Source organism: Buteo buteo, chromosome 6 (genome assembly GCF_964188355.1).
Source record: "Buteo buteo chromosome 6, bButBut1.hap1.1, whole genome shotgun sequence".
Classification (NCBI taxonomy): Eukaryota; Metazoa; Chordata; class Aves; order Accipitriformes; family Accipitridae; genus Buteo; species Buteo buteo.
Window position 1 is genome coordinate 25,778,370 of NC_134176.1, and position 273,587 is coordinate 26,051,956.

The following is a 273,587-nucleotide window of genomic DNA, read 5'->3' on the forward strand; positions in this document are numbered from 1 at the left end:
CATGGACCAGGTTGGCCCTACACTATTAGGTGTTTTCTAGGAGAGCGAAAGTTACACTTCACTGACTGGTGTATATGGACAGTACTTCTTATAGAAACTCTTTGTTTTGCTTGCCAGTTGGAAGTGCAGCGCTGAAAATTGTTGCATTAAATCAGCTCCCTAACACAGCACTAGCTTTGCTCTTGCTAGGCTCAGAAGGATTTTGATAGGTATTAGACTCCAGGCAGAAGCCTGTTTTGGTACAAAATCTTCCAGTAAGCAGAATGATATCACTCCATGGGCAGGCCATCACCCTTTTCCTATGCATCTGCTGGAGCTGCCAGCATTAGACTCTTACTCTCCTTATTTATAGAGCAATATAAGCGTTCTGAGCACTTTACAGATACATAAAAGAGAAGATTCCCACTCTGCAAGGAGCTAACAGTAACTCAGATGTACAGGAGTCATGGGACAATAACTCAAGTTCTGAGGAGGGCAGACATGGTAGAAGAGGAGCTCAGGGCAGAAGCCTTTGCAACAGGAGGCTGTGAGAAAAGGGAAACTTGGCAATAATTTGGCGCAGGAAGCAGGTGTGGGTGATGTGGCCAAGGAGATGATGGGAGAAGCTAAAAGAAGGTGGCAAGGTAGAAGGCTTAGGAGCTGACTAGGATGAGAAGGGGGAAATGTAGGCAGTGAAACTGCTATCAATGAATGGATGAAAAGCAACCTAACTAGCAGTACTCCATCCCTTTCCTGCTCCCAGCGCTGAGAAAATTGAGAACATCTGCACCCTCCTCACTCTCCTTATACTACTGCTCTGGCTGCCAAGAGAGGGAAAGATGTTAATGACTATCATTAGCAGTACTTACAGTTCATCTGCCAGGAAGGGACAAGGGCTGCATCTGCCAGAGAAGTTCACTTGTAGTTGGTACTACTTACTCCAGCCAGGGCCTTGCCTTCAAGACTTAGATAGACATCACCAGCACCTGAAAAACCATTCTCGTGCAGTCACAGGTAGCCCAGTGCTAGGATTCATGCTGTCACCTCGCCAGGCACTGGCTAGGGGCATTGCAGGGCTGCCACCATCAGCCTTGCAGAGCTGGCACAAGAACTGTGGTGTTTTTTCCTCAGCGACTGTCAGAGCCTGTGTGTAGTGTGTCTCTCTCCTCCTTCATGATGTACTAAGCAAATCCTTGCATTGTTTCTCTCTGCAACTCTAGTTTCCTGTGTCAGCTTGTGGGTCCCTAGGCTGGATGCAGACCCGTTTTAGGTATATCTAAGCTTAACAGCAGCGGAGTTGCTTGGTTTTTTTTTAACCTCTCTTTTATGGATCCATGTTCACCTGTGAAGGGGGTTACAGAGTGCAAGTCAGCAATATCTCCTGTCCAAGTCAGTGCATGTCATCTGTGCTGACCTTACTCCACAAGTGTGCTGGTGATTGTGGAAGAGGGCTGCAAGGTTTTGTGTCCATGGTAATGGGCAACGACTGCTAGACAGAAAGATACCCTTGTCCTCCCCCCCTCGCCTCCCTCTCTGACTTTTTGCCCTGCTTGGGGCTAAGCACTTCTGCTGCCTTTTATTAATCTTCTGGGACAGCACTATCAGTGGCCCATCAGCGTTCAACATGCCCTCAGTCACTAGCGTTAACTCGATTAGGGCAGTGAGGAGTGACTTACAGGGGAAGCTCTTCTCCACAGGCAGTGTTTGCATACAGTGATTGATGCTGATATGTCCTCTAAACACATCCACACTTTGCATTTTAAACAAAGCAATTGCTGTAGAACCGCTCCCTGTCACTCAGTGGGATTCCCAGTGCCAGCGTAGGACATACCTTCCCTTTCTTAAAATGGCCTCTCTCCCAAAGAGGACTCTCAAGTGGGATGAAGAGCGAGTCACTGACTCCACCTTATGTTTGGAGGGGAAGAGACAAACGCCTGCTGTGTGTCTTGGCTTGTGACTTTGCTTGTGGACAGTTCTGGGCAGTGTCACACAGTCAATGGGCTTTCAACCCAGAAGGTCAACCTTGAATGGGACACATAGGCTGAAGCCTCCCATGTTTCCTTCAAATAGTCTTTCCTGGTCAGATTTCAGGCTCAGGGTAGGCCCCCTCCACATTCACCAGCATATCTCTGTCTTGGGAATACATGAGCTGGCTGGCATCCATGCAGCACTGAAAATATGTGTGTATTATCCACATGTATTATGCATATGTACAATATATATTATATGTATTTATTATACGTATGTATTGTATGTATATATTATGTGTATGTATACATACACATATATGTATATAAAAAAATCCACCTTGCAAATTGTCCAAAGAAGCAAAAGACGCCATGTTTTCTTCCAGGTTCTACTGGGGATTTTATTGGTAGGATGTGTCCAAGTGAAGTTCTGATTTGGAGGTGGTGTCCTGAGCCACGTCTTTCTCTGAAGAGGAGAGTGCGCAAGGGAGGAAATGGGTGAGTTTAAGTTCTGTTTGAAGGAAGGGCAAAAGGAACAAAATTATATCTGTGGTGATACTGCTGGTATTGCACCTTGCTTTGGAAAGGCAGCAGTTGTTTTATCTTCTTTATTTTATCCTAAGTGTTTCCTTTTTTTCAAAACAAAAGGAAATTTGCCCAGAAAGTAACCCTCTTTGAATAGCAACAGGGACTTAGCTGTAATTTAGGCTGCAGGGTTTCTTGGAGCAGGCACTGAGTCCTCCCCTTTGTCCATGGAGTGCAGGGATCACTGAGGAGGCCAGATAAATAAAAATCATTTTCATAACACTGTCCAGAGGTCCCAGAAAGAACATCTAGAAGCTGCCAGTGCTCTTTGCCTTCCGGGTGCTCATGGCTTGCTGCACTGTGTGGGCTTAGACACTTTCAACAAAATTCAGAGGCCTGTGCTCCAGTGAGACCCAGAAAAGTTTTGCTTAGGCTTAGTAGGAAATACCTGTTTTCACCCATACCTGTCATTACTTTCTCATCTTTGTGCTTATCTCAAAGGACTTGCAATGTACTCCTGGTTGCCCATTTCGTGTCTGAAAACTTCGTGGTTTTGTAAAGCTAGGCACTTCATTATTGGGCTCACGCTGTCTGGCTCTGCAGACGTGGGAGCTCCACGGAGAAGGTGGCCCTTTCATCTCCTGCCACACCATATTAATTTTGCAAATGTGACAAGCTCAGCTTTGCAAAAATAACATATTGCCCATGTCTTGTTCTATTTAATATTGTATTCAAATCGTCCAAGTGCTCAGCGATGTGGGCTGGGGGAAATGGCTCTGCAGACTTCTTTGTCACTTGACTGGCAGCTGGCTTCTAGAAGTTAATTATAGCTGTTCAGTGCCATGGTCCACCAAACCTCTTGGGGATCAGTGAGGCATCAGGTGCACAGTGACTCAAGAGGCAAGAACAAAGATGCTCCAGTTCCCAGGCCATAAGGGCCATAAGCTTTATAAATCCTAATATCCACTTGGACTTGGGACTAAAGTGAAAAGGCAGTGTTGCAGTGACCTTGCAGAGGGTGTTCTAATTTTCCAGAAATCCAAACAAGGAAATTTAGACCTTAGGAGTTTGAAAGTGAATTGCATTGCCATCGTGTGGATGCATGGAATCTAATGTCTACTCAGAAAAGTTCTGGGATCCTAGTTTCTTAGAAAGGAAAACAAAGTCATGATAGTTATGAAAGTTGTTAAGTCAAAATGCTTAACAAAATGTGGACAGAAATTATAATAACAATTTAACTATGGTAGTGTCCAAGTAAACACTGAAGTTAGTTTGATCAAAGTGATACTGATAATTAGTATGAATTATAGTCTAATGTGTTCATTAATGTCACTACTTAGTGACATTTGGTGCTTAAAGAATTAGGTGTTAGAAACATTAAGTACTTAGAAAATGAATATGCAAAATAGATAGATAAAGTAGTACAGGATCAGCATGATTCTTTGGTGCCTTCTTCAGGGTGGTGTTTCCAGACACCAGACTGTATGAAGAGGTATTAGGTAAAATCCTATCGTCTGCTCTGCTTGAACAATAAAAACTGTTAAAGCTGATAACTTGTTAACTTTCTACTTAAGTAAAAGTGATATTCTGTAGTAATTACAGTACCAGAAGCAAACCTGTCACAGTAATGAGTGTTAATTAGGTTCTATCTAATCTTAAACTAATGTAAGTCAATAATTACTAGGCAACAAAGGGTAGGTTTGCAAATACTCATAGTGCAATAATCTAAACAGGAGAAGTGAAACTGTGATAGTGTCTGTCTGTGGACCTTTAGGGCATGTCAGCTGCAGGCTGGGTGCCTCTGCACCTTCAGCATAGGTTTTTGCAGGACACATACCACAGCTTCTGGGTTTTCTGATTGGGATCCCTCTGCCTTTAGCCTCTGATGTTTCCCCACAGGTGGGAACCTAGACATATTGCCTGCCTGTCCCAGAAGAAACCCATGCTGGTTTCTGTCTTCTGCTTCAAGCTCCCCTGCTCCCGGTTCCTTGAGTGTACTCTGTATTTATCACCTGTTCTGCTCCTGGCTTGTCACATCCTGGCTGTGTCCTCAATAGCCTGGCCATACCTTGGCCAGCATCTTTCATAGGTTGCTGCTTCTTCCCCACTATTTGTTCAGAAAAAGGAGTTGTGCTGCAATATAAAAGAAAATCCTGAATCAGTGAGGAGGGGGGTGGATGGGAATGGTTATTTCCAGGGAAAGAATCCCCAGGTGCAGAACCAAGACACCTGCTGGATCATTCTTTTTGGTGTATCTTGCCACAGAAACTGAAGAGATCATCTGGCCTTTTGTTACATCCTAAGGCTCCATCTGGATTAGGCATCATATAAGGGTTCACGTAGAAAACTCTTTGCTAAAATGTTCTTACAGGCTGCTGCATGGTCTTCATATGGAAAAGCCCAGTTTGCAGTACTTTAAGTAATTAGCTTCCTAGAATATATAGTTCTTATCTGTTAAGACTGGGACAAGTGAGGGACTGATGCTGGATTGTTAGGACATCAGGTATGATTTCTGCTATTGCTGCTTTCCTCTGTAGTACCAACAATGGCAATACAGTTATTACATTAATAAGTAAAAGTATTTTGCTTATGCAGTTTTTCCCAGGACAGAATTAGGTGCAATGGGGGAGGAATAAAAGCCATTTTTCTGTAGGACATAGCCAAACGTGCAAAAAGTAATGGGGATAGATCTAAGCAGGATACTTCAGAAGAATCAGCTGGACTTGTAAGGTACTGAGGAACAGTGGCAAGATGGCAAGTACACTGGAGCAAAACTAAATGAATTCTTTGTGCCGGTCCTCTCCTGTGATTCTAATTTTACTTGATAATTCAACCAATTTTGTGATTCAGAGTAAAGCTCAGTGGTCTGTGACTTCCCAGATCAGCCCATATGCCTTTTTTAGAACACCTTACAGCATTTGCTACCCCTCATTACTCCAGTAGAACAGCTGATTTTAATAAGAGAATTCATGTTTTTAGCAGCTCAGCCACTTCCATCCCAAATGCCTACAGATCTCTTGGATGTACATGGTACACCATGCTGGTGATTTGTTATTCTTTAGCAGTTTGTTCCAGCAGCTGTTCTCCTGACACTTCAGTCACAGAAGGTGTCTCATCTTCATTACTTGGAGAGGGTAATTCTAGGGGAGAGGTCTCTCCAGCAGGTCTCTCTCTGATGCAGACTGACATAGAGAAGCACTATCTTTTGATGTCTGGGTAAGTACTTGCCTTTAAGGCCTGCTTCTCTAGGAGACACTTCCTTGTGTGCTGCAGCGACACTTGTAGCCATTCCTTCTCCATAAAGAAGAGTACTAGGACCACATGAACGAGGGAGCAGGAGTGACCCTGTGGCTCATACAAGGGTATACAGGTTGAGTTGCATTTCAAAGGTAACCATAGTTTTTGCTGCTGTACCTTCTGTGGGAAGCAGTCCAGAACTTCCTTACTCTGAATCTAATGCCCCTCATTCTCTCTGCTTTGGATTCTTTGCTCCTGGCTATCAAAACCTGGATTTGGGGCAATAGGTTGAATTCTGTTTCTCAGCCAAAAAGATGATGATTCCCAGAGAACAGAGCATGCGGTGAGGGTATGGGGAAATCTCTTGCTGATGGGAAAAATATCTTTCAGCCTTTCCATTGGCTTTGAAGAGTGCTGGGCTCTGCCTGCCTTGTTCAGATGGACTTTTCTCATCCTGCTCAGTATTACTGTCCCATCTGGAAGTACAGAATATGCAGTAAAAACACATAATAGCTGCCTGTCACCCCTCCTGTATGTGGGAATCTGATTAAGCTTCATTGATGTGTTCAGGAAGTCTTCAGCTTCATAGATGCTGAAGCTCTGAATTGATACATTCTCCCTTTTGCTATGTATTTTTTCTTCCCTTCTCTTTCCTGCATGTACTTGCAAACCACAATAAATCATCCAAGATTCTCTAGGAAGAGAAGGAACAGAGCAGTCATACTGAGGGCTATGGCAAGTAACAAGGTGACAGTAGTGTTTTCTGTTGTTAATGGTTGCTTCTGTCCTTCTTTGCCATGAGCATGTTGGCCTCCCATTTGTGTACTGCGCTCCCACTGCTGCAAGGGTTGACAGTGAAGGTAGTGCAAAAATCTTCATGTCTATGTCATGGTTTCCTGCCAGCCTGATGAATGGGAAACAGGCAGTAAAGCTAGTTATGCCAACTAGTTAAGGAGCAAACTATCATGTTTTCTTATCTTTGTCCTGCTTCTCTCACTCTTTTCTCCTTGAAAGCTCAAAATACATCTAAGCACAAAGGCAGGAACCTTCCTAGTCATGAGAAATGATCCAGCAGAAATAAGTGGTACCTATGGTGTGGACTGGCAGGGAAATAATATTATGCCCATGTCTCCCCCTCCCATTAAGAAGTGGAGGTTGGGGACTGTGAAGGGAGAGGATTAACAGAAGAGAGGTTATTTTTTTAACCTGCTTAGCAGCAGTAAGCAGTGAAGCATAAAGCTAACTGCAACAGGTGTTTGACTCCTCAGCCAAGTCTGAAGCACAGAGATGCTGAGATGCTGCTTAATGTTCTTTTTGTGTCATCATTATATCATATTTTTTCTCTCCTTTTTTGTTTCAGATGTAGTCCATGTTCCCGACTTGCTGGGTAGCTAGTTACCTGATGAGTGCTCATGGAAGAGATGATTATCTCACTTCTCAGTCATGGCTGGGAAGTCACCAGGACACTTTTGTGAAGGACATCTAGCCAGCCCTGCTCACCTTGTGAAGCACTGGCCCAGTGCAGGTTAGCCCCTCTCCCTTGGCATATTACAGCTGAATTGCAACTACTCGTAGACATAGCCCAGACAGTTTCTGTTGCAGTTTCTGTTCTTTGACTCTTTTGATCTTTGAAAAGAGTAATGCTCATCTGCCAGATGAACAATTCGTGTTGTGGAGGGTGCAGGGCCAGAATCAGTGAAAAGGGCATTTGCTATGATGACCTGTGCGAGAATAAATGTAACTAGCAGAGTATGGAACCTGGAACCAAGGAGGTGTCAGCATTTGTACTTAGCATGGTATTTCACTGACAACTTGGGGTAATTTATTTATTCCTTGTATTGGGTTAAATAACACACACAGCAGTCAGGCAGCTATAGGTAGCCTAGTGCTATCTTTGTTTGTGAGAATGTCCAGAGGACTGACAGGAGCAACTTAGCAACATGGGACTCATGGCAACCACAAACTCTGGAATGAGTCATTGATGCCCCCTTTTGTGGACATGTTCTATGTGAAAAGCAAAAACCAACAGTTCTCAAGTCCTGGTCCAGCTGATTCAGCCAATGCAGTGATTAAGTCTCCCAGAATTTGAGAGGTCCCAGGCATCATTTATCTGAGGTTTCAGCCACGTTTAGGATACACTTATTTGCAAGCAACATGCCCTGGGGAAGAAGAGGTAAGCCGGGGGCCTGCTTTATGTGCACTGAGCAGCTGTGGAACAAAAAGGAAACTCCTGCCTGAAATGCTTGCAGTAGGCAATGGGTGGCAGAAGGAAGTGCCGAGCTAGTATGGCTCAGTGTGCTGGGCAGCAGGGTTATCCAGCTTCAGTGTCTCTTACAGACCCCAGAATACACTCAGGGTATGAAGCTTTTACTACTCTCACACAGTTTTACTCTGCCTGCAGCCCAGGCTGGCAGGCTCAGGGGAGCTCTGCAAAATGGGGTCACATTTGCTTTTCTATCAATTAAAATTTTACAGAAGATTTTCATAGTTATGATAATAACCTTATCATTTTTGTAAACCCAAAACATTTTGCCTGTCTACTGAGGTTTTATTTATCCCTTGCTCATTTACAGCTGATGGTACACAGCTCCCGTGGTAGTCCAGGCATTTTCTTTTTCTTTTGAAAAGGCAAGGTGGTCTCTTGATTCAAGAAAGTTGAGAAACAGAGGTCAATATGTGTCCAGGCTTTGTTCTCTCTTTTTGACTGCTTTTTTCTCTCAGGATTACATTTCTAGGCACATTTAGAAGGTGTTTATGATTTATTTGTAAAATGTTTTTATTTTCTGTGATCACTGAGCGTGAATGTGGTGGCGTTTCTATAATTGCTGTAACTCAATTTGGGTTAATAACTATTTTGCCAAGTGAATACAGCATCACAGGAATGCAGCTTTTCTAGTTCAGCACTGCCAACACCACGTGTCTCTATGTGCTACCCTGCTGCATGGCCTTGCTGGCTTATGCAGGCAGGATTTTGAGGTTCTCTTGAGTTGTGCAGTGGAGCCTGAGGTGAGTGAGGTATTTCACTGGTTTGGCATAGTTTGTCTAATTAACTAGAGCTGCCACAGAACCTGCTGTGATCTAGTCTGACCATGGACTGTGTCGCCAGCCTGTAATTCATTCCTGTCTGCAAATATAAGCTTAAGCGTGAAGGCAAAAGATAACCTGGCCCAAATGGCAGTAAGAGTGTCATTTTGCAAATGCCCTCCCGTAACATTCCCTTTGGTTTGCTGAGTGTCACTTTGGTGGCGTTGCATTCCTTGCAGGGCTGGAAAGCCAGAACATCTTAGCAGAGCCTCACCAATGGGAAACAATAAAAATTGTTAACTGGGGTGACACCTTCTAAGTGGAAGGTATCCAGAAGAGTGAGCTGGCTGCTAGCCATGGGGACCTTCTTTTTAAGGGAGCTGGAACAGTCTATCCCAAAGAGATTTGGAGCAGCTCAGTGTGGTTGGCTGCCACAGGGGACTCAATATTCACTCGTGGCCTCGCCACCCGCATGGGCAGTGTGCCAGAAACAGGACGGGAGGAGGGGGACAGGAGAAAGAGAGACTATCACAGTAGTGACAAAACAAAAATCTATCAAAGATTAGCCAGGGAAACAGGCGGGATCATAGCAGGTGACTCATCATGAGAAATCACAGAGTTGCGGTGGAAAGAAGAAATGCACAGAAGCAGCAGTAGTGATTTAGGATTTTCTGCAGCTAGAAAAAGTGAGGCTGAGCTAGAAGTGCTCAAGGCTGTGGAAGAGCACCCTGAAAAGCTGATGCCTGTGCTAATGCTGTTTCCATAAGCATTACTCCTTTAGGACGCTGCTGAATTTTTATGATGTGATGACAAAAACAGTGGGGGAAATGACAAAGCAATGGGGGAAATAAGTGATTACCCCAGGCGTGGTTACGAGGGTTCATTAGTTTGACAAATATCTGATGAAATTGTACTTCCTAAGAATGACCCAAAGGATCATTGATCTGTAGTAGCATTAACCAGTGACAAAAAAATATAAACAAGAATTTGGTTAATGTGTTTGAGTTTAATAATGTAAATGGTAATAGAAAATTACTTGCAGCATTGACTGCTTTGCTTTCAATGTTGTGATGGAAAAGAACTTACAATGCTGGAAATGTAATTATTGAAGGTGATTATAATTTTGGCTTCAGTTAAATCGTTTTCCTTCCAAATATAGCACTCTTCACTCCAGTGAGATTATTCATAACTTACTTATGTATTGCACTTGACTTAATTGGCATATGGTGTAAATTAACCCCTCTCAAAAACATGATTTATGTGCCTTGTTCTAACTGATCTATTAAATGCAACCTTGTTTTGTGTTGATTCTTGCCTCTTTAGGCAAAGTGATTTCAGTTTGCTCTGTCCTGGCTTCTCCTTATCTGATCACTGCCCTGCCTTTTATTATTCAACAATTGCAGTTACGTCAGGGATGTGTGATAAAGCTTATTGAAAATGTAATGCCAGTTTCTTGAAATCAGAGAACAAACTGTATAATAATTTCATTGATCAAAATAATGCACTGGATGCTGAGACTTTTTAAAGAATGGTCAATGTGCTGATTTTAAGCATTTAGAAAAGCAAGGGTTTGGTATTTCTCAACTAAGTAAGCTGGGATTTCTAAATAGAAATCAGCTTCTTATTGTGCAATAGGAAGGAATACCTTTAAAAAAAATCTTATTCAATACATCAAGGAATGCATTAAAATCTTCTGTTTTTAAAACACTCATTTGTGTTATAATAAAAGGATTATATCAGAGAAAGGCCAAGGTGCCTTTTTAGTTTCCGCTGTTTGTTTCAGATGGATGAAAAAGAGAAAAAAGATCTGTCGGGGAAAAGGCTGCATTCATGTAAAGGAGTAGGGATTCCCATCTGTTATTGTTGGGAAAATATGGTTTAAATAGGCTAATCTTGTTTCTAAGCTATTTTGAAGGTAGATGTGAACTCCAGTAGTGCTGTGAAAGAAAGCATAGCTAAGAGATGCAATGAGTGTGTATATTGGTGTGTGGATAGCTACAAAAGCAAGGTCTATATCTGCCTGTGTATCATCTCAGATAGGGACTGGGTTTTTGTACTTGTCTTTAAAGCATCAAGATCAAGTGGTGGAAGGTAGCCATTTGCCTTTTTCTTATTATAACATTTTTGTAACTTAATTGGTGCAATGTGTACCCTGTGAAGGGGTAAGGCTGGCAGCTCTACTTCCTCCCTGAAAAGAAATGATCATGAGTGAAATCAAGACATAGAAGATTGCGAATGCTAGGGAAAAGTGAGCACGGGCCTGTTTGTTTTGTCTTCTAATACAAGCCGTAGGAGCATGAAATAGGATGAACTGATGGCATGCTCAGAACAGGCAAAGATACTGCTTTGAGCAGTGATCCATGGAACTCATTGCTGCGGGGTGCTGCAGAGGCTGAATGCTTGTTGTAGTTGAAAACAGGACTGGAAAAATTAATATAAAAATAATCATTGGGAAGGGGTGTGAAATACAAAGACCTCATTCATCTCTAGCTCAGGTAGTCTTTGATACTTAAGTCGCTGGGAGACTTAATCATACCTCCTTGCCCCGGTTTTACATTCTTCTCTGGCCACCTGCTACTGGCCACTTTAGCAGAGAGGGGGCACTGGCCTAAATGGGTCTGTGATCTGAACCAATATAGCTGTTTCTGCACGTGCTGTGCATGCTGCCAAGAGATGGCTGCAGTTGCTCGGTGAAGCACTGAAGTCTTTAGCAAATCTGTGATGTGTCAGTGGTAGCTGTTGTCTGTCTTAGTTTTTCTTACAAAAGATACTTTGAGCCTTTGGCCATCTCTGTTCCTGTGACTTCACTCCTACTTATAATTATTTGGATGCTGCTACTCCCAGAGCTGAAGACTTTTCTAGCCTCACCCAAGCCCTGTGGAAGCAAGCACACAAAGACCAGGAGCATGATGAGCCTCTCAAAGCTGATTAGTACTAATGTAAAGCGACTCACTGGCTGCAGTTCTTTTGGAGCAAGGCTGTTGTTTTTGGCTGGCTGGCAGCAGTGCTTTGGATCAGGGAAGCTGTGCTTTGCTGAACCATCCTTGTGCTTTCTAAACCCAGCTCGCATTAGTCGCTTATCAGCCTCTGTCTCCTCCAGCCACCACAGCACACTGCCAGGCTAGTCCTCTTGCTCCCCAGGCGCAGGTGTCCAGGTTTTGCCAATTTTTTCAAATTGGTTGCAATGGGAGAGAATGTCTTTGTAAAGAAAGCCAGGCACACAGCACAACCTCTTTAGCTTTCTGTTACTGGAAAGTTGAACACTGAAGTTTTCTGTACATCAGCTAATGTTTGCTTTGATTCCCTGTGTGATACCTTAGCCTGAAAGAGAAAAATCTTGTTGGTTTTCATTTTATTTTGTGTGCAGGTAGCCACAAATAACTACTGCAATCATGTTTTAACATTTGGAGTTTAAGAACATATCCCAGCAGTTAAACATGCCTTTAACTTTGGGGGAGAGAAATGTATTTAAAAAGAACTGAACATTGATTAGTAGAGAAACCTCCCTCCCTCCCCAGCTAATCTGAGAAAACATAGAATACTTTTCCAGTATTTTCCGTGAAGCTTTTCTGTAAGAGGAAATTTCAGGTTGTCCTCAGTTTCTCTCAATGCTCAGTGTGCTTACTATAAAGCCAACCCCTCCTCCCCCACTTTTCTTTAATTCCAGTGTGAGTGAACAATAATAAGGAAAGTAAGGAAAGCCTCGAAAAACTTAGACGAAGCAGAAGGGTGCCCAGGAAACGTAAGGAAGGCAGCTGCCACTTTAGAGGTTAGGGACTGAGGAAAGCTTATGTCCCTTCAATGGTATTTGAAGAGACCAGTGAGGCCTGGGCTCTCCATAGTCCCCTGGCCACCCTTGCCGATCTCTTGACACCGGCAGCTCCAGTACCACATAAACTTTTCAGAACCCCAGAACTGCTGCCTTTCGCAAAGCCACAGACTGACCATCCCTGTGCTATATTTAACCCAAAGTCCTACTGTGGTGGCCAATTCCAAACCTTCTGTGAACGGATACAACATTCAGAGGGCCCAAGCACTCGATGCAGGTGGGCTATGGGTGGGGTGGGGAGTGTGAGCAGGTGGGGGCTGTGAGGTGCCTATGAGAACTTGGAAAGGGATTGTGTTGGTTCAAAGATTGAGCCTGTCACAGTCAGAGTGGTGCTCTGATGGTGTGGGGCTGGGGGTAACTGCTCTAAGTGTAGAAAAACCTTGTTGTTCTCCACCTCGCTCTCTAGCTCTGTGCTCATCTTGTTTTTTCATTCAAGCTCATTTCTAGCCCATGGCCTTTCCTGCTGGCCACTACTAATAATTCAGCCACCTCCTCCTCCTCCTGCGGGCAGGCTGAGAGGCCTCTTGGTTGCCTGGTTTAGACGCATCATCCTGGTGAGTGCCATTGCCTGAAAGAAGGACCTTAGCAGCATTGGCTGAGGTGTGTGGAGATGGTGCTGCTTGCACAGGGTGTGATGTTGTCTGCACTCAGTAGAGTCAGAGGTAGAATAAAAAACTGGGGTTCTTGTTTCTCACATCTCTGCCCCAATTACCACAGCACGTTTCCTTCTGTTTTCTCAAGCAGACATAAGCTTGCCCTCCTGCACCACTTGACCACTAGATCAATGCAAATGCCATGACTTCAGCACTTGCACCCACTTTATAAGCACTGGACAGCTGCTGTAATGCTTGCAACACTCATGATGTCACTGTTGGGTTTAAGCCAGTGGTCTATTTTATGATTAGAGATTTTGTTTTTCACTGGAACAACTTCAAGGCTTTTTCATTGCTAGCTTATGTTTACTCCTTGCACCAGTGAAGTGCAGAATGTGGGGAGAAAATGGGTGAGTGAAAGAAACAGACCAGTCCATAGCAGAGAGTGACAACAGTGCCTGCCTAACAAGTCCTCAGCAAAGCTACTCTCACAAAAACTCAGAAGCTTGCTGAGAATTTTTTTTCTGGATATGGGAAAACACCAAATGAGCGTTTCCAAGGGAGAAGGCTGGGGCTCTCCTTCCCTTCCACAGCATGCACAAATCATGCCTTCCCCCACCCCAGCCTCTTCTGTGGGGCTATGTGTATCCCAAGGGACAGAATGGAGCAGCTCCTAAACACAATAAACATTACTCTGTCTGGGTTAGTTTTTACATTTCTCTGTTTTATTTCTTGTTTTGCTTGAAATGACCTGTACCACAAGAATACAATTTATTTAACAGGTTTTTTTCTTTTTTTTTTTTTTTTAGGAGCAGATAATAGTTAAGTAGATACTGTTTATTTCACTGACTGTCTATAACTCCCTGCATCATTCTCACAGCCTCTGTCTCTCTGGCTTCTCCACACAACCCAGCCACAAGAACAACAGAGTGGCCTTTGGCCATATGATTGATTATAGCTTGTGGATACAAAGTGGAAGCTCTTTTCTCAGCTCCGATTGGTAATAAAAGCTCAACAAGTTACATTCTAGGGTCTTTCTCAGTGACTTTCTCCTCTAATAGCTGCTTACATCTTTCTGGTGCAGCATGTTTTATTTTATATATTTGTAATAGTTTAAAAAAAAAAAAGATGATTTAGCTTACAAAGAAAAAAATAATGCCCCCTTAGCATGAGCAGTACTGCAAGGTTCTGATTGTTATGGGGGAGTTTCTTCTGGCTTCACAGTTTTGCTGCGAGGTGTAATGCCCAAGGTTCCCCAGAAACCTAATTCTGTGTGGTATTTTACCTTTTCTTTTAATTGATCCCCATGAAATTTGTTTTGCATTACAGGCCAGACACTGCTGTTCCCAGAGAAGAATGTGCCCAAAACAGAAGAGCTGGTCACTTGGGAAGAACTGCCTTTTGTAGCAGCTGATGGGTACGTCGTTTCTGTTATCCGCACATGCAAATCAGGGGCTGGAGCTGCTTTTACCATAGTTGCTGGGCATGGGCTTCATGCTTATTCACTGTCACTGATACACTTACCTCTACTGCTTTGCTTTGCTTTAAGTCATAGAGCCCATTTGTGTCCCAAGGCTCAAGATCCATCATCTTTTGCCCCATGTAGAAGGACGGCTGTATGGTGCTCTATAAGTCCTATATTACAAATGAACGGCATAAAGCGCACTGACCCAGAACCCATTTCCTAGTTCATGTCTCAACTTCCACATTCCCAGACCTTTTTGTAAGAGACTGTGAGCATTCAAAGACCTAAGCAGTTGCTGAAGCCCCATTTCCTACTTCAAAGTGCACTGAGAGGACTACACTAAAATGTTACCCTTCTCTGCAAGCCCAGCTCACTGTGTAGCTGGACATGCTCCTCAGTTGTGGCAGCGTGATAGCACTAGTGATGCACAGCAATCAGAGTAACTGGGAAGAGATGTGTGTGATTCCTGTACTGGTCTGAAGTGCCCAACAGAACTGACCTGGTTCCCAGTATATGGTATAAGCCTTTTAAGGGTTAAATCTAGACAGGTGTTTCTGTCCCAGTTCCTGGGGAAGAGTTTGCATTCCTTGCTTAAAGAGATTAATATATGCTAATTACTGTCTGCTTCAGTTCCCATCCTATTTCAGAAGCAATGCAAACACTTCCAGGCATATTATCTTCAAGCAATGGGGGATATCCAGATGGGCTCCAAGGTTATGCAGCTGTAATGGAGAAAGAAGATCCTGGAAAAAAATGCATTTGGTATCTTTATATTGTTCTGCCAAGGCAGGATTTGCCTCTGTACCATAGCCCTACTCTAAATAGCCAGCAGTCTCTGTGGGCTAGAAGCTAACTCGGCAGCTCTCCATAATCATGTTTTGTAGATAGTTCTCCCTCCCTGTTCTGGAAAGCAGGCCCAAGTCCAAATACAACAAAGCTGGAAGAGCCTTTTTTTTTTTTTTTTCTTTTGGTAAGTGACCTTTCCAGCCAGGGCCCAACAGAATAAGAATTGCTTCTTAGGATCTTTTCAGCCCATTTTGGGACAGCTACCTTTACACAGCAGAGTGCAGCACATGGCAAGCTGGCTCTGTAGTGGTGGTGTGCATTTCACTTTGGTCCCTCCCAGTCACAGATGGGTACAGGGATCATGAGTGCAACCAAAAGCCTCTCATTTTCTCCCCAGCTGCCTCTGGGAGGGAGCTGCGGAGAGAAGCATGAGAATCTGTTCAAAGCACAAGGCCACTGTGTAATTGCTACCACTGTGAACATAGAAGCAGTCCCAGCTCCCACATGCCTTCTGCCCCTTAGGTCTCTGTTGGTTTACTAATGTGCCTGAAGCAAGACTGAATTCCTTTATCAAGTGAGTACAAAATGAGTGAGAGTAGCTACGACTGCGTGTGTAGAGAAAACTCAAAGGAGATGGAACTGAACTAACTCAAGTACCAGGAGCAGGCTGGCTGTGAAAGCTGAGAGGTCAGGATCAGTTAGTGCCCCCAGTCTCTGAGCTAGCCTGGGTGTTGTTCTGCAGCACTGACAGCTCTGCTGTGACACATTCTGCTCCAGTAGAAAACAAGCACCCAGTGTCTCCCTGATCACATGCCTCAATCCTGGTTTGGAAGGCTTCCTCCTGGGGGAAAGTTACTCCTCTGCCACACCATCTTTCTCCTGGGCTAGCCAGGAAGGGATGGAAGCTTGAGGGGAACAGAGGCAGTACAGCTAGTGGTGTCTCAAATGTATATCAGAGGCTTTTTCTCACCTCTACTGCCGTGCCGCTGACCACAAAACAGACAATACATTCAGGTTTCATCAGCTCAGGCTGGCTCAAAACTAAGTGACCTAGAAAATAACATCTCAGAGAATGCCAACAGCCAGTTTTGTCAGTCACCCACATTCCCATCTGGCTACTGGGAATGCAGCAGTTGTGGCTTAGGCAGCAGATCTAAACCAGGGCTTGGAGACAGCAGGAACCTGGTTACAGGAAAGGAGTAAATAAACATTCCCCCACTTCTTCTCCTGCCACCTCAAGGTCAAATATTTGCTTTCCCATCAGTGAAAGAACCTCTTACTAGGCCAGGTATAATCTATGCTAGCTCTTTTGCTGCTTTTGAGGGTAATGGGATGAGGCAGGGGAAGACAGTAGTTGGGATATTGTGGGTTTCACGTCACCCTCTAATTTATTTCCCTAGGCTGCCACAAAAAAGCAATCTCTCAGGCTCAAGAGCTGCCTCCTCCAAAAAGCAGTGCCCTTGATTCCTAACTAGCATTTGGCAATAAGCCTAAGTCTCTGTGGAGGCAAAGAGCTATCACTTTAACGAAGTCTAGGAAAGCCCTGGTTTGGGGTGTATTTATACTTGGGCAGTAATCATGCAGACAAAGCCTTGTGTTCTCTGCCACAAGGAACAAGTGGGGAATGGCACTCAGCTGAGCTGAAGAGGCAGGTTTGATGATACACTACGGGGTGAAAAGTGTGGAAGAATTGTAGTTAGCACCACATAGGAGAGGATGCAGAGATTATCAAGTCAACCCAGCACTGAAGCATAACATGAGGCTCTCCTCTTTTTCTTGCCATCTGGGAAAGGAGACTTGCATTCTCTCAGGGACATACATCCTACCTCTTCAGGGGCCTGCGGGGATTGTACATAGGAGGGACTAGCCGGGCGTAATGACACACTGTACAAGGTCGCAGAATATCTTACACAGTTAGGAGCATCTTTCCCGGTAAGAAGTGGGGCCTGTATGTACAAGTGTTAGCTGTCGCTAGAGGAGCCTGGGAGGCAGCCGTTTTCATCAGGAGAGGTCCAGCAGCACTATTCTCCAAAGGAGCATCTGGTCTATGGTTAGAGCCAGGAAGGTGACAAAAAGAAGGACCCTGGCTGCTTCCCTTTCTATCTGACCCCTCACAACACCAGCAGATAAAGTTTGTATTGACACTATTCTTCCTCTCTTCCTGCTTTTGTCCCCACTCCCCCTCCAGCACTGGCGGAGGGAGCTGGGGAGCAGGCGGCCTGGATAGTGCTGAGAGCATCACTGCTCAGAGAGGCTGAGCCCCAGTGACCGCCTCAACAAGTGCAAGAGCATATTCTGGTATTTCCCACAGAGAAAACAAACAAAAAAAGAGAAACAGGTGACTGATTAAAAGAGTTTCCCCCCTCCTGTACACGAGATTCTGCAGTCACGCCGACAGATAGACATTAAATAATTCTTCCATAATAAATGATTGAAGATAAAAGCCGGCGGTGGCTGCTGCTGCTGTTTGGATTGCTCCGTTGTCTGCATCTTTGTTTCTAGTTTGTTCCCCGGCCACTGTCGGCTGGCGCTGGGGCTGTCAGACCTTTGCCTCTAGCATTTCTAGGAAGAGTTTATGCATGGGAACCTTGCCTTGCAGTTTGATGCTGTAGAAGTGCTGCACAGCTTTGGCGGCCGTCTGCCGCAGGAGGGGCAAGGTCAGAAGCAGCTTGCCTGCTCGCCGGGGCTCCTCATTGCGCTGACTCAGCTCGTAGTCCTGCAGGGCTTCGTGGAGAAGGTCCTGGAGTTTCTGCACTGCATCCATGTCCTCTATGTGCATGGAGTCTGGAGGGAGGGAGAAATGACAGCAAACAGACAAGTCAGACATGAGGAAGGAAATCCTTTATGGTCCTGAAGCTAAAGATGCTTTCTTTCCTTTTCTTTTCTGTTTTTTGGGGGGGTTGGTGTTTTGGGGTTGGTTTTTTTTTTGGGGGGGGGAGGCAGGTGCTGGTGTGATTGTTCTTGTTTTGTTGTTTCTTAAGGGCAAAAAACCCCTTGCTGGCAGGTGTTGGTGCTGCTGCTGTGAAGTTCTGCATCAGCCCAACGAGTTGGCCCTAACAGTGTGGGACAGTAAGGTTGCCAGGGGTAGGTGACACACTGTGCCCTGTGTGCTGCCCATTTTGCCGGCCACCCCAAGGCTGTGCAGGGGTCAGCCGGGGCCTTTGTGACTTGCACATTCACTTGCCCTCCATGCTCCTTACGGGGAGAGTCACCCTGCAAGGGGCAGCAGCTGCTGTGCTGCCACTTGGGAGCAATCTCATTAAGAATAATTAACACTGCTATAGCGCTTCATCTGTCTAAACTGCCTAATTGCCGTGCAGCTGCTCAGGGTGTCAGCAAGACACAAAAGCCCCAGTAGGTCACAACCAGTGTGCCCAGGGGTGTTGCCAGCCCCACCTTTGTGCATATGCCCCTGTTTTCAGAGACTGGCAGCAGCTGCTCCGGGAGCTTCCTGCTTCAGTAAAGGAAACCCACACCTCCTGCAAGGCCTCTTCCCTTAGCCTGCCAGTTAGATTTCTACAATCTACCGGAGGGGCTGGCAGGGTTTGCAAGGCTAGCACAGCTCCTTGGTGTGTCTCTGAGGCAAAGGTAGCTGGTAGTGACCAAGTCAGGGGTTGAGCTGGGGAACCCGAGTTGAACACGGGCTGCTAAACTTGTGGGTGAGTCATGGTGACAGGGCAGCACCAAAGAGCAGAGAGGTTAGATTAGAGAAGCTAATGAGGCACAGCATCACTGAAGGTTTTTCTCCCTTTCATCTTGCTGATGCTTGCTTCTTTCTTACAATCCTGACAGAGCTGGAGACACTGTTGCCTTGTCTTCATTGAATGTTCAGAGACTTCTAATCGATACTGAACCCATTGATAAAGATTCCTGCCACAGGGCAACAAATGCAGAAGCAGCAGCAAAGGGACACTACAGCAAGACACGTGCAGTTGCACTGTCTGCCACTGCAGCCAGGCTTTGCAGTATGGCAGTGCTCTGGCTCAGCCCACACACATACAACACAAATGTGAGGACAGGGGCTCCTCAGTGTGACAGCAGTGAAGGGGAGGAAAGCTGGCTGAATGGCCAAAGTCTCTCTAGAAATATGTGTCATCTCTATGGAGAGCGCAACACAAGTTAGAGACTGTGAATTTCATAAGACACATGTACAGTAAACGCTCTTTATGATGCATGATTTATGAAGTATTACAACAGTTGGGAAAATATTATGTCTAGCAAGAAAGCTGTTTAAGAAGCTGTTTAGAAGGAATGCCCTAATTAGAGGATATTAAAGGGTTGTATTTCCAAGAAGCCTACTGAGGAAGGATTGTTCTTCCTGCATGTGCTATCTGTATCCAAGAGACCAGGCGAAGAAGCTCAGAGAAGGGCTGGCAGGTCATCACAATGACCTGAGCTAGCCACAGAGGTTGATTCTGAAAAGTAGGGAGGGAGAAGCATGTTGCCAAGTCAGTCTGTCAACTTCTCCCAGCCAGGTAGCACCTCTGGAAAATTTCCATGCACCATTCAGGAGAAGTGAGTAGGATCTGTTTCCTGCCAAGTTGCAGAGGTCATTTTGGATACTGGAAGTATCAAGAGCTGGAGCTTGGAGAGAAATGTCCTCCAGTCTTTCTGTTTAATGTCCTTCTGGCTAGGGGCACAAGGGGGAGAAGTAATCACAGGCCATCAGAGTTTGCAGATCCCAGCAGGTGCTAGAAGCGCTAGGCATCAAGCCATGCTTCAGGCCAAAGTGGGTGGTCTCATTTTGGGTACTGATGCTGCTGTACAGTGGACAGAATCCCAAAACTGTGCCCTTCTGCCACCTGACTTCTGTAAGGTGATGAGACTTAACAGCACTAAATAACTAGATCAAAGCCTGCCCCCCCCCCCCATTCTTTGCTGAAAGAAGCTCAAAATTGGCAGCTGACTGCAAAAAATAAAATAACATTGCAGGATTAATTTCCTTGCAATCCATCAGTGAGCTGGTGTCGATGGCATTGATAAACTGTTAATTACGAAATCAATAGCTATGAATTTTTACAGCTGTCAGAGCACTGAGGTGGAGGGAGGCTGCCTGACCACGTCCCTGAGGGTCAGCTGGCCTAGAAGTCAGGCTTCATGTTAGGAGCCCTTCTCCAGCACTGCTGGCATGGGGTACAGGGCAGGTGTGAGAATGGACAAGGCTCACTGTCTCCTCACCTAACTCTTTTTTTTGCAGCTTCTGGCAGGAGCAGGAGGAGCAGGGACCTCACAGGACCCATTAGTACAGAATTTGCTACACATCCCCTTGCTACATCCAGACCTTGTTCACTCCATCTCAGCACTAAAATGCATTGGGGGAAAAAAGAGGAAATAAGATTTGGTCAGTCCAGGATGTCCTTAAGTGAACATGTGCTGTATGCTAACCTGGAGGGCTCTTCAATACACAGGTTGATCAATTTGTATTCCTGAGGAAAGAGGACCTAGGAATGCCTAAGAAGGGACTGCTGAGTCTGAAGGATGACAAATTAAGCCTACAGCACCCCTACTCTGTCAAAAAATGGGTGATCATATTGTTGGGACTTGCCTGCTGCTCTGGGCATTAAGAATTAATTTCTCAGCTCTCTAAAATGCACTTACTAAAGACAGCATTCACTTGAATTATCTTTGCCAGTCCCAGCAGGTGTGTCCTTGGTGTGTTACACTGAGGACTCAGAGATCAGCCACTGCTCTGGCAAGGTCAGCCTATTGTTAGCTTCTCCTCTAGTAAAGAGTGAGTGAGCTCCCACTTCTGTTTTCATTTGTTTTAATTCCTAGAAACAAAGGGTCAATATACACAGGGTTGCACAGAAGACAGGAAAGTCCCTAGAAGCTGGGTTGTATGAGCAATTACACCCAGCAAGGATAAAGCAAATTCAGGAATTTATCTATATGGGAGGCAAGGCAGAAAGCAGGCCTAGGCAGCACAGGTGCTAATCTAAGTGCTCAGCTTTAAATGCTGTCTCTGACCCATGGGAGCTAAGGCCTGGCCCAAAGGTAGTCTGCATTCCTACCATTTTAGGAATCAGCTGTTTGCATGCAAGCACATACACGCAGGCTCTGCATGTTTACTCCATGTCACAAATACACTAAGAAAAATAACTTTTATTAAAAGAATGTGAAGGTTGAATGTGAAAGTTACAGTAGAAAAATACACTTGCCCTATTCTAGCTTTCTTCTGTGTGTATTGTGAGAGGCTTTAGTTACATGAAAAATGAGATCTCATGCTTTACTTTCATGTGTTTCAATATGAATAACAAAGCAGGATTTTTGTGGATTATGCTCTTACATAGCTGCACTAGGAGAAACCAGTGCAGTCAGAATGGCTTTTCCCATCCAGCTGAGAACATGCTTTGGCCTGCGCCTCCTGACCCTTACCTTGTTTTCTTTACTCCACAGTGCTGGAAACAGAACCGCAAAGCAGCTGATGAGTGTTGGTTGTTCTGCTCTGTCTTTGCTCAGTGTTCCTCCACTCCTGATAGAGACTGTCCCATAAGGCTTACCCTGGGCTTAGTCCTGAAAGCATAGTGAGCAACATCAGCAGAAAGTGCTTCTGTTGCACGTGAAGAACTTGACAGCACCAAGGCTCAAGTCCTGCAGTGTCTCTGCTCATAGCATGGGCCAGATGAACGTCCTGGTGTGGCACTCACCCTGTCACAACCACTACCTTAGCACTTCAGCCTCTCTGAGGAGCCCTTCTCCCTGATTAATCCTGTGACCTTCCTGGTAGACAGGAGGCAGGTTCTTTAACAAGAGTTGATTACATCACCAAAAGCCACTGTCCCACAATCGAGAGAGGCCAGTCTTGGCCATCTGCCCATCCTGGTTCAGTGGCAAAGTGAAGGCAGCAATTAGAGCTAAAAAAGCAATATATGAGAAATTGGAAAAGGGAACTAGATAGCAATTTATATGAATCAGAAGTTATGAAGTGTAGAAAATCGATAAGGGAAGTGAAGGACATCGGAGGAAAATCCATGGCTGGAAGGGCTAAGGACAATAAAGAAGTTTTACAAATATTTAAGAAATAGAAGAAAAATGACCATTTGTAGTGGGGCTCTTTTCACCTGGAGATGATTAAATTATTACTAGCAGTGCACAGGAGACAGAAATCCTCAGTGAGTATTTCTGTCCTGTTTAGAAAAAAGCAGCATTAGGTACCTGTGTTATATGAAGATGATGAAGACTTCTCAGTCTGTTGTTTATGCAAGAAGATGTTAGACATCTGTTAGGGATAAACTTCACAGAAATCAACAGAGCTAGATAACTTGGCTTTAAGAGTTCTAAAATTGCTGGCTGAGGCCCATCTAGGGCAGATTAATGATCAACAAGTCTTGGTATTTTTGAGAAATTCAAGATGACTGGAAAAGTTCTAATGATGCACATATTTTCCTAGGTCTTGTCTGATAATTTCCATGCTAGCCTGATGTGAACCAGGGCAAAATAAAGGAAAAAAACTGTGACGTTCAATTAAGACTTATAAGATGGTATTTAAAAGACGTGTAGATGTGGTACTTAGGGACATGGTTTAGTGGTGGACTTGGCATTGTTAGGTTAATGGCTGGACTCGATGATCTCAAAGGTTTTTTGCAACCTAAATGATTCTATGATTCTATTGCCAGTCAACACAATACTTTGGAATAGAGGTCTTGTCAAACAAACCTCATTTCATTCTCTGATGAGATTACAAGTTTGGTTGATAAAGTTAACTGCATAGATATAATAGACTTAGGCTTTTATAAGGCACTTGGCTTAGCACCACAGGACATTCTCATTAAAAAATTAGCACTATGCAATATCAATAAAGCACACTTTCAATTGATTAGTAACTGGCTAGATGACAGATCTCAAAGTAGCTATCAGTGGTGAATCATCCCTGAAGGAGTTTTCTTGTGGAAATCCACAGGGATCGGTAAAAAACCAGACGCTACTCAACATTTTTATCAATGAGCTGTAAGTAATTTCTTTCTTTTTTTCTTTTAAATTGCTGTTGCTAAGAAGTATGGACGGCAATGAGGAACAGAATGGTGTAAAATGGTGAGGATAGGGCAGTCTCACAGCATTCTGGACCACTTGGTTATTCTTGAAGTAATATATCTATGGCCAAGGAATGCAACTATGGAACAGGAACTTTATCGTGTCAAGCTGTCAGGTGTAAAAAGACCTGGCGTCATAGGACACAGCTCAACAAAGACTGGTATCTGGAGGCTGAACTCAGGCAAACTGACGTTAAAGATATGGTACCTTTTTGGTGCCTTTTTTTTTTAAACTGAGAGAATGATTAATTATTAGAGTTGGCTACCACAAAAGATGTAGATTCCCCCTCTTTTAATCCCCTCAGCTTCACATGAGGTGTCTTTCTGGAAGGTGGCTTTAGCCAAACACAGATACTGGACTTATTGCTAGGCTGCAAGGGTGAATTCTGTGACCTGCACGACGACGCAGCTCAGCAAGGAGATCTGATGTGAGACAATGAGACTCAAGGGATGTAGAGGGAGCCCTCGTCACACAGTAGCTTTAGCAGTTTCCCTTTCGGAAGGGACTCCTGAGCAAATATGTGTCTGGCTTTTGTGCAACATCAGGACAACACACAGCACCTATTGTGTCTCCCACAGCCGGCTGCACAGACTGAGATGGAAGGCACTGAGCTGAGGGCCCTGGCCTTTCTCATCCTCTTCAGAAGAAGAAACAGAACATGCAACATCAGGCTTCTGCCAGCACGTCTTACCCTTTACCATCCAGATCCACACTGTGTCCCATTTAAAGGGGTACTCAGTGTCTGTGGTCACTGAACATCTCCAGGACGGGACCAGGCAGCCCCAACTCCACAGCTTTTTGTGGGATTTGAAATTGGGACCAGGGTTTCTCTGTTTGCTGTAACTGACCAACACTACTGAGGTGGATGCAGGCATGGTGCACCTCCCCTTTTCTGAACTCACGGCACTGGAGTCGGCTTGTTAGTGGAGAAGGGCTCCACAGCCTTTCTTTTACTGCCAGAAACCAGCAGCCAGCCCATCCCTGCCTGGTTCCACTCCCTAATACAGGGCCAGAGCACAGCTGGGGCTCTAGCAGCAGCAAGCCTCATTTCTCCCTGCTCTCCAGCTTAGGTCCTGCTCTGTGGACAGAGAAGAGCTTTGAGGATGTTGCATGACACAGGCACAGCACAGTCTCGGGCAGTAGGCTCTAGTTTCCTCCCGTACCAGATAACAGCGTGGGCCTTGACTCCCGGATTGCGAGGCTGGCTGGGCCAGGGCTGTACCTGAGTTGGCAAGGGCCAGAGCTTTGAGCGTGACAAACTCCTCCTTTTCCACCTTGAGCTTCTTGTAGCGGCGCACCAGTTGTAGGATGGCCAGGTAGAGCTCCAGCAGCCCTGTCAGACGAGAGTGCTCTTCATCCATGATGTAGTCCTCAGCATAGACAAGCTTGTCCTCATATGGCAGGGAGCGGTACACAATGCCCAGGATGAGGATTTCCATCCAGGCGCTCTGCAAGAGGCTCATCTGGTCCCCAAGAGAGAGGTTGGAGAACCCTGACAGGGCAAAAGACAAGCAGGGTCAAATGGGTGTGCAGCAAAGCTTCTAGGAGCCTGGGGTCCTTAGTTTCCCTGCGATTCACCCCAAGCACTCTCCCCCATTGGCCTGCTGCTTTCAAAAAAAAAAAAAAAAAAAGCCTACTGAAGTGACCCTGCCTTTGTGGCAATCAGCACACATGGACCTTACCCTTCTCTTTGCTCCCATGCCCACCCACAGCCTCAAACAGGAGCTCTGACTGCATTTAGGGCAACCCAAGGTGATGATAACCTCTTTTCAATGATCTCTGCTTCTTCTATAGCAACAACTGTTTTGTACCACATTGTCCTGCTCAGTGTTCCTCTGTAGCTTTGTGCTGCGGCCTACTTAGTCTGCCCCAGCTGACCAAAGAGCAGAGAAGAGCTCCAGATGGCAGAAAAGAGGGCTTCTGATGGGGTAGGAGGGAACGACACAGGCCTGAATTACAAGCATACCACAGTCTCTCATTTTGGCCAATATGAGAAAAGATCCCGCCACAACAGAGCACCAAAATGTATTCAAAAGCTGAATACGTTTGTGAACAGAATCCTCTTCTATTCCTCATCACTCCCTGAGCTCCACACCATCAGCTTTCTGCACCTCACAGCCAACAAACCTACCCAGTGTCAAAAATACCTTTATGGTGCCATACAAGTACCTAAATCACAGCCAAACCCAGTAGCAATGGAACCAGCACCCAGCAGTGAGCCAAGTCATTCTCCTCAAATACAGAAAGAGCAATCATCATCTGGAGATAGACCCTGACAGCCCCAGAATCCACTTGAGAAAGTGGATAGGCCAAACCACAGAGGGACTGTCTGCCTTGAGGGGAAAAAAATAAAGTGCATGGGAAGGAAAGCTGTGTCTGTTACGTCCTCTGTACCAGGTACCCTTGAAGGCCAGCCCATGAAAGATCCTGGGAGATGGGCACTGTGCAACAGCCATTACAGACAGGGATGCCACACACAGTTTGTTGGTCCCACATAGGCAGCTCCTGCCCAGCACTGACAGGCAGGGACTCTGCTTTTTGGTAGCTCCTTGCACCTAAAGGGTCCCAGGGCTGTGAGAGAATGGGACACCCAGGCACCCCTCAGCTGGGGGAGCGATGCTCCACCAGCCTCCCCTGCCAGTTTTCTCCCCAGATGCTTATTAAGCCTCAGGGCTTACCAAGAGGCCTGTGAGCTCATTAGCCTCTGTGCAGAAGCCTCCCAGCCCTGCTGGCTGTGTGCTAGGCTCAGCGGGACTCCTTTATCCCACAGCCCTCCCTGCTCGCAGTTCTTGGCCCCGCATCAGGGCCTAGGTAGCCAGCCACCATGATGATCATTTGATTTCTCTTGTTATCAAGTTGGCAATTAACAAAAGAGCTGATGATTGCTATATTGACTGACTGTGGGTTCTCTTTTTCTATCTGCACTATCTCAGCTGGGGAAGGGAAGGCAGAAGGGTGGGTTAGTGGTATTTATTTATCACTACGCCATGTTTTGTGTTTGTGTTGCCAGGGGAAGCAAAGGGTGATAATGGCCTGGCAGCCCTTGGACATCCAATTTCCCTTATCAGGCCACTGAATAGAAAAGAGGCCCCAGGCCACATTAATTAACAGATACCAATCAGCTGTCACGTGTTGTGTGTGCAAGGTCTGAGGGGAGCAGTGGGTGGGAGGGAAGAATCAATAAACCATTGGGGAGGAGTGCCAGAGGGAACAGCTAAAGAGGAGTCCAGGCTACTGGAGAGAAGAGCTACAAATCCAGCTCTGTGACTGTGAGACTGATTCCCGTACAGCACAGCCTGTGCTCCACGTAGCCCTGCACCTGGTGAATCCCACCCCTTGTTCAGGCTGTGACTACTTCAGGGGTGACTCGTCCTTTGCCTCACCCTTCTGCCCCTTACCTCCTGCAGTCAAGTACTGTGCTGCTCCTGAATGCAGCCCTCCTGACTGAGTCCAAGTGCAGGCTGATGCAGCTCAAAGGCTTGGGATCCCGTCTCCCCAGGTCTGTTTGCTGCACAGGGAACTGATGAGATTAGCCCTGAGACAGGGATAATGGTGATGTTCACAGCTACTGTCATGGTCTCTAGCACCCAGAATCTCTCCTTTGGTCACCCTTCTCCTAGCTCTGACCATGGAGAACAGCCCTGCATTTAGGCTGCTGCCTTAAGTCCAGTTTCTGGGTCAGTCACATGGCCTTTCTGCATCTTCATTCCCCATCTGGATTACAAAAGGGGTTATGCCATCGCCTCACTGCAGTCTGCCAATGAAATTTGTTAAAGATTGAGAAACAGTCATAGAGTAGAGCAAGAGGATCCAGGACAGACAGGGCTCACGCTTTTCTGCTAGAGAATAAAATAGAAAAATTGACTTAACCCTAGCAGTAGACTAGCATCCAGCATCTCTGTTAATCACTCTTTCCCAGAGGCAGTCATGCCAGGTGGGAACTGCACAGCAGAGACCATGCTTTACCCTGTGCCAAGGAGAACAGAAGAGCCAGCTGCAATTGCCTTACCCACCTAGGAAAGCCCCTTGCCAGAAGCACTCCCAGGTAGCCAACAACTCCAGCTCCAGCAGGCGAGTATAAGGGAGGGAGCGCTGCAGTGCCAAGCCTGGACTTGAAATGTCTGACAGAATCAGGACCCTTTTCCTGCAGTGTTTACACATGTAGAATGCAAGGGCTAGAGGACTGTGCCTCTATCGTTGCAGTCTGCACAGACAAGGGAAGATCATGTAACCCGGGGTCTCCCATGCTATAAAACTTGAGATCAGGAACAGTAAATGCTAATTTCACCTGGCCAAAATCATAGGCTTGCTTTTATAGGAGAACCTCTAGTTGTGAAATTCAACTGCCTTGCCATCTTACAGCTCCCAGAAATTGCTAGAATCCAGCCCTTTTGCATTCCTGAGCTGTCTGATTGCACAGCATCCAGAAAGTGCCCTTAGTGATCTGTTTCTTGCTGCTTTTCTCAGGTCTGATCCTAAAAAGTGCTGAACGCTCCACTGCCATCCCTAGGCTCCCCAAAGAGGGGCCTCTGTCTCTAGCACAGAGCTGCATGCATGTTTCCCTCATTCCCAGGTGCAGGTTGAGAAAAGCTGCTTTATTTGCAATAGCTGATGTGACATTCAGGTTTTTTATTTTTTGTGATTTTTTTTTTTTTTATTTCAGTGGTTTGGCAGTGGGAGCTCCCAGAATTAAAAAAAAAAAAAAAGTCACATAATTTGTGGCAAGTGGAGTTCATAATCTGTTAATTTATTATCATTTCTGTCATCCTGGAGGGCCATTAGCAGAGGTAATAAAGGGAGATGTAATTATAGGATCTGAGGCCACTCCAGACACAGCTGCTGTCACTCCACTTGCCATATTTCATTCTGTGCTAGTACTATCGTCTTCCTAGTGAGAACAGCACAACAGCTACCCTGGGAGAACCTTCATCGTCACCCCTCGAGAGAAGTCTTGTCTCCCTGCATCAAGGCACGCAGAAAAGGTAGATGTTCAAAGACAATTAGCACAGGGGGGAGGGTGAGTAGCGGGGAGGGGGGCCCATACAAAAGGGGACAACTCCACATTGGCTAAGCCTGGCTTTTGAGCTAGTGGCTAATAAGGCTATTGAGCTAATAACATTTGCTAAACACCATTAAATCATGCTTTCTTGTTATCATAGGAGAGTGTCTTTAAGCTTAACTGGTTTTATTTGCTAACACAGTGGGGCAGAAGTTTGTGCTGACACCTGGGATCCTGAAGGGTTGGTATGACTTCAACGTCACACTGTTCTTTACTAATTCCAGTGCGAATACAAGGCAGGAATATGTGACTTTTGTTCCTTTCTCCACCCCTCTCTGTCCAAGAATTCATGCACACAGGAAGCAATGTCCTGTTTTGCTCAAAATCCTTGGAAGGCAGAAATACTGGGCATGGATAATGTAGACACCTGGCAGCTCCTGGCCCTGCCCTGCCCTGCCCCCTTGCTGCCTAACTCAGTATGTTTCGTACTTGTTTCAGAACTGTGGGGTATTTGTTCCATTTTTATGAACTGTCTTTTATTATGTGTAACAACCCCTGAGCTCTCTCCTGTGCACACAGTCCTGTTATAATACTGCTGCTGGTCTGAACTGTGCCAGGCTGATGGCTGTTATCGTGTTGCAGGGCCTTTGATAGGAAAGGAAAATACACAGAGAAAATTGAGATGATGGCAGGTATGTCCTGCCTTTCATAAAGGAGAGAAAGAACCCCTTTCACAGCGCAGGAGTAGTCTCTACTATACTCCTGTTCTGGGATAATATCACCATGGCAGACTGAAAAACTCTGTAGGAACTCAGAGCTGAGCATTCCACGCTCATCCCACAGCCGCAAGCTAGGAAACTACAGCAGGGCACCCTGTGCGAACAGAAATAACCAAGGTTAGAAGAACATACAATGGCACCTCACTGGGCAGCCGTAGCAGCTAATTGCATTGCATTAAAACCATTCCTGTTAACACCCCAAGTACTGGGTTAGTAGAGCAATCCAGGCTGAGTTCCCTAATCGCCACTGTAACCCCACTTGTGATGAATCAGCCCCAGATGGATTCCAGCACTAGTGATGGGTCTAATCCCTGCAGATACTGCAGTTCTTGTGTAAGAAGGGCACCACTGAGATTAACCTCTACTCAGAAACACTGTCCTGAAAAAGTTTCTCCAGACTTCATAGTCCCACCACGTAACAGTTCATATACCATATAGCCAAGAAAACCACTAACCCTTGAGTCACAGGGGAAATACTCCCTCTGAAAAAAGCGAAGCAGCCACCAAAAAGCAAAAAGAGGAGCTACAAAGAGAAACAAAATACATGGGAGAACTAAACTGTCTGATCACTTATGCTAGGATGCCTCACCAAACAAGGAAGAGCTTAAAGCCAAGAAGCAAAGCAAAAGAACACAGACCCATGCAGTGGGAGACACAGAAAACGTGCAGTATGGGTTAAATACTGTGGCTGAGTCTCAGATATTCTCCTGACACAAGGAAGGGGGACAGAAGGCAAGAGATAGCTGTACTGAGCTGTTCATACTGAGCATCTGAAGCTGTCTTTGGAAAGCAGCCACATAAACCCCAAGGACATCCCCTAATTTCCCTGGCCAACCTTCTCCACACCCAAATCCAATCTATCTTTTTTTGGCGGGGGGGAACTAGAGACCAGGCACTTTCCGAGACCAGGCACTTTCCCTTGCCAGGCCAAATCTTTGTCCCCACAACCCCCTTGAGGGCCATGGCTGCTCCTTCAGCCTGGGTCCATCCTACCTGCAGGTGTGAGACAGTTGCTACATCACTCAGTCATACAGGCACTCATTGGATATAGTCAGTGAGCTTTCTGAGGCCGGTCACATTGCCCATAAGTTGTTATTTGTCAGCATGGAAGCCTGGAGATTCACTGACAATAGTATGTCCATCCCAAAGGGACTTGTTCTGTGATGAATCCAGTATGACAAAAGCTTTCCTGAGTCTGGGCAAGAATGCCCACTACAGAGAGGGTGGCTACCTGCCTTGCCATTAGCAGTAAAGTCCAGTCACTGCCATAACACTTATTCATCTACAAACACAACAGACCTAGGTCATGTTGATGCAGTGCAAAATCACTGAAGTCCACCGTACCATTCCAAGGGCTGTTTCCCAAGCGTTTTTGCAGTACCACTCGATGCCAGGTAAAACCAAGAACTTTTATCGTATCATCTCAAGGCCTTCTGCGTAATCTCAGGACACACACACACCCCCCATCATCAATTTTTGCACCTATACCATAGGCTATATTGGAGTTTGTTACCAATGAGAGCCCACCACAAGCAGTTTTCTGTGACAGTAATTTCCACCCATCACTATATGTAAAAATCCTGGTTGAAGACAAAACTGATAAGCACAGTGATAAATAATAGCTCCCTTTGCTGTTCATGCTTACACCCTTGTAATTCCCCCTGTTTACCTGGGATGTGCTTTGCCCAGCCAATGATCACCACCAGTTCCCTGTCTGCCAGGTCACAGAGGGTTGTCAGGGCTTTGATGTCACTCTCTGGCATGGTTGGATCAGGCATGGCATAAATCTTCTCTGGCTCAGCGACCAGCAAGTGGGAGACGATCTTAGTCACTGCACATTTCAAAGGAGAAGTTGTTGTATCTCACATGACATAAGGTGTCGTAACAGCCATTTCTAGAAGGACCTTGCTGGGACGAGACATGACTATAGAGTCCATAGGACCTCAGAAATGGTTTTGGTCACAACAGAAGACTATTGCAGCTATACAAGCTGTAGTGATCTGCCTATGCCAAACCAGCTCTGTACAGGGATGACAAAAGCAGGAAGTTACTGTAAGGTTGTCAGCCATTGTCTCAGATAGGTCCAGCAAGGGGAGGAAGAGGCACGAATAATCAGCTGGTGGGATGTAGAAAAGTTTAGAGAAATGGGTAGTATGGAAGAGAGAAATCAGCATGGGACTAGTTTTGTTAACATAGCATGGTTACAGGAAAAGATCAGAATATCACTAAATGGATTTACATAATCTCCTACAAAAGGTCTGGTATTTAACCCTAGGTACAATGAACACAGCACCTGGGCTGTACCTTAGGCATACCTAACCTACCCCTGCACTAGGTTCATAAGAAAAATAATCCTAGTGCTGATTTGGGTGACTGATATGGGAATCAGAAGTGACAACCGTTCCATTTTATGTTTTGGGAGACCAATAAAAAGAAACTTAGTGGTTGCTCAGAGGACCATAATTCAAGACCAATACATACGTGGCTTTTTAGCTGGGGGAGGGATCTGTAAGCTCAGGTAAGTGCTACTCTCAGAATCCAGTCTCCTCTTGTATTTCTGACGGCCTCCACGGACTCGATCCAGACGAACACCTGCAAGTAAAACAATAGAAATCCTCATGATTCCTAAGTGCCACAGGGAACCTGGGCAAGCAGATGCTAAAATTTGCCAAGTAAGACGTTCCCCACACTCCAGGGAGCTTCCCTCTCCCAAATACTTGAGATCTCAGCTGAACCCAGCAATCCCAATAATACCAGCTAGACTGCCTCCAGCTCTAACCATGCTGCTGTGAGCTTTACTTTATTCAAAACATTAATGAAGACAGAAATTAACCCATTCAAACTCTTCAATCACCATCAATCTGATGGGCAAATGAAAAGCTTCAGACCTCAATGCCCTCTGGATGATCTTGCTTTTAAAAAGAAAGACTTTAAATGCCAATCAAACCTGCAGTTATAAAAATAAGCTTTTAGATTGTACTTAAAAATGAGAAGTTAAATGTTCTGTGATCTCTCACTGTTTATATTTGAAAAAAGTGACATATAGCAAATTGATTATGAACTATCAATTCAACAAAGATGTTTCACCCTTGATCAAGTAAGGCAACTGTAATAAAAGTAGAACCCAAATAAATAGAAACAACCTCTACTACAATAAAGCAATGATAAAGCTGAAGTAGGGAGACACTGAAGAATTTGTTGCAGCTCTTTCAAAATACAGTGAATCAAACTGCAAATAGCACATTGAAAACAGCTCCCAGTGACTGGGAAGCACCAGTTACTGTCACTGTGCAAAAAACCATAGCAGCATCAATAGACCAGGACCAGCAGCTGAACTGCTGTATTAGTACAAAATACAGTGTTAAAAACAAATCATGAAAAAAGGCATAGATATTTATCCAATTCTCAGTTACTTCTGGCCAGCCATATGGTCTCTGGTAATCAGTTCTTATGAAATTGGGGTAACTCAGTCTTGCTGGGAGAAGCAGCTATTGCAAAAAAAAAAAAAATCTTTCAAGGTAAAAGTAGGAGCATTTAAACAGAATAAAAAATTGAATTTACACTATACAAGTACTTCCTTAGGAAAACACATAAGTTTATCTAGTCTGATCACAGGAACCAATTATGTGATACACTTACTAATCATATTGGGCCATTAATATTTTGCAATCAATCCACTACATAAACACAAACAACTAAAAGCAAACACTCCAAATCAACTTTGAAGTGATGCTTTTTGAACAACTTGTACACCTGAAAAAACCTGCAGTCTGCTGACAAATATTCTGCCCTAGAAAGAGGCACATGTCTGTCACTTGTGCGTTTCAATGCCACCACACCAGCCCCACTTGCACCACATGAAACCATTACTTGCCACAACATCTAGATCCTGATACTCTTTATGGCTGCAGCACCCAAACCAGCTTGACTGACAGACAGTACCAACAGCCTCCCAACAGCAAGAATAACCAACACCAACCAGGCCAACAGCACTCAGTTATACAGTCTAACAGCAAAATCTCTCTGGCAGTAGCAACACCCACATGGAGGTCTAGGTTGCATTACCTGTAAGCCATGGTGTGTGGGGACAGAGGCTCATAGGCATGATGTTATTAATGTTATATAGCTGCTTCCTTTTAAGAGTCCTGCTGCTCCCATTGAGCAGGAGAAGCAGGAATGAGCAGGCCTGGAGCTCTCCAGAGCAAAGGAAATGCTGCTGCAAGTGGCTGCTATGGGAGGATGGCAGACACTGAAGATGGAGAGAAAGACACGAAGCTGAATACGTGAACTCAGATCACACTGAGTAATTTCCTTCCCCTGCCCCATTTTCTATTTCTGACTCTGTGTGGAGAATTCACTGACATCCCTAAGCACAAGTACTACCTTTCTCCTCCATTACATGGTACTGTTTCTGAAAATGTTGCCCATTGCTTCTTTTACCTCCATTCACAGCAGCAGATAGCCTGTGGGCAAGACTCCTTCCTGGGAGCGCCAACACGTTCCACAGAGTGATTTCAGAAAGGGCAGCCAGGGAATCCCAAACGAGATTATCTAGGGAGATCCACGAGGAACAGCACTAATAAAGTCCTGCATGAAGTAGGAAACTTTCCTTTCCATCTATGATTTCTTTCCCTTCAATAAATGTGCCCTGGTTTCCTAAGAAAGAAGACATCTGTTCCAGACTCTGCTGAATGCATGACACCTACCTATAAGCCAGGAGAAGAGGGAGAGACACAAATTTCAGGAACTGCCAGTAAACCAAGTAACCAGGTGTGAAAATTAAAAGGGTCGGGAATACACTGTTCAAAGATTATGGAGGAATCCAGAACAGGCTGCAGGACTTCAGGCCTGAATCACAGCTCCCTAAGACCCTCACAGAAGAAGGGTCATAGTGGGGCCCATTCCCTCACGCCAGTGAGCAGAATGTCATTGGTGCAGGGAGACGCCATTCTCAGCCCAGGAGAAACCAACACACAGCCCTCAGGATGCTTTTGCCATGCAGTTTGATAAGCAGCAGAGAGGGGGCACTAGGAGGGATAGGGAGGAAATGGGGGAAGGAGCTCGTTTCCTTCTCCCAAGGAGAAGCATGCCATACTCCAGTGCTTGGCAGACGGATGGCTGCACGGGTTGCAGCTGTGCTAGGGACCCTCAATCAGATTATAAGGACACAAAGGACTTAAGTGCATTAAAAAAAGATAAGAGAGACGCAGAGAGATTTACCCTCCATCCCTCCTTCCCTCACTGAGCAGATAGAGGTCTGTTTGCCCAAGGACTTTGGCTCGTTAATTTTGAACAAGTGTTTGTCCTCCTCTTGTTCCCCATCCTGTGCGACACTCCTTGAGGCAAATGTTTTCAATCAGCATTTGCAGAGCCACTATTCTATCCTGTTGTCATCGCTCCAGCCGCAGAGCTGGTGGATAGGCTGACCCCTACATAGCACATCCCAGCACCAGCTGCTGAGTGCAGTGACCTGCAGGTGCTACAGCAAACACAAGCATTTCAACCCCGAGTCCCTGACTGTGACACTCCAGACACAAGCATCATGGCAAAATCCCTTCCCCAAAGATCTGACAGCCTAATGGGTCATATCTAGATGGAAGGAAAGGGCATGACCAAATATCAGGACCTGGTACTGAGTCGTGGTATTCAGGTGGCTTGTTAATGCCTGCTGTTATACTTTCATTGCCTCAGTGGTTGATTTTAAGATAGGCAGGCTGGTTACAATGCAGCTCTGAAAGGGACACTAAAGGACATTAAAATGGAGTGGGGAGGTGCAGTGGGTAAGCTCAGAGAAGCAGCATGAAGGAAAGTACTGAGCAGAGAAGAAATGGAGGGAGATGTAAAATGAGATATGAGTGGAAGTGAGACAGTGCAAGAAGGGAGATGAGAGGGCTGGAGCAAGGGTGAGTGGTACATACACTGTAATCCTAAGGGCGGACTTCACACCAAACATGCAGCCACCTGAGCTTTAACTACAAGGTGCAGCAGCCACTTACAAGATGCAGCTGGTCTGTACTGAAGACCCTTACATAGGATTTGGTGCCACTCTGACAATAAGACAGCAGCAAGAAAAAGCAGTTGCCTTCCGGCTCCTGCACAAACCTATTTCTCACATGGATCACAACTGGCCAGTTCCCAGGAGAGAAGGCACTCGTCCTACAAAACTGTCACCACCATAGCATTCCTGGACCCCTTTTCTTGACAGTATCAGCAAGGAGGGGCTGCTAGAGCAGTACAGAAGGGAGGGTTTACATATACTATGTGAGATGCAACAGTATAGGGCAAAGTTTGGGAGGTACCACCCCTTGATAACTTACCTTTCTGGCACCTGCTTCTTCACAAATGAAGGCTATCTGTGCTGGAAACATCCCCTCTCCTCCCACTCCCCTGTGTTGCAAGGAAGCACTGCTGTTCATTGAATCTTGCTATCTTTTGAGGGATCCTGAGTAAGAGTCCTGGCACCCGTCTGACCTAGGTGTGGAGCTCACCCCGGTGTCCACCATAGGGATTGTGTCCCAGCTCACCGGCAGCATGCTCTCAGCTCCCCAGCCTGCCTGACCCCCCTCTGACCTAGCAGGGAGGAGGGCAGGGCCAGGAGTTGGGCAGGACTTTTCGGCTCAGCATCCTGCCTGGGGTAGGGATGTCAGTTTTCTAAGCATCCTGTGGGTGCCACTCGTGTTCCAAGCGCTCTTGCAGAGAGGTCTGTGCCAGCACCAGGCCTCTGCAGTGGGAGAGCTGATCTGCTGATCTGTTCAAGCTCCCTGCATTTCTCTGACATGTCCCTCGGAGAGACGTCTGCCCGACAACTTTGGGATCAGATGTCCCCTTGCTGACTTGATAACATCAGGCTTTGGGCTTTTTTTCTTAATGGAAGTAAAATAATTCCAGCTTTTTTTAAAGCTGGACCCAGGCCGAGCCTGTCGGAAGTAAAAATAGCCAAGTACGCAGAGGCGACAGCACACAGTCAGGTTTAGTTTCTGTTTTATTTTCTGGGGACTAAAAATACTCCTAAAAGCTCTGTGAAGCTAAGCCCTGGCCAGTGGGAAATGCAGTCTAGGCCCAGTATCAGCTGTCGTGTCAAATTACTAGCCTCACCTCACTTTCCATCGAGTCCAATCACATGCCCATGAATTGATAGGAACAGAAAGATCTATCTTGCCAAAAGAGCTAACGGAGGAGCCAAGCTACAGGGTTTGCACGGTACAATATGCGTCTAGACCAAGGAGGACACAACCAAAGGGAACACAGGGCAAGTGCTGGCCAGGGAGCAATGCTCACGGGGCTGCTTTTGCTGAGCTTCCCCGATACACCAGCCGGGTCCTGTGCTCACTGCCCACCTAATCCTTGAGCTGCGATTTCTGCATCAATGCAACCTGCTTGCTCTCCCAGGGGTGGTCTCCCAGCTGGGGTGGTGCTCTGTAGCTAACAGAGATGCCCCTGTCCCCAGGAGCTGCAGTCTAAAGTACATGGATTGGCACTGCCCAAGGAAGCTGGAAGGCATAGGCTAAGAGTAGAGAAGAAAGGAAGGGAGAAGGGTTGTGCCCAGGGTGTCTCCTACAGAATTTCCCTCTCCCTTTTTGCTCTGAACTTCAGGAGAGACAACAGGATGTGGCGATGGGATGAGTGAGCCAGGAGGAGGCCTATCAAGGAAACAGAGAGCAGCGATGACCATAAAAGTTAGGCTTGCCAAGATGGGGAAAGAAATAGACTATAGGGAAAGGCATCTCTATCTAATGAGAGTGGAGAGGCTGCAACCTGACTAGGTTCTCTTTTGTTACTCTGAGATTCCAGCATGGGAAGGGGAAAAGACTCCTTTATACCATTAGGTTTTATACTGCTGCAAAAAGAGGCCAGCCCCTGGAAAATCTCTTGGTAGATGACTGGTGCAATTACCCAACTAATTTGAAACACAGGAAAGCAACTTGAGGGTCACAGGTCAGCATGGTCAGAAAAACCCAGTGACTAGCATGGTGCAGGTCAGCGAGCCTGGGAATGACACTTGCAATGGGAGGGTGGGATACCAACCTGGGGCGCGAGGCAGTGGAGTTGAAAAATCCATCTCCTGTGTTACAAGGGCCTACAGAGATATTAGATCATTTCAAGTAGGATGTTGCAGCCTGCTCCACCTTTGATATTTTCAGGGATATGTTAGCTGTGTAGGAAAGTTCCTTTGCTGACTGTCTGGCTAAAGAGTCCCTGGACACAGGTTAGCCCTGTGATGCCTGATGATACCTGGTACCAGAGGCTGTCACTTGCCTTGGAGCAGTGACACAAGGCGTCCTCGCTCCTCAGACACAGAAACACAAGCAGCATGTCCCAGGTGATTGTCCGAAGCATACAGGATCTGGTGTAACCCACACAGCTTGCAAACCAACCCTTCTCTGCTAGTGCCAGCTGCATGACTGCCAGCTCTGCAGAGGCGTCTCTGCAGCATTAGCCATTGCTGTCTCTCAAATGTACAGCTTCCTTCCCATGCTGAGCCCCTCTCACCTTGACCCCCAATCACCCTGAAAAGTCAGGAATTAACAAGGGTTTCAAGGGCAGATGGGAATAAAGAATACCTCAGTACCTTGTTCAGCTCTCTGTAATAGCCCCCACACCCACACACTCACCCTGTGTTTGTGGTCCATGCACGTGTTCTCCTTTGCCTCCCTTCCCAACCCTCTAAACAGCCTGAAGCAGGACAGCAGCTCTATTGGCTACCCAATATTGGTTACCCGTGGCAGCAATGCCTGCATAACAGCAGGCTGAGGGGCACTGTGTGAAAGGAACAGTTGCAGGCACATGCCTGCCAGGAGAAGACCATGGATGCCTTTCACAAGAGGACCTAAAAGATGACAAAGCCCCAGCCTCGCTGACCTTTCAAGTGGTAGTGCTCAGAGCTAAATCCCCAAAGGGGTGTTTGCTGCCTAGAGGAACCTGCAGCCCTGGGTGTGGTTTAACTCACCCTACTTTAGGCTTTGATAGCTCCCTTCTGCATGTCTGGGCTCCCTTGACCAGCAACAGAGAGAAGCAGGCACCTCCACATTTATCTCACTGGCCAGACACTTACCTGAGGAGGAGTGATGACAGATATTTCTCCCTATTGACTACCAAGGGAACCCCTGCAGGGTCAAACCAATGCTTTCTCTAGCCCAATTTTCTGTCTTAGTCTAGTTAGGTAGAGTCTATGAGCCTTTTGGAACAGGTAGAGCAGCACAAGCATGGATCAAGAACCAAATTTTTAGATACGTGACACAATGGAGAGGCCCCCACCACTGCAGGGAGAGAAGCCCACTTGTGACGGAGATCCACAGAGGTGAGGGAGTTAGACCCACCAACACAGGGTGCTGCTGCCTTGGCCAGCCTCTTAGAGCACCTCTGCTTGGGCCTTGCAGCCTTGAAGTCTCTCCTGAAGTCCTCACCTCAGCAGTGGCTTTTCCAACACTAAGAACTAGTGTCCACTTATTATTTAATTCTTAAATTAGAACAGCTGTGCCAGGCAATTCTGAGTAAAGACCCTCTCAGGATACCCTGCAGCCCCAGGGCTGGCACAGTCTTCAAAGGTGAGTCAGGGGAAGGGACTGAGAATCTTGGCAGAGCTGAGTCACTGGTGAACACGGGTTACCAGAGGCTGTGAAAATATTGATACACATGCCTTAAGTTACTGTAAAGCAGTGGGACATACATTCAGTCCCACCCCACTCTTGCTCACTTCAGAGGATCTTACCTACCATTTTGTCAGAACTGCCTAAGAGCTTGTAGCACAATGGTTGGGGTCTAAACATCACTGGATGGTTGCAGCTTTCATCACCTTCCTCTTTTCTATACATGTTATAAGAGCACTAAGCACAATTTCTGGTGACAGAATGCACCAAGTGTTTGTCATAAACCTGTGTAGAGTTGATGCCTCTCTGAACCCACACAGATGTACATTGATTGAGCCTGGACTTCACGTTTGATAGAATGGAGATTTCGTTAGGTATGGCAAGAACCTAGGCAGATTAATAATTCAGAATGAATGGGAGGAACCAAACTAAACAGATTCATAATCCACTGGATATGGCAGAAGGTGTGAAGAGGGTCCTGGATGCACCAGTCTTACAGTCAGAAAACAGATACAAAGTGCCATCAGCCCAACGTGCACTTTGCGGACAGCCCATCCACTGCAAGCCTCCTCTTTGGAGAATCACCACCACACTGCCAAAGGCAGCACATGCTCTGTATCACACCATCACCCAGCCCAGCTCCAGCCGCATTGCAAATGCTCATTTCATGCCTTGGAAAGTAGTTGGGTGTGGATGATATAGACATCAAAATGCCACTCACTGCACCTGGAGATCCTGTTTCAAAGGACAGGGGGTTGCCTGTCTGTTTTTAAACACAGGGGTATTTTAGAGAAAGAAAAATCATTTTTCATTCTCTTTTTTCATTTGGATGCCTCCAATAGCGGTATTTCTGGCACCGGCTGGAGGCAGAATACTCTATAAATACAAAGCCATTAAAAAGCATGCAGCAGCAACCTGATCGGGGCTGCCTTTTAATTTCCTGACATGAGCTGGCCACTAACCCAATTACCCAGAATCCCCGGAGGAGCCCTCATCCTTCCCAGGAAGCACAAAGCAAGAACCCGAGCATATTGCAGGGATGTCAGCTGAGCTTTCACTGAAATCAAATATCTTCTTGAGAACACATGGTCTGGAAGCAGAGATGGGAGCAGGAGGGAGAGGTTGCTGGAAACACTTTGCTCCATTGAAAGATTCTTTCACTTGGAAACAGAAATGAAACACCCCCCATTTGGTTATGTTGCTGAAAAGGAGCTCTGCTGTTGATTCAGTTATTTGAATTTTAGTGAAGGATGAAGGCAAAGTTACTAAGCGGAAGTAGTTTGAGATTGCCAGTGCTTGGAATCCCTTGTTTAGATACTAGATGACTGTACTCAATTTATAACATCACAGAGCCAGGCCTGCCCAGGGAAGCCCATTGGGAAACATTTACGACATCAGCCACTGGCTGCAGCTGGTAAGGGAAACAGCAGAGTTAGGAGTAAACACTAGGAAAGTTCTACTGGCTACAGGGCTTCCTAATCAGCCAGGGTCTTGAACAGGAGGAACATGGATTTAAGAGACAGCCACTTCTGAAATCTGGAGATTACAGGCTCACCATCTCTGAAGCGGGGACCACATCCACCACTCACAGAGATGCAGGCACTTAGGCAGCACAAGGGTTATCAGGTTGTTGCAAATTCCTGGGAGGCAGGGTATTCCCAAAGACACTGGGGACAGGAGGGAAAGGGGAACAATTAAGAGGAAGATGAGCTGAAGAAACTTTGTGGCTCTCCTCTGTTCACTTCTCATTCATATTTCACCACCTAGCCCTGCAGTGTCAGTATCCACACCTTCCGGCAATTACTACATCAGAAATTAGACAGATAGGAGTCCAAGAGCTTAGGGGATTTGTAACAAAGAATTTGGGTGTCCTGTTGAATTTTAACATGTTCTCTAGCATTTCTTATGGAAATGCATTAGGAGCAAAGCCTAGGAAAGGAATGGTTGTACCTGGGATTACTACACCACAGCAAATACACTTATGGGAAAAGATGGAGTCATGTAGATAAAATAAATCATATGCCTTTCTTGGATAATTGCCTAACCTCTCTCTTGCTGTTAAAGAGCCTCCCTTTTCTGCATCCAGATCAAGACTACCTTCCTCTGCCTTCCTTCCTTGCATTTGTAGACTTCACCTTCACCACACAAGAAATAGCTGCTGGGTGACTTCCGAGAGCCAGGAGGCTAGGCCAGAGGACAACTTGCCTTCAGAGACATTCAGAGTGGGGCAAAGCACCTCGTACAGGGCAGGTTTCCTATCGTGGGAATTCCCACTCCTGCTTTTATCAGAATAAATGTATGTAGATCTGGGGGACTCCAGAAATACCTTCTACTTTCTGAAATAAGGTATACCTGGTCTACCACAGGACACATCCCCAGGGCCCTTTCAGTCTTTGCCCTCTTTCTTGGCAGCCAACCAGCGACGTCTGCAAGAAACTGGGCAGAAGCCACGCACACATCTCAGAAAGTTGCACTTAGGCCTCAGTCATGAGCAGGACTCTAAGGAGACAAGTCTCAGCACTGGCAAGGAGCAGGAGACAACCAATCTTCAGCAACATAATACACATTATTCCTATTAAGAAGGAAAACAAGACTCAAAGACTGGTGGAATAATGGGTGACTTCTCAATGCCTAGATGGGATTTTTTTAGGCAGTTATTTTCTTTGCTATTTGGTTTGTCACTCTCTGATGTGACACATGAGTGCATTTCATTAAAGCATTAGTGATCCAGCTTTACTTCCTTTTCAGAACTGTCTGTGCTCCATCTGGGTCTCTGCAGATGTGCCAGCACAGAACAGGGAACAACACAGCTTTAGAAACAATACAAGTGGGAATCCATTGAAGAAAAAATTCTGCAGGGCTTCCACAACAGTAAAGGACCAAATGCCCAGACAAAAGCCAGTCTGCTCCGTTTGATGTGGTATAGTTTGGTATGTCCAGTATTGACTCTCCTCCGCTTGCCTGTCTGTCATTTCCACCCAAAGACGAGCTCTGTAATAAGAGGCCTTGATGTTCCATTGTACCTCACCTGTTATCTCCATCCCTCTTCCCATGATCTCAGAACATCTCCCTTTCATGAACTGACTGTCCTGGGTTTACGTGACAAGGTTTTTGTAGTGGAGAGCTGCAGGGATGGCTTCTGTGAGAAGACACCATACACTGCCCCCATGTCAAACAGAGCCAGCTCCAGATGGCTCCAAAATGGACCCACCGCTGGCCAAAGCTAAGCCCATCAGTGATGCTGGTGATGCCTCTCTGATAACATATTCAAGAAAGGGTAAAAAACACTGTGCAGCAGCTGTGAAAGAGGAGTGAGAAAATGCAAGAGAAACAGCCCTGCAGATACTGAGGTCACAGAAGAAGGAAGGGGAGGAGGTGCTCCAGGCACCGGAGCAGAGATTCCCCTGCAGCCTGTGGTGAAGACCATGGTGAAGCAAGTTGTCCCCCTGCAGCCCATGGAAGACCACAGTAGTGCAGATATCCACCCTGCAGCCCATGGAGGACCCCACACAGGAGCAGGTGGACATGCCCTGAAGTAATCTGCAGCTTGTGGAAAGTCCATGCCAGAGCAAGCTCCTGGTAGGAGCTGTGGCCTGGGGAGAGGAGTCCATGCAGCAGCAGGTTTTCTGGCAGGAACTGTGGCCTGTGGGGGACCCACACTGGAGCAGTTTGTTCCTGAAGGACTGTACCGTTTTGTCCTGGTTTCAGCTGGGATGGAGTTAATTTTCTTTCTAGTAGCTGGTATAGTGTTAAGTTTTGGATTTAGTATGAGAATAATGTTGATAACACACTGATGTTTTTTGTTGTTGCTAAGTAGTGTTTATACTGAGTCAAGTATTTTTCAGCTTCTCATGCACAGCCAGCAAGAAGGCTGGAGGGGCACAAATTGGAAGGGGACACAGCCAGGGCAGCTGACCCAAACTGGCCAAAGGGGTATTCCATACCATGGGACGTCATGCCTACTATATAAACTGTGGGGAGTTGGCTGGGGTGGGGGGCAGATCGCTGCTCAGGAACTAACTGGGCGTCGGTTGGCGAGTGGTGAGCAATTCCATTGTGCATCACTTGTTTTGTATATTCCAATTCTTTTATTATTATTATTGTCATTTTTTAATTATTATTATTGTTATTATTATTTTATTCCTTTTTGTCCTATTAAACTGTCTTTATTTCAGCCCACAAGTTTTACTTTTTTCCTGATTCTCTCCACCATGCCACTGCAGGGTGCATGAGTGAGTGAGCAGCTGCGTGATGCTTAGTTGCTGGCTGGGGTTAAACCTAAACCATGACACCTGTAGAAAGGAACCATGCTGGAGCTATTCTTGAAGAACTACAGGCTATGGGAAGGACTCACATTGGAGAAGTTCATGAAGGACTGTATCCCATGGGAGGGACCTCATGCTGGAGCAGGAGAACAGAATGAGGAGGAAAGAGCAGCAGAGACAAAGTGTTATGAACCAACCACAAACTCCCAGTCCTTATCTGCCTACACTGCTCAGGGGGGAGGAGGTGAATGTCATGACTGAGTTGAGTCTGGGAAGAAGCAGAAGTGGGAGGAAGGTGGTTTTACTTTTGTTTTTATTTCTCAATATCCTACTCTCTTATTAACTTGCAATAAGTTAAACTCATTTTCCCCAAGTCAAGTTCTGCCCTTGACAGTAATTGCTGAGTGATCTCCCTGTTGTTATCTTGACCCGCAAGCTTTTTCATCATATTTTCTCTCCCTGTCCTCCTGAGGAGGGGGAGTGAGAGAGCAACTTGGTGGGCACTTGATGGCCAGCCAAGGTCAACTCACCACACTGACGCACAGAGAAGGATGGACATCACTGTCCTCATCACAGTGCCATTCTGCAAGGTGACACACAGGATTGTGAATTCAGAGAGGCAGCAGAGGTGTGGAGGGCAACGCTGTGAGGTCATGTTTAACCACCCAATGCCCAAAATCAAACCTCTGAGCCCACTTACACAAGCCATGTGTCATCTGAAATTACATCTACCTCTTGAAGACAAACAAATTGCTGTAGAACAGAAAGGCCATGGGTGGCTAGAGCGTGAATGGCAAGGGTATATTCTCCCCAAAACTGACAAGGTATATTGAGGTTTTAAAAGAGACCTGCCAAACGGCTGAAATTTCTCCATCCATCATGCTAGAGAGTCAGAGAGATCTAGATCTACTTTGTAGAGCCCAGAATTGAAGAGCTACACTTTGGTCATTGTGGGCACAAGACAGACAGTGCTGGGAGCAGAGAGGCAACGGGGTGGCGAAAGACAGGGATGCCCAGCTCTGAGCAATGCTTCTCCTCTGCAAGTTTCAGGGCACGTTTTCCTTCACTGGTCATCCCCACTGGCTAGGCATGTATGTAGATATCATGTTCTCCATTTGGGGTCAGCAGTATCACACGTTGCCCAGGTTTCCCTGATTTTTGCAGAGCAGGGGGTATGCACTTCTGGAAGAAGCTGTGAAGATGCTCCATCTCCTGCTGCCTACAGGCTGGTGCTTCAGCAAGGCCAAGAGCAGCAGAGCGCAAGTTTTCTGGGGATGGTGCCTCTCCACAGGGGCGCTGGGACTGGAGTCTGCTGGAATCCTGGACTCCAGATTCAGCAGCTTCCTATCTGAGCCTGCTAGTAAGGGGCTAATTAATGCTCTCTGGGGGCACACTCCAGATGGAAGGGGAAAGTGAGAGACAGGCAGCCAGACAGGCCAACACTTCAGACATCTGAGCCAGTTGGGCTCCGTGGGCAGAGCTTTCTGCCTGCCACTTTCCCCAGCAAGTCTCGCCTGCCCTGCAGCGTCACGCCAGGAGAACCTGAGACAGCAAAGCTCTGGTGTCCGTGCAGTTCCCTCGTTGCAATGCATTGATCAGAACTCTCTTAAAGAAAGTGGCCTGGATATTTGAGACACCTATTGATTGCTCCACTGGCTCTCTTCCTGCCCTGATCCTCATTCACTCAGCATTGCCTGAATAACCTGCACTTCTGTGTTAGGGCAGTCTCCCCAGACCTTAAAGGGCTACATGCACAGCTGTTCGCCTAGCTGCAGCCCATGTAGGGAGGAGAGAAGATGCCTGGTGACCCTCATATGCACTCCCCAAGGGGAAGGCTTAAGTCTCTCCTGCAGCATCAAGCTGAGCATTTCAAGAGTAAGGCAGAAGCTTGAAGTCATGGTTAGCTGTTTTTGCCATCTTTGAATACCGGTGTCCTCTGCCTGAAGAAGAGGCTCAAGCCACATGTCCAGAAGGCAGGAGGTGGTATGTACATCATGTATGTCAACAATAACCAGGAAAATGAAAAGAAAAAAAAGAAATCATGAACCCCTTAATTAGTCACTAATGGAATATCATACTGTTCTTCAGAGGAAGGACAGTTTCTTCACTCAGAAATATTCCTACTAAGTTACCAGCGCAGTGCCAAGGACATCAAGGAGAAACCTGTCAAGAGAAGAACTGTCTTCTCGATCTTGCCTTTAATCACAAGACAATTCTTCTTCAAACTCCTGGTGATCAAGCAGGAGAAAGAACCTGGCTTTGCAACCTTCTGCCATGGATGAACCCCAGCAAGAAGAGAGAGGTATACTGAGGTAAAGTAGGAGGGGGAACTACTGAAAGGAAAAAAATCGTAGCTCAAGTATCAAGACACATCTTATCCTAATGAGTCCTTGGAGACTGAAGAGTAGGCCCTCTGGGGAAACCAAGACATCAAGGATTTTTAAAAACAGTTAAACTACTAGAAACGTACAGCTGGGAACACTCCTGCCCTGGCAGAGAAAAGGGATGGATGAGCTAATAGGATGACAGATCAGAGATGGAAAAGACCAATGAACCTTTTCTAATCCAAAATCCCTTGTCGATTCTGCATTTTTGAGCAAGTCAAACAATTATGGATTTGTTCTTTCCAGAAACTCCTGGCTCTGTGGAGACCAAAGACTGTAAAACCATTTTTGTCCCTTTTTGGATTTAGCTTTTAAAGATGTGTATTGATTGAATTCTGTATACTAATAGTTTGTGCTTTCACCAGGCTTCACATAAAGTTAACTAATCAGTCCTCACAATCCTTTTGCAAAGCAAAGCAGTATGACCCTTATTTCTCAGCTCTGGAAATTGAGCAAAATAAAGAGAAAAAAAGATGCCTGCCCAACATCACTTGACCACTCTGTGTTAGAACACAGGAGTCCTATCTGCAGATTGCTAGTGTAGTCTCCTCTGCTTTTCTTGATATTGTCATGTGTTCTTGCATCCCATTACTATCAATAAATCTTTACACTGTATATTCCACAGCTCTAAATATTATGGGCAGGATCACAGATACACTAATATCAATAGCAAACCACCCTTCCCCAGTGGCTTTAATGATGCCAAATCAATCCCTATATGAATAACTAAATACACTTCAGCGCAAAAGCAGCCTTAGAGTCAAATTTCAGTTTGCCATGAGTAGTATCCCACAGGGCTCAGGAGTTCAGGCACAGCATCGTGTGAGTGAACTTACATTGCTTGCCAGCCTAACTCTGGTCTGGAAGGAGTTAACTGTTTTCACACAACTTGGAGTCTAAGCCACAAAACTCTTCACAGGACCCTGCTCTAGACTGCATCAAAATCCCAGAACTGGAAGCAGAGAATGTCCTGGCCACACAGTCAGACACACCAGCGCCAGCTCCTGTGACTCTGCTTCCCTGGCTGCCAGCTCCGAGAAGCTCAACTGCTTGGACGCAGGGCAGCACAGATTCAGGCAGCCAGCAAACCCGGACCCATGCTGCTGCTCTGCAGAGTGACTGGAGCCACATCAGGCTTTTAAGGTTGTTTTATGGGATTCATATGAGCAGGCTAGAGTGCATTACCAATCTGTGCTCCCACTAAAGCCAGTGTCACTTGTGTGGATTGGCACGCGGGTAAAAGGATGTATCCCCTCCCCAAACTACCACATGCAGATAAGCAAGTTTCCAGTGGTCCCTCTCTAACTCCAAAAGTAGGTGCCTCCCTCCCAGCAGTGGATTAAGATTCTCTGACTCTACCATCTCTACACCTGGGTCAGGGAGGGCCAGACTACACAAGTCTGCATCTCCTCCCCTTGGTAACTGGTGTGCTCTAGCAGGAAGATATTTAACCACAGAAACTACACATCCATCAAGGAACAGAACAGGGTTTAACATCTAATCTACATTCTTAACAACACTGTCTGCCATCAACTTGTTTCTCAAGAAATGAGAGAGCCCTAGTGCAAAGCAATACACGCTCAAGTGACATTGCACAATTCATCACCAGTTGCTCTGACAGTATGACCTGGAAGCAAGCTGCCTCCCAGCATCTTGGCTCCAGCATACAGGACTTGTGCAGACCACAGCCAGCTGCTGTTCCTTGTGGTTAAATTGAGGGGACCACGCTCTGTCAGGTACAGCAATGCAGAGGGTTACACGCAACGCTTCTCCTTCCTTCCCCCTCTTCCCCTCACTGCCTCTCCCAGAGGGACCCAAGGGAAACAAAGCTTTAAAGTCAATCCATAAGAATGTGTTTAATTGCCACTGAATTCCCTGTGGTTCACCTTGAATGGACAAGGATTGGAGATGGGGGTGGGGGAAGGAAAAGCAGCACAGGAGAGAAGCTGAACACTGCTCAGAGAGCGCTGAACAGATCAATAGGCTGAGCACAATGCAGGTTGAGCATGCAGGCCAGGGGACCCACAGCTCCCAGACAAACCTGTGCTACCCACCATTTTCAGAAAGTCTCCTGAGTGCTAATATGGCCAACTTCCTTTGCACACTGTGCCATAGCTCTGCATTAACTCCATCCTTCCCTTATGAAGCCTAGCCAACCCAGTCATGACCACACAAGAGCCTGTCCTCCCCAACACTGCAAAATGACCTGGGGGGCAAGAACAGCAACACCCTCTAGCCTGGGGTTCCTTTGGGAAAGGAAACAGTCTGGTACAGCTAGTTTCCAGTTATTTGTCAGATTTGCAAGTGCTAGAAGTAATATTCTAGCATGAGGGTATGAGGGTGCTGACTAGAACCGCTCGCCTCTCTGGACTGCCCTATTTGTCACTGGATTTGCCCATCCTGACTGTTTTACAAAACCTGTAAAAAGATACCTTTGGAAAGTCAGAGAGGGCAAGTGTGTAGTTAGCCTAGGAGATCCTGCAAGGCCTGGAGTCCCAGGTGCTGTTGGGACAGAGAACAATTCTCAGTCTGACTCTGTCTTACCTTCTTTTAGCATCCCCACTTTGAGGCATTTCATGAAGCGACAGGCCTGACAGGACTTGCGCCTCCGTTTCGTGATCTCACATTCATTGGTGGCCGGGCAGCTGTATTCAATATTCCCTGCAATCAAACACAGAGATGGTCACCCAGGAACCACGTTCCCCCCACTGACCCAGGGACAGGCTGTAGTGCCCAGATATTCCCACCACCACCAGTCTGCATATGCTGTATATTTGCTCACTCCTTTGCACACACACAGACTCTGAGACCACAGCCAGCTCATGATGGCTCTTAAGAGAGCCCAGCGCTACTTATTAGAACACATTTCAGAAAAAAGCAATGCTGCTCTACGTATTAGGAGAAACCTGTCCATTAAAGGACATGACTGCAATGCTGGGCTTTCGGGCACAATGTGTCCTCCAGGCACATCATCATCCCTTGTGCTGCATCCCTTATAACCCGGCCCGTTCCCTGAAGCTCAGGGCTGAGAGTGGGAGCAGTTCAGATGTTAGCAGCATTCTCTTTGCTGCCAGTCTTGCTCCATGTCTGTGAGATGGATGTCACCTGCCCTTTCTTGCCTTGCTTAGGGGACCAGGGAGCTCAGAGATGGCATTGACTCCTTTGCTTCCTCCTGCCAGCTGGCATACTACAGGTAGCGCCGAAGCAGTAGGTCTGGATTGAGAAAGATGGATAAGATGTCCTGTAAAACGAACACAGTCTCTCTATGCAAATCCTTCCAGTTTTACTTCATTAGTCATTGTGTACCTGCCTCTCATCCCTCTGCACAGAGCATCAGCATTTCTTTCCTCATTCCTTTTCATTTATGATCACCTCACAACACTGCCTCTGAGACAAAGCAGGGCAAGAAGCATCCCAAATTTATTTCTGGTCACACTGTATTTTATCATAAGCCAAGAATGTAACTGAAACATGGATATGAGGGTCTGATATGAGGAGGTAAGTGGAATGCTGGATGACAGTGTAATGCAACAATTAGTTAGTCCTAGAAGACAACAAACAGAAATGGCTGTCTCCATCCTGCCATATATTTTGGAGATGATGTTTCTGAGGAGGGTTATTCAATGTTTGCCATGGAGCAGGACTGGAAGTCTAAGCTTGACAGTGATGCATGGACAATGACAATACATTTGAGGCAGTCTAGCTACTGGGTAAATCAGGCAGCTCCAAAAAGGATTTCTAGGCTCTACAGTCGGTTCAGAAGAATGGAAAAGTTGGTTTGGTGGTTTAGAGCAGGAAATTGAGATTCAAGAGTTCAGTCAGAGCTGTAGGGAGAAGCATAGGCAAGAGCCGAGAGAACACACAGTATGGCCTTTCCATACCATCAGATTAGAAGCGGAGTTTACAGTTTAGTAGCACTGGGACAGAACTTGATTTTTGTTCCTGCTTCTGTAATGGATTTCTATGTTCTTGTGCAAGACCCTTCCTTCCCCTAAAGACAAACAATCTGATACATACCAGTCTCTGGGGGTGGTAATTAGACCTTGGGGCTAACCAAGCAGTTGGAAAGCCCATTGGGAATCTGAGTGGAAAGATGGAGCACAGATTCAAAAGGAAGAAAGCACCATTTGATATATCTCACCATGCTTGGTCCATGCTGGGTGAAACCCCAGGAGCACACAACCTCCAAAGCCTAAAGGTGATCTGCCTGCTAATTATAAACCTTCTACCTCTTACCTCTTGTTTTGTAACAAGACTTGCAACTTGCCCCTAAGCTCTAGCCCAGCCACTCCATTCCTCACCATTGCTCATCTGCCCCCAAAATGCAGTTTGTCTGCAGGAGCAGAGTGTGCTGCACAAGTTGCTTCCATCCAGACTGTATTTCGTCATTGTGCAGCACCTGAATTTCAATAGCCAGCAATGTAGCAACATTCTCGGAGAGCTGGAAATTGAGATTCAGTCTTGATCTCAAGGTAATAAAAAAACTTCTGCTCTAGACACAGAGCTCCAGCACATTACAGACCCATGAGTACAGAGGCCCTGACCTCATGATCAGATACTTGCTGTGCCCCACACAGGAAGGAACAGAGCAGGAACAAACCTGGAATAAAACTCAAACACGGTCTCACTTTGGAAGGTTTTGCCTTAGTTTCAGTGCCCACCTTTCTCACCAAAGCCAGGACCAGAATTCTGGAGAGATGTAAGATTTCATGTTTTGTGGTCCCAAGGCCAAAAATTTGCCCCCTAACACAGAGACACTACACCAAGGGCACTGAGCCCTTAATAGCAGCAGGAGGCAGTGACAGCCCTCATCTGACAGCTCAAGGTGCCTCTACATTGTGTCAAGCAGATCCCCCAGCTTCTCCATGCCTCCAGCCCATGGACCCCTTGACAAGCAAAGTACTGGAAATGGTTTACAAAACCTACATCACAACTAAATCTGATAGTGTCAGAGTAGATGTAGGTACTGGTTACCATATACACACTGTATGTACAGCTTGAAAAAGCAGTTCTCAAAGGCACTTCTGTACTGGGATCAAGCCTGTTAAAGGAGCAGAGCCAGAGGAAGGTGGGCACTGGGACTCCCCTTCCTGGGCAGCAAAGCAGTGGCCACCAAGTAGTGCAGCAGTCATGTTGTTTGCTGGTAAGCACAGGTGAAAAAATACACCCAGCCCTGGTGGGACATCCTGTTCAGCATGCTTATTGCCTTCACATTGAACACAGGCTCATGTGCCCTTTCCAAACACTGTGCCCAGTCTAAAGGAAGAAAGGACAAGCAGCTGTGTCTTACAGCCCTCCCTACAGGCACAAATGCTAGAGGGGAGGCTCACTGTACCCTCTTCGCACAAGACAACACTGCCAAAGTAAATGGAGTTTTATATCAGGCCCCAAAACATGCTCTGCACTTCAGGGATTGAGAGCTACAGCTGGGGGCAATACCAGCCATTATTGCAAGAAACAGGGACATCACCAGGGAAGGCACAATCAGCATTACCCAGGCAGAAGTCATCCAAGAAAAACTATCATCTCCAAAACTTTAACAAAGTTCTCTGACTTTTTTTTTTTTGTGTGTGTGTGTCTCAATTTCTTTTATGGGTCCTGGGGCTGGCTGCCAGCACAGTGAGCTGCTCACAACTCCCTGTAATTTCTGTAAGTGCCCTGTGATAAAGTGATGAGATTAACTCATCGGAATTCCAGCAGCCTCCCAGCGGCTGGCGGTCACACCACCAGCCTGGCTGCTGGCGCAGGAGGTTCAGAGAGAGTTTCCCCTTCACTACAGCAGCTGGGGGTGCTGCAAGGCCCTGCAGAAGAGCGTCAGCACACAAAGGTGCACATGGACAAGTCTGCATGCAAGTATAAAATTTGAGTCAAGTTTCAGTGTGTCATGAACTGTAGATTGTGCGACCCGAAAGGGCAGAAAATGGGATAATCTAATAGGCAAGGCCTTGCTTTGAACTGTTGCTTATTAAAAGAGATTTCCTTGACAATATTTACATTTGATCTGAAAAAACTGCTAGGACCTCACCAATACCACGGGACAAGATTTACCTAAAAAATGGCTTCAAAAAAATCAACTGGTGGGTGACCAGATCAGAGTTTGGATTTGTTCTAAGCCTTCATATGTCGCCTTGGAGGGCAAATCACTTCCTCTCTGTGTCCTAGTTTGCTCATCTGCAAAATGAAACGAGTGCCAAACCTACCTTCTGGGGAGATCGTAAGTCTTGATTCATTAAGGTTTAACTGTACTTTAAAGCCTTTAGATGAGAGATGCTAAGAAACAGCCAAGGACTATTAAAGTGATAGATCATGGTTTCTATGCTGGAGAACTGCAAAATTACCCTATTTTCTGTAAAATTAGACCTTTGACTGTTAAACAGTTTGGAACAGACTTTCCAGTGCACACACAATAGGAGCACCTGAAAATTGCACGAGAGCTTGGTCACTGAAGAGACCCCATAGTCACCTTACCTTGCTGGAAGGGGAGGGACTGGGAAGAGGAGAATGCCTCCCTGAGCTTGGGGAGCACAGTAAAGTCCCACCCAGCTCCTGCTTCAGTATGGACAGGGCTCCTCAGGGGAGTTAAGCTCAGAATTAGTATGGCACTGAGAGCATAAGCTGCTCCCTGCGTACTGATCCTGCCTTTCTATAAAGACTTTCTATGAGGAAACTCAGGAAAGATTAGATAGAAGTAGCCAAGAAAGTCTTAAAGCTAAAACATTTTCAGCTTCTGTTTTCTGAAGAAAACCCCTCATCTTCCCTCTTTTTCTGTTTTTTTCTTCACTGCTTTTCACCATTCTTTCCCTCTCCTCTCCCTTCCTTCCATACTCTGTCCTGCTCTGCACTGCTGCACACAGACCTCTTAACTCTTTCTTTGGGTGACTCAAGAGGGCCAGATGACTGCAGCTTCTCCTGAATTTCAGGGAAAAACCCAGATTCAGACATATCTGCTATTAAGCTCCAAATTCCATTAATTCAAGTCATGTCTTTCACTCTAGTGATTTGACACATCATGCTGCAGTTGTGACCAATGGTGTGGTGCCACTCTCTGCCAGCCTCCAGGAGCCAGAGGGCTGAGAATAGGAATTCCCAGGGAAATCCATCTCATAGGCAGCTCAGCTCATGCATTTGTTTCCTTCTATCCCAATTTTTGTAACAATTGTTACACCGCCCTCACAGTTGTTTTTTTCTTTTGGTTGGTTGGGGGTTTTTTTGTTTGTTTGTTTGTTTTACAAGAACTGCTTGCAAAATACTGTAGCCTTAGGAAGGTCCCATCAGGCAGTCAGTATAATGCCTCCATGGCACAGCTATTCTGCATGACTGGGACAGTCTGCAGAAGAAAGCAACCCAACATTTCAATAAGTCACTAGCTCTGACGACACTTTCATTTCAGGACCCACAAGCTTTTGTCCTGAATCCTTTTTATCTCCGATTCCAAAGGTAAAGAGATCATTTGGGTGTCTCAGTGAAAAGGGACCTGAAAACTGTAAAAAGGTCCTTGGTGAGTACAGTGCCAGACCAGCAGTTCCTCTGCCCTCAGCAGGCACTAGTCTGACCTCCTGCACCAGGATGGGGAATACTGATAATATGTATGGAGTGAATTCTCTATTACCTTCCACCTAAATAAGCCCTTCTAACTGAGGCATCATAGCCTGAGTCCTGGTGTGAGGAGAGGTACTTTGTAAAAATCAGTGGAAAATCTCTCCAATGATCTGTGTGAGGTAAAAGGGGTTATTTTTTAAGCCACAGTTTTCAAAGAAAGGGATTCAAATATTGAACCTGTAAATCTGTATTTAGGCACTTGAATAAGTGACCTGATTTTCAGCATGGCTGTCCTATGCTTCCAGGGACATGTCCCTCATCTAGGTGCCTGAGTATATACAAGCATCGATAGAGGCTCCTATTTTTTGAAAGAAAAAAAACCCAACCAAACCCAAACAAACAGCACAAAAAACCCACAAAAAAAAAACCCCAACAAAAGCAAAACCAAAAAACTCCCCACCCTAGTACATGTGTTTATCACTTGCAGGACATTTGGAAAAGCAGGTGAGATAAGCCCTAACACTTAGATTAACAAAATTTTACTTCATGCAGCTTATACACAAATAAAAACAGAAATGTGAGGACCAAGGCTTCAGGACTCTTGATGCTACGAGAGGAAAAGGGGGTAGCTATAGGTGTAACACCAGCACTTTTTCCTCCTCAGGGTGGCACACCTGGCTCCTTGCTTCACGAAAGAGGAACTGGACATTTTGCACAACCTCACTCAAATCAGCCTTCTGCTTGCACGAGGAGCAGGAGATGGGCCCCGGAGCTCCCTACTGGCAGCAAGTTTGTTTGTAGGGTTTCTGACACAGAAATACTTCACTGAAGTTCTACAGAAAAGATCCTGCACAGAGTTCTCTGTATAGGTGCACTGAGGCAAAAAGAAAACACAAGACTAATAGAGTTGAGTGCACTGGAGATGGTTTTCTGAATCCAAGTGCTAGAGCTGTGAATAGTAAGCAGCACTCCGGCACTAGATCTGGGGAATACTGCACTTACCCTGGTTAAGCTTCAAAAGTTTTTGGAAAACTCAGAACATCTCCTGGTTTTTGGCTGTGAAATCCCACCTGAAAAGTAGCAGGCACGTTTCTGAGAAAGACAACAGGATAGGACAGTGCCTGGCTGCCGTGGCTGCTACTGTAGGGACACAAAACCTCCCTTCTGCATCTCACAGGCCCTTTGCTGATCCTGTGGATGGTAATGCTCTTCTGCTCAGGAAAATGAGCAAACTCTCTCAACTGCTCCTCCCTTCCCACTCTAACCACCATAACGACAACCAGGAAGCCCTAGAAGACTACAGATATTGTTACAAGTCTGTTATAAATCCCTACAAGTCTTCTAAGCTGCATTATCCACATTTTAAGCCCCTTCTTGGTGTAAGGGCATCCCAGCACAGCAGTTGTGTTGCTACATGCACTGAGTTTGAAGCTTGCAAGACTCAAGCAGGGAATCCACAGATGCAGACACTTTGCCTGATACACAACCTGCGTATTCAGAAGATGATGGTAAATGTATCTCTCCTCTCTGACTCTCCAATAACCAGTTCTCCCCAATATCACTACTTGCAAGTGTGTATTACCTTATGGGTATGAGTTCCAAGCACACAATGAGATGATTCACAAAGATCAGAGAGAGAAATCTTAATTCAGATTTATTTTGCTGAGCTTTAAGCTTTTATTTTATATTAATGGGTTATTTTAGAAATAGCCTTAATTTTCACCATTTGAAGATGAAAAATAGATGAAGGGTAGTCACAGTCATGAATATGTTGAATAATAAAGGACTCATATGGTTACATAGTACTGTTACTGGTTAATATTCAGAATAGGCAAAACTGTTACCAATTGTAACGACTGATGAACAAAAGATAATGACAATATATTTGATTGATATGTAACACTCTATCTACTGAGCAAACTATTAAAAGAAGGAAAAGAGTAGAGTTAGATTAAGAATTTGTATCCCATAAGAAATCCAGCATTTGCCTTTGCCCTAAATTTGTATGAAAGGATTAGTTAGGATTTCCATGCAATAGAAATTCAAAAAATTTTAATTCAGAAACATCTAAAATGCATTGTCTTTCATGTAACGGACCTGTTCCATTAAGTTCAACTAATACAAATTTCTGGGTTTCAAACCAGACCTCTCTTAAGCACCAACAGCAGCACACTTCAACATGCTCAAAACTCAGATTCTCTCCTGTCTTCGCTAGGTTGCACCTTCCACAATATTCACAAAGTCAGGTGATGCCCATGGCACATGTTTTTATGGAGGACACTTGCGTCATGGAGGTAAATACAGATGGACACTAGAATATAATGGGGACCCAAAGCACAGTTCCCACAAAGCAATACAGTTGTAGAGAAACAGGATTAAAGTTTTGTCAGACAAGCCTAGCTGATGGAAAATGCATCAAGTCAGTTCAGAATTTCTGACTCTGCCTCAAAGCATGGGAAGTCCAGCCCTGCGGTTCAAAATAACATGTTCAGAGAGAAAGGCCTGCAGCCCAGTGGCACGTGCTGTCATCTCGTCTCAGGTTTTCGCCTTTCCATCTCAAGCATTGCCAGTGCTGCAAAGTGGAAATGACACACAGGTTTCCAGGCCTTGACCCTTCTCTTGGGCCATGTAACACAACATGAAAGAGGTCATAGGTGTGACGCACCCATAACCTGTGGGATAGGTTAGGATGTGTTGTGTGATCCTGGCTTAGTTCAGCAAGACCAAACACTCCAATTCGGCTTGAAGTGAATCGACAGTTTGGATTTTCCTGACCTTTTTTTATCTTATCATCAACATTTTCTTTGGGGAAATCTGACTTTGTAAAAATTCTGCTTTTCTTTGGAAAAATCCTACTGATGGAAAACTCCCACATAGCAGTAGTAGTGACTTCAGAGATAACCAGCCATGTCCATGCTGGCTTTCAGCCTATCTTCTCTGCATCACTTGAAAAGCAACAGCCCTTGTGCTGTCCAGGACAGCCTGGCCTCGCCTGTCTAAGGGGCAAAGTGAGTTGCAGAGCTGTCAGGCTCAAAAAAGGTCTGCAGCTTGGATGTTCATTCTTCCCACTGCTGTAGCAGCAGGCTATTCCAGGATCCTCTTGCCTCAAGACATGCAGGTTTTACATGAGTTAATGCAGCTAAAAAAAAACAATAGGCAAACTGGGGTCATTTGTAGAAAGGGAGGGGAGTCGTTGGGAGGGTTGGGGGGGGGGGGACACGGACTTAGCGTGAAGCTCTGCTTCATGATCAGGGGTATTTACATAGTAGTCTAATCATCCAGGACAGATTTAGACCCATTTTATAGCAGCATGCACACCTGTTACTTAATAAAGTTACCAAATGTAGGGCCAACAGATTAAGTACTCTCATAATAGTCATTAGTTTTTCATCTTTCAATGCTCAAGCACACAGAAGTGAAGTGGCTGGTCCAAGACCACAAAAGCCTGATGATGAATTTACCTACTGCATCTCCTGAGCACCTGGGAAATCCTGGGGTCGTAGCTCCATCTCTGTACTCAAACCATTGAGTCAATGCCATTCCCAGATACCAGAATCATGGCAAGTCTTTTGATACTAGCAGGGAATGCAACTGTATAACATACACATTTGCATGCTTTCTGCATACCCTACATCAATATTAGGCAGCCTGGATGAAGATTTTCCCACTTCTTCAGTTAGATGCTTAACGCATCTACTAAACTTAATAGAGTTGCAGGACGAACACCTTTTGGAAATGCTTTTGCCACTTGCCATCTCTTCTGTGTGGTCCTTAAACCCTTTTCCCCTGCATACCCAGGGCTGTGCTTGAATATTGCATGCACTGCAGCAGAGCCCTGGGAACAGTGCATTTTCTTGACTCAGCCAAACAGTGCAGCCCTATTTGCTGCCCACTCCCCTGGGCTCAGACTTCAGCTCCATAGCTGAAATTGCTCACCCTCGGGCACAGCATGCTCGACTCTCCCACTCAGAAGAAAAGCATTTTGGTACCTCAGTCGCTAGCCCAAGCTCATGACAGGGTGAGAGAAATCTCCACTTACTCCTTTTCCCCATCTGTTACACATTAACAGGCAATCAGTTAGGGAACCACAGGGAGAATATGGCTGTGCTGGGGAGAGGGGGTTGGAGAGAAGCACTCTCCCTTCTTGGGATTAAGTCAGCTGACATATCACCCAGGCTGATACAGACTTCAGGTACTGTCGCCCTACATCATTTTCTTTTGATTTTCTCTGAAAAGTCTTCAAAAATTCCTAGGTCTTTTTCTCTCTCTCCAGGTTAGGCCTCTCCTGCTCTGCCACAGAGGTGCCCCAGTATTGCTCCTATGAGGGGTTAGTTTTTCAGGCTCTTCCTATATAAGAAGCCCCTAGGGCTTTGCTTCAGAGTACTACCCTGTCCCTCCTTTAGCACCTGAATGTGCCAAAAAGAAACACTGGGAATGGGTCCAAGTGCTGGAGGAGGGACAGAGCCAGTGCTGACAGTCAGAAGTGCAAGTAAAAGTTCACATTCAATCACAGGAGATTCAGCAATGACAAATCACAGAAACACTGCCAGGGAAGAGGCCAATGCCCTAGAGATGGCCATGCTTTCCACACAGCATAATAAAAGAGGAAGAGTCAGTGGGGCAATAAAAAGTGGTTATTTCCACAGCTAGATAATAGTAAGGAGATACATGTGGAATCTAAGAAATTAAGCTAGAAATAGTGAATTCTGCAGAGACCTCGGCTGAACTGCACCCTGTACTGCTCTGTCCACTCCAGAGTTGGACATTCCCAGTGACAGAGTGTAATCAGGCCCATTCAATGAACAAAAATAAAATAAGTGCTCTCCCCACATGTGCATTTCTTTCATTTCACAGGAGATAAGGAAGTGTTGGTGTAGTGGATTGACCCCAGCCAACAGCCAAGTACACACAGAGCTGCTTGCTCACTGGACATCTGTCTCTAGTCAACCCGCCATGATCGGGTAAACTCAATACACTTTCTACTGGAAGGTGAATGATCCTGTCCTTTTTCCAGTCAGAGAGTGTGAGAAATAAAGGGAGCATCTGTACGTCCAGGCATGTTTGCTCACACGGGGCCTGCTTATGTAAGTACACCCAAGCATCCATGGATATTGGAGCTTGCCTGGATGCACTCCCACTTTTGGCTATACAATTGTACCTGCGTGTGTGCACACCTGCGGCATACCTTGGGCAGTCAGGACACAGCCATACACCTTATATGTGAACTGTACATGCAGGAGCAATGCACTGCAATTCATCTACACATACGTACAATGAGGTTTTCAAAATCACCTGAGGAACTTCTCATCCTTAGTAAGACTGAGAAAAACTGGGTATCTCTATCTCCTTCAGTGCCTAAAGTTTTTATCTTCAAAGAAGTTGCATCTGAATGAAAGGGGTTGGTGGAACTGGAAAAGGATGAACACAGGATTGACTGTCATCCAAGTGCCCTGTTCAGCCTTGTGGTGAGCTCTGTATGGAGTCCACTGCCACAAATTAAGACTGGCAGGACAGAGTGAGAACCTCTCTATGCCTGTAATGCTGGAGTTTTCACCTCAAGGTGCAGACATCTCTAAAGAGATGCCATCTCTAGGCAGGGGCATCCACTCTTCAAATGAGCCTTAAAAACACCTTTAGAGTGCAAAGCATTTCCTTTCCAGGCCTCACTCCACTAGCAGCCACATTATCAGGGTACCAGTGCCACCTGCAACGGGAGGAAGATCCACTAGGCCAGACAGCCAGATCTGGTAGCCAGCCAGGCTAGGAACGTGGCAAATGTTCCTACCACCACAAAGCCTAACTTCATGTCCAGGTTGATTTGGAAGGACCAGAGCTGAGCAGGAGGAGAGAGGAAGCATACAAAAGGATGGAGGGTTAGGTGCATTACCTTCATCCTCCCTTTCCCCCTTTTATATGACATGGAAACACTGCAGTTTCAGCAATGTCTGGGGCCACCTCCCATTTTTGCTATGGAGTGAATGTCTCAGTGTCCCTCCCTTCCCACCATACCTTGAATAGTCCTCTTGAAGAAGGCTTTGCACGCCTCACAGGAAGCCACGCCGTAGTGGTACCCAGAAGCAATGTCCCCGCACACCAGGCACAGCCGCTTGGGGATTGCATTGAGCATGTACTCGCACTTGGTGGGCGAGTCCTCCATGATGGCGCTGGCGCAGTCGTCGTAACGCTTACGGCAGGACCCACCGCCAATCCCTGTGCCATTGAACATGGGTGGTGAGTCTAGGCCATTGGGGTGGCCACCCATGGTGATGCCGTAGCCACCGCTAGCGTCGGAGGAGCCACTCGGGCTGTGGTGGCTGATGGCGTCGATGCCAGAAGATGGGCTGGAGGGCTCTGTCTTGATGAAGGACCCACAGCTGGAGGAGAGGTGCCGCTCCTCCGTGGCCATTCTGCCGAGCAGCCTGCGGGGAGAGAGCAAAGGCACTCAGTGGCCTCCTGGCCAAACCCAGCTCCAGGTTGGTCAAAAGAGAGCTCTGCTTTTCCCACCTCAGTTTGACTCCAGCTGGCTCAGGCAGTTCGCCCCCACCCAGATCCTTCTCCTTCAGGGGTATCAGTAGAACTCACTAAGAATAGCCCACCTACTCCCCACAAAATCACATTAGAATAAAGACAAGGCTATTCATGTAGATCATGATTCAGGCGGTTCACAGGCTGCAGTGCTGGGAAGGGGCATCAGTGCTGACAAGGCACAATCTACCCCAAACACAATCTACCCCTGGGACAGCAGAAAGAAATGCGCCTGTCTGTGGCAGGCCAGGTGAAAAAGATGTTTGGTTAGTTCAAGATGTGCTGCCCTGGCTCTAAGCAAAAAGTTCACTAGCAGACCCTGCAGAAAGGACCTGCTCAGATTGGGTTTTCATTTGTTATACAGAAGTCTTGATTAATTTTCATATTGGATTCCTTACCCCCTGCTTCACTATCATTAATAAATGGGGAGCTTAGAAATTGAAGGAAAATCATCTGATCAGGTATTTCCTCCAGCTTAATCTTAATCTTTCTTCTATTTACTAGTATAGGGCTTTTGCATGGAGACACTGCTCTCAAATTCCCACTTCTTAGAGAGAGGGTTATGCTCTTAAGTATATGGAAAGGACTGCATCTTTACCAAAATCACAAGCTCTTCTTATTTATTTTAGTCACAGATAGTCTTACTCCTTACATAAATGTTCAGTCTTTTTTTAGAACACTGCTAATTTTTATGATATCTTACAGCCATGAGTTCCAGGGATTACTTGTGCGGTGTACGAACAAACAAAAAAATCCCACTTTTATTTGCCTATACTGTATTTGCAGCCTTTCAGGCTCCCTGGATGTCTCCTGACTCTCCTTCTCAGGAAATGTACTTTTGCCATGTTCTCCTCATTCAGCTCTTCATTATCTATATAATTGTTCTTCACGCCGAAGTTTTTGCAGACCTCTTATCTGCTTCATCATCCATCTCTGAACTTCCTCTAGCCTGGCTATTTCTGTTCAATCCAGAACAGAGTTCAATGATCCAGCTCCTCAGCAGCATGAAACTGGCACCGCTCCATCACTTCTCCAGCTGAAGGTCTGGACAGTAGTCAAGACAAAGGCATGCCATCAATTACCTACTGACGTTACCATATTTTCAGTGTTATTTTCAGCCTATCTATTATATAACTCCTTACGTTGTTTGCTTTTTTCCTCTTTAAATTAAAATCTAAATTGTTACCATTTCTTCAACAGAGAATATCAGCAAGTTACTTGTTGCAATCCTCAGATCTTTTCCTGAGTTGCTACTGTTACTTTAGGATCCATTAAGATCTATACAAAATCAAATTAATGCCTTCTGGTGTGCAATGTTTTGCAACAGTCAACACTGCATTTCATCTACCACTGTGCTGTCCATGCACCCAGCTTTATTCGGATCCTCTGGAGTTCTTCAGTCTTTCTTGATAATTTGATGTCATCTGCAGAGTCTCATTGTTCACCCACTTCCCAGATCATTAACACATGGATCAAACACCACAACACTGATCTTTGTGGGTGATTCATGTTAACCTTTACCATGCTGAAAATTGACTTCTCTTTCTTTTCTGGGTAGGGTATTTCTACCCTTCTTTTTGTCTCAGACACTTCTTAATTGATAATAGTATTAACCTGAGAGGTTAAATTTTCCCTTCAGCAAGATAATTTGTCAAAGGCCTTTAAGAAAACCTAAATACGTGCATTTTCCTGATGACATGTCCAAAGAATTCTGACTGACTGGGGATGCTTGACTTTTCTTCTTGGAAGCTCTGCTGGTTTAAAGTTACCGTACTATGGTCATGTGGGTAATTTCTATTTCTGTTTCAGTTTCAGCCTATTTACCTGGTATTTGTGGCAACTCCTTCTGCCAAGAGGTCAAACCCAGCAGGGGACAGGACAAAACATTCTGTGATACAGCAAGGCTGGAGTGCACACTTATATATATATATATATATAATATCTGTGTGTCTGTTGATACGAATGTAGATGTTTGTATGCAGCAACTTCACAGTCCTGCATCCTTATGATCTCATTTGGCCCAAGTATCTCCTAATTTTTCCTTCTCTGTTTCATCCTCAATGTTTGACCTCATCTCCTATCTCTGGAATCGATCGGCCAAGTTTGTTATTTGGCAAGACTGTTGACCTTGAGAGTATGGGCAGGCATCTCACGTTCCTCGGCTGCTTTGCCTGGTGTTACTTGAGAGGAATCCAGAGCTTGGTCCCTCTCAGAGACAGCATGATGAGTTGACGAATGCCCATGCTTTGCCCAGAGGGTCACACTGGATCAGAGGCCATGGAGCAGTTACAGGAATAAATGCTGCAGGTGCATTCATCTTTAATCCCGCAGGGCACCTAGACAGATTGCAGATCTCCTGGTGGAATGCCAGCTGACTGTGTGGAGGAAGATGAAGCTTTGCTAGCTGAGTCCAGATCTTAGCATCTCACAGCAAAGCTGAAAGCTGCTGTGCTGGCCAGATGCTGGAACCTTTCCCTACCTGAGAATTGCATTTGTAGTAAAAATTTGAAGATCACTGGGCACAATAACATGAGATTAGGGTCAAAATGGAAGGCAAAACCACCATAAAACACTGTTTGCACTGAAAAACTCCACAGTAAAAGGAGTTGGAATTGTAATGTTAAGGGCAGACAGAGGACAACGCTATGAAAAAGGCATGACAAGGAGGTGAGCTATACCGTCAGATTCAGTCAGCAGAGTTCAAATCCCAGCTTCTGTCTCTTAAAAAGCCCCAAATTCACAGAGGACCTCAACAGGACCCACTGAGGTATTTCCCTCCACTGAAAAAAAAAAAAAGAGGGGAGCTCAATCTCCTAAGACCAACTCACTTCTCAACTCACAACCTCAATTAAGGACCCTTCCTCCCCAAGGCAAGCAAACAGTGATTGTCTGATAGTGAATCGAGGATAGTAACAAACCCCCTACATCCTTACAGCTGAGGATGCTCCTGTTCCCTTCCAGGATATAGTAATACATAGCAAGTTCTGGTTAGATGTGAACGCATGCTTTAGAGGTAAAAGTCCTTAACACCAAGACAGATCAAAGATCATAGCTAAGGTACTCCAGCCATTCCAGAGCTTGTGTTCTTCTTTTCTGGCCTCTGGTACAACTTGCGTAGCTGACTATTGCTGGGCAGCACACACTGAGTTAAGCCTCACCAGCTGCGACTTTCTGCAAGTCTCATGGAGATCCTATGGTGATTTTTAAACAGACTAAGGGTGTCCCCTGGCAATGAAATACAACATCTTGAACTTCAAGAACAGCTAAATGTTTTTTGCAGAGTTCAAAGTGATGAACAGCCATTTTGCCCAGCTCTAGTTACCTTAATAGGAATGTAAAAGGAGAGAGACTTGATCCAACTCTCCTCCGTGCTGGCACAGGAAACTCCGTTACTATTTCTGTGTCCATGTAACAGGCTTAGAGGTTCTAAACATTTCGTTCTTTTCACCTTTCCTCATCATAGGTCATTCCCTCTAATCCCTTTAGCATCTTTGTGGCCCTTCTCTGGATTTGTTCCAACTTGCCTGGGTCTCTCTTGTAGCAAGGTGCCCCGAATCACACAGTGCAATGCCACAGCACTACAGGGGACAGTCACTCTGGAAAGCACACAGCCGGGCAGACATATGGACCAACTGAGCAGTAGCTTTGCCAGACATCAGGCTGCACATCAGCTCACATCATTTGATAGTCACTGTCTCCCTGGGACCTCTCTGAACATAAGCTGCTTTTGCCACCGTGCTCTGCACAACATGAAATTAGGAGATGCTCCTTGTTCCAAAGTAGATCCAGTATCATCTTTAAACCACACACTGCTAATTGCCACTTGTTTTACCAAAGCCTGTTAATAATGCTCATTTTTTCAGCCTAGCTCTTCTTTTTTCTACTGTCATTTTTTTTCTAGTATCTTTCAGTTCTGTCAACTGTAAATTTGAGAACTATGCCTTTTACATTTTCCTCCAGGTCACTAATGAATATTTAAAACCAAAACACTGCCCTTTTGGACACCACCTTTGCAGAAGGATAAAGAATGTCTCTAACCCTTCTGTTTACACTCTGTCAGCTAATCCACGATTCATTTCACAGGATTTGTATCAAAACCAATTTGATCTAATTTCGCTAATAAGATCTTGCACAGCTTTGTGTCAAAAGCCCATGCATGGTCCAGAGACAGTCTATCCACTGCATTCCTTTTGCCCACTAATTATCTAATTGTATCAAGAAAGGTTATTGTCTGCTGTACTCCTGTTTCATAAACCCACTGCTGTTTATGACTAACAATGTTGTTAGCCTTTACGTGCCTATAACTGCCCTCAGACAAGCATGCTCCTATCTCGGTGATTCTGGATGTAAATATGCAGGTTTAGACTAAGTCAACATTGTGCTTTAGGTTTTTATCCATTAGTGTTATCTCCCTCGGGCAGTGATATTGGGTTAATGTTACAAGTTTCTCCAATTCTTCTCCAGCCTTTCATCTTTTGCTATTTCTCTATAGTGGCTGGACTGCTTATGAGTTTAATGCTCTCTTGAGAACAACAGCAATAATAAGAGAGGGAAGGACTGCTAGATGGACAGGACCAGAAAGGCACAAAAGATTAGTGTTATAAAATGAAGGCAGTAAATATTGTCCCCCAATTTTTTTTTTTTTCTTTTAAACTTCAAGGATTACAAGTTTGGAATTGATGCAGATAAGGCTATTTTATTGCACATCCTTTGAGATTATTTTTGCCAGAATTAGTCATTTGTAGCTATGTTCACCTCTTTTATTCTACATCTGGATATGAAAATTACAGGAATTCAGTACGCTATCTACAAGCCTTCACCTGCTTCAAAGAGAAAACAAGGTCCACCACTCACACCTGCTTAGCAAGACAGCCAGAACAATATCCAGCTTTGTAACAGAAGGTAACCTTTCCCTATCAGAAGAATTCTCTATTGGCTAAAGGTATCCACAATTCAGTAATTAATACCATCTGAGCACCTAAGTGCTGATGCAAACCCAAGTATTTGACCCTGTACCTTCTCCATGCAGCACTCCCTATTCCAAACTGGATCAAGGAAAGTTTAGAAGCAACACTGCTGAGCTTCTCTACTGGCTGGTCCTCATTACGTGATCTTCAATAGGAAAGACAAGGATAGCTCAGTGCTATACGCCAGTTTCCTGGAGGAAGGTAAGGAATGGGCATCAGAAGTTCTGCCATGTAGGCCAGTCCCTTCACCAGTATTTATTGATAAAATCACAAACTCACCAAACCAACATGTTGGAGATTTCCAACAGTAAGACTGAAATTGTCATTAAAATTAATGCTAAAATACAGCTGTAGAACTAGTATCAGCTGAGGGAAGGGGGAGAGAGAGAGAACACTCAGGCCCTCCTCAGGCAAAATCTTCTCTATTCCGGGCACAAGGAGAAATGTAAAAGGTCAGAAATGGGTTTTTTTGGGTGGTTCTCACAGCTGGGTATGGATTCCAGACAGAATGAAATCTTGATATTTTTTTTTAAGTCCTTTAAGATCTACCATAAAATTGAAAATGCCTGCAGGCGAGATGCCTGTACAGCTTTTAACTTCTAGGTGCCCTATGGCTGTGCTTGTGGAACTGCACTTCAGTCCTGAAGCCCATGAACAGGGAGTCCTCACAGTAGATTCAAGTTTTACTGGCAAAATTCAGGAAGATTGCCTGTATAAACCTGCTCGCTTCAGGCCCCAGCTTGTGACAAAAGCACACTTTGGATTGCACAGACATTTTTAAACCAACCATGAAAGACCAAAGAAGTTTAATCTGCAGAAACACCAATGATTTACACAGAGATAAACCATCCAACCTCTTCTCCAGTACAGGCCTATTTTTGCTATCAGTATTTGTTAGCCCAGATGACATAAAACTGCCCTGCATGTGTAAATGAGATATGCATATGATGCCATGATGCAGTTTGGGCAACATAGACTTTGTGTCCTTTGTGGGCCATATGAGAGAGCTTTGCAACCCACAGCTGGCCGACAAACAATATAGATCAGGTTCTCAGACACTGGCTGCAACACCAGTAACAAGCCAAATTTTGTCAGGTCGGGTTTTTTAGATACAAGAGACAAATAAATACTGTTTTCCAAGTGGCAGCTAGACATGACAGCTGCAATAACAGCCAGCGTAATTTTAGGTCACCTATGCAGAGTTAATGTCATGGAGCTGAGATGCCCACACCTGTTGGGCGACCTGCTCTTACCATGGACAGCTCACACACATGCTCCCACCCTGCCTCTCCGCTTTGAGGACACCCACCATGGTGCTAGGGAGTCAAGGGGTCAGCACACCCACTGGTTTCTCCTGCTCTTCTACTCAATATAGACTTCAAATGAGAGAGACATCATCTAGAGACTCCTCATCTTCACTGACAGCTCTTCTCCACACAACAGTCCAAGAATAATGGGATCTGCCAATGTGCTACTTCACTCCTGTACAGTGAATAACTGTGGACAACTCAGCCACACCAGCCACAGTAAAGGAAGCTTTTCTGGTCTTATTCTATCATACAGGAACATATCCTGTTCCCTGGACAAACTTCATTTCTCTCTGGGGGTAGGCAAGAGCTTGGGTAGTACATGCCTGATGGGCATAATCATAAACATAAATCGCCAAGTTACAGTGGCATAGGCTTTAGAGGTTTTTTGTTTAAATCACAGTATTTTGCATTGCTATAAAGGACAAGAGAGTCAGAACCTCAGATCAATCTAAATATTTTTCTCTGGATTGCAGATACAATTTCTAAGAGTTCTGTCATGTTTGCTAGTGGCAGCTCCCTTTGGCTTGCGTGGGTTATGCCTCTATTCTATAGAGTATGGCAAACCCCAGACAGCCTGTTTGCAAGGCATTTGTCCATAATACACCCACACAAGTACTACATACTTGTCTTTGGAACAAACATAAACCATAGCTTAGCAATAGGCTGATGAGCTTGCTCTCTAATTTGGAGTAGACAGCATTGTGTGAGTTCTACTCCACAGCATGAATACCAACCTGTAGTTCACAAACCTGGACTGCCAGGTTGTAACAAGGTCCAACTGTCAGCATTTTATTCTAAAAGAGCTACACCATCTAATTCCAATTACAACCATTTTCTGTTGGTTTTGGCTTTGCTGGGCATCTGGGCCTGGCTTGTTTTGTAAAAATGCATCACACTTGGCCGGCCTTTCACCCTTGCTCTGAAGAGAGATACAGATTTTTCTTATTTGCTTTATAATTTGATGGTGGGTTAGTGGAAGAACTTTTGAGTCAGGAGGCTGAAGAAGCTAAAATGAAAATATGTAAGGAAGCCAGCAAAGTCCCACAGCTCCCCAAGTCCAAGAGCCTATCTAGAGACCTGTCTCCAGGGGTCAGTTCCCCTGGTATTCCTGAAGAGAACTGGGTTGTATGAGATCTACTGAAGTGCGTCACTGGATGAGACCAGTTCTGCCATGTAGACTGGAAGAACATATTCCTTGCACAGCAGGGGAGATGGAGGCCCAAGCTGGGCTCTTCTGCAAGCTAAGGAGATGGAGACAGCAAGTGCTCATATTCTGGCTCTTACACAAATAGCATTTGTTTGTCTAATGCCCAGGAGACATTCTATCCCTTTGACCCATTGCATAAGTAGAGCCCAATTACATATCGGTAGATCTTCTCTAGCCCAAGTTAGCTCATGCTGATGAAAGCTGCCGCAGCAAACTGTCTGGAGGCTGCTTAATAAATAAAAATGGCTTCTCATGGGCAGAAGACATTATGGATTTCCTACTAGCCTTTATTCCTCTCCTCATTCTTGCAATTTCTCTTCACCCCGAGGATGACACTCATGTTAGTAAATGGTAAGAAGTATTACACAGATGAAGTGACAATTAATCTAGAGGTGTGACATACATTATCAGTTCATTCTCTTATTAATACATCACCTTTCGAAGGTACCTTGCCCTCTGGTGTACTAATGGCGCTCCCTCCAGACTGACTTGCTTAGCACTTGAACTAATGCTTCTTGCTTATACTTACTGCTGATACCACAGCAAAACAAGGACCAGGATTGACTTGCTGTTCACTATTTATCCAAATTCTACTACTACCCTTCCCCCCCCGCCATGTTATCATTCTGTGTTTCACATTTCCACTTCTTCCTCCACTATTTCTACATCTGGAAGACTGCTCACACCAGTTCAACAATTTTGCCTGCATAGAGCAAAGCTGCAATTCAATCCCTGTTGAAATGCTCAGCTAGACCTTCATTTCTTCTTGAATGTCTTTCTTTATACTCTGCCTATCTAGGGCACTTATAATCTGTATCTCTCTTCGTACCGTCAGTGTCCTTCAGACACTTGTGAATGAGACTCATACAACATGTTCAGTAAAGCACACTTCAAACACTTGTACGTCAGAATTTTGCTTCCACCTTTGCAGCTGGGCAAGGAAAGGAAAACCTCCAGCACCGCCATTCACATCACATTTATTTTTGCATCCCAGCCTGATCCCTTGTCTCATCTCACATAGACCTTTTCTTTCATTCAGTACCCTCTTAGCATTTCTGAGAGAAAATTGCCACCAGTGCAAATTCTTCAGCCTGCACTTCCTTGCATTTCAAGATATCCATTGAAGGCACATCTCCCTTCAACCTTGCCTACAATTCATGATGAACAATGGCAGGGAAAAAAGAGAGACCCAGAGGTATTGCTTAATTCCTTCAAGTGTTTGAAGGAGTTAGGATGGGAGATACTTACAAATCAAGGACATAATCCTAGAAACAAATGTGAAAAGAGACTTAAGAATTAACATTTCTTTATGAATACTAGTTTACTGAAAGGGGACTTGGTTTATTCAGACAAAACCTGAACTTGTGTGTTCTCCAACATGGATGCATTTAGGAATTCTCTGAGTTTGACCTGTTAATTTTTTTTTTTGAGGGTTTCTGTTTCTTACACTTCAAAAATTGCAGTTGTAGTGGGACTCTGCCTCCTTCTCCCACCCTTGCCAGGACAATCCAGACAGAATAGATGGGCTTTGCCTAGATTCCACCTATAGCTCTTGGAGAAATCTATAATTAAGTGCCTCATCATTAGAAACATTACTCAAAACCAGACAGATCCTGAAAAACTGAATGAAATTAGTTCCACATAAATTACAGCATGGAAAATAACAATAGGCAATTATTGCTTTTCAGTTTGAAATCTTTTTTATCCCTGACTCTCTGGAAAGCATTTCTAAGATGATACAGTGGCAAAGCAAGATAATGATGTGAGAGCAAACACTGAATCTGGCATAGGGGAGACGTCCCCAAACCACTGGAAAAGTGTGGAAGTGGGAGTGAGTGGGGCTGTCAGTGAGGACGGAAGCACAAGAAGAGAACTGCATGGGGTCAAGGACAGACAAGAAACCTGTGCCACGCAGTGAAGCTGGTACACAGCACTTGAACAAGCACAGAAAGGGAGTACCTGAGAGAGGTAACTGTAGACCAGGCTCCTCTCGAGCTAATGAACACCACAGGTTTGAGGAGAATAAGCAATACATGGAAACAGCCAGTTTCCTTCTACACACCTTAGACTGCTGTAACATACAGGATTATCTTTAGCTACCTATTTAAAATAACCTCAAGGTTCAGTTTTGCTGAGTCTTTAAAACCCCACCTTTGGTAGGTATTTAGCAGATCTCTTACCACACACTGCATATATTAAGTAGCCAGTTGTAGCTGACCCAAATTCCAGCTTCAAACCCTAATGACTCGTTCTAAATCCACTTCATTCATCCATCTTCCAGATTGTTTGTCCCCATTTCCTTTGACTGACAAAGTAGATTCCAGTCCACTCAAGCCCAGCCCTACCTGAGGCCCCGCAGTGTCCTGTTTTCTTAGTTGTCTGAACCAAGAGATGAGGAGGAGACCATGGCCACAAACCACTCTTTAGACAGAAAACTATGTAACAGAACAAGCGCATAATTTTCCTCAACATTCTGCATAGCTGGCACATTCATTTATCCAGATTAAAAAAAAAAAAAACAAAAAACAAAAAAACAACTCACCCCAAACAAATTCTAAAGCAAAATACTTTAAAATTACCTCCATTTTCCTCCCAAATTGGAATCATTGTTTGAAAATTTAACTAAATGTATTTAGAAAAAAAAATCACAAAAACATTCCTTTCCGTCATGGTGAATAGATCATCTCCTCATCACAGGAAGTCTTCATTTTTCCCTCTTACTATTTTGGGACATGAAAGAAAAAATCATTAGCTTGCAAGGTCTTCAACCTCAGTTTCACTTCCTGTTCCCTGTCTTTAGCATCCCTACTAATGGACAAGCAGAAGGCAACAGACAGACACAGCAAAGCAGACAGACAGGCAGTCAGGCACCCACAAAGAAGCTATACAGCTGCTTCTACACTTTCATATAGTACCTTTCTGAGATAGGCTTAAATGTTGCATAGCTTTATTCTGCAGGGTATCTGTGTAAAGCAGGTATGCATACATATAATAAAATTTATTGTGCAAATACACACAAACCCCTTCGTCACATGCAGCCTCCCACATCTCCCCTTTCCTCATTATGTGGATGCACCTAGATACCATCCCAGCAGCTTCGCTATAGAAGCCAAACTATGACTTCATATTTCCAGATCATCACCGTGAGTCTTCAGACCTTTATAGCAAACATAATGCACTAAAGCAAAAACAATCAAAAACCCACCACCTAACTGAGCTACATCATCCACAGTCTGCACCTTGAGTCACAGCCCTGTGTCTACCAGAGCATGAGAGGGAGAAGACCTCACATGATTTTGCATATGTCTGCACTCTGTTTGATCTCATATTTAAGAACTGTTTGTTCTCTGTCCAGAGGTCTGGAACCCTTTGCAGATGCTACTAGGAGGGGGACTGCCCTCTTCAAAGAAGGGACCCAAAAAGAAGCAAGTTTCAGCAACCGACGGCCCCACATGACCCAACCCAAAGCGGCTCACCCAGCCGGCATGTCCTCCCTGCTGCGCTTGTTCCCTTTGCCCTTGGAATGCTATCACTTATTATCACGCTGACTTCTCCAGATGGGGCATTTTGGCTATTGATCTGATAAATAAACAGCCTGCTCGCTCGATCAAAATGTTATTTTGCATTTCAATTACTGTTCGCTAATGCAACCTTCATCCCGCCAAGAGTGCTGCTGGCAATGACACTCGACCTGGCACAGGCGTTTGCAAGCAAATTCGGCAGCGCCTGCTGCAAGCACCTAACGGGATTACCAACCTCCATTAGATGCATAGAAAGAGAAGGAGATGGACAGACAGTACTGGGCTGAAGGGGAACAGACATGTGCCGAACAGAAGGTGTGAGCAACCTGGACAAGGGGTAGGGATAGGCAGAAGCACAAATCCATTTACAACACAGCTTTGCCAAATATTTTTATGGTGGGAGGTCTTGGAAGCTAAAGACATTCCCTCCAGTGGACAACCCTGACAGCTCACAGCAGATAGACTGAGCTTACCATGTGTGAGCCATGCAAGAGTTCAGAGAAATCAGAAATGGAAATCAATGTCTGGTGACAAGCCAGCAGTGAACACTGCAAACCCATCAGGGCATGCAGGGTCATTTCTAAAGCAAGTTCTGGAGCCTAGCTCCACTGGGGTTCAGTAGGCCTTAGAGCTGGATGCAGGATGCTGCGTGTAAACCTGCAGGAAGGAAACCCTCTTAGTCCTTGCTGGATTCTTCAGTATGGTGGGAAATGTGACTGCCTTTGGAGAATCTGGTGGTGATACAGCAAGAAAGGGGCATCCAGAGGTGTTGGTAAGAGATGGATCTTTGGCCAGTGTTGGTCTCTATTAATTCAGCACCCCGTTTACATCAGGGAATCCTTTGCCAAATCCTGAAACTGGTTTCATTCCAACCCTGTCTACAGTGGGAAACAGCACAAACAGCAAGTCAGCGAGTGGCCACCAGCAGTGAGGTCAGGCATGACCATATGGCTATGAGACAGCTTCTAGTCCCAAGCTCTTCTGGTCATGATACACTTCACCAGGTGGCTGGTTTTGCACCAGACTCCTACTGCATGATGCAAAATGCACCTTGGCCCCTTTTCTTTTTCCTACCTAAATTCCTAAATGAAATATAACATTTATCACAAAATGACAGAACCATTTACCAATGCATGCAAATGGCGGTCAGTGTTTTCACCATACCCTGCACAGGGTGTCTGTGTTGGACTTAGCTCCCAGGTAACAAGGTAATATGAATGGTCAAGAAAATGCATTTCTCTATTTCCAGAGATCCTTTGACAAAGATCTTTCACCAGACCTGGACAAATTTCTCCCATGTCATTACCAGAGAGCATCCAGACTGCAACTGCCAGTCATCCATGAGTTAAAAATAAACAAACCCGTGTAACACCCTGACATTATATAAATGAAATGCTAAGTATAACACGCTGAATGAGATCAATGTGATGCATAAAGACAGGATCTATAACTCCACACACTCACACTTCAACTGGTCTATGTGTCCAGCCTCCCAGTTCCCTCTGCCCTTGGCAAACTAAGCCTGTGTCCCACACTCATCTCTGGCCAGGTCTATGCCGTAGACCTTGCTCTCCCAGATTTGTCTCTGTTCCCATCCTTTCTCTGAGCCCACTCTTAGGAATAGAGTTTCTGGGAACCATTCTACACCTAGATCACAGCCACTAGGCACCCACATCCCAAACACAGCCTAAGGACCCATATACATGTTATGATTCCTAGTCACTGGCTCTGTACTTATGACACTGGGCAGTGAAGTACAGTGTACTGACCCCTTAAAATGCAGCCAGAATGTCTCAAAGTCTAATTCCAGCCTCAACATTAATCTTCTCCTAGATTTCAGCAAGTCATTGCAGGTCTCCAGAACACTGCTTCCCCAACTGAAAAGGAGGGATATGGTCCTGAATGACCCACCTCTCAGGAACATTGTGAGAGTTAATCAGTAACTGCGACTGAAAGAACGGAGCGTGCAGATGAGTGTGCTAAACAGAACGATGGACAGATAAGCCCTGTGCTCATATGATGGCCTCCACTCCAGATTATCAGCAGAATTTGAAGCTCTTTCTTCAGCACTGCAGCTCAGAGATTTGCCTGGGTAAGTACTGTGAGTAGTTAGTGTTTTCCTGCATGCAAGCTAGCCAGAGGAATAAAACATTGGCTTCACACATCTGTCTGTATTATACTGACCGATTCTGACCTCCTCCTACAGCGGACTGTACTTTAAGCCCGGTCCCCTGTGACCCAATCTGCACAATAACCTTATCTCTAATACTGCCTAATCCTATCTCCATCTCCCTAGGTGCTATTTCTCACACCAGCTGCCTCCTGACCACACCTCCATACAACCCATTTTTCCATTCTCCTTCGCAGTTACACTTCACGACAAGTTTTTCGTCAACAATTCATTTTGTTAAAAAATACTATTCTGTTTCATTACAGAACTAAGTCAATTTTGGTCATGTTTTGTACAGTAAGATTTCCAAAACAACTCTAAAGAAAATGAGATGTTTAATTTTGCTTTGTTCCTAGCACTTTGTTTAGCCTGTTATGTGCTGCCTCGTGTTCTTTGACTGACCAACTGCGCATCGTTTCAAGAACATAATGAAACAAAATATTGGAAGTTTCCTCAAAATAAACTTTATTGGAATCTCCACTCTGCGTAAAATTTCAGGATGCAGACAGATTTGGGATGAAATAACATTTTGAAACAACAAATATTCTGTGAAACAAGATTCTAATTTTCATGCAGCTCCACTCCCTGTATCTTCCACACAGTCCTCTGCTTGTGCTTCATTCAGAAGGTCTCTTTTCTCTATTCATATGCATTCAGAAACACATGTATTCTAATGCACACAGAAATGTTTTGACACTTCATGTTATCCACTTTAGCCAGGCAGCATAGAGAGACAGATACTGGCAAACAAACTATATCTAAATCATCTGAAAAGGTGGAACTCTGCATAAAAGTTCTGGAAATTAAAAAGTACCATGGAAGCTGTGCCATCAACTCATATAAAATGGTCATCCCGTATTACTCTGGGATTAACCATGTGTCAAGGAGCATCCCACAGCCAAAAATCAACGCCTCTGTTTTGAAAGCTGAGTGCTTCTGGAGAAACCCAGCTCTGCTTTTCCATCTGGTGCCATTTAAGCTTTACCCCATTCCTTCTGCATCACAACGAAATCAGTGCTGGCATGTGATCAGAAGCTCCGAAACCCTGGCTCCCTATCAACTTAAAAAAATTGACCTGGACATTTTATCCACTTTGATGAGAGCTTGAATGAAACTTCATTCTGATTCACTCATGGCAAGGAGTGCTACTTCCTAGCACCTCTGTGAGCCACAAAACAATGCTTCATTTTACAACCTGCTGAGGAAAAATTGTTGGAATTGAGTATAAATACCTTACCTGCCACCTGAACCCTACCCAGCATTTTGTAGCTACAGTGGAATCAAATCATGAGTAGTTGGGCCAGTATCCTATCTCTTCATTTAAGCCTTGATCCAACTACTATTGAGATTAAATTGTGATTTCTATTGATCTGAACAGGAACTGGACCTCAGGATCTGAAGAGTCATCTGAATGTTGAACACTGCAACTATCCCATGCCCTTCACTGGATTTCTGGAGACTTGTCTTCCACTGTTAAACTACTCCTTCTTCAAACACACTTTTATTTCAAATGTTCCTGGGAAGGACAGCAAGATGAACAAATCTTTCACAACAGAGGGCTCTCTCAGAAATCCCCACTTACGCTAACAAACACTCTTCTCCTGCCAGTCACACTGCACAGATTGATAGCCCTACCCAACCATTGCAAATCATGGGGTACAGTGAATCCATTCACACATCTCCAGCTCCACGTGGCATTCACTGGCCTGAGCATCCCTTGGAAGCCACTTTGCTGCCAGCTGTGACAGGCTTGCCCACCCTGTGCACTTCACTCCAGAGAGGAAATTCAGCAACAACAGGCTCCCTAAAAAGATCTCTCTAATAGGGATTCATTCATTTCCCTGGATTCATCCTAAGCAAATAAACAGCCCAAGCTCTAGGTGCCTCTGACAACTGCCCTGTTGCAAAGAGAAGGTAAATTCTGTCCATGTTCAAGCAATTTTCTCATTTCCCACCTTCCCACCCACCCTGGAAGTAGCATGAATTTAAGGTTTAACTTAAGGAGCCCAAGCTGCAAATCAAAATAGCTACAAGTAGCAAAACCATTTCCCATGCTGCACCCACAACCTGCCCAGAGGGAATTCCAGTCCACAGGGTTAACTGCAGCTACTTTGTAGGAAAATCACTGCTCATCCCAGCTACACCTGAACTGACTGTTCTGATTTCCTGAGGTACTGACTGCAAATTCACAGCAAATCTGGTACAAAATAGGCTGGATCAGCAAGGGAGCCACAGACACTGGATTGCAGGGCTGGGAGAGGTTGCTCCTGACTGTGCACAAAGCTGGTGCAAACATGAACATCAATGTTCGTTTTCCTATTTTTTTGTGTATAATTTAGCTGAGGTATTTAAGTTCCTGACAAATCTGCAAACACTAAAGTTCCTCTGTCCCTGCAGAACTGCTGGATAGAGTTTCAGGCCACAACTTGTTGAGAGAGTGCCTTTTGATATGCTCCTTCCAAATATTAAAAGGAAACTGTCACATTTGGTACAGCAAAAACCTCACAAAACTACAACATGAGATCCCTCCAAAGTGACTCATGGCCTGAAGCCCTGCTGGAGGGATACACAACCAGTCAGATATCAGACAAGGTTGTAAATATGAAGCACATTTCCTGCAAACTTAGAGTCTTTGATCAGTTCGGAAGACTGAAAGACTGAAGTTGTTTCGTCCAGCTTTAACCCTGAACAGTGGAAAACACACCTGTTAAGCAAAAGCACTGGCTTGCAAACCACAGACATTATTCAGGGCTTGTGGACTTCCACCAATCCAGATAAATGAATTTTGGTCCCATCTAGTTAAAAAACAGCATGAAGGCACATTTAAAAAAGCCACTCTGCATTACAACCACCTGCTTCACATTGTGCCTGGAGAAGCAGGAGCTGAAGTTGCAGTAGAGAAGGTAGGGGAGTTATGGATTCTGGTGTATCCCGTCAGAGCAGTGTTTATTCTAATCAATCAACTGAAAAAATAGCAGCTGAGAGTAATTATTAATAATCAAGTAAAATTGGATTATTTCTCTGCACTGCAGCGTTGTCTGCATGGGGAGGCTGGTATAGAAATAAAGTTCATCAGAGCAAGCTACTGAAATAAAATTGCTGACCTCAGCAGTTCATCAGAGAAGGTGGAAAAGGGAATCTCAACTAAGCATGTGGTCTACTATCTGCAGAGCATGAAGGCTAACAAAAATAATTATTGGAAGGTGACGGAGCTTATGCATTTGAATCAAGTCATATAACCAGTTGTATATTCAAATGACAGTAGTAAGACCTACTGCCAAAGCCTTCCACTTCTGAGGTATTTGTTTTTGTGATTCCTCATTCCTGAAAGCATAGTCAGCTCCCTCTTCCAAAATGCAACTATTGAGAGCAAGGGGCTCAAATCTTCTCTGAATATATTGTGTCCTCTGTGCAGCTGTGGTCTTGGCTGATTTTATACTCAAGAAATGGAATGGAAACATATATCATAAAGGACCACTATACTGAACATTTTGCAATATCCTCAAGTCTGGAAATTTGATGTTACTGTGCCTAAAACAACCATCATGTGACATTGCACAGAGACAGTCATATTCTCAAACACAAATACTGAATTGCAACTAAATCCCACGCACTTCTACTGCAAAAACAATGGCTCAGTCAACTTCATTCATAAACATGTAGGTGCAAGTATATTACTCATTTGTGTCCATGAGTGCCTTGTCTATGCCATCACATGTGCATCTTGTAAGTACTTTGCAAACACAATTTAGGAGCTTCCATGTGAAAACATTAAGTCAGACACGATATTAATGGCCAGACTGGGTATAAACAAGTAAAACTCCCTTGCAATAAATGGAATTGTACCAATTTATGAAATTTAGGCAGCAAGTCCTAGAACGCTATACTCCTGGCAAGAGGAAATACTACCCAGCAGCAAGGGGAATACAATACTGCTACTGAAGGAGGCAGAACTTGGAATTTTTGGACATCTGTGTGTGCAAGACCTCAGCCATAAAACTGAATTAACACAGCAAACATTTTGTGTTTAACAGCTTACTAATTACATTTTCAAATTAAATATTTACTTCTGTCTCGAGTATTTCTATAGCACCCAACAGAATCTAAGATGAGTTATCCCCCATTTACTTCAACAGTTTCTTAAATTAAAATAATCCTTTATTTAAAAGGGGTCAGAGAAAATCTGGAGAGTTTCTTTCCTCCCCCATAACTGTTGGATCATACAGAATGCTACACAAGCCACAATACATATCATACAGGAATAAGGGATCTGAAGAGTGAAGGTTAGCTATAAAGCAGGTAGTAGATGTACATACCTACTCTGCTAAGTCTAATGATCCCCAGGGTAGGCTTTTACATATCACCTGCAGCAAAACACTGCTTTCACTGTCCCACTGCAAACACCAGCTGTGCCGGTCTATTTCTTTCTAACAATTTTTTTCTATTTCAGGAAGGAGGAAAGAATGAGAGACATGTGGTTTAATACTTTACTTTGAGTTGGATCAGTCCTGAAAAGTTTTGATAGTGTGGATCATCTACCAGTGCAAAAGTATACTATTACTTCTGCAATGTTAGTGCCTGCTTTAGGCACCAGCCCACGGAGCAGGATGAAGGAATGGGAAGAGGAGAAACAGTTCTGGATAAATAGCACCTCAGGTTCTCTCAGTTTGCGTGGGAAGAAAGGGTTAAGCCTGCTTTAAGGTTCACTTTGTTCTCCATGGTTTGTGCAAGGCCAGCAATCAATCAATCTTCTCTCTTTCCTCCTTTTTTTTTTCCTGGGAACCACTGCAGGAATATCATGCCCAGGATCTTGTTTAAATCCATGACTCTTCTCTGTCAAGTCAATTCTACCCATCCTCCCCTAAGACCCCCCCCCCCAAGATGTCCCCTCCCCCTCTCCCCGAAAAGGGGCCTTCTGAGCTCGTTTTGCTAATGTATTCTCAAACCAAATTAGGGGCTCTGACTCTCGGTGAAGTTCGTGAGTTAGTTGCCGCGATGCACTGAATTAAAGATACCATCTCGGACTCAAATCAGATTAGAGCCCACACACACACATGCAAAAGCCCACTTTCTAATCAATTTTATAAAGGGCCTTCAGCAGAGATACACTAATGGTATTGAGCTAAGATCTTTAAACTAAGTCTGCAAGAAGTCTGCGAAGATAAAACACACACTATATTAAAGAGAAAGCTCTTCACTGTACCCTTCCCACCAAGAACCCCGTGCACATTGGAAGAGCACCTCAAAATACAAAACAGGTCTCCTGAACCTGAGATGCTCCCTCCCATCCTCCTCTCTTGTCTTCCTCCTTCAGACCTCTAAGTCCTTTCTTTCATTTGCTTCCTGTCAAGCTGCAGCAGAAGGTCCCTGCACAGCTGGCAGAGGAGACAGGGGAGCTACCAAGCCCTGCTATGTGTTAGGAAGTAGACATAATGAGCACATGTGAACCCTTTTAGGCCTGTCCCATGAATCTATAAGAAGTGGGCAAGGTGGACAATCAGCTGACCAGGTTCAAGGGGAGTTCCTACTTCAACACAGGTGCCCTGCAGTCACAGACAAGATGCTAGGCATTGCCTTGGTGCTTGGCACACATAGCTGGGGTGCCACAACAGCTGCATTCTGACAGAGATGTGACTGAGCGTACGGTAAAGGGCTCCCTTTAGAAAGCAGCAGCTGTGCATACCCAGCATCTTCACATCCTTCTGTCCTCATCTGTCTCTGTTTAGCCGTGGAAGTTCTCATCTACAGCAGCACATTTCCCTCTCCGAAACCAATGTTCTGGTTTGAAATGTGGCACCCAGGAAAAGGAAAAGAGGAGCAAGAAGACATAAGAAAAAAATGTTACCTAAGATTGTCCACAGAAGGTGACTATGAAGGGGAGGCAGAAAAGAGTTTATAAAAGAAGCTGCAACTGACGATTTAATACCCCAGCTGTTGCTCAGTCACCAACAACCAGAGAATAAAGCAATCTGTGAAGACTCTGGTTTTGCAAGGTTTTCTGTGTCAGATTGGGGAGTAATCTTCTGCTCTGTTCTAATATTTTCCGTAAAAGCACCTCAAAACATTTCACACACATTAGAAAGCCAAATGTCAGAACCCAACATCCGTCTTTATAACTATTTGCTTTCTAAGATGCTGTTTCTAACAAAAGGACAAGAGGACACTTGCTAAGGTAACAGAAAATCTGTGTCTTAACAAAAATCACTTCAAAAATTGAAATTCCTGTTTAGCTACGAGGAAATACGCTGCTTAGATCCTCAAAAGTTCTCAGATGATCAGAATGTTCTTCATTTCTGAAACTCTGGTTGGCAAATTGAATTGTGACATTCTGCATAAGCGGCAGACTCTCCTGCAAATCCTGACAAAATACGTCAATCACAAAATAAATTTCTCTGACCAACAACTAGCTAACACACACACAAGCCTAACAACACACCAGAAGAGACCACTTGAACTTTCACAGGGCCAACCTTCCGCAGAGGGAGCCCTCCCCTTGGTTTTCGGACAGGTGACGGTTCCTAGAGCTTAGAAGGACACAAGTGGCCTCCTGCAGCAGAGAAAACCCAACTATACCTTTTTAAGGGGCTGCAGCAACAATTTTCCAGGAACTTGAGCTCTGCTCACTGTTAGCACAGAACGGAGAGGATCACAGCTGCCTTTTCAGTGCAGAGCCGCAGCGCACAGAGGCTGACTCCCAGCCTGCTACATTCTTTCTTCATCCGTGTAGCTCAGAGTAAAACCCATAGTTTGTATGAGCTGCTCCTCTCTATTTACTGCATGTGTGCATGCAGAATGTAATCCAAAAGCTGCATGAAACCAGCAAGTGCCCTTCTGACCACAACCACCACCCCCATCAGTCACTCCCTCACCAGCTTTCTCTAAACAAAGTAAGGGGACCTCAGCAAGAGAACTGTGGCAGATATGGGGTCTGACTCCCCTACACAGAAGCCTTGCTGAGCAAAATTTCTCAGAGCTCAGATGGGCTCCACTTTCCCTAAGACAGCTTCAGGCCTCACACCACTGTAGAGTTTTACAACAATCATGTGCTGAGGATGACGCCAGTTTTCAATGCAATTAACCTTTCCAGGCTAATGAAATGGCTCTATTGGCTGCAGTGGCAGCAAGGAGCCCCTTGACTCTGGCAGGCTCCTGAGGATGGGTTATCGAGGTTGCAGAGCATTACTGCTCCACTTCTATTTGCAGGCTGCAGCTAATCAATGCCAGACCTGAAAGGAGTAGGCAATGCCAGCCTCAGCATCGTACTCCAACATCATATTGATCCCTGGGAGAGGGGACTTGGGTCTGTGCCCATTGATCTGCTGTGTCACAGGCGGCGTTCTTCCAGGAACGTACTCTGAGCAGCAGAAGCACACAGCTGGGGGAAAGGGGAAAACTCCTCAGATGGGAAAGCATAAGGGCTACGCTAGAGGTGATAACAAAGGCAGCAAACTGCCCTGTGGCTTAGGAAGAACCAGACCTGGGATGGAGCCTCAGGCTTTTGTGCTGGTTTGTTCTCCTTAGCTGGAATAAGACAGGCACAACAGCCCTCCCAGGGGTGGGTGACAACTGCTGTACCCTGAGGGCTGACACTTTTGAGTCACTTTCCTCCCTTCTAGCTGTTGAGCTTTGGGAAGTGGTGGTGGGGAAGGGGCGGGGTGCAAGTCTGATATTACATGATAAAGCCCCAAACATGCACTGCGTGTGGAGGGAGGGAGAAAGTGACAGGTACCTTTGTCTCCTACATCAAGCCATCCTGCCAATACAGCCCACGGGGACGTCAGTCTTGGAGTTCTGGAGAAGTACAAACCTGACCCACATTTGCCTATGACTTTAACAGTCTCTGTGGAGATTTGCCTTGCAGTGCTAAGTCCATCCCACTTCCTTAATTTCAAACCTGCCGCAGAGGTGTCACCAACCTCAAACACCCAAAATTCTAGAACCTAAATTACACCCTTGAAAAATTATTAAAATTGCTTTAAAATCAGGAAATCCTGCAAATAAATAATATTGTTTGTTTTCTGTGTTTATGTGTCTGTTTCAGTTTTCTGGTTTACTTGCATGCTCTCAAGCCATGATATACTTCCTTCCACAATGCTGAGGGCAAGAAATTTGCATTAAGAAACAAAACCATAACTGGTGCATCACTTCACTTCAAAAAAGAGGCCTCTTATCAAATATTGCAAGACTACAGACTCCTCCATTCTCCATCTTTGTTGCTCTTCTTCTTTCAAGCTTGCTTTCACTTGCATTGTTTAGCATCATTATTTTCACACACCTTCCTCATTCTCTTTTACAAATTGTTGCTGTATTTCTCAAATACCCCGTGTATCTTCCAAACACGGATCTGGCTCAAACTTCAAAACACACATAACCCCAGAAGTGTTTTCAATGTTCCAGTGTGATAAAGATATAGCCAGGACACATTCAGGACTCAGCTCCACATCCTACATAAAACTCCAGCTCCTTTCCGTGTACTCACTCACTGAAAAATAAAGAAAGAGAAGAAGAGCTACCAACCAGCTGGCCTTAGGAGCTTTGAGATATGTTGTCCATGTGCACCTTCCACTGGGAGACTTTCTTGCTTTGTGTATAGACCTCATGGAGCAGCATACACTTCCCACAGAACCTCAATAGTCAAAGGCAGAGGTGCAGGAGACAGAACATGCATACGGAAAACACATTGTGAGAAAATTTAATTCCTGTTAACATCTTTAACAATGCTGGGCTATGCACATTCTGCGTGACATCCGGTAATATTTACTTCACCTGGAGTTCAGTCTGGAGCTTACTGTTATACAAGATGACAATCTTTGAATGGGAATCACTGATGTTTTTTGAACTTTTGGCTATGGGAAAGAGTACTTGAAACCTGGACCTCTGCACGTGAAAGAACAAAAAGTCTTCTCATATCTGGCATGTTCAGTGATGTCTCAACTCTCGAAGAGCAATTTCCCTCCCTATCATTAGAGAAACAGACTGTCAAATTTTAGCTCTAGTGGGTGTTGCAGGCCAGCTAGAACCAAATCCAACACAGGGAAAAGGATCTCCTACAACCGCAGCCAAAACACTTCATACACTTAGTGTTGCACTTCAGGGTCAGTGATGTGTGGTCCCATTTTCCTGGGAAATTGAGGGAAGGCTGCTGAATGGCGCCCTGTCACAATACAGGTAGGTGCTGCCAGTGGTGGTAGTTTTCAGACAAGTGAAGATACAATACTGGTGTTGAAACCACAGCCATTAGGTGGTGAAAGAGGGAACAAGGAAGTAAAATTTACATTACGGATACCACTAAGTTTTGCTTGGGTCTGAACGGAGCCATATGGTTGCAAATAGATGGTAAACAGATTATCTGAAGACTCCCAGTACAGAGATTTCCAGTGTCAGCCATCGACAGGCCTTCCCCTCTGGTACTGGTGCCAAGGAAAGTTTCCCTACTGGAACCTTCATTTTGAAGAGCCTTTGGCCACTCGGGTCCTAAATTTGAGAAGTTAAGGATGATACTGCAGAACTGCCCAGGAGATAAACCTGAATACTAGCTTTGCCCTACTTACTGACCTGGGAAGTAATTAACCCATCAATATTGCCCGTCTTCAAGTTACAAAGCTCCCCAGAATAGCAGAGGCACATAGCATTCACATTGGTAGAATTCAAAAGGTTTAACTCAGCAAGCTGGGGCAAAGCAACACTGCAGATTAGGGGGAGGCCTGGCTAAGGTGAGAGGAGAAACGAACCTTCAGCGGCTCAAAAAGGCATGTGATGCAGTCCTGGGAAGGCCAAGATTTCAATAATGAGACAGAGCCAACCCAGAAGAAGATGGGAACAATGGGAGATGGGGGGGTGGGGGTGTAGAAGAGAAATTAACTCCCTGAAGACTCCAAAAGGTGGCAGAAAAGAAAAACAGATAAGTAAGTTCCAATAACTATAAATTAAAGGCAATCTGGATCAGACTGCAGCAGATACGCCTCAAAAGGAGACAGCCAACAGGTAAGCAAGAGAAGGAAGAAAAACACTTTGTCCTTTATGACTTTGGCACAGAGTATGAATAGAGGCAGGACACAGACAATGTGATATAGATGCTGCCAGGGTAAAACGAAGGTCTCTGAAATTAGTGCTTACGCACAGAGTGCAATACACAGAGACCTCCTCTCAAAGGAGGATATTTTCCAGAACTACAAAATGTGCTTATCTCCCATATCTGAGTGTGCAAATCGGGACTGCCATGTGCAGTGTAAGTTTATATATACACATATAGGAACATGCTTGGAAAAGAGGCAAAGAAGTCTTTGCCATTCAGCCAAAAAGTTCATGTCAAGGTAGCACTGATGCATTTTCACAGCACCTAAACCTTCATCTTGACTACAGAAATTCAAGCTAAAGGGCTCAGCACATGGCACCCATCTTCAGCAATTTCCTTCCCACCAAACCAAAGATGGAGAACAAATTTGTGGGATGGTGACTGGGACAGGGCACACTGTATTATTAAAGACATTGTTCTCCTTACAAAAGCATTTCGCAGACCCAAAGTGTTAGGCAGTATACTATGTATTAAAGATTTGTCTTTGTCTGTAAGAACTTGTATTCCAGAGACAGACTAAAAGAAAGAAAATGTTTTGATACACAATTTACAGGCGGGGAGAGAATCTGACTTGAAATGTTTGCTCAGTTCACCTAAGGAAGTTATAGGAGAGCTGGGAACTGAGCTTCCATCCTGATCCCAGCTTTAGATCATCCAGCCTCCTTAAGAAACAGAAGGTGAGAGAGCAGCCTAATCACAGGAGTTACTTTGCGTGCTTCCAAGAGCTATGGATGTACTTCATTTATTGGTAGGGACATAATACCACCAAAGAAAAATCTCTTTTTAACAAAAACCAACAATAACAAAAAACACTTTTAACATCTGTAAAATCTTTTTTATTTGCTCCAAAACTTATACTGTAAGTATATTTGAAGAGTTTTCAGGATTTTTCTTCCTTCATGATGTAAGTTTGCTTTGATTTCGTTTCATTTATTTTAAGAGAAAGATCATTTTCTCTCAGAAATGACAACTATGCAAGGACAACTCCGTTTCATTTCAGCACAGCTAGGAAAAAAAAAAAAATAATCAATTTTCTCAAGTTAAAATTTTACCACTGCCTTGAAGAAAAAAAAAAAAAAAAGTCCTAGACATAATCCCCACTCACTGGGAACACAAACCAGATAGCAGAAGGAAGTCCTGGACAGAAGAAACATCCGCCTGAGTGTCTGCAGGAGAAGGAAGGAAACAGGGAAAGGTTCCCTCTGCCAGGCCAGAAAGCATTAACTCTGCACTCTGTGAGCACTGCAGCTAGGGTTTGGGGAGTCTGTGCTGCCATCTTCAGGGATGCTCTCATCTTTCTGTGACCCAAAATCACAAATGAAGGAAAACAAAAAGGGGAGAATTTCTACAAAAAGTAAGAAAGAGATAAAGGAGATATCAGCTCCACTCTTTTCCCTCCAAGATTGCTGGTCGCCTTGTCTTGAGTAGCTCATGGAGAATCATGGAAATTAAAACTGGGAAAGCCAAATAAATCCTGCCTAGTCCATATGCATCCTCAGGCTGCAGTAAAGCTAACTAATTGTTGGTGTTTAGCCCTGTCTGATTTCTCTCTCCTCTTCTAATCCAGAGCAGGATCGGGTGATTATTCACTGAGCCTCGATGGCAGATGCTCAGTCGATGCTAACTAACCATCTCCTTTACAAAGCAATTTCAAAGAGACAGAGTGAGAGACCCTGACCCCTTCCCACAGGGCTGAATTAAAATGAAACAGTTAATTGTGTGCCCACAGGGTTCTCAAAGCCCTGTTTTGCAAGAACAAATCACAGGTATTCCAAAAACTCGTGTATACCTCACTCTTCCTCAGACAAAACAGCGAGACTTGAGATGCTGTGGGGATATGTGCTGCGTAATAACGAAGATAAATTGAAGAGGACAAACCAGATTCTCCTTGTTTCTAACCTAGTGGACATGTGCATATCTTGAATAATTTTAAAGTGCCTTTTGATGTGTGCAACTCTCCCTTTTTTCCTACTACAACCCATTCCACATTGCTGTGAATTCTTTGTCTCTTCTCCGAGTTCCTACCTTGTTACACGTACCTTACATTTTTCAAATTGCTTTACGGGCTCCTGGCCACAGGGCCCTCATGGATCAAATATTGCACAACAAAATACAACCCATTAATACTGTGTTTTCAAATTGAAAATCATGTCTGTTCCCCAGCTGCTATGCTGAGACAGGACTTCCTTTGCTGGTCATAACACTGAATGGGAACCGTATTCTTCAGATCTCTATTGCCCTCTGGCCTCACTGTCCCCACACCCTCAGAAAACGTGACTGCTTTATCTTCTCAATTTATCTAAGTGACAAAATAAGAAATAATGTTTTTATTCAAATTAAGCACCAAGTATTTGCTCCTACATAGGTCAGTATAATTGCTGAAGGTTACAGATATAAAACAGTACTATTGTGTTTTATTAGTATTAACAACCGATTTTTGTATAAAGCTTTTGGCTTTGTATTTTATTTCACCTAGGATACAGTTACTACCTCCCAAAATGGAAGAGTTCCTTTTATAAACCACTCAGGTCACTGTAAAAATATATATTAAAAAATGATGATTTATGGTGAATAAGAAGCAACATGCAGCATCTTTCACCCACAAGGATGTCAAACTGCTACTCAAAATTGTATGCACATTAAGGGATTGTTTCACTCATCTCATCTCTGAAGCCTAACACAGCAGCTCTTCTGCAGCATACAGCCAGAGTTCGAGAAGCAAAAAAAGAATTGCCTGTACTATTGAAACTATAATGGAAAATAAGGAACAATGTAAATGTCTGACCTGAAATTTAATTAGAACATTGGTATCCACCAAATAACCTGGCACGATGGGTGCCAGGGGCACAGAGACAACCTTTGTGCCAGACTGAGGTGCCAGCTCTCAGAGCAAAGGATTTTTCATCAGCAACACCAGCTCTTGCCCTGCCTTCCACATTTGCTTGCTTGCCTCCTGTTCAGCTCTGCTAACCTGCAAGAACAGTCAGGACCACAATTTACCATAAGTGTGAATGAAAGAGGAAGGAGAAAGTGAATGGTTTGCTCCTCACTGTAGAGACTCTTACTGAAAAAGTTGATTGAACAGAGTAGAAAGCTGTTGCTTTGCTGATGGATTATTTTAAAGCCATTCCACAAAATTTAATAGACAGTCTCTTCTCACATTGTCCTGGCCCTTTCTGTGATCCATCACATGCACTCAGCTTGGTTCATCTGTTTTGCCCGTCTTTCAAACATGCACCTGCCTTCCCCCCATACCATCCCTCACTTCAACCAACTGGCTGACTGTCTCGCAGCCAGTGCCTGTGACACACCGCTCTGCAAGACGTAGATCTACTGAAAACACTGGCAGAAAGCAACTCACTAATGATGGGCGAGATGTGCAATGAAGGACTCATGCTCTGTTTTTTCAAAATCTTTACAAAACATAAATGCACTCACGGTCTATAGAATTGGACAGTTTTTCTTTTCCCCAGTGCTGGCCTGCTGCTAGTCTGGGGGAAAGAACAGAGCTAGCAAATCCTTCCTCTTCTCGGCTTTCTGATCACTGCCTTGGTGCCTTCTCTGCTGATCCCTTTCCTTTCCCTATTCACACCATACCTTCCTAGGGCAGTACCATGTTTCACCGCACCTCTGACAGTGGGTAGCACACCGCAGCCTGGGTCCTAGGAAGAGGCATTCCCCATATCATCCTGGGGTGAACCTGCAAATCCGCTGCTCTGTGCCTCCAAACCTCTGCGACTGCTCCCAAAAGGAGATGCAGAGGCGCTGGGGAGGCGTGTGTCACACCGGGTGTGTGGATGCTGCTGCAGAAGAGGATATGAAAGGCAAGCTCTGGAGGTAATAGCAGTGGCTACTGCAGGCCACCGCAGAGGAGCATGAACAGAGCCAGCAGGAGACAGCTTATCCGTGCTGTGCTTTGGTCTATGCAGTAATCTCAGCCTCTCACTTTCATGAGTGCTAAATTCACACAAAAATGTTTTTTTTAAAACCCACCACAGGCGATTAAGCTGTGATCTAGATTAATTAGCTGCCATATTTCATTTTTAAAATCAGAACTGGCCTGTGCTGACACCGGGGAAACTTATAATATTTTTACTCGTACCTAACCGCCTCTGATTTTTCACACTGCCTAGAACTGAACGGCTGCTCCCAGCCTGACTTGCCCATGCCAGGCAGCTGCCTGCACCCACTGCTGGAAGCAATTCTGCTGCACCTCTGGGGATGGATGGTGGGCTGAGGGTGGGGGACCAGGGATCTCCTAATGAAAGTGCTGACCCTGGTGTAACCCGTGTGCCCCAAGTAGCATTGCTTCAGTGCTGAAAACAAAAGATTGATGAATTGTATAATGTACTTTTACTGCTGCTAATTTTTCTGAGTGCTGCTCTTTGGTGTCTCCTGGAGGCTAACAGGCCCCTATGGCCACAAAGTAATATTTACTCCATCCTGGCAGCTGGGCTGCTGGAGGCAAAAGATGTGTCCTTGCTCTCCGAGTGATAAGCAAATGTCAGAATGCACATCAGGGAAAGGACATGTCTGACAGAGGTTCAGCATCACTGCATGGAAACATGGTTCACCTTCTACCTCCTACTCCTGTGAAGATCTTTCGTTTTGCACCTTTAAATCCCTGCAGAAAGCAGGGTATAGGCAACAACCTTGTTCAAGCAACATCACGGACTGGCTTTTCCAAAACTAATTTCTGAGGTGCCAGACTCTCTTGTCCAGCACTATGTTGCTCCCTGTCCATTAAAATTGTAGCTCCTCAGAGCAAATGCTGTTCAACTCACCTCCACAAAATACCTTTCAGTCTTGATGACATGTTAAATAAGTGTTGGCTCAATAACACCAATCCCAAATCTACATCTCCTGCTGGAATCAGGAATTCCCTCAGGGATTTAATATGTTCATTCAGCAAGTTCACACTCCTGTGAGGTTGTTTTATGTACTGCCTTTACAGGAGGAGTCCTAAGAGCACCCTTCTCAAGCCAAGGACATGCTCTGAGACTCAGTTCAGCAAGAAGTACCTACTGCAACCAACATGGAGCTTCATGGGAGATACCCTTGCTTACTTTAGTACAGATGGACACACACACAGGAGGTGCGTATAGGGTGCATGCATAAGGCACATAGGTGAGGTAGCAAATCCATTTACGCCAAGAAGACAGACACCATGTAACTCTCCCTATGTTCATTGGCATATAAAGTATTTATATGAAATATCAGTGCAAACTATCCCTCAAAAACAGGTAAAACACAGAACCTTCTTTTCCTTCTCCATCTCTATGTACACCTGCCAGAACAAGCGCTGCACCAGAACAGGAACTACAAAGCAATGCCATTAGCCCATGAACTTCTCAAGCAGAATAGGTGTTGCCAGGTGCTGTTCTCTTCCTCCCACCCAGCAGAAAGGACTTCAGATAAGAATAAAAGTTGGGAGAAAGTGAAACCATCTTCTGAACCACACTGCCAAGAACCAACAAGGAGGCAACAGGTAAGCACCCTGTAATCCTGCAACACAGCACAAAGACTTCAAACTGTATTAATACAGTTAATACCAGCAGCAGCCAGTAGATCAGGCCAGAAAAATTTTTAAAATTTGTTGGTGCTCCCTAGTTCCCCCCTTTTCCAGCTCACTAACTGGGAGCTTTTTCTCCCGGGGATTTTCTGTAATATCTCTATCACAATGACAAAGGTCAGATGGAGTTTTTCCTTCTTCCATGCCAAGCCAGTGTTGCTCTAACTTGCCCCATCTGATGCACAGGACTCCACTCCCATCCCACCTCACAGCAATGCGTCATTCCTGCCTTCTCCACTCTCTTGGAGCAGAAGTGCAGCACAGGCCTCCTACCAGCTGCTAATGGGCATCTTCCTTCTCCAGTTGCAGGGATGCTAAACACACTGTAATAAATCTCCTCAACCTAAGGGAACAGTTCTCTTTCTTCAGGCCCCATGACATTACACACAGAAGCTCTTTCCAATGTCAAAAGCTCCATTTCAAGGCTCCTCCGCCCTCTGAAATATCCTGCTGCCCTACAACTCATCACCTCTCTCCAGTGGAATTTGCTCCCAGCACCACCTGGCTTTCAGGTTCCCCACAACGGGTGCAGGAGGCAGGCTCTGCTTTTGGCCAGTGACAGGGGCCTTGATAGGGCTGTCAGGTGGAAGGGACCTGGGTGTTGGTGTGGGCAGGCTTTACATATGCGCCTCTTCCTCACCTCACAAGGATGTTGCTGACGACTTTCACCTTGTAGCAGAGAGACAAAACAAAACAGTCTCCAAATTTGAAGGAAAGCCCATTTCCAGTCCAGTGGCTGTACAGCACATACTGAATTAAAAAGCTGGGAGAGAAACAAGGCAGAAGTTTTGCAAGGTTTGACCCTAATTTTTAAGCAAATTTTCATTCAATTTTAGCAACAGAAACCTGTGCATGTGCTAGCAAAATCTTTCTTCCTCCTCTGCAATCTCTCCTCCTAAAGTGGTATTAAAATTTGAGCTTTCTGCAGGAAGAAATGGCTGTGTGTTTTCAGTGTATGTTCAGTAAGTTGGATGAGAAAAGTGGTGAGAAATAGAGGTTTCCTACCATGCTTCAGGCAGAAAACTTAGTCACATGACAAGATGCAGCCAGAGTGACTGGACCACTGTCCTTGGCTTTTCAGTCACCATTGCTCTGTCACAGTGTGATCTCAAGCTCCATGACACAGGTTCTACCCTTGCTTGTCTTTCCTCTAGCTCACCATCTCCAGTCAAACACATCTCCAACAGTGTCCAGTGGAATTATACTGTATACAATCCAAAATGCTCAAGATCATTCTGAACCATCAACTCTCCTTTGGATCTCTTGCCTAGAGCAGTAGAGTATTGCCTAGCATTGCTTTTTGCATTTCCCTGCAGCACCGGAGTTCTCAGGATACTACAGAATCAGGTGGTGCTAAACTTTGATTTCCTACCCACAGGGGAATATCAGGGAAGTTTTGCTTAAAGCACAATTTGTTACATTTGCCTTCCACTTTTTCTTGATTTTATCTATTGCTATAAAGATGCAATTGCTGCTCAGCTTGATGGCATTATATAGATAACTTAAAAGGCGTTTGAAACTGGAGTCGGGTCTCTTCTTCCCAGCTATCTTGTTCTAGTCTTCTTTCTCCTTTGCAAAGGCCTTCTTCTTCCACAGGTTTCATCCTCATAAATTTGGCAAAGGACATTCCCATCTGGAGCTCTCTGGAATTCTGGAATGCTTCTCTGGAGTCTTGCTTTACTCACCTCTGCTGTGTTTTTATCCCAATAATATTCTTTGCAACTTCAGCTAGTTCACACTTCACCTCCTCTCACACCTCATTTGGCATTTTGTCCTCTGCGCATTTTAGCAATGCATCAAACTGTTCCCCAATTACCACTATGTAGCCTTCTCCAACATACTCCAAATTATTCCCAAAGGGCAGAAAGAATCATTTCATGCATTAGAAGCATAAAACCTGAACTCTGAAAGAAGCAGCCGGTGATCTGAGGCACTAACAGCACCTGGCAGAGTTTTACGGAAGGAAAATCACTAGTTTCTGCCCTTCCCATACAAAGCTTTAGTCCTTTTTTTTTTTCCCCCCACTTCAATATGATTTCTTATATTGGTTCCAGGTATATCTTCCTCTACTGTGATGTTGAGCTGAATGGCCTAATATTAATCTTGTGCCAGTTTTACATTGGTGTATCCCATCTGATTTTCACAGTTACTTGTCATTTACACAAGTAAAAATGACAGCAGATTCAGATCCAAAGTACCTTAGAAGACAGTTTTAAAAAGTAAGTTCCCAAACACTCTCAAAGCTTGTAGATGGCTTTTTCATCTTGTGGCTTCTGCTTGTCTAGTTTCCCATATAAATTCTTAACACCAGCCTCTTCCTTCAACAACAGTGACAGCATTTCATGGTTGTTAGTTGCTCTCAGAAGATGAAGTAACCTGATATAAATTACCTATTGCTGTGAGTGAAACAAAACCTGTTAGCACAGTAGTTGCTCCTAGAAGGCAGAAAGTACTGACTACATTATTACAGGCAGAAGGTTTTCTATCACAGTAGAAGTCATTTTAATATGGCATCCTCCTCAAAGATTTTTCTCTATAGCTATTAAAGGTTTTTTCCCTGGTTCAGTAGTCCACATCATGAACAGTGTCAAATCCTTATCTAACTCTCACATTGGTCATGTCCCAAAGTGCATATATATGCATATATATATACACACACACACAGTGAGGCCACTCAGATGTCATTCTCCCAGAAGAAACCAGAAACAATGATGATTGAGAACAGGGGTCAAAATAATGGCAACCCCCAAATGAATGGACTGTTCCCTGTTAAATCTGCATTGAATTGTTACTCACTGCTATTCACTTACCCTGTTAAGAACACTGATAAACCAGCTACTGACTAAGAAAAAGATAAAGAGGATATTTGAAACAAATACCTCTACATATTTGTCATATTGTGATGTGGACAAGCTATACTCTAGACTAGATGAGAAATTTCTTTATCTCTTGATGAGACACAATAGATGCTCTTGATGAACCAATTGTGAATTTAAGACAATATACCTGTCATTCTTAACTCAGGCTGCAAGAGCCCAGTGATTCAGATCCTAATGACACAGTTATACTCCCAGCTGTCAATCACCTACAAAAGTGACATCAAGATATACTGCCAGGGAACCAGGTAGGGGATACTTCTCTTCCACATAGGTTTAACCTAAATGTACCTAAAATTTCTATGTGTCACTTTATTAGGAAGAGACTGACAAATTAGAGAGAGTTTTAAGACACCATAAAATTATTGGGTAAACCCAATTTTTTCCACAGAAGAAAAAAACCTCAACGGGCACAACATGAGAGCATGAATTGAAACATAGCAGGGTCTGCCTGAACATAAGGAAACACTTCTTCACTGTGAGGGTGACTGAGCACTTGCACAGGTTGCCCAGAGAGGTTGTGGAGTCTCCCATCTTGGAGATATTCAAAAGCTGTCTGGACACGGTCCTGAGCAACCAGCTGTAGGTGGCCCTGCTTGAGCAGAGGGTTTGGACCAGATGACCCCAGAGGTCCCTTCTAACTTAACCGTTCTGTGATTCTGTGAGAAAGCAAGAGATTGCTTCATTTAGAAAACAGTGTGCAAACACACAGAAGATGCACTCATAAAGATAGTAACATACTTCTCAAAGACTGCATGAAACTCCTATGGGAAACACTAAGGTTTCTCTTTCCTCATCAAGCTTCTTTACCATGAGTTCTTCAAAGACGGTGGAATCACTCTCCAGTGGATGTGGTGACAGTGTCCAAACATATACTAGTAAGATGCAGAAGGAAGTGTGCAGAGTAGGACCCACCAAGGATGACAGCGAATCTCCCTGGAGGCTCCACAAGGTCCATAAACATGGAAACTCTCTCTTAATGCAGTAATGAGCGCACTGCCAAGATGCCCAAGAGAAAAACGCATGGACTTTTTAGAGGACAAAGTAATTTGAACGTTTCCAAAGAGCTGGCATGTGAATAGAAAGGTGCAATGGCTGCTCTCCAGGCAGGCCCTGCAGCCCTTTTCCCAGCAGCGAGGTGCCCGGCGCACTGTCGGCAGAGCCCTGCAGATGGCTGCAGAGCTCTTCCAGCTCCTACCTGCGCTGGAGCAACGGGCAGGTGGAGGCAAAGCCACTGGCCAGACCCCCACTGAAGGAAGCCCAACTATTCTCCTTTCAAAAGAACACTTCTCTCTATGCTGCCTTTATTTCTACCCAAACCTAACAGCCTGCAGGCTGAATATCACTGTCTTTAACCTCCCAAAGATCCTGCGTTTGCAAGTTTTCCCACGACAGCTGAAAGACAGAGATGCTGCGGCTCTTAAGTGTGACAGCAAACTCCTCTTACAGGAAGAGAATTTGTTGCTCAAGATGCTTTTCTCACCAAGGCTCTGCAGTCCTAAGAAGCTCTTATGAAGCAGATATTTGAAAAGATTCATCCATTCCTCCTCTTGCCCATGGCACCCATATCCTCCTCCTCCCTTCCCCAAACCCCCATCTAACTGTGCTGAATGGCTGTCTGGTGCAGAAGGGCAGCCTTCTGCCTATACCCCATGTCAGGCTCAAGCACTATCCCTCAAACAAGCCACCTTTGTCCACTGGCTTCCCTTAAACTCTAGTTTTAGCTCTGAACCCTATTCAAAAAAATTGAGATCTCCATCGCTCTGGATGCCCTCATTCCCCCGAAGCCATGTCTCCTACTTCCTTCTCCCACTCTCCAGTGTCACACAGCAGATCTGCATAGCGACAGGGTCAGGTTTTGTATCACAAAATTTTGTGGGCAAATCCTTCCTCTATCTTGAGGGGTCATGAGTTTTTCTGTGCCCACCTTCTACCAGTTACACGCTCTGAGTGCAGGACAGCCTGATGTCTGTACAGGCCTCACATCGCGCTATGGACAGCTCCCCACCGCAGGCACGCCAACACTCAGTGGAATTCGGTGTCCAAGTCACATTGCCTTCCTTGAAAATCCCAGCTGCAGTAAGGTAGCATGAACCATTTCTTTATGGTATGTATTTACCTGGTCCCTTTTCAATCTATGTGTCTGAATCAAATAAATTATCTCCTAAAAGGGAGTCGAGAACTTATAATAGACACCAGCTGCCCAGCCTCTTTTAATCCATCCAATATTAGACTCGTTAGTCATCAGGATAACAATCCTATTTGCAAATCAGCTACCTTTTATCAGATAACCAACGGGACCTAGTACAATATCTATTAGTCCAACAACATCACCACCAAGATATATAACTGCTTCTGTACAAAAACCTTTCTTCTAATCCTTCTTAAACTCAACAAGACTGATTGGTTTTTATTATTCATGAATTAATTTTTAACTCTTCGTCCAACAGGGGAATTGAATCTATAACATTTTGCAGAGACTGAAGCAAAGTAACAGTATGTTGAAAAAGCAGACCAAAATCAGGTATTTTTTCTTCTTTCAACCAACAATTAAAGGCCGGGGCGGGGGGGGGGGGGGGCGGACTGCATCTGTTTTTCCCCAAACACCTGAGGGGAAAATTCTAAGGAAAATTAGTGTTTTAAAACATGTATAAATACCACATCACTGTACTATGAGAGCTTCTGTTTTTTGTTTCATAATTATGTTATTTAAAAAAGGCTGTGGAATTAGATTTGTTCATATTTTTAAAAATAAGTCCATGTTAGAACAGGAACTCAAGAGGGTAAATTTTGACAGAGACCGTCCGTATTATTAGAGAAGTAATGATTATGGGCAGTGATTAGGGCTTATAGTTCCTTCTGCAATGACAGTCCCCTAGCTGTAATTGCTAGAAGAAAAGGAACTGCTCTGTTCTAAAGTAAAAAAAAACACTTCTAAAAGCATACAGAGAACGGTCAGAAACACTGTAGGTGTTGAAATAAAAAAGCAATGTATCTCATCGTCAAATAAGCTTCCAAGCAACAGATTCCATAAGGGGAAGCACACCATATTTTGTACCTTCCAAAACCAAAATTGCATTAAAAAGAAAAAAAGGAAGAAATAAAAGTTTCCAAAATAACCAAAAATTAAACAAAAAGAAAAAAGAAGTTCCAAACCACTGACTTTTCTGGCTATGGCACATGAGCCCAGCTTTATCTGGACAACATTATAGCTGGATCTATGTTCTGCCCACTGTTTTTCAAATTCCTGTCTGATGCTTTATTTAAAGAAAATCTCTGTTCCTCTTTAAAAATCACAATTTCCAATATGCATTGATTTATAAACAGAAGATCTAACTGCAGTTGTTCAGTAGCACCTAACCCTATAAACCCCATAATTATATATGTTCCAAGAGAAACACCAAATTTTTTTTTTAAGCACAAATGTTACATATGGTATATTTGTACAGCATTCTACATTTATAGAACACCTTCTATGCAAGGCTATGAACAGATTTACAAACTTTAATTAATAAAGACTCGGAACAACCTTGTGATGAAGACAAACATACCTATCCTTATTTTTTTTATACATTTATACATGAATATACACAGAGAAATACACAACCATATGCAGAAAGGCTTACATATGCATAAAAAGAGATGTTGTATGGATAACTGTTTAAGTGAAACAGTACATTATGCAATATTGCATGAACATGTGGTTATATATAAAATTATATTTCATGTGTGTTCTGTTACTTTATAGCATGTGCACACGTATGTAAAATTCTGTGTGTACACACACACCCTCATATACATCCACCCATGCACTTGCAGATGTCTGTACGCAAGAAAACTGTTTCTCTTTGACTCATTCTAGTCCTCTACAGCGTGCTTGGTGCCACTACGCAACTTATATCAATTATTCCAAAGGAGATGCGTCTGGCATCATCTATGTAAAGTAATACATATGGACACATCGATACACTTAAACATCATTTTCAAAAGGTCATACTTGCTACAATCTATTAAGGCAAAAAGAACCCACAAGAAGTAAAGTCAACATCCTTCACAAAGCCTAAGCACCGAAATGCAAGTTCCCTTGTTGGGATTTCCTTGCCTTTGCATGTGAGTCTCCATTGTATCAGACAGCTGCGACCCCTTCCCTGCCCCAGTCCCCAGGTAGGCTGCATTGCAGGCTGTACATCATCGCTTGGAAGTCGCTGCTTAATACAGTTAGGGGTACAGAGAGCCCTGATCCAGCCAGATACCTCTGCACTACTGATGAATGTGATAACAAAAATTGCCTACTAAAGAGTATCAGGCAATAGGCACCAAGGTTGTTAAGTTTCACAGGAGAATGTTCTTAGTATCTCTCTGTGCCATTACCCCCTTAGTCTACAAAAATGACCAAAACCCCCTCATCAACAGAAATACAAAAACTACAAAGAAACTGAATTAAACTCTTAAGAGATAAAAGTAGAAGCAACATCACCTATGTCTGAAAAGGAGCTGAAGGACTGAATTTGTGTGTTCTAAAGAATTAAATTGTTCTTCCTCTACAGCGCTTTCTGAACTGTTAAAACTAGATAGCAATCACATGCCATACACAGTCCAGAAACACAGAAAAATAGAATAACCGCAACCCCTCAAAACTGCTGGATAAATCAAAGATTGCTTTAAAAAATAAAAAGCAAAGTATGAAGAAAATGTACACACTGAAAATGCGTATTGGCTAATTCTGGTTATGTGCACCAAAAAATACTCTAAACCAAATCCCTGAAATAAGTAACACCCTATGTTCTCCACTGCTATGTTGCCACATCTGTGAAACACTCATCTAGATAAAGTATAATTTCATAGATCAGGAAACAAATAATAGATTTGAGAATGAGAAACTTGTCAGATTTACTGAATAAAACCAAAAACAACACAGAAGACTTTAGGAAAATAAAATCTGTTGAAGAACAATTCTTTAGTGTCCTTATTTTCAGCTGTTTAATTTTTTAATATACAAAATGGTGTAAATCTCAGTGAGAAATTTGGTTTGTAATTGTACATGTCAGCACATTTTAAAATAATGTACTTGCAGCAACTGATGGAAAAATCACATTTCTGTCTTATTTTCACCCAAATGCTTACACATTCTTAAAATGATCATCTCCATATGCAAAATCATAACAGAAGAATTGAACATTTTTTTAAAGCTGTTCTTTTGACCTTTCTCTTGAGTAAAAGGACAGCGAGACAATACACTCACCAGCATTGTTCACAGTGACGGCTCCATCACCAGAGATTGAGGGCCATTATTACTAAAGGGAACTTTAAAGTGCCAGGAGAAAAAGGGGGGAAAATTAGAAAATAACACTTCTAAATATGCCATATGTACAAAAAGCCTTTCAGAACAGTAGACACAGAGCAACAAGAAATCTTCATCTAGAAACAGCTGCAGTAAAACACAGACAATCAATTCAAAACAGAAGGTGCTATGAGAAATTGTCTCCTGTTATGCAAGATACTCTAAGCTGGAGGTCCCAATTCCATCACCCACATTATGGGCTATTCTAATTTAAGAAAAATACATGACCATTAAAATACATGGTAAATCCAACATAATTTCCAGGAAGGGAAAAGGAAAATCTGGACTGAAGGAAGGGGTTCTCATCAAAGGCTCTTACCCTACCAAGAAGAAACTAGAATACGCTTCCTTTTCCTTCCAAGCCTTCAATAGGATGCAGCATTTGTGAGATGTCCTTACAGTAATGACAAAAATTGTATGAAAACAGCCACCCCTCTCTACATTTAAGCTATTTCCTTTCACATACTCAAAAATGCAATAATAAATAAAACTCTGTCCAAAACAAGAACAGTCCTATCACAAATTTTATTGCAATTTAAGTCCTACCTTGAAAACAAAAAACAAATAAGAAATGATATTCACATGAAAAAGCAAAGTAGCCCTCTTTGCTTCCTATGCACACACAAGTTTGTGACTTTATGAACAGATTCCGTGCTGTTCACTAAATCCTTGTGGATCAGGAATATTCTTTGTAGGACAACAAAGTCATCCTAAGGGTGACTAGACTGAGATTTGCCAGGATCCCACCAAATGAACAGGATTTCTTACATATTTATCCCTCCCCCATTCAGAAAGGGAGTGCAAGAAAATTCCAGCTCAGCAGGGACACAGAGCCATCGCAGGTTGTGTGATAACAGCTTGCCACCTGCTTTTCGCAAGTTGTCTTTGCGAAGTGCAAGGGGCACTGAATAGTAACATTGCCTGTGGTGATAGGAATGCACTGAACAGCTCAGTATGCAAAAGCACTTACTGGTACACAGTGCTCTTCACAAAGGGCATTGCAGAATGCTTTCCAGACTGTGTCAGAAGTGCTAGGAGAGGAAATATTAGTGCGTGTGTTGCAGGAGGAACATAAGCACTTGCCATCACAATAAAGGAATGTATAAGCAAATACAGGTACAATGCTGCTCATAGCAAAAAGAAAAAAAAAAGGGGGGAGTGTGTGGAGGGGTGAAGGAAAAAAAAAAAAAGAAAACTTAGCAGCAGTCAGACTAGAAGGAACATCTCTTTGCAAGAACAGCAAGGGTTAACAGTGGCATACAAGCTCTGGTCCAGTCAAGATAGGGTCAAATGATGTGCAGTGAAAGTTTCAAGTCCTCAATCCCCCAGAGCTTGTTTGCTAATTACATTTGCAATTACAAACATGACAAATATATTATTATACAGTGCGTTCCACCTTGAGCAGGCATGTTTCTCCTCACGGACAGTCACTGCCAGCAGCCAGAATCTCAAGCACTGGAAGAATCAAAGTGCACTGTGCTCCAGCTGCAAGGATCATTTTGTGGGCATCTCTATTGCTCTGAAGAGACAGGGCAAAGCTTAAGAGAAAGGCAGCATAGCAAGGATGGAAACAAACGCAAAGAACAAGTTACTACAATTTAATTCCTAAGAAGTAAAACTAACCAGGTCAATAGCTATTACTAATAAATAATACTAAATTACATTCTGTTCCCGATGACAGACACAAAGCACTTTACACGTGCAAGCTACATAGAGATGATTACATTCACAACTCAAATGCAGCCGATACTGGGAAGGCACAAAGAAATCAAGATTTTCCTTTTTTTGGCAAGGTCGCCATAGCTGAGTACTGCTAATATCTTCTTTGTTAAGTCCCTTCGCTACACAACCAACCATCTGATTCATAGTTTGCCGTGGAAGCGCTGATCTTTCCCTTTTTTCCCCCCAGTTTCTATAGCAGCATTACCTAGGAACCTCACTGCTGGGTACTGGACAGATGCTAAATTTACTTGTGCACACTGCACAAACTAAAAATTCTGTTGTGCTCCCTGGCTGTAAAGTTACTGTTAGTAGCTCCATGGAATAAAGAATAGGTCTGGCTGGGAAGAATCTCCCAGTCTCTGCAATCTACAGTGGAATCGCTGCCGTGCAACACTAGCTGCCGCTATGATCCCCAACTCCTAAACCGAGGACCGCATATTAGAAGGAGAAGTTGGGAAAAGGATTTTGGCTTTTATATCCAAGATTTGTCACCATCATTTTCTACTTTTACATTTCTTTCCTTAATTAAATCTCTCTTAGACATTTTACACTCTTCAGAGAAATTCCACCGTGCTCCCAACAGAACCTGTAAAGTTCATCCAGTCTCACGTTTAAACCTTTTACCTCCTCCCTTCTTCCGTTCTCTAAGAGAGTTTGTATCCTTTGAGCCCTGGAAAATTTAGTAAAGAGACCCAGTGACACAGTGGACAAAACTTCTTATTGAACTGAAATTACTTGAAGAATACGGGTGTTTTCAGGCAACATGAAATTCAGAGCAGTAGTAACAGTGCAGAAACGGGGCTGGGAAATAACAGTGGAAAGGAAGGGACACGGAGAGTAGAGCAACGTTCTCCTGGAGAGGAAGAAAACGGGATGTGAAATCTCTGTCACAGCAACTTTCTCTGATGCAATCTCTCCAAAGACTTTCCCCTCTCAGGCTAAATGCAATATTTATTGATCACTTCAAATCAATACAATGAAAAAAATCCTATTTTTTTAAATATATTGATCTTACCATATTTCTCAATAATTGATAATTATTAGATCATCTTTACTTTTACAAGTGGAATTGGAAGAGGAGGGAAAAGTTAATACAAATACTTTAAAGGTACCAATTTCCTCATCAGCCTTGTGCTCAATAAGCTTAGTGTATCAAGACCCCATTCTATGATGGGAACCTCGTCAGGAACCCAGTAACTAGGCCACTTCCCTTACAGAGGTTTTTCAATTTATTCTGTCAATAAAACAAACAAATCCTCCCTATCCCAGACTTTCAGAGATACTCAGAGCAGACAGTTGCATTCAGCTTCTCTGACTCAGATTTCCTCCCATTCACGGAATATGGAGATTTCCAGTAAGCTCTGAAATCAAGTCACATTTCCTCAGTCTGTGCATTAGAGTCAGTGACAACAACTTTGTTAATTCTCTGCCACAGGGTCTGGAATCTGCTCCTTCATTGACTTAAAATTCCAATGTTAAACCTTTCTATCTCTCTATCAAATATATCACTTATTCTTTTCAACTTTTTCCTTCTGTTCATAAAATAATTTTCATTTTATCAGATCAATGACTCACGTGTGTTTCTTGTACATCAGAGGAAACAGTGTAAGAGACAGCATCTGGCAGGATGCCCTCATTTGCCAATGATTTTTATTTTCCCTTCATGATGGTTCCTTGGTCAGTTTCTGTCTGTCATGTAGAATATTAATTAGAAACAGAGATGGTAGTTTTGCAGTCCTATCAACATTTCTAGTTGCAACTATAACTAGGCAGAAAAAAATTCTCTGGGATGTGGAAGTTAATATAGAAAAGTAAAAATGCCGTATTTCGCTCTCCCTTGAAACAGCCTTAGGTTTGCATATGAGAGAGACGCAACACCAGTATTAGGTATGACCATATATATGTATGTGCATATACCTACACATAAATATTTATAGATGCATGCATGTTTGTGTGTGAATATAAATCACATCTTTTATATGTCAGAATATACATTTGTGGTGTCTGCACATGCATTCCCTTCCCGCTGTACTGCAGACAGACGTTGTCAGTACAGTGTAACTAATGTATTCTTGCCATATGCCCTCACCTGAGAGACAAACTGCAGGTACAAATTGTTGTCTTTGTTAGTTTCCCAATTCAAACTCATAAAAAAGCTTTTTCCTTGGACATGCATCCCCTACCCCAGGAAAAATTTTCTCAGAGGTCAGTACCAAAAGGTAGTAAGCTGTTGCTAAAGAGTGGATTCCTATGCAAGAAATTAAATACATACGCTGCCTTAGGACACACACACAGATGGTCAAAATTAGGAAGAAATTTCTTACTCTCCCTGAAAGATCCTGCACTGAGGGAAATCACACAACCCGCTGACCAGAACTTCCGCAGGTTCCTGGTGTAATCGCTCAGATCAACACACACAGGCAAAGGAAAGAGAACTTTCACTGCTTAAGGAAGACAAATCCAAAACCTGAAGAGTGGGATTAGGGACAACGAATTCCTTTGCTTAGTTTTTGTTCAGACTCTTCTTGGGTCTGACTGTTAGAAAAATTAAGTTCTCCTTAAACTCCAAGGTGAAGGGAGTCACCTCTTCTCTCCCTTTTTCTTGTTCATTCTCTCTCTCTCAATAATTGTGAGGTGAAATACAGTTTCCAGGTAACTGTATGGATCATGTATTGAGTGACCACATCCACTTCTCTTACTATATTCTACTCTTCCTCCTATTTTTTCCTATAGCTTAACAAGCAACTAAACAAGAAGAGGCAGTTTGCAATATTTTTAAGTTCACTCTTAATTTAAGGCTTAATTTGACAAAAATTGCTGTCCACATAATTAAAAGCAGTATTTTTTTTCAAAAAGGAAAATAACTATTAAAATCTTTCAACAGCTAGCAGTAGGAAGAGTAAATCAGTACAACACGGATAATATGCTCACACAGCTAGGTAGCGATACAGACACAAATGCAATACCTGTATTTACATTATACGTTCACAATATAATTGTGTTACAGTGCGAGAAAAAAATGGCTAAAGGGATATATATTGGGCCAACTTTTATCCTCAGCTACAGGAATGCAATCTGAAGTCTAACCTTAACAAAACCAGAATGTAAATCAAATCAGTACTTGACACACTGCACATATACCTTTAAATATACCGTATTTTTAAGGCTTCTCACATCTACTCCTTCTCTCAATAACTTTTTCCAGACTTAGCCATACTTCCCTGCATCGTTGTACTCCTTTAATTAAAAAAAAAGAAAATTAAAAAAAGAGATTGAAAAATAGAGGTTGAGATATTTTAAATTGTATTTCTCTGTCTCTCTTCCCCAACCTCAACAATGTTAAAGAGAAGATTAGTTGGCACACAGAACCAAGGCAAGTACTTCTCCAAACAAAGAGCTCTCCAACAGTTTCTCATCTCAAAAAGCAGCATTCTCAGTCTACTGTAAAGCCGTAGGGGCTCAGTGGCACTTCCCCCAGGGCCACCTTCATCTGTCTACTCAGCGGCTAAAGAGTTGTGAATATGGGTAAGGTGCACTTGACATTATTGAGAGCTGACTGAGAGCCCATGGAAAAGTAAAAGGAGTGAACAGTAATACAAGACGCAGATTACTTCTTACTATTTTCATGTTATTTGAGTTCCCTTTCTCAATTCCAAAAGTGGAAAAAATAAAAGGAAAAAGTTAAGAGATAATAGAGTTAAGTGATGAAGATCTAGCTTTTGATTGTGGCATTTTGTTCTTTTGTAACAAAGGTAAATGCACTTTCTATTTTTTGCCTTAATATTAAAAGACTCCCAGCAGCATACAGAATACATTTCCCTTAAGAAACTGTTTGTTTATTTTTAATTCAAAATGGAGCAGCCACAAGTGAAGCACCAGTGGGGAAAAGAAAATCACATGGGTTAGATTATTAATTTCTATTAACAATACTAAGTCTCATTTTAATGAAACTGCTGGAAGCAGGGGATTAAGGAAAGAAGAAATGAGTGTAAGGACAGATGGAATATCAGGAAACAAGAGACAGAAAGACAAATAAAAGACAGTTGTAATGGGGAAAGAGGGGTAAGTATCATTGCAGGCTTTTTGTTTGGTTTTAATTGTTTTAATTTTACCAAATACAATGTATTATTAAAACAAAAGCAATGAAATAGGCAAAATTACTTCACGCCCACCTCTGATGACACCACAGAACCTGCGTAGGTGACACACAGATTAACATGCAAACACACAAAAGAGGACTCCGCTCAGGGTGAGATTTACCGGAGAGGCGAAATGTATTTAAAATTAATTGTTCCAGTCAGCCGGTTGCAAACGCTGAGAAGATTTTGCCTTGTTTCCTAACTTCCCCAAAAAGGATCAAACCAAACTTGACATGCTGAAGTGATTTTAAACACAGCATTACCAGGCACAGCCCACTTTGGAATACAAAGAGCAGTAGCAGGTGCTAAGGTATCAGCCACCGGTCCCAGCTCGGGATGTCTGCTTGCCAGCCCTCCGGCTCACGCCACTCTTTCCCCGGGCAGGCTATCCAAAGAGTAAGCTGTGGGAAACTAAATTTCCATAGGGCATTGCAGGTGAGAAACGGACTTTTTTTATCAGAGACAGTGCTTCAGCGGATCTACTCTGTGTAATTTTATATCCACATCTCTTCAGAGACACCTAGTAATTCATCTCATACAAATCCTAGCGCAGACGGAAAGTAAAACTGCGCAGAAAGGACTGCCAGTGCTCAGTGTTAGCTGTCTGTTCCTAGGAGATGAAGCGTTAGAGGGAGAAGTTACAAGGCAAGAAAGAAGCACGCCAGCGCACCGACCGACCCCCCGAAGGGCTCCTCCGCGCACTCTGCCGCACCTGCCCGCGCGGAGGTGCGCGTCGCCCTGCCGGCCGCCGGCCGCTCGCACGCACCCGCACACGCGGTGCCCCGAGGGGGCGGGAGGCCGGCGGCTCCGCGGCAGGGAGGCAGCGGGACTGCGGGGTCGCTGCCCCGTCCCACCCGCAGCGGGACGCAGCGCCGGTCCCAGCCCGCCCCCGGCCCGCCCGGTCCCGCCGCCGCACACTCACTGGTTGTGGTAGCCGAGCGGGTCGGAGATGCACAGCTCGGAAATGTCCATCAGTCCAGTTTGAGCATTCCCGGTGGGAGGAGAAAAAAAAGAAGAAAGAAAGAAAGAAAAAAGAAAGAAGGAAAGAAAGAAAAAAGAAAGAGAAAAAAAGGAAAGAGAGAAAAAGCAGGAGAGAACAACTAAACTGCAGCGGGCAGGGAGGGCGGGGAGCCCCGGGAAGAGGAGCTGGCCCGAGCCCGGCCGGGGGGCAGAGGCGGCGGGGCGGGCGGCGGGGAGGCAGCGCCGCGCCGCTCCGCTCCCGCACCCGCGTGCGGACACACTGACGGCGGCAGGAGGCGGGCGGCGGGCGGCGCGCAGGACACGGCCACGGGGGATTTCGCCGCCCCGAGCCCCGCTGTAGCTTTAACGCCGGGAGACGGATGAGGACGGCAGGGCGGCTATTGGCTCCCGCGCAGGGGCTGGGCTTGGAGCGCGGCTGGGGGAGGCACGGCCGGGGGGGGGCCGCCGGACCCGGACCCGGCACCGCAGCGCGCCCGGCAGCGCGGCGCGGCCCAGGCGAGCGCCGCGCCCCCCCTCCGTCGTCCCCCCCCCGCCCCGGGCCAGGCGGCGGGGCGTCCCGGGCCGGGGCCGGAGGAGTGGGGGCCGCGCGGCCCCGGCCCCGCACGGAGCCGGGCGGGCCGCAAGCCGGGCTGGCCCCGGCACGGCAGCTGGGGCGACGGGGCCGCCGGCAGCGCGCGACGCGAAATCGCAGCTCCAGCCCGGTCCCACCACGGGAACGATCCGGCGGCAGCGCCGGCTCCCCTTCCCTCCTACTGATCCGCCTCTCGTGGGCAGCGGCCGCAGAGTTTAGGGCTAAGCAAAACCCCGAGGTGAAGGGTGCCCCACGGACTATTTACATCTGCTCGCGCCCCGCACGGGCACGCCGGGGGGCGTCTGCCCACCCAGACAGCAGTCGACACGCACAGCACGCACACCGGCGCCCCACTCTGCACACGCGTGTCACAGGCACCGTTACACGCAAACACAGGACTCCACATACGCGCACAGGGTGCACATGCACAGACCCGCGTCTCGCGCTGACACAGCCTAATCGCTGTGCTCAGATGTCTACTTTCCCAAACACATGCAAACTCTAACGCCCGCACGCAGAAGAGTGCCCGAGTCCCATTTCAAAGCAGTGTGATTCAGGTGTCACTTCAGTGCAGCTTATGAAACCGCACTGGAATAAATCCTGGCACGTGAGATCAGAATCAGACACTCAGGATAACAGCGCATGTTCCCAGGCACAAGAACCATAGCTGTAGACCCTCAGAAGTCTTCACAAACATCAAAACTGGCACACACAACTAGCTAGCCTCCTGAAAGACACGTTTTCAAAGCTCTGCATACGTACTGGCTGCTGTAAGTCAGTGTGCGTTCACAATTGCCACACACATTTTCGCACTCATACAATTCCACTGCATATTTACAGCAACGTACCAATACCTATCTGAAGATCCCTCTCCATATAAGCACGCGAGCCACGCGGGCACATGCCTAGCACACGCAGCCTTGCACTGAAAGCCTGACTCACACAAAGGTGCCCTACAAGGTCTATTTGTCCCTTGTTACCTACTCTCCACCTTCCAAACTGCACTCAAGCAAACCTCTCTTGTCTCTCTCCTGTGCTTCTACTTCATGTTTAGATGTCCACTGCTCACATGTATAAAAATATCCTTAACAGATAAACAAGAACTAGAGGCCTTTTTAAAAGGAAATACACACAAACACACCTGGATAAAAGCTTCATTCTCTTATGGCAGGCAAACAAAAACAAAAAAGTAGAAGCTAAGAGGATATGCCTTAATAGAAATCTAATTTGAGGCAAGAGGGTACAACACTGGGAGAAGCAAAGGGCAGACCAGAGCTTTTCAGATGAGGGGGGTGATACAGCATAGAAGAAAATGCAGGCTGGTTCAGGTATAAACATGGCAATAAAGACTGACTAAATTAGGCTACAACTTTTCATGCAATCAGTATTTGTAGAAACTTGAGAATATTCAAAAAAGAGGAATGACCAAATTCGCAGCCAGTGTAAACTCTCCTTGCTTTACTGAAGTCTATCAGTGCAACTTCCTCACTACCTCCTCTACCAGAGATCTTAGCAAATGTCATACAAACTAATGGTATGCCCTACCGTGTCCCCAGCCTGTGTGGGGACAAGCTGTGTGATTCTGATCAACTATCCTTAAGACAGGACAGCCTAAGGATGACAAAACAGAGGTCTTTTATGGTGGAAGGTACACATGAAGATGGCACAGAAAACAGGTTAGTTTAGAAAATGGGAAGCAGAATTAAGAGTACAGCAGGATCTGATTACCTGAATGTTGCAGGTGGCAAAATTTAGATTATCCATCTTTCTAGGAAGCAGAATTAATACAAATGGAACATATGCGTATACACATTTGTACACTTACATGATATATCAGCACAGCAGAAACCCTAAGACGCTTTAAATGTTGAAGAGACAGAATACAAGAGCTTTAGTAGGGCATTAGCATTAGTGGGGCCCAAGATTTTAAACAAGGAATCTCACCGACCACATCAGAGAACACCTGACCCAAGCAGAGGTAAGAAGGATGAAACCAGCACCAGTGTGTTTCCAAAAGAAATCTGAGGTCAGAGAGGGACTCACTGATGACCTAGTTGCCCCATAAAGAAGATTCCTGATGCACAGTAGCAAGAGAGGCTGGAGGAGGCACACAGGGTCAGGGCCGAGGCAGGCTACAGTTCAAGAGCAGTCAGAGTGTTTGCAGTGAGCTGATTTTGATGGAAAACAATTTTCTCCAGAAAGATGCACCCTGGCTGGATCCTGACTGTGCAGAGATTAGCTCTGGTGTGGGTTCTCAATGAATGGGAGACCAGTGTGGGAATGGCCTGGCAGTCAGGTCCTACTCTCCCAATAGCTGATGTTTTAATTTTGCACTTTTAACTTTTATCCAGGCTGAGGTGAGGCAAGCAGGGAGCCATGAGATTGCCTGGCACAAGGTCCACAGGGCTGAATTAACTGATATAGACAGTACAATGGTGGGTTTGTACTCTGGAAATGGGCTGCTGCTGACAGAGGACTGCCTGGGTAAGGTGGGTATTTACAGAGTGGTGCAGAAATGTAACATTCATCTCTTCTGACCCAGTGCAAATGGACAAATGGAGCTTCCCCTGCCTTAAGCAGCTGTGCAGAGGCCTGGCTCTTCCCTTCTGAGAAGGATAGGAAGGAATAGTCTCTGCTGGCTGGGCCTGATCTGGCAACCTGAATACCCCAAGAAAGATGACAAGAGTCCTGTAGGCTGATTTTGGAACTTCAGGAGGCTTCACCTTCTTTTGCACACAGTGCTTGCTGAGCTCTTCTCACAGCTTTAGCCAAATCCTCTTCCCCCCAAAGAATAAAGAAGGAAACACTGATCTCAACATGGCCAGCCTTCCAATATGTGTGTTTTTTTAAAAAAGTACCAGGACGAGGTTAGAAAAGACTATAAGATTAAGCTAGCAGATCTGCAAACCAAAACCCTCAATTTGGGCAAGTACAAGGCAGAACTGCACATGCAACAGCAGCACTAGCTTGCCCTGTGAGCACAGCCTTTGTTTGCAATCCTGACCAAATCCTGCCCCGGAACTCTCTCCTGGAACCCTGCTCCTCTCTCACTGCAGGAGGGGCAGGAACAGTCCTGGCCACTCAGTCTGTGGCCTCTGAGCACAGCATACCCACAGGTGCTCTAGTAAGTGCTACCCATTGGGATGACTTTCATAAGGCAGCCTCTGGCTTTTGAGGTCACTGGTTCTCCTCACACCTGGTCCAAATGCAGAGCAACGACTTTCTATCAATGTTAGCCTCGGACAGAGCACAATTGGAGTGCTATAGGCTGATGGAGCAATAGCCAGTATCAGTTCTTTGAGACATGTAACTCTCCTACCCAGAAAAAGAGCAAGAATTGCGAAGACATGTCTCTACTTTTACCGGCTCTTCCAAGAGATGACGGGTAGAGTCTTTCTTTGGAGACTTTTCCCCCATTCTTTAATGAGTAATCTGTTTTTGATAGATTAATTTTTTACTTTTTTTTTTAAACTTTTATCATGGAATAATGATCAACTTTCCAGCAAGCTGACTGATTGACTGACAGAAATTTCATTTGGTCTAATATTAGAGTAACCTGCAAATCATGCCAAACAAACTTGATTTCTCTTGTTGATAAGTCTAGTTTTTTGTGAATAAGGAAAATGCAGCAGAGGGAGAGATCTAGTTACTTTTGGGGGTTTGGGATTTTTTTCCCTTTTATGAAGGCCCTACTATTTTATTCTCACAAAGGAAGTCAGTGAAGTGGTATCTGCATGGGGCAAAACCCATACATAATAATTAGGAGACCTAAGCTGGGCAGAACAGACTTGTGTACACACATTCTTATCTTGCCTGCTAGGGAAAGAGGAGTTCAATGACAACAGACCTTTCCCAGCCCCTTTCTCATTTAAGGAAATAACAGTTACAGAGGGGTTATTGTGACGAATGTGGAAGACAACCCTTCCACATTTTGAGGCCAATAGTACTGCTTGGACTTCACACAAGTCACTGTGTTGCATGCCCTGATCGCTCTGCTTTGCAAGGCTAGTAACCCTGGAGAGAAACTTAGGTCCCTTGAGCACAGGTCCCTGATCACTGGTAGGCTTTCACCTCTTCCACACTCCCTTCCACAGCAAACAGCTATCCCAGATACACTCTAGCCATGAGGACAAAACAGCCTTCTTCATTTTGGGCTCTATTCTGTTTTCCCTTACTACACCCAAACAAAACAGTTTGCTCTCCCCACCAAAGGCAATGTCTTGTTTTCTACCAAACTCCAATAGATTTTTTCAAAAAAACCCTAATTGGCTTTATGAACAATCTGCTTCCATCTAAAAGGTATCACCACCATCACCACTGAAGCTCAACATCTATTTAAGCAGGAAATAGTTTTCACACTGTAATTTTTAAATAACTGCCCATCTGAACATCCTTAGACATGCTTCAAGCATTACCTAGTCTTTAAAACATCTATGTTATAATTCTCAACCTATAGACTGCCAAATCGTATCATAAAGAGGTCACGTGGCTTGCCCCAGATCAATCTGAGGATATCTGTAGCAGAGCAGGTCTGAATACAAGTGTCTTAACCCTTACTGTCCCTGCTTTGAATGAGAATTCTCTGTCCCCCAAATGTGACGTTTCATTAAGTTCTGTGCTTAGATACAACAATGTTAGGAGTCCTGAGATTGGATATAAAGTCAAACAGCATCTTTTCACCTTTAGCTTTCCTACCTTGGTACACTAGCTTCAAGTATTGTATTGCGAAAGGCCAAGGAGGGAAGTCAGGAGAACAGGGGATGCTTGTTCATTCCTCTAATCTGGGAAGATGATTTCCTGCTTCTCTCTCCAAGCCCATGCACTCCAAGCCCATGCATTCTAATCACCTCAGGACCCTAATATTCACAGTACCAACTTACTCACTGAACTGATCAAAAGAAATACGTGTCTTCTTAGGAGAACTAACAGTTACTTACTGTTATGCTGCAAGCAAAGAATTGAAACATTTTGGGCATGTGCATCGATAATGCCAAATGTCTCAACCCAGAAAAAGAGTGGGGCCTAAAGAACTGAAATGCTTCAGAGTTACTACTGTTAGAGAGCATGCCTACTGAGGGCTAGGCAGTGAAGATGGAGGGTAGTTTTTCCAAGTCTGTGATGGAAACAGGAACTTAAACACATACAAGATAACTTACCTTCCAGCAACAGCAATGAGGTGGCTGCAGTGGCCCAGACTTTACAGTTTTAATACTATGATGTGACAAAAACCAGTGGGTAAGTGTGCAATTTCCTCTTAGCTGGGTTCTCTGAGTACGTAACAGTCCTTTTGGAAAGTGATGTGGGTAGTTATAAAGCAGCAAAGCAGTGAAAGGACTTTTCCATCCAGGGAAGAAGGGGATGAAGGGATGAAGAAAGCAAGGATTAAAGACCTTCCTTTCCCTGCAGGAACCTCCATCTGGCCTCATCTGGGCACAGTCAATAGAAGACTATTGACTTCACCAGGTCAGCCAGGCCAAATACAGAGGAGCTCACCGACAGTGGATCTATGCAAAAGTACTTAACAGTGAGATGAACCTGCAGGTCCCAAGTGACCTTAGGAAACCTGATACACAACAGTCTAGTAAAAGCAGGGATCATCAGATGATCAGGACTGTTCTCCTGGTCACCTTCTCCAGCCTCAGAATATTCCAGTTTCTAACAGTAAGGGGCTACAGGTTTCAGCCAGAGCCAGACATGACAGAGGCCACCTTCCTTCTGACATGCTGTATCAGCAGCACAACAAGTGCAAGTCTTCTCTGCTCTGGATCTCCAAACAGCTCGGTTAAGTACACAACCATTTTGAAGATTTGTTCTGTACTAACTTTAGTGTTTGAACAACCATACAGATTTTTTTTACAACTCTCTCCTGAGTTTATTTATTACTTGAACTACATTTATTTCACTTTCTGGACAAGAGCAAATTGGTGTGACAGATTATTTGATTAGACAGCTTTGCCAACAAACCCTATCCCAAGCTTCTTAACATACTTTTAATTTCTGAGTTCCATCAACTGTATCTCATTCAGACACCTGCAGTAAAACACGTTAGGAAATCACTGCTCCGTCTACAAGTCATTAACATTCAAACACTATGCCTACAGACCATGAATGATCATGGTTTTGTAGTACTTTTTCAAACAAGAAATGGAAAAAGAACAAGAAAAACAATCCTTGCCTATAACAAAAAACATCATTTAGAAGAGGCAGGGCAACTCAGGACCATATAAACATGTCTGCTTTAGCTACACAATATATGCATATATAGTATCAAGAAGGTAGCCAGTCACAAGGAGACAGATGCTGGCTACCAAAAAAACAAAGCTTTTCTATGCCAAGGAAAGGAGAAGCTTCGCTAGCTCAGTCCTACTTCTGTTATGCAGCCTTGTTTACTCCAAAAGATGGCAATCTCTCTCATGTGTGGAAGTACAAATCCCTAGATGTCTTTGAAAAGGTCTTATTGACGTGAATTCCAAGTCTTTAAGTTTCTCAGAGATCCAGGCACAGAGGCAGTTGTGGGCAGCAGTAAAGCCTTCTCCTGATGAACCTGAACATGCATCACTGGATTTCAGCAAAAATGCCTTCATCCTTCAAAGTCATGTGTTGCCAGCTTTGCCGTTTCTGTGGCAGCATTAGGAAAGATTACTTTTCAGTATCATTGTAAAGGCAAACTCAGATCTCAGTCCCATGTGGTCTGAGGGTGACTTTGGTGCTGCAGCCTCCTAGCAACAGGTCCCCTTGGTCTCCACAGTGCTTACAAAGGAAAATCCAGTTTTGGTCTTTTGCTCATCTCTTGAATACCTTTATTTTAGTGATGATCAAAGACTACCGATGCTTCCCCTCTCTGCTCGTTTGTTGAACATACCAAACTTCCATTAAATATTTACAGTCAGCTGAACTCAGCAGTACTCGATGCATCTTTTAGACCTTGCCCCTCAACATTTGGCAGTATTTCATAACTCATGTGGTCAGCAACTCAGCACAGGGTAGGCTTTTATGACTTCCAGAAGTTGTTGCTACCAGGTTTGTCCTGGGAACCATACAAGCTGGGGACAGCACTTCTCCTTGTTAAACCCACTGCTTTTTCAGAGTAACAAGAAGTTAGACAGAAGCAGGATAGAAGGAAGATGGTAAGAGAGAAAGACTGTCACTGCCTCCAATACAGAGGTCTGCCAAACAGCCAATGACATGGTACCCAGGATGGCCCTGCCTTGCTTCTGAGGGAGAAGGTACCAGGCAAGAGTACCTTGACAGACCAATTTGTTTCCAGGGGCTCATATAATGAGGAGAGTTATTAAACTGATTGGTCAAGCACAATGGTTAAAACAAACAAAAAAATGTATGTCATTAGCCTTGATTACCCAACAATCATTTGGGTTGAATCAGCCCGTTTGGCATTATAACCCAAGGCATGACAGCTGTGTTCCACCCAGCTACACTACTGCCTCTTCCAAAGGCACTGTGGGGCACTGTCATTGGCCTGCAACAAGGCCTGCACAAGGCTGTGCTAGTACACATCACATGGGATACCTGAGCAGCACTGTAAGGATGTTTAGAACATGCCTTGCACATCCTACTACCCAGCAGGTACGTTCTGCCTGTGGAGGCAGTATTAATACTTCCAGAAATACAGAATACTTCTGCATAGACAAACCCAGATGACACCCATCAGATGAGCAATAAATAGCTCCAGGGGTTGCACTAGGATACAAACCAAGCACCTTTAGATTTGACTATACACTTGCTATGTAAAGACCACTTTTTTTTTTTTGAGCTACTACAGTTCATATATACAAACAAGAGCACCAATATAAGCCCTAAATATTTGGCAAGCTATCAAATACCCATTAATGAGATGCTGTAGGTCAGCTGAACAGACAAGTGAGAGCCTGCACTCCTAACTTACGTTCCCAAACTTTTACCTACACACTGTGGGACAAAGGATAAGCACTCAGATGTCTCAGCGATTAGCTCTCCCAACAGTAAAACATATCCAAAAAAGTGCAGTGTCTTAGAGTGGTGTAAGAGTTATTAAATGTTTGTGGGATGTCCATGAGCATCACATGTGTCCAATGCTCTCAAGCAAGAGTCAATGCTAGCTGCAGTACCCAGTGAAGTGCCCTGCAGAGGTTTGTCAGAATAAGGCATGGGGCAGCCTGGTAGAACCAGTAAACTGTAGCTTCACCTGCACTGCTATACTATTTCACCTCAGCCAAAACTCTTGACACAATACAAATACCCCCCAAACCCCTCTCTCTAAAAGAAGAAATTCTTCCTCCAAAAATAGGAGGAGAAGCTGGGTCATCAGGTGAGGGTGAAATTGGTTTAAAAGCCATTAAGAAGAAAGCAACCCAGGCATTCAGGAGCAATCACAGCTCCTTGGGCTGATCAGGAGAGACAGAGGAAATTATTTATTTATGGACTTCCTGCTCTCCCTGAGTGGGCGCCTCCACTAGGGAAGCTTTAAGAGGAGTGGGGAGCAGGAGGCAGGTGCTGCTTGGAATCCTCCAGAGGTTTTCCTGGTCTGGGTCTCAGGAGAATTAAACACAGTTCATGCTCAAAGCATGCAGGAGCCATCAACTTGTCTTTCTCAGAGAAGGAAAGGCCAGAAAGAGTATCACACAGGTCTCTGCTGGGATGGAGCACATCGAGAGCCCCAGGCACCCAGATTTGCCATGCAAGCTTTGCACAGCTTACAGTAAGATCCCTTCAGAGCAATAGTACTTGAGTACACAGCCATTTCTCTCTTCTCGTCGTTCAGCTGCTTCCCTTTAAACACAGATCAAGTGTCTCTAGGGACTCAGCAAGCATTTAACAGACCTGCCTGATGGAAGGACCTCCAATGAGAAAACCAAGACCTGAAACTCCCCATAGACATCCTCAATTCAATCCACAGCTGATAAAGCAACCCTGAAGTTACATGCAACCAGATCCTAACTGCACAGAAAGCATGTCAGTCTAGTCTGTATCCAAAGCTCATCTAAACATTCTGAACTTAAGGGGGAGGGAAGGACTAGCAGATTAAACGGGAGGAAATATGTGAATTGAAAAAGTCAGCATGGAAATATAGAATTCTTGATATCATATCAATAATTCCTTTTCAAGATACAGTAGTGTCTTTCTTGATGCAATTTCTTATTGCTTCCCAAAATTGGAGGATAAAGCGGAGTTATTCCCTAAAATCACAGAGTTTCCTTCAGTATTCAGAGGTGACACTTCACCACTCACTGAAAAAGAGCTGTAAAGACAGACACATCTGCCCAGTCAGACAGATCTGGCAACTATCCTCTTATTCTGGCTTTGGTCAGAGGGCCACAAAGGGTAACCAGGGCTTGGCAACTACCCAATGCCACCAGAATTTTTCGCTGGAAGATGCTACAGAAGAGTAGTGTTACAAGAGGGTCACTGATGGGGACTGAACAGATTATGTGAGTGGTACAGCCTGCACTGTGTCAATTTGTGTCTCCCTGCAATCCGTTACTGATGAGATGCCAGAGATTGAGATGAAAAGGGCAGGAGCAGACAGTGAACTACTGCTTTAGACACATCTTATTCAGCATTCCCAGTTTATTCCTGCTCTGCCTCTGCTAGTATATCTTGCATTACTCCCCAGCAATGATATTCTTCCTCAATTCTGGTCTCAAATCAGTACATTGTTTTGTGCCATTCAAGCTACTGCAAAACCTGTTGTGGTAGCAAAATAACTCATTAATGCATAAAGTGCTTTGGGAAACCTTTGAAAAGGAAAGGACTGAAGAACAAGAGAGTATCATCTTCATCAAGATCAGTGATCCAAGGTAGCCTCAACATCAAAAGGGCACAAAGTCTAACAGCGAGAGTGTTTCAGTAAGTCGTAAGTCAGACTGCCTCCTCCCCAGTCTGCTCCTTCCCACACATAAACTGATTCCTGCTACTTGTAAATATATAAAAACAGTTTTGTTCTCCCAGTCTATGTTCCTCCAGGTGAAGGGCAATATAAAAAGGATCCCTTTTCCATTCAATGAAGCAGGTCTTATTTGGTGTCTCAAAGGAAACTTCCTTTGCTGCCCATTCAGAGACAGGTTACATTTTTAGGGTTTGTGTAACCTTTGTTTCCCACTCTGGGAAGAACATCATTAGGCTCTGATAGCTACTTAGCCTTGACAGAGCAGTGCTCCAGAGAGGGTTGCATCCCCCAGAGAGCTAGAGCACAGACAACCCAGGGCTCTCTGGGGAGCTGTTCTGCTTTGACTATTGACTTGTGGCTTGAGAATCTTTACAGGGCCAAACCAAATACACTGCTAGTTCATAAGTGCTGGGGTTATTCATTTGTGTGCTTTAACACACATTGTTTGGGAAATTCAATTCATCCCTTAATTTGCTAAATACAGCTTTAGGTTCTAAAATTCTCCAAAGTCTGCAGTGTCCTTTGCCCCTTCATGCTCATTTGCCTTTTTTATTTCCCTTCCAACTTGCCAAAAGAAAAAAAAGTCCATTTTGATTCTGTTCCTGGCCAGTCGACCTTGCTTTCAGAGCCTGGCACACCAACTTTCCCTGCCACAATGGTCAGGCTACAAAAACAAAAGGAGAACATTTGCTTCCTTGTGAAACGCTTCCCATTGAGATTTTTCAGTCACAATAATTTCTGTAGCAAGCTTTCACAGAGTCTTAGATTTGCAGAAATAGAGGGCTTAATCTGCACCCATTTAAACGCATTTGACAGCCAGGAGGAGGCCTCTTCTTCCTGCTAAGGTACACTCAGGCCTCTGCACAGATACCAAATACCTCCGTACTAGGGGGCATAGGCATCCCCAATGGCATTTGGTATTAGTGACGCCCAGCGTCCACCTCCTCTCCTTGCAGGCTTTTTTTGCATGAGAATGTTACTGCAATATAATTCAAGGTACATCTTAACTTAAGCTGGTGCAAAAGGCACTCATTACTATTGAAACTAAACCTGTTTAGACATCTATTGAGCAAAGATGAAGCATCCTCAAACTGGCAGGAGAGCATTCACAGTTCGGATTTTCACTAGTTTAAATGGATTGTTTTAAAATTCATGCAATTTAAAGTGTATGGCTTCCTTGTGTAAAAAAGATCTTCTCTGGACTGAGGAAACAGCAGCACTTGTAAAATAAATGACTCCCTGTGCAAGGGTGCAACACCCATTAACGACTACCACAAAGCAGCGGGGAGGAGAAGAGGCTGAGGAGATAGGGTCAGTTGCTTGCACACAGCTTGTTGGGAAATACTGCATTCAGATTGACTACCTACAAGCACCCAAGAAAGCATCCAGAAGCGACAGCCAACTAACAGAAGTTTCAGGGACATCTCAATATACTCAGGATCCTCCCTTGGCTGGAAAACACAAGGGGAAAACAAACACATGTGGGTGCACCTTCAGAGACACAGAATGTTTTCTGACGCTCGTACAGCATGTGCATTACATAGGCATGCAGGTCTCTCAGACAGCAGGGGATGCAAATTAGTTATTGTAAAGTGAACACTGCATAGAGCAACGATGCACATCTTGCAGCACTCCTGCCCTACATCCCTAGCACCCAGGGCAGCCCACAGAGCCTTGCTATCAAGAAAACCCTCTCAGAAGATGCAACAGCCTTTGTGGGAGGCTGGGGCCAGAATCCGCTCCTGTCAAACAGCTCTCCAGACCAGGATGTGACTGCGGCTGGCGAAACACGTTAGCTAATGAAGATTGAGTCAGGCAGGCAGAGACGATCCCCTCAGCCTGTTAATCCATTTAGGGAAGGAGAAGGGAAACCTGAGCTGAATTCCTGTGCTCCTTGCAAGGGACTGTACTGTGCTGGCTTTGGCACCACAGCAAATCCAAACAGAGCTGAACTGGGGAGAGCTCTGGGTGCAAGACTAGTGCTTTTGGGAGACAGGAGCAAGAGCAGAGGCAGGGAACAATAGTCACTAGGGAGAGACCCAGGGCTGGATTTTGTATCCACTGGGAACTAATGAAGCAAACTGAGCTTTACTTGCCCTCTCACCAGGAGAAAGCAAGGGGCTGAATGTGACATTATGCCCAACAGCAGGGCAGGGAGAACACACACACCTTGCACCCTTTTTCACAGGGCAAAAAGGCTTCCCAAGGGGTCAACTCAGATTCCTGGGTTAGAAAGTCAGAGAGAGCATTTGTGCCCCAAACACCCATCCCAGCAGTGACAAAAAGCCAGCATTACCTCCCACCCAGTTTAACTGACGGCTTGCGGGGATGATGGGTGCCAATCCCAGGAAATGTCAGATTATCCTTAACCACCAGAGGGTGCTCCCCATCTCAAAGACAGAGTTAATGTCACAGATGCACCCAGACAGCTAGAGGAGCCTTTATTTCCAGCAACCGTGGAATCCGAGCAAGGGAAAAATTAGAAAATTAATAATAAATAATAATTAATGAATCTGATCCTGTGCCGCACCTCTGTTTCCCCATCTCTCCTGGCCGGGCAAGGTAAGGCCCCCTGTCCCATTTGTCCTCTGCATCCTGCTCAGTCAGGTGATTTTCCTCACATTGGAGGTTAAATCACTTTAATTCTTTTCTCCTAGATCATGGATCCAGAGCAGCAAATAAACATTTTCCGCTTGGCAGGTCTGTAAAGAGCGAGACTCTGACTTGCCTGCCCCTGAGCACAGTTAGGATCACACTCTCCAGTCACACGCAGCTTTTGTGATGCCAAGGCCTGACCTTACCCCTGCACTGCCAGAGTGGAGTGGGGGCCACTAGCCTGTATGTTCTGGTTCGTTTTCCCCACTCTGTCCTAAGCTTGTTTTCCAGCGGGCAGAGTGCTTGTTGTGCAGAGATGCCTCGTTGTGCAGAGATGCCTCAGGATGGTGTTTTCAAAACATCAGTTTTGGGGCACTAACACTGCCTAACTCTGTCAATAAGAGACCTGCAGGGAAAGACTGTTCACTTTGGTAATGCAGTGCCCCCACAGCCTCTCTTCCTTCTCTCATCGAAGGGAAGCAGAGGCATGTGACTGAGGTTGCACACTTGGGAGCTGTGCACCTGGCAACATGCCACCTTGTGCCTCGGCTTCCCGTTTGTGTAGGCTAGAAGTAATACCCCAGAGTTGCATCATACGTGGAGAACAGAGCAGTTAGGATTAAATCATAATGGTTATATTGCACCCTGAGATTCAGAAGAGAGTTTAAAGCATGCCAAGTAAGATCAGGCGCCTATGCAAAACAGACTAGCTCTGCTGACGTGTCTGGCATAACATCTGTTTGTCCCAGCCCCAGCTTACTTTGATAGTCCAGGTCTGCATATCCCATGGGGAAACCATCTCTCATTGATGGCTCCCACCCAGCACACGTGCTGCATCTTGCTGTCTGACCACTACAAGAACAGATTGTTGTATTTTTTTAATTGCCCTTTCTTCTCTCCTTTGGCCAGTAGTGCCAGGCCCTGCCTGAGGGGATTTTTGTCAGAGTTCCTGCTCTTGGGTACCCTGGCATCACTTTTTGTTCTGTCCTCTTTAAACCATACAATATCTTTGTCTGATGAAACTGTTAAAACTGAGCAGTTAAACCACTGCACAAAGGACACTCATTCAGTCTCTTACACAGGTTAAAATGTGTTTGATAGGTTTGGCTTACTTCATTTCCAGAATGAACCATTATCTGCAGCACATGTGGGAACCAGTGCTTTCCAAGTCATCAACTGGCCAACAGTGATACTAGTTATTCTTGAGAGGGGGATCACATTCTATAGCCTAAATAGGCCAATTAATTCTTCTTCCAGTATTTGAGATTGTGAATGGGAAGAGAAGGGGAAAATATAAGAGAAAAAGATTTTATGCTACGTTTCTTAGACATTTGCAGTAGACAATTCTACTGCCCACAAACAAAACATATGGGGTACATGTCACAGCTCCACTTCTTGTACTATTGATAACATTCTCCCTTGGAATGATAGCAAATACCAGACATGCCATGGAAAGGTTAACCAGCATTAGGTTTGGACACTGATCATCCCAGCACCATTAACACTCAACTTGATAGATTTTAACACTACTCTATTACCATTACAGTCATCATATATTTGTTCCTAAACATGCACATAATCAGTCATCAAAAGTGTGGTTATTTAAAATTAGGTATTTTGAGCATTACATTTCTGCATACTTTTCCTAGGAGCTTAAGCTTTGCCATTCTTCCTCCACCCATTACAGCAAAGAATTTTAAAGTAATTTCATAGCCTTAGTGACATTCTCCTCTCTTGCATATTGCTGCATGGCAAAATTACTGGGGGTTTTATTGTTTTAATTACTGCTAGTGGGTTTTAAGATCTGAAATATCCCCAATTCCTTCACTGTTAAGAACAGCAGCATCTGGGTGTCAGTTTTGCTCATGATGGCAAATGATGGTCAAATCTGCCTTTCTCATTCACACAAATCTGCACCTCAGTGGAGGTTACAACTTGTGGAATACATAATATATAAGATGAGTAGATTTTGACTGCCTGCAATTAGCTGATCTGCAACTACATGAAATGGCAACACTTAATCCAAATGGAGAGGTTGGGACAACACCATCTTACAGCACATAAATCTGCAAAGCATGACAGGACCCGTGAAACAATGACAAACAAAAAACCTGTATGTTAAACCGGGCAGGCTACAAATGAAGTCAAGAATTAGGAAATGCTACAATTGTTTTTATTTGTGAGAAATACTCTTAGCCCTCATGCACATATGCATTATTTTACAGCCCTTAATTACACGATCATATTTTTTCCACAGTACCCCATCTCAGACTGCACTCAGAAGGGATTGTTCCCATGTAATGAGCAGCTATTTGAGATGCTGGTTTCTGCTCATTGTTCAGTGTGTGGCCCCAGGCCTTATTTACTGTACATTATTCAAACCTGGCTCTAGAGATTTATTCATTTCCTTATGTGTTTTTCTATCAGCTTATCATTACACTGTCCAAGAGCTTCACCAGCCCAAGATCATTTATTTTCACACACTTCTATAAGAGGGGGTATTTTTATTCCCATTTTACGGGTGAATGACTGAAGACTGTATTAAAAGGTATTTGCTAATTCTGGGTGCCCAGGCTGAGACACCAACAGCCTGACTGATCTGTGCTTGTAGAGCACTTTGGGTTCAGTGGATTCACATTCACTTCATTTGCAACTGTAAGCTCTCAGTGTTTCTGTAAAGCAGGTCCTTTGGGATCAAAAAGGTCCCCTATAAAATAAGGAATGCACAATTAAATAACCACTGGCACAAGAGCTGCTTCAAAAAAACCTGAAAACCATCATACAGAAATGGTCACAGAAAAAAAGTCAACTGGCAGGTCAGAATTTCACCACCTCAGCTATAAAAGCTTCCCTTTCTCTCCTACAGTCCTCTGCCTGTCTCAGTACACACCTGACAAATGAGGCAGGGGTCCTACAGATGGTCTCTTTCACTGTGCAACTCTGATTTATCTCAGAGCAGGTCTATCGCATGCAGTGAATGAGGCAGGGGTCCTGTGGAAGAAACAGCACACAGTGACATAGCTAAAACATGAGTCGTATAAGACACAGTCAGGTAGACAGAAGTGCATGCAGAGGGTAATTGGTCTTTCCCCAGCTTCCAGTTCTTGCATTAGTACCCTTCAAAGTGCCCTTTTCACAGAGTTTGTTGTTTCTTTTACAGTGAACAAATTCCTTCATGAAGAATCACAGTGACACTTTTGTGGATTATCAGAAGAGACAAATCCAACACGTGGACCACTACAACCAACGTAATGGAGTAAATAGGCTGTAAAGGTAGCTCATCCTCCTTTGTGAAGAGTAACATGAGGAGCATGAAACACTGGGTGAATTTCAGACACTGATGACAGCTGAGGAATAATGATTCAGAGGCTCTTTCAACCATTCAATCCAAGTCATGCCTGTTACTTTCTCCTCTGCAGACCATCCCAGCCCACTTTCTTCTCTTCATGGCCTTTGCCTTCTCATCCCATCCCTTTCCTTTGCTCTCATCTCACCCCTCCAAACACCATTCCCCCATACTCCACAGCCCCAGGCTCCTTGTTCAACAGCTGCTTGTAACTACTTGCTTCCCCTCCTCACCTTTTTGCCCAGCTTCCCTTGCCCTGTCTTTCCATTACTGTTGGTGGCCCCACTTACTGACACTGCCTCTGTCCTGACACAGCCCCAGCTGTCCCTGCAGCCTGGCTCCAAAACACAAGCTGATTTAGAGCTTTGCAGAGAGGAATCTTCTTGATTTTTTTTTAAATGGAATGAAGGCATAATTCAAGAACATGACATACTCCTTTTTCTTTAAAAAAAATAATAATTGCTGGTTTTCATAAAAATTTCCATAAAACAAGTCTATCAGAGGCACAGAAAGTGTTTACAGCAATGATTAAAGCTTAGCAGTGGTATGAACAACTGAAACTAAATTTTACAGGAAGCACTAGCAAAAAAAGATGGTGCTACTAGTCTGTTATATATGGCAGTGAGAATGAAGATAAAAATTAAGGAAGTTGGTTAAACAAGAAACAGTACTGCTGCCACCTCTTTTTAAGACTTACCATGGTTGGGTACATTAGCATTTGGATGGCAGGCCTTTGAAGGAAAGTGGAGCACTTGTACTCCTTTGTACACTATTCTGGTAGCTTATTGATGCTAGTGCTTATTTGATATATACACCTGCACCCATATGAAGCTTGCATCAGCTGGACACAAGATTATACACATCTTAACATTACACAGAGTCACAGAAAACAGGGATAGGACTGGGTCAGCTTGTTGGTGCATCCCTCCGTCCTAATGGAGGATCAGCTATAGCAGCATTATTTTTGACAGATGTTTTTCTAGCCTGTTCTGAAAAACTTTCAGCCCTTCTCAGGACAGTCTGTTCTAATGCTCCTGCATCATTGCTAAAACAAATTTGTAACATCAAACTGAAATCTCCCACACTGCAATCAAAGCCCATTTACTTTCAGCTCTATCAACAACGGACATAGCAAACGGCTTAATCACTTCTTCCTGGACAAAGCCTCTTACTATTTGAAGACACATTCCCCAGACCTTGTCTAATATCTAGATTTCCATGACAGAAATATTAACCTGCCTAACAGAAAAAATTAGCACCTCGGTCTCTCTAACTTCATTCCTGGGTCTCCAAGCTTATCACTTGGAAGGCCACAGATTTTTTATGAACACATAGAACAAGGAACAAGGTTGCAACAAGCAGGCTGGCTTGTGGTAGACAAGCCAAACTTCCCTTCACTTCTAGGGGACTCCAACTGATTCAGTAGTAACACCTCACTGCAGTTACAAAAAACCAAAACAGTGTTAGCCCTTCACTGAGGCAAATCTCCCAGCTAGATTCAATGTCTCATGCTCTTTCAAAATCTTGACCTGGAATTTTTGAAAACTTGAGAAAATATCTTCTGATAAATCAAGGCTATCATCTATTACATTTACTACACTACTAGGTAGACCAGCAAAATTTCTTAACTGTCCTTGATGAAGCTGAGAGCTTTGCTCATGGTCCTGACTTCCAGTGCTGTGCCTTGAGCACAAAGCAATCTTTCCTCACTGACAAGCCATGAAGACCTGCCAGATTTCATATGAAATAACTCCCAGGAAACCAAAAATCCACATCCTTGGTGCATGTGGGTACAAAAGTGTACAGAATGGCCAGAATTGTAACTAGAAATGTCAGAAAGTTAAAAATGTGGAACTTAACATTATTCAGATAACACAGGTTTGCCTCCAGTGTTACAAACTGTGAGCTCCCAGGGAAGCCAGGAGCCATTCTGTGCAGATAGGAAACAGAGGGCCCTTCTCTACCATAGATGTTATGATGGGGGAAGGTGAACTGACGGCTCAAAGGCACATGCAACTGCTCCATACTGTGTGTTTGCACAACTGCGTGAGAGTGTATCCCTTGGTGATGTTATTCACAGGCCTTGGCCAACAGTAAATAAGACGGTGGAGGTTGATTCATGAGGGATGACAGGAAATCTATAATGTGTGGGCTCTATAATCTGCTCGCTACTGCGTAGCAAAATGAAAGAACAACAGTCCAATTACCAAGTCCTTGCTGATCCCAAGCACATCCTCCAGGTCTTGTTCTGCTCAGAGCAGTGGGAGTCTGTTGGCACCAAGGGAAAGTAAGTTCTCACACAGGCCATCTTCTATGCTAGTTGGAAGCACCAGACTACCTTACAGTGGATACAAACGCAGCCAAGACTGTGGCATGAACTTCAGAGCAAATTTCTGGAAAGCAACAGGCTGCTGAGCTCAGTTCACCAAAGGACCGCTCATGTGGACACCAATTGCTGCACTCCACTGCAGGCATCCCATGTCCCAAAGGGCTGGCTGAGCCAGGGAGCAGTGATCCACCACGGCCATCTGGCCCAGCCACTTGGTTTGGTGGGGACTGTGAACACCAATCCCCTGTGATAACACGAATGAGGATGCAGCTCCACGAAACTAAAACCAGGGCTATGATCCAGCAGGCAACAGCAGCTAGGTTTCAAATGGTGTTCAAAAAGCACCTTAAGGGGAAGGAGACAAACAATGGAGGGAGATGTGGATTCTGGGGCCAGACAGAAGAGGGATGGTTGAAGATATGATTCACACCAGGTGAAGAGCTGGCCACGAGAGAGCAGGAAGGAAGTCTGCGACAGCAGCAGCCACAGAGCAGACTGCTCTCATACCACCAATGCTGAGGACACATGAAAAGACAGAAGGAGGTTTCTTTTGGACAAAACAGCAATGGTGGTGGTGGGAGGGAGGAGCGCTGCCAATTCCAGGCAGAAGGAGAAGGAAATAATTTTGCTTCCTACTGTGCAGTGTCAGAAAACCCACAGGGCTACTCAAGGCTGGGAAGGCACAGGACAGCTCAGCTGAGGATCCTGGCAGCTTAGAGGAGACAGTTCTCTCATTTTTCTCTAACCAAACTTATACTTTTAATTCCTTGTGTCTCTGGCCCTTACCAGTTAACACCTTTCAGATCTATCTTCTGCTCCCTACAAAAGGGGCAAGGGGAACCTTTCTCACTCTGGCAACAGGTAAACAGCATGGCAGGATGGGGAGGGGGGAACAATTTCCACTCGATCCCTGGCAATGGCCTTCTTTGCTGAGCGCACACTCTGGGGACTGCCGTCTTTTCCCTGCTTCCCCCTACAACCATCTCTGCTGCCACCTCCCCTCCCTTGTTATCTGTCAGTAAACAGTAATTAAAGAAGTGGCCTGCTTGATAAAGCTCCCGCCTGCCCTCACACGGTGCTGCCCTCTCGGACGTGTCTAATTAAAATCCTGATGAGAAGATGAAGAAATCCCAGCAGCTGGGAGTCTGCTGACTCTCCCTGCGCTCGGCCTCTTCATTACTGACGACGAGGCAGAGAGATATAAAGGACCCCAGGAAATGCTCCGACAGACCAATCGATACAGCCTTTTGTGGGACGTGACGGACCGCTCAGGACTGCCTTTTGAACTGTGTGGATAACGAGGATGCTGGAGCGTGGCTCACTGCATGGGGCTGATGGGGCTACACTCCCCCACTAGTTCTGCTACACTGCTGCTTCCAGGAATGGTACCCAGGGCCCCTGCAGCTTGGCAGCCACTCACACCATATAGTGAATTCACACAGTTAAAATAGCTGGGGCATCTGCCCGTCCCCCACCAACCCAAGCTCCAGAAATCATTGCTTGTAGTGCCAGAATACTGTCAAACCTCTAACCACTCCATCATTTCTATGCAAACACTGAGCGTGCATGTGTGTACATACACTGCAAAATGCCGAGAACCAGTGCAAACCTTCCCTAAATGAAACCAACACCACACATGATGTGCACACTGTTATATTTACATAGACACTTATTCATGGGAATGGTGTGTTTTCACTGCTTTCCCAGGATTTTGTGCTAAGGTGAAATTCTTGGTATGCACAAAATGAAACAGCAAAGGTTTACATGAAGTGCACAGCAATATCATCATTGTGAATCACCATAACTATATTTAGACACACTTCACTTCATGCAAATACATCCACTAAATGGTTTTATTTGGTGTTTTTTTTCTAATATGAGATCAGCTTTACATGGAAACGAGCCCTTTTTCACTGGCAAATGCATGTTTATCCAGAATGCCAGAGATTTCATTGCTCTTAGTTTAAAGATGAAAGAAATAGTAAAAAGTTGGAAGTAGATCTATACTCTCTAAAGTTTGAAAGTGCATCTCAGGCACCTGCATTCATGCCCCTTTTGAGCAAACACATGGGAGGTACAGTCACTCTGGGAATTAGGATGATGTGCAAGAATGGGACTGCATACATCGTTGCAAATACAAGCGCACTGTGTATGTGCATAAAGGAAATGCATGTTCCACATGTGGAATCAATAAAAGAGAGAGCTTTTATCTGTCTGAGTTCACACCTCCTGCTTCACACACCACTACTGCTCATACAATCAGCATCAGTCCAGCAATAGTTGGTGCTCTTTTCAGAGTCCCAGCTAGGTCCTTGGGACTTAGTTTATTCAATAAAGTCTCAGTTGTTTTCTTTCCCACTCCCCCAATTTTAATTACTTTTCCAGAACACACAGACTTAAAAAAAAAAAGGCGTGAAAAAAATATGTTTCCTAAAAGTCTCACAAAGTAAAAAAAGACCTATATTGATTATTTTCCAAATTGCCATAATCCTGCCTCACTGTCCTCTTTGTCAGCCCAGGCCCATAGAGAAACTAAGTAACAAATCATTCCTGGACTGGTTTAATACAGAGTTAAACTTGCCAAAAACCCAAACCATCTCAAAACAAACAGTCCATAGCAAAATATAGTGAGTAACAGCAAGAAGCATCAACCAAATGCAGAAGCAATGGACTCAATGGTAAAAGCTTAGGAGTGCTCCTGGGAAGGGACTGTGGAGAGTCCCCTGGAAAAGACACGTGAAGAAGGGCAGCAAAGGGGAGGCCCTGCTGGGACTAGTGGCAGAAGCACTGTTGCTGGGAAGTTCACAGCCTCTCTTGGCCCTATGGCCTCCCTTGTCAAGAGATGCTGTTGTGCAGAATAAGGCAGCAGCGCTGGATGCACAGAGCTCTTCATGTAATCCCTGCCTGTCCCAGTACCTGTACTTGATGGAATGACACATTGCTGCGGCAGCTAATAAATAGAAGTAATTTGATTAGCTTTCCCTAACTAGCGATAAGATCCTGACAAACCCTTTTTAATGCGTTTCTGGAGCAGGATGAAATTGTTTCATTTGGCGAGCAGGGCCCCACGGGAGTTGCCTCCAAGCTCCTTTAGTGAGAGGTAAAAATATGCCAATCATTAATGAGGGGAGAATTACGGAGACTTTAATGCAATCAGAAAAGAGGAGCCCTGAGGCAGCTGGGGAATAAAACCTGCCCTTAAATCAGAGGCAGGCAGCCGGAGCATGGAAATAAAGGCATACACAAGCATGTACATGCACACACGCATACCTACCGCACACACAGAGACGTTGTAGACCTGCTGTAAATACACCAGGAGTTTTGCCTGTGCAACAAACACCTATCTCAGCAAGTGGTATCCATCTTCCCCCAAAAGCATTTCTAAAGTCACAGCAAGCTATATCCATTTGGCGCACCACCACCCCCAACACATGCACACACACACAGAGAATTGCAGTTTTCAACATTTCAAAACAAAGCCTTTTGTGGAGGAGGCATATTAGCTGCTTGGGTGTCAAGCGGCAGCAGCAAGGCAGCTTTGCCAAGTGGAAAGGTGCCTCTCTCAGGGCCAGACTTGCTGCAGGAACACAACATGTACAAACCCCTCACTCTGTCCTCCATCCATGGCACTTATGCCAGAGGCAGCATCTACTGTGGATGTTGAAAGGCAACTCCTCCCATCCCCTCCCCATTCCCTCCTCAGCCACTTCAGTGAATTCCCTTCCTCAGGTGAAACAGCTCTTGCACAAATCATGTAATTTTTATTCCTAAGCAAAACAGAAGTCTTTAAGCTGCTGGCATTTCCCCTGGAATTGCAGCAGGCAAGAGCTGGGGCAGACACGAGTGGCCTGGCTGGCTCTGATTTTGCAGGTGTCTGTGTTCTTTCAGAAACTCCTTCTCTGACAGAAAGCATCCCATCCTTCTGCAGCAATGCTCTAACCCCAGCCAGCACAATACAGATGGCTGCATCAGCATGGACCATCCCAGAGAATGCCAGCTTCCAGTTTAATGGGATAAAAACCAGGACAGGAGTTTTCTCATGTCTCCTCCAGATTCCCCACCTTGTTTACTTGAAAATAATGAGCAGGAGTACTGGGATATCAAACACCAACCACCTTTCCTCTGCCAGATACATAAAACATGATGCTACAAAGGCCAGGCATGCAGTACTTCAGTCCTTTTCCCTAGTTTGGGTTACCACTAACATATAGGGGAGCAACTGAATGGCTGCTGAGAACTCCAAGAGGAAAGTCAGTACTTACTTCTGGCCTTAATAAACACTTGAGGCGATGCAAGACAAGTATTTCTTCCTCCCAGAACTCCTGCACTATAGTGAGAGAGTATCTGTGGCCCCCGTGCTCTCTGCTTGATGGAATGACTCCTGCTTAGCATGCACTGTAAGTCCTGTATTGAGAAAGCTAAGCTCCTGCTTCTTCTGCCAGAGATGTATCAGACATCTCTGCCACAAAAAGGCTGTGCTTCTGCACCAGGTTCTTACATACACTAGAAAACTGTGGGACTAAAACACTGCTGTAAGTGACTATTAGCTATTTAACCCTACAGACAAAGCAGTTAAACAGTCACCAAGACAGAGTAAAAGATGAAGGACAAGTAAAGAGGGACCTGTCCTGAGACACAGAGCTTGAAGCTTAGCAGGTAAGTTAGGGTACGTAGCTGGCATTTCCCAAATGTGTATCAAGCACAGAGCTGCACATCCCACTGCTACATGATCACAGAATACTTAGCCCCAGGCAAGGGGAGCTTCATGTCCCTCAACAGCAACTCCTACTGGCTGCTTGAACCATGTGATGATGGACTCCCAAAGAAGTACAGCAAAGTTCTCTGTGGCTGAAAGTTCAGAATGAAAAGCACCTCAGAGGGTGAAGAAAACCTCCAGGGTTCTCCTAAATTCTCTCAAACTCTGTGTCTCTAAGACTAAAAGGATCAAAGCAGTCTTGCTGTTGGGCACATCACTCAGCCAGACTGGATGCCCTTGAAAGTCAGAGAAATCGCTTTCCAGAAACACAAACAAATGAGAAGACCGTACCACAGAAACCATCAAGACTGCGAAAACTAGCTAGCAGAAAATTCAGCATGGCTACAGCGCAATGCTGTCTGGCATCTAGAAATCATATTTCTGCCCTTTGCAGATCAGGGCCAGTTTTGATCCAAAGCTCCAGTCAAATTCAGCGATTTCTTCTGGTCAAGAGCTTTAGGCTATTCAAGATACTTACCAGGCTCCCTCCCTGGATCCATTTCTAGCAGTGATCCAGGTTTTACTGTGGTCACAGTGCAACCTAGTTTGTGGTGGCACTCAAGCACAGCAGCCTTGTGCGACTGCCTCCTCTGAGTAGCCAGCAGAGGTCTGAGATGGTGTCACACTCTGTGGCTCCACACGCAGGCCTGCCTTGCTGCAAACAACTCCTTCTCATTCTGGTTTGTTATGATTAAAAATGCACATCACCCAGCGAGGCCTTGGAGTGGAACCCAGCTGGAAATTGGATCATTAATATTCCTTCTCATGCCCATTGCCACAAATTCTTACCTCTCCACAAGCAATTGCTAACAATGCAACAATTTAGGGTCTCAGGCTAAAAGTGAAGAGAAGTCAAGACTAATCTGCCCATTGTTACTGCAATTCATCCACCTTTGCCCACATCCTGGCATCCCATCAACCTTATGCCAGTGTGCTGCATCTCAGATGTCTTTGAGCCCTTTGAATTGCCTGTCCCCAATTTATCTATCAAAAGGTCTTTAAGATCCATAGCCTCTTAAATGACCAGGAAAGGGATTCAAGATTATCCTTATTCCTGAGCAGTTGGAAACACCGGGAAAGAAAACAACCAGTTTGAAGAGTCTAGCCACTGTGTGGCTCTAACTCTTGGTCTCCACACTATCCACTCATTTAAAGTGCTCTCAGAGGGCTGGAGGGATAAATGCAAACCAAGGGTAGGACATACCACATGATGGAGAATCCCACAAATGTACAAATGGAGATATTTCCATTTCTAGCAAACAGGGTTACCTACATGAGCTCACCTCAACCCTATGTGCTGTTACTGCTGCAACTTATTGTGAGATGTGCGCAATTCCCCCATCACTGCTACAATGATCCTTCGACAAAAAGGATCCAGAAGCATAGAAACGGCACAGGACACAGAGCAAGTGATTGAAATCCCCCACAACAGTCATGGGGCGCACTCATTAGCCTGTTTGAACCTTCCTCCCTGTACAGCGTTTACATTACACAGCAAGAAGCACAATGCAACCAGGACTACAGCACTGATCATGGAAAACTAAAAATCAGAAGACATATTACCTCTTGGGACTCTAACATCACCACTGTGGACTGCTCACACACATTGGTACCAGGCAGAGGAAGTTTGTTCTTGCTTGTCAACTCACTGAACCAACATTCCTTTGGCTGCAGGCAGCACAGCCTCCAAGAGGTTGACTCTCTGGTAGAGAGGTGGAGAAGACAGAGGTGGAAAAACCTGCTAGACAGCAACTAGCACAAGGCGGCTAGGAAAACAGCACTGGTCACAAGAATCAGGACAATGCCAACTATAAATTCTGCTGCAAACACCTAAGAATTCTCCATTGCCTTATTCAACTACCCCAAAAACATCTGCTCACAGTAAGCATTTTGCTTATGTGGCTAAATTCTTTGGGAATCAAAGGATCCGTTACATATTACTGAAATGCCCATCAGGCTGAGGACTTGCTCCATGTGCCTCTCCATAACACAAATACAACACAAACAGCTCCAGAATGAAGTGTTCACTAATACAGTGGGATAATTTGATGTTAAACTGCTCCTGCCACACACAAATTTGTATGTTTGGCACTTGCACTTTGATGTCACTATAACTTTAGTTTTATTTTATGTCAGAAATAATAATTTTCAGTGAAAAAACTTTGACAATAAAATGCATAGCTACATTACCAGCCATCTCAGTGCAGAAACATGAATGGTGATAGTCTCAGAGTGATGGGCTCAATGAACATACACAGCAGTAACGGCTCACAGGAATTTCGAAAAGGAGCTGTCCTATAAGTCAGCTAGAGTAGCCAAGGCCCTGGCACACCACTCTGAAATAAGAACAAAGAAACAAAAAAGAAGAACCAGGAGGTCTGGAAATATATGACTGGTCTTACCTACTTAAAATACGTACCCATTTCAAAAACAAAAACCTAATAAACTTACTGTGCCACACCACAGACATTTCCTTTCAAGTAAGAGGAAGTAACCACCACCATTGTCTGTTCCCTTTAGCAGCTCCAGCAGTTGCTGGCATCTCAGCTCAGCGGTCTGTTCACAGGGGCAGAGCCTTGATTGCTCCTGAAAGCCAACAGAGCTCCAGCAAAGTTAAAGCTGCAGCCCACAAGAAGACAGATAAGTGATTAAAGGTATTTAAAAGAGACAATAGATAAGAACAAAGCTCTGCCACAGGATTTGCCAGCTCCTGGCTCCTTTGAAGAAATACAACATGCAATCTCCACACAAGGACTGGTGACTTTTTCTGCATCACTGAAAGCCACAAACTGCTGGGTGTGGGCAGCTCAGTCATTCAACCTTATCTCAATGCTTGAGTGTCAACTTTTCCTACCTGGACTGAGAGGTGACCCCTGAGTCTTCCTCATCCACCAAGCCCCAGCCTCCCCAGCAGTCCTGGGGCCAAGTTACGTGCCTTTCCAGATGGCCCTCTCTGTGAACATGACAAGGGCAGAGCCAAGGGGTGCTCTTAGCAGTTTTGCTCAGTGAGTGCTGGCTGCCATGCCACAGTTAACATCATCCTCAAATCATTTAGGAGGGACAGACAGAAAAATCTTGACTAGTTTCTCCTTTCCTGCCAATTGTTCCCATCTTCTACCTCAATTCTGGCTGGATTCCCCCTTCCCCCTGTCCTCAGCTAGCACCACCAGGCTCAGTCCTCCTCACCCTAGCCCCCCCCTCCCCAAGGACAAGCAAAGTTATTACAATAATGAATTAGCCAGGCTGCTTACTGCTGCCAGTGGCGAAGGCAATTATCCCACTCCACGTCCCCAGCCACCGCTCAGCTCCCTCATAAAGAGAGGCTTTTGGGGCCGCTTTGTGCTTTGATTGGAAATGAAGAGATTGCTAATTAGGGAACCCCTGCTGGGATCGGGCTGGCAGGAACAATGGTGAAACGGACGGAGCACACGTCCATTTAGGGGGGGGGGGAGAAGAGAGAAATGTGAGCTCCTCTGTAATGTAGTGCATCCTCCGCTCACACCATAAACAACAGGGCAGACAATTTTATAGAGCTTTTCACCTTTTAAAGCATGCTAATTTGTTTATAGGAAGCGATAATTTGGTGTGTGTTTGCATAGGTCAATGCCTGTAGTTTCTGTGTACAGTATAGATTGATGCATGCGTGCATACATACACACAGTCGTTTCCAGAGGCATTTTCTTAAAGAGTGTATCTACACAGCTGACCGTATATTTCTTGTCATTTGCTGGGCAGCACACATCAATCCTGCATTAACAGGCAAAGATGCTTAGAAAAGCCTGTTGATGAGTATTAACACAGAATTTTAATGCCTGAATTCACAAATCACCAAAGTTGAAAATGACTTACCAAATTAGTTCACCTGAGGCTTGCCCAGCAACCACTTCCACTGCTTTGCCCAAGTGCTTTAAACGAGAAGTGGACCTCCAGGAGGAGAATATTTCACCATTAACACAACATTTTCTTAAATTCATCCTGAAATTTCTTCTTAGTTCAATTGCTCTAACTGTCCATGGGGGCGTCACAGAAGCTAAATTCACATCTCTCAGCTGATGAAGTGTGCACCAAAACATTAGAAAAGATCTCCTTTGCAGTGCACAAGCACATCTGGACAACTTCATAAAACTGCACCAACAACCGTTATATACATAGCACACACTTGTTTTGGGCTCTAGTCACTTTTAACTCTTGTTAAAGGAAAAAATACCTCCCCCAACAGATCAACATGCAAATCATACCATTTATAAAATACAGCCTGTCAACAAAAGAAAATGACTCACCTTTTTGTGCAAAGCTGATAGAAAGCAGTTAGAACCTATCCTGCATTGTTCAGTTAACTAAGTAATTCCATCAGGGAAGCACACAAGTACCATGTTAAAACTGAAAGTACAGTTTTCAACCACATATTTGACTTGCCATGCAGAAAATTTGCATACTGTTGATTAGCGCAACGTACTACACACTAGGTGACTTATGTATGGCAAAGCAAATTTCAAATTTTAAGCTTGAATTTACATTAGAGAATTCCCTTGCAGATACTGAAGCATTTGAATACACAAGTGTGCTTTTCCCTGAAAATGTTTTCAGAAAAGCACAAGTCTTAACAGAAAGTGAGCAGTAAAGGGTGGAAACACAGTTGAACTGAAAATGACTTTCAAATTCACAGACTATTTCTCCTCGCTGTTTGCTCACCTCTAGTGTTTATATCCTTCAAACAGTTGTAGGTAGTTTTCATGTTCCCTTCTTAGTCATCACTTAGCCAAGCTCCACATATTTAGTTCTTTTGATCTTCCCTCATAAAAACAATCCCTCCAGCTCTGTTATCATTTTTGTTGCTCTCTTACTACCTTCCAAGTTTCCTTTGCATTTTTTGCTGCTAGTGCCCAGAGCTGAAAATCTCACCAGAACGGTACCAAGCAAGAACACTCCCTCATTGCTTCATGGTGTCCTGCCTGCATACAACACAATCAAGTCTCATGCAAAGGCCAACATTTGCAACCTGCCCACTTTGCCCCCTTGGTCTGTCATGCTACAATGCTAACTCAGATCAGACTTGCCCATCACTACCATTCCTCCACTCTCTCACTCAGTTCTTTGCTGTGTTCCACTTACCTGATGGGAATGTTTCCCCTCACGTAGGTACAGTCTGAAAGTAAAATCCTCTGCTAGAACCACGCTTAGGATTGTTTTAGGTTGCTGACAACCCTGTAGTTACCTATTGCACGTATAAAACCTGACCACTTAAAAGCAAGGAAACATCTACCTAACGACACCAAGGGCCAAATTGTAATGTGGTGTACATTGGCAGAGCTCATTTGGTTTCACTGTAGCTGTACTGGTTTACACCAGCTGAGAAGCTATTTCCATAAATCTTAGACTGTCCATATCACAAACAATCACATTATTCAGAGAAAGTACAAAGAAGGGTGTATTTCACTCCAGCAGCTGTAATCCTGATGCATGAAGCCCTGTTACCTTGATTTCATAATCCAAGTATTTTCTTTTTAGGGATACAGCTATAGTGAATATACAGGCAATTCAACATATCTACCAACTGGTTCTGGAATTCTTTGGTAAAGCACTTACAATTGCTCTCTTGATAATCAAATTCTAATTTAATAGAAGAGGAATAAAACTCATAGTAAAATTATGCATGTACAGGCCACCTGCATTTGAGACTGATGAATGGGCTTCATTACTACATACATTCACAGGGTCTGATTTTGACTAGCCTTAATATCTTAGCAAAGGGGGATAAAAGGAGGTAGTCTTCTCATGGCATTATAGCAGGCAAGTCAGGGGAAGACGTCAGAAGAAATAATCAAATGTTCTAAAATCCTGCAAGAGAGAAGAAAGCCCATTCCCTGTCTGATTGACCCTCTCATGACCCTAACAACAGGCTACTAGTTCTGGCCTTGTGTGAAAGTCTCTTTCAGAGTGCAACTTCTTTGAAGTAACTCTGTTCTTAACATCCATTCCTGTGCAAAGTGGGGAAAGTATGAATGTAGAAGCATCCAAGCCAGGATTTCTTCTCCAAATTCTTCCTGGAGCAACACAACTACATTCTGTCACATACAGCATGGGCAAAGCCCAAAGGCTTGTGTTTTTTTCTCTAGGAGATTTCAGTATAAGATTTTCATTTTAAAATTACCTACAAAAGAATTGCACCTCTTCTTCCCCTCTGCAGAATTGTAAAATTTCCTTTAATTTGATACAACTAACACATGTGTGTTACATTCAAAGAGCATAAAACTACATCTTGCCTATTTGTTTCTTTAGGAGTTTAGCTCTTACAAAGTGGATTGTAGAAAAACGAAGTCTCTCTGCATAGGCTGCAGAATCTTTTTAATCCACCTCTGTTGCTGAAACAGGAGGCCCCACCATCTTTCCCACCCAAGCCACATTTGTCCTGCCTCCTCCCTTGTGTTAACACATGTGTTTGTACACCTCAGATTGAGGAGCTGATCTGGGTTAAAAATGCCAAGAAGTTAGTTTAATTCAAACTGACCACAAGCAGGATTACTATAAATCCATGTGTACACACATACCTGTACATGACATATGACTCCCACACTACAGCAGTTCTGAAAGTTGTGAAACCATTAGCAATGTCAAATGGTTTCTTAAAAGCATTCATATCTGGGATCGTCTTCTTGAAAACTTCCCCTTTTGTGTAAGTAAACGATAACATGGTTGAGACAGAACGAGTTTGAAAGACATAAATTACTGAACTGAAAAGCATGGTGCCGTCAAACTAATACTTGCTTGAAACAAAGTCTATCCAGTGAGAGATCTGAGAAGCATAATAAATTTAATTCCAAGAATAGGCTAAGGGGTGACCTGATCTAATTGTAAGTGGGGAAAAATTTAATAGTGGAAAGTTCTTTAATCTAGCTTTAAAAGGATGTAAGACTAGACTATTCCTGGTATCCAAAACTAGACAAATTTCACTTAGCAATAACCACATTTTAAACATCAGGAGCTGGCCATTGGGACAACTTGCCATGAGGCATGCTGGATAATCTATCACAACGTCTAAATCAAGGTTGTATGTCTCTCTAGAAGACAATGTTGAGAAGCTGCCTGGGTAAGTGCAGGAGTTACGAGGTGGATTTTAATGGCCTGTGCTATGCAGTTAGGCCTAGAGCATCAGAGTAGCATGGGTCTGCCTTAAAATCTGTTTAGATTCCTTGTAGTTCTTTGAGAGTCGTAGAAAGCAAGACAAATGTGTGCAAAGACAGCATCTGCTTTGGTCTGCTGAAACCATTCACTAAGAAGTGCTTGTGCTGTATCTAATATCCAATAATTGAAGCTTATTGAGAACAAACAAGTAAGAGGAGTCATACATGTTTTTTATAAGGCAATTTCTTATACATTATAGTAACCTTGTTATGAAAAACTACCCATTTTTGCCAGACATGTGCTTCATCTACCAGCATGTATAAAGCTTATATAAAGAATATATAAAGGCTAATGGCAAGGGCTGTGCTGTGCATGAATCATAAACAAGAGGAAAAGTGGTCAGCTAAATCTGCCCATGTCTTGAATTCAGTAGTCTTTGGGGTAGAGGGAAGTGAGGAAAATTAGATTTACTTTTTTAAAAGATCTCCTTTATTGTTTTGAAGTTTTATTCAAGCTTCAGAGAGTAAGTTGCCAATGAGGACAAATACTATAAATCCAGTACATCACGGTTACAAAATGAGTGAAGAGAGCTGTTGGTCAATCAGTCAATCTCAATATGTTTGCCTCACCATCCAGGTTTGCCTTCACTAGTACAGTATGCATTTTCAATACAGGTGCACTGGAGGCCTGAAGTCAAGCTGTGAACTCTGCTGTAACACATGCTCATAAATGGGAGAGGAAAATCATTGTTCTTCCAGTTTCTCACATACTCTGGCTAACAAAATACTGTTCTAGTTTCAATGGCTAAAACAAATCCATCATTTCATTTCAAGTGAACATAGCCATGTTCCATCAGAAGAGACTCTGTCATGGTGTTGGGGAAAATATTTTTCTATTTGTCTCCATTACATGTCAATTGACAATAGGCTTCTTAAAGGCACACATGGCTGTTCTCGAACCCACTCTGATTTGCATCATAGTAGGCTGTTGTTAAAAACTGATCACCTGTCCTTTCTGCAACATCTCTCAAACCTCACCTTCCAAAACAATGTTAGGAAGACACACTTTCCTACTACAACTTACTGCCCCTTGGCTCTCAGTAAGGAAAGTCTATATTGCCTTTTCTCTAAAGGGATCATACCAACCTTTTCATCCTTCCAGATTCTACCTTTCCATAAGGGTGATCCAGGACTAATTAAGTTCACCCTATGACTCATCTTAAAGGCAAAGAGCTTACAAGAAGAAAAAGAAACTGTACATCCACTGAATATTTTCTAGAGTTCTCTTCACTCTGAAATTAAACTCTTAAATATTCTAGCTTAATTCAGTGAGGTGCCTTTTTTTTAAATCACTTCCTGAAACAACAATTGTAGGGACAAAAATCCTCAATGACATTGTTAATCTTGAGGAAGCTGCAGTCATACTTTACTCATCTGAAAACCTACACTAGCACAGCCTGGGGAAAGAGGAGTAATTTGTGTTCTCAGTTTCAAGTACCTGACTGAAGAAGGAGTCCCTGAATCCTGACAGATGCAGACTTCCATTTCAGAGCTCCAGTGATGGACCCATGAGGGCTGCAGCAAGGCTGGCTCACATCACAGGTGCAGGACTTGCCAGGTGGTAGGCTCTCAAAAAAGGCCTTCTCAAGAATGTCCTCCTACCCACAAAGTACCTGTGCTACCTGTGACTGGCCTTGCACCCTGGCCTAGAAGACAGACTTAAAGACAAAGAAAGGAATCGCTAAACTCAAAGTGTAAAACCTTTTCAATAGAACCACAATAAAGATTATGCTGCAGTTCAAGAAACTGATGCAAGGTTGTAACCAGGAAAAAAGCATAGAGCCTACTGGAGGTGAGGAGGATTTAGAGACAGGACTTATGTCCAAAAAGTACTGAAGACTAGAAACAGTGAGGAAGGAACTGGGCAACATGAGAGAGAACTAGGGACAAAAAAGAAAAGAAAATAAGAAATCATTTAAACTGAATAACCAGGAAAATTTTTCTTGTAGCAGAGGAATTGAGCTGTGGAACTGTCCCCCCAGAAATGAACAGGGATAGAAAAAAGCTGTGCAAACAAAGCAAATCAAACAGAAGAAAAAGAATTGAATAACCCAAGAAGCTTTTCCCACCTCTAACTGCTGCGATTCCACCACCTGGATTAGCTGGTAAATTTAGGAGAGGTGTAGCTACTATCACAAAATACCCATAGAAAATGGAGGACTAACACCTCGCCCCAAATCAGTAGCATGTTACTGATAGTAACAGTTTTTCATGCTCAGGAAAGATTATAGGCTTCCCCTTTAAAGGACATTTAAGCACGGGAGTATTTTTTCTTCCCTAATGATAGGAGAAGGAAGTGAAGGAGGTCAGAGTCCTGTAGACCTCTCTGCACTCCCTGTGGTCTAGTTTAGGAGACTTAAAAGGATTCAGATTAACTGGGGTGGCTTTGTCGATTACATACAGAGAGGAAAATGACCCCATGTGGTAAGTGTTTCCAGGACAGCTGCTTCGTTGGTGAAACACTGCTGCATTCCAGAAATAAACTCCTACAGTCAAATTAGCAGCTCGAGTCCTCTCTCCTCAGAAACGTGCCTTTACCAAGTTGCAGCAGTTCCCAGATGAATGGGCAGCAGCAAAAATTCCTGCTTGGCTCCGCTTTTAAATAGAAAATGGTACAAAAAGATGTTTGTACAATATCAAATCAGTCTTCATAGTCACATAATTGCCCCACATTATTGATGGGCTCAAAGCAAAAAATGGGAAATTAGGAATACTTCTGGCTGGGATGGAAAGTTAAAAGTAGCATGGTTCCCCAACACTCCAGGCTTGTCATGAGTTTTTCAGGTCTGAGTGTTTATCAGGACTTCGGTGTAAGAGATTTTGAGTTTAATTCCCATGTGGGTCAGTAGCTACCAAGGCAAAGTACTGAAGAAGCATGCAAAAGATTACAATCTACATTTGAAGCAAGATAGGAGGCACTGTTGCCCCTTGCCTGGCTGCTTCTAGCTCCCAAAAGGTAGTACAGAGCTGTCCTCTCACTACAGAGGTGAATTCTGGGCTAAGAAAGTAAATTTGCTCAGAAGCCCCAAGGCACTCATGTTTTACTGAGACACACATTAAGCAGCAAAACTACATGAGACAGCTTCCAAGTTTACACAGGTTTACAAATACAAGTTTACAGATGGCTGCATTGGGGAAGGCCCATGAAATCCTGGGGAAAAATAAAAGCCAAAACACCAAGCTACAGTTTTCAACAGATAACTGGTCACTTTTTCAGTACTCTGGACTCACAGGGTAGGTGGTGTACAAGAAGCGGGCTGCTCCATAAAACCACCGAGTGCACAAATGTTTGTGGTCCTTCCTCTTACTTATGCTGGACTCTCATCTTAAAAACCAAATATCTTGTTCTTGTCCAAATACCTTCTCTGTCAGGTAAAACCTGGGAAGATGTTCCCAGATGCTGCACTGCAGAAGGAAGGTACTGTAGGCGCATCACTCCCCCTCACCCAGAGCTGGGAAAGATGAAGCCAGAAGCCATTGCTGAAGTCACAAGGAACAAGCATCAGGATGGCAAAGGCCCTGCTGAGTGTTACCGTGTAGTCACCATTTACTTCAAGAAACCTTCACCAACTGGTGATACAGGAATGCAATGCTCCTCTGACTCAACACACCACCAAACCAAAACCCATCAGGTGACTAAACCTTCTGCAGACCTATGCATTGCAGAGCAGAGGATGTTATACCTTGAAAACAAACTCACAGCTGCTGCATAATGTGGTCTTAAACATAAATACCTGAAAGCACCCTCTAACCATTGCCTCTTTCCCTGTAGGCTTATTTCTGCTCTGCAGATTCCACCACAAGTGCCACCCAGTCAGTGGGAAGGTACAATCAGAAAGGAAAAATTCAGGAAGCATCATTTCTGCTTAGCTCAGCCTTGCTCCCTAACTGCATTTTTGTCTTCACTGCTACTTTCGCAGTGCCATAGCTTATCTGTCCTAGGGACTTTCACAGCTTTAGAAACACTGCCTATGATAGTAGAAAAACATTCAGGGTTACCAAGATCAGGTACCCCAAAACACAAATACTAGATGTCTGTAACAGAGTATCATGTAAACAAGTAAATCAGCTATCTGCAAAGAGTGACAACACTGGTTCCAGTTGCAAGAGAAGCTGTGAGGACACGTATGCCAAGTTAAGTTAGTAAGTCACCTAGTCCCATATTCTATCTCTGATATCAACCGCTAACACGTGCTCAGGTAAGAAAGGAGAATGTTTTCCCTGCTCTTCATCTTGCTGCAACTTTGTGGACCTCACAATCAGTATCTTGGCAGCCTGTGGCTTAGGGCGTTCCCTCTAGACCATAACACGTACTTGCCACTGATGAGTCCACGTTCCATAAATTCCTTGATATCTTTTTGAATCCATCCATAACTTTGCCACTGAATGATGCAGAGGCCAATAAATCCCACAGTTTAATTTTGCGTTATGTGAAAAAATACCTCCTTTTGTTTAAAGCACTTTTTTTAAAGAAGAAAGGATGACTACAGCATTGAAAAAAGGAAGAAAACACACATGCAAGTATAAAGATACCAAGAACATGTAGCAGAGCTCTCTTCTTCGCTAAGAAAGTGAAGGTGCTAATTTTTCAAAGCAAAGAATTAGGCAGGTTTTACACAAGAAAATAAAGGCCTATGCTCTTTTTTTGTTATCGTTTAGTTAAGTACACAGCAAGTAAAGCCACCTGTACTCCAAACAAGCCACACTTGCAGCAATACATTACCACAAATTCCTCTCTCCGTTACCCTTATCTTCCTTCTAGCCACAGACTTCATGACTGATTCTACCCCCTGGTAGTCTCTTGTCTTCAATCAGATTGGAAGCTCTTTCAGACAGAAGCTATCTCATGGCTAAATGCAGCAGCCCCAGCAGTAGGGAATGTGTCATCATACAAACAATGAGGGCAAAATGGAAGCAACAGCCAAAGCTGCCAGTACAACTCGTAGCCATAGTCTGAGAGCTAGTTAAAAAGAAGTGGAACAGTCACAGCATGAGATTTATTAAGTAGTAGATAATAATTTTACATTACATAATACACTATGTTGCATACTATATTAAACCCAGTATTGTAAGCCTCAAATGTTCAACTACTGATCAAGTCCCAAAATAAACATAATTATATTCTATATGATACATTGGTGGTTATTCTTATCACCTCTTTTTTTAAAAAAAAAAAAAAAGATAGTTGGCATTGCTTTTTAATTGTTTCCTGAAACCTTGTGGTCTAGACACTTTTCTTCTTTTAAAACAAACTGCAATTTTTCTCATCATTTGCTTTCACATGGTAGAGATGTAAAGTCAAACATCAAGTACAGCAATAAAGTTGTTGGCAACAGCAGAGAGGATGAAGTATAGAAATGATATATAGGGTAATTAAATGGTTCTGTAAGTTATTTGTGTATCTCTGTATATAAGTTGGCCTGACTTAATAAAGAAGCATTTCACAAGAGCTTGTTGGCCTTCCTGGCTTTGTGCAAGATTCTGCAATACCCCCCAAATGGTCCCAAGCTTTCCTGGCCTTCTGACCTGGCTATGGGAAGCTGCAGAGACCTGCCTGGGATTCCTCAAAACACAAGGACACATCCAGAAAGAGAAAGGGTGAAAAGCACATGCAAGTACAAAGCAGAGAGAAAAGGAGATGGGGACCATGATGAGCAAGCTGCTCTTTTATTTCTACAGGTGAGAGTCCAAATTTTGTAGTTATCAGCAATGGTCCAGGTAACAGTGTGAGCCAAGACCAGTTCATCAACTGATTGCAACTGGTGTCTCAGGGGGAACAGCATGAGCTCTTCCCCAGCCCACTGTGCTACAAGGACAACTGAGAGCCCAGAAACAGGCAGGAACATATGCTCCCCCACTCCTCACAGGCCCATAGTTGCAGAAGTACCCAACAGATCCTTAGGGCTGATATTCTGCATGCTGTGCTCTTTGGACATGTTTCATGCATCTATAGGGGTGGTGTAGCTGAGCAGACAAAAAGCACTGCTCCTCCAGCAGCTCCTGTAGCAGGTGTGTGTTTCTCTCTCTGCCATCCTGAGGCCAGAAAGAAATGCCTGACTTCCCAGGGCAGGTTCAGAGCTTCAGTGCAAAGCAGGTGTGATGGTTCATCATCCACCCCCCATCAGCCCATACAGCTGGCTAGAAGTTAGCACTGGGCTCACAGGATCAAAAGCGCTCAGCCACCCTGTTCCAACTTACAAGCAAGACCAACTGGGGGGTGACTGCCCATTGGCCAGAAAGGGGAAGGGAGGAAAAAGGATGGGAGAGATGGTTACCCTGTGACATGATAGCCTGAGACTTCACAGAATGCTACAGACCAAGACACTGCCAGCAAAGACTCAGGATAGTAACTCACAAACTACCATGTGCAGCCAATCTCCATTAAGCACTATAAAATAACACTTGCTGAGCTACCTCTCTGCACATGCACCTCTCCCTGGGAGCAGACAGACAAGTGGTAAACTCAACACATGCCTAGCAAGGGGTTTTGCTGGAATGGGTTAGCAACCGAGGAGCTCTTCCTTTGCCCTATCCTAGGTAAACAGAGGATGTTGCTGGTACAAAGTGCCTCAAAGTGGCAGGAACAGCATTATCTCTTCAGTGCTGTTTCCTGAAGGATCAATAAGCCAAGACAATCAATTCTTCTGGCTAGTCCTTATTCCCCAGGAGAAGCTGTGGCTCTCATCCCCCATCATTTAACCCTTCACAAACATAGCAGCAGCCCCATTAATTCTATCCTCCTCAATCACACATACCACAAGCCCATGTGCCAGAAGAGACTACAGAGCTGGAAGTAATGTAGCCAGGTGAACACAGTATTGCAGAGAGGTATGGCCCATTACTTTAGCACAGCAATAACATGTCTATATACTGCCCTTTCAGCACGTGGAGGCATCCTTGCATCTGATTTCTTTGTACAGGATAGAGGGTCCCAAAGATACCATAGCTCTCTATCCCTCACTACTCTGTGCAGGGAGTATAAGGCACTCCCAGAGCACCAGCTGACACTCACAGAAGGGGGCTGCATAGGCAGTAGCTGGCATGGACAGTCATTACAGACAGTCACAAGAGTAGAGACTATTTAGAGACACACAAAACCTGAAGTTTAATCCTATATAGCAAAAAGAGAGTAACAGGGATGGGGAGAAAGCTCAGCGAGAATGGAAGAATCATGTGATTATTTGCAATGTAATAAAGGGAATAGGGACTACTGGAGGTGAAACACAGGACTATACTCAGAGCCTGCAGTAACACAAAGCATTTCGCTGTGATCACGCAGTTCTCCACAGATCATGGAGAACAGGCAAGCAGGAACCCCATTTAAGATGGGCAAAACACATCACATCAGTGAAAGGGCTCACCTTAGACTGAACAGGGAGTCTGTGTCAGAGCTAGAATTAAAGAACAACAGTGAAACAAACAGCTTGGTATAAACATTGGCTATGAATACATTTAAGCTGTACACAGAAGTTTCCACCTAAAAAGCAGTGGGGCTTGGGATAGGCTCCTAGAATGACTTTCATGCGAAGCATTAGAGAGGATGTTGATGCAAGGAATCCCTTCCTAGCCCATATTTCACTCACAAAATCCTTGTTGTCCTCCCCCATGCAAAGACAGCATTAGCCAAAGGTTATAACTCAAGTGCTGCCATACTCTCAGTGCTACAGACGGGGTCCAAAAAGTATGACCGAGCCAATCATATTCACATGAGCTCTTCATCAATCTACATGAGTTCACATCACCAACAGAGAAAGGTTGAAATCGCCTGTACTAGGCCATGGGGACATGATGCAAGAGGGAAGAACTTCTTATTTAAAGAGAAGCAGTAGAAAGAGCTGCCAATGAGAGTAACTGCAATTTTAAAAAGCCCAGGAGACCTGTGGAAAAAGAAAGGCCTGAGAATGGAGGACAAAGCAAACAAAAAGAAAGCTGTCTGGTGAGCCTGGCGGCAGACATACCCTCTCTCCTCACCCAGAAAGTCACCCTCTAGGTCTTGTGAGCTTTAGAGGGATATCGATGAAATGCCTATGTTTTAGTATACGGCTACCAGTCATTTGCTCAGGCCTACTACAAAGAGGTGATCACGGGAGGCTGGGGAAAAAAGAACTTCTGGAGTACATTTCCTGCTGATCCAGCAAACACGATTATGAAGAGAAAGAGAATCCATTCTGACAGCAGCATGAAACTCTTGTGAGCAGGATCATTCGTATCTCACATGGTTGAGGGAAAGGAAAGGGCAGTAACTCCTTAATGAATAAAAATAGCCACTTATGCTTCCTGCTCATACATGCTGGACATATGCTTTCTAGTATCCAAATAACAAGATTTAGTTGCAAGTTTTATCCCATTAAAAAAGGTAATTTCCCTCGCCTAAAAACACAACCCTTTTTCTAGAGACTTTCAAGAGTCCTGAGACTTTAAAAGTGTCATTACTTTCAAGTCATCATGTCAACTAAACTGTGTGCTTTAAAAGTTTAAAGAGTTGCAGTATTTTCTTCCCTGAAATTCCTACACTACTATAAAATCATTTTGTAAGCACTTGGGGCATGCATGGAGGACAATAAGAACACAGTAGCTTTCTATGTAGCTTGTGGAAAAGTTGAAAATCAGTTTTTACTCCCCAGTTCTTCATAAACTGTATATATGCCAGGCAAAGCTGCACTGAAATGCAGCCACCCTCAGGGTAAACGGCAGCAGGTCATTCGTAGGATTCAGCATAGCACCAGAAAGGACAAAAAGAGAAGGAAGAGTATTTTGCCTGAAAGGTCAGCAGAAGAAATCTAAGTATAAGCTGCTAGGCCATGGTCACAGCAGAATAGTGCAGGAGAGGAAAAGGCTGAGGCAAACAGAATGGAAACAAGGATGGGAAGGAGAGGGTGGCAGGAAAAATGTTATACAGTGTTCAGCTCAGCCACAGAAAGCTCCTGTCTCAAAGTGATCTGCTGTGGGTCCCAGTTATTAGAGGGAAAGAACACAATTATTATGTATTTCAAATGCATTTAATAAAGTACACTCTAGCTGATGGTGCTCTTCTCAGCAGGTCCAGGCACAGAACACAAAGAGAAAGGGGCCTCAGGCATTCACATCAGGTCACAGTTTTAAATAATTTTTAAACTAGGGCAAGGTGCCAATTCTTACCTCAAGGTGCTGCACCCAGATAGACATGTCAGCAAAACCACCAAGTTCGGCGGATACAGGATGACCATTGATACACGTGGCTCCAGAACGAAACAGTAACTTACTTTTTTAGCCAAAGTTTACCACTTTTGAGTAATAAACCTGGAGCTTCATCTCAACAAGAGTCACAAAGACCAAATTCAACCAAAGTTGAAGGTAATACTAGGAGTAAGTTAGCTTTCTATCCGCTTGTCTTACCAAAATCAGAAAACCTTTTTGGTGGCTTGTACCAAATGTATTAAAAAAAACCCAAACAACAAAAACCAACCAAACAAAAAACCCCAAACAAACAAAAACCCCAAACAGCAAAGTGGGGTAACTCTTGTTGCCAGCATAAAAACCTCTTATTTTCAAGTTATGCACCTGTGTTGGTGATTTGCAGTTTTTGCCATGGGCAAACCAGCCACTGGAGATTTAAATAAGATTGTTCTCTGTAGATCTTGGAATACTATTGATGGCAGCCATGTATCATTTTACAGGCAGGGAAACTGAGGAACACTGAGATACGACTTGGCCATGTGTCAGAAGACAGCAGGTTTATATCCCCATTCCTTTTCAGGACTTCTTTACAGAAGAGAGGCAGGATCATGGCACAGTTTTGATTTTGTGCAGTTCACCTGCTGTAGACAGATTTTCTAAGTCCAAGCTTGGGGCAAAAAAGCCTACTGCTGGCTAGCTCACAACATGCCAGGCCTTAGCAACACAGAGGTCCTCTGCTTGCTGCAGGCAGGCAGGCCTGCTCTTTTTCAGCAGCAGCAGGGTCTACCCAAGCATGTATGATGAACTCATCATAAAAGCAATCAGGCATTAATTTAGTCAATCATTCCTGTGACAGCGAATCCAGTTCTCCAACTAGACTATTTGACACAAGACTCCAGCTGAACTGAACGACAGAAAAAAATGCCTCAAAAGATACCAGCCTATAGACGTAGAACAATTTAGATATTGACCCATCCACACTTCTTTCTCTTTTATTTTCTTTTTTTCAGAAAAGGTTACCCAAGAGTTAAGTAGAACCAAAAATAAAAAGCATTAAAAAATTAAATTGGGTCTTCCAGGCACTAATAATAAAAAGGCAGCCCACCCTCCAATCCTTCTCATTTAGAACAGTATTTATTTGGAGTTTCTATTAGGCTGCTGCATGCACTGCATGTATCCTGCTTCACTAAAGAAGAGCCTTTTTGAAGCATCACTTGACTTTGTTTTAAATATCTCACTACAGTTTCCATTTTAGCTCTGTGAGATGATTATTTTCTCTCACCAAACTGAAGTTATACAGCAGTTGAAAATGCTGATGGCTTAACTGGTTTCCTCCCCCCCCCCCCCCTCCACAGCAGCCCTGAGGGGTTTTAACTCTTTCTGCAGCACTGAAATCCTGCTTTTGGAGTTCAATGTTTAACTCGCGCTGGGAGACTCATAAATATTCGGAGTCACTCTCTCCCTCTCTGTTTGATTAGGAAATGAGCCTTTAACTCAATGTAATCCCCAAGCCATTAACAAAAAAGCCCTCAACAGCTCCACTATTAGAATTTCACTCCTAACCCACAGAGGATTGAATTAGATTAACATAACTACCCGCAATCTGAGTTTATTTTCTGTGCCAGATAGAAATGTGTCTTCAGGAAAGGAAAAGAAGAGAGCGGGAGAGCAAGCATAGCATAATGAAATGTAAAAATAGAGAGATGAGAAATAGATGGACAGATGTACAGGTGAAGTGATAAAAGAGGTAAGAGAGAGCAAGAGAGAGAGAGAGCTACACAATCTTTAATAACTGGCTGCTGGCTTTGGGGGTTTTATTCAGAAGGCCCCTAAAAACACAGAACTGTTTCAAGAGTATTTTTTTCCTGCTGGTGTTTACTCCATATTCTCAGGGATTTACAGCGAGACACCTGAGCATGCTGTACTCCAGACACCTGTGCAGCAGATTTGGCACAGGTTTTATTTATAATTCCCAAGAGATGTCATACTCAGCAATGAAAGGAGGGGCGTGGAGAATCTGCATGTCAATCATTACTTTGCAGTCAAAAGAAACAAATAAACTAGGATGAAACAAAAGATGATTGTTGTTTGGTTTTTTAAGGAATGAAAAAAAATCATGCAACAGTCCTGTGACAAACTACGCTGTGTAGAATAAGTCAGTTTGGAGGTTGATAGGTGCTTAGTCTACAAAACATGAAACGTTAGTGAAGCAGAAACTAAATAACAAAGACTTTCTTCCACACAATGCATCAAAGTCTTCCCTCTAACCACAGATAACTCCCTCCCCCCCTCCAAATAAAAGTGGTCCCATAAACCACTGATTGGTATGCTACAGGACAGTAGATGCTTGGTTATGTTTTCCAAATGCAGTAATAAAAAGATATGGCAAGTTTAACAGGGGAAAAGACCCACATGCAGTTAAAGAGAAGGATAAAGTCCAGCAATTATGTGGACACAACTACCGAATAGTCCAAACAAATTCATAAGACTAAATCTTTTCTAGCTTTATACGTGGAGAACTTCTTTGGGAATGCTTGGATTTCTGCAAAAATGTATAGTAAATGAGTTTTTGCGGTAATTCCCAAGTGTAGTCATGCTGATATTTCTGTGTGTGTAAGGAAGAAAAAGATTCAATTTTTATTTTTCAAGTGATAAGATGTCCCAGTTTTTAATTTTTAGGTGGACCTCAGACCAGTTATATGATAGATTCTTTGTTAGTTAGAGTCGGCAATTTCATTTCTCTAACGCCTTTCAGAAAAATCTGGTCTCCCTTTATTACACAATAATGTTGCATTGTCACAGAGAGGCAATAAATGTAATATCATGCCAAAACAAACAGAAAAAGGACTTAAATAATTTAAATACATTCATTTTTAAGTAAAGGAAAAAGACTTAATAATTGAAATGAAGCTTCCTATGATAAGAATGGTCAGGCTGACATTTTTGTTTTATTTGGGGGGAGGGGAGCTTCATAGCAAGCATGTATTGTAATGATCATTTTGGGCATTATTTGTGTATGTAAATTTACCATGTTTATCCATATTGTCCTAAAAGCCTTCCTTACATCTGGAATTCTAGCTTAAAGATGGAGTATTTATATCAATGGTTAAAAACTTAGAAAGAATTAATTTGTAGTCAGTATTTTTTGTTCCTAGAACTTAAGTTAAAAACTTTGAGTATTATAAAATGTACATCAAAGAAATACAAAATAAAGAACAAGCCTATTTGTCACCTTTCTACAGTCCATCCAAACAATTCAGCTATCAGGTATTTCTTAGGACTTGATATTTTAACTGTGAAACAGCTCTGGTTTTATTATTCCATATTTATTAGACTGTTATACCAACAAATTATTTTAAGTTTAGCTTCATTTTATTTGTTGTTACTTTCAAAAATGGTAAATTGGGGGGAAGTTTGTAGAACATATATTTCATGAGAAATTTATACTAAAAAAACAAAATTAAAAATTGTAATATTGGCATTTTGAGGGGGTAGACGTTATAAATACAAGAAATTAATGAATTTTGTCTATACTTAAAAATAAAGCCTACATTTTGTAAAAGACATAACCCAAATCTCTGAGACAAAAATATGAAACAAAAAACCTTTGTGTTTTGACAAAAATGCTATGCTAAAAGCTATTAAAAAAACCAATTTCTGACTAGTTATTGTCTTCCCTCTCTTTATATTCCTTTTAACAAAAATACTCCAAAAGTATATCATTGCTCAAACATTTTGCATTTTGGCTACTTTAAAGAAAACACCTTGTTGGTGATAAGAGAGTAAGTTCCTTCTTTGATTGCCACTGCACCGACTTTGCAAAGACTTGCACCCCTCTTATCATTGAAGAGGCTTCAGTTGCTTTGGGACTTTTAAAATTAAAGAAACATCAACTGCTCAATGATAAATGCATTCAGTAAAAGCAAAATTTCATTTCATCTCCCTGCTAAGAGGAGGTTTGATATGAAGCTGGGGGGGGGGGTATTATTTTTAATAGAAGAAAGGGTGTCGCTCGGTTCTTTTAAGACAGGACTGCTGAAGTTTCCAGGTTTGCCTCTACCAGCATGGGATAAATAGCACCTGTCCTTGGTAAGCCCTTAGGCAGAGTTACGTTATATATTGACCTTTTTGGAATGCCAGCAAACCTGACCGTTTCTATTCCCAAAACAAAACTGTTCCACTCAAACTTTCATTTGCTTATTTCCAGAGGAAAAAGCCACTCTCAAACAGTGAAACCGCCTGATTTCTACAAAGTTCTGAACTGACTCCTCTCCTTGTGGGTCACACTGACCTTCCTTTTGACAGTGTGAAAATAGAAAAAAAAAATAAATTATTACTGTTAACCATATTGAGATGCTGCCATAATTTTTAGCCCAGATAAAAGGATTGGTGCAGAGCAACATTTGGGTTAAAAAAAAAAAACAACAAAAAAAACCAAACCCAAAACAAAACCCAAACCCATAAATGCAATAAAAGGTAGAAGTTTGCTACTTACATGCTGCAGGCTGAGAGATGAAGCTCGAGGCTGGAGTAGAATTTCCCTTGCCCTCAGGTGTTTCTAATTGCTGATTAAATATCTTTTGGTTCCGCCTGCACCAGCCGACAGTCCCCTCTGCGTCTCTGCCTCTCTTTGTGACTAGGACACAGTACTCCGAGTCCCAACCTATAAATAGATCCCAGCTCTGTGATTGATATAACAGGCAGCTGACAAAAAAAAAAAAAAAAAAAAAAAAAGAAAGAAAGAAAGGAAAAAAGAAAAGAAATAACCAGGTCTTAGGCAAAGCAGCAAAAGCTGGGCTTTTAACTCTGCACTATGCCCAGGGAGGAGTCCCCCACAGTCACCCGTGGGCATCAGAAAGAGAAAGTGCAAGGCAATTACTTTCCCAGCAGCATTACAGCAACTTGAGGCATGTAAAGCGAATGAACAAAATTCAGTGCACAAAGAAGGCAAGGGAAAGCACAACTGGCAGACTGCATCCAACTCTTTTTCAATTGAACAAAAATAAATGCCATTTTAAAAACAAGTTGGGGATTCTGACAGAATGAGAGAGGAGTTCAGAGTTGAGTTCTGGGGGTTGGTCCAGGTGTGCTTGTATTTCTGCTGCAGAATAAACTAGGGCTAGTGGGTAGGTTAGCAATTTAACAGCTTGGCAGTCTACTTAGGGTCTCTGCCCACAAACACTATTTGATGAGGCTGTTCCTGAAAACAAAACCGAAGGCATTGATGGTACCTCCCCTATTGACTCAGCAGAAGTTACTTAGCCCTCAAGGACCTGAACCATCATTCCTGCTCATGTCCTTGACTGCCAGGAGAAAACTTAACAAGTTACAGATATCAGCACAGCTCTTCTGCAGAGGCTGAGCTGGGAGCCCACCATCTGGGCAATGACTTGAGGGAACGCATCAGGAATGCTTCTGCCTTGGTCCCCATTAATAACTGTAGGGATAATGGTCCTGGATTTTTCCCTATCTAACCTCTACAGGTTCTCCTGTTAGTTCCACAGTCAGGCAAGGCCAAAAGCTTTTCCAGGAGGCAGCTGGTTCTTCAAGCCTTCGCCAACTCCTAGGTATTTGTGATCTCCAGTAGAACCTTAATGGCTATGCAGTTTTATAGCAAACGGACTCAGATTAATACCAAGGGAAGGGTGGGGAAGAAGAGGGAGAACAGTAGGCAGAGAGAGGCAAAACAGCTTTCGCTACGCTGCTACCTTTGGCAGTATCTCCTACAATCATCCCTAGCACCATGCTCAGCTCTGCAGGCAAAAGTACTAGTGCAGACAGAGTACCAGATCCACCAGCCTTCTTTTCAACATATTGCTAGGCTTGCTTGAGCTGAGATGGTAAAGAAATGCTGAACTCATAAAGAGCAGGATAAAATCCTCAGGCACCAAGCCCATGCTGAACTCCATGGTTCTTTGGCTCAGTGGCTAACAGTACCTGAACTATTTAAGCTAGTTTAGGCATGTCTACACTGCACTGCAGCTGCTGCTCTTGCTGGAGTAAAGAAAGTTAGTTCAACAAGAGCAGCTATCCTAAAGCAAGGCAAGGACCCACCACATCATAGCCAAGGTCTCAGTTCAGCTGCAGCTATTGATTATGTGGGAAGATAAAGTCATTTCCTCTCTTTGGGCCAAATCCTGCTGCATGCATAATTCACTTCTTGTCAATATGCTTTGTGTCTAAGCTGGTAGGATTTAGTCAACGAGTTTTTTAAAAAAACGCCCTTCTCACAGGATAGGAGCCTGATGAAGCACTGGGCAAAGACTCATGACATTTAGACATTTTCCTCAGTTGAGCTACTACTGCCCTGTGTGAAGTCTGGCTTGTCACTTTACCACTGTTGCATTTTCCCCAGCTTTAAAAAAACAGAGATAACAATACTTAACACTGCACTTTAAAGCACTATGATATCTACAGATGAAGAACTACAAATTAAGAGGGGGAAAAAAGAAAAGTATCTGACAGGATGAGCTCCAGTGTGGAAACACACCCTCAATTCCCTGCCAGATTCTGGTCCTTCACCTTCACCTAGTTGAATCAGATCTCAGATAAAAAATTACCTGACCAAACAAAGAAAATTTTGAATTTCTGCCCTCTCATTTGGGCTGGCTAGTACAAGATGTTTGGGGCTTTAATATTGAGAGCTGTAAAACATTTTACGCTTCCCATTGCCATTGGAAGGAATTTTAGAAGCTCAATGCACAGAATAATCAGGCTGAGGCACGGCAGATCAAGGTCCCAAAACAGGGGCACCTAAATCCAAGAGTCACTTTTGAAAAATTCAGCTTTAACAAAGGCATAGTCACATAGTTCCTGAACATGTTATCACTGTCAGACTGTTCTTTGCCATTCTATATCACCGACATCTAAAGTTCTTCAAATAGTACGCTGTCAAGCCTTGTGTTGTATAGAACAGCATCATCCCTGTCCCATTACATTGCCAGGGCATGGCCCAAACCGAAGCCCAGGGAAACCCTACAATGTAGTCTAAATCACAAGGGCACTTTGGGGACATGTCAATCAGGTAGCTGGGAAGCTCTAGTCAGTTCTCAGGTCCAGGTCCAACGTTTATCATTGGCATCCCATATCCACAGCAGAGCAAGACCTGGGAATACATTAGTCCCCCATCCTTCCACTTTCTGCTTGGAGGATGAAGGGATGAGGACTCGCCAGCATGATACAGTTAGCTAGTATGTATGAACCTTGAATGGAGTCAGCATTCCTCCATCCTTCCTCTCTGTCTTAAGACAGCAGGATGTATGATCTTAGTGGCTCCCCACTGGGGTACCCAGCAATCCAGAGAAGATCTGCTTTAGGTAAAACTTCAGGCACAAGTCCCCTACCCCCACTGCCAGCACCCCTGTGCATAAACACCACTTAATACCAGCCTCCAGACTCAGGGTGAGGCAGGGAAAGAATCCAACAGTAGAGGCCATGAGACTGAATGACCACTTCAAAACACAGAAAAAAAAAAAAAAAAAAAGAACAATGTCAGTGACTTGTAGACTGCTTTGCACATATATATCAGGGCAGAATTTGCTCAGCTGCATATAAGCTATTATAGAAGAATGCAAAATATACTTTCCTTCTAATGACAAAACCAAAATATCACAGCTACCCTTTTTTAGATAGGGACACAGAAAAACCAGCTGAAGCTTGAAAATACTTGTCCAATCAATGGAATCTTCCAATTCCCCCCACCCACACATTTAACCACACAGATAATCTTTGTCCCGTCTCCCATGAGCCTCAAGATGCTTCTGTGCACATCAGATTTATGTGCCAGAAATTTAGAGCTCAGAATCACTGCTGCTTTTATATCAGGAAATGCAGATATGAATATAAGTTTTAAAAGATAAATTGATAAAGTCAGCTCTGCAGTTTCCAGGGCCAGCCACAAAGTAAGAAGATTAATTGTAACACACAACAAAAACTTTCTTTGGCAGAGTCAGGCTACTTTGAAAGAGTCTCACAAACCCAAAATTCCAGGACAGCTGCATTAGTGCCCTGCCGGATCTAGTGAGCTGTGAATTCCACAGATTTCAAACAGGGACTACTTAAACACCAAAAAAGATACTATAAAATGATGACTCTTTTCACATAAAGGAAATGAATGTCACAAAGCTGCTCTTCCAAGACTGTGAAAATAACAAAATAAGGAATAAAAGATAAACAAAAGGAAAAGTTTGAGTAGCAATGCTCTTCTGGATGCTTGGCACACATAATATGACTCTCAGACCTGATTTAACAGGTAGTTAAATATACTATGCATTTTGATACAAAGCATGTACTCTGAGAAACAGCAAATGCTCAAGAGGGAAATGTTGATATTATTGTTAGGACTTTAGCTGTTTTATTTCCTTATCTGATTTTAATGCTGAACTTCATATTACTTCAACGTTCTTTTTCTGTGCAACCAATATCCATAGCAGAGTATTTTTTGGCACACGCTGAACCCGAAGTCAGCATCCAGTTCTTTCATGTACCCTCCATGGCGCATGCCATGCTGCCATGTCAAGTCTCTGTCATCACCAGGGAAAGGCACACTGTTCCATTAATACTTTGCTCCTTCTTTAGCCCCTATATATTTTATTATTTCTCAAGAAAGTGAAAATGACTAAGATTTTAACAGAAGTCCCCTACCAGATTTAGCCATTCCAGCTAAAGACGTTACCACCCTCCAGCTGCCTGCCAGCTGAAGATTAGGACTCCAAAATCTCTTTGGCAGAACGGAACTGCAGGAACTTTCTAAACAGCTTCAAGCAAAGCACGTCAGGTTAGGACTCAGGAACTTTCCTGGATTAGGTAGCACCCAAATCTATTCTTCCATTTTCAGAGCTGCGGGCAGAGAAAAGTCCTCACCTTGCTTAGCTATTTGCAGAGTTAGGCTGTGGAGAGGCACCATCTGTGGCTGCTCAGCAGAGGTGACCCCATTGGCTTTAACAAGAACAAGAGCAACCACTGAAGAATGCCACTCTCCCGTGTTTTTCTGAGTCCACCAGTAATAACAATGCACTAATGAAAAACAGCTTGGCCTGACCAACAAAACACATACCAAAGTGTGTTCAGAGACTATCCAGAGTGAGCATTCAGTTCTACACGTACACACAGAAATAAAATCTGTAAGGATTTAACTAAAGCCTGTAAGCACTAGGACAATCATATGCTGCATTACATTTAAACACACGACCTTTGCCAGTCTATCACTTACAGTATGATAACACAGTCCCTTCTACCCTTACCCCATTTAGAACTTCCGCTTCTACTGCAGAGCCTTTGCCTAAAAGGGCTTCTGTGTTTACACCCAGCAAAAAGCAATGAAACAGAATAAAACTTCTTGGATGTACTCCTGCCTAAATTGTGTAACCATGATATTCTCTCATGGGAAACCACCCTCATCTTCTTCCAATCACGCGCTGCAAAGCGTTTCACCAATGTTGGGCTGTCAATTCCATCACTGGGGGCAGGCACCTTTTGTGCTTTCAACTTGTTGCGGATGCTTTGCAGAAACTCATTGCTGTTGTACCACTTGTTTAGGACCTGGTTTAGCACCAGCAAGTCCACACCTGTGCTGGCAGGGCATTAGCTGTGCACTCAGACAAATCTCAAAGCAGTCCTGCAGCCTTCTAAGGTCGGCTTCAGGCAAGAGATACTGTTTCATGTTCTCAGTGACCTTGGCCATGGTGGGGAGGGAGAGGAAGTATGGTAACTGTCATAATAGAGCTCGTAGCAATTTTGATAGCAGGAGAAGGGGGACAAAGTGAGATTTAAACCAGTTCTGGTGCCAGATCAAACAGGCACCAGGACTGCCAGAAACAGGTTCCCCTTGGGTTTTTGGTTTTAATTCAGATTCCTTCAGACAACTTCTACAAAACTCAAACAACTACATTATAACCACAGACGGGTCTAACCGTGATGTCTGGCTCCAGATCTAAACTTGTTACAGCCAGACTGGTAGCTCAGCTCCCCAGAAAAATCATCACCGTTTTCCAAATGCATGTGTTTGGTGGGGTTATTACCGCTCCCTCTTCTCCTCTCCAAGGAGAGGCTCCATATTCTTTGATTGTGTGTCTTGCTCAATTAAAAGATATTTTCTTAAAAATAAAAATGAAGGCAAATAACTGATGAAGTTCCTCAAAGGAAAGGGATGTTCCTGGCTGCAGACACCCAGATGAGGAATAAGCTTTTCCAGGAGAAGCCCTTCGCGTGCAAGCTGAGGGGTTTCAGGGCTGCTCACCTGCCTCCGTCCCCCACTGAGGGCATGCCTGCAGGTCAGCACAACCCAGCGGAGCTCTCAGAGGAATGTGAGGTGCAATGCAAGTTCCTCAGCCTCTAAAGCAAGGAAATAAGTAAAGAGGAATTCTGCAGTGGGTCCCTCATGAGCCCCCTCTAAAGCAACACCACTGATCTCCTGTCCTCTCTCATCTCCCCATCAAGTTAGTTGTGTCTGAAGAGCCCTTACCCCTGCCCTGAGACTGGGACTCTCACTGGTCTGAAGGAGAAGGTGCAGCTCTCACCCCTGTCAGAATACCATCAGCCAAGTGTCACACAGTGTGTCCGCACCTGGTGTCTGTGGTGAGGTGCTGACTGCGGGGTGGCTGCAGGGCGGCCTCTGTGAGGAGAGGCCGGGGCTGCCCCGTGCCGGACACAGCAGGTTCCAGCCGGCTCCACAACAGACCCCCCGCAGGGCACAGCGGAGCCCCTCGGCCATGGTGGTGGTGCCTGGGGGAAAACATGCTTAAGAATGGACAGAAAACACCACACAGGCAGTGAGGAGTGAGAACGGCCCCGCAGACACCTAGGTCAGAGCAGAAGGAGGGGAGGAGGCACTCCAAGTACCAGAGCAGATAGTCCCCTGCAGCCTCTGCAGAGACCGTGGTGGAGCAGGTGGATATTTCCTGAAGGAACTGCAGCTTGCAGCTGGCCAAGGTCAGCCCACCACAGTATCTCAACAACAGATAAAAAAAACTTCTGCTTTGTTCAGCAGCTCTCCCTCTGCACCCGCGACCCAGGCAAGCAAGCGCTCCCAGCCAGGTGATCTCCAGCTGACGCTGCCAGGGCTCCTGTGCCAGGCAGGATATACCACAGGACAGGTAGGAGGAAACAGGCCACCAAAAATAACCCTGAACAGTACTGGAAACTGTCTTGTTACTGTGGGAGAGACTATCCTCCCACACAGATCACACCAAACCCCTACCTATAACTCCTGACTGATGAGGGAATTAAACCATTGTGTCTGGGAGGCACTTGAGGGCACACATGACTTTCACAGACACGGCGATGTGTCTGCAGATGCCTGCCTCAATTCCCTCGCTGGCAGTGAAGTTCTGCCACCATAATACCGCTCCCTCACTGTGGGTAAATCAAACACGAAATGGCAGGCTAAACATTACCCTCACAGAAGCCTCTCTAGCACATAAAGCTACAGCAAGGTTCACTTGCACCCCAAGGGGAACTGGGATCCGCATTTCCAGCTAATGCCTCTCAGCTCTGTGCAATCTGAAATCACTTCTGAGCCCACTCGGTGACTGCCAGGCCTTTGGCAGAGAGCTGTAAGCCCTTGTGTTGAACAGGCACAGACGCAGGTAAAATCCCCCCCTCCCTTGTCTGTCTTTCTTCAGGCTAACCATAGCAAGTTCTGCTGAACTTTGGCTCGGCTTCATCTCAGCAATAAGTGAGGTTGCTTTCTCCCTCTTCACTGAGATTCTGCTGCAGTCTCCTCAGCCTCCTCACCCCATCACCTCCAGAAGTCCTTCATCTCAGTGCTGCGAGTCACCTCTGAAAGCTCTCTTGACCCAGACCCTTCCCACCTTGCAGCCTGGAGCGCCTCAAAACTCAGAGCATTTCCTCTCCAAGAGCGTGGAGAGAGGGAAGGGAAAAAGGGAAGGAGCCTTTTCTTTAAATGTAGTTACCCATATTTGCAAGAAAGAAGGGTTTTGCAAAATGATTTAGTGTTCCCTTCCTCTGCTCCCCAGGCAGTCAGAAACTCAGCTCCCCAGCACTGAGCTCATCCCAGACGAAGGAGCAAGGCTACAGCACACACCGAGAGGGGACAAGCTTCCGGGGCCGACTGTGCTGCTGCTGAGCTTTAGTGCTTGTTTCAGTCACTCAGGATTTGGTCTGAGGCTGCTTTGCACTGAGAGAAGGTGAAGGAAGGGCCACACACACAGTCCCAGCAGAGAGATAGCAGTGCCAGGGCGTGCCACGATAATGTGCCCGGCGCTCAGCCCCCTCAGCCAGCCGGAGCTGTGCTGCCAGCCAATAGCCTGCCAGGCTGAGAAGGAGCCAAAAACCCAACAGTTCCTCTACCGACAGTCTTGGCATGTGCCACAGGCAGCATTCCCCCCCCCGCCCCCCCCACGATGCCTCTGAGACCCTGATGGGGAGCAGGCAGTGCCTGACCCCACCCCACAAGCTCCTGGAAGAGCTGTGGGCTGCTTCTGGGCACAAAGGTGCCCTGCAGCTCATCACAGATATTTAAAGCTGCTGGAACCTGAGCTGGAGCTCAGGTACAGGACAGTCTATAGCAAGCTATATTGCCCTCCATCCTCCTCCCCACCCCCCACCTACCCCCTGTAAAAAGATGTTGCATTCACTGAGGCTTAACCGGGGGGGGGGGGGGGGGGGGGGGATATAAATCTGTCAATTCTTAACCTCAAGTGGATTTACCCAAAGCCCCTTGGAAACAGCTGCTTGAGGAAGGTTTCTGCTGAGTCCGTGCTTCAGATGCAGACATTTGGTTGCTCAGTCCCTTGCTGCTGCTTTAGTCTGTGCTCTTGCCACACCTGGACCTGTCCTTGCCTGGAATAACCAGTCCCTTCCATTGCTTCTGCCTAGGGCCCTGCTGCTGCTGGGAGGTGAGACCCAGCTCCTGGCCAGTCCCCTCCCTTGAGGAATGTGTCACAGGCATGGCTTCAGACACACTCGCTCACACACAACCTGGCTGCAACTCCCCACTGGGCACAAAGGGGAAGATCTAAAGCAATCACAGTAGTTTCTTCCCTGACATGCCATGTACCACGCAGCTCTCGTGTGCTCACAAGCTTGGAAAAAAAAAACAAACCACCATGAAATCACAGCCTTTCTTTAGCACCTCTGTGCAACACCAAGCTCTGCGCAAGAAGTGTCAGATTCAGCCCACTGCATCTTTGCGAGGCAGGACAGCGGCATCAGAGCACTTTGCAGCCGGGTAACAGAAACTCCAGGTGAAGCAACCCCATTTTTATGTCACACAGCAAATAAGAGTATGTTAGCAAAACAGAGCTATACAGGGCTACTTCAGCATGCTCTGAATGAGCTGGTTTGGATTTTGGCAGAAATATAGCCTCATTCATATGGACTTTATATCCAGATGAGAACCAGGCTATATTAATTCAAATGGAGAGCCCCATGAGATTGTATCTGAGTTATCACTGCGTGGTGCTCTCCTGTGCCCTGTAAATACACCTTAAGTAGCATAGACAAGAACATAACCTCTCTTGAATACATCATGTGCCTTGCCATGAGAACCTGGGATTCATTCGCCTGGTGAAACCCCATGGAAACTTGCAGGACAGACTGTTTCTTTTTGCCACATTATCAGATGACACAATTCACATTTTTAAATTTGTAGAAATGGGACGTTGGAAAACATATAGCCTGTGGAAATATTTTCATGTCTCCTTCTTAATTTTCCAAAGAAAACAGCTAATGTTTAAAAAAAGTTATTTTATTCTTCACTTTCTCACTGGTCAATAGCTCACATTCAGGCAGAAAGCAAGGCTCTAATTTGGAGGCAGGTGGACTGCTGGTTGTAACTATAGGGCATTTCATATTTCTCAACTGTATCAGCAAATTCCCCAAGAAAACACTTTCCTAAAGCTAGGTCATTCTTTTATGAAATTGAACAAAAAGCTGAGTTTTAGAGGAATTCTTTGGAAGTCTTCTATGTTAACTACTATTGTTCTGAGTGGTGGCAGTAATTTGGAGAAATTGTTACTCCAGAAAACTTTAATCAAAGAGCACACAAGCAAACAAGTCTTGACACCGAAAGCCACAGTATCAGGAAGCAGCTCCCTGCCCTAAACTGCTCATCGATTCCCTCTTTCAAAGGTAATTTTTGCAGCCAGATTCTCCATAAATGCAAACTCTTGTTTCACCTCCTTCCTCAGAATGTGCCAGTCTGTGCAGAGAAACTGCTTCTGCATTGCTACATTATGCTTGCGAAATGTTAACAATGTTTGCAAGGGGAACAGGTAAATGAGTCATGAAGATGGACAGCCTCAGTGGTCCACATAATGGCAAGATTGCAGACAAAATCCATTCAGCCATTACCTTTATTTCATGGTACAGAGCAAGCAAAAAGTAAGGAAGTTCCCTGACAAAAACGTCATTAATGCTGTGCCATGACAGAGATGACTACATAGTTACTGTTCATCTCTGAGAGTTAGTTTGTGTTGCCAGATGCCTCATAAATGATAATTTTTACTACAACTAATTACAGACACACTGTGGTGACTCCCCAGACAGACTTGTAACCCTTTTATGTTATTGTTGTTATTATTATTATTATAAGCAGCATTCAGAACCTGGGCCCTTTGACACTAAACACCACGCATACGTAAATATGCAAATATGGTCTCTACCGCAAATGCTTTGTAATTTGAGGCCTAGCCATTTTTGTATAAATGTAACTATCCCACTTCACAGGAGTGATTTTATGAGAATATTGCACTGAACAAAGTTATATAACTACAACCACATTTATGTTAGTCTAGCTTACATCTCCAAAGAAGCTATGCTGGACTAAGTATGTCATACCAAAGTAATATTCATGCCAGAACTGTACCAGTTTACTATACTGGGATCCAAAAATCACACTTAAACCAGTACTCAAAGAGTCTGATATGATGAAAACTGGGGCACACATAAGCTAGAGGGCAGAAGATACAGTCAGTACAGACATCAGCAATTTCATATCTGCACCACAACTTACCACCTGAAAGACTCTTCTACTGAAAATTTTGGGTGTACATTGCCTTCTCAGGTACCTGAAACAAAGATGCCTTGCTTCCAATAGCTTTCTCTATTGTGTTTGACTGGCTTTTTAACTGTATTATACTAAGGCTGCAATGTTACTCACCTCTTATTAAATTCCAGGGAATCCACATGCATTAGCAGCATTATGAATGTCCAGAAAGAAGGAAGCTTATGCCTTACTAGTCACTAGAGAATCTATGAGAGACACTGACCAACCAATGGATCCTCCGATGCACACATTGTCAGATGTGAGCCTCAACTGAACTCTCCTGTAATTAGGGCATTTGGACAGTCCCTGTCCCATGTGGATCTCCTGGACTCTTATTAGAGTGAGCTCATTCTGCAGTCCTTCCCTAAGGGATAATAATAAGGTCTTCCTCCTCTACCTGTCACCTATTTCATGAAACTTGCATGAACTTAATACCTTTCAGACTTCTGACTGGGTGAAAAATGTGTTTGAAATTAGATAACAGGTTCAAAAGTTACACAAACTCACCCAGTGCAATCACATACGCAGTATTCTCTTAGAAAAACAGGCCTAACAATAAAGCCCACCTCGACCGTGCTCTGCCTTACATGTAGCGTAGGAAGAGGGCAGGCAAGGGCTCTGTGAGTGCTCCTGGATTCTATGATTGGTGGCAGATTTAGGGACAACAGTTTCCTTAGCCCTCAGCAGATGTGCATAGACTAACAGCAACCTTTCACACGATCATAAATTGTCATGGTCACACACAAACCCATGGAATTGAAAGCCAGGTTATCCTTCTAGGTTTAGTTCCTCTTTTTACCAGTTTCTCTGTTTCAAACCACCTCTGTTCACCCTGGATCCCTTAGGGAACTTGAGGATTTGAAGTGATGATGGTAGGCTGCAAACTGGATAACTTTTTTCCTTCTGTGCTGTATTACTCCAAGGAGGCTGGGTAGGTCCTCTGCATGCTCAGAATCCAACTTCCTCCTAGACAGGTTTCTTGGAAGAAAATGCAGCAGACAGCTATGTTCTCTAGAGTAGATCTCCGGATAAATAGGTCTGGATGTGTTGGTCCCATATGAGGTATCAATGCTATGTCTTTGTCTTATCACTCCATTCCTCCCACTTCTCAAACCCAGAACACTTTCTCTGAATAATCACAACTGCACTGATTTCTTCCCTCTGCAAGGGAGCCTGGAGCTTGCACTGATATTTTTAGGTAACCCACTTGCTCAGTTTTCTTTCCCCTCTGTGAATAGATCCTTTCCTTGTTCTAACTCACACTGCCACACACATTCCTTGTCTCTTTCTTGTTCTGGCACTCTCTCAGAACTGTAAATGCAGCACCTACTGCTTAGATACAGGGCTACACTATCACTTCATGCTGGTTTTTGTGTCTGCGCTCTCCCAGGGCTGTACACACTATGACCAGAAGAACAGAGCTAGAGACTGCAAGGAGACCTTGATAAAAGTAGTAAGTGGTTGAAGTATTATGTAGGAAGCCAAGCAAAAATTCCAATTAGTATTTTTATGATTATTCATCAAAGGTGATAAAGATCCCATTCCAAAGGAAGGGGGTAAGAGACTGAGCCAGCAAAGGAAGGTAACCTACAACTGAAGAAGTTTCTCATCCAAATTCTCTCCTGTTTCATAGTGACAGTTGCCATAAAGTATCACTGCTCTGACATGAGGAGGCTTTGGTGCCAATTTTGTGGAAGTATGAACAACAAAACCAGTGACAAGGCAGGAGAGGATCAGTCAGTCCTTGTGTGGCTGTGTCCAAACCACATTACTGCTGTCTCAAAGGAGCTTCCCCTTTGGTTCTAACCATATCCTGGTTTCTTGTTCTTCCCGTCTTCTCCTTCGGGAATCTTAAGAATGTCTTTCTACACATACCTCTTCTTTCAGCCTGTGTGCTTTGTCTTACCCAACTGCTTTTTTCCTCATGCTTTCTATTCTTGTTCCCAGTCTTTCCGTTTCCCTTTCCGTTTTTATTTTGGCCCACAAACAACCCCCTTCCCCAGCATGTCAACAGCAGTGGGAAGTAACCTAATTAATAGTTCCTTGATAGCCTACCCCACACATGCACACACCCATCCCCCCAGTATCCCACTGGCAATTCAACAGCCCTCTCTCAAGAAAGGAAAATATTTCCATACTAATTAATAACAACATCGGGTATTTCTGGGCGGAAGGATCTGGGATTCCCATCTGGGCCTAGATCTCACAAGCTGACAGAGCAATTGTACCTCAAAGCACATTTCCTTTTCCAAATCCTTGTGTCATTAACTGTTTACACTGCTCTCTGTAGCAAACATCTTTGTCAGCCTGGATTGTATGTTAGCTGGTATCTTTGCAATTGAGTTCATACTGAATTCCTTCAGCACTTAGCCTGTGTCTCTCTTTCAGCACATGGCACTTGCTCATAAATCTACATTGTTTCCCTTCTCTATTCTCCATCAGGATTCACATGAGCCAAGGACCTTTCCATGCTGTGGTTCTCAAAGGACACAGATGCTACTAGATCCATTTAAAATGTCTCTGCTGCTTGACATCCCCTGACATCCACTTCGCTGTCTCTGTTTCTACCACAACCACTTGTAAAAAAATCAAGCACTGTTTTTGAAGCATGTCTACAGAGGAGGAGTAGTTCTCAGTGCTGACTGATCTACAGCACAGATTTTTTCTATATGTAGCAGGATAGTTCCACTCCTGTCTTCATAGCAAAGAAGGAAAAGGTAGGAAATGCTTCACTAAGGACTGTGTTAAGAGATGGGCTTCCAGAGAAGAGAGGGAGCATATGTGAATTTTGTTATCCTATCTTGGAATCATCAAAAAGGGAGAGTTGTGTCTCCTGCCTCTAGAGGTGACCTGAGACAACATGACTAGTTGCTTCTTCCACATCACAGGCCAGCAAAAGAATGAAAAGCAAATAAAGAAAAGTGTGGGAAACACTGGTGCATCTGAAAAAATGCAAAAGACAGAGTTCTTCCCAGTGAGAAAAAACAACAGAGGTCCTATATCACCTATCAGCTCCTTAAAGCTGTTACGAATAAGCAAGAGTATTTCCTAGAAACCCTATACAGACAGCATTGTTTGAAGGGACACCAGTATTGAAGTGAGACTGTCAGACCCCATCCTACACATTGGAGGACAGCAGGCTGTCTCCAGGGTCTGCTGAAGTAGCAGAAACACCAGCAGCTGCTATAGAAAGGTTCACAGCAAGCAAGAAGCAGCCCACAAGCATGGGTCCTTCTACACAGAGTGAGCTGGAAAAACACTTTCAGATAAGCATTTAGATAAAATAAATGCACAAGGAGCACATTTACTAAGCAGTGGGCTAGTGAAAGGCATCTTCAAAACAGAGTAATAAGGAAGGAACTGTAAAACAGAATGAAGAAGGGAGGTGAGGTGCCTCCACTTGTTCTGTCACTGCAGTACTGGCTGTGCAGCCTCCACTGTGTCACATACTCCACATGTCCATTTCCCATGCCAGCCTTCTTCTGAAAAGCCTTTTATCTCCCAGCTGCTGCCCAAGCCTCACTGCATCCCTACTGTCCCCAGTGCCTGCCTGGTCAGTCTTGCACATTTTCCCCCATCTCCACAAACAACCATCCTTGTACAGCAAAGCCTTGTACAGTAAAGCACACGTTTCCATCCACAAGGCTGAAAGAAGGAAGGATGGAAGGAACGAAGGAAGAAAGGATCCCTCTTAAAGGAGGGGGAAGAAGGATGAAGACAGAGGCAAATAGGAGGGAGAATGAGAAGGGCCATAAATTCCCTTCTAATTCCAAATAATTCCGATTACACGGATGAGTAGTTTTCAATCAGAAAGATAATCTCAAAGATAGATGGCAGGATAATTGCTCGTCGGCGCGACGTAAATATTGTGTCGTTTCTATTAATCTCAGCGAATCGGGTGTCAGGGTTGTCACTCATTCATCAAAACAAATTAAAAAAAACATATTAAAAAAAGAGAGAGATGCTGGAGGGAGGGGGATGTGTATCCAATAAGCAGCTGAAGGCGTGCAAGGTAATGAATGCTGCTTACATGCTGTTTGTATTTTTTGGATTATAAAAGCTAAAGGTAACTCAGGCAGTAGGTCTTTATTAACCTCTTGGTAGGGACTGCAAGGGGCACTGCTGCATGCAGAACAGAGCAATACAGCTGCAGAATGGGACTGTGGTTGCACAACAGGGAGAAGGAAGTGGACAATATGCCCTAGATATTGGGGCTGAATAGTCTGGGCATTAACAACAGGCAGGAGGTACTGCAGAATCACAGTACCTGGGAGAAAGGACACAGATCACGGCATAAAACAAAGGCAGTGCCTCCATCTGCCATGTATAGGAGTGGGCAGGGAACAGAGAGTGTTGTGGGGAGGTCGTCAAGCAGGGCGCACAGTAGTCCTTGGTGCAATTTCCCCACTGGCTGCAGGATGACAGCATGTTTCTGCCCCTATATACCCTGTCTCCCTAGCATTGCATCCCCAGGCATTGTGCACCTCCCTCTCCCTGCCCTTGCAACCTGCCTGGCCTCAGGCACCCTCCTCACAGACCTCTTGTCCCCTGGCCAGTCACTCACTAGTGTATTGGCTTAGTTCATTTCTGCCTACCCAGCAGGACTAATCCCCCCCAGACACACACACACACATACCCCTCAGCACTCCCCCTCTCTCCTGGGACCTGTCACTTGCCTGGGAGAATGCCCTGGTCTGGGACCTACAGGTAATGGCTTGGGTCACACACTGGTCAGTCACCAGTGTTTCCCCACTGACTGCACAGAGAAGTTCCTCGGGAAGACCCTCATCCCAGTCCAATATCCATTTCCTGAGGGTTGACACCTCTTTCCCCAGGTTAGGAGCGCTAGCCTTAGCTTCTGCACATGGGATTTTCCTAGTGGATGCTGGGCTGAAACTACCACTCACATCACACAGCTGGCACAGCTTTACTGGTGGAGATCAGGTTGGATCTAGCAACCTCGAAGAAAAGGCTCCCCATGCAACATTGTCCTTACCCAAGGACATAGTCACATCTTTCCAAGAGTGGGAAACTTCTGCTAGACAGCAGCCTCAAGCCATGCCATATTGTGCTGCAACCCACAAAAGCTGGTGAACCAGACAAGGCCAGATACACATTTGGACAAATCATTTCCCCAGTAAACTCAGCCGTGGGCAGGACGCAGTTCATAACTGCGCAGGGAGGTTCTCCAAGCCAGGACTGTTTGAGCCTGCTGCTCACTGCTGTGATGCAACAGGGAGCCCTTTCATTGCATCATGATCACCTGTGGTCACTGAAGTGGTGCTCTTTGAACAAGTCACCTCAGTTTGCTGTTGCCTATGTAGCATTTTTGTGGGGCTTGAAGAAAACTGTTCCTTTCCCTGCCTGCAGTCTGGAGTGGCCAAAACACTGCCTGAAGCTTGTGCTCTGACTGACATGTCATAAGTACTTTGGGATGAAAGAAATGCAAAGGTATTATGTTTTTAGACCAGACTTAGTTTTTCAACTAAGACAAGTTTTGCGCTCCTAAGCTTCAGGAAGAAGCTGACAGGTTTTGGCTGTAAGTTAGCTTAGTGCTTTGCAAACAGACCACTAACACAAGGACCTGAACCAGTGCCCAGGGGCTGTCTTCACTAAACGGATTTGAAAAATGCTAATATTTCATCCTTGGCCACATCAGTGTTTCTGTTCATTTACTGCTGCTGTTTGCTAAGTGAACTTATTTATTTAAAAAGCCATTCTATGGGTAGCTCCTGTTGAAAGTTGGAAATGAATTCCCCATGGATGTCCTTATGCCAGGCTACGGCAGAGCTGGTCCCAATGTAGGCCAAGATTCATTAGGATTGAGTGCTGTTCTCACTGCACAGTCCTCTGGGACAGAGGGAGCACGGAGACTTGTCCCAGCAATACTTTTAACCTGTCAATCCAGCCAGCAACGCAATATCCGCTGGGGATTTCAGCTGCTCCTGTGATCCTGCCTTATCTCCCTACATCCTCCGGCACGCCCGCCACTCGGTGAAATGTCACTTCTCTCTCCCCTTCTTCCAAGATGGAAGTGAACTTGTGCGCCTGGCAGGGGGGCTGACAGACATGAGCTGAAAGGCTGTCAAGGACCCACTGAAAAGCGGGCAAGCCACACTGTGTCAGATTTCGGGGTCTAACACTGCAGCTTTCTGTCTGCGCTCAGGCTAGCTCTAAATGGAGCCTTTGATAGGCAGCCAGGCAGCTGTCATCACAGGGTCAGCCTCAGAAGCAGGAGGGTATGAGCACCTGGGAAGCACATGCCAGTGAGCAGAGAATAGCAGCAGTATTGTAAGGCTGGGTACTGCAGGGAACCAGGAATGCCGGAATGAGGGGAGAGTCAAGCATTGGACAAGGGGATACACCAAGTGCATCCATCCACAAGTCCCGGAGAAACCTCAGTTCCACAGTGACTTCTCAGGGGTGAAGTGTGCCACAAAACCAGCCTCCTACTAACTCCTCAGTGCTCATTTTCCTCTCTAAGAAATTAGCCTAAAGGAGACTCCTTGAGGGGAAATAGTGTAAAGGCAATTATCTTCAATAACTACCCAACATCGTTTCCCGCTTCCCATGGGCGGGGACTGTAGTAGCCTTTGACTTCCCCATGGCCAGAGTCAGGGCACCTAAACATGACTTGGTGCTCGAGAAGAGTATGCCTCCTCCCAGTATGTCACAGCTTTCCTGGAGAGCACCCGGATGGCTCCCTATTACAAAAGACTGAGCTCAGCCATGATGGATGCGAGGGAAGAATAAAATGCCACACTGAATTCCCTGATTCCCTCACTCAAGGGCCTGACCCCTACACCCATGCAAGCTGGAGTTACAATTATGAGCTTAATTAATTACAACTATATAAACTATACACAACTAGACATAAATAGTTAATTTACAGCTACCACTTAAGCCAGTGCTTTCACTATGGAACAAGAGTTGGTCCTTTGCTTAGTGGACTTCTTCCAAGGTACCTCTGAAAAAGCTTGGCAAGGTAACCAGCTGACAATCTGGACCTTCAGGTAATGCTTTTTTTCACAGACATTTCTGGAAAACCAGCATCTGTGGAGTGAAAGTTCTGTCACAAATGAGAAACTGGATGAAACTGAAAATGTTAGTAAAGAATGAACAGCTAGTCTTCAGCACGACACCAGGTCAAAAGCTCAGTTGCACCAGGTTCTATGCTAGGACTACTGAGGTATATTATCAGTGATCTGGAAACCAAGAAGAACAGGTTGTAGAAAACTGCAGACAACAGCCTCATTTAAATTAATCAAGGTAAAAGTGGTCTGAGAAGAACCTCAGAGTGACAAAGCCGGATAGAAAGGTAGACAACTGTGGGTGAAATCCAGTGTCAGCCAAAGCCAGGAAATGCAGACTGCCCTCAGACAGCAATTCCATAGGGCTGGAATTTCCAACTGAATACAGGAAACATAGACAGTCCAATGGAAATGACCTTTCACTCTACAGTGGTGGCATCAACAACAACAACAACAAAAAAAGGCAGGGGAAAAAAGCACTCATTCAGATATACCAGGAAGGAAACAGTAAGGGATAATGGATAGTAATTGTCTCATGTTCTGTGCTCTACAGTAGCACTATATCTGTATGCCAGAGGAGTCTCTTAGGGAAAACATCTCTGCCCTCCTTCTTTTTCCTTCCTTAGATACTACCATAAAGAGCACAAGGGAACCATGCCCTCAGAGAGAGCTACCATAGTCAGTTAGCACTGAGTATTTTCTGGAAGAGAGCAGAAACAGGAGTGCAAAGCTGGGAGAGAAAAGTGCCTGGAGAATACAGAATACATGAAGCCACATTAACTCATGGGACTTACCCCCATCAGGTAGCACTGAAGATACAGATTAAGCAGGATTAAAAATAGGATCAGATAGGTATATGAATTATGATGTGATCTATACAGGCTCTCCAGTCCTCTACTCTCTCACTGACAGCAGCCAAAGCTTGCTGCAAGAACCTCAGAGTAGTTTGGGACAATCTACCTTCTCCTGTAAAATTATCATCCTGACAGTCAGAGATTCAGTCAGAGACTCATAAGCTGGTAAAACTGTGAACATCAGGGAATAGTGGTGCACCCAGCCCCACATCAGTGACTGGATGCCAGCTGAGGGAGCCTCCCACAGACTTTATGGATAAACTGGGTGGCAACTCCTTGGCCTAAGAGCCTGATTTGTCTTTAGGCTTTGTGTACTGACGCAATAGCTGTTTCTATATCTAAAGTTCCTACAGAAAGAGATGAGAACTGTACAGAGCTGTCGCCTGAGCTCACCAATGCACCACGAGCTGGACTCACCGTCTTGGAGAAAAGGCAAAGAATCTCCAAAGTTGGAGGCTGAAGCCAACTTCAAACCAGCAGAAAGTAAAACCCTTACCCCCAGATTCGACTATTCTGGATCATCAACCATCCTGGGAAACAGGACTCAGGAGCTGGGAGATAATTGGTGCAAACTGGTGTGATGACTTCTGTGCTTCTACATGTCACCTCACCTAGCTCTATTTCAAGTGCTGGATGGCTCCTTTCAGTGTAACTCCCCTGCACCTGCTTGTATTCAGACCTCCTTCCTCTGCCTCTCTAGATGAGCAGATAGGTGCAGACACCAGAAGCTGCAGCAAGATAAGCGTGCCTTGTTACCCAGAGGCAGAACAACTGTGCTGGCCATGTGAACCCAGCTTGCAGAGGTCAGGCTGGAAAGCACTGCAGGGTACAAAAAGCCATCAAAGGGAAGAATGATAAGCTTCCTTCCCCTGTTATATTTCCTAGCTCTGCCTCACCTTTCCATGACCTTTACAGACTGGCAACCCACTACTGCTGAAATCCCCCGTCTTGCACACAGTGTTTCCCACGATATAACAGGCCAGCTCCAGTATTTGATGGCTGGTCTAAACATGGACTGAACTGAGTAGCAATACCTCATTCAGAGCTTGTTGTAAAAGTGGTTCTTGGGCATGTCAGAATCAATGCTACCCTACAAAATAGTTTTAATATATATTTCCTTTAACCTTCTTGCTTCTCCCTGATCCGCTGAGGAAGGGATAGGCACAGCAGAACCTCTCCAGACTGGTGAGATGCACGGTATGACTCGCCCTGAGGAAAGTTCATTCACTTCCCCTCAGCCTCTGCCAGCCTGACCTGAGCACTACAAAGGCTATGTAGACACTTCACCACTGCTGTGAGCACCTCTGGGGGCATCCATTCCCTTCCTCCCTGGAAAGCACCCACACAGAGCAGCTCGGCACTCAAGGCACCCAGTCATGAGACAGACATGCAGAACTGCTCTTCAAGGGATGGATTTTCAGAGTCCTCTCACATCACCTCACTGTCCAGAGCTGCCACCTACAGTTGGTGGGGGATGTAGGGGCATGTTTACCACACGTCCCAGCTAAACAGGAATGTCAGGGGCATAAGGAAGAACAACCTGCAGCAATGGCCCAATACAGTCTAGGCAGACAATGAGGCAGATTCCCCAGCAATACAAAGGGTGAACGTTAACCTCCATGAGCCCTACTGCTCCCTTTTGTGTCTCAAATGCTAAATGGACAAAACACAGAAAATGAGACTCCAATGTCACAACAAAAGCCTGGGACTCCCAGGCCTGACCCTGGCTCACTCACATTAATACCTCTCTGGCATTGATCTCGTTACTTCCCTGCTCTGCTGCTTCTCCACCAGAAGTTTCCCTGGGGATGGTGTTGACCAGGAGGCCATGCTTGAGCAGCTCTCTGGAGATGCTGGGAGGGGAGCACTGGAGAAGGCCAGAGCAAGTTGGTTACAGTGCATTTGGTTATTGATTTCACTCATTTTCTTCTTTGTCATTCTCCTGCTCCTGCACTGCAGCAAAATCCTTCTGCTCCCACCCCTGCCCCCCATACAAATCCCTTCTGACACTGTGATTAGCTACATTGCCCTGTGGACACCCTAAAGGTGGAGCTCTTTACAGAGGCCATGGGTCCCCTGATCCAAAGCATGCCCAAAGAGTCAGCTGGCTGCACAGAATGCTTCTGAGCAGTCTCCCAGTGGCTCATCCATCAGCACTCAGACACAGTCTACAGGCCATAACCAAACCTTACTGAAGCCTCCGGGATGCTTTCCATTGACTTCCACAATGAGTTAGCCTCATTTCTCTCTCCAAGAGCACAGTCTTAGGATTCCTCAAATGGACAGCAATTTACCAAGCTCCAGACACCAAATGAATACCCTCACATGGCTGCATCTCCTTCTGGCACTATGGTCTTTTAGGTTTCCCTCTCCACATATCAGGTTCAATGCAGGTTTCTTTTACTTGCATGAGTCCTGGCAGCAGAGATGTTTATTTCTTACCTTTGTTTATAATTTCAAATCCCTTTGCATCTCCACACCCCAGCCACTGGTTACAGTGCTCCCAATTTAGTATCCTTTGCAGATTTAATTAATGGTCTGTTTACCTCCTCTTCTATATATCTAATGAAAAGGATTAATCATACCAGACTGAATGCTGATCCCTGTCCCACCTCACTGGCTATTTCAGGCTATTAAACATCAGGTTTTCAATGGCAAAGACCAGACCTTTCTGTCCCAAGCTTATATGATTCTTTTACAATCATCATCATACTGACCAGTTTTAAGATCCCAGTCCCCCTCCTATCTGGAGAACACACACTGCTAACGGGATTTCATACAGCAGAATCAAATGCTTCATCAGCGCTCAGATGCATGAAAAATATCAGGCAAAGAAAACATGAGTGAATAAGCAACAGCAACTGAAAGCCAAGAGCACTTGCCCAACCTGGTGTGTTCTCCCTACTGTCTTTACAGATGTCATTACCTGCTCTCAAGAGCTCCACATCATTCCTTCCTCTTTTCCACCTCTGTTTCCAAGGAGATACCTCAACTGTAAGAATACCAATGCTTCCACCATCCCTGTCAGCCATTCTTATCCCGTGCTTCCAGCCTCCTTTGAGCACATTTCTCCTGCGGATATTCTCTTACACAAAAGCTAGGGGTAGGGAAAATAAAGGTACATGCCAAAGAGCTCAAGAATTTGTATAAGAGTATTTGCAGTAGCTGAAGGTACTTGCATTTCCACATACAGGCATGCCAGTGGATGTAAGGTTCACATTCTGCCCCAGAAAGCCTCTGACTGCAAATACCCCCATTTAGAAGATGGAGCACATGGAACTCTCCCTTTCCCTCTGGGAAAGCACTAGGAATAGGACAGCTTCTTAGCAGAGCTACTTCTCTCACCTGAGGCCACTGCAGGTGAGCTGACAAAACCAAACCAACATCTGATACTGGGCTGAAACCTGCCCTTTTGCCCTGAGGCCAGCAGCAGATCAGAAGAGGTGCTCCCAATGGACACCTCTTCCCCTCTCTCAGCCTTATCTTCCTTCTTCCTGGCCTGCCAACAAGGGAATTATCTCTCCAGACTTCTTGCAAGAAGGAATTGGACACAGAAGGCTCTCAACATACAGAGGAACTTTGCAGCTTTGATTACAACTGCTGCGTTTAAGCTCCCTGTGGATCACTAATCACAATGCCAACAGGGACACCTCGAGAGGAATGAGACCAATGCTCCAGCTCTCTCACTCTAAGGCTTGCAAAAAAAAGATGCATTTATTTTTATCTGAACTTCTCTCAAGGAAGAGGGCAGGGCAAATGTATTCTTCCAATGTGCATGACATTTGCTGGGGTTGGAGTAGAGATCCATTTTCCTCCGCAAGGAAGGGGAGAGATACAGAGCTGACAGCATGAGGGCAGATGCCCAAGCATGAAAGCAGATCTCCCTCAGTGAGAGGCAGAGTGACACTGCATGGAGTGAAAGAGCTTTAAGGCCCCTGAATCAAATCCCTCATTCCTGTGAAATAAACATACTTACCCAGGCCCTGTGATTAGGGAGCAAGTAGCAAACCCTCAGCTTCATCAGTCATTGCTTAAAGGCCAACTCATGAGAAAACCCACCATGGGCTCTGCCCACCATGCTCTCCTAGGACCTGCATGCCTGTGACAGGGGTTCTCTCCGCTTCAGCACTGCAGCTGAGTTACTCTGCCCCTTGTTCCATTCCACCTCTCCACTAGCACCTCCATGTCAATTAAACCCCACCTCTAAGATCCCACCTCCACTCCAACCTGCATCTTAGCACTTCCTTCCTGGTTTCTCATGTCCCTTGGTAGCAAATCTGAGGCAGCCAGAAAGCTCTCTCACCCCATCCATGCATACTACCAGCTACTCTGTTCTGGCTGTGAGCTGACTAAAGAAAAAGCAGCTGAAAGTAGCTGACTTTACAGACTATGGGTATCTCTCTGACCTATAACTTCCTTTTGATCCATTTTCAAAAGAGGTCCAAAATCCAATAAATTAGGGCCAGTCAGCCTCACCTGTGTCCTTGGGAGAATGATGTAGTGAGTGCCCTTAGAACGTATTTCGAGCACACAAAGGAGAAGGTGGTGATTTGGAACAGTCAGTGTGGATACTCCAAGGATAAATCATGCTTGACCAAACTGATTCTCTTCTATGATAAAATGATGGGACTTGTGGACAAGGGGAGAGGCGTGGAAGCTATATACCTTGACTTCAGCGAAGCATTCAACACTGTTTCCCAGAATGTCTCAAGTTTGATATAAAACTATTATGAGTGGACTATCAGGTGGGTTAAAAACTGATTGGATGATCAGGCTCAGAGGGCAATGTCTATACACTACCTGGAGGCCAGTAACAAGATGTATGCAGGGGTGTATCCTGGGACCTGTCTTGTTTAACATCTGTATCAATGACCTAGAGGATGCAACAAGGCACACTCTTATCAAGTTTGCACTTTACACCAAACTAGGGGGGACCAGTTGATATGCTCAAGGCAGGGCTGCCATCCAGAATGGCCTAGACAGGCTGCAGGAATTGGGCTAACATGAACCTTATGAAATTTAGCAAGGACAAATGCAAAGTCCTACATCTTGGAAGAAATAATCCACAGTGACAGTACGTACGAGGGACTGCCTGCCTGGGTAGCAGCTCTGCTGAAGAGTACCTGGGGGCCTGATAGGTAGTAAGCTGAATAAGTGTCAGCAGAATGCCCTGGCAGCAAAAATGGCCAACTGTGCCCTGAGCTGTATTCATGGTCCATAGCCAGTAGATCAAGGGATGTAGTTATTCCACTTCACTCAGCACTTGTCAAACTCCGTCTAGAATATGTTGTTCAGATTTGGGGCCCCAGTACAAAAGAGAGATTAATAAACTGGTGCAAGTTTAATGAAGGGTGAGCAAGGTGGTCAGCAGGCTGGAGCACTTGCCCTGTGAGGCAAGACTGAGGGAACTGGGCTTGTTTAGCCTGAAGAAGAGAAGGTTTTAGAGAGACCTAACAGCAGACTTCAGTAAGGACCCTATCAAGAAGGCAGAGACAGGCTCTTTACATGTGGATCATGGGTTGGCAATATGCAACAGATAGAAATGGAAACAAGAGAGGTGCAGACTGGATAAAAGAAAAAGCTTTTCCAGCATGAGGACAGTCAAGCATTGGAACAAGCTGCACAGACAGGCTGTGCAACCTCATTTTTGGAGGCTTTCAAGATGTGACTGAGCAACCAAGTCTGAATTCAGTGTTGACCCTGCTTTAAGCAAGGGACTGTACCAGAGACCTTCTGACATCCCCTCCAACCTGAATTATTCTGTAATTCAATGATTCTACAAACAGACTGCAGAAGACATTAATTTCTTGCAGAGGTGTTTCTGGAGTAGAAGGAACAGGTAGAGAAATGACAGCACCTGGCTACCACTTCCCACCAGCTCTGCAATTACTGCCTCTGCACAACAGCTCCCCTCATAGCACCCATGGAACAGATGGGCCAGGGCCCCTGAGAGAGAAAAACAGCGACTTGCATGCACTCTAAGGTGAAGGCCTGATCCTGGCCACTGCCAGACCCATCAAAGTACAGTCATTTTTTCTAGTACCAGTGAGGGAGTGGCTCATGGCTTCTCAGAGGTACAACGGACTAGTCTGCCAGCAACAGCAGAGCGCTCTGAATGCAGTGTGCTGTAGAAGTACCAACTTCCCCAGTACGTCTCTCCATAAGAATACAAATCCTTCAGAAGAAAACCCCTAAAGGATGATTTGTACCAACAAATATGCAAAGCTGTTTCCATGGGAGCAAACCAAAGTGGGCTCTGAGCAGAGTTGCATCACAAAGAAGTTGGGGCAGTTTATTGCCCCTTAGTCTTCACATCTTTAAAAAAATGTTATTTCTCAGTAACACACACATAGAGCTGTCTCCTCATGAAACTAAATATTAGGGTAGGAAGAATGTCCTTGTCTAGGCCTAGATAGTTGGAGAGATGGCAGAAATCTGTAGCTAGTAATTCTCTCTAAAACAGGAAGGATACAGCATGGCTCATCCCATATATCTTATGATAGAGGAGATCCTTTGTTCTTTACAATCAAGGGAAACATGAGGAAATATCTGTTGAAAGTAAAAACTTCCCATTTGAACAACTTGAAGGGCCTCCAAAGAACTCACTGGTGATGTCACTTAACACCTTTTTAAAAAAAAAAAACCACATGAAACTCAAGCAACAACTGAAGCAATGATAGTGAGATTCCTGTATCTTGAAAAGGATAAAAGGGATGTTGGCAGGGAATTCTAGATCAGTTAAACTTGATCTCAGCCTGGACAAAACAATGAAACAGTTAATCCAGAATTGTACTGGGAAAAATAAAATCAGAGGCTAAAAATACAGGGGAAAGTAGGTCTTGTTAGGCTGCTACCTTTTCTCTCCAGCTCGCTCTTTCTTTTTTTTCTTTCTTTTTTTTTAACAGGATGACAAGCCTGGTGGGTAAAGACAGCAGTGCTAGTGCAGCATACCTGGACATCCATAGCAAGACTGCAGTCATAGCCAGTTTAGATGTTATTTCACGCCCAGCGTGCAGGTCCTAACACGTTCCTGGCCCACAAACCACCCTGCTGCCCCTGTTCAGTGCATGCAACAAGCTCAGCCGCAAATATACTCTGAATATAGCAAGAAGCAGGGGGCATGAAGGAGGTGGTAGTGGCAGTCTGATGACAGTGGCATGCTGGCTGCAGGGGCACGGAGAGCTGGACATGCTGCTTTCATTCATTCAGTCTGCCCAGTGCAGTCTGCTCTGTGCATCCTGGAGCCAGGGCAAGCTCTGGGCTAGGCTGCAGGGGAGAGGGACGCAGACCTCTGCTCAAGGACTGACAGGCAAGAATGGCAGGGAGATCTGTGTCCCCATGGAAGGAGAGGGCTGGAGCTGGCAGTTACAAGTTCTGTTCCTGGTTATGAGCAGGCTGCAGCCCCTGTCTCTGGAGGAACAAGTGCCATGAGGAGCTTGGGGTAGCGTGAGCCAGAACAGGCACCTGGGCAGGGTACAGAGATGTGCCTTGGTCTGGGACAAGGAAGATACTGGGCAAAGTTTTCAGGAACCAGTCTTTCCCACCGTCACCTGCTCACGAGGAGAGGAACAAGAAGGACAACACTCTTTGGCTCAAACTTCCTTCTGTGACATCTCAAGTAACAAAGGTGTGCTGTGAGCAACCCACAGGGCATGCAATCTATGGATTAAAAACTGGCTCTCCATTTGAGATTCAAGAGCAATTGTCAATGGTAAGATAGCACTAAACAGAGACATTAGCAGAAGTTTGCACTGGCCCATTGCAATTCCAACTCATTCTTGGTATAGGTACAACATACAGATGGGTGGGATGAGGAAAAATGAGGAAAGAGGCTACTCTCAATGACATGACTCACATCATTCTCTATAAGCCAGCAATGCACAGCCCAATGCGAAGTACAAAGTGGGACTGATGCTGCAGGGGATTGTCACAGAGGTAGACTTGGAGGTCCCAGGCACAACATGAGCTCTCATGTAACCCTTCGATCTACAACATGGGAAAGATTATGAGCAATATGTAAGAATCTTGCATGCATCAATAAGGGAGTTACTAGATCCCTTGCCCCCAGTGGGTGAAAGCTTTTTTGCTTGATTATTTGCTTGAGAGGACGTACTTACCATGGTTAAGCACCTGAGAGCAGGGTGCCAGTCTTGCAGGCAGAACTGTAAGGAGATCCAGAGCCAGAAAGTTGAAGTTGACAGGTTCAGCTTCAGAATGAGATACTGCCCTACTGCCTCCTCATGGCAAGGGGAATTATACACCAGCCAAGGGAGACAGGAACGCACTGTGGCTTACGCCTGTTTACATGAGATTAGTTACAACATGGAATTGTCTTCAAACACTGCTTACCAATCCTTGCAGATGTCCTGGAAGAAATTCTGCTGCAGGAATTTATTTTCACCCTGAGGAGAACACACTATCATGGACTGCTGAAGCAAGACAAACTGTGCACATCTGAGAATGTATTAAAAGTCAGCTATCTACAGAGGACCTGCAACAGGACTCTGTGGAGATATGGAAGAGATCACACAAGGTCAGTGGAAATATGACTGGCTCACATCTATCCCAGTTGTATCTGCTGGTTCCAATAGCTCAGCTCCCCCCAAAACCCGCATAGCTATCCTTCAGTAATCAGTCAAGGGTCAAAAGACATGCAGAAACTGTCCCAGAAAATGAAAGGGAAGCTGCTTTCATAAAACCAATTGCTCTTTGAGAGCCACCACAAATTGTCCCCGGTGCAAGTCCTCTTTGATAGGTAGGTTAAGAGACAAAGTAGCTCTACGTGCTCCAGTGTCACTCCATAAAAGCACTGCAAGTATTAGCCTGCAGTAACCAATCACTAGTTCTCTATTGCTACAGTTCCCGCTCTACTTCTCATACTCCTTTTTGCCAGGAGGTACTGTCTATTCAGCCCTTGTTGGATTGTTTTGTGGAGCACTGTGATTAGTACTGAACCAAAATCACCCAACCCTTGTGGACCTTTTTTCCCTTCCTACTATCAGAATGAGATTTCATCCTTATGTTCAGAGCCTGGAGACCCAGAGGTCAGAGGCCACCACACGATCCACTGAGCCACCCAGTCCCTAGATCACAATGTTAACAAATCACCATTTATCTTTGTTACTGCAGCAAGTGTCCAAGGCAAAACGGTGCCAAAGATCACATCTGTTGGGATAACCTATTGATTTGTGTCATATTCTGCCCAATCCCTATTTTATTCTTGCTCAGGCAGAGGTCAAGGCAGGTTAAAAATAACTCCTTCAGTCTGAGGTGCAGGACTGAGGAATTTAAAGCCAGCCTGTTCTTCCCAAGGGTAGGGGTTCAAAAATCTCCAACGCATGCAACAGGAGCAGTAAACTACAGCAGTTACGAGCAAGAACTTGCGGTCAGGGAACTCGAGCCATGGCAGAAGGTTTTGCAGCTTTAACTAAAAGACGGGGGGGGGGGGGAGGAGAGGGGGGGAGAGAGAGAGAGAGGGAGAGAATAAATCAGTCATCTTAGTTCATTCAAGCAACTAAGCATTACAAAAGTTTACGTGATGTACATACACAGTAAATGCTTTGAAGTACCAGTGCAGACTGGTGCAGATTCTGTTACAGCATTCACACCTTCTAGCCAAAGTACACAGACCAACATCAGCATAATTCATTGTCCTTATTCCACAGTAACTTGAAATTTTGAACTTTATTACAGGGGTTAAAAAAAAAAAATAAAAAAATCAGAGTTGAAGTTGTTACTGCTGTTCCTAGCACTTATGTTCACATGTCATTTTTGTCAGAGAACTCTCTAGGTAGATGCAAATTTTTATTTATATTATTTTTATCCCATTTCAAAACCTTTTCTACAGGAGTTAAATTGCCAACACTTTAGAGATATTTTGCCTTCCATTAACATTATGCCCTTCAGGAAATTAAATTTTAAACTAATGCACATTTCCCTGGCTTTTTCATTAAAGAAATATAATGTACATGCAAAGCAAAAAACCCTTCTTCATAGCATCTACAGATGTCCTGAAAATTTTGCCCAATGATGCAAAAAGAGGATCTCACCTTTACTCTGGCTTCATACTCCCACTCTCATATACAGATTAGATGATTGAGAAAGGAACCCAGTTTGTCATTTCATCTTCTTCTAACAAAAGAGTTTCTGACACTGGTACTAAAGCTCAGCAGATTTTAAGGGGGCCCTAACAGGTGGACAAGTCCTCTTTTCCTCACCACACAGAGATTTACATCTGAATATCATTCACCTAACGACCACAGTACTGCAGGCTTCTAAAGTCTTCTGTAGAAGGAAGGAGATTAAACCGACCTATGCTACCAGGAGGTAGAAATAAGCACTCTGAATGACACAGAGAGAGAATAAAACCTCCCACCGATTATTAGCACCTTGCCTGTAGAATAGGGGGTGTCGTGAATTGTGCAACGTATCTCAGAAAATTCACACATCCAATCAAATGCCAATAGAATTGCTTTCCTTCCCATTTCCTCCTTGGAACTGAAAGGCCAGTGTATTTCAGGAGCATACTTTAGTCATAGCACTCTGGATGAGAAACAACAGAAGAACTAACTGCCCTTGTGCAAAAGTCATGTGGCAAGGATGGTGTGCAGCACCTCCATGGGAAGTGAACAAAGCAGAAACCCCACCTCTGACAAGACAATGGTATAACACCCCCCCCCCCAGATAGGATGTGAAAAATCTCTGTATAGGGAGGTTTACTGAATTACAGCAGTAAAACCACCCTAATGCTGTCACAAAAAGCAAAGGAAAAACCAGGAGGGGCTGAAGTTTTGCTGGGTTTACAGACAGGCACAGGGGAGCAGGCTGGCTCACCGCACACAGCCATTTAACCCTTCCTCAGCATCCTGCAGTTGTGGCACAGAGGGGAAAGGCATGTGAGCGCAGGCAGGGCATACTGGGACAAAACCTCATAGACACAACTGAGAAACATGAACATGTTCATCTCCGCCCTGTCACAAGATCGACCTGCCCCGTGGTTAGGCAGGCTCGGAGATGACTAATCTTGCTGACCGTCCCAGACAGGTTTCTGTCCGTAACAACCAGCAGGTGGAAGAGCCAAAGGGCAGTTTAAGCCTCAGCAATACCACGCTTGCTTGTATGAAACATGCTCCAAAGCCATCTCCTCCCTTACCATATTCCTTCGCCGGCCCTTTCTGGAGCGGCAGGGCAGAGCCCAGCGCCGGGCTGCAGGAGCTGGCGGCGACAAGAGTTAACCAGCTGTGGCTGCTCGTTCACAGGTTAAAGAGAGCCCCGGCCCCGGCCCCGGCCGGAGGGAGAGCAGCCGGGGGCAGGAGGCAGCAGAGACCGGGCAGAGCCTCTCCTCTGCTCGCTCTCTAGCGGTTCTGCGGGCGATTACTCCGGAGCACCCAGCCATACCAAAATCAATAAACAATTTCTACGCAGCCCAGGGAACTTTGCCACACTTAATAAAAGTCTCCAGTCACAGTTATGGCTTCATTTCACCTTAACGTCTTCTTTAACTGTCCCTTCTTCTCAAGATCAATTAGAGGCACGTGCAAAGAGAATAAAAAACAAAACAAAACAAACAACAACAGGGGAAAAACCTAAAAAGCAAGGTCAAACTAAGCAGCCCAGCTCTCCCCCTTCCCTCACCACTCTCCTGAGGCGAACATGGAAATACAGGGACTGACAGGTAACACACTGGGACGCCTTGTTTACACATGCTTATCGCAGCCTCTGGTTCTGGGCACAGATCAGCAAGAGAGCAGCCTTATTTAAGAGAGCTGGAGTATTTGGCAAGACTCAGTTGAGCCTGTAGAAGACACCTTTGGTTCCCTGCGAGTTCATTGCAAATTCAGCACCCCTGAAAAATTCCAAATACAAAGGGTGAAACTCTACCTATCCTCAAGCGGGATACAGCGCAGGCACCTCAAAGTAGGTCTTAATCTTGTGCTGGGATGATCCACTCTCACTCTCCCAATCATGCCTTCGCTTCTGATGAGACATCCAGAACCCTGCCACTGAATCATCCTCTATACTCCAGTGATCTACAAGAGGAAAGGGGTAATGAAGGAGGGTAATTTCCTTTAATAGCAACCGGGGGCAAATAGCTTTGGTCTCTCCTCCTGCTTTGTGAGTTGAGGTGCTAATATTGCTTTGATGTTGTGTATTCAGGTTGAAAGTATTAGAAAAGTTGTCTGTGTTTTTTGGTAACTTGTCTGAAATAGCTGGTCCTGCACCTGGGACATCTGCTCTCGAACAAAATATATGACAGTCACTTTGTGGAGGGCCTGGCCCATATGCCAGAACTTCAGTCCTTAAGAGGCTTCTTGGGTTCAAGTGCTTCCTCAGATAGAACCTAAAGTCTCTGCCCTAGCTGAGCTGAGCCCACAGGCCACCACGGCTATTACAGACAATAACAGCTGAACCAAGTCTTTCACTGTTTTGTGACATTTTAGACCCATGCAAAGTATGATTCAACAGCTCTATGCCCCGATGCCTTTAGGTCCTCAACCAGAACTGGATAGTGGAAATGGACTGAAATCATTACAACGCCTCAGTTCTTCTCACTGCTGCAGGAATCAGCAAGGGAAGATCCGCTTTGCATTCATGCCATCAGACACAGGAAGGAGTCACCAGAGAGCAACGCTGGGGAAGCAGCAACTGGGGGGACTGACTTGTCCGGGGAAGACACTGCGGAACTGCTGCCACTTAGTAGCATTGGCCCAGGAAATACCATTCCCACAGCTAATAGTTTGGCCTCTTAGATTGCTCTTAGAGAACTGGATCCTCCCGTTGAAAGCATAGCTTTGGAGCTCAAAGCATGGGGACTGCAAAAAGCAGAACACTACTGACCGCCATGCCACTGTCACCAGCAAAACATCTCCCCAACTCAGGCCTCGAATCAGAAGTGCCTCTATACTGAGCCTGGGTCTCCACTTGTGCCTCCTTCACCGGAAAAAAGAGCACAAGGGAGAAAGTTTGGGGACAGGCAGACACCATTCTTTAGCTGGCTCCCACTGCTTTGGTAGAGCACACAGAAAACTAAATGCACACACACAGTCAGCAGGACAGTCTGGATTTTGAAATGAAAAAAATCCAAAGAAGGTGAACAGGGTAAGATATAAGGAACAACAATTCAGTCAGCTTTCAATCCAAATCATGTTTCTCTGATAACATCTTCAACGTGTGGACTCTGCTACCCAGCTAGATCTCTGTTCAAAACACATATACCTCTTATCTTGGTTCCTCTTCTTCCTGCCTATACATGCCTTCATACATGTGTCTTCCCTGATGACTTTCAATGTGCTTTAGCTGGTATCCTGAGATGCTCAGGTCATGAAAATTAAGAACAATTAAATTAGCAATCAACAGGTCAGCAGTCTCTCTTTTTTGCCATTTTATTTCACACTGATGTAATCACAAATGATGTATCATCCTGCCCTTCCTCTCCTTTAGTACTCATGGCCTACATTCACATCTTTGTCTGTTTGGACAGCACATTCTCTGGACAGTAAATGCTCCTATTTGAAGACTGTAAAGGCTCAGGGTCAGCTGGACTTCAGTATTAACCAGAACCTTCTAGGGACTATAGTAGTACAGAAAGTGAGGAAAGATTGAGTTTACAATGATCCCACAGGCTACAGCAGTTGCTCAGGGCATCACCTTGGACCATGGATTGCTTTGCTGAAAGAACACTCCTTACATCTCCCAGAGAGAAATACTACTTTTCCAGGAGGCCACCCAGTGACTTTTCTTCACATGACCCTTGCTGGAGGAGTTTAAAGATCTTCAGCCACCACTCACTGGACACTGTGCAGATTTTTCAGCATGCTCACACCATGGCAACTCTAAAATAACTCAAGTATGCATCAGATGGAGTGAAGCATTTCAAAGCAGGTTATGCAAACCTGCGCCTGGTTATATCCTCATAATTTGAGGCCTCTCAGGGAACATTGAGATCACCAATATATTAAAGAACACATCAGAAACTAATAGGGTGTTAAATATTTCCAACTGAGAAGAGCCTACATGGCTGGGAAGAGACAGCTCCAGTAAAAGACTGTATGCTGCTGCATCACAAGACTTCAGCAAGAGCAATGATTTTCTTGCTTGCAATATTTTACAGACTGTTTGAGGCTAAATAAAATCTACCTTTGTTATTTAAATGCAAAATAACTCAGTGATACCTTGTGATAGAGAATTGGTCATCATATTTAATCTTGTGCTGTGGTTCTACTGCCTGTATGAGTGGGTTCACAGCAAGGCATAGAAACTGTGACCTACAACACACTGCAGTGACAACCACATCTGTAAAATAATAAGGAAAATACTGTTTGAGTAGCTCCTCATTTGGTTGGGAGTGTTTGGAGGAAAAGAAGGGGGCTAGACAGAATAGACATGGAGGCCAAATAATGAAGGCCCTAGATTAGTCACTGCATAGAGCCACTAAAAATGTGGCTTGAAACAAAAGAATTCAGTGAAAGTATCACTGGGACAAAGGTGACTGGAGAGATGAGATCTTGTAAACCATCTGCTGGTTGGAGTCAGAAGAGAACTTTCTCCTCCACTAACATGTTACTACACATTTATTACACATCAAGTTTATATCTACCTGCAAAGCACCAGTTAGAAGCAAGGCACCCTCCCAGGCTGTGACAAAGCAAGATTTCCATTAACAATCCATAATGCCACCAAGAAAAAACAGGAGGTGCAAAGCATTTTCAGAACTGCTCAAGATTCTCACCTGCCCATTCAACCCAGTTTTGTAAGCATACACTACAGGTTCAAGTAAGCTGATTTTTTTTTTTTTCCCCCCTTCAATGTCCAAGCACTTGGCTACATCCAAGCAAGGTCAGGAGGTGACCTTTAGCATTAACAGTGTCTTGTCTCCACGGAAGCAAAAACTCCTTCAGGAACCTGATTCTATGGGGGTATAAAAGAAAGATCCTCCAGGAGAAAAGGTAAGAAGCCATTAACCACAGGGTGTACAAGAACCAATTTCTGCAGTTGTTCAATGATGAGACCTATCATGGCTGAAGGAGTTTTCCTTTTTTGGAATAAGCAAGCACCTTATATAGAAGCTTATTCCTATTGTACTTCCCGAACACTTGATGGTTTCCATATTCAACAGAAAACCTGTCTTTATAGTAACCAAGGGTCCTTATCTAGGGATGGGAATGGAGACCTAGTAGGGTGCTTAAATGGAGCTGGATCATGTACCCAAAATGAGTAAAATCCAGTTCATAATGACCTGTCATGATCCTGTGCCAGAATATGAGGAAATGGACCAAATCGTTTCCCAAAGGCAGGTATATGTTGGAGAGGGAACGGTAAAAAACACAGAGTGAGTCTAAGCTTCTGAGCACTGCATTGCATTCCCTGGGTACAAGACAGAAATGCAATGGCCGCTTGAGAAACAGGTTCCTTTTCTCTGATCCCTCTACTGCTGGCAAGGCTGTGATTTTACACAGGAAAAATAGAGCACTAGAAGAGTCTGGAATAGACAAGATCTCAGCTGTTTTCCCCCCTGCCAAGGTGACAGCCCTAAGGGCCCAACAAAACAACATATCTGCTTGTCTTACTCTTTCAAGGATCACTTCAGCTGTGGCATTGTACTGCACCCTCCCATTCAACTGGGATCACCTTCAGTGGCACATACGCTTCAGTTGAGAGCAGGAAGGATTTAATACAGGAATGCCCTGATGCCAATACCTTGCCAGAGGTGCATGAAGCAGTCCAGGTTGCCAAGAGGCCTGACAAACATACAGTCCTTTGCGACAAGGTCTTTTGTGCTTTTTATGGGCTGATGTGCTCTCACAACTGGAAGTGGAACTGATAACCAGCAATACAGGTCATTGCAGCACCTGGAAATGAGACCATCCTGCCCTTTAAGTCAACCTGCTTTAGTGCTTTCCTAGATGGAAAAATACAGTCAAATGTCATGCTCTTTCCTCAAACCCAGACCCTCCAAACCCCAGAGGAAGACAGAGTAACTGCATTTCTGCATGAGAGAATTACTCAGCACAGCCCACCTCTGCCTTGGATGGCAACAGCATTGCTTGGATGACCTCCCCATAAGCACAAGAGGGCTGGAGAGTCAGACTCTCTCTTCAGTGGTCGAGGAACATAACCACTACACCTGTGTGCACCCAGGCATGCAGAGCTCAAACAGTAGTGAAGCATTAACACTGCCCTCACAGGTTGCATGTGGCCTTGCTCCCCTGGACCTGGCAGATAGGAGAAGACAGAGTGCACACCTCGACCAACCAGGCCTATTTCAGGCTTTTTTTCTTTTCTTTTCTTTTTTTCTCCTTCTTAAATGGCAGTTCTTTGTCTTCTGGCTTCACAGAGACCTTCAGGGCTCCAGAATCCTTCAGCATTCCCTATTTGACAAATTTTCATCCACCTTACCTATTGAAAGTAGACAAGAAGAACAAAACTGTCTATGCTCAACAGGGCAGACAGATTTTTAAAGCTAGATGGGGCAGGGCAAGCTGAGAGTTGTTTGTTGATATGACAGAGAACTTGAGGGTGGGCTCAAGAGACAAAAGGTGAGAAAGAGTGACCCCTGCACTGCCCAGTGCGTCCCTCATTCCTTCTGAGACAAGTTTGTCACTCCTCTGAAATTCTTACTTGGCCATCTCATCCTTCTTCAGTGATTTGACTGCTTAGCAAGTGTCCTCATTATCAAACCCTAAGCCTCCCTTTCACACGTGGCAGTCTGCTGTGGAAGGCAGCCACTTTACCAGGCAATAACACCTGGTGGAGAGAAAATTCCTGTAAGCAGATTCCTTGCGACTGAAGCAGCAACCTTGACTAGTCACTTCAGAGCCCCGTTACATCCATAATGATACTGTCTCCACCTTTCCCTTCCCCCCAGCATGAAAGATGAGTGGTTGTGCGGAACGAGTCCCCGAGCTGTGATGGGAATCCGTCTCGCTTGGCTGCAAAAAATATATATATCCTGGTATGGCTGTGATGAATCCTTTCATTATTCATCTGCAATTGCCCTGCTACTGCTGCTGTTCCATTCTCACTCTCTCTCTTTCTTTTATAAATAAAAATGGAAACAGATTAATGACAAATGTTGACAGAGATTGCTTTTAAACAGCCACACCTGAATGTGGGCTGTGGGGGAGGAGCAGTGGCAGAGCAGCATCAGAGGGATGGAAAGACCAGGAAAGACTAAGAAAGAAATGGGAAAAGATAAAGATGCTCACTCCAACTGGGCTAGATGAGCAGTGACTGGAGCAAGGTATCTTTCTGGGGATGAGGACCTCAATTTGCTCCAACAAACAAGCTCTAGATTAACAGAGCTATGTATTCAAAATATTTGAAATAACTAGCAGTAGTCAGTTGTGCTATCAAAGATACTCTGGAGTGAAGTTTGCAGAGATTCCAGCAAAATATTCACAGGACAATATGGCAACACACAGAGGAGCAGCTACACACAGCAGTCCCTATGATGAATAAACAGTACCTGACAATGCTGCTCATCTCACTCCACTCCTGGTGACCAGTGAACATCAAGGCTCTAGTTTGTGCAACCGCCAAAGCCACTTGTATTTTGGGAATGTGGCTCAGACTGGCAAAGACAGTCTGTCACCAGTTAGGCCACAGGTAAACACAGTGAGGGAGTGCACCCAGGAGAGGCAAACCTGGCCTCATGACACCCTTCTCTGTCCATTCCCACTGCATGAAGAAACATGACAAGCCACTCAAGTACCACTCCAAGAAGCTGCATTGTTTATTCCTACTCAATGTTTCTTAACATCTCCCTATTGAGGAAAGGACAGGAGCAGGAGAGGAGTGGCAGAGGTGGTATCCAGGTCTTAGAGAAAGAAAAATCTACTCACTTTGGGTTTACTTCTGATCTTAAAATAACCCCTTGCAGCCATTCTGAACAGATGGGCTGCAGGAGACAAAGAGCTCTTAAAGTGCTGCCTTCTTATAACCAAACTATACCTGTCCCTTGTAGATCCTGGCATGTTTTCTTCCAAGCTGAACTTCAACTTCTCATCACACAAACATGTGAAAGACCTGACCTCCAAAATGGCCAACTCAGACTGCTTGGTGTGCCACATGCTGCTGCAGCATCGCAGAGAGGGGCAGGGAGCTGCAGCCATTGGACCTGTCTTAGTATTTAGCCCAGGTGTTGCACCTTAGACCTTCTAGGCACTTCCTACCTCAGGCACTACCTATCCACCTGAAGATACCATATCTGCTAACATCACCCTCTACCAAACCATTTCCAAGGCTATCTCACCTTCCTGCCATCGCATCCACCTCCTAGCTAGCTCCTCATTCCCATCAAAGTGTTTGGCATCACGTTCGAGAGCAGAGTTGTGCACGGACTCATTGCTGCTTGCTCCTTGCCAGCCTCCCACTTAACTAAACCCATTTTCATCCTTCCCTCAGAATTGCTCCTGCTCTTTTGGTGCCAAGCCATCCTCCTGTCCTCCTCAAAGCACACTGTTCCTTGGACTCCTTTCAACAGCAGCTAATGCAAGACATTACAGCACAGAAGCCTGTGCCAACATCCAGTGCATAAACAAAGACCAGATACATGAGAGGAGAGAACACACTGTCAGCATTTAATAACAAACACTAATTGCGAACAGAGGGATGGAGTTCTCCATCCCTGTTCTCTCAGCAGCCAAAAGCTGTCTGAGCCAGGAGACGTGGCCATTCACAAACCAGGATCTATTAATCACTGAATGGCCCCCCTGCTCAGTATCTGACTGACTGCCACCAGCCTGCTCGGTGTCTGACTGATCCACTGAATGGACAGACAGCCTCTTGGAGTTTTATTTGTACCTCACTAGCACAGAGACACAGAAGTATAAGGCCTTTAGGGAGGTAATTTCAAAAACCTTTCAGGCCTGCCACAGATTTACCCCATAACTCTTGCAAAGTTTTAACTTCTCTCTGTGCCTCTTGTTTTCCTGAGAAAATTGCCTTACATTCCACCCCAGAAGGCTGTGGAGCATGCTGTCTGTGGGCCTCAATGTTTCTGTACTTCTATTGAAAGCTGTTGCAAAGGACTGATTCTTTTTTAATAACAAACATTCTCATTCACCAGAAAGGCTGGTTCTCATCATATGCAACATGGTGCAGAGATACTAAGTATTTTTCATCATTTTGCCCCATTGTTCATTACTCCATATAGATAAACAAATCAGCCCCCTTAAGAGAAGAGATCCACATGAGAGACATTTTGGGTTCTCTAGAGCAGGCCAGTCCTCTCCAGCCATAATCCCTTTTTAGGAAGCATATATGGTTATCTCACAGGAAATGTCCCTTCTCACTTCAGCTAAAGATGGTGTCAAAACACCTAAGGAGCATATGGGAGAAAAGGAGCACACAGTTCTTGGTGAGGCAGTGACTTCACAACCCCCCAAAAGCACCTCTTGCAGCCTTGGACCGTGTGAAGTTCCTATGAGCTGCTGAATCCCTGGAGAACATGGCGTGGTGCGCACAGGTCTGTAAGCAATAGAGCCAAAGTTAAAACCTTGGTACTGCCAGTTGGGTGAGTTTCCCTCATTCAAACCATTTTTCCCCAGGACCTTCTCCCAGCCCACCCATCTCCCCAGTCTGAGTCCTGCCCTCATGCCTTGGGCTGCCTCTGGCACTCCTCACACACATCAATTGAGCCAAATCAACTGATTAAACCAGCAGAAATCAAGTCCTTTTTTGCAGTTAAGAGGGTTGATGTGACTCAAAGGGGTCCAAGGAGTGAAAGGTAAGCAGCAGGAGCTTACAGCCAGGTATGGGGAGGCAATAAGGTAGAGATGGAAGGAGAAGGCTTCCTCTTTCAGCAGAGATGAACTGTTCACTTCACTCACCCCATTGCCTTGCACCCCATATTTCCAACAAGGAAAACAACGTCCCTAAAATTTCAGTCAACTGCAAAGACTTTATAGAGTGCTTCAGGATGTATTTGGATAAAAAATAATAGTAGAGAAATGGAAGGTTAACACCCTTCCAAATTTCTACATGCTATAGACTTTCAGCATCACAGCTGAACTTACTGTCCCAATCTATCCAGCTGCATAGGCAGCTCATCCTACATACTGCTCTAGTCCTCACTGTACTTTTCAGTTGATTTTAACCTACACAGCCCTTCAGGATTCAGAGTCTCAGTCCCCCCAGTATCCACCCCTCTCCTCAGGTTCTGGGGCCAGTAGTTCCACAGTTACTTGTACAGTTACTTAGGACAGCCTCATGAGAGAGTTTCAGCTGTTGCCTTGCCTTAGAAACTTTATTAGCTTTCTTATTGTTTGTTGTTTTCCAAATGAACACCCTGCATTAACTAACCCACATGAAGGTTTAGCTCTCCCAACATTGAGCAGATTTGAACGCTGTGGAAAGTCAGAAGATCTGGAGTCTATTGACCTTCACACCCCACCGCAAAGTCCACTTTTCACTCAAGCTTATGTTTAATGAGATGACATGAAGTGCCTAAGTAATGGGGTATAGTATTCATATGGATATAAACTACCCAAGTAAAGGCCTAGTCCAGCCTGTCTCTTTTTCCTCCTTTATCCTGCCCCTTGTGTCTCACAGCTTTGCCCCTTTGCCCTTGTTCTCACTATTTCCTGATCCTCCCATCAGGTGACAATTTGAATTTTAAAGCCATTTACACTCCAAAAGGTGCATAATCAGATTTTTATCCTGTACTTTTCTGATGTGACTTTTTTATTATGACATCAAGTACTGACCCATAATAAGGATGTAAATGCCCACTTTAATGTCTATTACCAGTATCTGCAGATGCATATAAAATTATAGTATCATCACATAACTACATATTAACCTCTTGAGCTCCATGACAGACAAACTCTCCAGGGACCACTGTATTCCAATTTTCAATTACCAGCAGTAGTTCAGTGACAAGCAGTAGAAGTTGTACTCATCCATATCCTAAACACTCAAGGTACTTGCAGAATGATAGAGAGTAGTCACATTCTGAATACACCAGTTCTGGTGCTTCCAGTTGCCAGCTATTTGTGACAAGCACTTGGATCCTTCCCAGGAACAAATACACAGCTACATTTAAGTATACATACAGATGGGATGTAGCTTACCTGAAAGAAATCTGTGGTTTTCAGCAAAGTTGTTTCTGAGTCATGTGGTAGTGCACGATCATTACCTTACTCACAGCGATTAGCAGAGAGAAGATAAGGTATAGAACAACATACCATGTGTCATCTTTTATGCTTCTGTTGAGCAAACAGTGCACTTTGCTGAGAAAATGCCCATTTAGCACAGGTGTAAATGTGCAATGTGTGAGCAAGGAATGTTGTGGTCCGCAATACTTTATTGCAAGGATGAGGATACCACAACTGCAGCTACCTGCCCAATCTCAAGATGGTATTCATAGAAATTTAAACATTCTGATTTTAATCTTTCAGGTTAACAGCATCTGCTTACATCAGAAATTGGGTATTCAGCTGTGAACAGAGCCTGCCAACCCATGTCTGACACAAGAATCCTACAAAAACTTGGAGAGGGAGGTTGTGGTTTTTTATTTTTTAAAAGATGCACTACTTTCTCTAGAAGATCTAGACCTGAGAGTCAATGGAGAGAACAGAGCAAAACATAGGATAATAAAGACAAAAGTTAGTACCATTTTTTCTTCATACCTTTCCACTTCTTTCTGATACAGCTCCGTCAGATGATTGATTCTGATTCCAAACAGGGTCTCTGACCCGAAGGCATTCTTCCCAAAATATACATTAAGATTTCTGGTATTTTAAAACCCTGCTGAATTGGCCATTAACAGGCAGCCTATCATTTGTTAAATAACAGCCAGGTTTTCTGCTCTGGACAGTCATTACTTTGGAGTTTAGGGAAGAGAATCGGAGGAGAACACTTGAAATATCAGTGCAAGACATGAGTCAATAGTCATATCATCCTCTGATGTTCAGGTAAAAGTGTATAAAGTGTAACTGCTCAAGAGCAAGTTTTCACCTACCTATTGCTCTTTCTTGAGTTGCAGTAGACAAGCTATTTCACAGGAGATCCTCTGTGATACTATGCATTTGGGCTGCTCTTCCACTTTCAATCCTTTGAAGTCCATGAATCATAGATATTTCCAGAGACAAAGCATATTTTGGGAAGCTAAAATACCCTATAAGGAAACCCCAATACAAAGTGAATACATACCAAAAATTCCTAGCTCAAGAATAAATAAAATCTATCTATATATACACACACATATCTGATTACAGATAAAAATACTCAAAAGTGAAGAAATGAACTGCCATCCTAATTTGTCCCTCTGTGCATACACATTACAATAATGCCAAATCAAATGATCACACAGTTCATTTTTTATTTCCACGCTCAAGCAGGAAACTGTCAAGGCAAAATTCTTGCAATGAAAGCAGTTGACTGCCAGCCCTGGAGAGATGCCTGCCTGTTGCCTTCTTTCTGGTATCTAAGAAGCCAGAGAGAGACTTCAGCAGTAAGGACAGTGCTCCTCACCTCATTACTAATTGTGGCTGGATTTGCAGAAGTTCTGAGCACTCAATAGCTGCTATGGAACTTTGTAGGAAATGTGGTTTGGACCTACAAAAAGCTATAAAGCCACTCCAAATTGCCTGTGCCCGGGTATCTCATCTTGGGGCCCCCAAATTCAGAAATAACTCCTGGTTTTTGCTTCAGTCATTCTGACTTAAACTCCCCATCTATAAAATAAGGGTGACAGTAACATCCAAATTCTCACCACATAAATAAATTCATTAACATTCTAAGCTGCCATAGCAGGAGGTACCCTGAAGACACTAACAAGGAAATTACTTCTTCTCTCTTCAGAATGGAGCCTGGATGCTGTGTAGTAAATAAAGCTTGGATTCAGTCTAAATGAGGAAGAAAAAAAAAAAAAACAACCCCAAACAGCTGTACATTCAGAGATACTCAACCCTCCTTCACTGACTGAGGCAGGAACCTAGTGTGAAGGGGGGACAGGGGAACAAGTCGGGACACACAACCCTCAAACCCAACAACAACTTATGCAACTGCTTGACTGCATTGTACTGTGCATGCAGAAGGGCACTGATTACAGCAACATTGGCCACTTGAATTGTAGCCTTGTTTTCCATAGGAACACAAATTTTCTAGTTTGTTTTCTTTTTTATTGGGGGGGGGGGGGGTGTTAAAGAAGGTACTTGTTTAAATGTCTAAATAAATATGTAAACACAGGAAGCCTGTAGCTTAGAGTCGTGCAGCCTACCAATGTGGTCAGGAGGGTAAGAAATGCCACCTGGTCTGGTGCAGCCCTGTGGTAGCCCCTGCACTGCTTGAGTGCAGGGCAATGGCTGCACCTCATGGTCTCTCTCCCCTCTCCTGGGAATCAGACCCTGCACTCCTCATTCCCACTCCTTGCTGTCTACACAGTATCTGAAAGGACCAGCAAGGGATAAAAGGCTTATGAAAGCTCCCTTTGCTGCTTATTTGTATATGCTCCCTTAATGGTGACACTGGACAGCCAGGAAAGAAAACACAGGACTTCTTTCATTCACCATATAACACTAGGCATTAGGAGTGTCTTCACCTATGGCTTTCTCAAAAATGGGAATGCATGTTTCCTCATGGTGGGGGGCTGGAAGAGTCCAAACACTTGGAAATTATGTGGTGAAGCAGGATGAAGAAAAGTCCTAAGGCAATGTTGGTGAACATCTCAGGAAGCTGGTGTCAAAATTACTAGAAAAACATCAGTGTTAGTGCTGGCACTAGTTTAGCGGAACTGCTGGCTTGCCATCACTTCCCCTGCAGGCAGTCTGGAAGGAAAAAGCTATGACACTTCTCAGAATAAGATTTCTCCAACTAGGTGCAATTTTAAAAGTGTGTTTTGCAAAATCCATGTGTTTCATCTGCCTAATGGCAGCAACTCCTAAGACTTGCTCTTGTTCCCATCTTTAGATACCTCCCTGTTGCTCCCTCACTAGAAATGAATGAAATTAATGTTATTTAGCATTTTGAAACTCTATACTACATTTCATTAAAAAACTATTATCAAGTATCTGCTCTTAGTGGAAAATTACTTTACTTCAGTAGAGCACAAATCTTGTACCCCCAGATTTGAAGTACTCTTTACTTAGATGTGAGAAATCTTCCATTAGTATGTAGCAAGTCTACTTGTATTCATTTGTAGTTTCAGTTGATTCTCTGAGCTGGAAAAGTATGAAGCAAGCATGGTCTGAAAAACATCAAAACAGTAAAAGCCACCACAGTCAGCCCTGTTACTGAATTTACCACCAGCTATTCGAACTGAACTGAGAAAATTCTCAGCCCTTGGGTGTAAAATTAAAGATGTGTGAACAAGAACCATTCAGCTTTTTTTTTTTTAATAGAAATGCCTCCAATTATCAAATTAAATGCTTCATTCCTCAGAAAAAAAAAAATGCAAGTAGGTAGAAGACTGAACCAGCTCATACTGATTTTTAGGTATCTGACATTTTTGACTGTTACCCATAGTTGATCATGTTTGCCAAATCCGGGCACCTCCCATAAGAGAATCTAATAAGAGCTCTTTTCTCCTTGCTCCCAACAAAAATCAGCACATTTCACCAGGAACACTTCCCAATTCTCACCGATGCAGTTTGCAGATGAGAGAGGAAAATAATCACTTTTAAAAATTGGACATCCCGCCTCCCCCCAATACAGTGTTGAGAACTTGAAGCAATTTCCAAAGGATCTTGATTTTTTTTGTTCAAAAGCATTCAATCAACTCAGGATCTAATTTTTTACAATTTACTCCTTGGAACAGTTAATGTAGAGGGAGTCCTGTTTTGCTCCTTCCACAAGTGTGCATAGCTATCAATATTGGGACACAAATATATGCAAAAGACAATTCAAAGTCCAGTGCTCATTTGATCTTTGAAGTCACTGCTATCATGATAAAAAAGAACGATGCCAATCTATCTTAAAAGGATGTTAGCGTTGGCAAAATGAATAGATATCCATTAAACTACCAATTGAGTCTGACCTGCCCATTTAAATGAAATCCCTTTTGGGACTGGACAGATCTGAAGCAGTGACTTAGAAGTGAAAAGCTACTTAAGAAACTCTGGAATTGTTTCAAATTCCAAACAGGGAGCATCTCACTTGTCTACAGACAATGTCATGACAAACTGGGAAACAAAATCATTGCAAAAACCCAAGAATGGACATGATAAATTACCTCAAATTCTTCACTCAAGTTTGCAATTCAAACGAAGAAAAGCATAGTGACTCCCTATAGACCTGCAGGTTACAGTTTAATACTTAAGGAAACAGTCAAGGAAGCATGCAGATTATGGACATTCCAATACTGTAAATCTAGTTAGATGTCAGTGAAACCTCTTTTCACCCACTCTCAACTCAGTTCACTTTCTATCAGATAAAACACTTCTTTCATGTATTGATTTATTTCCAGTTTCTATAATCAAAACAAAGATTCTGCAAGAGCCTCGCTCAGAGAATACACATCATGTTTAAGACAGAGGAATACAAGCAAGAATCTTCCTTATTTACATGTTACCCACAAAATAAGAGTCCTAAGAACCCAGAGTCAAATCCCTATCAAACACTTAAATCTTATGACAACATAAAACATTTGGGACATGCACAATGCGGCTCTTTAAAGATTTTGAGTAGACCTGTTTGTGAACTATCTCTAGGTAAGCCCTCTGGGACAGGAGGAGAAAGCTAGAATGCAACTGATGGCAGCTTTGGCTAACTGGTGTTGCCAAACTTGAGAGAAAATTCAATGGCTTCAGCAGTGTCTAGGGGCTCTGGTCAGGCCAGACCAGTCTCAGTTCATGGCACTCTTAGAAGAGCTTCCAGCAATGAGGTCTCACACAGACCAATCTGGGCAACAAAAACAAATGCTAGCATGGGACATTAATACTATGTCCAGGACTTGAGATCTGAAGCAACAATTCAAATCTGGCACTATTCCATCAATGGAATTTTACATTTATTTCGAAACAAAGGTACAGTGTAGTGTATTTTAAAGCTGAAAAAGCTGAACCAGTCATTGCTCCCCAGTGTTAGAGAACACACTACCAGAAAATTGCTTCCTCCAGTCACACCATCTCCTCTCAGATGAGTGCAGAAGAGCCCTTCCACTTGGAGAAACCTACCATCTGCTCCTTCGGTGTGACACTGAAGGCTACAGGCTACCAAAAGGGCACTCCTACAAGGAGGTATCTTCCTTATATGCCATGAGAGAGAAAAGGAGAAGCAACTGTTACAGTGATTAAGAAAGATATTGCATACTTTTTTTGGCAAGTATCTTATCAATGTAATAAGCCCACCGATGCTCTCCCTCATTTGTTTCTGATTTCAGTGCAATGTGCAGGCAGTTCACACAGCTGAGCGAATGAACTGAGACAGAGCTCCTGAAGCTGAGCATGTACTCAGGGAACACCACCCCAACACAGCAGAACTCTAGCTGCCAGTACAGCAAGAAAGGAGGAATCCCCACCAAGAACGCTCTTCAGCTGAGTGATTGTGTAGGTTCTGAAGACAGCACACTCATATGTCACTATACTACTCACAAATTGGCATGCAGAAATAATGCTTCATTTAAGGTGGCACAGATAAATTTTTTCTCACCTCACCTTCCCATGCAAACTTCATTACAATCTTTTGGTAACACCATAAAACTTCCATCACCATAACTTTTCCCTATGTTTGCCGAAACACTTCCCATTTTTCAACAGATCTCTATCCTGCAGAAAAAAAGTCTTCTGTCTTCTCTGAGGTTCTAAACCAGGAGCAACTATCATTTCATGTAGACTGACCTTCACTATAAAATTGACCATTCAATGTCTTTTAGATGCCTCTGTATTTATTTTAATGGCTTATATTTGCCTACAACATTCTTTCCAGAAAGCTGCTGTCTGCAAATTGAAGCCTGAAGATACACAGAAACTACTGCTTCCCACAGTACTTTGTTCCAATGGGTAATCTGTCCTCACTGTTAAAAGCTCACATCCCATTTCTAACTTGAATTCATTTGGCTTTAGCTTCAAGTTCATTTTTATGCCCATCTGCTCAAGACATGAGACACTTTATTACCTACTATTTCCATTTCCATAAAGGACTTTGTACCACACAGGCAAGACACCTCTGATCCTCTTCGGATAAAACTCAACAGACTGAGCTCTTAAGTATTTCAAATTATAAAAACTGACAGTCCAAAATTGCACTGTAATACTGCTAAAGCAAATGCATTGCATTTTGAAATAAAAAAAAAAAATATTATTCTTACTTTCTGGGATCTTGTGCATTGAAAAGCAGCAGTAAGAACTTTAGATTCAGAGTCAACTGCCAAAATATCACTTTTATGGTAGTGTTACAGCAGTGTTTGGGCAGCAAGGGCTAGCATGATGTTTGGATACATGAGTATATGAACCCTGAATAGCAGTAGGGAAGCAAGTATTCCTGCTTCTGTAAAGAATACTTTAAGTGTAGACACTAGAACTGAATGCAGATGGATGTGGAATACCAAGGATTTTCATGCAGGAGCATAATTAAAGGTTAAATGACAAGTATTACAGTGTGAAGCTTATGAAAAATGACTTATATGGGTTAGTGGATTACATAGGACTTGTTGAATGGATATAGGTAGTTATACATGACAAAGAAGCCTAATTGTAAAGGAAGAATAGGACTTTTCAACCTTGCTGAAAAAAACATAGCAAGAAACAATGTCAGCATGTTGATATTAGGAAAAAACCTATTCCAAGAGAAGATGCAGTTTCCCTATAAAGAGGGTAATTAATAAGAAAACTGATTACCAAGAAAGATGAGCTAATCCTTACTTTATGTTTTTAAAGTCAGATTACATGTCCTTCTAAAAATATAATTAAATCCAGTTGCAGGATAAATACTATAGCCAAAAGGTTCACAAAAGTTTTCTCCAACCTTAAAGAAAGAGTTTGTGAATCTTTCTGAGACAGGACACTGGGCTAAGAGAACATAAAAGGAAAGTATCACTATATAACTACTTTGCCCTTAACAGTACCCCCTAGGCATACAAACCTGGCCACTGTGAGAGACAGACTACCCACCCAGACAGACCTTTGGTCTGACCCAGTGTAGTCTTTCTTATGCTCTTCATCTCATTTCCTTCAGAGGTTACAAGGAAAAGAGGGCAGCTTTGCAAAACCCTGATCATCCTCATAATACTGGCAGCTCTGCTGTAAGACAATGAATACTCTAGGTCATACATGCAGGGCTCAGCAATACTTTTTGTGATTACTGTCTGCAGGTATATGTATTTTGCATCTTTCTCCAACATAACAGGCTGTTCCAATCCGTTTTCCACTTTTATCAATTCTTTGAGCTGGTACAAGAATTATCTTTTCCTGGTATGCCAGTTAACACATCTTTGTCAACTCACTGGAGTCACACTAACAGCCAGGCTTGCAGTTGGTTAAAAAATTAACCAATTAAGTTGGTTAATTTTACCCACATTAAAGTTGACAAGGATGTTGAAGGTTCCCTCTGTCTCCACAACATGTCTATGTCACCTGATTGAGGGCCAGCCATGCACCAGTCTCCAGGCACTGGTGACAGGTCAGCCTCCCTGCACTTGTCTATGGCACAGTTTGCCTTCTTAAGAATGAGATGCTTTGGTATAATTAAGAAATTATGTTCCCTATGCTGAATTCAATCTTTGTACTGGGTAAAAGTTAATGGCCTAAGATCATCTTGTCTTGCCTTCTGTATAGCAAGTGGCTCCTTATGCTTTATGCCTTAAGAAGCATTGCTGTAAAGTATTTTTCCCATATTGGATGGTACAAAAGCAGGATGTCTCAAGCACAAAACACAAACTGGAATAGAATGCAGGGGACAAAGATACAGTAATGCAGTATCACAATGAGAACAGAGGTTTGTCCTCCTTTGATAGTATCCTAACAGCCTATTAAAATATATTTTCTGAACAAATGACTGGTAGTGTCCTTCACTTTTACTTCACTGAAACATTCTCTGGTTACAAAACTGTTCCTCAAGGCAACAAAGCAAAGTTCTTCTCCGCTTTACATAATTCCTTTTCGATATCCAGGCACACACATTGGTTTTTTAGCATCTTCTTTCTTTGGTGCAGAAGGGGTTACAAAAAAAAAGAGGCACTCAATCACCCTTCTTGTTGCCCTTCCTCCAATTTCCCTTCTCATCCTCTGCCCACTGAGGAGGTCTCTGAAACATCCACAAAGTAACAGCATGAGGTTCTACAGTTTGAAGGACAGCACTAACCATCTCAATGTCATTCTTCAGGAATGCTGGCAAGACACACCTCTGCACATACCACAATCATGAAGCTAATCTATCATTCAGTAGCACTAGTTACAGCCTCTTATGAGTTTCTCTCCAGCGACTGTTTTGTTGCCTTCTTCACCCTTTACTGTACCTTACCTTAAAATCATAAATCCATCAGGCCAGAAGCTACATTCTTTTAATTCGCACTTCTCCAGTACCTACCAAACTGGGCATTAAGCCTCCCTAGAGCTCACTGGAACTACTGGAAATTTGCAAAGAACAGCTTCTAAATGTGCTCCTCCAAGATCTCAATTTCTCTTTCACGGAACATCCACCTTCTTCTCCCTGTACATAAATAAAGCCCTGTTTGCAAAAGTTTGTCATTATAAGACTGGTCTCTGCCATCTATGAAAAATCGTGGCAACTGCACGAAGTCCCCAGTGACAGGAAGGGGTATGTATCATGTCACCTTTCTAAAACGCCAGGAAGGAGAATGTGGGGAGTGACAGGCTAGTCAGCCCTACCTCGATCCCTTGTAGCTTTATGGAGCAAGTTCTGGAAGCCAATTCCAGGTGCCCAAAGGACAAGAAGGTGACTAGGAACAGGCAGCCAGATCAAACGAGGGAAAATCATGCCTATGAACCTCACTGCCTTCTATGATGAAATGACAGGCTATGTGGATATGTAGAGGGCAGTGGATGCTGTTTACGTTGACTTCAGCAAGCCTCTTGATGCAGTCTCTCATAGCATCCTTATAGCCAAATGGGAGAGCTATGGACTGGATACTGTCCATTAAGAAAGGTCAGTGAGAAATTGGCTGAACTGTCAGGCTCAAAGAGTAATGATCAATGGTTTGAAATCTGCGTGATGGCCAGTAACAAAAAGTATGCCTCAGAAGACAATACTGGGATCGATACTGTTCAGTGATCATTAGTGATATGGTGGAAAGAGACAGAACATATTCTCAACAAGATCAGAAATAATGGCATGTTGGGGAGGGGAGCCACTGATATGCTGGAGGGTGGGGGTACCACCCAGAGGGACCTTGACAGATTGGAGGAATGAAAAGACAGAAACCTCATGACGTTCATGAATAGAATTAGAATAGAATAGAATTAAGAATAAGAATTGAAAAAACAGAACAGAACAGTTGGAGGGGACCTACAATGATCACCTAGTCCAACTGCCTGACCACTTCAGGACTGACCAAAAGTTAAAGCATATTATTAAGGGCATTGTCCAAATGCCTCTTACACACTGACAGGCTTGGGGCATCGACCACCTCTTCAGGAAGCCTGCTCCAGTGTTTGACCACCCTCTCTGTATATAAGTGTTTCCTAATGTCGAGTCTGAACCTCCCCTGGTGCAGCTTTGAACCATTCTCATGCATCCTGTCACTAGATACCAGGGAGAAACGATCAGCACCTCCCTCTCCACTTCCCCTCCTCAGGAAGCTGTAGAGAGCAATGAGGTCACCTCAGTCTCCTTTTCTCCAAACTAGAAAACCCCCGAGTCCTTAGCCACTCATCATAGGACCTGCCTTCCAGCCCTTCCACCAGCTTTGTTGCCCTACTCTGGATGCATTCAAGTACTTTAACACGCTTTTTTAAATTGTAGGGCCCAGAACTGCACACAGTACACAAGGTGAGGCCGCACCAATGTGGAATACAGCAGGATAATCAACTCTTCTGACTAGCTGGTTATACTGTGTTTGATGCACCCCAGGATGCTGTTTGCCCTCCTGGCTGCCAGGCCACGCTGCGAACTCATACTGAGCCTGTTGTCGACCAGCACCCCCAGGTCCCTTTCTGCAGGGCTGATCTCCAGCTGCTCCTCTCCCAATTTATACTTGTGTCCAGTATTACTCCACCCCAGGTGCAGAATCTGGCATTTGTTCTTGTTAAATTTCATCCCATCAATCATAGCCCAATGCTCCAATCTATCTAGATCCCTCTGCAAGGCCTCTTGTCCCTTGAGAGGGTCAACAGCACCTCCCAGTTTAGTATCATCAGCAAACTTGCCAATGGTGCATTCAACTCCTGCATCCAAATAATTGATAAAATTATTGAACAGAACTGTCCCTAGAATTGAACCTGAGGAACACGTCTCGTGACTGGTCACCAGCCAGATGTAGCCCCATTCACCACAACCCTTTCAGCGCTGCCATTCAGCCAGTTCTTCACCCAGCGCACCATGTACCTGCTCATCTCACAGTTGGATAACTAGTCCGGAAGGATGCTGTGAAGGACTTACAAAAAAGCTTTACTAAAATCCAGAAAAACTACATCCACCACCTTCTCTTCATCCCCTAGGTGGGTGACCTTATCATTGAAGGATATCAAATTAGCTAAACACGACTTTCCCTTTGTGAACCCATGTTGACTGTGCCTGATGATTGCATTGTCCTTTAAGGCCTTTCAATAGCACCCAGTATGATCTTCTCCATAATTTTTCCAGGTACTGAGGTTAGACTAAGAGGTCTGTAGCTTCCTGGGTCTTCCCTCATGCGCTTCTTGTAAATTGGAATAGCACTGGCTAGCTTCCAGTCAGCAAGGACCTTCCCAGACTCCCAAGACCTTTGGTAGGTAATTGAGAGGGGTCCTGCTGTAACATCCACTAGCTCTTCCAGTACTCTGGGATGAGTCCCATCCGGCCTCATGGACTTATGAGCATTCAGCTGATACAACTGGTCCCTTACAATTTCAGTGTCCACAAATGGAAAGTCACTGTTCCTTGCAGTCATGGTCCTCCAACTCAGAGGACTGGGCAGCCCCAGGTCTGTCAGTATTATTGGAGACTGAGGCAAAAAAAGCATTGAATGCCTCCACTTTTTCGTCATCCCAGTTTCTCAGGTGACCATCTTCAACAAGTATCGGTCCAATGTTTTCCTTAGACCTCCTCTTGCTATTAATGTACTTCAAAAAGACTTTGCTGTCTGACACAATGCTGGACAGTTTCAACTCTAATTAAGCTTTGGTCTTCCATGTCTTCTCCCTGCATATGCAAACCATGGCTCTGTAATCTTCCTGCAAAGCCTGACCTTGCTTCCACAGATCATACAATTTCTTTTTCCTCTTGAGTTCCAAGAGGAGTTCCCTGTTCAGCCAAACTGGTCTGCTGTGCTGCTTGCTTGACTTTCAACACAAAGGGATTGCCTGCTCTTGTGCTTTTAAAAGGTGGTTCTTAAAAACTGACCAGAATTCACATATCCCTAAGCCCTCAAAAGCAGATTCCCAGGGGACACTGCTAACTAGCTCACTGAGTAGCTTAAAGTTAACTCTCTTGAAATCGAGGGTAGCAACTCTGCTGACCATTTTTCTCATTACATCAAAAATTTTAAACTCAACCATTTCTTGATCCCTGTGGCCAAGACAGCCACTTACCATCGCATCTCCCACAAGTCCTTCTCTCTTCACAAATAACAAGTCTAGGAGGACATCTTTCCTAGTTGGCTCAGTGAGTACTTGTGACAAGAAATTATCTTCAACATACTCCAAGAATTTCCCAGACTTGCTTGTCACAACAGTATAGTATTCCCAGTTCATGTCTGGGAAGTTGAAGTCTCCCATAAGGACAAGGAGAGAAGACAACTGGAGAGAAGACAAACCTGGAAAAAGACTGGGAAGTCCTGGTGGGCAAGAAGTGAAATATGAGTGAGCTGTGTATCTTTGAAACAATAATCACATACTGGATTGCCTTAGTAGAAGCACAGCTACCAAATCAAGGCACGTTATTATTCCTTTCTACTCAAGCAATCCACATCTGAAGCACTGTGTCCTTCACTGCAAGTACCATGTGAGTTCTAAGGAATCTGCCTTAGAGGAAAAGAGGCAAAACAATGGACCTAGTTTATTCCTCTAAGAATGCTAAGAAGATATTCAAATCTGTATCAAGCTACTGAAGTCTGAAGATAAATTCTGATAAATACCCTGGAGTAACAAGATATATGATTCATTTAGCTTGTCTACCACCCAGAAGAATCAAATTTGCTTGAGAACCTGACTGACCTGTAAATGCATTCTAACCTAGAAATAGGAAAGACATGGCAGCTGCAAGAACTTCAGTCTCCTGGTACTTCCAGAAAGTTGTCATTGCAGGAAGTATGACTTACCAAGACAAGGCTTGCCACAGTTACTCCTCAGTACTGCCACAGGTACATTCAACCTTTAAACGGAAGGAAGACCTCCTAGGAGCTTACAACCTAAGTAAGGGCTTAACCAGATGAACAGTGCTACTGACCTCAATAGGAAAATCTGATAAATTATCTTTCCCTGCCCCCAGAGAAAAAACATGTGAAGTCTGGCAACGCCCTGCCACCACAATGAGTGAGATGAAGGCTGTTGATTCCCTAACACCTCAAACATCTCTCTCAAAATTTTTAAAACCATCGTGACACCACAGGACAAACAGAACTACTCTGAACAATAATCAGAACATAGCAAGATATATCAGAACTGGTTTTTAAAAAGGGAACACGAAGGTCAAAATTTAAAATTTCAGCTGAATGATCAGTAATCTAAGTCTGTTGAATAGACTCAAACCAAGAGAGGATGTGGAATATCCTTCATGAGATTAAAAACACTCAATTGCACAAATGGTCTTTTAGGGAACCACTCCCTGTCACTGCAACAGCCTGCAAGTTAGGTTACAAGGCTTCCAATCCTTAAATTTATCTGCAGGTTGTCAGGAGAATGTGACCACCTTTCCCCTTCACTGTGTTCATGAGTACTAGATAGTCAAGCTACTACTTTTCAGGTTTATCTTCTCTTTGTATGTTCTAGATTACAGGCCCTTCAGTGCTGAGACTTCCTGTGCTACCTCTTAATCACCATTGCCCCAAACAACTACAAAATAAAGACAATCCAATGACTACTTTAAAACAGGAACGTTCCACTCTCCACAAAACCCTTACAGCTTGTCTCATAATCCAAACTGACCTCTATACTCCTTCAGCAAGGTAAAAAGTCTTTCCCTGTTCTAATTATTTCTAAGATGTACCACCACCAAAGAAAAAAAAAAAAGGTTTTGAGAGATGACAGATCTGACAGTTTGCTTGGGCTGTGAAATATAAATCCAATTTAGATGTCTCCCCAAGAATAAGTAGGTATTAGGGGATCAGACATGGACAGTGTGTCTGTAGTATAACCGTATAACTATTTGTCAATTGTGGTTTAGCAAGTCATTCAAGTTTTGGTTTTTGTATGTTATGACCATTTAACATTTTAATACAGGGTTAAATATAAATCAGTGCTTTATATCCTCACAATCAAATATGTTCCTCAGGTATTTGATTTATACGGCAGAGCAGAACACTGCAAAACCACTAAAACCATGCAAATTTTGTTATCTACTTAAGAGTGCTAACTGCACCTCCACATTCAAAATGAATTTTACAAGCTTAAATGGTTCTGTCTGAAAGCCCTACCCATTGAGGAAAGCAAAAAGAGTTCTATGCATGCAAATATATCCTAATTTTAAAGGACTTAAGAAGCCATGAGGCCACCTGTTCTTTGACACATGCTATGCAGGTATATATTCTAAAAACATAGCCCAAAATAAGTTCCAGACAGAGTAATTCAAGAAAAGTAGAGTGGAGTGTGATCAAGAATTCAAGAAAAGAGAGGGAAAAAATCACTATCCATATATTCTGCAACAAAGAAGGTAACAGGGGGCAAAGTAGAAGTGCTATGAAGAGAATGTCTTTTGTGTATGCTGCAGAGTAAAGTACAATCATCAGTAAGTGGAGACACCTCCAGTAGATACAGCAGACAATACTTTCTGAAGGGAGGGAAAACATGAGACAGAAGTGGTCTAATCAATATCCAGAATGCTGTGAACTCAGGTGATACTTTAAATGGCTTTTTTGTTCAATGGCATGTTAACTTCAACAGGAAGCATCCTTTAGAAACACTAACAGTCATTTTTTAATTCATACACTGAGAAATGGAAGTTTTGTATATCCTCTACCATAGTCCAAGGATATTCAAGGGCCCAGGTTCCTTTCCAGGATGCCAGCTTGCACATTTATGTCCAAGTAGTTCTCCCAAATCCTTATCCAGTAGGAGATTTAGGAAAGAACATGCAATACACGAGCAAGACTAAAGACACTCATAACAAGGGAGAATGAAAAGGTCTAATGGACCATGCTGTCAGTGAGCCAATGGCAATTTCTGAATGGACAAGCACCGTATTTGCTTCGCTAGAAGCAACATGATTTGAGTCCATTAGCGCATGGCCTGAAAACATTCTGCTAATACAGAATCCAGGTTCCATGTTTCAACTTGTTTGCATTCCCCTCCTCATTCCCCAGCCAAGAAATCCTCCTGGCCTGGAAGAAAGCAGGGGGAGACTTTTGCCTCCCTGAGCGGCAGTGGGACTTTCACCCAAAAAATGTCAAATGCACAAACAAGCAACATGTCCAGGGGGTGAATAAAGATCTGAAAACCCAAAGGAATCTGTACATAACCCAGCACATATGAGCTGGCATCAGGGAAAGAGATGAATGCATAATAAATACAGCAATAGCAAGAACATTTTTAAAAGCCACTGCGGTCCCAACACTGATTACCTTTTTTAAACATAGATTCACAAGCATGATTTAGGTATGTGGGGCACACAGATCAGTCTGGATGATGGCATGCATCACGCAGCAATACTGAAGATATCACTACTGCCAAACAAGATGTTTGGTAAAGACACACACCAGAGTCAAACACTTCCAAAATCCAGCAAGCTTTTACAGTTGCAATGCTTCTTTTTGGCTGAATCCAGGGCTCTTCTCTGGTGGCATTTTAAAAAAGTTACTGGAGGCAGCAATAGTGGCTTTCTCGGCTGCTGGTGTTTTCCCTGTCCACTCAGAGTTCTGGGATCTCAGGGATGGTGTTGCTGGTAGCTCTGACTCTGCTGCATCCATGTGGACAGATAAAGTTGCTGGAATATAAAATTGCAGGAAAGGGGGAACAGAGGAAGAGAGTAAGAAAGGGCAACAAAAAAAAAGTTAGAACAAGTGACTTCATGGCAAATGCCTCATATATATAATAACTTATATGAAGGTGTTATTTACTGAGTTCTTACAAGTTCCCCTGCCGAATTCCTTTGAAATACCGGTTCTTGATAGCATTAACACCTTTCCCCTAATGATTCTCACATACCGAACTCCAAGTTCCCAGTCCACTAACCAGTTCCCTTAGTCAAAGTTCCTGTTGAAAATCAAGAGCTTTAGCTGTCCCATACTTAAACTGAATCAATTAATAATCATCCAGCTGAAGATATCTTTGTCTCTTCACAAAGACTCAATTAACCCTGTACCTGAGAATTTCAAGGTCTCTGAAGGCTTTGGAAATTTCAGGTTGCAAAGCTCAGTTAAAGACGAAAATGTACCCCTCCTCCTTACCCAGCAAAGGCAGTACCATGAAGCTCCACATATATCCAATACGGTAAATCAGCATATTATAACAAGAAGCTACTTGCTAAGCTAGGCTGGAATCCATTCTCATTTTCTCAATACAACCACTGCTTCAAAATGGGACAGGCTATAATTAGCAAGAGAGATTTGCAGATCTATAGCTCAGCCCAACAGTCACCCAAATTTCCAGAAGGATTGTCAGAAACCTAGAGATATGAGAGTTTACTCCTATTCTCAGTATCTTGAATCACTCAATCCTCACAAGCAGAACAGGGCAGGATAAAAAAGAGTAATTGCCACAGGAGTCTTTGGGGCAACCAGAATTTTTTTGAACAAGTAACTGCTTCAGTACGAAACACATCTCTTTTTCATGGTATTCTCACAACAGGTAATAGTTGTTTGTGTGGTTTTATTACAAGTTGTGTCTGCTGCTCTGTAGTGGATGAAGGATAAAGAGGCCATAACAAGCCTCAACTAGAGGACTGATCGCTTTGAAGTTTAAATAAAAAGCTGGTTCAGTGCTTGAGGTTCCACACTCAGTAGATCTGGAACCCCAACAATCCTGCTTCTGTACATCCAAAACAGTGAGTCATTCCCATTCAACCACAACAACACAGCTGATAACAGCACACTGCATATTTTACCTCTAGCCCATCAACTTCCCCCATCTGAAGGTCATACGAAACATGCAAAAAAAAATATAAGTCAAAGCCCTTAAACTAATAATCACGACCAATACTACACTATGGGCCCCTCAATAGCAGCTTCCCCAGTCAGGCTCTCCATCTTTTCTCATAAAAAGAAAAAAAGCAAAGGACTGAAACAGGCTTCTTGCTGCTGAGTACCATCACACCATGACAAAGAGTGAATGCAGTAGCAAGAAATAGGAGAGGGAAAATTCACCAAATTGCTACTACTCATCAGACTGTTCTCTGATAAGCACTTTCAGAGGCTGCTGACACCTTTTAGAAATTATTATTTTTCACAAGCTAAGTGTGAATACATGCCAAGACAGACAAAAATCTATTTATGCAGATTTTTACCCCAGACTCACTGTAATACCTAAATAGGATGCCAGTTACTGTGTGCACTGCTGCATATATAGGGGACTGGACCACATAAACAATAAAAACATCAATGTAAAGCTGGACAATTGTTCATTTCACAACCATCTATACTTGTGGCCTGTTCTGACAAACAAAAGACAGACCTGACAGTCTTCATCAGATCCCTTTCAAACCAGAGAGTAACCACCACGAGAATAACATTTTATACAGTATTTCTCAGACAAGTTTTTCTGTGCCACTGGGGACATTATTCCAGATCTATTGCACTGCAATGGAAAGTAACTAAACATAAGGACAATATCCATGCCTTTTGAAGCCCCCAAGTCTTAGCTCACTGAAAGTTCCAAGGATCTTTATCACTACAGACTTTCTTCCTCCCTAGGCACTGGCTGTTGGTCACTGAGTTGGACGAACTTCTGGTCTAATCCAGAACAGACAGTTTTACTTCCTCCAGATTTCCTTATTCTACTGTCAAACTACATCAGCCAGACTTTTGTTCTTACCCAGTGAAAGCCTTATGCTTTAGGACTCACACACTGCTCAACTGAATGGTGTGAAAACTTTCATTTTCAATCTCTCTCAACATTTGCATTAGTTTGCCCAACTTAATTTTGATAACAGTCAATTCCTGAAGTGCAAATGAATTCTGAATTTTCTATCCACTTTTTGCTGCTCTCAACAGCCAGGCCTTTTTCCAAAATGTTATTCTTTAACAGCTATCTCAGTTATGGTATTTAGGCCAGTTAGCCTCCAAGGGCAGGCCTAATACCCGAAGTTTAATGCTGTAACAATACAGCAGAGACCCAGGCACTTCCGCTACAGTAATACATGTTTTCTGATGTTCATATAAGGGTCTCTGACAAAAGATGCTTTACCAGAACCCATAAATACTCACATTCATGAAAATACGTGAGAAGACATGGAATAAACTTGGTTTGCTTGGCTCCCAAATAAACATCTCTCTAGCTCCCCTCTCACATTCCTGCAGCTAGAAGGGAGATAGCATCCACATCTCATATGCCTTTTATTAGCATCTTCTGATTTCAGGCAAATTCAACTCAAAACTTTCTGTGGATGGTGGAGGGGGGAGGCGACAGGGGAAGATTTGTAGCTGCATGTTTAAGAAAGAAGCTAAATTCATCACAATGACAGGGGAGAGTGTTGGCAGAGATTTGAGCTATTTATTCTTTTAGGAAAATCCTATAAAGAATGACACGAGGAAGCCTCTATCTGCAGTCTTGTTCATCACACTGGTGAGGAGTCCGATAACAGATGTATGCAGTAGTGTGATTTAGTGCCGGGAGCTGGCCCCTGATGTGTATTAATACAGCGGCAAAGCGGAACGAGCCCCTCTTCATCACTCATCTCTATAAAAGAGGTGGAATCCGAGATGGCCCGATGTTCGGCAGAGCAAGCCCATTTGTTCTGCTGACTGATGGAGCCAGCTCAGGCTGTGTCCTTCACCTCCATGGGGCACTCAGGTTGGAAAAAAGGAGATCACTGAAGCAGGACCTGGTCAACAAGTGAGACGAGAGCAGTTGGACTCAGCTAAGGAGCTATTTAAAGGTGAAGAAATCCAGCACTCTGTGTGCCTGCAATGACAGGCATAGGCCTGTGTTCTGATTCACCTGTGTTTCACCTTTTGCAGAAGTAGTACAACACTACAAACATAAAAAGCCTCTGTTGTGAGAAAATGAGGCTGCTATGATTCCTCAGGTACAGGGGAACCCCAGTGTAAGTAGGGGCAAATAGATGGATGGCAAGGGAGAAAAATCTATATCTATTTCACCAATGTCTAACAAGCATAAGAGTCTTCAGTTAATTCTACATTATTGCAGAGTAATCCTATGTATTTCTTAGGCATTAGTAATTCCACGGTCAGATCATCTTTGACATATAGTAGCAGATTTCAGAAGTTTCCAAGTTACATACCCAGGCTGTGCTCCTGCTGCAATTGGGAGACTGCTGTAGAAAGTCACCTAGGACACAGCTTCAGCTATGCAATCATAAAAGTTTTTCTGCAAGTCAGTATTGTAGCAAACCCTGCCCATAGTTGTTAACTTTGCTGGGGATATTTCTAAACAGGGTCTAAGGAAGCAATCTTTACCACTTCTGACCATTAAAGACCTTGCAGCACTTTTCTCTTGATAATCAGTACAAGCTTCTTGTCCAAATTCCAGTAACTACATTCTCCTTCCTTATTTTGTAATACATTCTCTAATTTTCTCTCCCTCATCCCTAAAAAAAAAATTCCAGTGCTGAGTTCCACTCCAGATACAGATTCAACTCTTCAAAAAGTGTTCACTATACAATTTGCCTAGTCAGGTAAGTACAATTTACATAAGATTTTGAAACATATAAGCATAGAAATAGAAGCTCTCCCTATAGAAAGCGACCAGCAATGCAGTACAGAATACACTCTGAACCATAAATAAATGGCCAGGTAACAGGGCAGTGAGACACTAGGATTCATACCAAGGAAACCTAGTATCCCAGAACTAAAATTGTGTGGCTTCGGATATATGGAGTTTACTAACCTTTTCACTACAGAAGTTTGAATATCCTAGCATGGAATACTCAAAAGCCAAGAAAGAATATCCTAAATAAATAGTCAATAACAGATGACACTTTCGCTGAGCAACAGCTTACTAAATTAATGTTCTTTTCTTTTTTAATACAGAACCTTTCAGAGAGTCTGCAATCCAGATCTGTGGCCTGGAGAACTAGCACAACGTTCTTTCCTACTTCATTATTCTACTGTCTATCCACCAGCCCAAGGAAGAAATCTGAACTTCATTCCTCCTATTCATCATCAGTTCCTTTGGCCTTCCCTACTGTTTTCACATCACCATTTTTCCTATCAACTTACCTACCGCCTTGTTACTGGATTACAACAACAGTTTTTTAATAAGCTAGTTGGAAGAACATGGGTTGCTTTATAGTAGGCAAAACACTTCAAGAGGGGGTAGGGTGAGAGGCCAGAAAGAAATCTCCTAAACCCCTATGTGTTCTGCAGATTAAAACTTTTTCAGATTCTGATGAGTAATCAATCACTTTCTAGAAATATGCACATGAAAGTAAACCAGCATTTTAATCACTACATCCCCAGAGCAAGAAAAAAAAAGTTACTATTTTCATCCACAAGAGTAAGACAACTCCCAGGGAATAGGTGGTCTCACCCAGTGATGATACAAAAATTGCCAGATTTCTGCTCCTGTGAGTGTCTAGAAACACCCTGAAAAAGGGCACCAGAGCAACCAGCTAATGTCAGCCCAACACTGAAGGGACACACTGAGTATACTGATCACTTCCTTATTACCATGTACTGCATAATTTAGGAAGGGTGGAAATAACACCTTATGAAGCAACAGATTATTACCTACTGTACAGTGAAGCACTGTAAGTTATATTAACTTACCATAGCTGCGTCATCAAAGATTTGTTTAGAAGGCAGCTTTTGATGCTATGCAAAAACACATAATATTTTCTCTCACATACGTTTCATTAGTTTCAAATCAAGGTAATGCTATTTTTGACTATTGTGACTCTGGCACTTTGCTCAAGAGGGACATGACTAGAAATGCTGCAACATAGATATCCAGGTTACCTGATATTGGGCTGGACATGGAGGCTGCAGCTGGCTTTCGTTTCCTTTTGATGTCCCTCGAACATGGTGGTCCCAGGTGTACATTTGCTTGCCTATAGAGAAATTAAAACAAATTAAATTATGTTCCAGTATCACCTTCCTGTAAGAACCTGGCCAATCACCCTCCAACTCCCACCTTCCCATCAGCTTCTTAACTAGTAGGCAGGACAAAACAAAAGCTTCTCAGGGAAGTTTTGCTAGCATTCTTCATTAATATACCATCATGCTCCCATTTCTTTTAAGAGCTCACACACATAAACTGTTCAGAAGAATAGTAATTTCTTAGCCTTTAAAGGATATGGTTTTGTATTAACTTTAAAATAACTCTTTGTATAAGCAAAGATGTGATCAAGCACTGATATGACACATGTCCTACCATTACTTCTATACGAGCGTAACAAATGTCTGCAAGATTGCTCTTTAAAGATATTGCATGATATTTTCTCCCTTATTCAGATATTATTTTGCAACTTATTTAGTACTGTAGAGTCATCTTAGAATGTACCTATATACCAGATGTCCATGCATATTGTTTCCACTACAGTAGTAAATTCATAAAGTTAGGAATGCAAAACTGTCTCACGCATTTTCAAAATTATGATTCCCTTATCAAAGTGCTGTGAAAACAGCTGAATCTGGCTTATGGTAATACAGTCTTGCTGCACCTGTAAACTGGCTGAAAGGCATAATCTGTCCTGGTCATATCATCTATTAAGTCTGAAGCCTAGTGATGACCACTTCAGTTTAACCATTTGCCAATTAATAAGAAACCTGCATTATTGGGACTGACTTGAACTGAGCAGTCCTCCAAGTTCCAGACATAGGAAGAAGAGAAGTTTAATTCAGAAAGACAGTCTTGGCAGCAGACCAGAGAACTTTCTCAAATACAATCCATAACGAATACAAATGCATAATTTAGCAATGACATTGGGTTCAAATCCCTGCTTTGTCTGAGATAACAGAGTTTCTTTGGCAAGTTCCTTGGTCACTCTCTGCATCAGATCTGCTGTGCAAAATGCAGAACTACAGCACAAATAAAATCCATTAAAGACTGTAAGGTGCTTACATGGTGTAAAGATTGGAACCATATAAATTTTCATGATTAAGTGATGAAAAGCTTCTGTGCCTTTAAAGCTTGTTATTTTGATTTTAAAAAAATCCTGAAAGTTTAACAACCACATTTATCAAGTACTGAAATCTTTTACAGATAACAAAAGGAAAAGTTCATGGCTTCATGTTTCCATGCCAAAATCTATTTAAAAAAGAAAAAAAGCATTTTTATAATATATACAATTTTAGACACTGAATTCATGCAAAACCAAAGTGTGCTGTTGTAGCTATACAGAACAGTGTAGGGAGCACAAAAAATCTCCTATACCAGCCAAGACTATAAATTGTTTGAATGCTGCTAGGTCTACCTACTTACCTGTAACAAATGCCCAATCACAAAATAAGAAAGAAATATCTACCATTCTGTCTTCTCAACTAAAATTCAAAAGTTCTACAGGAAGTCTACAAGATCTGTCATCTAAATCTGACATTAAGGAATAGTTTCAAAAATCTTTAAATTGTGCTAAGTTTCACTGACAGCCAATTTTTGAAATCTGGGAATGCATATTAATATAACCAGACAAAGAAGTCTCCTGAAAACATGAACTAAAGGCTTTTGAAAATACCACAACACCTATAGACTCCATATTCAAATTTTGTGTTTGTACGCATAAGTGACTAACCTCTAAATGACTACCCGTATGCTAAAAACTGCTTTTGTACATGATAATGATAGTGGCTATATAGTATTTTAGCACAGTTCTACCATGTATTCGGAAACATCTTGGCACACATAGCCCAAGGAAAAGATAGTTTCAGTCAAGTGGAACTTCAGGTTTTTATTTTGCGTCAGTGACACAGTATTAGATTACTAACTAGATGACTATGCAATTACATATAATAATCCAACTCATTTTATCACATAGTAAGGTTCCCTTTTTAATTTTATGAACTTACACCAACGTTAACCAGCTGATCCTTGGTGGAGAATCACTACAGACTAGGAAAGAAGTATGCACTATCATTCCCAAGAGACTTTATGCAATTTTCCCCAGTTCACAAATGTTACAGTTGGATTTTGAATAAGAGCTCCTGGCTCTCAGCTGCACGCTCAAACCACATCTACCCTTACCTCATGATTACACAGGGGGTAAAAAAAAAAGAAAAATGAAAACAGAATATGAGAATCCTAAAATACCTTCTTGTAGTGAAAGTAAAAGCAAATCATACTACAGCTGGAGACTAATAGCAGGACGCTGCATCTAGCAGCCCTGCCTCTAACACACAAAGGCTCAGAGGTCATAAATTGTCTCTGTAACATGTATTTCATTCAGGTTTATCCCTTATTGATCACCCACACTTCAGTTAGTAAATCAGGAACCTATTGATTACTCATGGCTTCGACCGACCTGGTGGTAAAAGTGTCAGTTTCAAGTGGCTGGTGCACTTTACGGGCACCATAAATCTGCATACAGGGAATCTCCAGGTGGTAGGTACCTTAGGAGAGAAAGGAGCAGAAGAATGCATGCAGGGATGGTAGTCCTCATTAAGACATGGACAGAAAGGGTGTCTGAGGTATAATTTATGAAATATGCATTTTTTGGTAGATACCACACTTTTCAATCTAAATTTCTAATCACTAGCTTGCATACAGGTGCTGTGTTGGTAAGAAAATAGAATTGGTGAATCGCAGTTTAACAGCAGACTCCTAGAAACACCACCACCAGGAAAGTCAGGTCATGGGTATGCACAGCACACAACATTGCAGTGGACAAGCTGAACTATAAACAGTGAAAATTTCACTGACAGGCTGCAACCATGAATTAGTTTTTCTGCCAAAGTTGATTTTTAACAACTCTTCTGAACAGTTTTTTAAACTGTGAAGTAGAATAGAACAGGGCTGAGAGGAAAACATGACAGAAAATGCACATTCATGCATTGTCACAAGCCCCTCTGTGAAGAAGTCTGAGGCACAGAGCTTTGTGGGATGAAAGACCTGGGCCTAAACTGAGAAACTAGAATAGTACTTACTCTGTCCTTAATGGCGTTCAATCTCTTCTGCTAGGCTCCTATACTTCCTTCAATGTTGCACAAACAGTAATGAGAAAATAACTGCCTGGTTATTTTTGGACTATGGCTGGTTGATCACAAGAAAAAAACAAAGTCACAGTGCTCAGTCACAGTTGGATCTGCTAGGTGACCAGAGATTAATGTGAAAACCTAGTTTACAGTCTAGAGAGGACTGAAATTCTAACCTAGGAAGAGAAAAAGCAGAACACACCGGGAGAGACAAAGTAGGATCCAAAGTGCAGCTACACTGATGGCCGTAATACATCCAGCTCACACTGCAGCCTCTCACTGCCAGGAGTTAGTGAATGAAAAATTACATATCTATAGAAAAAATGGGTTTATATGAAAAAAGTCTACAGTGTCTTTCTGACAGTGATGTTTGGGGTTGTTTTTTTTTAAATCACAAGCTAGAGAAATTATCCAGCAAATATGGATTTACCTTTTGTTTTTAACATAGTACTTAAGATACTTAAGTCTGCATGCAGGTCACGCTGGAGAAAAAGTGGGCTTTGCTATGCAGAAAGCTGAAATTCATTGCCATCTCTAATGTGCCAGAAGTAATGCTTCCTTTCTTTTCTCTTCCACATATTTATTCTATGACTTTATTTATATATTTTTTTAAAATTAACTGTAATTGCATACACTGGAGTCCTATCTCACTCCTACAGTTCAAGGTGACCATGTGCTGGGCCATATGGTCACAGGAGCTTGCCACTATTTTACATCTACCACAGGGTTTCAAAAGAAAATTAGGATTGGCAGTACAACCTGTGGGAGACAATACAGAGCACAAGCAGACACCAGCCCACAAAGAACCTTACTGAACAGCATCAGGCCCTTGAAACCTTCACTATCTGTGAATAAAAGTCTAGATTGTAAAGTGATGTCCACTCTCTGAAAACCCAGGGTAAAAAACACCTCAAACTCACAATGGACGTCTCTGAGAAGACCCTACAGAGCTAACTGTGAGAGTCTGTGGCCTTCTTGGAGGCAGGATGCACATCGCACACTTGGGGGTATATGCCTCTCACTGTAATCTCACATCATCCAGCTTCTCTGCTGACAATCTTTATTCTAACTCTACCCTTACAGGAAGCAAAGCACTTGGATTATGTAGTGAAAGTGAGAGGCAGCCATTAATCTACTGTCATACAAACAAGGCATGCTATTATCCTCATGTTAAAGTAAATGTTCAACAGAGATAGCCTTCTAACAAGGACACTGCTACTGAAACTCCACACAACCCAGCTGTTGCTGTTGTGATGCTATATTCCCAGCAAACATAGGCCAAATAAAAGTCTCTTTCTCTAAGCCCTGAGGTGCTACCTGAGGCTGTTGATGGTGGCTTCACAAAATTAATAGTAAAAGCAGAGTTCTTCCTCCTCTTTGACTATAGAGCCAGCTGGGCACCAAAGTCTGATCTGCACATAACACGTGTAAATCAATATAAGTTGCTCATCCAGTCTGCACGCAAAGCTCCCCTGCATGCAAGTGGTTCTTGCTATCACATCACACTGTAGATATTTTCTGTGCATAGCAGAGTCTCCTCTGCCCTGCACAGCCTCATGGGAGAGCTTCTAGAGCATGTTTTCAGATTCCAAAATCACTAACAGGTCAGCTCACCTCCTAAATCATCCGAAATCCCACAGGTCTTCATCCAGCAGCAGTCTGTTCCCCAAGTAAGCATTCTAATGCTGTAGCAGTTCCATTCCTAAAAGTCTGTGTGGCAAATGCAAGTGAACACATTTTCTTGTAGTTTTCCATGTAAGCATTCTAAGCAGAGACGATACAATCCCATATACTGCATTCTCTATTTTCATACTGAATCACATGATATCTGTGCCAGAAAGAGTCCTAATATTTGCCAGACCTGCTGAGTATACGGATTTGATAAAAGCAAAATGCTTTATAGGCAAAGAAAGCAATAGCAAGTAAACAAAATTCTGAAGCCAAGGGGAATTTATTTTTCACTCCAGAGAATTAGGATTCACCAAAATGGGAGCATTAGGCCTCAGACAACTGCATTTGACACTAGGTTGATAGCTGCGTTCATTGCATGCCTGTCAGAAGAATTCAGTTATATCCCCAACTGGAATATTAGCCAGACTTTAGCAAAGGAAGACATGAAAGTGCTCCAGCTAAATGGAAAAAGATTTTTAAAAAAGAACAGGGAGAAAGATGCCTAAAGCAGTTGACAGCAGACATTTTTACATAAAGACAATTCCAGGAAGATGAAGATGTGTGGATAGGTTGCGTGGAATGAACTGGATACTGTCCTGGTCAAGTGAGAAAGCATGAAATTGTGAACATCCATTCACTCCTTCAGCTGCCTCAGGAAAGGCTTGACATTGCGGGCAATCCCTGTACTTCCACATGCTTGGGTAAGAGGCAGAAATGTCAGGATGTCTGCACAGATACAGAAGAGAAAGAACAAGATTTACTTTGACGAGCATATTTCTAGAGCTAGAACTAGAATTAGAAACATTCAAGCCTTTTCACTCTAACAGCACCACCAAATCCAGGGTTCAGAGCAACTGGCAGTTTCAAGGAGATGATCACTCACCCCTTCAGAACTTTAGCCCGTGTTCCAGGCAAGATGAGACACTTGCTTCTAAACCCAATTAAACTCTAGGTTTACGGTTAATATTAACTGAGAGTACATGCAAAACGATTTTCTTCAATTCATCTGTACTGTTCAGAGGTCTCTCTAACATTACAAATCTCCACCTTCATCATCTGTTTGCCATCTGAGGTCCACTTTTCCTATGACCTCCAGTGAGAACATTTAATTGAGTTTTTCACCCATAACCTTATTTTCAAGGCTAGGCAAACAACGAATGGCATTAGGGACAATTTATCTTCTACCTTCCTCTCTTATTCTGCCTGCTATTCAAACTCAAATTGAAGAGAACATTGGCCCTAGGCTCTTCTTACACTGCCTCAAGGGAATAACATTCCACCAACCAAAACCTATGACGTCTTCCCACTGATAGAGCCATTGAATATCCAAAAATCTAATAAGATACTCCACTTAAGCCTGTACAAAATCCTCTTAAGTAGAAGGAGTTCAAGAAGAAAATTCTGTTCAGACCACTCCTTCCTCCCAGAGAGGCAAATGGGCAGAGGAGAAAGCAGGGAAAGATCACTTGGGCTGTCCACGCAAGTCTCTACTTGCTTGCTTTTAACAGCCTGCATCGTGAAGCCGAAACCTTAACAGACAAGACATGATTAGCAAACGCTTTGTGCTCTTAAAGGAGAGTAATTATAGGCATGTGAAAAAAGGAAGAGATCCCTGAGGTACTCTTCCTTGCATGCCTCCCGAGAGGCAGCAGGGCCATTAAAAATTCCATGATGAAGAGGAAAAACAGCCTGGGAACAGCCAGGAGGCAATACAGCAAATTAATACACCAGCCGTCCCTTGGGAGGACTGCAAGAAAGCAGGAAACTCTCCTCACTTCACAAAATAAAATTATACCACTAATGATAACAGTCACCACACACACAAAACTGCTTCTAATGATGGGTGTGAAATTCCCAGTGCTGTGCACACACTTTGAATGAAATCTCTTCTCATCACAGACATAAAGCAAGAAAGGTAATCTTGGTAGCGTACAATTTATACAGCCTTTCAAATAACACTTCCCAAGGAACCCTCCACACAGAACCTCCTCCTTGACACTGAAAAGCCTTTCTTGAACACCCCCAATTGTGCTCAGTATTCTGGCCTTCAGCTCTTCTTAAACGAAGCACTGGGTTACCAGTATTCCAGATGAACTGCACCAAAATCCACCATTGAGACAAAGAAAACATTTCCATGGGAGAGAAAAGACTCTGCCTGGTAACTATACTCCATTGGACACATTCGTGATAGTAGAAACTAAGCAGAGAGAGGTAATTTTGTATGGCATGGTGGGCATCAGGTTGAAGAAACTGGATGTCCACAACATCAAGACAATTTCTTCTCTAATACATTTTATATCATTCTCAGGGGATTAGCTTCCCCCCCACACACACCATTCTGACAAATTTCCAAGCACAGTTTCTCCAGGATGAGATGCAAGCTGTTAGGAGCTTACTAAAGCGCAAACTACTGGAACTGACTCCATCCACAGCAAAAGAGGAAGATGATAACTGGGGCAATGGCTGAACAGCATTTACAGTGATCACCTGAACCTCCTGTAAGAAAATGGACTACTAATAGGCTTGGCTCTTGAAGCACCTAAAAGAACAACTATTATCAAGAAAACACTTCTGTGAAGGAACAATTTCCTTCTGAGCCCCTGGCAGCATCTTTACATAAAGCAAGCACCTTGCACCAGAGAGTTCAATCCTTGCCACATATATGGGGCCACATAACACATTCATTCTTTCCATATTTCTTTCTCCTATAAAGATTCTTGAGCACATTTCACACTAAAATAGGAAGTACTTTCTCAAACTACAGGTACTTAAGAACACAGCTGCCTCTGGGATGGGACAACTCTGCCAACATTCAGTAACAATTCACCAGACATTATATTTGTCAGGACACCGGTCATCTGTTCATTAGAGGAAGGTACCAAGCATATATTCATTGGTTAACTAGACTACATATTCAGCAAAACCAAGCAAACATGATCCCTCCAGGTTTAGAAATCTCTTGTCATAACCAGTAGCTTTGGAAAGGGCCTTCACTGATCATCATAAATGTAGAGACTTTGCCTTGTTTGAATTTGTGAGCAGGATTTGTCTACCCCTCCTTTCTAGAAGACAAACTTCTGTAGACCACTAAGTAAAACACTCAAGGCACAAGAAAGGTTATCCCAGCTGTAAATGAAGAGACCAATCGATCTTCTTGCTTCACAGCCCCAAAACATCCCCACAGTGGGGCAAAAGCAGAGAAAGGAACCAATTTGCTGACGCACAATCTTCTGAATTCTTTTTATTCTCATCCAGTTGAATGTGTAAGAGCTTATTTCTTCCTCCCTCCCCCTTTCCAGCTTTAATATGCTGGCTACAGCAGCATGAGGTCATGGTGCGACATCACAAAATTCCCTGCAGAAGCCAGTGGGAGGAGAGGCTTTCCTGGGTAGGTGCCAAGCTTTCGTTCAGACACATAAAACCTCAGTACATTTTTCATGCTCTATTTGCTAATTAACAAGGGAAAGAAAGCCATGAAGCTGAAAGTCCAGACGTTTCCTTCAGATTTGGTCCTTCATACAAGCACATATGCAGAATTGTGTCCCAAGCAAGGCTTTGTCTTCGTGCACAAGGAAATTGCTCAAGGGCACCTTACCTTTAGACAGTCACCTGCAGCACAAGAACAGGAGTCACCTCCAAGGCCAACACTTGAATTTAATTTAGGATTAGTCAGCAGAAGGTGCCTGAATAGCATATTAACCCCAACTATGCAGACTCAAATATACCTCAAAGTTTGGCCAGACCAAATCTAAATTTTAGCTATAGCAACAGAGAGAGATATCAAGCTATTAGAGGTCTCAGGTGAGTTCTGAATCTGCTCAGAGGGTCTATTTTAGGCACCCAGGATACCAAAATGCCTCAGCATGTCACCCACATGAGCTTGTCAGCACCTTCCCTCTCATCTTGTTCCAATTTTAATAGTGGGCAACAATACTATGCCCATTTGTACCTATATAACAGACTCACAGCAACTCACTACACAATCCAGAACAGATCATGTTTATTTCTAAAAGCATAGTATGTTCTGCCTGTCTGTCATACACTGTTTCATATACTCTAAGCACTTAGTGTTTTAGACTCTCAAATAATCTGTATCAGTATGTTCTATGCTAGGTTTGAACACAGGCCTCCTAGGACTTCCAGGTCCACGATTATTGTTCAGACCACATAGTTCTACTGAAGATAACCATGGGAGGGAAGTGAGACAACCCCAACAGAGCAGAGCAAGGGAGTTACCTGGCAGTGCAGTGTGCTGGTGAGCATCTTCGGTGGGAAGCATCAGCAAGCACATCCAGAGAGTACAGAGGAGATAATGGATTGAACTGGAAAGTCAAGAGATTTTATTTAAGCAAAGCGTTAAAAGAAATAGTCTCCAGATACAACTGCTCAGATCTATTCCTTATAGTTGTTCACACACTATAAGGAGACCTTTCCAACACATCAAGGGGTGAGACTAGGTGAGAAACTGACTCTAACTTCAGACAAAAGGCTAGCACGGGGTGCAACAGCAAATCTCATAACCATCTTCTCACAACAGACAGCCTTATAAGCACGCTCCCTTTTTCAACTTGCATTATTAAAAATGCTGGTTGACTAAGAGCATGCTCAAAGTGGTCTACTGCTGCATACCATGAGCAAAAAGCCTGCCTCCCTTTCAGGAAGCCTCTTGTCTACCTTCACGTTGTAGAGAGAAAAGTCACTGTTATGAATGGTGCAAGCACAAAACTTCCCACAGAGCAGTTCCAATATTCCCTATGGTCATATGTATCACTGAAACAGACCTCTGGAAGACTCACGCCCACCAGCTTCAGTTCACAATGAGCTCCCAACTCATTCCACAGCAAGTGAGCTGCTCCCCCCACTCCCAAACCACCTCATAAGCTTTCCTTGCAAACTGCTTAAAACAAATTTCTGAAACACTGCATGGTCAGTCTAATCTCAGATCCTTTGTTAGATATACACTAGACAAATCCTGAAGGCATCAACCTGTGCAAGACAGCTTGTTGTAGAAGACGCAACTCGTAAGATTTTTTTAAAGGTCAGGACAGAAATGGAATAATCTAGTCAATCAATGCATGGAGCAAACTTTGCTCAATATGCAAATAGAAAGTTTAGACTGGTAGCTTCTCTGGGGTACCTGCATTACACTTCCGTTCAGCATCTCCTCTTTATTTATAATTCACACCACAAGCAGGAAATTCAATTCCATCTGCTTTGCAAAGTGCTACACCAATCTCCAGAATACTTTTCTTGTATTACGAGTATTAATGATGCATTTTTAAATATGGACAAATTAATAATCCACAGCTGTAGCAGGACTCATCATAAAAGCTATCTGCAACTCTAGAACACAGTACTAGGCCTTTGCCTTCAACCTTTCTGAGAAAGAAGAGGCATGATGCACCACAAAGCTGGGGAGCTCCTCCTTAAGCTGGACTGTTAGTTTACTGTCAGTGAAGTAACACTGCAGCTGCACAGTAGGGGAGACTCACCAGTAACCCTCTGTAGCTGATTCAAGTTCATTTAAGAAAAACAAAAGTAATTTATTTTGGTCATTTTAAAGCTTACACAGTTATCATTCTTATCTTTAGCAGTATAAAAGCAGTATGTGAAATGTTGTCATTAGCAGAAAATACACAATTGCACAAAGGCCTGAAAATTATTTCTTGTCATACATGTATTTTTAGCCACCTGAAGGGCAAACCAGATTTCAATCCTACTGCTCACCAACCAAAATCCAGCTCACAAAGGAACAGAAGTGAGTGTGCATGGCTAGGAACACTGTTACAACAGGACTGCTCAAATGGAAGATCCTTTTTGCTTTCTGCTATTAAGAATCTAAGCTCTTATATTTTAAGTAAAAAAGTCTCCTAGCACTGCAGCTATGAAAGACTTACTAGAGAATATAAAAGTGCATACAGAAGAGTTTCAGTTACAAGAATGCCTATTTCTCTTGCTTATCACCTCTTACATTTTCCTGTTACGGCTGCTATTTAACTACAATCAGCTCACCAGGTTTTTTCCCTTCTCTGTTGATGAGACTATCAGGTAGAAGCCTGAGTCAAACAAGGCAAAACAAAGCGTTTAAAAAAGAAAAATGTTCTAGTTCTTGTGGAATTTTGAGAGGCCAAAGCTCCTCCTGCCAAGATGCATTTTACCTCCCACTCACTGTCAGAGAGGAAGGCATACACTAACCTGAAACGGGGAGATAAACAAAAGGAGTTCCTGAGCTGTTCAGTTTAAATAGACAATATAATGCCTGAGACACAGGTTGTGTTCAAAGCCAAGAAGACATCAGTTAACAAAATGAGAAGGGACAGGGCTGCCTTACCTCATGTGCACAAGCCACAGTGTGTGGGAAATCAGAAGCCAGCACTTTGCTCTTTCTAGAGAGAAGGAAACCAAGAAAATAAAAAAAGTAGAGCAGAGTCAGCTTACCTGGTTGCGATCTCTTTTCCCCATGGATGGTAACCAAAAACTGGAAGGAGGCAGAGCCGGAAGGACAGGTGGGAGCAATGACAAGGAAGGAATGAACACAGGGGCAAAAAAAAGGACGGTTGGGGATAAGGAGAGAAGGGGAAGGGAAGAACAAATGGAGGGAGAAGGAGAAAGATTAAACATCAGCAGGACTCATTAAAAACAATGAATTTCAGATCCAAGGAAGAAAACTGGATACCAACAACTGGTGAAGGCTGGACCCACTGCACTGCAGTCAAGAGGTGCCATCCTTACCTATCTATTGCCCAACTAGAATAGCATTAGAGGCATGCCAAAGGATAGGCACCATGACTATTTCTGGTGCTGACTACAATTTAAATACACTAATTGGGGAAGGAGACAGAACACCAAAGAAAGAGAAAGCAATTTCGCGGCTGCCTTGTCAGCATCATTTCTGCAGTCTGGGTACACGTCCATAGCATGACTCCACAGAGAAGCTTTTCAAAAAAAATATCATATATGGCTCGGTCTTTTCATACTGTGCAGAAGATCTGCAGTTATTTCAATGGCACATTATAAAGGAAAGAAAAAGCGGACTGTAACCAAAAGGGCATTTGAGCAGTGTCCACTCACTGGGGCAGCCTTACAGACAAAAGGGAAGTCAGCAATTGCAAATAAGAAAACAGAGAAGCCATCAGTAGAGGATTGTCTCCCATTCCACAGGTCACTACATGCTTAAGTTACCACCCAGTTCTTCATTCCCTTCAGTCCCAGGAGGGAAGAGGACCCTGTAGTTCTTCCTCCCCTCCCACAGTTCTATACAACAGTTGTTAAGGGCCTTACTCTTTCTGGCGTGGATCACTAACAACATGACCTAGCCTCTCGGTGCCCAGAGCGCTCATGGAGGTCTCCTGAAACACAAAGACAGGTAAAAGGTTGCAGACTCTCACACAGAGAGCGGATATAATAGTTTGCTGCTGCCTATAAGAACAGACCTTAATCCCCTGGGCTGCATCCCTTCTTTCCCAGCCCACTCTCAGCTAAACATATTCACCCTCTCCTTTTAGAACCTCCACTGACCTGATTTGACTAATTAGAATGGCAGAAAATCATCCAGTTGTATTTGCGGGGCTTGATTTTTATTATTTTAGTGATATTTGCTTGCACAGGGGCACACCAAGGAGTGGACCAGTACAAAATACACAGCACGAGGATGCAGTTAAGAACAGGGGAAATGGCTGAGAAGTGCTTATGTCCAGGTTGCTGGGTTCAGCTGGGCCAGACACAGGCTGAGAGACAGGACATCATGTTGCCCCGCTAACAATGGGGATTCATGAAGCACAGGTGAATGGAACAAGGAGTACGCATGAAGCTTTTGCCCTTTCTGAAAGCAACAATTCAGCAGCAGGACCTCTGGCAGCTAAAGAAAACGTAGAACCTAGAAGGAAGACCCTGCTCTGGGAGCACATTTCTCCCTGCAAGACACTGCCCTGTATACATGCTTGATGCTGACATACATGTATACACACAGCCTGAAGCACCAGCTGTTCATATCTGCATAGCAACTACCTCCAAGGAAGAAATAATACTTTGCAGTAAGGTTCTGAAGATGAGGGTAAAAGGCTTTCACAGGTAAGATTTGTTCATGCTAGGTACATAGGCAAAATGCACTCAAAGTTTGGGGGAAGTTGTAGCAGCAAGGGTGAAAGATGGGCTATTTGTTACAGCAGGAAAATTATTAACTTAAAGTGCCGTAATGTTTAAATTTACGGTTTATTACTGTGTAAATTACAAGCCGTACTTTTGGTAATTAGCAGCTCGCTGGCGGGGAGCTCTGAATGAAACTCATTATTTATGATTACAATTTAGAGAGAGATGGTGAAGGGGGAGCAGTGACCTCCGCTGCAAATGACAAAGATCCCTTTAAGGTGATGAAGATGAATTAAACAAGTAAATATTATCCTTCTCATTTGGATCATTAGAGGTACTGCCGACAGGCCCAGCCACTTGCAGGTGGCCTGAGGAACCCTACCCAAAGCCAGTCTCTTGCCAACTGAGAATTCATATTTTAAATGCTGGTTACAACTAAGCAAGGTGAGTGCAAGAAAGAAGGGGCAAACAAGGATTTTTCAAGTGTGACTGACAGAAGGAAGAAGTCGCATTCATCCAGACTTCAGACCCCTCTAAAACATCTTGCTAACAGACTCTAAAGCCAGCCAGCTCAGAACATATGGCAGTATTTTCAAAAGCACAGAGCACATTCCAATAAGAGCCAAACACAGCCAACACCTTCCTTCTCAGAAACATCTTTTATGACAGACAGCAGCACTCAACACTCCAAGATCCAGACCCAACCAAGTGTATCCCTCCCTCTTTTAGATAAGCATCTGCAAAGTACTGCTTATTCCTTTAGAAACAGGATTAATATTTTGTTTGCCCTACATATAATAAACCTAGTCAATGGCTTTGGGTAACTTTGTCTACATTATTGCATATACCCTTTTATTCTTCTTTCTCCCCACTAAAAATGCAACTACTAAAACAACCTTCCTTTGCTGCCATTCATATCAGTCTGCTTCCCTATCTAAAATTTGGCCTTCCTTCACCTTTGAGTCACCTCTCTGACCTTGTAGTCTCAGATTATGAGCATGGAGAAGTTTCATGCCAGCATCATTTCCCCCAACATTCTACCTAAATCTTCTTGATATTTATGTTCCCTGTCATTCATCTTCAGACCTCCTTTTGTACTGCTTTTAGCACTGATCAACTGTCTTGGCCAATCCAAACCTGCCTTAAAATCCACTTAGTCACTCCATCAACTTCTGACAGTCAAAGCAGTTAAACAAATCAAACAATACATGAAACAAAAAATGTACAGGGTCCCTTTCTGCAGAAAACAATTCATGTGGTATCTTAGCATAGTACTTCAGGACTGATCAGCACTGGAAATACAAAATTATTATCTTGCAAAAGGGAATACCTTGCCAACAAGCCTCCTCCGACCTTTTCGGAGACAACGGGCAGCAGCTCCTGGAAGGCGATTCAGGCGAGCATGAAATCCTGAAAACCAAACCCAGAAAAACTGAGCAATGAATACAGAAGATTATTCCTGACAAAACCACCAGGAAAAACAGTTAGTTCAGTGGTCAAATCAGATCCTCTGTCCCTTGTTTCTCAATCTGCAAGAGGTAGACGTGCCAATTTATTAACAAATCAAATAAAGTCCCTATTGAAAAAAAGAAGACTCAAGAATGTGGGCAGCTGGTATGAGTATTTTAGTGTCCTCCCCAGTAGTGCAGCTATTTTTAATTGGATCGCAAAAAAACCCAGATCACTAATATCAGTTTAAATTGGAGCACCTATGAACAGAATCTACTCTTGCCATCACATCAAAAGTTCTCAAACACATGGCATTCCTTATGGACCTCACCTCTCTGAGCTGGTCGTGAGGGCAAAAGGAACGTGGAATCTGAGAGCTTGTCCAGGCCTGAGTCAATCCGCTCCACTTCAGATCGGTGGTCAGCTCCCCACTTGGGAAGAAGGTTGGGGACAGTGAATCCTGGAACACATTCTCCTTCATAAAACCAATCACTTTGCTCATCATCTCCTAAAGAAATAGGATGGAATTAGCCACAAGTAACATCAATGTGCCCTGTGACAGTCCCACAAAATACTACAGGTAGGCATTTCTGGATGTGAAACAGCTGAAGCCTCATTAGGAATTCCTTCCTGAAGAGCCTTATATTTGTATTCTGTTCCAATGATCTGCAGTAACTATGGGGCCTCACTAAATGCTTTAAACTATCCAACTCATCAGTCTACAGAATTTCCCTATAGAACAAAGCCCTCTTTATAGACCTGCCTAGGGCAGCTTTAGCACTCCATTGCAACTGCATCTCATCAACCTTAGTTCAATGTTGTGTGATGTCTTATGCAGAACTCTTTCTCTGAAGTAATTACTGACAGAGGTAGAGGCCAATCATTTGGCACACGTTATAGGCTGTCACAGGAGAGACTTCACAACAGGAGAAGACCAGGCTCACAGAGTAAGCAAAAGGAGCATACGCACTGACAAGAAAGATCCCTAGTCTCCTAAGACAGCAGCTAAGAGGAAAACACACAGCTATTAGAAATGGTCACTCTGAGTGTAATTACTAACCTTGCTGTGAGTCTTTCTCAATCAAAATTCCTTAGAATCTGTCAGAACTACAGACTCTCTGCAAAGCTACAGCAGCAGCAACAGAAGTCATGATCAAAGTCTCCATAAAGCAGGGTCACTGCAATTAATGCAGCTGCAGTCTAAAACTGAACTGCATCAGACACCTTTCATGGTAAATCTGCCTGGCCAGAAATCCCCTGAGAACAGTAGCCCATAAGCAGCATAAGAAAAAAGCAGGAAGAGGGCAAAGAACCTGACATACTTAGTTTTTCAGTAGCCCAACTAACAGACAGTCCCATGTAATTGCAAGGTACTTCACCTTGCCATAAAAAGTAACACATCTGAGTAGGGAGAACTCTTGTTTGCCTACCATTAAGTCTCAACTCAAGCATCGCGACTTACTCTCCTTTCCTCATCAAGTTACATTATTCCTGACTGAAGTCTATTATGCCTACCCACACATCTTGCCAGACAAAAAAAAAAAAAAGAACCCAAGAAAAAAAAAAAATCACCCTAGTAAAAATGCTGCACTCTAGCACATAACAGAAGGAGCAACACCCAAAACCAACTCCAATTAGCAACAAGTAGGACAGCCAGAACACTTCATCCCAAAGCTCTGATATTGCTTTTTATTTCTGTGATATGTCAGTAACCTAGCATGTTTGTGACAAATATATTTTAAAATAATATAAATATCCCTACCCACCTTTTATTAAATTAAAACTAAGTAATGTTGGATTGTTCTTCTAAGTGATCATAATTTGTGCAAAAATATCCCTGCGGTTTGGGATCTATAAGCATAGTGCACTGTCATAACTCAAATCACTACTTTCACAAGACAAACTTTAACAATCAGGTTCATATGCTAATACCACAGTAACTTTCACCGTGAGAGATCCCAATGCATTTAACAACAACAAAAAAATAGCCCCAAAAAACCCCACCACTAACGACTTACAATCAAATTATAAACTAGAACTAGGACCATTCTCTGCTCACAGAAGTGCACTGTAGCTGGAATTGCAAAGACAACCTATTTAATTAGCAACGGCACAAATATTACATGACGTAACATCAAAAGAAGAGGGAAAAACACTACATTCAATTTAAGTATACTGCTATACTTTCCCATTATCGAGTTTGGAATTGTACTAGAAAACTATTTCTAAGATGATGATCTGTGACCAAAAAAAACCCGTTTCATGGTCTCTCCATCTGACTGAAGTGGAGAGCTGTTGTTTATTATTTATTTCATGACTAGAAATTGTCTAAAAAAAGGAAAGAGAGTTGTTTCTTATTTCATCTGAAAGTGCAACATTTTTTAACCCTTTTTAACATAACTGTAAGTTAAAACATCTTGGCCAGAAAGCTATTATAGTATGAACTGTTTGAACAGACAGAGGCCTAGTGACTAGAGCATGGCAGGGATCTGCCGCTCGGGGACTGGCCGGGTGTCGGTCGGCGGGTGGTGAGCAATTGCCCTGTGCATCATTTGTACATTTCAATTCTTTTATTACTACTGTTGTCATTTTACTAATGTTATCATTATCATTATTTGTTTCTTCTTTTCTGTTCTATTAAACCGTTCTTATCTCAACCCAGGAGTTTTACTTCTTTTCCTGATTTTCTCCCCCATCCCACTGGATGGGGGGGGAGTGAGTGAGCGGCTGCGTGGTGCGTAGTTGCTGGCTGGGGTTAAACCACGACAGTCCTTCTGGCGCCCAACGTGGGTTGAGATAAGAATGGTTTAATAGAACAGAAAAGAAGAAACTAATAATGATAATGATAACACTAATAAAATGACAACAGTAGTAATAAAAGGATTGGAATGTACAAATGATGCGCAGGGCAATTGCTCACCACCCGCCAACCGACACCCAGCCAGACCCCGAGCGGCGATTCCCTGCCCCCCCTTCCCAGTTCCTAAACTAGATGGGACGTCACATGGTATGGAATACACCGTTGGCCAGTTTGGGTCAGGTGCCCTGGCTGGGCATGAGAAGCTGAAAAATCCTTGACTATAGTCTAAACACTACTGAGCAACAACTGAAAACATCAGTGTGTTATCAACATTCTTCACATACTGAACACAAAACATAGCACTGCACCAGCTACTAGGAAGACAGTTAACTCTATCCCAGCTGAAACCAGGACAGATGTCAAATCTCTTCTAGTACCCAGACAGGGAAGCCTGTAATTGGATTTTATTAATTTATTTAAATAGTATATTCTGCATGCTCTTATGTATTGGGTATCCTACTTCTAGTAGCAGCTGAACATTAATGTCTAAAACAGGGTATAAAACCAGGGCAAGTATATAGGGCAAGCATATAGGCAAGTATATATACACTATTCAGTCTACATCAATCTTGCCTTGGGTGATGAAATAAAAATTCAACACTTCAGTCACCACCCTGCTTCGTCATCTGATATGCAAGTGCTCACTAATTTCAGCTCCCCCAGAACAGTCATCAGTAAAAAGAAAGGACAAAAGATTTGACTCTCTGTTGCTTTTGAAGGATTGGAAGCTGGAAACAGTTATTTTTTAGCAAAGGTCAAAGCTGATGTTTGTAATCCCTACTCTTAGGGACAATATTATAGCCACCTAAGATCACAACAGATCAGCCTTACAGCCTAACATATCATCAGAAAACACATAAGCATATTCGCTGTCATTGTATTGCCTCACACACAGATACCTGGGTCAATAACAAGCTAGTGAAAGCAGCATTTCCTACTGAGTTACTGATACTACTTCCTTTAGCACTCATACATTCCCAGAAGAGATCTCATCCAAACCTTAGCTTGTGAAATGTGGCAGAAGCAGAGTGCACACCAGCAGAAGCTGCGTGGAATTACAGGTCTCTAGGGTCACATTCCACCTGCTCCAAATATAATAGTCCTGAGTGCCTATGTGCCTGCTACAACTCCTTTCACACTTACTTCTGCCATATCTCCCATAAACTGAACACTGTGTTGTCACTGATAAATAGAAGCAGATTACACTCCGCACTCAAACCTTCTAAGAAACCATTTCTGCAACAGACATTGAAAAAACTAGGCTCTACTAATGCACACAAGAGCAAGGGAGGAACGTGTATTTAAAGAAATAAAATCTACCACATATTATTGTTGTCGTCTTAGCACAGTTCATTAGGTGACTTGTCAGTACTGATTTTTTTTCCACATCGTCTCTTCCTGCCCATAGAGAAAACAACTAACAGATTCAGGCACTAATGGTATGTAGACAACAATTAAAACACCTATAGAAACAAATCATAAGCTCTGCTCTTTCATTATGGAGAACTCTAAAACTGCTCTTGCATATCTGTGCCTTTCCGTAATAATAGCTTCTTATATTCCAAATACTATGGATCTGATTTACAAATTATTTCAGCAGGAAGAGAGTACTCTTATCAAAATTACACCTTTGTAGCCCTCAGCTCATTTCCCAACTTCTAGTCCCTCCCAGCCACTGGCCTCTCTCCCATACTTCCCTCTCTGTGCCTCTTCAAACATAGATCTTTCTTTGTATCTGTAAAGAAAGTTAAGAGAAATTCCCCAGCAACACATGAGGAAAATCACAGGACAGTTGTTACCTTGGCGGCCCTCATCATTGGTAAACAGGCCAGTATCACTGCTGCTGCATACACTGCTGGTTTCACTGGAACAAAAACAAACAAAAAATCCCATTGTTACAATTGCAGCAGATACAAAACAAAAACCACTCTATTACATTTTACTAGCTTCTCTGAGCCCAAAATGCTTTACGTATCTCACAAAAATTGCATTTCAGATACATGGCTGGCTCTCATGGGACATAATTGCTTTATGTTAAAACCTAGCAATGCTGCATCACTTGAAAAAGAGTAAAATCCTGTATCTAGTCTAGTTCTAAGTTATCAAAAAGTAATTAATACAATGGCATTTGCCTCGGGTACTAGAGTTAATAACCTAACTATGACATTGTCTGAAATACTCACTAGGAAATCAAGTGCAGTTAAAAACTCTGTCCTTAGGTCACTTAACAGCTACTGAAAACCCTCTGAAGTTTTCTACTTCAAATTCCTTTTTCTCAAAAATCTTATACAGGTACATAACCCTGCACTTCAGTCTACGGCAACTTTTATTTTATTTGGAGGGAAGAGCAGCTGGTACATTCACAACTCTTCAGCTGAATACCTTAGCGCAGCACGACTTGCTGCTGCTGAATGCAAACTTGTTACAGCACACTTTGCATTTGCTGAAGGAGTTACAGGAGATTTAATTCTTGAACCAAAGAATTAAACTAGAAATTGATGTGTAGAAAGACGTTAATTGACTGTAAAGCTGGATGAATACTTGTAGCAGAAGCACATGTTGAGGTCAGTCCCAAGCATCTGATGGCTTTAATGCTGATATTAAACCAATCCTCAGACACTTTGGGCAGTACTTCCTCTGATTTAGCTGAGAGATATCAGAACAAGCAGAAACTACTTACTGCCCACCCCTTAGCACTAAGGCCTTAGATGCGAACGTTGGGTATAACTCAGCACTATAATCAATCTCCAATCGGGGCATGCTGTTAGAAAGCATCTCTGGATCCCTCTTTTCCAGGGAAATTGGATCATACTAGACATCAGTATCAGCTGGAGACCCCTTGATTCAAAAGGCTGAATAATGAGGGACCACAAGATGTGTCACCCCAAAGAATTACAAGCACATAATAAAACCCCATTTTGTGAGCGTATTATTGCTCTTGGAAAATGCACTCTAAAGTGTAGCCAAATCATGCTGGATATCTACAAACTCTGCATCTTCACCATTGTATAAAGGTCATTTAAACTTAAAGGATGAATAGTCTGTACATCATTCCCACATTTCAGTATGTAAGTTAATACCAAATTCCAAATCAATCCATTACAAAGTTTTGCCATCCATTCACCCTCCCACATTATACAGCATAGCAATTAAGGCCAAAGACTGAGAACCACGAGTCATTCATTTCATTCCTAGCTCTCCTACCAACTCACTGTATGACCCTGGGCAAATCTCTTAGCGTGTCTGCTTTCCCTTTTGAAAGCCTGGATTAAAAGTCCTCACAAGCAGCAGATGCGAGGATTGAGTGACTGCTTCATAAGGGTTTTAGCATCCTCAGAGGAAAGGTGCCTGAGAAAGGAAAAAGCATTGTCAAGATTCCAGATCATATTAACAGTACTTTAAGCATCCTGTTGTACGGAGAGGTCTTTGGCTCCTTATAGATACACATTACTGCCAGAGCTTTACTGGACCAAACTTTCACAGATCTCACCCTCTTCACCACCCCTTTTACACTTCAGGGCTGAACACAAACTAGACTCCTACACAAGCCTTTCTGCAGGTCCAGTAAGCACTGATTAATGACCTCCACTTGCAAAGGAGGCTACTTACCTTAACCATGAAATAATGAATGCTATTGATCCGACAAGCTACTGCTATAGAGTGTTATTGATCACCCAATCTTTGGTTAAAATGGTCCTCATTTAGCAATTTCACTGTCGCAAACACCTGGAGCAAAGCATGCTTATAATTAAATAGTTTGGGGGAGTTAAAGTGAGAGGTGATGGACAGAGATCTCAGGTTTCCCCCATTTATTCTTTTGCCTGAGCTATTGTTTGTGTCAGGAGGGATATTGATTTTCTATAAAAATAAGAAAACAAGAGGCACCAAGGGGCTGCAGAAGGTCAGGCTGGGCTGGAGAAGGAGGGGAAGCTGAACACTCTATCTTTGTCACTTGCCTTCCAAGAGAGGAATTTTTTCTTTACGGAGAGACTGGTCTCCAATTCATTAGCTTAGCCAGGCTCTTGACTGCCACTGCAGGCTGTCGTCAAAAGCGTAAAGCAACTGTACTGCACAGTCAGGATGAGCACTGGTTACACTCCCAGGCCAGAATACTGTACTGTTTTTTGCTGGGATAGAGTTAAATTTTCCTCATAGTAGCTCTATGGGTCTATGTTTTGGATCTGTGACCAAAACAGCGTTGATAACACACTGATGTTTTAGTTATTACTGAACAGTGCTTAAACAGTGCCAAGGCCATCTCTGTTTCTCACACTGTCCTGCCAGCAAGTAGGCTGGGGATGCACAAGAAGCTGGGAGGGGACAGCCCGGACAGCTGACCCCAACTGACCAGAGGGCTATCCCACACCATATGACATCATGCTCAGCAATAAAAGCTGGGAGAAAGGAGGAGGGAGGGGGGGACATTTGGGATTACAGCATTTGTCTTCCCAAGCAATTGTTACACATGATGGAGCCCTGCTTTCCTGGAAATGGCTAAACATCTGCCTGCCAATGGGAAGTAGTGAATCAATTCCTTATTTTTGTTTGCTTGTATGCATAGCTTTTGCTTTACCTATTATACCAACTTTATGTTTCTCGCTTACTCTTCCAATTCTCTCCCCCATCCCACTGCAGGGGAGTGAGTGGGCAGCTGTGTGGAGCTCAACAAATACATCAGCATCAAGCCAGTGAAGTCACACGGCACTGGTGGGTCAGTATAATCCCCAGTTTGAAAAAATCCTGTTAAGAGTTATGGCACTTGAGAGTAGATTAGACAAACTGCCCATCTCTCACTAGTAAGCACATCACTCAGAGTGATTTTTCAGACAGCTCTTGTACTATGGTTTCTTCTGCCCTCAAGCCAAACCCAGACAACTTTGGGAGTACTCAGACCAACTTCAGCACTCAATATATAAATTGCCTTTACTTTATTATGGCTGCAGGGAATCTCAAAGCATTAAGGGACAGTCTTAGCAGTTAATTGTCACCTTAGTACAAATATACAAATGACTACTTAAACTAAGGCCACTTGCTTTCTCTGTTGTTTCCACAATCATTTATAGATCAGGCTTTGAGTCAAGTCATTACCCAATTTAGAACCATCATCATTCCCTCATCATGTTCCTGCATATCCTTCCTTCTCTCAATTTGTGTTCATCTCTTGCCACGTTTGGCAAACAATTTCAAAGATTTCATTTCATGCACACTTTGAATCACAATACTGCAGCACATCTTCCTCCAGGAAAAGACTAGGTGCAGTCTCACAAGCAAACTATAAAAACTACCTCCTCATTAAGGATCCATATCCAAAGCTTTCTCAGTGAATGGGAGTTTATCTACTGAATACAGTAGGGTTTTGATCTGCCTTAGGATAAGGAGCCTTCTAGAAAGCAGACAAAATGCTAGATATTTTAGCATTTACAGAGATTCATTCCCACATAATGAAGAGAAATAAGCATCAGTGGAGGGGAGGAAAAAGAAGGTAAAAAAAAAATTCAACTCTGAATATACAACTTACATTTGCCTAAAACCACATTCGTTTTGTGACATTCCCCACTGCTAGAGGAGTGAACAGCTGTGGAACCAATTCAGTATCAAAGTGTTTTGTAAATCACCAGATCACCACAGACTGCTTCCAAGTCCCACAAGCCATGTCAGTCACTCTCCCTCCCATCAGCTTGTGATGACAACCACACCATTCGCTCTCCTAGGCATTCAATTTTCTTCTCCCTTCCTCAGGATATGCCCTTGTTACACATCTGTGCTAAGTACTTCTCTTACAGTACCAGAAAAAACAGCTAGAGCACAGTGAGAGTGAGGTAAGCACAGCCAGCTTCACTCTGCTGCTAGCAGCAAAGTGCTATATTTAGAGCAGCAGAGACCAAAGCATGATCCTTCACTGCTGTGAGGGATACTCTGCAGTGAAGAGGGTTGCATGTATTTCTCTCTCCAACTTTGACCCTCTCTAGTGAGTCATATAGCACAGATCACACATGTGGTGTTGGAGAGGTCAAATATTCCAACCCCTGGCTTTCCAAAGAGAATCCCAAGGATTTGGCAGCAGATGGTAAATGTCATGTGATGCAGACACTTGCACAATAATTAGTTTGAGAGCAAGGAACAACTGAGACAGAACAAAGTGATCTCCCAGCATGGTCCTCAAGTAACAGTCCAGACAAAGCTGTTTATTTACTCTTTCAAATGCTGGCACAAATAAAGGCCAGATGAAAGTCTGCTGGTTTAAGTTCAGGTTTGACATGACGGAACAGACTCTGACTGGTGGAAAAAAAAGCCCTCAAGGAACACTGTCCATCACTGCCACATCAAGTAAGGGTATCTCTCAGTCCATCACCACTGCCATGCAACATTCAGGGGCTACTCAGCACATTCCCTTTCCTGGACTACCAGCAAATAGCTCTCAAAAGATAAAAGTGCTTTTAACAACTAGTAGCAAAAAGGCATCCACTAGCCTCTTGAAAAGGCCCACTTTGCACCTATTTTTTAAGCAAATAATAGCTACTTTTTAAGGAAAAAAATGACCACTTTTTTGCTACTTCCACCCTGTAAAGGTTACAAACAAACCACACTTATTTAGTAAAAATGCAATAGTGGTCCCCTGGATCAGGACAGTGAGGACGTATTACAAACTATGCTCTTCACAGAAAATAGCATTGAGAAGCTCGCACTCCAGCTATTACCCACAAAGCCCTCAATAACCAAGTGCCATCTGTCCACTCTGACAAACCGCAGGAGCTAGACAGCCAGAACACTTAAATGAACCTTAACATATGAACAATTATACTGGGTCAAACAACTATACCTTCCAAATCCACTGTCCTCTGTCTGATAGTGCCTATTACAGTGGATGCTTGAGGAAAGAATGTGAGAACATGACAAAGACAGACCAACTGTTTCTTCTGTATATTCCTCCAGCTTCTAGCGGTCAGCAGTTTAAGGACTTCCTGATCCAGATCTTCCATCTGGGCTGTAATGCTTAACAGCCCCTGATAAATCTATGCTCCACATCCCTGTTTTGGACACATTTAAATTTTTTACCTCCAAAATGTCCCACAGTAGAGTTCCAAAGCTCGTGTTTCATGAAAAACAATACTTTTTTTAAAAAAGTTTCCTCAATGTCTCCTGCTCCTTACACAATGATTATCAGCAAATAAAAAACCCTATTCACTTTCTGAAATCTCCTCCACCTGATTCTCAGCAGTTGTTTCTTTTCTAACCTGAAAAATCTCTTCACACAGAAGCAGTTTTATAACCCCAAACCTTCTATGGAGAGAATAAAAGTCATACGCAAGGGGAAAACTTCCCAAGAGTGACACACAAATTCAGACCATGACATTTACACTTCTCATTTTCATCTCTTGTATGAGATTGTGCCACAAATTCATGAAAGTTCTCCAAAATTGTAGATTAAGACATGCCAGCCTCCACTGTTTGTACAGGCTCATCCTGTAAGTAATACAAGTTCGCACCAACTTCTTTATCATCTCTCTACATTTTCCCCATTGCTAGCCTTTCAGTACCTTATTCCAGATCCAGAGCAGAGATGCAGAACTGCAAACAATATGTTTTGACTGAGGTTCACATAGTACCTGCACAGAGGACTAGTGGTCATGATGGGAGACCTGATCTGTTCCCGGTTACTACTTATGATAAATTCTGAAAACAAGAGATCAGTTCATATCAATCACGCAACACAAGTGCCAATGGTGGATTTACTCTCCAAAACTCAGGCCACAAGCATGCCACTTTGTAGCTGCAGAGCCACAGATATTTCAGAGGGCTCCTTGTGCAACAGAAGCCAGAAACATATCAGCTTGCCAACTTTTCAAGGAAGCGTTTTGGGTTATCAGTACAGCATTGACAGGAAAGACTTGGAAAAAATCTACAGTTTAGAAGTAGCTGAAATATTTCTCCTCTTCAAAAAGAGAACAGCACTGAATAACTTTGATAAGAACTTCTAAAAGCAAGGCACAGGATTTACAAGCAGCTGCAAGCAAGGTGGCCATCTGACTACCACAGGGAAGAAACCGAGCTCTCACCATTCTGACATGTTTTCATCTGAGCCCTGTTTCTGTTCATCAGCTTCACACTCCATCCGCTCCTTCCTTCCCCCTTTGCTGAGGAAGGGCCTGTTCTCTCCTGATTCACAAAGGCCATGACTGGATGATGTCCAAGGGGCATTTTCTTTCCAGCGTGAAAGACGCTGTTTCTTGGCTGACTTGAACCTGCAGCCCCTCTCATAGTTCCACTCTGAGACCCTGAGCTTTTGCTGGAGACTGGCAGCCACCTCTGATGTCACACGTTTGACTTTCCGTCGGCGCCTGAGAGGTCGACAGGGTGCATTCTCTGTAAAGGAGTCTGACTCATGCCACGAGTGTTGCTTGCTCCTTAGGGTGGCACTGAGAGCTGGGTGTCGTTTGACCACTGCCATGTCATCAGAGTCACTGAAATTGGCTGTCAGCACCTCGCGGCAATCCTTGACAGCTTCGTCCAAGCTTGACTCTGAGGCCTCACTGTAGCAGCAGGCATGCTCTGCCTGATGCGTGAAGTCTGAACGTCGTTTACGACCCCGTCTCTTGCGAAGCTGACGCCGCTGCTGCCGTGGGCTTAGGGCCATCTCTTCCCATAGCTCATCCAGCTTGTTTTGTTCTGAAGTCTGCTCTAAGGCTGAGGCCAAGTCATGCACCAGTTCATCCATTGGCAATGCCTACAAAAAATGACAATAAACAATTAGCACCAGACATAAATGCCGCTACCAACACATCACTAGACTACAGTATGCTACAGCCTTTGTAACATTAACCAAGTTACACACTTACTTTGGAGTTGCCTGGGAGAACCCAATGCAGGACAACTGCTGCTTCTTGGGCTAACGCTCACTCCTTCCTTTTGCAAGGGTTAAACCCCCCTTCTAACCATGGTAGCAGAGATCTTGCTACTGCAGCAGTTGCGTCAAGTGCTCTGTGTCTCAAAAGGCCTTAAGGTTGCATCTTTTGCACTGAAGCAACATGCTCTATTACACATCTTAAGGGTATGACAGCCTGCAACTAGTTCGCTACCTGGTGTCAGTAAGCCACAGAGAGGGGTTAGCCTGCTCGGCAAACAGATCGAGTCTTCCAAAAAGTAGACAAACAGCAAAGCTGAGAGTAAAACAGACAGTAAAACAGGTAGTTTGCAAGCCAGCATCACTTCAACAGCAAAACAAGGCGCGCGGGACGCTGCGCCCCTTACGCCGGGGTGTATGAGACCTAGCCCCAGCTCCTACTGCCAAAAAATCCCACCCCTTCCACCTCACGGCTGCCAGTGTGCCAATCCCAAAGTCCTGGCCAAATCCCTCACCTCACAACCTCCCTCTCCCCACCCGCGCCTTGCAGACGTGGGATTTCTCTCCCCACCTCCTACCGGGCTCAGGAACAACCCGCGCCCCCATCCCGCTGAATAACCTACAGCCGCAGGCCGCCTGCCCTTAGTCCGAGCGCCCTCAGGGACTCGGCCACACCATCTCCCTCCTCTAAAGAGAAGCCCGGTTCTTCTGCCGGCCCCACCGGGAAGCCCTACCCCCTCCACCCCACCACCCTCCCCCGTCACGGACCCGACACCCTCCGTCGGGCCTCACCCCGACCCCACTCACCGACCAGCGCCCCGCTCCGCCAGCCCCTCGTCAACGCCGCTTCCGGCCTCCCCGGGCCACTTCCTCCCCGCCCGCCCCGCCTGAGGGGCGGGTCTGGCGGCGGCGGCGGCGGCGGCGGCGGCGGCGGCGGGGGGGGGGCGGCCCGGCCGTGAGGCCGCTGCGCCGCCGATTCGGCGGCGCAGCGGCCTCACGGCCGGGCCGCCCCCCCCCCGCCGCCGCCCCCAGACCCGCCCCTCAGGCCGGGCTACGGGGCTGCGAGGCTCTTGGTCTCTTCTCCGTCGGTGCCGCTGTTGGAGCCATTGCGGATCATTTAACTTGCTCACGGGGCAGCCCTTCCTCTATGCTTACCCATTAGCTGCTTCGTTATGATAGATGGTTCTTTTAATGGGCAACCAATAAACTCGGTATCCAAGCTCCTCCATTTCTGCTGCTGGCACACTAATTGTGTATATCTCCTAAATTAAACCTCACAGTGTTACTCCCCTCTCCTTAAGCCTTGCACCTCTTTTCCTATCATCCCTCTCATTTTACACACAACCGGCAGCCGTCAGAGGAAAGCCAGGTGTGACCCTGCCACCGTCCAGTTTTGCTTAGCACTCCCTTTTATTTCTCATCTTTCGTGTTGATTTTTGTTGTTTTGTTTGGTTTTTTTTTAACCCAGGTGGCTGCATTCATATTCAAGCCCATACTGGTTCATTTTTCAAGTGACACTTAACAAGGCAGCATATCAAAGGCTTTGCACAAGTCCAGATATATTACGTTCGTGGCGTTCTCTTCACTAATTTTGTAAATTCAGTCAGAGAAAGTAATCAGGTTTGTCTGACATGGTTTGTTCTCTATAAATCTATGCTGCTGCTTATTGCTCATAGATCTCTTAGCCTTTGTATTTTTACATTTTTTTCCACCTCCATTTATTCCATCATGTCACCAGGAACAGAAGTTACTCTGAAAGGGTGATAATTGCCAAGATCACTGCCTCCTCCCTGCTCCTCCCCCCCCCCCAAAGACTGGTGCTTGCTTTTCCTCAGTCCTCTGGCACCCTCCCTAGTTTGTCAAGATACTTCAGAAATAACCAAATCCTTGAGTTTGCCATTGATTCCTACACCCCAATAGGACAGTTGTCGTTTCGCTTCACTGAGCTTTCTACATGCCTTTTCTCTAACTAGTCCTTTATGTCGGTCTGAGCTGTCATGTTAACATTTTCATTACCTTTTAGTTCTCTGACAAATTTCCTTGGAAAAGAAATATTAGGAAAAAAAGTCATTCGGTAGATCATTTTTATCCTATTTCCAATAGCTGACTTCATTTAAGTTACTTTCTGTGCACCAAGTTGTCTGTAAAATTCTGTCCTTTTGTCTTTTTAACCCTTTCCGTGGCAGTAACTCACCCTACTTGCCTGCAGAATTTTGTTTTCCCTGCCAGTTTCCTATTTCCAATACAGGGGTTTTCTTTTTACTCTCAGATCTGAGAGCCAATCCCTCCTAAAATCTAATCCTGTTTCACCGCTGCAATCCTTTTTCATGCTTGAGGATATAGAACAGCTACAAAATGTCTGGGTTAGAGCGAAACTCCCCTGATGGGAAGGTTATTCTGTAAACATCCACTTCAGAGCTTCTTACCCCTTCATTTCAAGCACTCAGTACTGGCTGCCGTTCCAGGTAGGATAACGAACCAGACAATTGTGTACAAGAAATCCTGCGTTCAGATGTCCTGGGGAGATGGCAGCAGATGCCCACTCTAATTTCTCTTGTTTACCTTCATTTTCCCAACTAGTTCTCTGCTGTTTCTGTTGGTCAGCAAACTGTTTTGCAACTGGTATAAACTGTACTTTACCCATCCAATTTTTTTGCCATTTTCAACACTTCAAACCAAATTTCAGCAGATGTTGGCAGCGTTTGGCCTGAGTAAAGGCAACAGACTGGTGTGTGGGGTTGCTTTTCTGGGAGAGAGATAGGGCAAAAGCAAAAGACAGGGCAAAGCAATTGCAAGAGTCCCAAGAGCTAAAAGGGTGCAGCAAAGGAGCGTTGATGAGTACGGGGAAAAATCAGAAAACTGGGAATAGGAGTTAGAGAAATATAACAGCGCAGTTGGGGTAATCTGGTTTTGAGCAGTTTATGGTGTTTCTGTCCTATCTTACAAGGTTCACTCTGACATGGGCCAGTGACCGTAAATTTTGAGTCCTTCCCTGCATTCAACTTCATCCTGCGTCCCTGGTAAATTTCTTACTCTCTGTGCAGTTTGCAGGTTCCCTGCATGGACAGCAGGAACTGGCCCATCTTCTCAGCACTAGTTTTGCTCGTGAAATACTCTAGGGATATAAAATGTTCAGGACTCTTACCCCGACTGGATTGTTATCTGTCACCGGGCTTTGTACGTACAGGTTTCTTCTTCCTGCCCAGAGGCTGTGGTCACCAGTGCTGCACTGTTGCTGGGCCTAGAGGCGGAAGAGGAGAGAGTGGTGAGGGATGTTTCTGAGGTGAGCAGGAGAGGAATCTTGGCAGGACACTAGCAGCGTGTTGCTGCGGCACCTTTGCCCAGCTCCCTCTCCGGCGGGCAGTGGGAGAGGTATGGCCTGGTTGGATGGGAAGAGTAGAGGGGTCGTTGCTTTACCCCAGCAAATGCTCTGCCTGGTCCCATGGTGCTTCTCAGCAAAACCTTCCAGGGGTTAAAAGGAAAAAGAGAGAGACAGAAAGGGGACAGGAGACAAAGGGAGGAATAAAGTCAAAAAATGTGCCGTGAAGCTTCTTGCAGCAAAACGCGGAGAAAGTCATTTCCAACTTCTTTCATCTCAGAGATGAAGCCACTAAATAAAAGGGCAGCGCAGAACACAAGGGCTTTTAATCTGTCTCATCTCCTTCATAATAACTGCAAATTTTCCCTGGGCTCCTGGGAGTGAGCCTCTTTCCTCTGTCTTTGCCTTATCTCCCCCCTCCATATTTCACAGCCGGCTCGGCTCCCCTCACTCGGCTGCCCCCGGCCGAGTCTCTGAGAGGCCTGTGGGAGCCGCCAGCTCCCAGGGCCTCATTGTTCCCGGCTTGGGAGGAAGCTCGGGGAGGGAATTGAAGGCAAGTCAAAGGGAAACGGCATCATCGCTGCTTCATTAATGGGAACCTTTCAGCAGAAAACATATCAGAGCGAGGTCTTTTCAGAGGCAGTAATTAGCAATTTGGAGCCTTCCCCCCTCAGGAGATGCAGCTGCGATCTAACAAGTGGGAGCAGTGCTCGCCTCCTTTTACACTTCATATTTATTGTTTTTCATTTTCTCCATCTTCCTCCCATTGTCCAGCCTCCTCCTCACTGCCAGATAAGGGCCCTTTATTAATCGCTCCCTTTTAATTCTTCATTAATGATAATAACTTTCTCTGGCGCACGGAGAGGAGTTAATCTTTCCTGGGTATTGAGAAAGGACAGGGCTGAAAGGGAGGGAGTGAAGAAGTGCATGGTGGACAAGGCTATACCGCCACATTCCCCACCGCCCCACCACCCGGAAGGAGTTTCTGGAGACTTTGGCTGTTGAGCTGCGAGTTGCCCATTACTTGTCTTGTACGAACGCTCCCTCGGGCACCTTCAAAGCCCAGTTTCCCAACTGCCAACACAGCCCAAGCTTAAACAGCACCTGAAAGTGGAAAGAAATGATAACTGGGAGGCTCTGCACGTGACGAGACCCTCACTGGCGCCTCACCCCAGCAGCTGGTACAGTCTGCCTTGGATTGCTCCCATCTGGAGGTGCCAGTCCACCAGTGGGGACATCCGTGTGAGGTGACTGCCGCTAGGCTGGCTCAGCATGGGCAGCCCAGTGACAAAAGCTGGATGAAGATGGCAGGGAGGGGAGGAGACTGTCACACAGGCTGTGGCTGTATGCATGGGGCTGCAATCACTGAATACCAGCCCCAAGAACATGGCTAGGGAGATCAGTGCCGCAATACCCTGCATGCTTACAGAGCTTAGCTACTCTTCCTAGAGTTTTGTACCACTGGCTTCATGGGAACCCCTGCTAGCAAAGGCCATGGATCTTGCCTTCTAGTGGTAACCTCGGCTCTTTCTGGGTAGCTGGGCATGCCACTACCAATTAAGAATATTTTACTACTACCAAATATGAGGAAAAAAGGGACGAATGCTACTGTAACCAGGATAGGTGGCTCCACAACCTCACTGAGGATTGTCAGGTTGGCAACAGTGGGAGAAGCTGAGGGAAGGGAACAAATGGCATGAGGAGAACCCAGGAGCTTCAATGCAGGAGCTCAAGATCATTGATCAGCTGCAGAGACAGCTCTGTGGCCTTCTCTCACACAGTGGTCCCATCCCAGCTTCATGCCCCGGTGTCATTCCATGGGTGTTGCCAGAGAAGCTAACAACAGTCCAAATTAGTGACTCCCATGGCCCTGAAAGCACGAGTCACCACATGCTTACCTGTGACAGAGGTTACCGCAACACCATCAGTATCATTGCATGCTGATCTGAGGCCATTGTCTGGCAGCGCTGGGAACTGGGGGAGAAACCAAGCTGCTGAGAGAGTCAGGGCAGGAGGGGGGAGAGAGAGAAAAAAGCTGAAATTTGGTGTTTTCATTTGCAGCTTCTTTGATGTCATTTGCAGGGCAGATATCCTATCTGCATTCTTTTACAGACCATGGTAGTAGATATTTTTTTCTCTATAGTCAATGCTCTTTCTCAGCCCAACACCAGGACTCTTGCCAATGGCTGTGGGGCAGAGAGGGTCAGTTTATTTCCATTTACTATTCTACAAGCATCAGCTGGTGTTTTCCTAATATGCTCTGGTTCTCAATTATATGTCTTTGAGGGTGAAGTGAAATTCAGGCCTACATTTATGTTCCTGTGAGTAATCTGCTGGCAGCATCTTTGGTGTTCATTTAATGTGGGCTTTGAAGGATTCCTGATAGTCCTAATAATCAGGGATGACCTGTATTTCAGTGTCCTATGACAGACCTGTGCTTAATTCCCAGTGACCCTAATACACTGTGGGGAGATGTCTAAAAGAACTTTCTAGCTATGAGCTTGAAGTAATACAGAAAGTAGGGCTGGCCTGTCTGTAAATGTTGCATTTTAATCTCCCAGGGGGTCAAGCTAGTCCTGTTAAATATCGGCTGGCTTTTAGGGCTTATTGTTTGCCCACAGCATCTCTGCATGAGGCCAAAAGACTTCACTTGCTCACAGCAAAAGGAAGAGGTTTTCACACTTAACAGCAATAAATTAATTTTGTACTTTAAAACATGCATCTTTTCTTTAGACTCACTGAATCAGACATCTGGTCTAACACTGCTCCCCTGCACTGGCAGGCTAGCAGAGTCTATCAAATCACCTCCTCCACCCTTGCTGGCCCACTAGTCATAGAGATGCTCTGACATTCTGGGACTGCTGCCTGCCTTCACATATCTGGCACAGGATGGACAAAGTCTGCATGGTGGAGACAATGAGCTGAAGTGAGGGGAGTCAGGAGGTTTGTGGAACCTGGTGCATATGAGGGCCACCCTCCCTCCAGTATTGTGTGCTGAGCACTGAATAGAGATGAAGCTCCTACCTCAGTCAGGATTCACGGGTACTTTGTGGCTGCTAGCAGTCGGCTGAGCAATGACAACATGTGGGGTACATGGTCAGGACTGCTGTTGATATTGCCAAGTCAAACTCCTGACTGCTGTGGAGAGTACACTGTAAATATAGGTGTGAGGCAACATAAACCAAACATGATTATTATGGTGACAGGTGAGAGACAAGGTGTCACAGATGCAGAGTTCCTTGGGAAAGAAATTTAAAAAATGAAATCAGTTTTACTTGGATTCTTCCATGGAAAGGACATTTAAACATAGCAAGCAGGATGTTAATAATGCTGTAACCTGAAAGCAAGAACTAAACAAAAAGAGAAACTGAGTGCAAGCAAGGCAGCAACTGAAGAACCAGTAAACAAATTACAGGAATCCTCTTAGTCTTGCAACTGAAAGTCTGGTCATGAAGCTACTCATCTCTTATCTAGCACATTTTACTTGATAGATCAAGGCAATAGATCAAGGACTTCTGTAGGACTGAAATGGTCTGGGCTCTTACTACAGTGTCTGTCCATGTGCCATTGCTGGTGTAAGAACAGTGGCCTCTGAGCCTCCCAGAGGGGCACTCAGCAGTCTCACAGCCATCCTCAGGGACCCAACTAAATTCCCTGAGGATGCTTTGATGTTGAGAAAAGACATACATTTGCCATGGCAGTGGAGAGCTGGCAGTGACACCAGTGATGCGGGTGAGGGCTGGAACATCATGGATGTTAATGTCAGGTGGCAGGAACCAAGTGCTAGCTTGCCCTTAGCAAGAACAAGTGCTGCTTCAAAAGCTATAGATAGGCGTCAAAGAAAGCCAGCAGAGCCAAGTGTGGGGTTCACCCACAAGGAGTGGTGAAGCCTCGAGGAGGCTGGAATGATGCCTTTTGCAGTTGCAATGATTGCAGATTTTGCTTCCTGAAAGTCCTCTATGGAGTCTCTTGCTCCTCTCTTGCTGTCCCTGCATCTTGCAATTATCTGCCCGTTGCAGTGAGATCAACTGGTACGCAGGAGAGCAGCAGGTCTTCTATAGGGCTGCAAGGCATGTCACAAGTCTGCATAAGCAGGGGTTGCCAGAAGGCCTCATTGGATGCATTGTCATTCCTTACTCAAGGGGAAGGTGAAGGTGCTCTACTGCTGGACATGTGAACCCGCCTGGGTGTTTTAGCCAGGGGCACACTTGTTGGAGTAGCCCTGCAGGTTGGCTGGCATCCGTAGGTTGGGCTGGGCCAGATGGCTTATTTTTAAACATGAAGCTATTATGCATATGGGATCTATGAATGGGTACCTTTAGAAAGCCACCAAGAGGACAGCATTTTCTGAGTCATGAGTGTTACTGGAACACAGTTGCCACAGCCGGATCCCTCCCCCAGCCTGCACTTAACCTCCTCCTGCCCTCCAGACCAGCCTGCAGCTAGGGCTCTCCTACCTTATCTCTATGTACTTGCTCATTCCTCCTACCACTGCTTGCTTTCTGCACAGCATTTTTGCCTGGTCCTTGCCTCTTGTTGCTCAAGACCCAAGTAGATCTGCTGCAAGTCCCTGCCCCTTGAGCAGATCCTGCTCACTGCCTTACCTGGCTTTTGCGTGTCGGGTGCTATGGCCGTCCACGGCCATTCCCAGCACTGCACCCAGGTACCCCCTCCTCCTACCCTGTGCTGTGGCTAGGGGAGCCTGCGATGCTGACATTGCCAACCCTTTCGGAGGGTTGAGAGTGCTTCATGGTAAGGAAGAAGGCAGCAGCGTGGATCCGTGGGGAGGGGGAGGGGAGCAGCCTGACAATCCCCTTCGAATTATAAACATATCCTCTTTAAATACATTTCTAAGGATAACATTTGTATTACTGCGTCCTGTGGCTGCTGATAGGGCCCTGCTTATCGCTTCGGTCTCTCCTCCTTTCTCTGGGTCCTGCTGGGAAAGGTCCCTATCTGGAGCCGAGCTGGCAATCCTCCGCCAAGCAATTGTTTCAGTCCAGGGGAAAAATTAATTTCTGCCTATCGTTAATTGAGAGAATTGTGTGGAGAGCTGGGAGGGGGGCTGGCGGGGGGAGTGGGGGATGGAGTGGGGAAGAGAGAGATCGTGTTATTAACAGTGTCCCTTTCATAACCAAATACCCTGATTTCCATCAGTGAGATGAGAGGCTCATTACAGCAAGAAGGTGATTAGAGAACTTGGAGGAGCTATCAGGCTAGGCAGGAGAGTGGCAGGGAATTCGGGAGGGACTCCCAGCAGAAGGGCAGCCACACCAACCAACCATCCCCTCTCACCCTCACTGACATCTCCTCCACCCCTCCTCTCCCTGTCAGCCCCAGTGACCCCCTACCCACATCTAAGGAAAAAAGCAATGTAGAGGTTCTAAAGATCAGCAGTTTTAGTGGCTGGAGAGATGCTCTACATGGTGGCAGAGCCTGCACACTCATAACCAAAAGCCCCCTCGAGTTGTTCAGCTCATAAAGGCCCAGCTGACAGCTCATCTTAAACGCCTTTCCCTGATGGCCAAAGAAGAAGATGCACAAAAGTGTTGGCCTCCCTCCCAGCTACATGGGGAGGTCATGCATGGCTATTTAGAGTGTCTCTCATTAGCTGATGCCTCAACAGGTGGCTAAAAACTAGGACCCCTGACTGTCTCACTCACAGAAATGATGTACAAGCAGAAGAAAACTACCCCAGACTGTACTATGATCCAGCTTTTGCACCACTCTTTCCATGCATGTCTTCTGAGATATTTCCCCTATTTTAGAGATATCACTGCTGTGATACAGCCTGCCAGCCCCCAAGCCATCTCATGTACCATGTTTATGTCTTCATGAATTTGCTGTCCTTCAGCTCACAATCACTTCCCTGACAAATAGCTACAGAATCCCCTTGATTCCTGACATTGCTAGAAATAACTTTCTCCCTCTTCGAGAAGGTAAGCAGCCTTGAAAATTCATCCAGCCCGCATAAACACTAGGGCTTGGGAGTAGGATGAAAAGCTGAACTTGAATGATGCAATGAAAAAAACTCCCATCACTTCAATTTTCCTTCTTTTTTCACCATAAACCTTTGGCATCCCAGACAAATTTGCAGTGGACAGGAAGTTAATAAAGATTCTACTAAATTAGAGTAATCTAACCAACCCAGTACTCCCATATTTAATATTAGTTAATGCTTCAGTTATTACGATTTTTTTGTTGTTAGTCTATTGCCAATGCTGTACTTAAGACTGTCAAAAATCCTGTTCTGAGATGACAAAGGGGTCTTTGGCAAGGTCCATACTGGAGAGAAAAGCTGCAACAGAGAAGTCAAAGCGTCAGCTGAGCAGCCGCAGATTGAAAAAATTATGGGGACTGACCTCTCCTCTGCCTTCGACAGAAGGCATTCCTCTAGGCTTGGGATGAGAGGCAGGTTGTCTCACTCTTCAGACTGCAGGAAACTCAATCCAGCAGGGCACTCGCAATAAATTGATGCAAATCCAGAAATACTTCTTGTCTAGATTGTGCAGGAGAACAAGAAGGCAGACAGAAGCGCTCACTGTCACACTATGGAGTCTGCATAAAGTAGCACAAACAACCTCTCCTAACTCCCACCCCAGGCAGATATCCTACCTCTTCTTAGCCTAATCCCATCTACCCATGACCATGTGTTGAGCTCTAGTAATCTCCAGCTCCTCTGGGAGATTCAGACAGAAGCAGACCCTCCACACAAGGCAAGGCCTCCCATTTAGCACCAAGTTTCATTGCTGACAAGTAGAGGACATGTCCAGGAATATATGGTCTCTTGGAAAGCTAGCTGGAGGGCAGAGTGGTCACCAAGATCCATTCAATCCTTCGCAATTTCTCTTCATTCACTTATCCCCATGGGACAACTACTGACAAAGAACAAATTGTTAACAGACAGTTAAGAGTAGGCCCAGAGCCAGACTTAGAAATCTTTGAAGCCAGAATGATTTGTGAGAGTCTGTATATTTAGCCTTTCATCTTTAATGAAGTGTCCATTTCTTGCTGATTTCTTGTGCAAATCACCAGTACAATGGAAATGGAGAAGAATACTTGTCATAAACAGTTTGTGTGTTGCAATTCTGAGTTACTCATGTCATCGTTTTCTAAAGATGCTGAGGGCTTAGCCTTGAATTTCTAGTATCACCAGTCAACTAATGAATGAAGAGGAAGATCCCGTATTAATAGGTAGCTCTGGTCTAATACAATTGATAATAAGGCAAACACAGGCTTCTGCCAGCCCCTCACCTAATCTGACCTCTGGCCAGCGGGGTTCTGGAGATGAAATACAATAGCATGATAGGCAGCCTTACCCAGAGACTAAGCACTCAACCCTGGGCAGTTGGACACAAATACCCTCTCGCCAAGCCTTAAACAGCTGAGACTCCGTAGAGGCTACTGTAAGCTGGTAGCCTCCAGCTTTGGATACCTAGTCTGGGCTATTGCTCTGCACTCACATAGCCCAGGTTGCCTTCAAGTGAGGAAGTCTAGGTCTTGGATATCAAACCAAAAATGATCAGGCATTTGCAAAAGCCTCCACTACTAGCTACTTTCTTCGTCAGACAGTATTCTGCCACCAACTTCGCAAGGCTGCAGCAATAAGGTCTGAAGAAGAGCTTGTATGGTTCATTCTCACCCTCTCTTTCTTCTTCTCTCTGCAGCCCGTCAGGAAGTAGAAAAGGGGAGAAACTGCATGGTCAGCCTCCTGCTAAATCCATCCCAACTGATGGCTCTGAAGTGTCAATTATAATGACTAGACTGGAATGAGACTGGGAAAGGGGACAATTGGAATATGTAAAAGGAACAGAAAGTGGAGGTGTTTGGTGGAAAAAGAGCCAAGTAGTGACAGTGAACCAAGGACAGTGACTGAGGTAACACAAGAAGATGCATGGGAAAGAGAAGAGAGGATTACAGCTTCTGAAACAGTGCTGAAAAAGAGAAAAAGAAAAGACAGAACTTAAATATTACAGTGATGTAAGAGCTACACAATTGTTTCATTAAATGGGACAGTGAGAAAACAACATGGAAGTTGATAGGTGGTATACAAAGAGAGAAAAAAAAAAAGGCAAATTAACTGAGGGAAGGCAGGGAAACAAACAAGCCAGTACATGCAGCTTCAATACTGCGGAGGTAAAATGACCAATGTCCCTATTTATTATTATTTTCTTAGCCACCACCCTGTATCTAACTTCCCTTTGCCTCCATGTGTTTGGTCCATCAGCATGGGATTCAAAAGGGACAGCGTGATTATTTTGACCACATGTTTCTGTATTTTCATGCATGACTCTAGATCTTATAATGAGTCAGCTATAAAAAACAGCCCATAACTGAACCCCACCAAAGCATGTGGAAATATTTCAGCAAGTAACAAGAAAGCTCCCTCACACACACTGCTGAAACCCTTCCTGGTGCTCACACTGCTTGGGTGCTGCTGGGTGATGTAGAAGACCAGACAGTGATTAGGTGGAGCCCTTGGAGAGAATGGGATGAGGGTGAAAGTGCTGAAAATCAGTTCATAGGGCAAGTCCGAGATGTTCTGATGATGTCTGGTGTCTCAGGGAGTCCCAGGGCAGGGCAAGCTGGCACAGACCCTATGCTGGCATAAGGAGCGTACACTTCCCAGCATCTTTCCTCCAGTTCAGCACAGAGAAAGAAGCAAGATTAGCCAAACTCATGGAGTGAAAGAGAGCATGACACCTGTACAAAGAGGAATAGGCAAACAAACAGAGCTGCAAGCAGATAATATGAGGGAATTTCAGAAGGAAGAGTTTGCAAAACAGAAATGTGACTACAAAGGGAGAAGAATAAGGGTGAATTAGACAGAGAGAGATGGAGACATGGGCTGTGTGTGGAGGAAAGAGCATGGGGGGAGAAAGGAGGGGGCAAAGTCCGAGGCACTCCATGAGTTCAGAACAATCTCCATTCTCTACAGCGCTTTCTGTTTAAAAAAATAAAAAAGGAATGATGGAGAAGGGGAGAGAGTCAGACAAGTTTAATGATGTGTGTTCAAAGCTCAGATTGGAAAAATGACAGAGAAAAGCAGCCTGTTTCGGCTCTAATAAATTGTTCTTTGCTGTAAGAGATGCCTGTCGCAGCATTAATACAGGGCCCTAATACACGGGTCAGGGTTAAGTAATTTTCTCCGGCAACTTAAGCGAATAATGAAGCTGGCAGCGGCTAGTGGCGCAGTGGGAGAGATGGCCCGGGCCGCCGGCACTTTGTCTTCATTTATTATGCCAGCTCTCATGATTTGGGTACTGGCTGCAGCGACGGGAAGCCTCCGCCGAGGAGATATCGCTTCATTTCGGCAAGGTAATGAAAGCTGGGATGGGGGGAGGATAAACCAATTTGCTGGCTGACATGGGAAGGAGTGATTTGCAGACCTGGGTAAGGGAGGGGGGCGACCAAGCGAGAGGAAGCACAAGGCTAAACCAAGGGGGGTGCTCAAGGCCCTTCCCTGAGATAATGGCACCGTGTGTTTGTGGGGAGGGCAACAGAGCAGGACCAAGCAGGAGGGGCTGGTGGCGCTGGAGTGCAGCACATGTCAGGACCTGAGGGTGTGGGGAGTAGGGAAGAGCCACCAGGAAGAACAGTGTGGGCAGGAGAGGCTGGTGGAGAAGGAAGCAGCAGGAGCAGGTCCAAGGGCTGGAGAGAGTGGTTGGTGGAGTAAAGTTGAAGACCATGTAATAGCGGGATGATGGAAGCCAAACAGAGAACAGCTGTGTGGGGGAAGGCAGGCACAAGAAGCAGGGTGAAAGGGAGAGCAAGGGTTGTTGTCCTGGCACTGTGGGGAAGGGAGACCCTCACAAGCAACTTGTCTAAGGCAGAGACACTCAGGAACTGCAGTTCTGGAGCTCACTGAAGTTCAACCCCACTGAGCCCATGGCTCTTCTCACGAGGAAAAAACTCCAGAGGAAGCACAAGGCAGACCTGCAGCCACATCCCTCCAAGGAGAAGAGGGAACTTCTGTCTCCTGCACTCCATCCCCACCACAAAGGCATAGGCAATCCATCTCCAAGCCTACTTCTTCAAAGCAGATTAACAATGACCGATTTTGTGTCTTAACTCCCAAAACGTGTCACTGACCAGCTTGGGCATACTGTTTGCATGCTCACAGTCCCCTCTGATTACCCCTGCACTGCCGTCCTCTCTTCTCAACCTGAAAGAATATATGCCTAGTGGCTAGGATGCCATCTTTGTCCCTACTTTAAAATACCTGCATCACTCGGAGCACATCCCTACCTCCTTCAACATCCATGCTTCCCACTCCCGAAACAGTGAAGGGAATGGGGGCAACAGAGGCCCGGCAGAGTCAAGTCTGGGACTCTTACACTTTCCTTCCCTCCCCCTCCTCTCGATGTGGGTTAAGGATTTCCAATAAGGACCAAGTGTTGGAGGCTTAACACTGCAGTCTCTGGAGAAGCAGGCCAATTTCACACTAATCTTCTCCATGAAGGGAGAGAGCATCGGAAGCAAGAATTACATCAAAGAGAAGTTAATGCTGAGAAGCAGACGACAAAAAGGAGCTGCTTTCAGTTTCAAATGAATACACACAGCTGGATTAAGAGATCAGGCAGCTCAAAGCCTGTATCACAAGCTTTGGTACCCAGGATTTAGCCAGCAGGGAAGAGTTCTGATCTGGGGGCTCTTTTGAAAGGAGAGGAGGGTCTTTATGGAGCACTACAGGTATTTGAGAAGAACTGGGTAGAAGACAGGGAGGCTGATCTCTTGGTCTGGCCTCCGCTGACCTCTTCTGATAAATACCATGACAGACTCAGATAATGAGATAGGTTTGCACAGCCGTAGCTCCCGAAGGTTTTTGGTTGGCGAGCAGTTACCCTGTCGTTTCCCGCTGCCCCGCACAGCCCTCTCTCCGCCTTTCGCCTGGGGCACTGCAGTTGTGTGGGGAATAGCCTTCCAGGTCCTGAAATACAGGCAGTCCCTTTCCTCATGGGAGGAGGTGCGTTCAGCTTCAAATGCCACTAGCAAAGGCAGCTGAGCTCCCTGTAATATAAAACGCACCCTCCGGAGGAAAGGAGAGCAGAGGGTGATTGCAGTAATGTGTCTGTTGTCCCACTTTAAGTGGTGCTGAAGTGAGTCCCAGCGCGCTCCCCCCGCCGGGGGGCTGACAGGTGTAAATCCCGCGATGAATGAAGGCACCGAGCCCTATAAAGCTGGTGTCTCTCCACGCATCTCCGCTCTGATTGACTTGTCGGCTCTCTAAGGCTGACTCTATCAGCTCCTCGCTGCCTCCAATTCCAGGTGTGATTTAGTTTGGAGATGAGAGGTGACAGTTAACATTGGTACTCGTCAGTGTAGATCAGACACAGTCACGCTGTCTTCTCCTGGCTCACTCCCTCGCCTCCTCCCCCATGCTCCCCACCCCTCTGGTATCTCCCACTCCGATCTGTTGCTCTCATTCTCCCTGCCTGTCCTCATGCAGTCCTTCTGTTTACCACCATACCCTTTTGCCTCCCATCACCATTGCCAGAGCTCATCATCAGTAAATTCTTCCCTTTCTCTTGTCTTTTCTGTCCCAGAATAACAGATTCCTAATGCCTTCTTCAAGGAAACTTCCCTCGTGCAAAGACTAGGAACAGCTGTTTTGGCTTGTCCTTTCCAGTCCCCTGTAAAGCTGAGCAAGCAATATCTAGCAAATACTCTATTTGCCAAAACTAACCTATTTCTCCATTGATACGTTGTTCGTTCAAGTTGAATTCTCTCAAATGTATTTGCTGTTTGGAATTCACCAAACAGTTTTGAGGAATGAATCTGGGCTTGAAGACAGAAGAAAAGAGGGATTTTGCACTTGATGTGTGAGATTACAACTGAATTGTTTGGTGTGGAAGAGCTCTTTGTAGTCCATACGCTGTAATATCCTAGAACAGCCCTACAACCAAGGTTTGTGACACAAATGCTGAGATTTCACATGTGGAACTCCCCCTCGATTTAAAATTTCCAGTTCACCAAACATTTCCTGCCAATGCCCACTACCTATAACCCTTATGGAAAAGGAACACAAGGGAAAGGAATCCCACTTTTTATTAGAGTTGATAGTTGCAAAAAATCTTGGATGTATTCACACTGCTCTTTTTAACCCAGGTAACTTTCTACTCTATGTCACTTTTGGTCTCCTATTTCCCAATCACATTCAGTTTCAGTCCCTAGTACTTTAAGTGACAGGATTTCTTTAAGCCACACTAAAAAAAGGCAACTGTTCCAACATCACCAAATAGGAGGTGACTCAGTGGACAATACATTGCCTAGGTTCATCCTTTTTGGTTCCCAATTCCCACCCTTCTAATTTTCAATAACTTTTGTAGCTGATTCCCAATGAGGTATAATCTTTTCCTCTTTCCCAGGGGGTAGTCACCCATCAACACAGGCTTCACTGTACCAGAGAGTTTGCTCATAAATTTACAGATTACTTAAGCTGGGAGAGACTGAATGGACATTGTAGGATGGGCTGAGAATCCAAAATGACCTTGACAAACTGGAGAAAAGATCTGGAAGAAAGGAGGCAGGTCAGCCACAGCACGACACTCAGCCATCAGGTAGGACTAACACAAGCAGATGCAACTATACAACTAAACGGAAGGTGAGAGACTTGCAGAGCCACATTGCCTCAGCACAGGACATATCACATGCATGTTGCACATGGAAGTGATAAAGGAGACAGGCTACAGGTCCCTTAGCATACTCTTTCTCCGAGTACATCGGAGCCTGAATAATCAACTGCACAATTGTGGATCTGGAGAAGAATCAGGTAGGTAGCAGCACTATAGAAATGGATGTAGGGAGAAAGAGTGGATCACAAGTTGAAGACAAATCCCCATGCCAAGCTGTTGTGAAAAGGCAAACAATGTACTGGGCTGTACAAACAAGAGAACAGTCTGTAAGGCACAAGAACTAATACTTGTGCTCTCCTTAATGTTAATAATGCCTGAGCTGGACTTCTTGGACCTTCCTTGTTCCTCTCTGGATGCTGAAGTTCAAGAAAAAAAATGGACAAGCCAGAAGGACCGAGGGAAGTTAAGCAAGAATTATCAGAGATCTAGAAAACCTGGCCTGCAGGGAAAAGGCTGTAACAGGGCTTGTTTAGTCTAGAGAAAAAAAAAGACTGGAGGAGACATGATGGCAATCTTCATATACATAGCAGGCTGCTTTGAAGAGGCAGGGTCTTTGGAGAGTAGGAGAAATTGTAGCCTTAAACTGCATCAAGGGACATTTAGAAAGCTCAGAGAACTTTTTAGCTCTATGTATAGTAAAGTCTTGAAATAATTTGGTTAGACAGGTTGTGGTAGCACAATAATTTTCCTTTAAGACCAAGTTAGGTAAGCATTTGGACAGAATCACATAGGTATCTTTGGGCTGGATTACATGGAATTTTCAGCATTGCTTCCTGCTGTATTTTCTCTGAATCTACAAATAAGTTGATGACACACTGCCAACGTGACAGGGACTACACATAACACATAGTCCCTTCCAGAAATAAACACCTAACTGAAAATCTGAAGTGGAGCCACACTAGCACATGAATGATAATAATATGAGGCATTAGCTAAGTCCTGTCTATGCTTCCCAGCACGGCTATGAAAAAATGAAGCAGAGAGGAGAAGAGCCACACTATACATGTACCATGTCACTGCTGAGAATCTGAAGAAGTGTGTCCTTTTCTCTGCATGGAAGGCCAAGATGCATAATTTGGAGACTGAAGATTGCCTGCTGCAGATACTGCTGAGTTTTGTGATTCTTTCTAAGTTTAGGTAATTTAATGATAAATGAAGTTCTGAGCCCTTGAGCTTCAATGAGGTGTGACAGTAGTTCTGTCCAGGGCTGGTGAGAAAGACAATGTTTAGAATACACTTATCCTTTAATTCAGACTGCATGAATAATATTTACTCTAGTTTATTCAGTGATATTTTTCCTCTAACCATAAACTATTCCTCTGGCTGCCCTTAGAGCCACACCAGTGTGGAGATAGTAATGATATGAGAAGCTACTGAGGTTGGTTGGTTCCTTCTTGTTTGGTCTGTTTTGGATTGGTTTCATTTTGTTTATTTCAGGTAGCTTTTGCTCTCTGATATCTATATGTAACCACTCAGTAACCAGGAGGCACCATGAACAAGATACATCCCTGGCCTACGGATCACAAAGAAGTTCCATCTCTTTCTCTGAGAGAGGAATAGAGGAACTCTGACTTACATATTTGCCTCCTGAGTCTGAAGGGCTGTCATTCCCTGTACTGTCAAAGAACACTAGTCAAAAGCTGAAAGTGGCACTAGGTACAGCTGTCCACATCACCATCCTCCAACTACAAAAGTTTAGGGGAAGGCCTTAGTGGTGGGGCACATCTGACTGTTTCATGAACTTCCCTGTGACACACTGATGACAGCCATGGTTAGAGGATGGATATTGAACTAGACGGACCACGTGCAGGGGTATTCCTGCATCCCTGGATCCTGAGGGCACGACAGCACAGTACTGCGTGTTCTTCACCACCTTCCCATGCATAGTCCAAGGTCCTAATACTAAACTTCAGGCTTGTCTATAGTGCTATCTGTGGCTTATAAAGACAGTTTGAGTCATTGAAAACATGGGAACTGGAAATGCTCCCATGTATACTCTTGGAAACTGGGGGTTGGAGCAATCAGTCCTAGCCTAGGGAACACCTTGATGAAGTGGTTCCCAGTTACAAGAAGAGCAAACTAGAAATTCAAGTTTAGGCGATGGAGCCTGAAGAAGGCACAAACAGAATCTATGGGAAAACTTCTATACCCTGGAATTACCTAAGTCAGATCAGGTTCAGAAACAGTGAACTGTCTGAAACGTTCCTATGGATCTTCTCAGTTCTTCAGTTCTTGCCCAAAAGCTCAGCAGTGCTGGAGCCTGACCATACTCATGACTACACTCACTGCTAAGACATTTCTCAACATCATCTTAGCCTCTCCAGCCCCTATCTGCCAGCCAGCATTCTTAATCTTCCCATTGTCAGAATATAAATTATTTCTCTCATTTATATGGCAGCTGTCCTCCTGTTCTATCCAAAATCCTCTTCTCCAGGACAGAGGTATGTACCTCTCAATCTGTCTTCATCTACTTTTTCCTCATTCTTTGCTCTGCTGAAGATCCCATCTCTACCTTTGGCCAGAAAGGGGACATCCAAAGATATAGCCTGCATGGTGTGTCTGGGAGACTATTTACCCAGGCAGCCTCATCTTGTCCACAAAAGACTCCAGAGAGGGGAATTGCAGAAGGAAATGGGCACCGTCAGCACAGAGCGTGAGCTGACTGAGCCTGCCAACTTCTCTGTCAAATCACCCCCTGCAGAGCACACGTGCATCTCATTTTTTAATGTCTGAAGGCACTCTTGCCTGTGTTGTGTTGTCAGTGTTGGGATGCAGCAGCGGAGGGAACTTAAAACATTTTAAAGTGGCCAAAAGCCTCTCCAGAGGGCTGCTTCCTGATCCCAGCAGAGATCCCCTGCAGCTTTCCAAATGCCCTTTCTCTCATTCCGGAGGCTAGAAGTTCAGTTTGGGGAACAGATTGGGCTTTACACTTCCTACTTTCTCCCAAAAACGGAAAGCCCCTGCCCCCCATAACCTCCCTGCCCGCTCTCGCCTTGTGTCCATTCGCTCCCCCTCCCTGCTCCAGCACCTCCCTCCCCACCTCCAGCCCGGGTGACGATCCATGAAAGCCCCCAGCAGTATGTCACAGGAGTGATAATTACATCCCCCCGCTCGCATCATGCCGCCTGCTGCTGACCTCTCACCCCTCCTCTCTTTTAATCACCCCCTGGCATCAGTCACTCTGACAGGGCAGCGGCACAAGCCACGTGACCTGTCAGCCCGGGGACATGACTTATAGGGCCCGGCCGGTGGACAAAGGGAAGGGAGATAGGCAGCATAAATCTCCAGGGCGAATAAAAGAGAGTGATGGGGCACTCTGCCGGGGCCTGCGTTAGCAGATTCTCGGCCTCTTGTTATTCAGCCCAGAGTTATGGTGATGAGGAAGTGGCCAAGAGTGACACGCGCTGGTCCCAATCAACCTTGCGAAACCTGCAGAGACCTAGAGGAGCCTTAATGTCACGCATGGCTGGACAGCCTCAACAAGGTGGGCTAGGGCCAAGGGAGCAGCCAGAGCAGTCCCCAGCCACCAGAGGCATCTGACCAGCAAAAGCTTCAGCTGTCAGAGCAAGGCACTAAGTCACACAGAACAAGGACAGGGGACCCCAGAGTTGTACCTCTCCATCTTTACTGAGCACAGCTGCAGCATGATTTGCACATCAGAGCACCCACCGCTGGCTCAGGACACAGGTTTCTCCCAGCCAGCACATTCCTCCAAGCTCCCCACCAGTCCTCTGCTCACCTGCAGGCTCCCCTTGCTATATATGTCCTTTCCACCTGCTCCCTTGCACTCACCTGTTGCTTGGTAGGATGAAATCACTGGTGCATCAATCAGCTGCTACCATTATAAAGATACAGGACACCTGGGCTTTCCACCAAGGAACAGTCCCTCATTGCTCCTCTGCTGGGACAGAAGTGCTCTTCTTAGGACTGCAGAGACCTTTTACTTCTGTACAGGGCACAGGAGGGAGTATGGTCCACTAACACCTGGTACAATGGGTGCTGCAGTGGACAAAGGGCATGAGAAGGACCTATCTGGATCATCAACACCATCCTATGACAGTCACCACCCAGGGTCTCCACAGGTCATCTTGTTCCACTCATTCATGTCTTTCTCAGGAGGGAAAGTGGCAAGGGACAGCTGATACCCTCAGCAGTGCTGTAACTCTAGTACCACACCTTCAGAGAAGAGAAGTCCAGGAGCTTTAACCCAGAAGGTGTAGGAAGGAGGAGGAAGCCCAGAGATAAGAACTGGGCGTAGTTTTGAAAATACTGGAGGAGAAATTAGGGAAACATCTTGGAGGAAGACAGGGAAATTTTAAGTACATTTTCTTTGATTTGTTTGAAAACTGAAAGTGGTATCTGAAATTGTAACTCTTCAGCTGAAAGTCCAAAACATCAATGACTTTCCCTTGTCCTTCAAGGAGCAAAGTAATGAAGCCCATTTCCAGTTTTGGGTGCAGTTGTTTCTGACTGAACACAAGAAAGGTGAAGCCCAGTAACCAGGAGGGATTTGGCTCCATAAACATCTTTACCTGGGAACCACCATGTCTCAGGTGCTCAGAAATGTGAAAGCACTGGGGGCAATGCAGGAAGACCTCTTACACTGGTGCCCTGCATGCTGGCAGTGGTTCCTCTAGACTTCAGGTCTCATCTGCACAGTGAAAACATGAGCAAAGCCAGCTACCAATGTTGCCTGTTCATGCTGTGTGTAAGCACCACCTTGACCATTTCCTCTTGCACCTCCCTGAGACCTACAAACTCACAGCACTTGCAGTGCTGCAGCAGATATCCTCTCATTTTTAAAAGATGCTAGCTGCTAAACTGAGAGGTGTATCCAGGCAGTGATGGGTGAAGGTCTGCTTGTATCATTCCCTGGACCAGGGCCTGCTCTTGCATGCCAAGATGTCCCTACTCACGTCCCAGGTGAGGGGCCCCAGACAGGGCTGTACAGACCATACAGCTCAGTGCTGCTCTCACAGCTAAATGAGGGGGAGAAGAGAGGTGCTAAGACCTGCACTTGGACCAAGCGGAGGGCTCAGCACAGCCACAGCAGCATCCTAGGTGTATCCTGTACCCTCCTGCCCCAGCGAGTGCCCACTGCCTGCTACCCTCCTTGGTTTTCCCATCTCTGCCTGCAGCCCCCCAGCCCCTGCACAGCACAAGGCAGGGAGGGCTGCCTCCCACACAGAAGACACTTCATCTAAGCTGGCACCTGCAGGCAAAACTGCTCACCCCTGGAGACAAGACTGAAGAGGGTCCCAGACTTCCCTCTCCATCCTTCCTGAAGGCCTCCTCTCCACTGGTGACTTCCCTCTGGGCTGAGGGGGAAGCCCTGCAGCCCCCAGCCTCCTCACCAGCTGGGTCTTAGCCTCCGAGACAGGAGCAAACAGCTCCCTACCCTCCTCCCCCCCATCTGCCTTTTAACGATGATGGAAGCTGCTGTCAGCGTGCAGCGACAGTAATAAACACTCTTCTTAATAACACAGGGTGTCCCTCTTATTAAAATGAATAGACTTCGGTGGTGAAACCAGGCTGCCTGCCTTGCAGCCTAGTGTGGACAGCAACCCTCAAGCAGAGCAGTTTATCCGCTGTAATTACTACAGCAGCTTCGGCTCCAGGACATTCCTGGTTATGGCACTGTACTGTACCCCCAGGCAGAGGCACAGGTACATGGACAGACTGAGGTACCTACCAACACATGAGCACACAGAGAATTCCAGGGAGGTCATTGCCTGTGTACCTGCAAACATGTACAGTAATTTCTGAGATGCACAGACACAGCAGAGTAGCGTTAAATGTATCCACAGCCAGGCTTTCAGGCATCCTAAATCCCACTGAAACCAGCAGCAGCAGCTGGTGTCACCCTTTCCGCTTCTTTTGTGCATAACAGGTATATTAACACATGTGTACCTAAACCACACCGCACTGAAAGCAGGTAGAGGAAGGCAAATGCTTGCTCTGTGAGTGAGAATCCCCTCCTCCACCAGCTCACAATGTATCTGCTCAATTTTTCCTGTTCCCTGGTCGATGAGAGGTCACAGGATAAATGTATTTCAGGTTTTACATACCAGCGCAACATGCTGAAAAGAGCTGATGTGGCATCCCTTGTGTCCACCCTTTCTGGATTTTGGATCTCAGTTAATGTATTGCTTTCTACCCCATGGGGAAGATGTCCATTTCCCACGCACCAATTGAGAGGATCTCTGTATCCCAAGTACTGACTGTCTTTCACCCTGCATGCTGTAGCCAAACACCAAGTTTGGAATTCACGGGACAGGGAAGGAAACCATCTGACATGATGCTTGCCGGTGGTTCTTTTGGAGGTATGTTTGGACTGGCTATTATGCAGCAGCCTCTATGCACACTTCGTGGCCTGGGAAACCAAAGCATCCCTCTCCTCTGCTGACCTAGTTTATTTTCTCAGCCTTTACTAAGCTGGCTGATTCCGCAAATGTGCCCAGTGCTGACCTGAGGCTACATGTATGTGGAAGAAAAGCTGCACCGAGAAGTTCTTTCCTCCTTTGGAGCTCCCTCAAAGAGATTATCCAAGGGAAAAAAAAAATCTATCAGAAAGACAAATGACAGTAGCACGTCCCAACATCCACTCGGCTGCCATCTCAGAGCAGTTCTCTGGGCTGCAGAGACCCAGCAAGACCAAAACTGATCTACTGCATCTCACCCTTCCAGGAGTGAGCACAGAAGAGCAGTCCTCAGCTATTGCATCATTTCTCTGCACCTTCAGTGCATTAAGGCAGGTTTCTGCATCACTATCATCAGGCCCCAAACAGCTCATGCCACCACACGACTCCAGCATTCAGGAACGCCTAACTCCATCCCACTTTGCAGTGCTCCGCACAGAAGAGCCCGCAGCAGGCAGCAAAGCTAGCGGTAGGCAATTTCGCAAATTTAGCAATGGGGTAGAAGAAAAAAAATTGATTCATGTGCAGCCAGGAGAAGCAGTTGGCAGGACCTCATCATGAAGAACTAGACCGAGGTACGTCTGCCTTTATTATCTGTGAGAGACTGGTATCTGTAAGCTCTTCTTAGAAGACACTCCTGGCATGGGATATTACAACCTCACTGGTTTCGCTGGTGTTTAGTACAGCAAGAGAGACTAGAGCAGTGGAGCAGATGATAGAAAAAAAATGAAACGATGGATGAATGAACCAGTCTGTTTCAGCCAGTGACTTCCTGGGCTCAAAAGTCAAATGCATCACAAGAAAGCTGCAGACATGCTGTTTATTCACATTTCCCAAGTCACTCATATGCCGTGTCCTGAATTGTCTGTCTTTCTGCTCAGTGGAAGGTTAGCAAGGATATATCGGGGGGAGTAGCTGATGAATGCAAAACAAGACAAGGATCTAATCTAAAAGGCTTCCGAAAGGTCAGTAGTATCCCAGAATCAGTATATCCAGCTACGTGCAAACTCACTATACCACCTCTGTCAACAGTACTTTCACCTTCGCAGGCCCTGGCAGGGATGGTCCAAAGACCACTTCCCACCACCAGGACTAGATTTCCAGATCCACATGGCTCACCTTGCTGAATCACTGCCACCAAGGGCTGCAGGTCAGATTGGGGGCTGCCAGCGAGGCTGCTAGCCTGTGTCAGTGGAGAGGTCTAAACCAGCAAACAATAGCTCAGAGGAGACTGGGGGAGCACTGACAGAGCCCTGAGGGACAGCCTGGCTTTGCAGTCTACCTCATCCTATCAGTGCCTTACTTAATAATCACAAACATTTCACCCGCTTCTCGCGTTTAAAAAGTAAACAATCAGAAGAGGAGAAAATAAAGGAGAACCTTGCACAAGAAGCTGAGCATAGGAGCTGGGCAGAGATAGGAAAAGTTGCAGCACACTCTTCACCCCTGCTACTAGTGATGCAGGGGATATGCAAGCTCAACGTGGCAGCAGGGCTGAGATGGAAGCTACATGAAGTCCACTTGCCCACTCCCAAGGGTGCTTCTGGCATGTTCGCTGCCTGCAAGGCCAGGCCAGCTACAGGAGCTGGGTAACTCCTGCCCTGGACAAACCATCCTGCAGGACCACTCCCGAGACCAGAGGCTGCTGGAGGGGTCCTGACGCTGATGCATTGCCTGCACAGTGGTAATGGCTGCTGCATAGCACCACATATGGAAAAGAAAACACAGCATAGAAACAAACTTTCCTTCCACTGTTGAGAAAGCAGTTGAAGCTTCATTCACCACAGCACTGGGCCCAGGCCCTCACATTGAAGGGAAATGCTGGTGTCTGAAGTCATTGCCCATCACCAAACAGTGCACAGAAAATGCAAGAGGGGAAAGAAGCCACAGTGTCCTGAGCGAAGTGTTTCTCATAGATGTGGATATCCCAACTCCTGAGCAGGTCTTGTGCTCCAGGTAGCCTGCAGAGGAAGATTTTGCTTGAGGAAGTGGTTCACCATTGCTACAGTGAAGTGAGACATGGGAGAGCGGACAACCAATCCTCCAAAAATCTTGGCACCACTAACACCATTCGCCTCCTTCCACTGGTGTCAGCTCCAAAGCAGCATCAAGGTTTTGCTGCCGGTGCTCTTTACTGGGATGCTGGGGGACTTTGCAGCACCCATCAAGCACACAGGAGTTGCAGAGGCATGGGTGCAGAGGGGCAAGCTGAGACCCACGGCCAACAGCCTGGCCAGAGGATGAGGAGTCAGGAGAGGACCAGCTCTTAACCAGCTTCTAGAAAGCTCAGACCATGGTTTTGGCAAATCACTTTCTGAGCACGTACCTGGGTGGGCTGACCGAGGGCAAATGGCTATCGATGCCATCCAGCTGCAGAGCCCTGCAGCACTGAGCAGGGTGCTGGGAGGAGATGGGAGCCTGGGAGAACCGAGCAGCAGAAGGCAGATCCCAGACAAAGACACTCTCAAGCAGTTGACATCCAGAGAAACTGAGCCAGGAGAATTCAGCCCTTTGACTTTGCTGGGCTTGCATGCTCTACAAGGCTGTGACATGTCAAGAAGTAGATGAAGAAATTATTCTGAGCAAGTGTATTTTTCTCCCATTGCCCTGCAGACAAGCACATACAGATAAAGAGAGACCTCTAGTGATGCTGGAGGGACTCTGCCTGTCCTCCCCCTCCGAGCATCCCTCACAGCCAGAAACAAATATCTCGATTGCTCTGACTAGCACAGTAATCACCTTCCTCCTGAGCGGGAGAAAACCAAGGGTTGATCACAAGAATATCTGCTCACCCGTGGAGGAGGGGTGGTACTCAGAACAGGGGAATGATTATGCCAGACTGGAGGGGGTTCAGAAAAACTAACGAAGGTAAGTGAAATGGGCTCAGGTCTTGCCCACACCCTGCCTCTGCAGCTGCAGCTGCAGCTGCCTGAGCTCCAGCACGATCCTGGGATCAGGCATACGATTCAGCAGGCATGTGAAGGGTGGGTAATCGCCAGTGCTGGGAGATGATGTGCAGTTCAACTGCAATTTAGAACATGTGCCTGAAGTTTACATTCAGGCAGAGAGGGAGGGAGTTAAGCAGCTGCCAGCTCAGCGTGGTGAGAGGCAGGAGCAAGGAACAGCGGGTTCCTGGCTGAGCCCAGCCATGCCAGGAGACGCCATATCCCCCTCGCACAACCCTGACAACTGCAGCATCTTGTGCTCAGATGTGGGACGGAGGGCCATTTCTGACTCTTGCTGAATTCAGCCTCAAAGCCTCAGTGTCCAGGTGTAGACAGAAAGGATGATGGACTGTGCCTAAGGGCATGTTCATGCCAAGCAACCCATGCCCAGCACAAACAGAGAGAAGGCAAGCAAACACCACCATTCATCTTCCCAACTCTCTGCACCAAAAAGGCCTGGACACAGGGCCAAGAAAAGAGTTTAAGTCTACTCACACACACAACTACTACATTAAACTTTCCAGGTACGAAAACGGTTTGAGGGGAAATGTGAGGAGAAGAGGCAAATGCTAGGAGGAGACTTGGCTATGGTAGAGTCACAGCAATTGTGCTGTGCAACATCAAAAAGCAGACAAATACCCCTGTCCTGTTGCTCTCAAACCCAGGGCGAGAAAAGAAGGTAAGGGCTCCTGCCAGCCAGAAGAGAAGGCCTCTCTCACCTGCTCCTGCCACCTTCTCTGCAGCTCTGAGCTGCGATTACTCAATTAGCAACTCCCATAGTACCTTCCTTCCACTCAGCGGTCTCTCCTGTTGCCCAGCCAGCACGTAAATCAAAAAGGAGCAGCTCTTTCCCTGGGCTTTCTTTTTCTTGTGTTAGTCCAAGCCTCAATGACCTCCTGTTGGGAGAGGGGGCAGTCGTATTTTGCTGGAATGTTTTATTTTCTGTGCTGCATGAAGAGTAATTGTGGAGGGGAGGGAGAACACGAGCGCGAGAAAGCATGTGCGCTGCCAGCCAGGCCGATGTCCTTGTCCCACAAGGTTATGGATCCATTTTAGCTCAAATAATAATAATAAAAAAGCCTCATAGAAGCAAGGGATTCATAAAACAAAACATGAGCTGGGCATTTGGCAGCAGCTGCCCACAGAGTGGGAAGCACACATTCAAGTCTGGAGGCAGACAAACTCGCTGTATCCTGCCAGCAGCTCAGAGATTTCAGGGAGCTGGCAGGGTTTGTGGTAGCGTGTCCATGCATGTGTGCACATGTGTACGCAGAGATAGCCGGCACAAGCCTGCTTTCTCTTTCCGTGCATACTTCACTGATGTTATTTCAGATGTTCAGTGTGGCAGAACTCATGAAAGGCGTTCAGACTGAGGAGCATATCTGAGCCAAACAAGAGCAAGTGGCAGGTGAGAACAGCATGGTGAAATCCCCCTGTCCTGCTGCACCCCAGCATGTTTCCTGACACAGCAAAAATGCAGCTTTTTAACAGCTGCATGGGACACTTGCACTGAGTGTTTCTCTTTCCTGTTTACAGGACAAACATATGAAGCACAGACCAACAAAACAGCTTATGCCTGAGACAGAAGAGCCTCCCCTGCAAGAATTCAGGAAACTTTGGGGATTTGCAAGTGTTCTGATGAAATCCCAACAGGCATGTGGATATTTCCAAGTGATAAATAAGGCCCTGGGGACCAAATTCAAGATTTTCTAAAAAAACCAACGATGGTACACTTCATTTTCCTTCATATATAATGACCTCTAATAACAATAACTATTTCTTTAACACGCATGCATGATTCTTTCCTGACTGCAGAGGATATCTCATTTGCTCATTTCTAGTGCATCAGAACAAAGACATTTAGATCAAATGCAAAGGGAGCTGGGATGAGTTAAGACTATCTGGTACTTTGGAGAAGTCAATTGTTTAATAAATTATGGGTTAGCCAAAAAAAGTACTGAATAGGTTAGAAGTTCAGCCATTGTTGTTGAAAGATAAGATCTATTTGTTCCTGATAGCTATTCTTACATTAAAAAGCCCTACAGTTAACTAGGGAAGCTGGAGGCAGGATCTGAGCAGTCAGGGGCAATTTCTGAGTTCACTGCTCAGAGTGCCAAGGGTTAGGCCACTGACCAATGTCCACATCAGCCTAGACTGTAAGTGGCTTTTGCCCATCGAGTCTCCAAGCTCAGCATCTCCAGGCTAGAGGTAACAAACTCGGAAGAGCAAAATGAATGGAAACTGAGGACAAATCAGAAATGCTTTTCTAAAAGAAAAACAGCCATCCTTAGTCTACTAGAAACCTCTAAGCAAAATTGTGAGAAAAGATGACATCATTACCTGGTCTTCCAAAAAAAAGTCATCATCTTGAAGAGGCTGCTGCTGAAGCTAAACCATGACAAGGTGGAGGTGACAATGAAGTTCTGGCATGGGATTAGAAGGGGAAGGAGTAGATTGCTAATCTTGGCATAGTTGAGAACAGCTTTGGGATACGAGGTTGTGACCTCTTAGAAATGCTGTTTGATGCATTTGTCAGTGATTAGGGGTGAGCAGAGGAGTGGCAAGGTTTGTGGGTAAAACTTAGCTGTATTAGCAAATCCAGGCCAGAGAAGCAGGAAGCTTCAGAGAGATGGATGACAGCAGGCACACACAATGCTGGTGGATGCAAGTCAGGACACATTCAGTTGCTTGTCCTTGTCAGGCCAACTGCAGCTGGCAATTTGTGTCACAGCAGTGATGACAGGCTGCTCCTAAGGGAGTGTGAGCTGGGAGCCAAGGGTGATCGTAGCCCAGGCAGTGCCCTCATTGACCAAGGCATGGTCCTGCAGCATCTGAGCACAGTGAGCAGAGGCGGGTGCTGGTAACAGGGTCCATCCACAGCCCTGGACAACGCAAAGTAATGAACAAGGTCCAGGGTTCATCCAGGGAGGCCCATCAGGAGCAGCAAGAGATGGGGCTGGAGACACTGATGCAGTAAGTCTGAGGTCTATCCAGGAGATGAGGCTGGAGACAGGGCTAGAGACAGACCTACAACACAACTCAGGAGGAAAAGGAGTGGCCCAGGCTGAGCTTAAATGGAGCCCCGAGGAGACGGTGTGGGTGTGGGCTTCAGGTGAGACCACTTGGGGCAATTAAGGCCTATTGGTGCCACCAGGACCCTGACAGTTTTGCTTAATATACAGACCCCTTTCACATGGGGTAGGATCACCCACATAGGGAGTTTATGTGCAATTGCCCTTATGTGCTAGCTGCCCTTACTGACAGCCTTCTTTATATGCTCTTGTAACATCTGTCTGCCTGCATTCACAACAGGGAACATGTGTTCTCATCCCTCAGGAAAGGATTTAGCACCATTCAGACAACATCATCGGGGGAAAAAAAAAAGCAACCACACAAAAAAAAAGGAAAAAAACACCAGTTCCCTCAAATGGTATTAAAAATAATGCAAATGCATTTCCACTTCTCCTGAAGAATAAAAAAAAAGGGGGGCACATAATGGGAATATCTTCTAGTGTAGTGCATAACTAGCCTGTAGGAGTTGCCAGTGGTGTGTGGAGGATGTAAGTCCAGAAGAGGCTCAGACACTCCTGCAGTCTAGGGGAACACCCACAGTTACAGCAGGCAGGATTTTAAAGACAACATGTAATTTGTGAACCTTCCTGGTCAAGGGCATGTGGCGACTGCTAAACAGCTTGGAAGGAGGAAAACAGTACTCTTCTGAGTGGCTTAGCCCCTAATTGTCCATTTTGGCATTTCTTGGCTTTTTTTTCCTAAAGTCTTCAATTGCGGCCACCCTGAGCACTGGGGAGGCAAGCCAGCTCTCACTGCCTGGGCAATTCACATGCTAAGGGAGTGCTTTTTCGCCCTGCACTCCAGAAGGTGCTGCAGGATCAAACAATAAAGTATATTTTCTGTCCTGAGGAGTGAGCTGTGCAGACAGCAGGGAGCATGGAATGAGGCAGGCAGCCGGGAACAGTGATCAGCAGAGAGCGCAAAGGCAGCACAGGGGCTCGTAAATATAATGTTTTGCTGTTACTTTGCAATGGCAAAGACACGTCCTTGTGAGAGCAAAACCGTACAGATTGCTTTATTATTTTCAGTCCAATGAAATTAGCTGGAGTGGAGGAAGAAGTGGGGGAAATAGCAGGGAGGAAGAGTGGGGACAGAGGGTCAGCACCATGAGGGTGCCCTGTGCTCAGGGCTGCACAAACCCCAGTCCCAAACCCGCAAAGGTGGGTGATGCCTGGGAAGCACAGTGTGGCCAGGTGAATTGAGGGTCTCTCCTCGCAGCTGCAGCAGGCCCCGCTGGTGCCTAGATGGAGGTCCGGCAGCAGGGCCCCTCTGGCTCGCTGCAGGAGGCTGTGGGGAGCCTCCAGCTCCCTGCTGCTGCTTCACAGCACTGGGACCCCACAGAGCCCCACGCCTCTCCCTGCCCCTTCCCTGGTCCATGGTCCACCCTGCTGCCCTCCCTGGCCCCAAGAGCAATAAGAGCCCATACTCGCCCCATCCATCCACCCCACGGGCTCTGAAGGAAGCAGCACAGTGACTGCCATGCCCATAGGCACATTGGTCACTTATTCCCCTACTGCATTTAGTGATTTATTTATTTGATGTAGAAGCCTTTGCGTGCTCCCCCACCCCTTGTCTCCTTTCGCCATCTGTCCGTTCATTTGGAAATCTGTTCCAGCTGACCTCGAGCTGACCAGCGCTCCCCTCTTCCCTCCATCCTGCCATGGGCTCCTCCAGACGTCCCCAGCTCAGCTCAGGGGCTTTTAGCTGACTATGCAAATGTCGCCCAGCCAGCTGGTGTCTGCCTCCCAGAAACACATGTTCAAAAGCCCCCTGGATGGCCAGGGAGGGAGGAGGGGGCAAGTCCCTGCGCCCCGGCCCAGGGGCTGTGCAGAGAAAGTTACTTAGCCAGGAATTATTCAACAAACAGATGGGAGGAGGAAAGGAAGACCAGGGAACAGAGAAAATAAGAGTGCAGTGCATCTGTGTGAACATGTGTAGGTGCGGGTGTATGGGGGTCCCAGGCAAGTGTGTGGGAAGTGCAAATGAAATCACTGCGTGAGGATGGGTGGTGGTGGAAGGGGTGTGTGAGAGAGATGTACAGATCAGGGCAGGATGTTGCTGATAGTTTTATGGCCTTCTCCTCCTAATAACATCTTCTGCAGCATGCAAAAGGGGGTCTAATAGCACAGTATAAGGGAGACACAGCTGTCAGAGGGCCAAACAGCAGGCCCACGGAAGCTGCACCCCAAGAGAGTTACTAAAGCAAGGCAAGGCCAGGAGGGCTCATTTAAATTCAAGAGCCCTCTGTTCTCTCCATCACCTAACATGTGACCGTCCACCTAAGATCCCTAGGTCTCCATGGAGGAAGAGGGTGGAGATGTTGAAACTGGCGCTGAGGATTTGAGGAGAGGGATTTGGGACTGAACCAACGAGAGAAGAGAGCAGAGGAGCATTGCCACAGCACCCCAGCAAGGCTGATAACCGCTGTAGGACTTGCATGCCCAGCCAGAAAGCCACTCATATGCAGCAGTCCAGCTCACTTGGGTATCTTTGCAGGACACAGGCTGTGACACAGCCATTTCCTGAAGTGCTGGCAAGAAACAGAATTAACGTGATGATGCCTGCTAGGTCTTTACCATGCATAACATGAGAGGAAGGCTTGGAGAGAACAGAACAAAGCATCCATAGTGTCTCTTATGGACCTCCTCAGCAGCTCTGCTGCTGCACCTAAAGGCTAATGCATCCTCAGTTTCTCAGGCAGAAAGGAAAGGTTGGGTATCTGCATGTAATTATACAGAGCTTGGACACTCTCTCCACAAAGTTGAGAAACTCCTTTTCTTTACCTCTTTCAGATGCTCTCCCTCATCTGACTTCAGGTGTCTGGCTATTTACTGGTAACATTTGAGCAGGGGGATGCCAAGTCACATATCACTGCCTTCTATAAGCTAAAGAAAAATCAGGATATTGGCTCTTAAAATTTAACAAGATTCTTCCTTGTAATAGCAATTAAAACTAGAAGAAGCCAAGGTACCTCTCCCCAACCTAAATTTCTCCTGTCACAACTGCAGATCTGGCCCTCTGATAAGGACCCCTTGGGCTCCCTGGGAGAAGGCAGGATGGCAGCTCCAGATGTAGCTGACAGATGATGCTCTTCCTGGCCATAGGCAAGAACTGTGAAATGGTGAGCTGCCAGGAGGAGCTTAAGGAAGAAATGCAGAGTGTGTGTGTGCAAGAGAAACCAGGGGATTACAGCATCAATGCAGAGCATAGGTGAGCTGCTGGACATTGGAGATGCCTCCTTTGTATCCTGACCACAGGTGACAACAAAGCCTGTCCCTGAGTCAAGCCGAATGATAAAGAAAATGTACATTGTGTGGAAGAAACCCAGGCGGTATCACATGGTCCTTTCCACTGAGATTTACAGAACACCAATGAAGGTAACCAGGGCTGAGTTTGTTCCCCAAAATGTACTTGAAGTCCGGGATAAAGACTCGCTGCTCAGGGATGGAATGGACTGGTCCTACTCCCATCTGTGTCCATCTCATTTGGATTTAGAGTGGCTCCCAGGATGTCACTGGGTTTTAGAAAGACAAAAGTGGAATATGTGAATGGATACTGCCATTCCTTAGGTGTGTGTTTGATGTGGTTGGATTTGGCATAAGAAATAAAAATGGTGGAGTTTTTTCTTACTGAAGAAGAAATATGGGTTATTTTTGCACTATGGCAAGGCTAGACAGAGGCAAAGCTAGGGGAAATCACAGGGCAGGTCAGCAGATTATATGAGAACCAGATCTTCTTGTTTCACATATGCTAGATGATGTGTCACAAGTCTTGGTCATCTTGGAGATTATGGTGGAGGTACCTGACAGGCTTAGCTCCTTCAGGACTGGGGGCTTGGGCTAAGGGGAACAAGGCAGCCCTGTATTGGCTGATGCAGTCTTTGGAGCAGAGACTTGCGAGTGCATACTTCAGGCACTATAAGACCAGCTGAATGTCCCTGGACAGTTTGAGGCTGAGAGAGAAGCTCTTCATCACCAACCTGCTGTAGCCTCTCTGGGGCCTTTGACTCAACCTCCATGGCAAGCACAGCAGAAGCACATCATGACAGGCTGTCAGGAGCACAAGATAAACAGGCTGTACTGGATTAGTCCAAAGGGCCATCCAACCCACTATCCTGCCTCCAACAGGCAGACTGGGAGCAGCACTGAAGCAGGGCAAGCACCATTGTGGGCTTTAACATGAAAGAGAGACTGCATCCCACTTCTTCCAGGGCCAAACAAGCATCAGCTAAGCACAGCACAAAGCCAAAAAGAGCAGAAGTTACCTGCACTCAGTGTGCACCCATTTTCCTCACAGTCTTTGATAGGATCTTTGTGCCTTTTACTGCAGTCCTCTCCTGAGCATCTCTCAGCAACATTTTTGTTGCTACATGGCTTTTTCCTGGTAATTCTGATATCCTGAGATCTGAAGTCACCCACCAAACAGGGCAAGAAAGAAACCACACAGCTGCATCTGCGCTAATGAATTTACCAGGGCACAGGCTCTAGCACTGGCGCTCTTTGAACATGGGCAGGCTTCTGGTGAGGTGCTAGTCCTCACCAGCTAGTGCCCTCCCAGGCACTGCCTGGCTGTGTTTTGTGGGGGGAGCACAGGCAACACACTGTTCCCCATAAGCAGAACAGGGGAGGCCTCATTGTGCTGTGGTGGAAGAGGTTTGGGACATTTCAGCATAAGCCATACCCTACAGTTTGAATTTGCTTGAATACACTTGTATAGGATAGGCATAACCACAGAAGCCGCATTGAAGGATGCCAAAGGGAGCCCATTTCAAAGAGAAACTCAGAAACTGCAAATCAGTGGAGCGCCTTCCAATGCTCAGCGCTTAGCCAGACCCACTGAGCAAGAGCCAGCACCTGTGCCCATAAATCCTCAGCCTAACCATAAAACCAGAACTTGAGCATCCCGTTTAACACGGACCCAGGGAGTCGTTCTCTCCTTCTGGCTGCCAGCGTGCAGCACTGGCTCGGCCTCACAAGCAGCCCTGAGCCACTGTGCAAGGCAGCTGGCAGCCCTCCCACCACCCCACCGCAGCCGAGCGGGGTGCGGGGTCCCCGCCAGTCTCCCCCGTCTCTGCGGGAAGGCTGCGAGGCAGAGCGCACGAGGAGGGGGAGTGGGCTGCGTCTCATGTCTCCTCTCCCTTTGTATGTACCTCCTGGTACGATTATTAAACGCAAATTACAAAAGATGTGACCCAAAAGATCTTTATTTCTTCTTTCACCGAGCGCTGCCTGCAGGGTCCTGATTCTGAATTCCGTTTCAATTACCGATGCCATTTTAACATAAAGCGGCTTCTGTCTGCAATTACCAGCACTGACAGCGACGCAGAGACAGCTCTGGTGGCAGAACACAAAAGCCTGGCATCTTCTGCCTGTTTAGAAACTTTCATTTGCCGTGATTAAAGGCAGAAGACGCGGGAGTTGTCTGTCTGCAGAAGTACACTGTACGCCGCACACGCTCCTTGCCGGTACAGTCCCTGAGAAACCAGCCCTCAGCACTCACCTCCACGAATCACTCAGAAGGACTTTAACTGATGTTCCAGCCGATATTATACAGACAAACTGACAGAGTTAACCCCATCATGCCTTAGCTTAGCAAGGAAACTCTCTGCTTTTACTGCTGGTAAAGCCAAGCCGCCTGAATTGCAGAGCAGAGATGCTGGTATGAGCTGGGGCGCAGGGCGATGCAAAGATGAGTGTTTTCCTTTCACACTGGCAAGCTAAAGCACTAGTTAACAATTTACAAAGTACACTCTCTTCACTTGCAGCTGAAATGCAGCCTCCTGTAAGTATGAGGGTAGGAAATGCTACATATATCACCAGCACAAATTAACACAGGGAGAGGTGATGAGGAATCCCAGAGCTAAAAGAAACCAGTAACAGGAGACACACACATCTGCTGGAGTTGGCAGTTACCTAAGACAAGAGGGGTTGACACCTGAAATCCGTGGGGCAGGGACCCAACCCAGCCTTGCATCTCGTTGCAAAACCAGCAGCTCCACCTGCACAGCATTGTCTGGTTCTCAAGCAAAATTCACAGCGACTGCAGTTTTGACAGCTAAAGTCAAACACAATGGAATTCAAAGAGTACATTTCCGTGCAGCAGCTGCACGTCACTCCCTGCGGCTGTATCTCAGAGCCCCTGCTCTGCCTCGAGCTGGGGCACTGCCTGTGTGCTGACCCACCGACAGCCACACACACCCCCAGGGTCACCCAAGCTCACGGCCAGGGAGGCAGACACCACCTCTCTTTTGCCCCATCATCCAGGTTAGTTTTTGCTGCTGCTTCTTCAGTATATGTGGCTGTGCCTCTTTGTCCTTCAGCCTCCTCCACAAGCTTGCCTTGCTTGTGCGTGACCCTTGAGCTTATTCTCATCTTCCAGATGCCTTCTTTCCTTTCTGTCCAGCCTCCACCAATGACACCTGCTTTGTCCCCCCACTCTCTTTGCCCACACTATCCATAATGTACCAACCATTTTCCACGTGCTCTTTAATGCCACTGCTCTCAATGGAGTTTCCACAGACCCAGGAAGAAGCTGATCGCAGGTGCTGCCGGCTGGTGAGACGTGTTGTTCACATTTATTTTGTTACCCAGTTTGCTCTTTTTCCCCTTGCCTGTTCCTTGAGGTGTGGTTTATTTTTCTCCAGCGGTGGTTTATTTTTCTCTCCTGTATGTTTGTTCGAACACAAGTGCACAGCACCAAGCCCACGTGAGCTGTGCAGCGACATGTGCAGTGCAAGCGCGCAGCCCGGGCAGCCCTGGCAGGGCCAAGCCCACATGGCAGGCAGAGATGCTGTACCCCAGGGAAGGCTGTGCTCAGCAGCAAGCGGTAGGCGGCTGACGTGCCTCGGCTGGGCTGGTGCGGGCACAGGGAACACCGGCCATGGAGGCCCCAGCTCTCAGAGGTGATGTGGTGCCCAGCCAGAGCTGCCAGCCCAGCTCTGTCCCCTGGGAACAGAGGGACCCTTGGGAAGACACTGTCATTCTTCCCCTCTAAAACCCTCCCAAGAGCCTGCATGGGTTGAATGAGTCTTGAGAGTCTTGGCCACAAAATATGACTTAAATAGGTTGTTTGTAGGTCAGAAAGGCAGTTTGCACCCCCTTGCTGCACACCCCCTATTTTCCAACAAGTCCCTGGGGCCCCTCGGGCTGCATGGCCCCACAGGGGAGTGAAACAGGGACATTAAATCTCACAACCCCAAATGACAGCACTGGAAAGGTCTCTGCCCCAGCAGTGGCTGGTGTCCAAACTCTCACTGGTCTTCCCCATCCCACCCTGTGGTGGGGCAGCATACTTCGTGTGGGCCTGACCGAGCTGCCGTTCCCAGGAGATGGCGGAGGGTGAGGAGGGGGCAATTTACAGCTGTGGTTATTGAGTAGTGTGTGAGCCGTTTGTCACGCTGAGCCCTGGCACCTTGTTCTACCTGTGTTGTGCGTGTTTTATTGGTGTTGAGCAGAGGGAGGCCGGAGCAGAGGGGAGTCTGGGAGGAAAGGCACTCAAGTGAAAAATGAACCGAGCCAAACAGGATTGAGAAAGAGAGAGAGAGAGACATGCAGGGGAAGGGGGTGAAGGGGCCAGATTATAAAACACAAGACAAATGTCCCCACTGGCAGCAGGGTTAGGGAAAGAGGGAGAGGGAAGAAATGAGGGGGGGCAGGGGAGGAAAAAGAAAGAGAGAATAAAGACACTGCCTTGTGGCCAGCACTATCCTAGTGGGATCAGGGATGCACATGTAGTCAGAAAAATAATTCTCAGTTTAACAAAGCAAGAAGAGGGGGGTGGGAGTGGAGGAGAGCTACAGATCCAAATGGAAAGTGCCCCAGGGTGTCCAATCTGCTGGGTTTAAAAAAAAAAAAAAAAAATCATCATTTTGCCTCATCGCCCTCCTTCCCCCACCAGGCAGCCAGCTCCTTCCCCGTCCCCCCAGCCACCACCACCAAAAGGAGAGGGACCAGAGAGAGAGCGGAAGGTCTGTTTAGAATTTCACATCCCTTCCATCCTGCTCCCTCAGTGCTAAACTTTCAAGACAAAAATCATAAAACGAGGTGCTTTGTTGGTGAGGCAGATTCAGAGATCTTCCTGTTAGGAACAAGAAAGGGAAGAGAGAGACAGAGAGTGAGACAGAGAGATAGCTAGATGGAGGGCTGGCTTTGTGCTTGCAACAAGCCACTAAAGGTGCATTTTTAATTAAATTTATACAAAATGTGTCAGTTTTATCTCTATGTTTCAAACCTGACTCTTTTCTATCAAAGTAAAGTATTGATCTTCACTGCCCTGAAGCTACCTGACTGAATTAAACAGAATAAATAGAAGAAGGACTGAAAGGGCTTAGAAACAACTGCAGAGAGGCGAATGTTTAATGGCTCCACAGTCATTTGCTGCAATTAAAAAACAAAACCGTTTAGAGGGGCTGTTAACACCTTGAAGTCTGAAAATCCTCACTTCAAAAAAGCCCCAAAACAGCTTCCAGGCAAAACATTTTAATTGCCATAAATACTTCCAAACTCAGCCATCACTAGTGCGTGTGCACATTGTACAGATAGACAAACAGATCCATGGGCCCAACAGGACAGAACCCACTCAGCTGGTGAGATATAGGTATGCTTTATATGGCACAGAGACACCTCCAGCCAAGGAAAGCTGTGTATCCAGTATGACCAAGATGTATATCCACTTTATGCAAGCAAAAACCCCCATTTATCCGAGAAGTTAAGGATGGATGTTTTAGACCCACACACATATTCCAGATCTGTTTGCCTAATGTGATGTTGCCTATACTGAACATTATTCTCCAAACTGGTCATACTCAATTGCATGTCATGCAAGCCATAGGCATCTTACAAAGCTCTCTCTGTGCCTGTCTTATGTCACAAGAAGCCGTCACAGACTTTGCGCCGCAACCAGTCCCACTCAATTAAGAACTAAGCGGGTTGGGGCTGGGGTACCCTGTGACAAGAACCTACAGTCCCTGGGACAGAAAGGGCCCACAATTTCGTTAAAGGCTCTTGACCATCATGTGACTTAAAAAAGAAAAAAAAAACCCCACATGTGCTTGGTTAATCTTAAGGCAATGTGGTACTGTGTGACTTACCAAAGGCTTTCTGAATGGCCTGTGCATCTCTCAGCATGGAGAAGATTTCCCATCCCTGCTTTGTGGTCCTCTTCCACTGAGCTCAGCAGAAAAGCTTGATTTTGGGGACTCTGTAGAGACACGCATTAGCAGGCTGAAGAGCTCTATTGGCTTCAGACTTCAGGAGTTTGCACTGGAAAACAGTTTCATACATTCACAACTCATCCCTTTCCCTGGGTATTTCTGGGACGAGGGCAGCAGGCTTATGGAAGGAAGCCATTTTTGCAGGAGATGATTACAGTTTCCTATCTCAGCAGGGGTACTACCAGGTGGGCAGTGTGCTGTGCTGTTCTCGGGGAAGGTGTTTTGTACAGAGACTATGAAGTTTTTTACTTTGTGTTTTTGAAAATCTGGAAGGAGCTCTATAGCTTGAAACCAGCTTTTGGTTGAAAATCAAAATAAACAAATATACTGGCCTTGTGCATCATTTCAGTTAGTTAGTGAAGTAATGTGGCTGCAGCACTGGATGGATGCTTGGAGGGGCTGGATTCACTTCCTAGCTGTGTCACAGTCTCACCGTGGGACCCTGGAGAACTTGCATTACCAGCCCATGATTCTGGTCCCTGTGTATGAAATGAAGAGCATCGAATCCCCTTCACATAGGGACAGACAGGGTCTTAAGTCTTGGGCACCATGGGTTTGAAAGCCCTGGAAGTAAGAGTATCTCTGTGGGTCATAGAGCAATACAGAAGGGCAATAGCAAAGATGGCTTTAAAAGAGATAGCTCAGATCCCTGAAGAGGAGCCACAGCACTCAGCTGGGCAAATCCAGGCCGCTTCTCATCCCTCTGGGTTAGATGGAGTTTGCTATCTGGACTAGGTTTGAGTGAGCTCAGGTATACTGACAATAGCCTGAACTATTACCACCCATTTATTTAGCAGGTTGATTCACCAAGCCATACAGCCATCTGTACACATAACCCCATAGGCCACAGGGAGCCACAAGCTTAACTCCAGCTTGGCTTTGAAGCTCAAAGCGCTGAGAAGGTTGCTTGACTTGGACCAAATTCTTTGGCAATTTCCCAAGGTACTTTTCTGGCTTTGCGGGTAGCTCTGCTGAGCGGGGTAATGATCAAAGCAAGACTTCAGCCTATCACACAGACTGCAAGTTGATCTTTTTTGGCTGATTCAAAATGTCCCACAACACTAAAAATGGTGTCCCTCATCATTTCAGGGCCAAAAACCATCCTGAGAATTTTCCTTACTTGGATCTGTAGGGGGGATGATTTTTGCTGAAGGAGCAGGGTCAGGTAATAAAAGCTCTGACCAGTTATTAGTGAGTCTGTTTAGGCAAGTGAACCCTGCATTTTCCCATCTTTCAAACATTTTGTTGAACATTAAGTAATGATGAAAAGATTTTCTGTGAGCAGCAGGGCATTTCACATAGAAGCAAACCAGCATGAATGTCACCATGCACAATTCTTGCCTGTGATTGTTACAGAATCACTTGTTTTTAAAGGATCTGCTAAGCCATGTGCATGGGTTTGTATTGTGGCAGCTGCCTCACCAACACCTGAACTGCAGGTTAACGTTCATCCCAGTCAGCTGAAATGCTCAAAAGCAACAGAAGCACAGGGACAGACGCCAGCGTGGCTCTGCTTGACAGGATTTCAGAGCTACACTCTCGCTTGAGCATCAGGAAGTTCTGCCCTATACCCTTCCTGGACCCGCAGCCTCTCAGGGGTGAAACAGCCCTACAAATCTGAGCCAGTTGCCATATTCTGTAGCAGGGGGTACATACGCATTCAGTCAATGCTGCAACTTGTGCATCTGAAATGAACCGTTTGGGAACCAAAGAATATGCATTTTTAGCGCTAAGGTTGAATACTCCTGCTGCTTATGGCCAAGCTCCTGCTGCTGCACTTCAGAGCATTTTGCTTTGTTACGGACCCCTGATTAACACTTTCTAAGCATTTCAGCCCACACTCCAGTCACTTTACAGATTGCAATGAATGCAGATTTGAGTTTATGGGTTCATAAAAGTGTGAATTAGCACAACAATTTTCCTGTAGCCTATTTGCACAGCCCTTCCTCGAGTGACCTGTCCCTTTAGACAACACAAATATTTCAGCTCAAGCGAACTGCCCAGCAAGGCATTTTTAAGAGACTAGAACGAGATCTGTGGCCCTAGGAAGCAATGCCTGTGGGAGCACAAAACAGGAGTCACTGTGAAGCCCAGCACTTGCAACTCTTGGCAACATTAGAAAGTGCTGAGAAGCAAAGTCCTTTAACCCCTGTAGGAACTGCAGTGATGCCAGCAGCCCCAGCAGTGCCACCCATACAGGCTCTGAGCCTAGCATTGCTACTGCCACCCATGCTAAGCAGAGAAGGGCAAGGGGACCTCCCCTGCTTGTCTTGCACTGGTACAGTGGTGCCTCTCGCCTGCAGTACAGATGCAGCTGCACAGCCCTGCACCAATACAATGGGTCAGACACAGAGACCCCAAGACGAGCACCTCACAGCACCCCAGTGCTGTGCCTCTCCGCACACATGCGCCTTAAATCTCTTCCAGCCTCTACTCCGACATCCCATATCTTCGAGCTGTGGAAAACACTGTGACACAGTAATC

At 44.6% G+C, this 273,587-nt stretch overlaps 2 protein-coding genes and 1 long non-coding RNA gene across 15 annotated transcripts; 1 reads left to right on the forward strand and 2 right to left on the reverse strand.

Annotated features, from left to right (window-relative positions):
- The first annotated feature begins 7,085 nt into the window (after nucleotides 1–7,085).
- Nucleotides 7,086–40,889, forward strand: LOC142032050 (uncharacterized). Of its 2 annotated transcripts, none has more exons than XR_012650722.1 (3): nucleotides 7,086–7,233; nucleotides 14,484–14,571; nucleotides 40,866–40,889. It is a non-coding gene; the product is annotated as an uncharacterized LOC142032050 (long non-coding RNA). The 2 variants fall into 2 exon arrangements; XR_012650723.1 differs by lacking the exon at nucleotides 40,866–40,889 and adding an exon at nucleotides 21,802–24,008.
- Nucleotides 13,878–148,075, reverse strand: ESRRB (estrogen related receptor beta). 2 transcript variants are annotated; one of them, XM_075030122.1, is made up of 7 exons: nucleotides 147,708–148,075; nucleotides 58,999–59,408; nucleotides 47,995–48,111; nucleotides 31,696–31,806; nucleotides 30,884–31,045; nucleotides 24,659–24,928; nucleotides 13,878–18,189 (listed from the first exon to the last, which is right to left on the reverse strand). In XM_075030122.1, coding segments are annotated over exons 1-7 (1,317 nt in total). In that variant the 5' UTR covers nucleotides 147,710–148,075; the 3' UTR covers nucleotides 13,878–17,944. The 2 variants fall into 2 exon arrangements, with proteins under 2 accessions (XP_074886223.1, XP_074886222.1); XM_075030121.1 differs by lacking the exon at nucleotides 147,708–148,075 and adding an exon at nucleotides 103,337–103,683.
- Nucleotides 148,076–191,332: 43,257 nt separating this feature from the next.
- Nucleotides 191,333–234,432, reverse strand: GPATCH2L (G-patch domain containing 2 like). 11 transcript variants are annotated; one of them, XR_012650724.1, is made up of 11 exons: nucleotides 234,310–234,432; nucleotides 232,718–233,385; nucleotides 226,460–226,524; nucleotides 222,132–222,308; nucleotides 221,682–221,761; nucleotides 219,545–219,612; nucleotides 218,595–218,649; nucleotides 216,500–216,585; nucleotides 212,207–212,302; nucleotides 207,425–207,516; nucleotides 202,232–202,275 (listed from the first exon to the last, which is right to left on the reverse strand). XR_012650724.1 is itself a non-coding variant. In XM_075030123.1 (10 exons), exons 2-10 carry the CDS (start codon nucleotides 233,374–233,376, stop codon nucleotides 202,082–202,084), a joined length of 1,476 nt encoding a protein of 491 aa, XP_074886224.1. In that variant the 5' UTR covers nucleotides 233,377–233,385; nucleotides 234,310–234,432; the 3' UTR covers nucleotides 191,333–202,081. The 11 variants fall into 11 exon arrangements, 9 of the variants coding, with proteins under 9 accessions (XP_074886224.1, XP_074886228.1, XP_074886225.1 ...); XR_012650725.1 differs by lacking the exon at nucleotides 218,595–218,649 and adding an exon at nucleotides 218,702–218,741; XM_075030123.1 differs by lacking the exon at nucleotides 212,207–212,302 and having other exon boundaries at nucleotides 191,333–202,275.
- Nucleotides 234,433–273,587: the final 39,155 nt, after the last annotated feature.

What these genes read in the sequence shown, in the direction of transcription:
- ESRRB (XM_075030121.1), bottom strand. Translation starts at nt 103,386, where the DNA reads ATGGACATTTCCGAGCTGTGCATCTCCGACCCGCTCGGCTACCACAAC. An exon ending in CTTCAAGAGGACTATTCAAG is followed by an intron (nt 48,112 to 58,998) that starts GTATGGTGGGAA and finishes GTTTGATTGCAG; the next exon opens with GGAATATTGAATACAGCTGC. An exon ending in CTGGGCAAAGCACATCCCAG is followed by an intron (nt 24,929 to 30,883) that starts GTAAACAGGGGG and finishes TTGCCCTGTCAG; the next exon opens with GGTTCTCCAACCTCTCTCTT.
- GPATCH2L (XM_075030123.1), bottom strand. Translation starts at nt 233,376, where the DNA reads ATGGATGAACTGGTGCATGACTTGGCCTCAGCCTTAGAGCAGACTTCA. An exon ending in CAATGATGAGGGCCGCCAAG is followed by an intron (nt 222,309 to 226,459) that starts GTAACAACTGTC and finishes CTATTTCTTTAG; the next exon opens with GAGATGATGAGCAAAGTGAT. An exon ending in CTCACGACCAGCTCAGAGAG is followed by an intron (nt 221,762 to 222,131) that starts GTGAGGTCCATA and finishes TTTGGTTTTCAG; the next exon opens with GATTTCATGCTCGCCTGAAT.